General features: G+C 42.6%; 1 long non-coding RNA gene across 2 annotated transcripts; it reads right to left on the reverse strand.

Moving 5' to 3' along the window:
* Positions 1-30,084: 30,084 nt before the first annotated feature.
* LOC138749386 (uncharacterized) lies at positions 30,085-152,827 on the reverse strand. Of its 2 annotated transcripts, XR_011348602.1 has the most exons (5): positions 152,618-152,827; positions 104,185-104,258; positions 99,582-99,797; positions 42,391-42,533; positions 30,085-30,155 (listed from the first exon to the last, which is right to left on the reverse strand). It is a non-coding gene; the product is annotated as an uncharacterized lncRNA (long non-coding RNA). The 2 variants fall into 2 exon arrangements; XR_011348601.1 differs by lacking the exons at positions 30,085-30,155; positions 42,391-42,533 and having other exon boundaries at positions 99,515-99,797.
* Between the last annotated feature and the right edge of the window lie 135,531 nt (positions 152,828-288,358).

The following is a 288,358-nucleotide window of genomic DNA, read 5'->3' on the forward strand; positions in this document are numbered from 1 at the left end:
ATTCTTGATTATTATTCACTGGCATCTTAAATTCTTCAGATTCAAATCAAAAGTTTTGATCCACGACTGAATTCTATGATAATGATTCACCTGGCACTTTGCTTAAATTGGGCTCAAAGAATGATCAAGGATCCCTACCATCCAACAGTAAGTTTGGCCTCGTACCAGCAGAAAGGTGGCATCAAAATCAGGAACAGCTTCTTCCTGCAGGCTGTGAGATTGATCGACAGTATCCTGTAGCCTTGTGTCCTTTAGTAGTGAATCTGAGTAAATTATTCCAGAATATTCATATATATTTATTTTATGTTATACAGTTAAATCTCCCTTATCTGGAATTCAAGCAACTGGCAAAAGAATAAAAGAAAATAACTAGGTAAAACTGATGAAAGTTTAAAATTAGCACCCCCTAGCAGTGAGTTCACCAATCCACGCACCATACAAGCTCAAGCAACTGGAAAATACACTTATCTGACATTTTCCAATTCTCATAGATGCCAGATTCCGAGGGTTCTACTGCACATGATTATTACGTACTTGTATTATGTGTGTGCACTGTGTTGCAGAGACACAGTCAGATGATAAGAAAGTTAAACTTGAGCTCTGTGGCTTTGGTTCAAGTTATTCTAAGTAACAACAGCCTCAGTAACTTATAGCAGGAACTAGACGATTGATCGGGAATTTTTTTCGTTTAAATTGGCAATAGATTTGTCATTATATACAGCCCAGAATCAGGGTAGAAAGCCCTGCAAAAGGTCATGGACGCAGCCCAGGACATCACAGGAAAAACTCTCCCCAGCGTCGAGAACGCTGCCGTCGGAGAGCAGCAGCAATCAAGGATCCACACCACCCAGCACACATTCTGTTCTCGCTGCTGCCATAAGGGACAAGGTCTAGGTGCCACAAAAGTCGCACCCACCAGGTTCAGGAACAACTGATACCCCTCCACCATCAGACTCCTCAACAATAAACTCGATCAGGGACTCATTAAAGGACCCTTACTTTCCACATTATTTATTACTGAATTTTTTGGTCTCTATTTGCACAGTCAGTTTCTTTACATTTCTCTCTTTTGTATCTTATTTCTTGTGTACAGTTACCGATAAGTGGAAATTCTGCCTGGCCCACAGGAAAAAGAATCTGAGGGTTGTATGTGATGTCACATATGTACTCTGTCAATACATCTGAACTTTAAATCTTGGTTTATAGACTTACACCGAGGGTGAGACATTTCTGAGGGAATAACATTCTGATATCTCTCTGAATGGTGTCAAGGGAATGTTAGTTTGATAAAGGCAGCACAAAAAGCGCCGGAGAGGTTTGCAATTACAGGCTCTCAGAAAAAATAAATTCTCCTCAGAGTCTCCTGTAACTTTTCTTCCAGATGCAGCTGCTGTTTAACTAAATTGAGCAACTTCGACTAAATCCAGGGAACTCAGTCGCAGAACCAAACTTTTGATTTGTATCAAAGCTTGAACAATGTTACAGTTGATAACAAAAAAGTATGTGGCCTAGGGCCAATGCAAGGAGGAGGCGACTGTCTTCAGTGACCCCAGACGAGTCAACCTGAAGATCAGATGAAGAATGACTTACAGAGAGCCAGTTCCACCCCTTCAGAGCAACATCCATTAGTCGAGTTCGTCACGTGGCCAGCATCACCCTTGAGTTAGATGTCAGCTGACACTATCAAATGTTATCCAGAGGTTTATCCAACAGGTCGGACAGGAAATCGGTCTTGCTCCTGGAGGATCATCTGGCCAACCGGGCAGGTCGAATGTCATTCCAGGTTAGATCCACCCACAGTGGCTCTCCTAGATTATGTCACAATCAGTAACCCCCATGTAAAAGAACGCAGCACTCCTTGTAAATGGTGTCTTTGTACTGTCACCTTTTGCAATGGAAATTGAAGCTGAGATGGAGATTACAACCTCACAGCAATGGAATTACCTGCAGTTTCAATTTTAATTGATTCTTGTTGACTAACTTTGCTGTACAGGCAGTCCTCGTGCTTCGAACGTTCGACTTATGGACAACTTGAACTGACTGTCCCCCAAATCATGTATGCGCATAATGGTACCTTACGAATGCCCCTTCCAGTACACAAGACATCTTTTTTTAAGGTAAAATATATACTATAAACATTTGACTAAATGATGCCAAAAACATTAAATAAGAACCATAAGTACCTGTTCTGACTTACCTATCTTTTCTTTGGCTTGGCTTCGCGGACGAAGATTTATGGAGGGGTAAAGTCCACGTCAGCTGCAGGCTCGTTTGTGGCTGACAAGTCCGATGCGGGACAGGCAGGCACGGTTGCAAGGGAAAATTGGTGGGTTGGGGTTGGGTGTTGGGTTTTTCCTCCTTTGCCTTTTGTCAGTGAGGTGGGCTCTGCGGTCTTCTTCAAAGGAGGTTGCTGCCCGCCGAACTGTGAGGTGCCAAGATGCACGGTTTGAGGCGAGATCAGCCCACTGGAAGACAAACTTAGGGACAGAACTTGTTCATAATCTGGGGACTGCCTGTTTTGTCCAAAGTAAACTTCTTACAATGAATAGAGAAACCAAGCTAAATTGGACACGATGGAGATAGCTCAGATTGAGGAAAATGAGCGGAATAATTTAATTTTTTAAATCTATTGATTTTGAAATTGATTATGGAAAGGCTCCTTTAAATACTGGTGTGCCATGCCGATCTGGAACATGGTTTTGGTTCTCACTTTCTTTTTTACTCTTAACCCTGCTGAGTGCTCCAATATTTTTGGTTTATATACTGTAAAGGAAAGATTAATGTATTTTCAAAAGTCGAAACAGGTTCAAACAAATCAAGTCAAAACGCACAGAAATGCCTGGCTGCTTTTTGCTTATACCTTGAAGAAGGGCTCAGGGCTAAAACATCAGTGATAAATCTTTACCTCATGTGGACGCTGCGAGACGGGCTGAGTTCCTCCAGCATTTCTGTGTGTTTTTACTACAATCACAGCGTCTGCAGACTTCAGTGTTTCACCTCAAACAAACCAAGACCCTTCTCATCATCAGTGCAGGTTTTGAGAGTTCTGGAGGGACGAGAACGGTAGTCCTTTCGATGAGGAGCCATGGCACACGTAAAGGGTTTGCCAACTTGACCTCTGTTTCAGCGAGCACATCTCCAAGCAATTGTTATCTCTGACTAAAGTAGCAACGAATAACTTCAAAGCTTTGCTGCTTTGGCCCAAACTTAACCACCACAACACTATGTCAATAAGACTCACAGTCAAATTCTGGCTGATGTCTGGATGAGGCAATGCTTGGATAGACATTTTTAATCTGATTGTTTCATTTGAAGATATTTCAAGGGGTCAAAATATCCCTTACATCATACATTGGAAGGAAAATATTAGATGTGAGAGCTATCTTGTTGGCCCTGGTGTTCAAAAACCAGATAGCCTTGCAGATACCTATCTTTTAATGCATCTTTTAATGAGTTAGATTGAATCAAGCTATTGAGAAACAGCCAGACAATAGCAGAGTGAGCTTAAATCTGCTCACAATGGTGATAAGAAGTAAAACAGATCCAACATGCTGACTTTGCTCAACTCAAGCATCCTCCCATTCTTTTCAATCTCTCCATATCAACCTATTCCTTTTCCCTTCTCTCCTCGCTTGAGGTGAATCCATTCAATTTGCCCCAACCACTTCCCGAGAAACAAATCTTCTGGACATCCCAAGGATGGATTTGAAGTGATGGATCAAAAGAAATAGGAGCAGGAGTCGGCCATCCGCCCGCTGATCCTACTCCGCCATTCAACGAGACCATCTATTGAAAGGCTCATTTCTACCTACCTGCCTTTTCCCCATATCCCTTAATTCCCTTACTTTGTAAAATATCTATCCAACCTTGTCTTAAATAGTTGTATATAGGAAAAGATCATCAAAATATTGGAGGTGCTGGAAATTGGAGATGAAAACAGAACAAGATGGAAACACACAGCAAGTCAGGCAGAATGAAACAAAATAAACAGAGTCGATGTTTTCTGGCAGAAGCTCCTTCATCAGAACTGAGAAAACAATTTAATGATACAGGATATAAATCTACTTGTGACGTTGCAAACATTGCTCTCAGCCAATTCTGACGAAACAGGATGTTGAAATGAGGTTGGTGAAGGTGTGAGTATTGGCTGGTTCACCAGGGCTGTGACATCCTTTTACGTTCAGTTTGTTTCACCTTTCATGTGAACAAGGCGGCTTTGAATGCGCAGCTCTCCCTCAGCGCAAGAATTCCAGTCTAAATCTCTTGTACTGCCAGAACAACAATCTTGCTCTCAACGTCAACAAGACCGAGGAGCTTTTGTGGATCTTCGGAGTGGGGGGGGGTTTGGGGGGGGGAGGGGGTGGGGGGGGAGGGGCCATGCACCTGTCCACTTTGATGGGATGGCAACGACGTAGAGGATCTCCCCTGGAAGCAACAGACCAAGCAACCATGAAGAAGATACACTGACCCCTCTACTTTATAAGAAATCTGAAGAGATTTGGCATTTGAATACCCTAACAATCTTCTACAGGTGCACCTGTAGAGTTGGTGTGTCCTGAGGATGTGATGGACACAAATAAGAGACTTGCTTCTTTTCCTTCTCATTTAGAGACATGGAACATAACAGCACGGTAAAAAGGCCATTCGACCCATCTAGTCCATGCCATAAGTTGCATTTGATCAACAATGTTGCAACCCCTTTTGATACATGAACATAGGATCAAAGAGCAGGAGAAAGCCATTCAGCCCCCAATCCTGCCCCATCCTACACTCATGGCTGGTCGGCCGCAGATATCAGTTCCTCTCTTGTGGCAGTTCCCCGTGGTCGTCTTCTTTCAATAAGTTCTCTATTAGATTTTTAATCGCACCCAGTGATCTAGCCTCCACAATCCTCCAGAGTAGAGAATTACTGAGATTTATCACCTCTGCAAGGAGATGTTCCAATGCACCCGAGTTTTAAATGACCGGCCACTAAACTTATAACTATATCCGCTGTTCTGAGATGCTCCGACTAATAGAAACATTTTGGCATCTACTCTGTCTTGCCCCTTAAGGATCTTTCAATAAAATCCCCCTTAATTTTCCTAAATTCCAACAAGGTTGTGAACCTGCCCCTTGAGCAAACATGGAGACTGTAGTCATTGACCAAGATTTTTCCCCTCCTCATGGGACCATTGAGGTTAGGCAATAAATATTAGCTTCACAGTGACGCCCAGATCCTGATACATAAAGCACTCCCCACAAGCCAAGCACGATGTTCTTTCAACGCCCAGGAATTATACACTAGCTGGCAAAAACAATGAAAATATGGAGAAAGTTGTCAAGAAGAATTTTGGTTAATTTTTTGATTGTGGTCCCCTGATTGAGCCAAAATAAATCATCTGCGTAAAGGAAGAGAAAGTTGCTTTTGTGCAGTGATCACTGCAGATTGCAAATTGCAAATTGTTCATTAACTTTCTATTTTTTTTTTGACCACAGTCATTTGTTTAGGCAGAACGAACGTTTGCAAATCTTAAGCCAAGGGTCTCAGGAGGAGCCTAACCATTGATATTGACCAAAACTCCTCTCGCTTACAGAGAAATGGCAGGCATGGCCTTAGTTTAACACTCTTCAAACAGCAGCTCTGAGAGCCTCAGACTTCATTTGGTCCTGGAGTTGGTCTTGCACCAATGTCTTGATACCGAGGCAAGAGTCCTGATGCCAATGAGTTGGTGGTACACACGTAGCATTTTATTTCTGATTCCCAGGATTCACTTTTATCCGGGCCGTACACTAGTTACTTGTATCTCAAATAGAATGGAAAAAAAAGAGGCACTTTTCGGCCTCCAAAGATCACAGATCCTACCGCCTCGAGGACATCTAATTCTTCCCATAGCGGTAATTTTAATTGCTCTTGTGAGTGGGCTGTTGGACGGGTATCTCGCTTCCTGTTTACAGCATATGGGAGTAATTTCCTCCTCACTGTCATTCGCCCGGAAGATTCTCAAGGGAGCATACTTTTGAGAGCCAGCACCATTTCATTTTGTTGAAAGAAATTTAACTGATCTCTATAAAAGATTGCCTTCAAGTGAAGTCGTCTGCCTCGGATGGTTACTGAAAGCACAGGCCAGGATAGAGTAAATGTGTCTGAGTGGGAGCATTTTATACCTCTGAGGATCTGTCCTGGGGCCTTCAATCACGGAGAAGGCTTTGTGAGGAGTTTGAGGGTATGTCACCAAAGACTCTTGCAAATTTCCACAGGTTGCTTCAAAAGGCCACAAATTATCCTGGCATCCAGGAAGAGCAGAATGAACTGTCTCAATGTCTTCTGCCCAGTTACACACACAAATCTACTGTGATAAAATGCTTTGAGAGGTTGGTCATGGCCAGAATTAACACATACCTAAGTAAAGATCTGGATCCACTGCAATGTGCCTACTGTCACAATCACTTCACAGCTCTCCACTCAGTTCTGGATCACCTAGACAACAGCAACACATCCAACTGCTCTTCATCGACTACAGCTCAGCCCTCAACACCATCATTCCCTCAGTGCTGGTCAATGAGCTCCTAATTTGGGCTTCTGTACCTCCCTCTGCAAATGGATCCTTGACATCCTCATCAGAAGACCACAGACAGTATGAATCAGAGACAGTCTCCTCCTCACTGATGATCAATATAGACCCAAACCCTCCCGGAAAATTAGGAGAGCCTTACACTATGGTGAGTCATTCATAATCTTGGGCCATTCCAATGCACTTCACAGTCAATAGGGTGTAATCACTGTTTTAAATGTGGCAGCCAATTTGGATTCAGTGAGATCTTACAAACACCAACAAGATGCTGATCAGTTTGCTTTGATGGTATGGACGGAGAGGGAAATATATTACACCCTAGTTATCGGAGTGTTAGATTCTTGTGAAGGCAAAATATTAAGCATTCAAAGCCCCAAGGGAGATCTAGTTTGTGTGAAACTAGCAGGTACAGACTCACATGAAAGGGAGAGCGCCGTTTTGGACTGAGGTGAGGGAAGTCTCTTCACTCAAGAGGATTAAGAACTAAGTAGAGTGAAACAGGAAAGTCTGCAGAAGCTGTGATTGTAGTAAAAACACACAGAAATGCTGGAGGAACTCAGCCCGTCTCACAGTGTCCATTGGAGGTAAAGATATATTACCGACGTTTCGGGCCTGAGCCCTTCTTCAAGGAATAAGCAAAGCACAGGAAGGTGTCAGAATAAAGACTGGCTGGGGAGGAGTCCAGACCAACAGAAGTTCATTGGAAATGATATGACGAAAGGTGAGAATTGGTTTTGGCTTTATGTTTCCGTTCCCAGAGCCTATAGATTCTTAGCAATTGGGTGAATTGGTAGTTTTGGATCCATGGTTTTATGGTGCATGGGCGAGAAGGTGAATGGGATCAAGGATCAAATTGAATGACGCAGCGGGTTAGAGGGACAAAATGTCTTAGTTCTACTTCTGTCCCTTTTTGCACCTCAGTGGGAGTGTGGAGTATTGGCTTGACAAGCAGATGCAGTACAGTGAAGGTAGATGTTTGATGAATAGATTTTCAATCTCTTCTTTTGTACCAGGCTTGCTGGGTTCTCAACTAATTTTCAGATTAATTTTTTAATATCCTATACTAATGCAAGATAAAACTTGACAATGAAGATTTTGCTTCCTGAATACTTTTGGGTGTATTCTATGGATTTGGGTTACTAAAATCACCGTAAAATTTTACTATTACATACTGTTCTTTAGATATAACCTGTTTTAAAGCTACAAATAAACTACATCCAGCTGATTGACAACTTGCTTCTAGCAAACAAAACCACGAAGTGCAACGTGTCATTGAAAATTCTTTTTGGACTCCTTCGCACTTGGACTCCTTCCTTGCTGATCTTGGTGCGGTCAGTGACAAACACAGTGAAAGGTTTCACCAGGTCATTGCGACCATGGTAAAGCAACATCAGGGCAACTGGAATCCATCGATGCTGGCCGACTATTGTTGGACAGTGACATGAGAGGCATCAGATGCCGAGTACAAATGAAAATCAGCAGCTAAACATTTTTAGGTCATTTCAACTAACATGATACGATTAAATGTGCTAAATTCAATAAAAGTTAATTTAATATTTCTCCAACTTCCTACGTGATACAGCAAATCTAAAATTATCATTGCGTTCAGTTTGAAGTTGTCTATCATCGTAGTGATATGACCACCAACCTACTGCAGGGGGCGATCTCTGTACCTGCATGAAGACCACCTAAGGGCTGACTCCACCTGACTGGCCATCAATCAGCCGACCCGAATAGAGACCTGAATTGGCCCCTCCTGAGCCAGTCACACGGGAGCCACCGAAGCATGAACTGGTGTTCAGACTTTTACCTGAATAAAGCCTGTTGTACAGTCTTTTGAGTTTTGTGCTTGCTTGCTGTTACCTCAGCACACCACAATCATAACCCCCAATTTGTTTTCAGGAAGCAAACCTTATGAAAAAAATTGTTGGCCAATGTAATTGTAGAATACTACGTCACAGAAAGAGGCTATTCAGTCAATCCTTTCTGTGCTGGTGGCCCAGGGGCATCAGTGACCAATGTTAGCCTTTGACAAATAACTTGCTGCCTTATGCACCATCTACAAGTGACTGTCTTTCTCTTTTATTCTGAAGAGGGACTTCAGATTTGAGAAGAACTTTTCTGGCCAATGCTAATGTCAAAGCCTCATACATTCCAAAGTGCTGAACCCTTTACCGATAATGAGTCCAACTCCTACACAACCTAGTAAATGAGACCACTAATGAGACTGGGGAATTGTAAAAAATAATGACCATCCATTACTTTGGAAATGCTTCAAATAATTAATTTATTTCAGTGGCTTCTTATCCAGATGGTCCCTTCCCACTCCCATTCCCTTCACTTCCTTTCCAAGGGCCACAGATGCATAGACATACCGTGCAACACCAGGAGGCTAGATCTTCCTTCTGCCTGACCCTTACTACCAGCCCTGCCAGGCAGCAACTCAATTTGAAGATGTGAATCCAACCCTCTCTTCCCTCATTTCTTGATCAGTTGAAGGTCTAGAATTCCCCAAGGTTTGTGCATTGCTCCAGTTTGGGGCCTTTCTCCCAACAATAAAGAGCAGTGAGGAGCGAAGAATGACACAGAAGATGAGGCAGATGCAGAAGAGATTAAATGTTAAAAGGGATGAGGGGGTTGGCCTATGAGGAGAGATTGAGTCATCTGGGACTGTACTTTCTGGAATTCAGAGGATCTTATAAAATGTATAAAATTATGAAAGGCAGAACTAAAATAGTGTTGGGTAAGTTGTTTCCACTGGTAGGTGAGACTGGAATTAGGGGACAGCCCTCAAGATTCAGGGGAGTAGATTTAGGATGGAGATGAGGAGGGTGGTAAATCTATAGAATCCTCTGCCCATTGAAGCAGTGGAGGCGACCTCAGTAAATATATTTAAGGCAAGGTTGGATAGATTTTTACATAGTAGGGGAATTAAGGGATTATGGGGAAAAGGCAGGTCGATGGAGATAAGCCTATCATCAGATCAACCTTGATCTTGTTGAATGGTGGAGTAGGCTCGATGGGCCAAATGGCCCACTCCTGGTCTTAATAAAATCTTGTGTTCTTATGGTAGTCAAGGTAAATGTTGTAGGTAATAGGACAGAACAAAAGGTACTTCCAGTAGAAATGGAAACGACAACTGTGGCAATGTGTGGAATGGCTGCATTTGTAAAAAAAAATACAGATGACATGCTTTATGGAATATCTGCATTCAGACCAGACCTTTCTGGTGTCATCCCACCCCCACTCTAATCTATCCATCAGTGGTCACCACAAAACCCCAATGTAATGTGAGGAACCAAGCACCTCACCTTCCATCTGTGTATACCGCAGCCCACTAGACTCAGTATCACATTCGACAAATTCAGGCAACTTGCTTTCGCTCTATCAGAAATGGTCATTTCAGATTTCCGATTTATTGTCGAGTACATACATGACATCACATACAACCCTGAGATTCCTTTTCTTTTTCCTGCAGGTGAGGCGGAATTGCCACTTATTGGTAGTGCAAACAACTGTACCGATGTACACGTAAGCAAATAAAGAAATGTAAACAAACTGACTGTACAATACAGAGAGTGAGAAGAAAAACCAATAAAGTTCAAAAGTAAGAGTCCGTAAATGAGTCCCTGATTGAGTTTGTTGTGGAGGAGTCTGATGGTGGAGGGGAAGCAGCTGTTCCTGACCCTGGTGGTGCGAGTCTTGTGGCCCCTATACCTCTTTCTTGATGGTAATAGCAGTGTGCTGGGTGGTGTGGATCCTTGATGACTGCTGCTGCTCTCCGACGGAAGAGTTCCCTATAAATGTTCTGAATGGTGGGCTGTGTCCACTACCTTTTGCAAGGCTTTACACTCAGGGGCATTGGTGTTCTCATACCAGACCATTTTAACTACAAGTCATTCGTCTGTAATATTGGTTCAGTGATAATCTCGCTCTATCAGAACTGGTCATTTCAGATTTCCGATTTATTGTCGAGTACATACATTACATTACGTACAAGGTGCATCCTACAAGGGCAAGGATCAGAAATGTGGCACAGGTCTACGGAGCTGTTAACAAGCTCTCGATACGATGCTGCCCGAGGGTAAGAGGTTATACAGGGCTACCATCCCTGGTTGGCCAGCTAAGTAAAAACCAGAAGTCAAAAACATCTCTGCCCACCCCTTGAATAAATAATCAAACCAAAATATGCAGCTTCAAAGGAAAGAGCGGAGGGGTGGGGTAATTAAACAGTCCTTTCAAAGGCGTGATGGAGGTGTGATCAGAAAAGCACCTCCTTATTCACTGCAGGATTCTTTGTGACAACTGAAGTTCAACCCCACACCAGTTTAAGTGGATTGGGTATCCTTGATTTTTTAAGAGCCGTAACTGGAGTCAAAATTCTATCAGCCCATGATTGGGGTGTCGCGCTTCATCCATTTCTGATGCGTTGGCATATTTCACTCTCCCTCCCTCAGTGACCTGTTAAGCCTTGACCCAATATTTTGGTTTCATTATGAAAGCTGCAATCGTTGACAGGGAGACTTTTGTTAGTCGTTAGCAGGCAATGCTCTTCCGTTAGTGCTTTTGGAGCAAAGAAAACTGGACTCAAAAAATTAATGCCTTTGAAATGCATGAATTAGAGGTCCCTTTGTTTTACTCTCTAAGATCTGTGTGGTCTGGCAGATATGAGGCATGAAAAATAATCATATTTCCACAGTACAATCACCACACCAGTGTCTCTGATGGAAGTAGCCATCTGTAACTTAATTATTGAAGAGAAAACTTGTATGAAGAAAAGCCATCCGTTCATCCTTTCGAAGTTCGTTCATTGATCAATCAGATAATGACTGCTTCCTTGAACTCCAGTTGTTGCTCCATATCTCTTGATAAACTGATGCGGAGAGTGATCTATTATTTTACAAATGTTAATTGACACCTTGCACGCTGAGGTTTTTAAAGCTCAAAATTCTAGTTTCCATTGCCCCTTGGATGAAAATCTACTTCCCGGTCACAATTTGAACAGCTTGCCTCCAATTTTGTTCTAAAAACACACTAAAATGCTGGAGGAACTCAGCCGGTCTTTTTTGCGACAAAGATACATTGCTGATGTTTCAGGCCTGAGCCCTTCTTCAAGGTATAAGCAGAATGAGCCAGAAACAAGAAATCTGAGAAAGTCTCAGAATTGGGGGAGGATTCTGGAACATTTTGTGCTGTTGGGCACTCAAATGATAAAATCCAGGCTACAACAGTCAGTATACTTTCCACAGGGTACCTGTAGAAGTCTGTTAAATTATCACTCAACTGTTTAATGTGCATGGAGCCACATTTAGCCCAACAGGTAAGCATGCCAGATTTATTGATCTGAAAAACATTAGTGAATAAGACAGGCTTTTAGGCCAACTTAGCAGCTTGGTGGTTTCCATTCCCAATACAAGGATTTTTTTAAAAAACTGAGGGCATGGTGGGATTTTAACTCAGGACTTTGTTTCAATGCCCCAGAGCTCTGGCAGCTGGTCCAGTAACATAACCACTTCACCGTATCAGTCTCTAGCAGCAAACTTGGTCACTGTAAGGAATTTGGATGTCAGGAATTCAGATTGTAGAACTCTAACCTCCAAAAGGACAGGGATATGGAGGTAACCTGAGGCTTTCTGGATTGTCATGGTGTTGCATGTGGAGGAAATGTGGCCTCCCTGCCTGTCTAGAATGTGGGTATTGCGGGTGGTCATGTGTTCTCTCTGACTGAAACTTATTCGGTCACCACCTGTCAATCAAGGTTGGACTTTGCCACCCATTAGTGCACATCTTGCCACTGCCTAGTTTAAGTTACCTAAGGTCATTATTGGCTAGAAACACAGATTAGCACTGTATATAACACCAACGCACAGCAGATTCTTTTTCTCTGCTTCATGGTCCAAGCCATGGGCATCATTCCATGCCAGGTCGCTACTGTGGATATTGCTGGAAATGTCGCGGGTAAAGTGTGCACTACACTGAAGCTGAGCTGTTAGTACTGTGATAGGTCGGTACTTTGCAGAGAGCCACAACCGTGTGTGTGTGTGTGTGTGTGTGTGTGTGTGTGTGTGTGTGTGTGTGTGTGTGTGTGTGTGTGTGTGTGTGTGTGTGTGTGTGTGTGTGTGTGTGTGTGTGTGTGTGTGTGTGTGTGTGTGTGTGTGTGTGTGTGTGTAAGAATTGCTGTTTGTAGTGTGTGAGTGGGTTGAGTATAGGTTTACTGGTCGGAATCGAACCGAAGACTGAGGTGAATGTCTATATTGTGATTGAGTACTGTTTAATGTTCTCCCCTGTTGGTTTCCCATGTGTTAATAAAAAATGTGCGATTGTAACGTTGTGTCCAGACTCATCTCTCTGGGAGCCCACTGAACCTGATACTCTTCTCAACACGACATCATGCAGGGGCTTCAGGATGGAAGGGAGGTGAACAGTGAGTTCAGATCGACTGTTATGGAATAGGGTTGAGGGAATGATTGGTCTGTTCTTGCACCAGCAGTCTGAATGATGAAATGAGACATTGATGAACCAATTCCTGACTTTGCTAAATGCTTCCAGCAGGGTATATTCGAAAATTAAAGCAAGAGTAAAAAGAAGAGGATGGTATCCATCTTATGAATGCTCCCCTTGAATGAATCTAGTGTGATTGGCCAATTTACAATGCCTTATATGTTCCAACTCCGTCTGAAGAAACAATCATGTTCCATTGGCCAATGGAAGTTAGGCATATAACATGCACACTTCAGAATGACCAGTCAGAGATCACAGCAGCTAGAAAATGGAGTTTGTTCTGCTTTTTTTTCCAGTAATAGGTTGGCTATTTAGCAAAAAGTTGGAAAAATGAAGTTATGGATTTTTCTTCTGCAGGGTCATTTTTGAAGAAGCGCTCAGACATTTCCACCGCACTTGCCCGAGGCGCCAGTCCACGTCTTTGATGCTCCAATGTTCCAGTAACCTGTGTGCATGTGGCCTCCAGGGTTCCTCTCTGGTATTTGCTGTTTTCCTAACTCAGTACACAAACCCACCCTGCCAAAATCCTCATTTCCTGAATGAAATGTTAGATTTTCACTTCTGGATGCTTTTCAGCGTCTCCCAAGCACTTGTCAGAATCAGGACAACTCAGTAAGTCTGCAGGGTAACATTCAACAAAAAGACAGCTCACGTTTCCCAGTCATTTCAGTGAACCATGGCAAATAGAACTGTCTTTCCTAACAAAACTGACAGCTCCCTCAGTCAAGTTGCTGTACATGCTCAGGCAGTTAGTCTCACCAGGACTACGACCCATAAAGGTCAGTCCAGCATAGTTGAGCATTATCCTGTCATCACCTTATAACTATAACTACCAGGCCCATGGAAAAACATTGAATGCACTGTGGCAAAACAGACCTTCAGGCCAACTGGTTTCTGCACCATACACGTCTCCCCCTTCTTCACCTCAGCTCTAGTAGCACATCTCTCCATTCCTTTCTCCTTCCTCTACTTATCCAGCTCCCCTTAAATAGATTAGCCTCAACTGTTCATAAAATGTGAAAGTCTGCAGACACTGTGGTTGAAGTAAAACAATGCTGGAGAAACTCAGCAGGTCACACAGTGACTATACATATAGCAAAGAAACCCTGTTCGGGTGCCTGCCTACATTCTGCTCATACCTTGATGAAGGGCTTAAGCCTGAAACATTGGTTATGTACATGTTACTGATGCCCTCCGTCCCTTATCCGCCTATTTCCTCCTGCCTGTGGGTCTGTGCTCCTCCCCCTAACCCACCCCCCATCCCACCATTTTGTTCAGGTGCCTGCCTTCATTTTGCTCATACCATGATGAAGGGCTCAAGGCCAAAACATTGGTTATGTATCTTTATCTTTTGCTATACAAAGTCTGCTGAGTGACCAGCTGAGTTTCTCCAGCACTGTGTAATTACCTCGAGCAGTCCATGTGATTATGCTTTCCCACTTCTCTCTAGGTACAGATGATTCTTCCACATTCCCCATTTGATTTGTTGGTGACTGCTCTTCTAGTGGTTGAAAGGCTGTCTTCTGTGTTGAAGGTGTCGATGATTCAATGCCTTGTATTTAAGGTCAGAAAACAGAGGCAAGAACTAAAGGAAATTTTCATGGCCTCTGTCAAAAGAAAATGGTGGCGATACCAGAGCTGCTGTAATGCCAGCGCTGCCGCTAGTGCAGACTTGAGAGAGCAGGGAGACTGCCTGGTCTTGATGTTGACGGCTCTGTAAGGACTTAAAATAGCTTGATAAAGGAGCGCGCGCGCGCGCACACACACACACACACACACACACACACACACACACACACACACACACACACACACACACACACACACACACACACACACACACACACACACACACACACACACACACACACACACAAGGCAGAGAGCAGTTGGCGTCCTGTCGGCAAGGACCCACATAGGCAGCAGGCTGCAGGCGACTTGGGGTCAAAGGATTCACACTTGGCTGCTGGAGACTAGCTCATGATAACTTGGTATCAGAGACAGGATTCAAGAGGGTGCGCAGGGCAAGAAGGCCTTCCAAAGGGCCCTGGGTGCAGAACACTTCCTCTTTGTGCCGGAGGTTTGGATCTGGGCTTGGGTAATCGATGGTTTGAAGAAGCTGTAGGAGCGCAGGAGGCTCGTCCCTCGACACTCAGGGGACAATGACTCTCTTCTGTTTCTCTTTCTCTGACCAGAAGAGGCACCTGACAATGCAAATGGTGAACCTTATGGCAGACTAAAGGCAAATATGTGTCATATTACATTTCTGTTTTATGACATGTCAATAAATAGTATTTGATATGATATTTAATCTGATCTGGTCTAATTATGATCCAGCAACAGCCCTGGGATTTTGCACTCATGTATGGGTTGGGCCTTCCCCACCAATCCTAAGAATTAACAAAAATCCGAGCTGCTCCTCCATGAGAAACAGGACTCACCCTGGACCCCTCCACTTGTAATGCCCCTCATTGCTCCTCATGTGTAATTCAGCAATATTCCAAAATCTGATGGCAGCGGGCCTGTGCCGCTGGGTGCTTATCTTTAGGCTCCTGTACCTCCTTTCCTATGGTAGCAGAGTGAAGAGGACATGGCCTGGGAGGCAGAGATCTTTAAGGATAGAGGCTCCTTTTTTAAGATGCCACCTCATGTTGATGTCCTCGATGGAGTGAAATCTGGTGCCTGTGATGTCGTAGGCTGGGTTAACAACTCTGGAGTTTTTTCTTGTCCTGAGATTTGACGTTTCCATACCAGGCAGTGATGTGACCAGCCAGAAAGCTCTCCACAGTAACCTGTAGAAGTTTTTGAGAGTCTTCAGTGGCATCCCAGATCTCCTCAAGCACCTCACTAAGTATAGCTGCTGGTGAACCTTTCTCATGATTGCATCGACGTGGAGGCTCCAGGACAGATCCTCAAAGATGTTGACATCCAGGAATTTGAAGTTCTTGACTCTCTCCACTCCTCTCCCCAAATCTTCCAGCTTCACTGCAAATTCTTGGGAGCTAACTGAGATTACATTCTGCTGGGTTCCTATTGTAGCAGCCTATCACCTCTTGGGGGCAGGCAGTGTTCTCTAGATTCACCCATGCCTAGTTATGTATCTGTCTCATGTGTCTGTTCCAATATGCCCTTTACAATTATGCACATGTTTTAAACAAAAGCTTAATCCAACAACATCACGATAAAACTACACAAAGTATACAGAGAACTACATCAGGCCCCTCAGCCCTCGATGTTGTGCAGACTTAAATTTTCCAACCAAAAAAAAAACCAATTAAACCCTTCCTACCCCAAAACCCTCTATTTTTCTTCCATCCATATCTCTAATGTTCCTAATGTTCCAACCTCCCCCACCAGCCCAAGCACCCACAACACCCTGCGTAAAAAACTTACCCGGAATGTCTTTAAACTTTCCTCCGTTCATGTTACACAGCTGTCCTCTAGTGCTTGCTACTCCTGCCCAGGGAAAAAAGCACTGGCTTGTATTGTTGGAAATTCACAATAAGTGGTATTCAATACCACCCCTTTGTACCATACAAAGTTATTACCCAGATGCAATAAACTATAATAAACTACTCACTATTTACATTTTCCATGTAAAATCCTGTTGGTATTATTGACCACCCACTTTAACCCCTGAGGGGTCCACTGTTCCCAATACTCGGTCACCAACCCCTCGGATACCATGATCTTCCACTCCAGCAATGCACGGGCCTCTACTTCTACATAACCCCAAAAAAGGGGCAGGCAGTCGGCTCATCCAAACTCTCAACTGCCTGCCACAAATACCCGTGATATGATTAGGCACATAAGCTCTCTCCAACTATGCTACAATTTGCAAAAGCTTCAGAATTATGCTCTATGCTACTGGCAAGCAAATATTTCCTGCAGTTTTAACATAAGCGACCACATTTTGAACAAAGGTCGGGCAGCTGAAATTGCTTATACATCATATACCTCTCAGTGGTAGTGGCCACAAGATTAGTTATGTGGCTAATGTTAGCCTACTTGGCACAGGCTCTTTTCATGTTTTGGCCGAGCCATGCTTTTTGTGGAGGAATAGTGTGAGTGTCATTTGAAATATTCCAGACTGTAGCACAACTAGTACAGCCACTAGTAGACCTGGATTCAATCCTGACCTCTGGCACTCTCTGTGTGGAGTTTGCACACTATCCCTGTAGGTTTTCTCTGGCTTCTCCAGTTTCACCCCCACCCCCTCTACCACATCCCAAAGACATGCAGATGGTAAGTTAAGTGCCACTGTAAACCGTTGCTGGTGTACAGGTGAGTGGTAGAAGCTGGGGGGAGTTGATGAGAATGTGGGGAGAGTAAGAAGAATGGGATGAATGTAGGATTAGAGTGTTGGTTGGCATGAATTTGGAGGGCTGAATGACCTGTTTCGAATGTTGTATCTCTCGATGACTATGATTCTATGTTGGTAACGAGAAGTAGATCTAATACGATTCGCAAAAGAACCAGAGGGGTCACGGAATGAAAAGAATTCATGCAGCAAGCTGTGGTGATATGGAATATGTCTGTGAAGTTGACTTGAAGGTCGTTTGCGAAAGGAAATAGTGTCAGGGATTGTAGAAAGAAAGAAAGTGAACCTGTGGAGTTCACCTCACCAAAGAACCAAATGGCCACCTTCACAAGACTCACAAGACAGCTGCCACGTGAAGCTGCTTGACCCCTATTGCCTGTTGTGAAGCATTAATATCTTCACCACAAAGCTTAGCAAACCAGAAGTTCAACCTAGCTCCAGCCACCTATCCCTGATGCCTTTACTTGCATAAAAAAAAGATGAATGGTTCTATCTGGATGGATCTGTTAAGTGATGACTGACTCCTGGATGAAGTACAGGGCTTCCTTTCCATTTGGAATTTCCAATCTGGCACTTGCACAGTAGCAAATGCCTTTGAGGCTGAGATCATCAGATTATTGTTCACATACCAGTTGTCTCACCCACTTTGGAATAAAAACATATTTAGACCATGTGTACATGTGCAAATGTACCCAGGTATTACATGCAGTTCTGCATGTCAGTACGCGATTGTCTGTGCTTGTGTTTTGCACAAGTTAGTGCATGTGTTTGTGTCTGGGTGTACATATGAATGTGAGAAAGTGGCTGTGATGTGTTTACTTAACCTTTCCACTATTCAATAAGATCATGGTTAATTAGTGACCTAATTCCCCATTCCCCTTAATCCCTTTAGTGAACAAAATTTGTCAATCTCAGATACGAAATCAAGTATTGGCTCAGCATTACCTGTCATTTGTGGAACTGAGTTCCAAATTCCACCACCCTCTGTGTGTGGAAATATTTCTCCAACTTCCCTCCTGCAAAGGCTGGCTCTAATCTTTGGACTCCTAGACAGTCCTTCCCCTTCTGTTCTCGACCAGTGGAAAAATAGTGTCCCTGCATTTATGGAGACTCAAAGTTCTCCAGAAAATGCCAAGGGCACAGCTATCGACTGAATCTCTGTGGCTGAAGGCAGCAACTTTGAACTAAATGATAATGTCTGGTCTGAGAGTGTATCAAGGTCATATCTCATACTACATTTAGTTCTTAAAGGTACCCTCACACATAAATGGTCCACTTTATCAGTTCTTCTCAATGGAGAAACACAATCTTGACCAAACAATGAGCTGCTGGAAGGACTCAATGGGCCAAAGTAGAAATGGTCAGTCAATGTTTTTGGTGAACACCCTTGATTAAGTCTTTATCAAGAATCCTGACCCGATACATTGATTAACCTCTTCTCTCCATGAATGCTGCCTTCTACGCTGAGTCCCTCCAACTTCTAATTGTTTGCTCAAATTCTGTGCTTCATTTTTCTTTCAGCCTTCTATTAGAAGTATTGCATTGCAATTGTTCCTCCCAGTATGAAGATGAATTTATGGGGAGCCAGAAAGAAAGGAATTGTCGGATATGTTGATGAGAGAAATGAAACAGGATCAGGAGGACCCTGTGGAGTTGAAGCAACACAGATGTCTGGTCAAATAGCTTGTTTCCGTGCTATAAACATTCGTAAATCTTTGCAATGTGGCAGATTCTCTGCTATTTGTGTTACGTGAATGTTCTCTCAGCTCTGGTGAGCCCTGGGGATGGTTCACCCTTAAGGCACTGACTAATTCACAGGAAACCGAACAGACAAGGCACTTTTGTGGTCTAGGAGCATCGAAGAGTTCGAGGACCTGCCTTTGGAACCTTTCATATTGTGTAACATGAAGAATTCTGCAGTGTCTATAGTTTTATAGGCAAGGAATCAGAGGGCGCAGACTCGGCCTCATCTCAAGGATGGCAAAGTGGCCTGTAAACGTTTCCTGAACTAAACAATCAGAGAAAGGAGTTTTGGATCTGAATCTATAATTCACTGGACACCTATTGAGGGTTATTGATAGATACAGAAAGGTAGATTATCAGGTGGAACATTTTAAATAGTACACCTGGAAATTTATTCTTGTTTGGTATTAATGTCAGAGTGTTGTGCTCTGGCATGGAAATTTAGTTTCACTGAAGTATGATTATATCATGTTGGGGCACACAATCTGTTACAGTCTGGTTTGGATTGCTCAGGGCTGCAGCCTGACTTTCTCCAGGACACGGACTGGCAGGGTTTGCGTTCTGCTAATAAACAACCGGAGTATGAGGGAGCTTGGAAACTCTGACCTTGCACAGTCCCTGTGCTGTCAATGGGAGAATGCTGACAACACCTTGCTGGCGGCTACTCAATCTCCACTGTCTGCTGAGCCAAAGAATGTGCTCGGCCTGTTTGTGGAGGTTCTGTCATCTCTCAAGGTTGAATCCAGTTGGAAGCAGAATCCAAAATGTCCTTGGCCTTTTATTTTTAACTGAAAACAAAAATGAACTGGCAAGACTGCACAGGTTGGGGCTTGTCTCCCCAGGGAAGGGAAAGCAAGCCTTTAAGGCACTGACCTAATCAGAACTCCTTGGATAAAACAGACCACGGGAAGCCGGTTTCACTTATGATGAGGAATACAAAAGAAACTTGAATGTGGAGAATGTGGGCTTCACTGCTCAGAAGCAATGGAAACGAAGAGCAGATTTCAGATTTAAGATCAGATTTCAGATTTATTGTCAGAGTACATACATGGCATCACATACAACCCTGAGATTCTTTTTCCTGCGGGCGTGGCAGAATTACCACTAATTGGTAGTGCAAAAAAAAACTGAACACAGCGAAAACATGTAAACAAAGAACTGTAAACTAATAATGAAAGTAAACAAACTGACTGCGCAATACAGAGAGAACAAAAAAGAAAATCAATAAAGTGCACAAGTGAGAGTCCTTAAATGAGTCTCTGATTGAGGAGTCTGATGGTGGAGGGGTAGCAGCTGTTCCTGAACCTGGTGGTGTGAATCTTGTGGCACCTATACCTTTTTTCTGATGGGCGCAGCAAGAACAGAGTGTGTGCCGGGTGGTGTGGATCCTTGATGATGGCTGCTGCTCTCCGATGGCAGTATTCCCTGTGGTGGCACTCAATAGTGGGGAGGGTTTTGCCTGTGATGTCCTGTGCGCTACCTTTTGGAGGGGTTTACGCTCAGGGGTTTGGTGTTCCTATAACAGACCATGATGCAGCCATTCACCACATCTCTGTAGAATTTTGCCTGGGTTTCTTCTTTGGCTTGGCTTCGCGGACGAAGATTTATGGAGGGGGTAAAAGTCCACGTCAGCTGCAGGCTCGTTTGTGGCTGACATGTCCGATGCGGGACAGGCAGACACGGTTGCAGCGGCTGCAGGGGAAAATTGGTGGGTTGGGGTTGGGTGTTGGGTTTTTCCTCCTTTGCCTTTTGTCAGTGAGGTGGGCTCTGCAGTCTTCTTCAAAGGAGGTTGCTGCCCGCCAAACTGTGAGGCGCCAAGATGCACGGTTTGAGGCGTTATCAGCCCACTGGCGGTGGTCAATGTGGCAGGCACCAAGAGATTTCTTTAGGCAGTCCTTGTACCTCTTCTTTGGTGCACCTCTGTCATGGTGGCCAGTGGAGAGCTCGCCATATAACACGATCTTGGGAAGGCGATGGTCCTCCACTCTGGAGACGTGACCCATCCAGCGCAGCTGGATCTTCAGCAGCGTGGACTCGATGCTGTCGACCTCTGCCATCTCGAGTACTTCGACGTTAGGGATGAAAGCGCTCCAATGGATGTTGAGGATGGAGCGGAGACAACGCTGGTGGAAGCGTTCTAGGAGCCGTAGGTGATGCCGGTAGAGGACCCATGATTCGGAGCCGAACAGGAGTGTGGGTATGACAACGGCTCTGTATACGCTTATCTTTGTGAGGTTTTTCAGTTGGTTGTTTTTCCAGACTCTTTTGTGTAGTCTTCCAAAGGCGCTATTTGCCTTGGCGAGTCTGTTGTCTATCTCGTTGTCGATCCTTGCATCTGATGAAATGGTGCAGCCGAGATAGGTAAACTGGTTGACCGTTTTGAGTTTTGTGTGCCCGATGGAGATGTGGGGGGGCTGGTAGTCATGGTGGGGAGCTGGCTGATGGAGGACCTCAGTTTTCTTCAGGCTGACTTCCAGGCCAAACATTTTGGCAGTTTCCGCAAAGCAGGACATCAAGCCTGGGTTTCTACTGTCATACAAAACCTCCACAAACTCCTGAGGAAGTAGAGGAAGCAGATGCGTCTTAAAAGGCAACTGGATAAAGGAGAGCATCAGACTCATGTTGAACAGAAACACCTGAATGGTAACATTGGACTGAATGGTTTGGTTCTATAGCTGAAAATTCCATTCAGCTATAGTCAAACCCCTGCAATTGGCAGCCTCAAGCACCTGGGATTGAGATTGAGATTTTTGAGGAGGTAACAAAATAAATTGATGAGGGTAGGGTGGTCTACATGGATTTTAGCAAGGCATTTGGCAAGGTCCCCCCACAACTCATCCAGAAAGTCATGAGTCACAGGATCAGTGGAAAATTGGCTGTGTGGATAAAAAATTGGCTTGTAGAAGAAAGTAAAAAGTAGTAGTGGAAGGAAAGTATCCTGCCTGGAGGTCGGTGACAAGTGCAGTGACACAGGGATCTGTTCTGGGACCCCTGCTCTTAGTGATTTTTATAAATGACCAGGATGAAGAGGTGGAAGGATGGCTCAGTAAGTTTGCAGATGACACAAAGTTTGGAGGGGGTTGTGGATGGAGTTGAAGCTTGTCCAAGATTACAAGAAGATATAGACAGGATGTAGAGTTGGGTAGAAAAGCGGCAGGTGGAATTCAATCTGGATAAGTGTGAGGTGATGCATTTTGGAAGGACAAACCAGAAGGCTGAGTACAGGGTTAATGGTGGGTTACTTCAGAATGTGGAATAACAGAGGGAAATCCCTCAAGGTCGCCGCACAGGTTGATAGGATAGTTAAGAAGGCCAATGGGATGCTGGTATTCATTAAGAGGGGGATTGAATTCAGGAGTAGAGCTGTCTTACAACTCTACAAATCTTCAGTTCTGGTCACCTCATTTGAGGAAGGATGTGGAAGCTATGGAGAGGGTACAGAGATTTACCATGCTGTTGCCTGGATTGGGAAACAGTCTTAAGAAGCAAGGTTAGCAGAGTTGGTACTTTCTATTTTGGAGCGTAGAAGGATGAGAGAAAACTTGATAGGGAGATACAGATAGGGAGACACAGCACCTGTTCCTAGGGCAGGATCAGCAAACACCAGAGGACATTTGTACAAAGTTAAGGGAGGGAGGTTTAGGGGTGATATCAGAGGTAAATATTTTACACAGAGAGTTGTGGGGACCTGGAATATCTTGCCAGGGATGGTGGTGGAAGCAGAAACATTAGGGGCATTGAATAGACTCTAAAACAGACACATGGATGAAAGAAAAATAGAGGGTTACGGGGTAGGGAGGGCTTAGCCCTTTGTTTTATGTAGGAATATATCCAGCACAATATCAAGGACCGAAGGGCCTGTACTGCACAGTGTTGTTCTATGTTTTTAATAGGTAAAAAATACATAAGTTTTAATTTTGTAAAAGTAAATGTTCTCTGAAGATGGTGAAGATGGGAGCAAATATTCAGCCAGCGGAGGGCCTTGGTCGGGCTTTGGGTCGGGCTTTGCTTGTAGCAGCAGTTTGAATAAAATTGAGTGAAACAGTAATGGTGTCGCCCAGGATGAAAAGCTGGTTGATGCCGCTCACCGTTGGGGCGAGTCTCCTAAAGTGTCTCCTTATCCCTGCTTAGTAAGAGTCACGCCCATCAGAGGCTTTATCTGTAAACTTGGGGAAGTGGGGGGTGGGGGGGTGTTAATTATCTATAATGTTATTGTTCATCTTTCGGGTGGCTCTGTGGAGGGGGAGGAACCTGCAGATGCAGCGACGGTTAAATGTTGTCTAAGAATGTGACTGAAAATAAAGTAAAATGTTTTAGGTTTATATATTCATGCAAGTGAAGTTTGTTCAGTGTAAGTACAGTCTAGTGTTTATGTCTTTTGTCTTTTAAACTATTTATTTTTAATGCAAGTGTATTAGTTAGGCCTTGTCTGAAGCAACTGGAAAATACACTTATCCGGCATCTACCAGGCCCCATATGTGCCAGATACCAGGACCTTTAATGTAATTATATTACATTTTTCAAGATGTGTCAAGGCAATTTTCGGTCGAAATTTAATGGAGGTGAGTAGTGAATATCTATAGCATGAGACTGGCAGTATGGAGGAGGAGATAAAAGGTGGTGCAGGATTTGATGGCTGGGTGATGCTGAATTGGTTTAAAGCCTATGGATGAGAAAAAGAGACAGACAGGTGAGCCATTTCAGAGTTTGCGAAATGAGAATTAGAGCTGTTCGGACACCTTAAGTCTAGAATCCTATTTAAGAGTTCAGGAAAGTTGGACTGGGGGGGTGGGGGGTTGGGGGCAGGGTTATTATGTGTGTGGATTTCTGATGCCATATTTCTTGTACGGAATGTCAATCACATAGACCCCACACACCAGAACTATTGCGTGGCACTGGATGAAAGAGGCACTAAGGTCTGAATTTCTTCTTGTTCTTGAAAGAACCTGGGGAGGCTATTGTGAGACCAGCAGATACCAGTTATAGCCCTGGTCCTGCTTCTCAAAACCAGCTGGAGAAAATGGAGCACCATCCAAAACAAACAGTGAATTTTAATCTCCAAGCATGCCTCCAGCTGCCTCTTCAAGTAACAGTGAAAATGATTAAAAGGGAAGTTTAAAAAGTGGATGTTTGATCACCTGGAAATCCTTTAATCTTTGCTTTACATTGCTTGTGGTTATACTCCTGTGAACATAAAACTTACATGGTCTGTGCCCAGCTCTGCCTGTTGAAACCTGTCCATTATACTTCTTAACCAAGGCTTGACAACTCAACCACATAGTGCTGGAGTTTGCAGGAATTAAAACAAGATCAGATTTCCACATGCGATCCTGGAGTAAAATTATCAAGGCATTAGAATCTTGTTGGATATGGGCAAAAATGTCAATAAGAAATGAGTCACAAAAACTGTATTCACTTTCAAATTAGCCAGGAGAAGGCAAAGAGCCAAGGGGATGGTTGTATCAATGATCAATCAGATTGGGCATCAATGGCTTTTGAAGGTTAAAGTTAGTTGAAATACAAACAAAAGGGAATTCTTTAAGGCCAAGCTTTGCACTCCACTGATAATTCCATTAAAGTGGGTACAGAAGCCTGAAGTTAGCATCTCCAGATTCGATAACAGTTTGTTTCGAACAGCTATCAGGCTCTTGAATCTCCCCATACTACCTTAACCATAAATGGGACCACCAAATAATCTGTCTACACTTTGGTAAACTCTCATTTTTCTTGCACTAACTGCAACTGTGAATATTTATTCATCTATCCGTTTAGATTTATTATCTCTGTTTTCTGTTTTGGCACATTGTGGTAACTTAATTTAACTGAGGATTGGAACACAAGGCTAACTCTTAGTTTCAAGATCATTCTGTGTTTAAAGATCTTTGAAGATCGAGGACATTTAAAAATGGTTCAATGGATTCAAATAATTTAATAGAAGGAAATAAAAATCAAGATACCTAAATGCAGTAAAATCCCTGTTATCCAGAATGCAAGCAACCAGCAGACTCAGGCTACAGCAAAAAATAATTGCCAAAAATAAATGGGTAAAAATACAGAAGTTTAAAATTGGTGAGCCTCGCCGCCATTAGTTCTCCATTCACACAACACGCAGCAGTCTCAAGCAACCAGGATATTCACTTATTCAGCAACCACCAATCACTGTAGGTGCTGGATACCAGGGATTTTACTATGTTGTTGCAAATAATATAAAAAAAACTTAAAGCAGAGAATCTACTTGCCCTAATTTACATTCATCCTGGTGCTAAGCTGAGGGTCCGGTTCAAGGTGCCCCTGTCTAGCAGATCAGGGCTCCACAACTATTTCCTGAACTCTAGCTGGTCTTGGACCAGGTCAGGGCACTCTTTCCCTCTTTCTCCACCTGCTGCTATCCAACCTGTTGAACATTTCCAATGTAACTTCAAGAAAACCCACTGGCAGTTGCATCACATCTGAGAAAGAGGATTCAAGGAACGATAGGGGAGACTTCAATTCCAGTATGAACTGGCTCCTGGGAATGTCAAGGATTATTTTTCAATGTTTTTCCAGCAAGTTCCCCTGTGAAAACTCATTTTACAATGATTCCTTCACAGGAGTAGGGCATTGGCAGTGTTTATTGTCCATTCCTAATTACCCATGAACTGAGCTTCCATTCTTCTTTACATGTGTAAATCATGTGGCATCTTAGCTTCCCTTCTCCCAAGGAGAACAGGGCCAACGCACCATGTGTTCATCTTCAATAAGCAGCAGTTTCGCGATGGTAGAGGTACAGGAAAATCTAACACCATGGAAAGATCTGGGCTAAACTGAACACTGTTTGATCTTGGTCCAATGAGAGACAACCCCAGGTCAAGTAGGCTCCAGAGACTGGGCGGAGAAGGGAAGAAAGGCAGGAATCAGTGCCATGCCTAAATGTGAATCAGAGCACTATAAAGACAGGCAATGAAGACCACCTACATTAAAATCTAAACATGCCTGTTGAATATATTAAACTCTTTATGAATCACGACTGAACTTAGGATGCAGAGGATAAGACTGAGGAGTTCAAACCTTAAGGGTCCTCACTTTGCCAAACCACAGAGGGCTTGTGTACCTTCGGATTTTTTTTCTGTTCTGCTGTGGCCTAGACTCTGCTACCTGGTCTTTATTAATATTAATGAACAGTTGGAAACCATTTCCTCAACTGAATATTATGCTTATTAATTAATGACTGATGTTAATTCCTGTCAGAATGAAACACACAATGCAAATGTCAAACCTTCTGGGTGGGCAAAGGACAGGGGTTAAACCACAGTAGAAATCTAGTCTGCTAAGCACTGTCAGGCCCACTTAAGTAACTCTGTACGGAGAGCAAGGGCATGTCATCACCTGGATTGAATTGCAATAAACCCTTTCATTTGTACTTTCTGCAGCCGATTGCTTAAATGAAACCTCTTTATAAAAACAAACATTAGTCAACAACATTTGTTGTTTATAACGAACAAGGCCTGGAACTTGGTCGTTGAGAAAAATGGATCAGTGCAGCTGGATTTAATAGAACTAGGCTGTTTTTTTACGTCACTGATCATTAAGGGTTTAAGAAATAGGAACAGAAATATGCTATCTGGCCTGTTGAGACTGCTCCACCATTCAACAAGATCACGGCTGATCTGGCCGTGAACTCAACTCCACTTACTTGCTTTTCCTCCATAACCCTTAATTCTCTGAGAATACAAAAATCTGCCTCTTTCGTACATTTAATGAGGCAACCTCTACTGCTTCCTTGGATAGAGAGTTCCAAAGATTGACTACTTGCTGGGAGAAGCTGATCCTCCTTGTCTACAAGTAGAATTTTGGTCTTGCAAAGTGACTTAAAGTTGGTGTTGCAGTGAGTTCAGATGTTTCATTTAACCATGTTTTTATTGTCTAATTAAGGCCTTCACATTTGGAAGTGGACCATGGAATCTCCTGCTGCCCACTACTCTCCCTGAGCCAGCACCACTACAAAACAGATTAGTTATCTACCCAAGTGCTGTTGTGGAATATCTGACAGTATTGATTTGCTCTTGCAAATTCCAACAGAACTAAGTGCAGTTAATAGTGTTGAACTGTCTGACTTTTCACTCTAAATATGGAGTAACTGTCGGTTCCCTGGTCTCTATGTTGTACCAGGGTGGGAAAATTCACAAGCTCTAATAAATTCTGGGGTTTGTGCTCATTTGAGCCTTTCAGGGCAGATTGGTTCTGAGGAGGTCCAGATGAACGGTCTGGTGCTTCTGATTAGGGATGGAAGATTAGAATGGGGGTGGGTGGGGGGGGGGGGGGGGGGGATGGGACTAGACCAGTGGTTCTCAACCTTTTTTTTAACCACTCACATACCACTTTAAATAATCCGTTACTAACCACAGGGAACTTATGGCATCCTACGACATAGGCGTTCTGTGGTTAGTAAGGGATTACTTAAGGTGGTATGTGAGCGGAAAAACAAAGGTTGAGAACTACTGGTCTAGTCACAGGGCTAACAACACCTGCGTTATTAACAACTACATGTGGGACCGCAGCTGAGCAGTGGCCATCCTTGGTTTGTAACTGTCTATGGGGTATCATAGCTCATAGTGAAAGTTGGAAGGAAGCTATTGGCTCCAAGACTGAAGTGCTCAACAACAACACCAGGCTTTGGAAGGCGCAGTCTGAGCAGTTGCTCTCTTTGGTCATGGTAGAGAACTCTGCCTTACCACTCTTGCAATCATGGTTCGCTGCTGACCTCCAGTGCTCACCAGTGTGCAGTTTCCACATTCTCCCTCCAGTCCCTTCACTCCCAAGATTCCACCACCAATCTAAATACCAGAGGCAATTAACAGGAGCCCACACAACCTCCCAACTGCAGGCCTTGGAGACTTGGGAGGAAAGAAGAGCACTTGAAAACTCCACACAGGCAGCATGGTTGACAGCAGCTCTACTAGTGGCACTGCTTTATTTGATACTTCGATAAGCAGACAAATTTCCTTTCTGAATACTTTAAGCAATTTTGCACTCATGAGAAATACCTACTGCCTATTTCAGAGACTGATGAATTTTTCTCCAGAGAACTCTCGAGCATTTAGTTGGTTCTAATGTAGTAATTTATGACCTCACATTCTCCCTGACTTCTCTTACTTACATCGCCCTTCATCTTGGACTGGGTTCAATCCTTTCATTATTTAAAAAATTTCAATCATATCTCCTGTGAGTTTTGCAAACCTTCTTGAACGATTTTTGGAACCATAATTCTTAAAATTTATGATTCAACTTTCGACCATTCCAACACATTCATGCCTGGAAAGATGATTTCATGCTAATTTGGTTGCAAAACAGATTTGCCTTTAGCACTTGTATCAAATAAGAGCCCACCCAAATAAACGAGGAAAGTTTACCTGTTACGTCCCCCTCCCTCCCCCACAATACTGCAGTAAAATGCAGCCTGCAATGCTCTCAACAGCAGAGGTCGCATCTGCCGTATCTTTGCCATTAGGAATCATGAAGTAGTTTGCAGCCATAAGGTGCTCCCTGCATGCAGCCGCAGCATGCCAAAGGAAGCTGGTGGGGGTAAGGGAAAGCGGGAAGGAGGTGGAATATGTGTCTTCAGCAGACACAAACCTTTCTAAATGAATGAATAAAGCTTTTGCTTCTCTTTCTCTCATTGACAGGGGGGCCGGGCACTGATCATGGTAACTCTTTGTTTGCTTTACACCAAGCAAATGTTGAAGTATATCATGTATGATACGTTTCTATGTATTATTACATGACAATAAAAGGAACCTTGAAAGTTTGAATGATTATTATATTGTTATATGCAAAAGTACAATGTACAGATGCAATGAAAATCTTACTTGCCACAGTTTCTCAGTTTCATGAAACACTCTGACACAAAACAAGTTTTATTAAGATGCTATAAAGAGACTACTCTTTGTAGACGATGCCACTTTAGTTGCCCATTCAGAGCCAGCTCTCCAGCGCACGACGTCCTGTTTTGCGGAAACTGCCAAAATGTTTGGCCTGGAAGTCAGCCTGAAGAAAACTGAGGTCCTCCATCAGTCAGCTCCCCACCTTGACTACCAGCCCCCCCACATCTCCATCGGGCACACAAAACTCAAAACGGTCAACCAGTTTACCTATCTCGGCTGCACCATTTAATCAGATGCAAGGATCGACAACGAGATGGGCAACAGGCTCGCCAAGGCAAATAGCGCCTTTGGAAGGCTACACAAAAGAGTCTGGAAAAACAACCACCTGAAGAAACACACAAAGATCAGTGTGTACAGAGCCGTTGTCATACCCACGCTCCTGTTCGGCTCCGAATCATGGGTCCTCTACCAGCATCACCTACGGCTCCTAGAATGCTTCCATCAGCGCTGTCTCCGCTCCATCCTCAACATTCATTGGAATGACTTCTTCACCAACATCGAAGTACTCGAGCTGGCAGAGTCCGCAAGCATCGAATCCATGCTGCTGAAGACCCAACTGTGCTGGGTGGGTCACATCTCCAGAATGGAGGACCATTGCCTTCCCAAGATCGTGTTCTATGGTGGGCTCTCCACTGGCCACCGTGACAGAGGTGCACCAAAGAAGAGGTACAAGGACTGCCTAAAGAAATCTCTTGGTGCCTGCCACATTAACCACCGCCAGTGGGCTGATATCGCCTCAAACCGTGCATCTTGGCGCCTCACAGTTCGGCGGGCAGCAACCTCCTTTGAAGAAGACCGCAGAGCCCACCTCACTGACAAAAGACAAAGGAGGAAAAACCCAACACCCAACCCCAACCCACCAATTTTCCCCTGCAACCGCTGCAACCGTATCTGCCTGTCCCGCATCGGACTTGTCAGTCACCAACGAGCCTGCAGCTGACGTGGACATTTACCCCCTCCATAAATCTTCGTCAGTGAAGCCAAGCCAAAGAAAAGAAAGATAAAGAGACTAAACATTAAAAGAAAAAAGATCATAAACACTTACAAGAGAGAAACTGCTGATGGTGGAATTTTGAGCAATCAGATGTTGGAGGAATTCAGCAGGTCAGGCAGCTTCTGAAGGGAGAAATGGCCAGTTAATATTTTGGGTCAGAACCCTTTATTGAGATTAAACTTTAAATTTAGACAAACAGCACACGAACAGGCCCTTTTGGCCCATGAGCCTGTGCCGGCCAATTACACTCAATTAACCTACAGCCCCGGTACGTTTCGAACGGTGGGAGGAAACTGGAGCCCCTGGGGAAACCCACGCAGACACGGAGAGAACATACAAACTCCTTACAGAGAGTGCGGGATTCATACCCCAGTCCCGGTTACTGGCACTGTAACAGCGTTGTGCTAACCGGTGTGCTGCTATCCGTGCTGCCTTTAAAGTAGGATAGAGTGAAAGAAGCTGGGGAGAGGCTGAGGTGATAGGATATTGGGCAAAAAGGTCAGAGAGGTGGAGATATGGGCTGAGGGAGGGGCTTCTGGGGCGCACTACATGAGAGAGAAAAGAAAGATCTGAAGTAGATAAAGAAGAGATGAAAACAGTGGAACCAGATGGAGATGGGGTGACCAAAAATTAGAAAAATCCATATTTACACCATTGTTTTTAAGACTGTTCAAGAAAAATATTATGTATTGCTCCTCAAACTTACATCTGGCCTCATCCTGGCAGTGAATGAGGCTGAGGACAGACATGTCTGTGTGGGAATGGTGAGGGGTGTGGAAATGGTTGGCTACTAGAAGTTCAAGCTTTGATCCACAGACAGAACAAATGTGTTTGGCAAAATGGCATCCAATCAAAATAAATATTCACATTTGGCCAGTAGGGGAAAAAATATGTTGTGTCAGTAGTACAGACAGATCTTTGGTGATTGCAGCAATGCCAAGGAGTGCAACATGAAAGTCTGCAGACACTGTGATTGCAGTAAAAACATACGGAAAGTCTGCAGGAACTCAGCAGGCTACACAGCGTCCGGATGAGGTATAGATATATTACCAACGTTTCAAGCCTGAGCCCTTCCACAAAGTACAAGCAAAAAGCAGGCAGGCATCCAAATAAAGACTGAGAAAAATGCAAGAAAGCTAGGGGAAGGAGTCCAGTCCAACAAACAAAAGGCCTTAATTGGATATGATAAAAGGAGAGGAGAGCATTGATTTTGTCTCTGTGAAAATAGAAGAGGGAAAAGAATGAGGGGGGATAATGGAGTTGATGTTAATGCCATACGGTTGGAGGAAGCCCAGATGGAAGATGAGGTGTTGTTCCTCCAATTTGCAGGTGGTCTCAGTCTGGCAGTGCAGCACGAGACCATGGACAGGGATGTTATAGAGGAATGGAACGGATAATTGAATGGATGGCCACAGTAGTGTCAAGATTTGGGTGTTGCAGGGAGATTTATGAGCCTAATAGATGTTGGAAAAAAACTTCTCTTGAAACTAGAGATGCTGGGTTCCAGGCTTGTGCATCTACTACCTGGAGGTAACAGTGAGAAGAATACATACCCAGGGTGATGGAGGACTTTATCATGTTGCCTTGACCACTCGCCCATGACAATCTCATAAATTGAATCCTGTGTTGTGAGGAACTGCACACCACTATGCGGAAAGGCTCCCTGTTCAAGTTCAAGTTTATTGTCATCCATTCTACAACTCGAAGAAACAGTGTCTTCCAGTCCTCAGTGCAAAAGCATGCAAACGCGCATCAAGACATAACACACATATACAAACAAACGATACAGGTTATGTAGTGCTGGCTCTCCATCCCGTGGGATGATGATGGTTCCTTTCAGTCAGTTTGTGGACTTTGATATGCTCCTTAGGTGAGTAGGGGTTGCACAGGTCCAGACCCACCCTCTTGACATCTCTCCCGGATTTAGTGGCTTGGTGAGCTCCAAGATGGCTGGGTATGTAGTACATACAGTGTATATGTATATATATGTGTGTGTGTGAGTGTGTGTGTGTGTGAGTGAGTGTGTGTGTGAGTGTGTGTGTGTGTGTGTGTGTGAGTGTGTGTGTGTGAGTGAGTGTGTGTGTGAGTGTGTGAGTGTGTGTGAGTGTGTGTGAGTGTGTGAGTGTGTGTGAGTGTGTGTGTGTGTGTGAGAGTGTGTGTGTGTGAGAGTGTGTGTGTGTGAGTGTGTGTGTGAGTGTGTGTGTGAGTGTGTGTGTGTGAGTGTGTGAGTGTGTGTGTGAGTGTGTGTGTGTGTGTGAGTGTGTGTGAGTGTGTGTGTGTGTGTGTGAGTGTGTGTGTGTGTGTGTGTGTGTGTGTGTGTGTGTGTATATAAATATGGTTTAATAATTATAGACTTGCATATGAAAGTCTGCAAATTCTGTGATTGTAGTAAAAATATATAAATGCTGGAGGAACTCAGCAGATCTTGCAGTGTCCATGGGAGGTAAAGAGGTAAAGGTATATTACTGATACTTTGGGCCTGAGCCTTTCTCAAGAAATGAGTAAAAAACACAGGCACCTGTATTAAAACGGGCAGGTAAAAGGGAAGAATGGGAGGGGGAGAAGTACAGATCAACAGACAAAAGGTGTCAATTAAATATGATAAGAGGACAGGAGAGAGAATTGATTTAGAGAGGGCGAGTTTGTTTCTGACTCTGAGAAATGAGACAGCGAAAAAAGGGAAGAGAGAGAAAGTGAGAGAGAGAACTGAGGAAAAGAGCTATAGGGAAAGATGGCCCATGGGATGCTAATGGAAGCAAAAAAGGCGATGTTGATGCCATCCAGTTGGAGGGTGCCTCCATTGAATAGTAGGTTCAGTCACAGGCTGTAGTGTGTCACCCAGTATGCACAGCATTAAAGATGCAGCATGGCAGATGCAGACAACAGAGATCGAAGTCTCAGTCAGGGGCTTTTAGTTTATATGTTCTCGTTAACTTGATGTGGGTTTTGCTCCAGATTACAAATGAAGATTATCAGTTGCACCTGACTACTCCACATCTCATTGGTAAGGCGCAGGTGAGCGTCGCAAACCTTGAGGAGGTCGATCCCTTTAACGTGAACGGTGGAAAGCTGGCCCAATCTCCCAACAGGGAGTTTGCCACTTGAAACATACCCCATCACGTTATGTTGATGAGTCCAATTCTGAAGCAGCCAAAATTGGATTTGCATTTGTAGATCTTTTCTGACAAGACCTCAGTGCTGTTAATGTTAAAAGAAATTGATTTTAATTACTTACTATTTATAAGTTATGAGTGTGGAAGACTGGTTCCAGAGATGAGGCAATATAGGAACAAAAAATCAAAAAGTTGCAAGCCCATGAGTTTGTTCCACCAAAATACTTCAATTAACTTACAACTCCCAGTACATTTTGAAAGGTGGGAGGAAACAGGAGCACCCAGAAGAAACCCACACAGTCACGGGGAGAATGTACAAACTCCTTACAGACGGCGCCGTAATTGAATCAGATTCAAAATTCTTGAAATACTCAGCAGGAAGAGCTATGTAATAATGGCCAATAATCCTCTTCTATAAATATGGATCTAGAACACTGGGGAGAATTCTTCCTACTCTTTAAAATTAAAAGCTTAATATAGATGTCATGATAACAATTGTCTGTCTATCTTCACAGTGTGACCACAAGTTACAAATGTAGAATCTCTTTATCAACTACAACCCATCCTTTGCCACACCAAAGAACATCAAACAATTCTAGGAAGTGGGAACAAAGACAAAACAATTCTAACCACCTCAGAATGCTGAACAGTAAAACTTCAACAATCTGCTGGCCAAGTTTTCAGATATCGCAAGGTTCTGTTTCTTGTGTTCCCTTAAATTCATCAGATTCAAAGGCATATTATTTATATCACAGTATAACCGCTACAGAAAGTGAATTAAAAGTGTGTTGATTAAGAAAAGGAGCAATGTCCAATTTTCTGAAAAGTCTGTCAGCACGGCATCTCCAAAGTTCTAAGGTTGCCTGATTATTGACTGAGGAGTGCAGTAGATCACTGCGATCTGGGAATACAGGTACATAATTCTCTGAAAGTAGTTTCACAGGTAGACAGGGTTGTAAAGAAAGCTTTTTGGCATATTGGCCTTCATAAATCAAAGTATTGAATATAGGATTTGGGATGGTATGGTAAAGTTGTGTAAGACATCAGCGAAGTGAAGAGAATTGTGTGCAGTTTTGCTTATCTTGCCACAGGCAAGATATCAATAAGATAGAAAGAATGCAGAGAAGATTTATGAGGATATTGCTGGGACTTCATGAACTGAGTTACAGGGAAAATGTAAACAAGTTAGGACTTTATTCCCTGGAGTGTAAAAGAATGAGGGGAGATTTGATAGAGGTATAGGGATGAGGGATGTAGAGAGAATACATGCAAGTAGGCTTTTTCCACTGAGGTTAGGTGAGATACATGGGTTAAGGGTGAAAGGGGAAAAGTTTAGGGGAAACATGAGGGAGAACATCTTCACACAGAGAGTGGTGGGAGGGTGGAAGGCGCTGCCAGCTGAAGTATGAACGCAAGCTCAATTTTCACATTTAAGGAAAATTTGGTCAAGTATTTGGATTGGAGGGGTATGGAGGGCTATGGACTGGGTGCAGGTCAGTGGAACTTGGCAGTTCAGCACAGACTGGAAGGGCCAAAGTGCCTGTTTCTGTGCTGTAATATTCTATATTGCTATGATTCCACTGCACTGGTTCTGAGGGCTGAAAGACTACAGCATGGACAGCTCATGAGCTAAAGCTCTAGTAAGCTCCTGTTGCCTGGTGATGATCTTCAGAATTCTCTGATTGAGAAGAAACTCATGCAAACATGCAGATTAGGAATAGTGGCTGGGCACTAAGTCCTTCACTTTATTCCAACCCTGAATAAAATCATGGCTAATCTAATTATAACCTTGATTCAGATTCCTGTATTTTGAGGTATCCTTTCATCCCCTGCCTCACCTACAATCTTTTCACATCTGCCTTAAAAGTATTTAATAAATGTCTTTGAGGAAGAGAGTTCCAAACATGTGCAACCCTCTGAGAGAAAATAAATCACTTGATCTCTGTCTAAAGAGGGCAAACTATTGCTGAAGAATTATCCCAAGTTCGAGATTCTCCCAAAAGAAGAAACATCCTTTTCGCATCCACCTTTCAAGACCTCTCAAGATCTTAGGGTGTTTCAATCAATTTCCCTCTCACACACCAAATTCCACCCAAAACAAGAATGGCTTGGAGAACTAAGGAGAAGTTTATGGTCCAAACACTGAAGTGGAGAGACATGCCCGAGTAAGTGTGTGGGATGCCAACATACTCGCAACACAAACAACTGTGTGCTAGATGGCAGCCAGAAAATGTTCACAGGGTCAGCACAGAGGGAGATGTGGATGGGAAATGTAGGGAAGGAGAAAGGAGTGCAGTCAGACACAGAAAGGCAGACGGCAGTGGGTTCCTCGCTCTCTCTCATTCTATCTCCATTCTCCACCTCGCTGTCCATCTACTCTTGTTCCTTCTTTAACCCTTCATGGAACTCTCTCTGCCACCATGCTCCTTACTTACCCACCCCTCACATTCATTACGCCTGTCTTCCTTTCTCTGTGCCCTCGCCCATCCTCTCTCTCTCTCTTCCCCCCCCCCCCCCCCCCCACCACTACCCCTCTCTCAGACACATCCACAGGAAGCTCAGAAGCGCCAGGGTTAAATGTGATGTTGAATTTTCCTAGGATGTGGATTACGGAGTAAATCTGTAATGGAAAATGTCTTCATATCATATAAGCGATAAAAGTGCAGCACACTAAGGATTTAGAAGGGGTTCTGTCACCAATAAATAAGCTGGAACACAATGTTTTGCATACATTTGATTCCCAGCAACAGATTGGGAAAATAGAAAACAGCTGTGATTTCTCCAAGTCAATGTCAAAAAATTTTTGGCGTTGGTGAATGGTGAAATGGCTTGGCGCGGTAATGGTTGTACTTCACTGTTTTAATTCACAAAATCGATGCTAAATATACCTGGTCAACACTGAGGTCATGTCCTGTTTGGGGGTAGCAGGGAAGAACGGAAGACCTGACCTGCTCTGCTGTCAGGGCACATTCTTCCTGTCACCCTGCAGGACTCCCTGGGCTGTTCCTCCCACATCCTCAAAATGAGCGGACTGGCAAACTAATTGCCATTGCAAATTGCCCCAAGTGGAGGGTGGGTAGCAGGATCTGGTGACTGGAGGGGGCGAGGTGGTGATAATGTTGGGGGAATTAAAATGGGTTAATATTGAAATAAGGCAAAAGAAGGTGCTTGATCATTGACAATGGGCCGAGTGGCCTGCATCCATGCTGAATCCCTCCCTGATTCTAGAAGAATGCAGATTCATGCCTATTTTCAAAGACTCCCAACTCAGGATGCAAGTAAATGACATTTATTATTGTGCAACCTCAATGAGGCAGATCTACTGAGTTGACAAATAAGTTTTAATGGTTGGCCACTTTGAGGGGTTGTGAAGAGTTAACCAGAGAGTGAGACTGGAGTCATGTGCGAGCCACACCAAGAGGAGGATGAGGAAATCGGCTGGATTCTTACAAGAACCTGGCAACTTTGGGGATTGTTTTTTAAACTGATGCCAACCCACAAATGACCAGATGTGCTGAATTCAACAGCTTGATGGGATTGGGATTCAAACACATATCCCAGCCCAGCTCCACAACGTTTTGCTCCACATTGCTTGGTTTTATCTTCCCGTGTCTCACAGACTAACACTGGCAAACATGAGGCGGCCCACCCAAGTGCTGATGGACCCGCCAGCCTTGATTCTCAAATAATATGAGCATATTTTCCAATAGGGATCATTGGAGAATGATAAGCAAGTGGGAACAGAATCTGAGAATTGTCATGTTAAGTTACCAGCTCCTGGCAGAATGACCCCATCAGTGCCGCTCCCCTTCTCCTCTCTCCACCTGAAGATTACCTTCCCCTCAAGTGCCTATCCAACTTCCTCTTTGTAAGTCCTGATTGACTCGTTTCCAGCTCATCTCCTGTCTCCAACTGGAGGGCATTAACATCAACTTTTCCATTTTCCATAAAATTCCCCCCCCCTTTTTTCTTCCCCCGTTGCCTTTCCCCAATTCTCTCTCTCTCTCTCTCTCTCTTCCCTTTTCCCTCTGTCTCCTTTCACAGAGCCAAAATCAATTCTCACCTCTCCTCTTATCATATCCAATTAAACACCTTTTGTGTTGGTCTGGACTCCTCCCCGTGCCAGTCTTCAGTTCTTATTTTGCCACCTTCCTATTCTTTGGTTATGCCTTGAAGGAAAGCTCAAGCGTGAAATGTCGGTAAAATATCTTTACCCCCTAAGAATGCTACGAGACCGGCTGAGTTCCTCTAGCATTTCTCCATGTTCTCACTAGAATCACAGTGTCTGCACACTTTCGTGTTTCACTCTCTTTGAATATGGGCCCTGAACATTGAACTGGTGTGAACACGTTTCCTCTTTTTCACCTTCCCCAGACCAGTTATGAGCTTGACATCACACTGAGCTCGGCAGCGTTAGCTCAGGGGGTTGGGTTTTATCCTGACCCCAAGTCAGGTGGGCAGCCTTCTTGGCAACTACCCTGTAAAATGTACCTCTCAAAGGTGAGGATGTTCTGAAAGTTTTATTGTATGTAGAGCTGCCAGGATAACTGTGGATCGTACATCAATCTCCCACGATAGAATAGCTGTCCATGGAGTGAACTGTGGACTCCTTATTGAAGAACCACACTTTCTTGGTTTATTTGTATCAACTCACATCTAACATGTGACCATAGTGGAAGCATCTTTGGCCATCAGAGCTTGCAACGTGACAATAATCAACATCTAGACCTTATCAAAATCACTGTTGAGTCTCCAACCGAGAACTGCTTACAGTAGATAACTTGTTAATTTAGAATGACTCGCTTCTACCTCTTTCTTTGCCAGTTATGTCAGAATACAGAGACATATCTTGTTAGCCTCTTAAAAAGGTCAAACTGATAAGATATGTTGACATATTTGTGCTCAAGTATTCTGGGTTTCAGAACACTGATTAATTGAAATACCACTGCGTAGAACCTGAGGCAATATTTCTATGTCTGAGTTTCCTATCATGTCAGAAGAGTGATCATGTGTAACAGATACATGTAAATGCATTTTCTTGTGGTAAAGAATTAACTGGTATTTATATAGCTCTTTCGTAACTCCTTGTTGAATGCATTCAGCATAATGAAGATCATGGGGGTATGTCCTTACTGTGTATCATTCTGTCCTCTCTGACCCAAGCAGAAAAACCCACAGATTTGATACAAAAAGAGGAGAAAGTGCTGTAAATTATATAGCACCCACAATACAGTGGCTTAGCAGTTAATGCTGTTGCCTCACACCTTCAGGTTCTGGGGTTTGATCCGAACCTTAGATGCTGTCTGTGTGGAGTTTGCATGTTCTCCTTGCCACTGGATTTTCTCTGGCTGCTCCAGTTTCTTCCCACATCCCAAAGGTGAGTGGGTTGATCGGTTAATTGGCCACTGTAAATTGTCCCTAGTCCAGATGGGTGGCAGGAGAATGGGGAGGGAGGAGGGTTGGGGAAATTGAAAATAACGCGGGAAGAATTCTCCTTCTCCACTTCAGGTGTTCAGGCGTCAAGGACTACCAGATGTTTGTAAGGATGTTACGCATCTTTAAGGCAATCCTGATGGTATTTTTCAATCTTTTTTTCTGAGCCATCTGGCTATCTTTCACATAATAGAGACCAGAATAGACTAGTTGTTCCAGGAAACTGGGGTCAAGGAAACAAATGGAGTGCCAAGGAAAGGCTGATGGTATATGGAATGAGGGGGCCAGAGAAAGTGGTCATAGCAGAAACAATTCCAACATTTATAAGATATTTGGACAGGTACATGGATGAGAAAAGTTTAGGCTTAGGGTTAGGGTTATGGGTGAAAAGCATATAAATGGGACTTGCTCGGTAAGCACCTTGGCGGGATGTATGAGTTGAGCTGAAGGGCCTATTTCTAAGCCATTTAACTATGACTCGATGAGTGACTAGGATCCCTTTGCCAGGGATGTTGGTCTGGAAAACATCACACTTACCTTTTCAATCAATTTGGAGAATTTTGCAGTATTGGTGATATATTCTCTGTACCTTGAGATAGCTACTACGGGGAATCTAGGTCACGGAAGTCTACAAGAAGGCAGGTAGACCATGAGCTTTCTGCTAAGTCTGAGGTCTGGATATTCAAATATCCTTTTCCCCAATCAACCAAAAGCAGTGCCGGTGCATTGAAGATAGTGGTGAATTTCACTCTCAGTATCTGCCTTCTTTGGCAGGTGACCTCAGAGACATGGGAACCCATCCATGCTCACCACAATGCCACTGTATTCTTCATGGATTACAACAGGAAAAGGAAAACTTTTGTTTCCTGAATTGAGAGTGTCCTAAAGTAAGGGCCTTTCTGAAGTATAATTAGCATTGGGAACCATGGAACCTATCTTGTAGACAGAAAGCTCCGACAACAGCAGTATGATAATAATAACCAAATACAGTAAAACGCCTGGTAGCCAGTACCTACGGGGATTGGTCGATGCCAGATAAGCAAGTTTTCCGGTTACTTGAGACTGCATGTTGCACGAATGGAGAACTAACGGTGAGGTGCGCTAATTTTAAACTTCAATATTTATGTTCCGCAATTTCTTTTGCCGGTTGCTTGAGGTTGCTGGATGCTTAAATTCCAGGATAACAGGGATTTTACTATAATCCGATTTCAGTGACGTTGCCTGAGGAAACCTACAGGTCCAAGATTCCATTGGAATTCCTCTGCACATCTTCCAGACATTGTCTGGAGATTTCAGGCTGGTGATAATATAGTTGAGGTGAACATATTATCCCTTCACTGATTAGAAACAACATTTAGCTGATTGGCACCTTTGCCTTGATTTCTATCTCAATGGGCTACATAGTTCAGGCTTTGCCTTCAAAAGAGACAGCCTGTGCTTTGTTTTGCCAATCGACCGATAACATGATTTCAGTTTGAAACCACTTTAGGGAGTTTAGTCAAGCCACTTTACGTGCTCCTTTGGTCTGAGTTATGATTTTAGGTTTGTTTGTCTTGGTGTGCATCTGTCAGTGAGTTCTTTCCTAACACAGCAAAGACTGGGCCCAAAGATAAATACGGCCCAGGGCCAAAACAGTGAACAAGGTGAGGCCAAAGAAATCCAAACTGCTGACCCACTCAACATCGGTTGAGTTGAGTCTTGAGCCTGGGCCAAATTTAGAGACTGATCCTGTTAAATGCCCGATGGAACTAGGAAGAGAGAGGGATTTTCTCTCTTTGCTTCCAAGATCTGGATTCCCAGCAAGGCCAACATTTATTGGCAACCTCTAATAGAGTCATGTAGTCAGACAACACAGAGCAAGCTTTTCATCCCAACTCATCTCTGCTGCCTACTAGTCACTGTCCACCACACCACCAATTTTGGTGTTGTCAGCAAATTTATGATCATGTTAATTACATTGTCATCCAAATCATTAATATAGATGACAAACAACAGTGGACCCAGCATGGTGGCCTGCAGCATCACTGGTCACAGGCCTCCAATCAGAAAAGCAATCCTCCCCTCTGTCTTCTTCCACTAAGCCAGTTTTGAATCAAGTTGGCCAGCTCACCTGTGAACTAACCTTCTGGACTATCCTGCCATGCGAATCTTTTCCTTACTAAAGTCCACATATAAAATGCCAACCATCCTGCCCTCTTCAATCCTCTTGGTCACCTCCAAGAAACTCTATCAGATTTGTATGGCATGTTCTCCCACACAGAAAGCACAGGGCGGCACACAGGGCGACACAGCGCAAAGCTGTTACAGTGCCAGCGATCGGGACCGGGATTTGAATCCCACGCTCTGTCTGTAAGGGGTTGTACATTCTCCCCGTGTCTGCATGAGTTTTCCCCAGGGTCTCCAGTTTCCTACCACCCTTCAAAAATGTACTGGGGTGTAGGTTAATTGGGTGCAATTGGATGGCATGTGTTCCAGGGCCAAAATGGTCTGTTACTGTGCTGTATGTTTAAATTTAAAATAAACAAATAACTGTAAATTTAAATTTAGAAAGCCATGCTGACTACTTCTAATCAGTCCTTACCTACTCAAATAGAGGTAGATCCTTTCCCTCAGAATCCCTGCCAGCAACCATCCTACAACTGACATCTGGTTCCTTGGCCTGTGATTCCCTGTCTTGTACTTGCTGCCCTTTTTAAATAATCGTGGAAACACTTTCACCAGCCAGACTGCAGCTGATCAAGGAGGCGGCTCAACCCAGCATGGGAATCCTATCAAGTGAGAATAATATCTTCAGAGTTTTATGGAACTGAACAGTAAAGGGCAGAAAGAGGCAGTTCAGCCCATGATGTCTACATCAAAAACTTTGCCAAATTAAAGTAAATCTCTTCTTTCTCCACATGATCCTCGATCCAGCACCCCCTGCAGATTCCTGTGACTATAAAATAAACCCCAAACATTTCCACTGTATCTGCTTCCACCGTGGAATGTGAAAGGTATCTGGGGCAGCATGATTGGCGTAGCGGTTAGCGCAATGCCTTTAAAGCGCCAGCAATTGTGACCGGGTTTCGAATCCTGCACTGTCTGTAAGGAGTTTGGATGTTCTCCCCTTGTCTGCGTGGGTTTTCTCCGGGGGCTCTGGTTTCCTCCCACTGTTTCAAACATACCGGGGGTGTAGGTCAATTGGATGTAAATTGGGCGGCACTGACTCGTGGGCCGAAAAGGCCTGTTACAGTGCTGTTTGTCTAAATATAAAAAATTAAATTTAATAAATTGAACTTGGTATTTGATAAAACTTAGACTATTAAAAAGTTTTCTAATGAAGAGTTGTTCTTCATAGGCTGATTTTAATTTTCATCAGAAAGATAGGAAGATAAGATCTCTGAGACCTTTGAAGATATTCACCATGAAAATAATTTCTGGCTTTTGCCCATCTCAATTTGGTTAACAGAAATTTCTCAATCACAGATTTAAAACTGATCACTGACCCTGTAGCAATTGCCTTTTGCAAAAGAATGTTTTCAATTCCTACCACCAGATACGCATGGAAGGATTTCCTCATTTTATCCTGGAAAGGACTGTCTCAGTTTTTTTAAATTCTGTCTCCAGGTCCTAAACTCTGTACCTAACCTCACCCAGGATGTCAGCTGAAAGCTTCACTCACCCTTTTAAATTCCATAGCACACAGTCCTAGTTTGTGTAATTGAGACATTCTTAACTTCATAAGTACCTTATTGTTCAATAATTTAAATATTTATTGCATTTATACTCTACACTCGATGGTATGTCAGTAGCAAAATAGACCTAGTGTTACCTTACTGCCTGTGGTCTGGTATTTGTTCAGAACAGATACTTTGCTTGTGGCTTTCATTGTATCTAAATCAAATATTGGTGGATGAAGGCGATAGGAGCATTCCTCACATTCCCAATGGGGCCACGAATTTTTCAAAACTGGTTCTTGAAGGGAATTACAAGGCATTGAGTATTAAGCACAAATATTCAGAACTATTTCACACCTCCCTGCTTTGATTGACTTTTTTTTCATCTGACAATTATTTCCTCAAACTCTTACACCATATTTGGTCGATGATTAAATCATGAAGTTTCCTCCAAGCTTTGCCAATGGATTAGGACTTGAAAAACAGGAACTCCTGAGGGCTTTACGGGACTGCCCTGTGGCTTTTATTACCTTCGCTATGGAAGTGATAACACTGTAAAGGTTAGAGAGAATAAAGGGAATTGGATGATGGATTCCCAGAAGATTGGGGGAGGGGTGGGTTTGCAGGTAACTTTAAGGTCATGTTGCGTGATAAATGTGGTTGTATATACCTACCACATCTCCACCTGCACCCTGTTTAAATTGCACATCCCACAGGAACTCTATCCCCTCACCCCTAAAATCATAATTCATTCTTATTTAATTCATGCATCTTCAGGACAGGAGGAGACCATTCGTCCTATCGAGTGTCCCACCACTCAGTTCAATCATGACTCATCTGTATCTTATCTCCAAATACTTCACAGTTCCATAAATTCAACATTCAGGATTGCTTTATTGTCATGTAATAGTACAGGATATGTAATATTACACAAAATTGCCTTCTGCCTGCTGTAGGGCAAAGAGTCGCCATTAATGTTGCCCAGCGACCCTTACAGAATGAGAGAAAGAGAAGCAAAAGAGAGTCCCTTCTGAGTCACTGTGTGTCTATGGATTCATCTCCAGCCCTCCCGCAGCCCCTGCAGCCACCCAGGCTCCTGTTCAATCAATCGGCAACCTGAGCTCCAGATCCAAACCTCCAACACAAGCCTTCGCATCCGAGGCTCCTGGGGAGTCCTTCTTGCTCTCAGTACTCTCTCGTATCCCGGCTCTAATACCTGGTTTCCATGAGCCAGTCTCCAGCAGCCCCCAACTCAGGTGGGTTCCCTGGCTATGAAAGTCTGCCACAGTCTGTGTCGGGTCCCTCAGCTGCTGAGCCCCTCGCTGGTCTACTTCCATGGTCACCATCCTGTAGGGTCCATCAGTTGCTGAGCCCCTTGCTGGTCCACTTCCATGATCACCATCCTGAAGGGCCCATCAGTTGCTGAGCCCTTCGCTGGTCCACTTCCATGGTCACCGCCCTGTAGGGACATCTCTGCTTCTCCTTCTCAGTGGAGAGTATTCTTCCCATTTCTGGTGTTCTGCACCAGTCCATTGCTCCCCAGAGTCTGCAACCACTTGTAGTCACTGTCGAATCATAATGCCTTTGTTCAAGTTTAGTTTATCTCTATTTTAAAATTTTCTATTGATCAACACCTCCCCCAACCTTCCACCAAACCCAAAGGTTTGAAACCCAAAGGAGAGAATCCCAGATTTCGAAGAAATAGTCCTTGTCGTCAGACCTGAATGGTCCATCTTTCATTTTAATGTGTTGTCCCTCTTATTCTAGATCTCCCCCCAGAGGAAAGAATTTCCCTGATGGGGCTCAACAGATCAGGCAGCATCCATGGAGAAAAGTGGACTGTCACTGTTTTGGTTGAGACTCTCTCTCAAAACTGTGGTGGGAAGGAGAGATAAGAGGCATTAAAAGGAAGCAGAAGGGCTGGGGAAAGGCCAATAAATGGAATATTGAAAAAAATGGAGGTGAGAGAGGTGGAGTGAAGAGACATGTTGTTCCTCAAGTTTATCTTTGGCCTCACCCTTGTTATGGATGGAACTAAGAACAGACAGTTCCCAATGGGAATGGTGAGGGGAATTAAGATGGCAGACCCCCAAGGACAGAGAGCAGGTACATGGCAAAGTCAGGGTGCTGGATGCTGGGACCTACCTGTTGTCAGGGTGGTGGGGAGGGGCTATTGGATGCTGGGACATTGGGACCTACCTGTCGACGGGAGGGGGGGTGCTATTGGATGCTGACCCCTGTTGACCATCTGCCCCTCCGATGTAGGAGATGTGTCAAGCATCACTCCTAGTGATGCAGCCGGCAGTGGATGGAGAGTCATTAGTGTTTGTCAAGCTAGATGCTAGTGACACAGGAGGGGATGGGGATGGGTCCGATGGCAAGCGATGGCCACCATCGAATGGGGGGAACAGCACTTCAAATGGGGGGCAATGTCCACGGATGCCTCCCCCTTGACGCCGACCCTGAACAAAATTGTTGGGATCAATGGGCATTTGGTCTCATCACACAATCAGCATTGAATGCAGTTGGCTTGGTTGGATGAGGAACACATGAAACTCTTCTCACGTGGGAGGTTGCTCGTGACCCTGGATGGAGTTAGAAGGGGGAGAGCTAGGGACAGGCCTTGCACCTTCTGCAGTTGCAACAGGAAGTGCCTAAGGGGGCGAAAGGATGCTTGGAGAAGGAGCAGACAAAGTTCAAAGTTCATATTTATTGTCAGAGTACATACATGACATCACAAACAACCCTGAGATTCATTTCCTGTGGGCCAGGAAGAATTTCTACTTATCGCTAGTGCAAAAAGATTGTCCTCCAGAAAAGATATGTTGGCATGTAAACAAAGAAAAGTCCAAACAAACTGACTGTGCAATATGGAAAATTAATATTCAATAATAATTAATGTGCCAAATAAGAGTCCTTACATGACTCTCAGATTGAGTTTAATGTTTAGGAGTCTGGGAAGGATTTGGAGTCTAGAAAGTCACAAAGAATTTGGCCTCTACAAAAGGGTATGGAGGGCAGAAGTGTTGAAGAATGGTGTTCTTGGCGCGGAGGTGAAAAGTGAGGATGAAAGGACCTCCGAGCCAAACACAAGTACTTTGTCCTCAGGTGCTGGAAGAAAAATGAATCATATTCTGCCTGGATCCTCTAAATCCCAAAGGCATGAATACTGAATGTTCCAATTTCAGGTGTTATTAGGCAGGAGTTCCAGGATTTCATTGCAGTGGCAAAGAAGAAACAGTGATGTACTTTCATATCAAGATGGTGCATCTAAGTTTATTTCCTGGTCTTTTTTGAGATACAGAACAAGACCATTCATCCCATCATATATCTGGTGGGTCTAAAACTTATAATAATTTCATGTCAATTTATGGGAGATATTTACTGCTTTTTCCAAAATATTTGTAAAGGAACTTTAAGATTTCACTTGCAAAAAAAACAAAAGCTGGTGCATCTAAAATGTTCATTCTCATTTTATTTAGACACAACCCAGCAACAGGGCCTTCCAGCCCACAAACCCGCGCTGCTCTCATACCCCAAATAACCTACAGCCCCCAGAATATTTTGAAGGGTGGGAGGAAACAAGAGCACCCAGAGGAAACCCACGCAGACACGGGGAGAAGGTACCAACTCCTTACAGAATGCCGTCCGTAGCACTGGAATGGTGTTGCGCTGACCACTACACTAACCGGGCTGCCCCAGTAAATTATTTTTACTTGAACTCAAAGTCCATAGCTGCCATGATGGGATTTGAACTCATCTGTCCATCAGCAGTCTAGAATTCTGACAGCAAACCCAGTGATTTAGCCACCACCCTAGCAATCATGATTTATGAACATGTGCATTTAATTACCCTGAAGTGGAATGGTTATTGGGCAACCACAGTGGTCACCTTAATGTTACAATATCCCCCAGAGACCAAAAAGATTAATCATTATTTTATTTAATTATTTTGCGAAATTAGATTGTGGTAGAAGTATGGGCTAGAAATTCAAAGAAACAGTCCCATCAGCCCATTGAGCCTGGCTCCACTATCAAACACCCATCCTTCTGTTCTAGCTCTCACCAACACACTAAAGAGTAATGTACATTAGCCAGTCAATCAAAACATATGGGGGTTGTAGGGTATAATTGGATGGCACAGGCTCGTGGGCCAGAAGGGCCTGTTACCTAAATGAATGAAAATTAAAACTAACAAGCACATCTTTGAGACGGGGGGGTGGAAACCAAAGTACTTGGAGGACATCCATGCGGTCACAGAGAAAACGTGCAAACTCCACAGAAACAACGTGCAAAGTCAGGATTGAATCCGGGTTGCTGGAGCAAAAACTCTACCAGAATTGCCACTGAGCCGCGAGTAGAGTTCAATGGGATAAACACTTGCTAATTAGCTTAGATAATATGGATTTACATGATCAGAGCTGATATGAGTAATTCTCCACACACACACACACACACACACACACACACACACACACACACACACACACACACACATTCATTGATTTGGCCACTGGAAGAGTTAACATTGCAGAGATTCTGCACACCTGAGGTTATCTATCTTATGCATCTTGGAGACTCGCCACAATTTTCCATTGTGGCTTGTGCCACAAGAGAGATCTTCCTGCAAGAATGAAGATTAAAACAAAGTGAAAATAAAGAAAAAAACACAAGAGTGTGTGACTGAAAGAAATATAGCAAATGTGCACTTGAAAAAAGTTGGTGATGATTGGAAAGATTTTCTTTGCAGTGATAAATGAGATATTATGGATATGCTGAGAGTGTGCAGCCGGGGGGGGGGGGGGGGGGGATTGCTTCAACATCCCATATGATTTACCGCACCTCTAAAGGCTTGACACTCACTCTGTGTCACACTGCAGTCAGTCTAGATTTTGTGTTCACCTATCTAGAATTAGGCCTGAACCCCCTACTGACACAGAGGTGGGAGACCACCCACTAATCCACTGTCAAATCACCCATCACACCTTCACGATTTTGCTTATCAGTCCACTACCACTGTGGTGCTTTCAATGTGTGATCCAATGCACAAAGCTTTAGTCACAATCCCAAACCGATGATCATTGAAAAACTGTTGATAGAAACAACACATTTTGGAAAGCTACTTGCACTGTATTTGGAAACCCAGAGGCAAAGACTCAGACATAAACTCTTGAATTTGAAGTCAAATAATGAACTAAAAATCTAGCACCAGTAATGGTGACCTGAGACGATATAAGACTGGCATAAAAAAACATGTTCACCTTTTGAGAACGGAACCTTTTTGTCCTACGTGCAACAAATGTGGTTGACGACTCATTTCTCTTTCAGATTTGTTTTTAAATCATCTTTTTATTCATTCACAGAATGTGGATGCCTCTGGGAATGCCAGCATTTATTGTCCATCCCTCGTGGCCCCAGAACCGAGAACGATGTTCAGAGTCAACACAACCGTGGGTCTGGTGACACACATCACCCAAACTTGGCCAGGATGGTTGATTTCATCCCAGTAGATCATTAGAACCACAGAAGATGTTTTGTGGCCAACTTCACCAGACTTTTAACTCCCCACTAATCCCCAGCTGCCATACTATGAATCAATTAAAAAAAAACACAAAGCTGGAGAAACTCAGCAGGTCAAACAGTGTCCTTTATGTAACAAAGATAAAGATACAGAACCAACGTTTTGGGCTTCAGCCCTTCATCAAAGTATGTGCAAAATGTAGACAGGCACCTGAACAAAATAGTGGGGGGTGAGGGGCAGGGGGAGCAGCACAGTCCCACAGGCAAGAGGTAAAAGGTGGATAAGGGAGGACACACAGAGGAGGGGGGGATGGCCCTGTGAATGGAGAGGGAAGGGGATGGAGGAAAGAAGACAGAGGGATGGGAAAGAAAGGGTGAATGGGAGAAACCGGAGAAGTTGATGTTAATGCCAACCTGTTGGAGAGTGGCCAGATGGAAAATTAGGTACCTCTCCTTCAATTTACGGGAGGCTTGGGTTTGACAGTACAGGAAGCCATGGACAGACATGTCAGCATGGGAGTGGGGCACGGAATTGAAATGATTGGCCACTGAGAAATTCCTGCCACTGATGCAGACAGAGCGAAAGTGCTCAGTGAAGCGATCTCCTAGTGTGTGGCCAGTCTCTCCGATGAAGAGAAGACTACAATGGGAGCACTGGTTGCAGTTGTTCGGGGCCCTCACCAGTCCTTCCAGGTGGATCAACACTGCACTTGTGAATCTGCAGGAGTATGCTCCCCATATTACAAATCAATCTCCAGTTTCTGTAGGTGACCTGAAAGGCTGATTACTTCCCAGAAACCTTACCATTTCTTTAAACTGAGTCTCGAGAAAGGCTCCAACACAAATACTTGACTGTCCATTTCTCTCCACGGAGGCTGCCTGACCCGTTGAGTCTCTCTAGCTTCCCACATTTTGCTCCTCTTTTCACATCTGCTTGTAACAAACTTGTTCAAGGGATGTGGTCACATGAGTCAGAACGTGGTATCATTCAGCCACAGTAAAGATAAAGTTATTGTAGTCTCAGTAATTCCATCCGATTTGTATTTCTTTAAATTGAGCTTAGTGTGCGGGTCTGTGATTATTCTACTTCAGATTCAGATTCAGATTTATTGTCAGAGTACATACATGACATCACGTACAACCCCGTTTCTTGCGGACGAGGCAGAATGACCACTTATTGGCGGTGCAAAAAAAAAGGATTCAGCGTACACATGTAAACAAATAATGAAATGTAAACAAATTGACTGGGCAGTACAGAGAGATGAAGAAAATAAAGTGTAAAAATAAGTCCTTAAATGTGTCCCTGATTAAGTTTGTTGTTGAGGAGTCTGACGATGGAGGGGGAGCAGCTGATCCTGAACCTGATGGTGTGAGTCCTGTGGCACCTACACCCCTTCCCTGATGGTAAAAGCAAGAAGTGAGAAGAGAGCATGTGCAGGGTGATGTGGATCATTGATGATCGCTGCTGCTCTCCGATGGGTGCGTTCCATGTAGACTTTCTTGATGGTGGGGAGAGCTTTGCCTGTGATGTCCTGGGCTGTGTCCAATATCTTCTGCAGGGCCTTTTACTCTGAGGTGTTGATTTCTCCATACCAGACTATGATGCAGCTGGTTTGCACACTTTTCACCACATATCTGTAGAAATTTGCCAAGGTTTCTGATCTCACACCAAACCTCCATGGACTCATGGACTCCTCTGCCATCAGAGGTGCTGACATGCTTTCTCTAGAGACGGGACACAAGCATTCCCAAGCTTAGTTAAAGTTCCATGGTCATGTTGAATGGAGGCATAGAATAACTCTCTAGACCATTGCTATTGCACAGTATTAGGAGCCACTAAATATCTTTGCAAGGCTTCATTCCCAGTGGAAATATTGGACAGGAGCGTGTCTTGGAGAACAATAGAATCAGTTAGATGAAGCTGTGCTTATTTTGAGCTTGTGAAGGTAAAAGAACAGCTAGTTACTTCCTAACCAGGAGACTAGTCATGTCTTGGAAGGAAGGAAGATTGCCCATCTAGTTGGTCCAATCTGCATGTGACACCATTAAGTGCTGGGTGGTTGGCTCATTGCTCTCCAGAATGATCTCACAAGTCATCCAGTTATAAAAATGATGGCAAGGGATTGGCAATGAAAATGACCTTGCCAATATTGCCCACATCCTGAGAGAAAATTAGAAGAGCAAACATTAGCTTGAGCCAGCATAGAATGGATAGATTGTGCTCTGTATCCTGGCAACTGCCGCTGAGGAAGCAAATGAAAAAGTATTTGCCCTTTAAATTATTTCTTTCCGGCCAATAATTATTCAACGCAATTGCAGAGTCACAAAAGAAAAGTGTATTCAGTTATAAGTAGGTTCCCTGTACAAGCAGTGAGAAAGTAAATTTGGAACTGGTTTGACACTGTCCTGGAATGTAACAACAGAATCCCAAAAGGTTAAAGACCATTCCTTGCTTCTTATTAACTGCTCGCTTCTCAGGCTTTTTGGCTTTGACCTGTCAGTTTGATTTTCTGTAGCACTGGAGCTCTTTTCAACAAGCCACAAGAATATTCTGGGTCCCCATTCAAGTAAATCATCTCACTCGCTTGCCAAAATCCATAGCAGCTCTGTGACAAATTAACCCCCTTAAACTTACATACCACTTTAAGTATTCCCTATGCCATAGGTGCTCTATGATTAGTAAGGGATTGCTTAAGGTGTTAGTTATGTCAGTGGAAAGAAAAAGGTTTGAAAACCACTGTTTTAATCGTAGCTAATTGACTCGCTATTTGCATGGTTTTATGACTCCAATTGTCAATGACAATTTTTCTCAAGCAAAATAGTTCAGTAACAATTGGGTTCTCAACCATCCCTTCCCGCTCATGTACCACCTTAAGAAATCCCTTACTGATCACAGAGCACTGATGGCATAGGGATGACTTAATCTGGAATGTGAGTTTAGGGGGGGGGGGGGGGGAGTTTGAAAACCACTGTCTCGAGAACATTACAGAAACCTCAAGATGCTCACAGATGGGAAAGAGGTAGAAACTCCCTGATTCCACCATCTTCCCTGATTGTCTTCCTTGTTCCTAAAGCTTTAGCAAGGACAGTGGAGCTTTCCTGGATTATTTTCCTTTTCTGACTAGAAATCCACCCCACTAAGGAGAAGGTGGAATGACAGTGTGAAAACCAGACACTTCACATGTCCTGTCATCCCTCACCAAATGCAAGTGTTGGCTGAATGTAAAGGAGGCAGGTTTGACCTGCCTTCAGTCAAAGCCACACACAAAACATTTTGTCCAACACTTTGTAAACATCGGCTCAGAGATTTCTGTGAGAGTTAAAGGAGCAGAAGCGGGCCACTAGGCCCATTGAGTCTGTTCCGTGACTCTACACCAAGCTCATACCTAGTTCCGATTTCCAACCTTTTTCCCATATCCTTTGATACCTGTACTAATAAGCTTCTTGTCTATTTCCTGTTTAAATATTCCCAGTGATCCGACCTCCACTGCTTTGTGCGGCAGTGAGTTCCGCAGACCCACGACCCTCTGAGTAAAGAAGTTCTTCTTCCTCTCTGTTTTAATTGGATACCATCAATAACTCCAAAAGACTGAAGTTATGTAAAACTTTTAGGCTTTTATTCACGATAGAATGGAGTCATGTCCATGCTGGTCAACCGTCCTGAACTAGGGAGGGGGCTGTGGGAGGGGCCACTGGTACAATCAGCCAATGGGCATGCCCAGACAGATAAATATACAAACAGTGGTTTACCACAATTGCAACTTATTCCATTTCTTTTGCTCGCTTTTGATATTCAAGGCTGAGAAATTGCCACAAGGGATAGAAATTGGAAACTTGATTTAGCGATTCAAATGAAGGGACCGTCAGCACCCAGAACTGAAATACAGTGAATCATATAAATTAGATCCAGCTTCAGTTTCATTAACCCACAGAAACTTAGCAGAGAGGGTACACTTTAACCCTTCGTGACTGTGCCAATTCTTCCTGCATTTTAGGAGGGATAAATCAGAGATCCTTGGGGAATCAGAAGCGAAGAGGGTGAGGAGATTTAAATTCCTGGGAGTCACTATTTCAGAGGATCTTTCCTGGACCCAACACACTAATGGCAACGTGAAGAAAGCACGTCTGCCCCTCTAATTTCTCAGAGTTTGCGGAGGTTTGGCGTGACATCGAAAACCTTGCCAAACTTCTACAGATGTGTGGTGAAAAGTGTGCTGACCAGCTGCATCACGGTTTGGGTTAGAAAATCCAATACCCCTGAGTGTCAAGCCCTCCAAAAGATAGTGGACACAGCCCGGGACATTACACTATTAAGAACATCTGCAGGGAACGCTGCCATCGGAGAGCGGCAGCAATCATCAAGGATTCACACCACCCAGCACACGCTCTGTTCTCGCTGCTGCCATCAGGAAAGAGGTCTAGGGGCCATAAGACTCGCACCACCGGTTCAGGAACAGCTGCTACCCCTCCGCCATCAGACTCCTTAATGACAAACTCAATCAGGGATTCATTTAAGGACCCAGCACATTATTTATTATTGAATATTTATTTTTTGCATTGCACAGTTTGTTTACATTTTCTCATTTGTATACAGATCTTTTCTTAAGTACAGTTTTTTTTGCACTATTGGGGAAGCAGAGGATTGGTGCAGGGCACCATATAAAGGGCAGACCACCCCCGTTTGAGAAGGAGAAGCAGAGGAGACAACCCACGGGACGTGACCATGCCAGCAGACAAGTGATGGGCTCTGCGACTGAAGAACACACAGGCGGGCAGGCTGTTGGTGGCTCGAGATGAAGAGCCCACATAGACCGTTTGCTGCTAGCAACTGTGGTCAAGGGTCTCACACCAGGCTGCAGACGACTGGAGACTGGCTGGAGACTGGGTGAAGGGTCACCAGGGATCGGACCCAGGACGCGAGAAGGTACCGAGTTTGCTGGAGGCCTCCTGATTGTATCAGAGGTGTACATACGGAGCTCACGTTGCCAATGGTTTTGAACTAATATCTGTGTGGCTGTGGAGTTTGCGGGAGCACTGGAGGTGAAGCCAAGTGACTCTGGGGAGACTCTCATTTGCTTCTGGCTGTTTCTGCTGATGGTCAATCTTTGTCTGCCTTACAGTCGACTAAAGGAAATTTCATGTAATATCACATTTTCTGTTTTATCACATGACAATAAAATAATCTTGAATCTTGAAGTATAAATTCTGCCGTGCCCGCAAGAGAAAAGAATCTCTGGGATGTATGCGATGTCATGTATGTTCTCTGACAATAACAGTGGGCAGGTAAGAATGCAGCAATCACTGTTCCTGCGGGTAGGCAACCTGGGAGACTGGTCCCACCTGCCCGCTGTCAGTCACTACCCATATAAAGACTCGAGCCGGCCCCTTTGGGAGTCAGTCGGGTACATGGAGCCAGGAAGGTACAGAGACCTGGTGTGTATAAGTTTAAGTTGATTAAAGCCTGTTGTACAGTCTGTGGACTTGGTGTCTGAATTCTTCACACAGCAATGCTCACATAACTCTGAACTTTAAATTAGTCCCTCTCTGTATGAATATGTCCTAACCTCACTCGGACACCTCCTTTTCCGAGATTTTGTATTCTGTGCAAAAGGTTTCTTCCCGTCAGTCTTATCAATTCCTCTGAATTTTATGAAAACTCAACCAATCAAACTACCCTCAACCTTCAAATTCCAGGGAATACAACCTTAGTTTCTGAAAACGTTGTGGCAAATCTGCATGGAACTCCATCCCAGGTGCAGGACCCAGCACTGCCGACAGTTCTCCTGGCATGGTCTAACTAGGGGATCACGTCGTTCTACAATAGCTTCTCCACAGTGGAATGGAACTCCATCCCAGGTGCAGGACCCAGCACTGCCGACAGTTCTCCTGGCATGGTCTAACTAGGGGATCACGTCGTTCTACAATAGCTTCTCCACAGTGGAATGGAACTCCATCCCAGGTGCAGGACCCAGCACTGCCGACAGTTCTCCTGGCATGGTCTAACTAGGGGATCACGTCGTTCTACAATAGCTTCTCCACAGTGGAATGGAACTCCATCCCAGGTGCAGGACCCAGCACTGCCGACAGTTCTCCTGGCATGGTCTAACTAGGGGATCACGTCGTTCTACAATAGCTTCTCCACAGTGGAATGGAACTCCATCCCAGGTGCAGGACCCAGCACTGCCGACAGTTCTCCTGGCATGGTCTAACTAGGGGATCACGTCGTTCTACAATAGCTTCTCCACAGTGGAATGGAACTCCATCCCAGGTGCAGGACCCAGCACTGCCGACAGTTCTCCTGGCATGGTCTAACTAGGGGATCACGTCGTTCTACAATAGCTTCTCCACAGTGGAATGGAACTCCATCCCAGGTGCAGGGCCCAGCACTGCCGACAGTTCTCCTGGCATGGTCTAACTAGGGGATCACGTCGTTCTACAATAGCTTCTCCACAGTGGAATGGAACTCCATCCCAGGTGCAGGACCCAGCACTGCCGACAGTTCTCCTGGCATGGTCTAACTAGGGGATCACGTCGTTCTACAATAGCTTCTCCACAGTGGAATGGAACTCCATCCCAGGTGCAGGACCCAGCACTGCCGACAGTTCTCCTGGCATGGTCTAACTAGGGGATCACGTCGTTCTACAATAGCTTCTCCACAGTGGAATGGAACTCCATCCCAGGTGCAGGACCCAGCACTGCCGACAGTTCTCCTGGCATGGTCTAACTAGGGGATCACGTCGTTCTACAATAGCTTCTCCACAGTGGAATGGAACTCCATCCCAGGTGCAGGGCCCAGCACTGCCGACAGTTCTCCTGGCACGGTCTAACTAGGGGATCACGTCGTTCTACAATAGCTTCTCCACAGTGGAACTCCAGTGCTCCAAACTAGCAGTTCATTAACCCATTGATTACTAAACCGTCCATGGCACTTTACTGATCTATATGCATGGACTCCTGAATCTCTTCGGACCAACACTCCTTACAGATTTTCATTTTGTAAAGGTATTTACGTCCAGAAGGCAGCATCTCACTCGTATCTCCAATTAAAACTATTTGCCTCAAATTTGCCACTCATGCAGTCTATTAAGTGTCTCTTAATACTTCATTATGATACCAATCTTGTGTTATCAGCAAACTGGAGTCTTTATCAATTATTCAAGTCCATTATAGATGCAGTGATTAACACAGTGCAACCACAAATTCAGAAGCAGGGTCAGAGAGCATGATGTCAGCGACCTCCAGAGATGGAAGCACAACTGGAAACTCAATTCTAATGGTTAAAACAAGCCCCGTTCATTTCCTTTGATTTTTAGTGTGCTTAAAAATGTTTTATGTTCTGGTCTCGAGGGTTTGGTGTTTGTGCACAGATCTAAACAGTAAAGTCCAAAGTTGCAGAGTTTTAATGGCAGATCATCAAACAGACAGCTCTAGGAAAGACCAGTGAGTGTATATGGAATTGAAGTTTATTGGAACATGTACTAAGATACAATGAAATGCTCTGTTTTGTGTGCTATCCAGGCAAGTTAACTCATACTTAAGTAAGATAGTAGGAACCAGAATTTATTATCATAACGTCACAAAATGCGTTGTTTTTGCGGCAGTATCACAATGCAAATATTGCCGTAAATTACATTTAAAAATGAATGAATTTGTGCAAAAAAAAAGAGAAAGTGCAAATAGGTGGGCAACAAAAAAAGTGCAGCATTTCAGAAAAAAACTTTACTTGAAACAGTGCATGGTGTATCATCTGTCATGAGAGGCTGATAACAGTGAGAAATAAACTATCTTTGAATCTGTCGTGCTTTCAAACTCATTTGGGGAGAAGAGGGTGGGACATGGATGGGATGTGTCTTTTAAATAGAAATCGAGACAGAGTCAATGGTACATGGACGGGAGGGGTATGCAGGGATGTGGTCCAGATGCAGATCAGTGGGACTAGGTAGAATAACAGTTTGGCCCAGTCTAGAAAGGCCTAAGGGCCTGTTTCTGTGCTGTAATGTTCTATGGTTCAATGGTTCTAAAATCTACCCAGAACCTGGTCAGGGCATCTGCTTGTTTATTCCATACTTTCTCCACTCTCTGGCCTCTGGGTTCCCATCAGGTTCACAGTTTATGGCTACGAGAGAGAAAAAAAGATTTCTGTTCAATTTCCTGCACTGAGTACCCCATCTCCTGCTCTAACTCAGGATTCCCCCAAGGTTACAAACCCCTTTACTTCTCTCAGTGCTTTAAGGCCTTTTGAAGTGATAGCTGTGTTTAGGGTGATAAAAACTCCTTGATTTCCTGCTGTTCTTTTGATCGAGTCTCGCAGCACAAAGAGACCATCCTTTAAGTGCCCACACTCTCTCCAACGAGCACTAGACTCCTGCTCTTCTCTGCAGCCACCAACAATGCTCCCTTGGCAAGTATCTATCCTTCAGAAAGTTTGCATGATGAGGGCTGGGAGTTAAGATTCTTCTGCGGATTCAAATCAAAACTCACAATTTAAAGGCGATTCAATCATCACGGTACTTTTATTTTATTCATAATTTTAAATCCGATAGAAACAATGATATGTCAAAACCATTGAGCACACCACTTAGTATAGGAGACAGGAGAAAAGGAGAAAGCCTTAAACCCATTGAACATGTTCAAAGTAGGCCTGACCCCAGGCTCTGCTCATCTCCAAAGCCCTTGCCTCTCCTTCACACCAAGAACCCTAGATAAATTCAACAACTCAGCTCTCATTGCTTTTCGAGAGAGAGAGAGAGAGAGAGAGAGAGAGAGAGAGAGAGAGAGAGAGAGAGGGGGGGGGTGGGGGGGGAGGGTTTCATAACCTTCTTAGAGAATAATTGCTTCTCCTCTCCATTAACTCTAATTCGAGAAGGTAGGACAATGGAGTTGAGAGGACAAATACATCAGCCATGACTTGAATGGCAGAGCAGACTCAATGGGCCAAATAGCCTGATTCTACTCCTACTTCTTATGGTCTTCCGATTCTAGATTTTTCCATGAAAGTAAATATCCTTTCTTGTCAATTCCCTTCAGAATATTATTTTCCAATATGGTCATATCTTGCTCAGTCATTCCTCAACAGACAGCCACTTCAGATATTATTCCAGTGAACCTTTTCTCAAATGTCCCTCATACAAGTATATTCCTGCTTAAGTGAGATCAAATCTGAGGATATGCTTTTTTCCATGGAGAACCATAGAGTTCTACAACACATCGATCCTTGCCAACCAAAGTGCCTTCCTATGGTCCTGTGGATTGACCTCTGATCCAATGCTCTTCAGATACTGTACCGCACTGTGATGAAGCTAGCCAGAATGCTCCTGTACAAAGTTCACAGTATGGTGGTTGGCAGTCGCTGTTGTGCTTTCCTGACAAGTGAGAAGATGTTGTGCGTCCAGGATAGGTCAATTGTCAAGTGGACTCCAATGAACGTTGTTATTATGTAGTGGAGGGTGGTCATTCCTGTGGTCCCAAAGTCCACTTTGTCTTGTTCACAATGAGACTCAGGTTGGTACTCTCGCACCATTTCACGAGATTTTCCACCTCTTATCGGCAGTGCGACTCATCGTTGTTGCTGATGAGGCCGACGACTGTCATCTTCTGTTCTTGTCACCTTCCAAAGCCTTTTCGTGGAACTGGTCCTCTCATCCCTGGGACCATGTCTTCTGTGCATCCTTTCCTAGGGGCCTCACTGGAGTCAGTCCCTGACCTGAGGACAAACCTCTAATTTTGAAGTATGCACCTTACCTCTTTGTTTTTGCACCTTGTCCCCCGGTTTATAAACCGGTAGTGTCCACGTGGCTTCCTTTAAAGGGCCACACCCAGTCTTGAGCCATCTCCATAGACCTTTAGCCCCGATGGTCAGCTGAACTAGGAATGTTGGCCTCCAAACTTGCTTTCCACATCTAAAAACAAAATGCTTAATTTGTTTTTAAGTATCTGAATTGTATTGCTGGAAAGGAATAGGAATAAATATGTTTTTCTGTGATTGTGTGTTGAAGAGTGGGTGGAAATCTGAAAAAAATGAAATAATGGTTTAAAAACAAGAGAGAGGAGAAAGTAATTGCTGATGTTGGGCAGAGATTTGAGACAAGAATGAATTCAAAGAGTGTGCCTCACAATGTTCTTATTATACTTGTGGCAGTATCTTTCAAAACACGCTGTTATTCCATTAATGAAAAACAACATTGCTTCCTGTGACATAACACACTAGCAGCAAGGGTCTTGCATCTCCCACTTTTTTTGGACTGTTTCTGCGGTTAGGAACACAGTAACTCCCTAAGACCATTAGTCCCGCGGATCTGTCCCACTATTTAATATAATTTTACGTTAAAATGAGGATTATTTACATTTTTATGTTGTTCTCAATTCATTATTTATAAAGTTGCCTTAAATTAAAACGTCAAATCTTGTCATCCCTGTCAGTGTACACCATTATATTCCCCTTCTCTAGGGCCTCCGGGCACAGAAGAATCCTCGGTAGAGGGGCACTGAGGTGGAACCCTCCATGGCCCACAGCCTGGAGCTGTGAATGGCCACCTAGTCCAAGCTCAGGAACAAAAAGATGAGGAGCTTCCCTGACTGACCCAGTACCCCTGAACTGGGCATCCAAAGATTCAAGAGAGTGGGGCTGAAGTGCACCTAGAACTTGAGGACTACCCCTCGAATACTCAAACCTTACTGTTGGATGCAGGATGGTACGTCTGGATGGCAGATGAGGGTGATGAAATGGAGAGCGTGCAGGGGAAGCCACAGAGAACATCTCTGACATCTGTTTTAATTCATTTGGTTTCACATCCCTTAAGACACTAAAAAAAACAGAAGCAGGAGCCAGCCATTTGGTCCCTCATGTCTTCCTTGCTGTTCAATAAGGTCACAGATGATCTTTTATCTCAGCACTACTCTCCTACACTAACCCACTGCACTAATAGCCTGAATATGTCTGAATACGTCTCAGGCCTGGCCAGTACTTGGAAGGGAGACTGCTGCTGTAGGGGTGCTGGACAAATTGGCGACTCTCTGTCTGCCTTACGGTAGACAAAAGTTAAAGAATTTCATGTATGTTACATTCTAAATGTAGTATCATGTGACAATAATGAAACTTTACCTTTACCCCTTATCCCTTTTTTCTTTTAATGTCTAAGAATCTGTCCTGGAAGTACCTAACATTGGAGTCTTGGGTGGAAATTTCCAAAGGCTCACTATCCTCTGATCTATTTTTTATCTCCATCCAAAGTGGCCAACCCCTTAGATTAAGACTGTGGTCACTGATTCTAGATGCCCTGGCAGGGTATTATCATCCAATGCCTCTACACAGACATTATATATTTTAATTAAACACCCCATTAAATAAGCCAGTCTGTGTAATTTTTCCTTCCATAACAAGCCAATCATTCAATGAACCAAGCTGGTGAATCTTGGCCTGTTCCTTCTATTACAAGTATTTCCTTCCTGAGGTAGAATCGCTGTACATAATATCCCAGACAGCTTATCTAAGCAATATGTCTTTACTCTTGTACTCAAATCCCTTTGCAAAAAAAAAAGCCAAAACATCCGCCTCCTAATTGCTTGCTATACCCACGTGCTTGAATTCAGAGGTTTACACATAAGAAAATCCTTCTGAACACCAACACTTCAATCCTACACTTAGTAAGTACTCACTTTTTTAAAAAACTCAAAATAGATGACCTCACAATTTTCTACATTATGTTCTATCTGCCATGTTCTCACTCATTCAGTAATTCCATCTACACCCCCCTGAACCTTCTCTGTACCCTCTCCTCACTATTGATTGAGATTGGAAACAGTTTGTTCCAGGGACTGATCCCTGCTATGCTATATTGATCATAATTCTCCAATCTGAGAATGATTCATTAACCATTCTTCAATCTACACCAGTATGCTATCCCACTGCTGTATACTCTGAGTTTCCATAATATCTTGTGGGCCACCCTGAGGTCTTCTGAAATTTATCACATCAACTGGTTCCCTCTTATCTGTTGTGCTAGTAACAAACTCAAGGATATTAAATGATACATAGAAGATAAAACCTTGCAGTCACTTGCTAACAGTATCATTGCCCTATTCATTCTCTTTCAGACCACAGAGTTGATGGGAATAGAGGGAGAATAGAATGGAATTCATGTTTGGATGTGGTAACTTGTCAGAGCCAACTCCTGTGCATAATCTGACTCCGCATTTCAAAACAAATGAATTTATTTTTCATAAAGATGGTTACGAGGTAGGAAGGGTCTAGTATTTTTTGGTAGAAATGTAAGTTGGCACAACATCGAGGACCAGAGGGACTGTAATGTGCTAACACGTTTCAAAATACACAGAAATGCTGGAGGAACTCATCAGGTCTCACTGCATCCAAAGGAAGTAACGATATATAACCGACATTTCCGACGAACCCTTCCTCATGGTATGTGAAAGACTGATGAAAAGGGAAATGTGGGAGAGGGAGGACAACAGACCAACAGACAAAAAGTGTTAATTGGATGTGACAAGAGGACAAGAGAGAAGAAAGGTGAGAACTCATTGGTTGTTTTTGGCTCTGTGAAAAGAGATAGAGGGAAAAGGGAAGAGAGAGACAGGCAGAGAGAGAGAGAGAGAGAGAGAGAGAGAGAGAGAGAGACAGAGACAGAGACAGAGAGAGAGAGAAATATCATGTATCACAAATATCGATGGCTCAGTAGTGGAGAGGATCAACAAATTCCTGGGTGTCAACATTTCCAAGGATCTGTCCTGGAGCCTCTATGTTGATGCAATCATAAAGAAGGCTCGCCAGTGCTATACTTTGAGAGGTGCTTGAGGAGATTCAGTACGTCATCAAAGCCTCAACTTCTACAGGTGTACCATAGAGAACATACTGATTGGTTGGATCACGATCTGGTATGGAGGCAGCAAATCTCAGGACAAGGAAAATCTCCAGAGGGTTGTTAACTTGGCCTGCGACACCACAGGCACCAGACTTCACTCCATCGAGAACATCAACATGAGGCAGTGTATTAAAAAAGCAGCATCTATCCTCAAAGACCCCGACCACCCAGGCCATGTCCTCTTCACTCCGCTACCATCAGCGAAAAGGTACAGAAGTCTAAAGATGAGCACTCAGTGGCACAAGGACAGCTTCTTCCCCTCTGCCATCAGATTCCCAAATAATCAATGAACCAAAGACACTACCTTACTTTTCATGCACTGCTATTTAAATTTTTTATATTATTCTTGATGGTCCATAATATGAAAGCTGTGATGTTGCCATAAATCACCAAATTTTGTGACTTATTCATGACAATAAATTCTGATTCTGATTCTAATGTTTTTTACATAGATATTACGTGATTTTTTTTTCCGTTCTGTTCTGAAGTGTCTCCCTACCTTCCGGCAGTGGCCGTTCACACAGGAACGACAAAACTCCAAATATCCATGAGTTTAGACAGAATACCTGAAGTAAGGTAGGTAAAGAGCTGCTGTGTCGACATCAACCATGACGCATAATATACATGCGACATACAGCGCCACTGTGGTGACGTTGTCAGTGACGTCCTAATCATTAGCCCGTGTTCATGGATCGCCTGCAGTTCAGTTTAGACCGCAGGCGATCGTGAAAATGTCTAGGGGTCGAGGAGGTAAAATGTCGGAACGGGAATGAGTCCCTTATTCCCGTTCCAATCTTCTTACACAGACTGCATTCTGGGAAATTGGGAATAATTTCCTGAAGTGCACCAGCTGTATAAAAAACATAAATGCTAATGCCATCTAGTTGGAGGGTGTTTCTGAGCTGGACTGGAGAAAACTCAGCCAAGACTAGTTGGTGCGGAGCACAATGTACAACGCTCCTCTCAAAGAGGAGGGCGGGCAGCACCTAGTGAGGGGGTTCACACCCAACAGTTAGAAGGTGGATAAACAATATATTCCCCAAATGCCCAACAGCATTTCGAAGTGCAAACAGAAGTATCATATTACAGCCAATTAATGCACAGCAGACTCTCACCAACACAAATGTGATAATTACCAGATAATCTCTTTCCACAGTGCTGGATAAATCTTGGTCAGGTTCCCAGAGAAGACTTTCCAGTCCTTCCATGGAACAGGACCGTGCTTGTGAAAGATAGGTGGGACCTTGTTTTAACCTTACCAGAGACAGCACCCCATTGTCAGTGCACCTCACTGAGATGTGTGTTTACTTCCAGTGGTGGACAGCGGCTTACCCCATTGCCATTAACTCTGTAATCCACGCCTGCAGATGTGGGAACTACAAGAACAAACTCCATTGTCCCTGGGCAGAGAGTATGATGGAATTCAGCTGGAAGTAAGTCCACACAGTTCACTCCCAATAACATGGTCACAATTTGCCATTACAAGGATTCAATTATTTGAATCAAGCACCATAATCACATAGCAAAAGTGAATAAAAATCAGTCTGTCCTGTCAGCACCTCTAGAACCGATAATAGAATATTCTGAAATTTTAACTGCTTATCTCTCCATTGTTGCTGCATGGTCTGCTGAACATTTCCAGTATTTTCACATCAAGTGTATTGTCACCCGAGGGCACAAGTACAACCTAATGAAACACCGCTCTCTGGCAAAATGCACAGACACACAACCAGGCAGACAAACGATACATACGCAGGACAATAATTCATATCGACAAACAAATACATAAATGTTGTTTTGTAAATATGAAGAGTCTCGGATGGTCAGTGTGAACAGTTCCTTTATTCATTCAGCGTTCTCACTGCCCGTGGAAGAAAGTCTTCCTCAGCCTGGTGGTGCGGCTCTAATACTCCTGCATCTTTTCTCCAACAGGAACAACTGAAAGATGCTGTGTGCAGGTTGGAAGGGGTCCTCAATGATTTTGCGTGCCCTCTTCAGACAATGATCCTGGTAGATCACGTCGATGGAGGGTAGGAGATTTTCTGTTCTATCTCAGCATTTGAAATAGCAAAGATAACAAATTTCAGACAATTTCCTGTTCCCAGTATTCTCCCTGAGTGAAAATGAAGAAATAGGTCACCTTCACAACTCAATGATCCAGATTTTGGGATCAACCATTTAATCAATCGTACTTGCCACTGACTGTGAAGGAAGCTGTTGTCACCGCCTCAGAGAGGTGGACTTCTTCTTTTCCCATTGACTATCGAGTGCCAATCCAAAAGGATCCATCACAGCCAGTAGCCCTGGTGTCAAAATGTGTCTATCTCTTAGAGATAGAAAACAAAAAAAAGTATTTTCAAAACATTTCAAACATTATTTGCAGGAAACAAGTAATAAGTATATAATTAGTTTTGAAGCTGAAATATCATAAATGATCACTGTAAACGAAAAAATATGAAATAAATCACAAAATTCTGCAGACACCATGGTTCAAGTAAAAAACACACACAAAATGCTGGAGAAACTCAGCAGGTCAAACTGTGTCCTTTATGTAGCAAAGGTAAAGAGACATAACCAACGTTTCGGGCTTGAGCCCTTCATCAAAGTATGAGAAAATGCTGGCAGGTGTCCGATCAAAAGAGGAGGGGGGAAGGGGAGGTGGCAAAGGCAGGAGGTGATGGGTAGAGAAAGGAGGGAGGGGATAGCAGCAGTGAGGTGGAGGAGGGATGGGTGGGCGGAAGGAACTGGAAGGACAGGAAAGGGGGAAGGGGAAGAAAAGGCAAGCAGGTTTAGTGGAAGGCAGTAAAGTCAATGTGTGGTGGTACACCACTGGCCTACTGCAGGGGGCAACCTCTGTACCTGAAGGAATGTAAGGGGACAGGACAACACCTGGCTGGCTGTCAATCAGTCGGCCTGGATGAATCAAGCCCCACCCGGTCGGGTGTCAATCACCCTCCGGGATATAAGCCTGCGCCGGCCTCCCGAGGCCTCACTCAGAGTTGCTGCAGCCACAGCCAGCCTGGCTCTGTGGATTAAAGCCTGTTGTACAGTCTTTATCTTGGTGTGTGACTGATTCTGGCTAACAGTGCACCACACAATGTTAATGCAATTTGGCTGGAGGATGCCCAGACAGAAAATAAAGTGTTGTTCCTCCAATCTGCAGATGGTCAAGGTGGGATAGAACACAAGGCCATGGACAGACCTGTGAACGCGGGAGTGTGACTCAGAATTGAAATGGTTGGCCACTGGGAGGTTGCTGTGGTTACGGACGGAGAGGAGGTGCTGAGCGAAGCGATCTCCCAGTCTGCGACTGGTCTCTCCAATGTAGAGAAGGCCACAAAGGGTGCACCGGATGCAGTAAATCAGCCCTCTAGATGTACAAGTGAAATGTTACTTCACATGAAAGGCCTGTTTGGGGCCCTAGACTGTGGTGAGGGAGGAGGTGTTGGCGCAACTGTTGCACCTCCTGAAAGAAAAAAAATCACTTGTATTTGGACATATATGTGAGAAAAAAAATTATATGTCAGTTTATTTGTTAAACAGTTATGGCATAGTTTATAATTAAATGTTAGTGAGCATTATGACATAATTTTTTAAGGCCATTTTACAGTTTGACTAGAATGTGCATAGCTGAAGTTCATGTTACCTCAAAGGATTTGCCTTGATTGGACTGAAGAAAGTTACAAGCAGCACACCCAGAAGGGTGTGTTTGATATCTGACAGCATGTCTGGGATTTCCCTCTTCAACTACTGGAATTCCCAAAGTTGCTGTCAGTTGAAAAATGTGCTATCAACGCAGTCACCAACTCCTGGCCATCACAAGTAATACATAGAACTTCATCCGCCTCTCATTTTCCACTTTTAATACTGGTTACAGTCATTTCAAATCCACCAAAAAAGAACCTTGTCTCTCTCCAATTCTTGCCTAGCACTTACAAATTTCATCCTGATATCTTAATGTAGTAATTAAATCATTCATTTTAGGTTTTTTAAAAAAACTTCCATCAGACATTAGATCCAGACCGTGGAAATCTTTGGCCACACTGGAAATCACAAAAAGAGTTTATAGTACATTTCCTCACCAGGTTCGTGGTTGAAGAGATGATTCTTGACTCTGCAGTATGCATGTCTTTTATCTATTGAATAAGAGATCAGCAGATTGGTGGAAAAGAACAAATTATGACTTGAGGAGCTGAATTTCAGGTGGTGAAGGCAAGATGGAGAATGAAGAATCATTGAGAAGAATGCTGTTGTGTCCAATGTCATAGATATTATAATAATATCCCCCAAAATGAATTTCAGTTTTGTCTTCTCATATGATGTGTGAAAAGGGGGTATTAATATCTACATTGCACTCATTCAGACGAACCAAATGCATTTCGCTGCCCAGATGACGTTCTTGTCTGGGACTACTGCGCTTAGATCATTTTTAGGGGAATGTTCAGCTCTGTTGCTATGGTAAATATTTCTTTTTAAATATTGGATTAAATCAAAGTGCAAAAGTACATGCTTTGTCCCACCCAGATTCTGAGCAAGGTCAGAGGAAGACTTTGGTTTGCTCAATCACTTATGAAAAGGTTGATCATTTCTGTTTAGATTGAAATATTTTCCTGGTTCTGTCTTGAAGTTTTTGCCTCAACCAAGTGAGCATGGCACCTTATTACATATAAAATGAACGCCACTCCTGCCTCCAGTCAGCTGGCATGACTGCGATGGCCTCCTCTGTTCCGTAATACGAAGGAATACACTTTGATGCACTTTAGTTTGTTGGAGGAAATGGAATAGAACTAATGATCAAATATCGTGGCATGTAACACCGATTAAAAATGCTTCCCTAATCTTGAAATGAATAAAAGAAAGACTTCCATTTATAACACACTTTTCACAACCTTTGGACATCCCAAAGTAAAACATTATTAGAGTAGAGTTATGACTGCCACATGAGAAATGGAACAAAAAAGTTATATATTCCCAACAGCAAGTGATACGGAGCAGATCATCTGTCTCTTAGAGATGTTTGTTGAGGGATAAGCATTGGCAAGGGGAGTGGGAATAAGTTATCCTCTTCAGAATAGTTTCATGTTAAAAGAGATTTGGACACCAAGAAAACTCATCAAATCTCCTCCTCTCTTTCTGGCATCATCCCATCTTCAATATAGCTTCTCCAAATTTGCTTCTGAATAACATGCCTATCTCAACCTTCTTTTTTTAACCATTCTCATACCATCTATGTCATAGGTGTCCTATGGTTAGCAAGGGATTACTTTACAACCAACCAATTTTCCCCTGCAACCGCTGCAACCGTATCTGCCTGTCCCGCATTGGACTTGTCAGCCACAATCGAGCCTGCAGCTGATGTGGACTTTTACCCCCTCCATAAATCTTCGTCCGCGAAGCCAAGCCAAAGAAGAAGAAGAATGTGAGTGGTTAATAAAAGGTTGAGAACCACTGTAGTAGGGGAATTAAGGGATATGGGAAAATGGGGGCTTATCTACACAAAATAGAGCCTATAGCAGGGGTGGCTAATGAATCAAAATAAACGGTGACAAGGAGGTCTTGTGAGACCTGGCGGTGTCCGCAATTTTCTATTTGCCGTTATACAATTGAGAGCAAACGCTAGGACAGGGAAAGAGGACGAGTTGATCACACATGGAGTGCATTCCTTGTATGTCTGGAGTTGTGGTGGCGGCAGTCAGTGGGGGGTGGGGCTTCAAGTGACACCCTGGGCACTTGCCATGCTGGCCATACCCTAGATATGCTCCTGAGGGAAAAGGCAGGTAAGTGGAGATGAGCCTATCATCAGATCAGCCATGATCTCATTAAACGATGGAGGAGGCTCGACGGGCCGGACGGCCAACTCCTGCTACGGATCTTGTGTTCTCACAACAGCCAAAGTGGTTTTTGTTTTCATGTAGTTTAGTAGGATAAAGGTTTCTTGCTGATTAACAATGATCTGTTGAGATGATGGCAAGGCTCAGTTCTGTTTATGTATGCATTATTTTTTAAATGTAATGCACCAATCTGCCTTTCCTGGTAGATATCAAATGAGTATTCCAAGGTAGATTTGGAAGAGCACCTTCTCATGTCCTGGTCAAATTTATCCCAAGCTCAAATCGATTAACTGGTAACATTTGACAATGAAGATTTTGCTTCCTGAACACTTTTGGGTGAATTTTATGTATTTTGGGCACTGATCATGAAGATTGCCTTGAAATTTTCTTAACACCTACCGTTTTCTAGTTATAACCTATTTTGGGGATTTTCTGTCATATTTTAAGTCTACTAGCCTACATTGCAAGTCAGTCCAAGCCTGCTGGGGCATGCACTTAGTGCAGGTGCTACGCAAATATTGTCTTCAGCCTGGGCATTCTTAGTCAGGACAGATATAGACAGGCTATAAAAGCAGCTCACAGATAGAGATGCACTGCATTATATTGATTTACTGTAAATTGAACGCATGTTGATGCACATGTTCTTCAGGCAATAGCACAGTGAGTGCACTTATCAGTAGCATTTATTGTCTTCAGGAAGATTCTCATCAATATCCAGCAGCTGCGATACATTCTGTTACATTTGTGGTGACCGCACTTATTAAAAAAAGCCTATGAGCTCTACTTCGGTTGTAAAATTGGTGACCAACACAAACCCTGGGTTTCACTCTCCTCACATTTGTTGTGTAACATGTGCAGTCAACCTGAGAGCTTGGCTCAGAGGTACAGTACATTATGCAATTAAGCAAGCTAAATTCAATTTTAAAATAATTTAATGTTTCTTCAACTTTCTTTATGATACAGAAAATCTGAAATTATCTTTGTGTTCATCTTGAAGTTGTCGATCATAATTCCCAATTTTTTTTCAGGAAGCGAACTTTTTGAAAAATATTGTTGTCCAGTGTAATTATATTATTGGCATCTGTGGGAACTCACTTTGCAAAATTGACTTGCAGTTCATTTTCCTTCCAAGTATTTGTTTCTCCTTCCCTTGGCCTTCCTTCTTTCTGTTTCCTTTTCTTTCTCTTTTCTCTTTTTATCTCTCCTCTTATTTTTTTTCTTCCCTGCTCTCTTTTTCAACCCCTGTTTGACACTGGAGGGATGAAATTTGGATCAGACAGCAAATTATAACATTAATCCGCTGAGATTTTTATTTACTGCACATGGCACTTATGATCATTCTTTAGCTCTTCAAATGACAATGTGAAGCCAAGGGGCAGGAAACAGAGCCAACACTCAACCAATTAACAAAAATAATATCTTCTGCATATTCACTGTTGCCTCAATCTCGGGATAGAATCAATGCAATTAATCAGGGCCAGAAAAAGCAAATACTATCAAATTTTCTCTCAAGCGTTAGTGATGGGTGACGGATTGAGATCATTCATGCTCACTAATTGGGGCCCTTTGGTTCACTGCTTCAATAGTTTAGATGGGAAGTGCTCTAATAGCCACAGAGGCCAGGTGGCCTTTGGATGTCAGCTCTATTTGTGACGGCTTTGGTGAGCTTGCTGCATCTTCTTAGGGAATGCAATCCACAGCAGACACCTTCAGGTCTAAAAGCAGTTGACCCAAATGTTCCATACCAAACCTCTGCAAACTCCTGAGGAAGTAGAGGCGCTGACGTGCTTCCTTCACAATGTCATTAGTGCATTTGGTCTAGGAAAGATCCTCCGAGATAGTGACGCCCAAGAACTTAAACGTGCTCACCCTCTCCACCTCTGATCCCCCAATGATCACTGGATTGCACACGTCTGGCTTCCCTCCCAGCAGCTCCTTAGTTTTGGTGACATTGAGTGCGAGGTTGTTGCTGATGCACCATTCAGCCACGTTTTCAATCTCCATCCTGTACGCTGACTCATCGCCTTCCATGGTATCGTCAGTGAATTTATACATGGCGTTGTTTTTTTTCTTTTTTTTTAAATTTTTTATTTTTCACACCATAAATCACATTAGCCATGATATACACTTTTTCTTTTTCACACATATACAGTGACTTTTTCTCCCCCCCCCCACCCCCTCCCAAGCATACATGGCGTTGTTGTACCGAGCCACACAGTCATAGTTGTATAGTGAGTTGAGCAGGGGACTAAGAACGCAGCCCTATGGTGCTCCGGTACTGACGGAGATTGTGTACTGGAGGGGAGGGGAGGAAATCCAAAATCTAATTACACATCACCTCCCAAGCATCACCTGTATCCTTGTTCTCACCAATAAACAGCACCTTGGGATCACCTTCACCACACAGATTGCAGCAGTTCAAAAAGCCTTCTCAAGGGCAATTAGACACAGGCCATACCCACGAATGAAAAAAAAAATCTAAAAACGGAGTCTAACTGGTATCTGCAATTCAGTATCTGGCAAATGCCATAGACCCATTAGAAAGAGAAACTTAAACACCAAGATTTACAATGCAAGACTGTTGCAGGAGCAAGAATTTTATAATTTCCTTTCTCCCCCAAAATTACCAGCCAGACAATTAATCCTGAGGTGGAAACTGTGGTTTTGACCGTTTTGAGTGATGTAACCTTGCAGGATTTCAGCCATATTCTGGAGCTGAATGATGTCATTAATCAGAATCTGGGCCCCAGGCTGAGTATTATAAATCTTACAGCCCAATGGGACCCAACCTAATGAATATACTTTTCCCCTTCTCAGCTTATAATTTAATCACCAAGAATGTTGGTTGATGGTGACAGAGTTGCAAGTTTTAATTGGCCAATGACATGTTGTCTCTGCAGGCACACTCACTTTGTAGCCACCAATTTCTTGTTCTCGGAGAATCGGATTATGGAGAGAGGAAATACTAGAACTAGTGACAGACAACAGTAGGAAAAGATTCCCCAAATCAGGACTCAGGCTACACTCAACAACTTGCAGGCAATAGCCGACAGCTGGACAGATTACAGAACAGCTGGGGAGAGAAAATAAACTGGATTCCCCACTCTGCTTTGCATTGAAAGGATGAGTTTTCAACAGGCACATTAAACCATGACCTTCGGTCTATTCGGAAATCTTTGCATTTTTATAGTGGTTTTCGTGACCTCAGGATATCCCAAATGTTCCAGATCAAGGGAAATACATCTTGAGCCATTAACTCTGTTAATAAGCTGAACAGTTTGTGCATAGCAAGCTCTCACAAACATCAAGGTGACAATAATAGGGTGATTATACTTTTTAAACGATGTTAGCTGAGGGTTAACTAAAGGGACAACCTCCAGTTCAACGGCTGGCCCACCCTCATAAAAAAAAGTTGTCAACATTTATTCACCGCATCAGTAACCTCTTTACTATTGTGGGTTATGGACACCCCTCTATCCCCACCCCCCCCCCCCCCCCCCACCACCATGTCTCTGCATTCCAAAGGGAAGGAGAACTACAGAGAAAGTGACCTTGGCCAGCACCATCATAGACATCACTCCATTAAGGACATCTACAAGAGGCGGTGTCTCAAGAAACCAGCCTCTATCCTCAAGGACTCCCCACACCATGCCCTCTTCTTGCTCTACTATCAGGAAGGAGGTACAGGGTCCTGAAGATGAACACCCAACAGTAGAGTGGTATGGCTAGCATAGAGGTTAGCACAACACTGTTACACCACCAGCGACCCGGGTTTGAATCTCATGCTCTCTGTAAGGAATTTATATGTTCTCCACATGCCTACTGGGTTTCCTCCAGGTGCTCCAGTTTCCTCCCACCATTCAAAACATAATGGTCAATGGGGGATAAATGGGTGGCACGGACTCGTGGGCTATAAGAACCTGTTACCATGCAGTATGCCTAAATTTAAAATTTAAAAATAGCTTCTTCCCTTCCACTATCAGATTTCTGAATAGCAATTTTGAACCTTTGAAACAAATTTTGTAACATGTTCATGACAATAAATTCTGATTCTGAAAATAATTAAGTAGGTTTGTAGTTCTTCTGGACATCTAAAACTGTGAAAAGAGCTGCATGCATGGTCTTTATTCTATAGAATAAAGCCAGGGTCCATGAATATAGAAGAGTTACTATTAAATGACAGAGAAAAGTGAAATAAAAACAATACAGATTGTTGTGTTCCTTGGCTTGTTTATGACTATATAATTGATGTATTTCTATATAATTAGCCATTACAAGATCACCTGTGGATATATCAGACTGAAAATGACTGGGTATGATATCAACATTGCAATGACAGCTAAAAAAATAAGGAAAGATGTTTTCAAACCCATCATGGATCCACACACACTCAGTTCTCGCTGCTAGCATCGGTTAAGAGGTGTCGGTGCCACAAGACTTGCACCACCAAATTCAGGAACAGCTGCTCCCCCTCCACCATCAGACTCCTCAATGACAAACTCAATCAGGGACTCATTTACAGACTCCTGCTTTTGCACATTATTGATTTTTTTCCTCTCTGTATTGCATAGTCAGTTTGCTTACATTTCTTTATTGGTTTACATGTGTATGCTTTCTGCCTTTCCCACAGAAAAAGAATCTCAGGGTTATATGTGATGTTGTGTATGTACGTATGTACTCTGACAATAAATCAGAACTCTGAATTAAAGTACAGTGTGCTGTTTGACCTGCTGAGTTTTCCCAGCTTTGTGTTTTGACTTCAATCACAGCGACTGTAGTCTTTCGTGTTTTACTGTTATTAACTTGTAAAGTATGTTTGACCAGTAGCTGAAGGAGGTTGGAAAAATAATTTATTTTGCATAAAAATATAAAATTCTTTCATCTTCCTCTTCAGCTGTAAAGATATTGTTTCATGGCTGATTACATATTGACCTATTTATGTCGTAAATACTCAAAAGGTCAGGCAGCATCAGTGAGGATGTAACAGAGTTCACGTTTTAGGTCCATCTGAAATGTCATTGAAATATTGACCATTTCTTTCCTCACACACAGTCTGACCTGATGAGTACTTGCATTCTTTGTGTTTATTTCAGACTTCTAGCTTCTGCAGTATTTTGCTTATCAACCAGTTTATGTTTGCTTATGTAGCAAAACTCTCAATGTTTTAGCACTGCAAAACAATCTCAGGGTTGTATGTGATGTCGTATATGGCATCATTCAGGTGCCTTGCCATTTGATGTGGGTGATCATGTCTCTCCATCTGTCATGACCTCTGACCCTCCAAATTGTAGTGGTTGCCTCCCCTATTCTCCTTCAGTGAAGGCTCCATCTTTGAGCTGAGACCGTAGTCGATGCTGAGTTCATGATTATACAAGGGAAAAATACTGAAGTGGTTTCCTGTTGCCTTCTTCAGTTGCAGGGTCCGCACTGGACGGGTAAACCCTGGCCATTGATCCGCAAATTCATCTGCTCAGCGTTTTTAGTTTTACAGCCAGAAATTCCAATTTGTGAAATCTGGTTGTAAAAACCATCCACCATCTGCAATCCATGACTACGCATGACGCTGATTAAGAGGCTAAACAGGTATTACACCTTGCCCAAGGGTGACCTGTAGGCCATCGGACAGAAGGAGTGCCTTACACCTCCTTTAGCTGATCAATTGTACAGCACCTACACCGACATCATGTATGTACTCTGAAGAGAAATCTGAACTTAGACCATAAGAGTATTTGAACATGAAGTACTGAGGCCAATTAAGGTCTTGAGCAGACGTGAGCCCTGTGATGTTGTTATGGGAAGGGGAGAACAAAAGAAATAATTGTAATGTTGGGAGTTGTGTTGGATGTGTCACTGAGAAGGAGGGGTGTGAGTCATAAGGTATTACTGTAAAAGCCCCAGTATCCAGCATCTATGGAGATTAGTAGATGCTGCATAAGTGTTCTTTCCCGTAGCTTGAGATTGCGTGATTGGTGCCAATTTTATACTTTGGCATTTTTTACCGATTTATTTTTCGTAAGGTTTTTGCCGATTGCTTGAGGCTGCTGGATGATTGAATTCCAGATAAAAGGGGTTTGACTATGTATAGATTAGATGATGCAAGGAGACGATGCAGAACCTTTGCGGGATTTTAGGTGTCGGGGAGATGCAGTCTGTTGGGGACAGATTTCAAAGCCCACCTGCTGGGGCCTGGTCTCGGAAGGAAGAATTAACCTGAGTTTGCTGATCACACCTGAAAATTGGCTCAGCTGTGAAACTCTCCCTGTGCCCCCAAAGTATCATCTTAGCTCAGAGGTGAAGATTAATCATCTGTTTGAGTTTGTGAGCTACCAAGAGGAGGAATTAATTTTAATTCAAAACCCGAACACCCAGAGTAAACCTGAGCACCTGGAGGAAACTCACGCTGACATGGGGAGAACATACAAACTCCTGACAGGGCAGCGCTGGATTTGAACCTGGATTCTTGATGCTGTAATAGTGTTGCACTAATCACCATGGGAGCTGCGAGGAGGAGGAGGAGGGAGAAAACAGAAATAAGAAAAATGAAAAATAAAAATAAAAGATATTTTCAAGCAGTGCAAGAATTGTGTAGAAACTTCTTGCGAACATGTTGAGTGACGATAAAGTTCCTGACTCCTATTTTCAGTGCTCTCTTCCTTTTTCTGTCAGAAAACTCCTGCTTTAACCTTCTTTGGGGCATCCTAGTTCAAACTCAAGTCTGGTCTCTGTGCAAGAGACTGATTGTCATGATGAGCCTCTCCTTGATAGCTGGCCAAATGGAGTGAAATCTTCGAGGTTTAGTTCGGAGTCTACAAAACTGAGAGAACTGAGAATGCTGACACATCTTAACCCTCTAGCTCACTCGCATGGGCAAATTATTCCAGCCCAAGGAACCCTTTATCTGAGATCCATAAATCCAACATTCTTGTAACCAGATGTGATCAGGTTTGTCTGGCCAAAAACCCTGTATGAAGTTCTCTACTCATCTTTGGGGTCCTGGAGGTGAGGGTGGGAAGCAAATAAATACAGGATCTAGGATGTCCCATGATATAATTATCATTGTGATGTTGGAAAGGCAGTTTTCCAGCAGAGAGAGAGCGCTGAGCAGAAAAATAATAATTTGTTAATTGTTGTTGGTTGAGGGATGAATTTTAGGCCACCCATTTCAATTCTCCAACCCATTCCCTTGTTAACATGCACTTCCAGACTGAGACCACCTGGAAATTGGAGGAACAACGCCTCATCTTCCACACGGGCACCCTCCAACTGGATGGCATTAACGTCGACTTCTCTGGCTTTCGTTAAAACTTCTTCCCCATCGCCTTCCTCCAGCTCTCTCTCTTTCTCTCTCTCTCTCTCTCCCTTCCCTGTCTCCTTTCATACAGACATGCTAAATTCTCACCTCTCCCCTTATCATATCCAATGATATCCAGCCGGCATTGTCTGAATTCTGAGATTTTCTGAGATATGTGGTTTCTGGCTCATTCTGCTTATACCTTGAAGAAGGGCTCAGGCCCGAAACATCACCAATATGAATTTTCGTTCATTGGATATCTTGACACCTTTTTCTATGAGACCATGAGAGTGCAGTTTGGATTTTATCCACCTCTCTCTGTACAGCATTCTCTCACTAATAAATAGGGTGTGTCCACCCACGTTGATCCGCTCAAGCCTCCGAGGTGTGATTAGAAATCCACGACCTTCTAGCTCAGAGGTGAGAGTGCTGCACACTTAGCCCCCACTTGATGTACTTAAATCAATTTAAATAGGTAAAACCCTTCTTTGTAATAGAAAATTACAGCATTAATCCTTGTTAACGCTGAGAAATGCACTTAGAACTAGCAACTTAAATAAATTCTCAGTTGTAATCAATCCCATTGATTACTAAGGAACTTATTCCAGGGCCAAAGGAAATGATATCATTTACCACAGCCCCCCTTCCCTCAATCCCACAGCAATGTGACCAATCTCTTGTTGGCCTTCGGATATACCTTGGCCTCACTCTGCAGTTTCATATGCAATTGGAATGCATCACAGGGCCTCAGAGGTTCTTCGACCACGACTGTTTTGTCAGGATTGCTATGGTTACAACAAAGATAGATTTGTCAAAATGTAAAGGTACAAATTACATTGTGACATTACCTCAGTAATAGGGAGCAAGATTAACAGAATCCAATATTGCATTTTTTTTAAATCAAAAATTGTAATAGTGAGAGGAATTTCCTGTCTCTGTAAAAATGTTATTGTTGGATCAATTTGCAAAGTTAACATTACTCCTTATTTTGTGAGCTTTGAAAAGAGAAGTGTTGTTCCAAATGTAAAAGTAATATAAATATAAGCCTAATTTTCTAACTTGTGTGAAATGAGGTAACTGTTTGTAATTCATTATTTTGCTGCATTGGTGATACGAGATCACTTGGTTGTATTAAGAGTGCCATCGTTTGACTCCACATAACATTTCTTTTTTTTTAAAAAATGGTCTCCCATCGCTTCCCTGCAGCCCAACCTCCCCCCCCACCCCCGGCAATCTTTCCTGAACAACAGAAAGAGGCTATTTGACCCCTCTGACATGTTCTGCCACTCAGTGGCTATGTGCCCCATTTATCCACTTCCTTCTTCCATAATCGTCAAAATGCCAGATAAACCACGACGGCAGAATAAAACAAAAATCAAGATAAAATACAGAAAAAAGATGACGAATTTTCAGGTGTGTTCCGCAGGGATGCCAGTCAGCTGGGAATTCCTCTCTCTGCACTTTTCAAATTCTTAGCATCCACAAGGGAAAACAACTCACTTGGTAACATAGAATCATTTACGCTTTGTTAATGCTAACTTTCCTTGACACTTTCTCAACCCCAAACCATCACCAACCCTTTGCTCGAGCTGCTGAGTTTCTCCAACAGTTTATTTATTTTTTGCTCCGGATTGAAGCATCTGTAGATTCTTGCGTCATTAAAAACATAGAAATAGGAGCGGCAGTCGGCCATCTTGGCCCTTGAGCCTGCTCTGCCGTTCAATGTGATCATGGCTGATCTGTTGATGGCTCATCTCCACCTGCCTACCTTGTCCCCATATCCCTTAATTTCCTTATGATGTAAAAAAGCTATCCATTCTGATCTTAAATATATTTACTGAAATAGCCTCCATTGCTTCAATAGGCAGCGAATTCCACAGAATTCCTCTGGGAAAAGCAGTTCCTCCTCACCCCTGTCCTAAATCTGCTACCCTGAATCTTGAAGCTATGTCTCCGAATTCTAGTCTTGCCCACTAATGGAAATAACCTACCAATCTTTTTCTTATCTATGCCTTTCATAATTTTATACATTTCTATAAAATCCCCTCTAAATTCCAGCAAGCACAGTCCCAGTTGACTCTTAGGCTAAATCGCCTCATGTCTGGAATCAACCTGGTGAACCTCCTCTGCACCACCTTCCTCAAGTAAGGAGACCAGAACTGCACACAGTCCTCCAGATGCAGTCTCAGCATACCTTGTACAGTCTCCAATTGACATCTATACCTGCTTTGCTCTTTTGGCTGAGCATGAAAGCCCCTTGAGAAGGTACAGGAAAGATTTGTTGGAATGATTCTGGGGCTGTAGGATTTCAGCTCTGAGGTTAGAGAAGCTGGAGCAATGAAGGTGGAGAGGAAATCTGACAGAGGACTTGGAGACGTGTTTATGTTCAGAATACTCCCAATGCTGCAATCAAATAAATAATAGAAACACAGAAAGGCCGGAGGAACTCAGCAGGTCTCGCAGAGCCCATAGGAGGTAAAGATATACAGTAAACCCCCTGGTATCAGACACCTTTGGGGTTTGGTAGATGCCAGATATGTGAATTTCCCAGTTGCTTGAGATGGCATGTTCTGTGAATGGAAAACTAATGGCGAGGTTTGCCAATTTTAAACTTCCATAGTTTTTAGCCATTTATTTTCCATGATTTTTTTTGCCAGTTGCTTGAACTCCGGATAACAGGGATTTACTGCATTACCAACATTTTCAGGTTTGAACCCTTATATCAAATCAATAATCCCAACCCGTTTGATTTGAGTATTTGCGGCGTGATTTTTGGGAAGGCCACTGGGCAAAATTTCTCAGATCGTAGTAGCAAGATGTCTTTCACATCCTGCCGAAGGACAGCACTTCCTCAGCACGACATTGGGTGCCAGGAACCTCGATTATGTTTCCAGGCCTATCTGCTCGCAATGAACTTACAGATGAACTCACAACCTTCTATCTGGAATCTGTCCGCTGAGGCAAGATCGGCAAGTAAAAGGTCCATAATGGCATTGTTCACAATGAAATACTGTGATTAGTGCTGTCATTTTATGTTCCAGATTTCAGGTCACACAGAAAACAGTGTGCTCATTTTGACACCCCTCTGGAATCAAAATGATTGTAAAGGGGAAAAGCTGTTCCTGAGGCTATTAATTTTCCCCTTTAAAAAAGGCACTGAGTAAACATCTGAGACGACAAATCACTGTTGGTGAAATGTGCAAATGTTTAATGCCTCCTTTGACACACCTTCCCACTAGGCCGACGCCTAGCAGCTGACTTAGAACTCCTGCAGCTGACATGGACATTTACCCCCTCCATAAATCTTCATCCGCGAAGCCAAGCCAAAGAAGAAAAGAAGAATCACTTTCTTACAAACTATTTAGCACCCCTGTAAAAAAAACAATGGGGACAGAATTTGCAACTGATTGGACAGACTAATAGTTTTTACATTTGAACTGGGAGTGCACTGCATGCATTCCTCTGACAGAAAGGACATGGACTCTGCACACACCTCACCGGAACGGAACATACAAGCACCAGATCATTGTAACAGAGCCAGATTTTCAGAGTCTCTACATACTGGAATAGAACACAAGTGCTGAATATATGCACCAAAAACACGGCTCTGGAAGAGAGCAGACAGGAATGGCTGGAATAGAAGCCACACTCTTTGCAGCTTCACTAGAAAAGGTACCCCACAGAAATAGAGAACTTAGGCACTGCACACACCACGCATGAAAATAACCCAAATGCACTGAATTGGAGCACGCAATCTGCACACACTGCAGCCAGCCGCTGATCGCGCTGCACTTGAATAGAGCACGCAGCCACATACAAGCACGTGGTCGAACCGGAAACATACTAGCACGGGTAGAGCCTTGGCTGATTGGCCAGAAGCAAGAGCTGAAAGACAGGGATCATATTCTGGTTGGCTGCCAGTTGCTAGCGGTGTTCCACAGGGATTGGTGTGGGGGCTGCTTCTTTTTTATGTTAATTATAGAACCATAGAACATTAGAGCACTGAAAACAGGCCATTTGGCCCTTCTAGTCTATGGCAAAACATCATTCTGATAGTCCCATCGATATGCACCCATTCCACAAACCTCCAGACCTCTCCCATCCATGTATCTATCCAATTTATTCTTAAGAATGAGCCCGCCTTTGCCATGTCAGATGGCAGCTCGATCTGCACCTCCACCAATCTCTGGGTGAAGAAGTTCCCCTAAACCTTTCCCCTTTCACCCTAAAGCCATGTCCTCTTGTATTGATCTCTCTTAATCTAAGTGGAAAGAACCTACTCGCATTTACTCTGTCTATACCCCTAATAGTCTTGTAAGCCTCTATCAAAACTCCCTTCATTCTTCTATGTTCCAAGGAATAAGATCCTGACCTGTTTAATCTTTCCCTGTAACTCAACTCCTGAAGACCCGGCAACATCCATGTAAATCTTCTCTGCACTCTTTCATTCTTACTGATATCCTTCCTGTAGTTTGGTGACCAGATATGCACACAATACTCCAAATTTGGCCTCACTAATGCCTTATCCCTCACCATAACATCCAAGCTCCTGTACTCAATACTTTGATTTATGAAGGCAAAGATGCCAAAAGCTTTCTTTACAACCCTGTCTACCTGTGACACCACTTTCAGAGAATTATGTATCTGTATTCCCAGATCTCTTTGTTCCTCTGCACTCCTCAGTGGAATGAATGACTTTGTGGCCAAGTTTTCAGTTGATACAAAGGTAGGTGGAACTGGTAGCGTGAAGGAAACAGGGAGGCTGCAAAAGGACTTGGTCATATTCAGAGAATAGGCAAATGAAATAGAAGGTCGAAAAGGTCCAGTCATGCAGTTTGATGGAAAAAAATAAATGGGAAGATATTTTCTAAATTGGCAAAAAATTGAAAATACCCAGATGCAAAGGGACCTGGGAGTCTATGAGCATGATAGCCTGAAGGTAAACTTGTAGATTGAGTTGCGATGCTGGCATTCATTTCAAGAGGTACTGAATATAAGATCAGGGATGTGATGTTGAGGCTTTATAAGGCATTGGTGAGACCTCATGGAGTATTGTGAGCAGTTTTGGGCTCCTCATTTAAGAAAGGATGTGTGGACATTGGACAGAGTTCAGAAGAGGTTCGCAAGGATGATTCCAGGAATGTAACGTTATCACATGAGGAGTGTTTGGCAGCTCTTGATCTGTACTCATTGGAATTTAGGAGAATGAGGGGGGACCTCATTGAAACATTTCACATGTGGAAGGGTGTGGACAGAGTAGATGTAGAAATGCTGATTCCCATGGTGGGAGAGGCAAGGACAAAAGGCCACAACTTCATGTGTCTCACTTAGAACAGAGATGAGGAGGAATTTCTTCAGCCAGAATAAATCTGTGAAATTTATTGCCACAGGCAGTTGCGGAGGCCAGGATATTGGGTGTATTTAAGCCAGAGATTGATAGCTTCTTGATTAATCAGATCATCAAAGATTATGGAGAGAAAGCAGGGCAGTGGGAAAATGGATCAGCTCATGGTTAAATTGTGGGGCAGACTCAATAGTGCATTTCTTATGGTCTTATACACATTAGCATTGGGCACACTACATAGAAATAGTACAGACTGCTACGGGCCTCACTGCATTGCAATAGTGCACACAGGCACGGAATATAAACCACTGGAGCAGCGCAAACAGGAACAGAACATACCACATGAAAACAGTTCACAGAGTCACTCCACACTTAGCACTGCAATTCTCCTGGAGGAGACGGATTGTTTTGATGAGGAATGGCATTCACCTTGTCACTGGGGAGCTGACATGAGGTTGGCTTGATTTTATTGATTAATATGTGCTCCTCTGGGAATTGCAGAATATTCTCTTGGGAAAATTAGTGGGTGAGATTGGCTTGAAAAATAGAGAAAAAGGATTTTTTCCCCCCCCAGTAAGATTTTTGTGATCCAAATGTCCTGTTGGAAAGGAAGGAGAAAGAATGAGGGTATTAATGTTATCACTCTTTCAAAAAACTGAATTCAATTGAATTGTTTATGTCATGTGTAACAAGACAAAATGGAAAGCTTTGCTTTGTGTGGTCTCCAGACAAGTCAACTCATACTTACTGTATATTTATAAAACAACAGTGCAGGATGTAATGTTACAGAGAGAGGCAAAGAGTGCAAGATATAGTGTTACAAAGACAGAGGGCAGAGTATCGAGAAAAGCACAGTTACGCAGTGGAAGAGCGTTATCTTTTACCAGTAAGGGATCCAGTTAAGAGTCTGATAATGGCAAGAAAGAAATTGTCCTTGAATCTGAAAATTTACAATTTTAAGCTCACGTATTTTCTTCCCTACTGAAGAGGGAGAAGAGAGTATGACTGGGGTGGGATGGATATTGTATGTTAGCTGCTTCCCCGAGACAGTTGGAGGGGAGGTTGATTTGTGTGATGGACTGAGCTGGAACAAGTACGATAGAATTCTTTTACCAAAACATTTATTGGTAGTAAACATCACCAATGTTCCAATCCGTCCCCCAAATTCTTCAAATACTTGGTAATCTTTATTGACAAAATTGATATTGGTCCAGTTTCACATGCTGCTAGGTGACGATTAGTCGCAGATGTTACACCAGCCCTTCACGTGCCGAGCGTTCATGAGCTGAGTGAAGAAAGGACCAAGACCATCTGCACAGAGAGCGTTGGAAGTAGGGTCACCAACTGCATTGAAGAACCTCTAGAGGACCACTTGAACCATCCAGGATTAGAAGGCATTGGACTGAGTGCTGGAAGATGGGATTAAATTGGTGAGCGCCCAGTCATTGACAGGACATATCAGGACGAATGGCCTGTCTCCATGACATGTGACTCTTTGATTACTCTCTATTTCAGAAGGATGAGATGTTGATCTCATTGACCATGTGGATTCAGGGATGATGCTTTCACCTGACAGGGATAAGGAACAGTCAGGCCAAAGAACTGAAAACATTTCTTTACCCAGAAGAAAGAATTCTCTTCCCATGAGTGTTGTGGAGGCTCAATTCCTGAGTGTACTCCATACGATCGATGGATATTAGTGAACCTCTAGGTTCAAGAACAATTTCTTTCCAAAAGCTATCAGGCTCTTAAACCTCCATGTACCACCCAGACCATGGCATTAACACAAGACCATCCAACATCCATCTGCACCACTGACAGAACACATTTGATTGCACTATTGGCCAACAAACTGTGGATATTTGTTATTTATTATCATATTTTCCTGTTTTTGCTGCCTTAATTACACTGAATTTGTGTTTGTGTGTTTCACATAGCTGGGAAGCTGCAGCACATAAGACTTCCATCACCTCTACATGTATTTGACAATAAACTAATTCATTAATTCATTTCAACAACTCTCACGAAGTCAGCCCACAGCCTTCTTTTTTACAACAGAAAGGAAATTCAGTTGTTCCTCTTTTCCTTGTTTCAGTAAGAAAGAGGCAAGATCACACAGATGCTTCTTCGTAGATGACAGGCACAGCTGGACAATCCTTCCACACGGTGTCCCTACTCCTCAGAGCTTTGGAAGGGCAAGGAAGCAGTAGCAGCTGCTGAGAATATGCTTGCTGCACACTCTATGCTGTTTGTATTAATCAATCTGAACCTGTGTGAGATGTTTAAAAACAGCTGCCATCTCGTCTACTCATTGCATGCTGCACTACTGCAGGTCCTGTCATCATCTGTATCCCACCCCCCCACCCCCTACAAGCATGCATCTGCTACAAAGTGTTAGAGTCACACAGCATGGAGCAAACCCTTCCACCTAACTTTTGCATGCCTACCATGCTGGCTTTCTGGGCTCATCCCCTTGCTTGTATTTGATCCTTCCTACCTTTGGCAGCTTGTTTCATATTACAGACAATCTTTTAAGTGAAAAAGTCCCTCAAATCTTTCCCCTCTCACAAACCTTTGCACTCTAGTTCTAGGTTTCATTATTATGTAAACCTCTCACCCCTCTGCCTCATACATTCTAGGGAATAGACACCCAGCCTGTCTAATCTCTCCCTGTATCTGAAGACCAGCAACATCCTGGTGAATCTCCTCTGCACCCCTCTCAATTTATTGATGCCCTTCCATCACTGGGCGACCAAAACTTCACATATTACTCTAAGAACAGTCTCACCAATGCCTTTTTCAGCTGTATCACGAGGTCCCAACCTTGGCACTCAGTACCCTGCCCATTGAAAAGCAGTGTGCCAAATGCCTTCTCCATCATCTTGTTTACCTGAGTTGCCACTGTTATGGAGCTAGGCATCTGTACCCAAGGTATTCTCTCTAGGACCCTGCCATTTCCTGTCATTCTTTAATATGACAGGGCTTCTTAACCCTGCTGAGAACGGAGGTCAACTCAGCTGTAAGCAGAGCGTCACCCTCCACAATCATGGTAGAGCATCTTTGGCCCAAGTGTCTTGAGGGTTGTCTGGTTAGATTCTGTTCTCAGTTAAGTCAGGCTCAAAGCTATTCTCCCAGTCTAATTCTTCCAACCTTCATTTAACTTGGACTCGTAAAGAGATTCCGGGATTAAACCATCCACCTCACTTCCCTCAGAGCTTCTTAGGACCCTGGGTGGATTCCTAGCACTTCAGCGAGGAAAATTTATTAACAGTGTTCTTTGAAATAAAACAGCACATGTTACATGTTGCTTGCCATCTTCACCTTCACTCCCTGAGTTCACAAGGAGGTCACCATCATGTAGATCAACCATTCTCCACCTGTTTGTGCCTGTGGCCTTACTTAGGACTCTGTTTAAAGTTTATGGGTCCCTTCTCTGCAAAGTTGTCTTCAGTTGGTTTCTTCAGTACTTATTGCCTTCCAACTACATAAAAAACATTTTTAAAAATTATAATTTCAGATTGTGCCCCCCCCCCTTCAATATACTGTGGCCTCCAGATTTGGAGTGGGTGGGGAGTCTTGTGGCCCATGATGAGAATGGCTGGGGTAGATCATTATTTTTCAACCAGTGATCCACATTATACAAGTAATGTATAAAACAAGGTTGTAAATTTGATGTCAAAGAACAAAAGTTCCCCAAACTTTTTCCCACCACAACGAAGAACATGGAACATCACACAGGAACAGGCCCTCGAGTCTGCACCGAACAGGATGCCAAGTTAAACTAATTCTCTTTTGACTACATAGGAAAAGAAAACAAAAAATCCCATCAAAGGTTTGGAAATGTCTTGAGCTTGCCAGCCCTGCCCACTCCCCCCCACTGGTGGTCCATGAGTTTCATAGAGGTGGTCCATGGTAAGGTGGTCTTTGCATGTATGAATATTGGATACTACTAAATTAGATGGGAGGACCACAAGGAATTTGTGAGAAAATGTGATCAAGGAGACCTGGAACCAAGATTACAAAAGGGAATGGGGTTCAGTGGAATAGATACAACTGTTTTCCCATACTATGAAACAGAAGAAGGCCATTTGGCCCAACAGTCCATGCTGACAAACACGTCAAACTCAGTCCCTACTTATTCCCTATAGCGATGATCCCTCAATTGCCCCAATTCTCCTGTCACCTACCTGTACTGATTGCAACCTGCAATGCCCAATTAACCAACCCATCAACATGTCTGAGTTATGAATGGAAACTGGGACATCAGGGGGAAATCCATGTGGTCATAGAGAGAATGTATAAACTCAGCACAGTAATAAACTTGGATTGCTGGATGTGTTTGGGTGTGACGCTATCTACTGTGTCATAGTGCCATCCGAATCATGGTTTGGCTTCTATACAACAGAGGGCGCAGAAATGGATCATGATGGTAACTTAGTCTTACACTAAAGATGCACCCTATGAACCGATTGGAATGTTTGAGTTCTGGGATTGGTCACAAGATCACATAAGATAGGAGCCCATTGGCCCATCAAGTCTGCTCCACCATTCTAATCATGAGCTGATCCATCTATCCGCTCATTCCCACTCCCCAGCTTTCTCCCTGCAACCCTTGATGCCTTGACCAATCAAATATCTGTGCATCTCTGCCTTAAATATACCCAATGACCTCACTTCCACAGCTGCCTGTGGCAACAAGTTCCACAGAATCACACCCCTCTGACTAAAGACATTTTTCCACAACTCTTTTTCAACTGGTCAGTCAGCATTTATGAAGAGAGATTAAAAAATGTGTTTCAGGTTGATGACTCATTATCAAATGAAAGATTTCAATTTTGCTCAAAATGTCAGGACAGGTGACAAAAAGCTTGGTGAAAGAGGGTTTGGAAGTTATCATGAGGAAGATGAGCGAGTTGGAAGGTAAAGGGAACGGATTCTGGGGCTGTGGCAAAGTCAGCAGGCCAGGAGTGGTGTGATTAAATTCGGGCATGCATAAAAAGTCAAAATTGGAAAGCACAGACACGTCAGAGAGTTCATCCTCACTCACAGGGAACTACAGGGAAGTTCAGGGGCTTAGAGGGAGGTAAAGAAAGTGGGTGGCATACTTCCCTTCGCTGCGCTGGGCAAGTGAGTGCAAGTATAAGGAGGTCACATTGCAGCTCTGTGGAACTTTGGTTTGGCTTCACTTGGTGGTACCTTACAAGGCACTGACCACAAAGGGTTGTGGGTGCCTGCACAGGGGACAGAGATAGTGGTGGAAGCAAACATTTTCAGATCCTTCTAGATAGACACATGAATATGCAGGGAATTGAAGGATATGGATTATGTGCAGGCAACAGAAATCTAGTTTAATTTGGCACCAAGTTCGGCATAGGTATCGTGGGCTGAAGGGTCTGTTCTTGTACTGTTCTGTTCTGTTCCGAGTTCCAGCCACCATTTCACACAGAACAGTGACCTGCCAAGATGGATGATCTTGTTTCAGAGATGTGAATTAATGGGCACTGCCTTGCCTTTGGTCCAACACAGTGGAATTTTTAACCCCCTGCTCATGACAAATGGGTCATGTGTACGTGACAAATCCCGAGGAACCAGTGCTCCTTCAGCATCACGGAGCCATCAGCCTATCTTGGGAGTTAATCTCAGGATAAGACCTCCAACCATTCTTTGGAGGGCTGCTCATGTTCAGTGTTTCATCATGAAAACCACTTTCTTTCAAGCGTATAGTTTTACAGACCACATAATCTTTCTCAGCACCATAAGTGCCAATCAGTTAATTGTCTGTTGACCTGCTGAAGTTAAGCCAGCATAAATATTTACTGGAACTATAAACTTAAAAGATGAACTGTGTGGAAAAAGAAATCTTTAACCTGAAACATGAACTCTGTTTCCACTTTCCACTGAAACTGCCTGAATCACAGAGTGTTTTCTGTTGTTACATACGCTGGGATATTATTTCACAGAGAGCTCTCCTGATACTCAGCTAGGAAGGTCCAAGGTCCCTGCACTCCTCCATTTCTACCTCTTGGCATGACTCCAACACCTCAACATTGCCCACTAATAGGGACATTGATAGCATATGTATGGGAACACTACCAGCACTAGGTTGCCCGCCAGGTCACATGACTTTCTGACTTGGAAGTACATCACAGTCTTTCGTCATCCCTAGATCTAGATCCTGGAACTCCCTACCGAGCAGCACTGTGGGAGCACTTTACACAAAAGGACTGCAGCTCACCACTCTCTTCACAAGGGTGACAACAGGGGATATAAATGCTGGCCTTGCGAGGGCCACCTACATGCCATAAACAAGTAGAAAAGAAAGATGCTGCCCTAAGGGATGGTGTTGTGCTAGGGGAAAGTAGAAGGCTTAGAGTGCCACTGGAGATTGTCAATCCTGCCCTCAATTGATTCAGATTTATTGTCAGGATGTATAGAGGACATCACATACAGCCTGAGATTCTTTTTCCTCCGGGCCAGGCAGAATTACCGCTTATTGGTAATGCAAAAACACTACACAATGTACACGTGAAAACAAATAAAGAAATGTAAACAAAATAAGAGCCTTAAACAAGCCCCTGACTGAGTTTGTTGTTGAGGGGTCTGAAGGTGGAGGGGTAGCAGTTGTTCCTGAAAAGGGTGGTGCGAGTCTTGTGGCACCGATAACTCATTCCTGAAGGTAGCAGCAAGAACAGAGCATGTGCTGGGTGGTGTGGATCCTTGATGATTGCTGCTGCTCTCTGAAGGCAGCGTTCCCTGTAGATGTTCTCGATGGTGGTGGGGGGGGGGGGGGGGGGGGGGAGTTTTGCCTGTGATGTCCTGGGTTGCATTCACTACCTTTTGCCAATTGAAGTTACTTACACTACCAATTGACACCGCTTTACAACAGCTTTAGAGGAAACAAAAGATTTCTTTATAAACAGAGGAAAATGAGAAAGAATAATAATTTAAGAGCTTTGCAAGGTATCTGCTTACCACTGAATGACAGTGATGTGAGTGTTTCTGTTCAGTCTGCACTCATGGGGGTGCTGTAACACCAGCAGACCTAAGGAATAGTTTGGTGTTCAACTATCAAGAAAAGTTTCTCGCTTTGCACTGACAGTAAAATACTTCTATTGTTGATCAAAGTAATTAGGAGTCCTTTTTCCACTGGCATCCCAGTTAATTGGCCGTGCAGTGTCCTGGTTAAAGAAGCTGTTTTTGCTATTTCCTCTGGGCCACTTTTAACCTGGACACAAACTGCTTCCCCACTGAATACTAGTCATCACCGGAGATAGGAGAGTTTTCCTTCAACAATAGTCCTGGGATGCAACTCGTCCTTTTTCCACTGGTTTAATCGGCACTTGATGCTGGGTTTGTGAGTCGGAGTCAAGGCCTGTCAATCCTTTAGCGTGCTGATTGTTTCCCTTTTCCATTGGACCCTTAACCGGTAAATAGGCCATCAATTCCAGTGGAAAAAGGGCTAGTGATTGGCAACAGAAGTGTTGATCAGCTACAAGAATTTGGAAATAGTCAAAGGCAGGCCTTAATTGTGGTCATTTACAGATGCTGTGGCTGCAGCCTGTAGTTACCTCCATTTTTGGCATTTGTAGAGCGCGTCGAAAGAATCAAAGGATTGTTGATCCAAACCAAGGCTTTTATTAACTAGAAGACTGGAGTGCATCACATGTAGGTCGACCAGTCCAGAATGACCTGATCTGGCTAGGAGCAACCGTTTAAGACCTGCCAGTAGGTGGTGCTACACTCTCAGCCAATCACAGTCATCCTACGCTACCATCAGTACATATACACATTGGTGATAGAATCTAGGTGTGGCTACGCTCTCAGCCAATCACAGTCATCCTCCACTACCATCTGTACATATACACATTGGTGATAGAATCTGGACTATCACAGCATTGTTCTGGTGTCTGTGTGCATGTGTATGTATGAATGAGTACATGCATGTGTGTGTGTGTTTGTGTGTGTGAGTGTGTGTGTGTGTGTGTGTGTGTGTGAGTGTGTATGAGTGTATGTGTGTGTTTGTGTGTGTGTGTGAGTGTTTGTGTGTGTGAGTGTGTGTGTGTTTGTGTGTGTGAGTGTGTGTGAGTGTATGTGTGTGTTTGTGTGTGTGTGTGAGTGTTTGTGTGTGTGTGTGTGTGTGTGTGTGTGTGTGTGTGTGTGCATGCACACGCATATATGCATATGTTTTTGTGTGTGTCTAAAGCTCTGCTTCACCTAGAAGGTCTGTTCATCAATTTTAGGGAACACCCCCCTTCACCGCCCAATTTCACTGTTACCATCTCTTCTTCACCTCCTCCTGCACTTACGTTTTTCTCCAATGTTTCTTCTCTCCACTCCCCACAGAGACCTTTCTTACCCACCTCTCCACCTCTCACACCTTTTATCCATTGCCCTACCACCTTTATTTATACACAATAAAATCACTCTTTCATTTACGAATTGATATAGGGTCCCAATCTCAAACGTTGACTGACTAATTCTACCTACGGATGCTGTTTGACCAGCAGTCCATTGTTTACTCGATTCCAGCAGCTATATTGGAAATAAGTTGTGAATAGTACATGAAGAGATTAAAAGTAATGCAGAAAATAATGTGAAATTATCCATTTGCAGGAAAACTTAAGATTTAACTGAGCTGGGCAGAGGGATCTGGATATCTTAGTCTCTATTTGTTATTGTTTATTGCTTGGACAATTGATTACATAAGCTGCGAGGTTCTGCTTTAGTTAAAAGGACATTGGTAAGATCACATCAAGACTGTTGGAAGCAGTTCCAAAAAGGTTTTTTAAAAGTAATTTGTGAAATGAGCAGGTCGTTTCATGAGGAAAACTTAGATAAGCTAAGCTTGCATCTGTTGGGACTTAGGGGAATGAGAGAGGACTTCATGAAAGATGTAAGATCGTGAAGAGTCTTGGCTAGATGGAAGTTATCCCTTCGGTTAGAATCTAGAGCAAGGTCACTGTTTAAGAAGAAAAGATTGTGAAACACGAAAGTCTGCAGCCACTGTGTTTGAACCAAAAACACAGTGGCTGGAGAAACAGGTCAAACAGCATCTGTGTACTTTATTGAGCAACGTTTCGAGCTCAAGCTTGATTATGTACCTTAATCTTTTCTCTATTAAGTACATTGTTTGACCTGCTGAGTTTCACCAGCATTGTGTCTGAAGAATAAATGGTTGACCATTTAAGAAAGTGGTCAAGAAATATTTTTATTAATCTCTGAAAGTCACGAGCCTTGGGAAATTTCTCAGAGGAAGAAGACTCAAAGTTCTTGAGGAAGAACTAGATTTTTGATAAGAATATAGGGAATAGATTGAAGGTGGGGGTGAGGGGCTATGAGGTACCTGTGTGAGGTTATGTGTGATTTTTGGCAGTGGACAGAAAGAGAAGGATTTGTTCGGAGCAGATCATGTGAACCCTCGGTGATAATCAACAGGATAAGTTAGCATAGGGTTTACACATGTCCTTCACACAGTGTGAATTCCAGTAGGGAGTTGTAAATTCCACACATGTGATCCCCAGTCAGGTGGTGGCTGCCTTAGTTATCTTTTTGCCAGTCCAGAGTTCAGATAATGATCAGCAAAGTACATGTGTTGAGTGATGCACACATTAGCCAAAGGAGTTAAATTACCCTTTCATCTCCTGGTATTTTTGTTTACAGTTAGAGGTCTTTCTTTCAGACCTGTACACAATTCTCCCAGAAGTGGAACCTGAATTTAATGTCTGCAGATACCTGGCTGTAAGTCTGGAAATGTCAGTTTTCACCTCTCTGCCCTGCAGTGCCAATAACACCAGACTAAAGCCCAGCTCCAATCCAATGATAAGAGTTGACCCAGGTGAACGCACCATCAAATACAGGCCATTGGCCATTGATATTGTGATTGATAATCATTCCTAATTGTCACAAGCATAGGAATGATACACAGAAGACTAGCAGGTCCAACCCACAAACTTCCAAAGTGGCCCATTCAAATCAATGCACTTTTTAGGACTGGGGGATACAATAGATAAACAAGTCAAGCTGTTCTCTCAAAGATCTAGTGACCCCTCTTTCAAACCCGACGCCTGATGCTGTCTGTGTGAAGTTTACAAGTTCTCTATATGACTACAAGGGCTTCCTCCAGGTGCTCCAATTTCTTTATATGTCCCCCAAAGATGTGCTGAGGTGTGGTGTTATCTGAGAGGAGCTGATGGGAAGGTGGGGAGGGTGGCTAGACACTGTGCAGGATGAAAACCAAGACCTGTCAAAGGGTGGACAAACCCTCTTGCCATCTAGCAAACACGTACTGTGAAGCTTGGAAAGGGCAACGCTTGCATCAAAGCTTGGTCTGACCATTCACTGCAACAGAACTTCTCCCAGCCGTCTTGGACCTCACCGTGCCACTGGATCCGGGAGGGGATGTCGAGAGGGTGAGTCTGGACCTGTGCAACCCCTACTCACCTAATTCCGTTCATGTACATGCTGTTCCATTCTGAGGAGTGGGGTATCCTCATATCAAACCCCACAAACTGACTGAAAGGAACCGTCATCATCCTATGGGATGGATAGCCAGAAGGAGAGAAGAAAATAGGGATGGGGTAGGATGAATGCTAACAGGTGCTTGAAGGTCCGTGTGAACTTGGTGGATGAAGGGCCAGTTCGGTCATTTGACTCTAACTTTTCCTGAATCCTCGGCATTCTTATCAAAACAGCCAAACTGAAAAAATGAATCCTGAGTGCTTCAGTGTTTCAGTGAAGACAGAAATCTTGCTTTAGTTTACAAAACTTTCTGCATCCTCTGGATTTAAATGAATGTCTTCATAGTTTGATGGTACTTAGGCCAGGCAACAGTGGGATATGTTTCATCCCTCCAAGCATGGATAGTAGTGTGCGAGTGTTTGCATCTTGGAGGGAATCTGCAATTTCTATCCTTTCTCTTGATAAGAGTTACAACATGAAACAGGCCCTTCAGCCCACTCATCCATACTGACCATTCTGGGCTGGTCCCATTTGCCTGCATTTGATCCATAACCTTCTAAACCCTTCCTGTCCATATGTTTGTCCAAATATCTTTTGAATGATGTAAACTTTCCACTTCTAAGGTTTCTTCTGATTCTAGACACAAACTCATAAATAAAAAAGTTACCCCTCAGGTCCCTCTTATATCTCTCCCCTCTCACCTAAGCCCAGAAAGGTGATCATTAAAAAAATAAGGACAGAAGAAATAAGAGCGGGGTTTGACCATCTGGCCCATCAAGCATGCTCTGCCATTCAATAATATCATGGCTGATCTGGTCAACTCCACAGACCCGCCTATTCCCCAACTTCATTCCCTAACTATTCAAAAATCTATCTCTATGCGTCTTAAGTACATTAAGTCAGCCTCTACTTTTGTGGGCAGAAAATTCTGCAGCCACACTGTACTGTGGGAGAAGCAGATCTTCCTCAGCTTACTAGGATGTGACTAGTTCAGACAACCCGACCCTCTGTGGCAGAGGCTGGATAGAGCAAAAACCACAACCTCGGCCAACTTCATCATTCAGTTAGAGCATAATCCCAAGCACTCTATACACTTCCAGCTTGCCAGTCCCCCACATTTACACCTTAGTTTGAAAAATGTCATAATCCCTCTGTGATATTTCTTCTCCCTCGGTTAGTGTAGTGGTTAGCTCAACGCTATTACAGCACCAGCGAATCAGGTTCGAATCCAGCCCTGTCTGTAGGGAGTTTGTACGTTCTCCGTGTTTGCATGGGAGCACCTTCCAGGTGCTCCGGTTTCCTCCCACTTTTCAAAATGCATGGGGTTTGTAAGTTCATTGGGGTATTTGTGCGGCCAGAAAGGTCTGTTACCGTGCTATTTGTCTAAATTAAAAAAATAATCTTAATGATTTCCAAACATGATCTTCCAAGATTTCTTCCCTTCTCCTCCACTTGACCCACTATTAGTGTTACCTCTGGAATTCCCTCCCTAAACCAATTCTCTACCTCAACAAGATCCTCTTAAACATCCCAGTGCCAATTTTTTTTAAATGATAGAACATAATAGAGAAGTGCACAGGTAAAGGACTATGTTTGTAGCAAACATGTTGCCCAGGTTAAACTGAAACTTGGCCCTTGCATATGATCCATATCCCTCCATTCAGTTCAGCTCAGAGCCCTGAACACACAATGCAGCGGGAGTACATGCAGCATTGTAAACGCTTCAATTCAACTTCAGACATTCCCTGGGGCAAATAGTAATAATAAAAACCATCACTGGAACTCTTTCCCGATCAAAGCAAGCTGTATTCATTTCTTGAAAAAGAAATTAAATTAGACTTTTGACTCGAATGACAGAGTAGAAGCCAGACTAACTCAGTTTCCTCCCCACCCCCCCCCCCCCCCCCCTCTAAGTACCTCACACCCACCAGTCAATCTCCAGCAGAAGTCAGGAAGCAAATTTCAAAATGCTCATCTTCTATAATCCTCTGCATCCTGTCTCCACCCTGTTGGCAAAACCTTCTCCAACCCCAAGTCCAGCTTGTCTGCTTCTTTTCTGTTTCTTCCTCATTCTCCCTGCCTCATTGAAGACCAACCATTCAGCTTATTCCCAGTCCAAGCAATGCCTCATTTACCTCATTAAGTCTTCTCCTTGAGTTCAAGGCCTCTTATATTTGCAACCCCACCAATCCCCCCGGACTCCTCCTCCTCCTCCTCCTCACGTCGGCATCAGAACATATCTAATCAGGGGGCATTGGGGGGGGGGGGCATAAACTGCCGTTCGTGTTCAGGTGGAGGGGACACAATTACACATTTGGGAGGGGGGGTATGGCCCCCCCCCTTCTGAAGACACCGACCCTGCTCCTCTTCGCCCTCCAAATTTACAAGGCTGGGAAGTTAATTCTACAAACCAGTGATCATCAGGGGATCAGAGGTGGAGAGGGTCAGCAAATTTAAGTCTCTTGGGAGTCACTATCTAGAAGGATTTTTCCTGGACCCAACACACTAATGGCATCACGAAAAAAGCACGTCAGCACCTCTACCTCCTCAGGAGTTTTCAGACGTTTAGTATGACATCAGAAACACTGGAAAATTTCTACAGAGAGGTGGTGAAAGAATGTGCTTATCAGCAGCGTAAAGGCCTGGTAAGGAGACATCAATACACCCAAGTGAAAAGCCCTGCAAAAGGTAGTGGACACAGCCCAGGACATCACAGGCAAAACCCTCCTTACCCTCGAGAACATCTACAGAGTACACTGCTTGTCAGAGAGCACCAGCAATCATTCACCTCACCCAGCATATGCTCTGTTCTTACTGCTCCCATCAGGAAAGAGGTATGGGTGTCACAGGACACGAACCACCAGGTTCAGGAACAGCTGCTACCCCTCTCCTATCAGACTCCTCAACGACAAGCACAATCAGGGACTCATTTAAGGGCTCTTACTTTTGCACTTTATAGATTTTTTTTCTCTCTGGATTGCACAGTCAGAGGAGGCTTACAATTTCTTTATTTGTTTTCATGTGTACGTTGAGTACAGTTTATTTTTGCACTATTAATAAGTGCTAATTTTGCCTCAACCAGAGGAAAAAGAATCTCAGGGTTGTATGTGATGTCATGTGTTTGTACTCTGACAATAAATCTGAAATCTTAATTGGGTGTAATTAGGTGGCATGAGTTTCAAGGACAGAAAGGGTCTTCTACCATGCTATATCATTAATATCTTTTAAAAATAATAATCTCGCCTGAACTCAATTCTCTTGTGTTCCGTTCAAGGTCCATTCTTGCACTTTGTAATCTGAACTCAAATGGTGGTTGGGACTGTCTAAAGATTTCTTCATTTTCGCACAATCAGTAAATATAATTTGTCTTTCTTCTGTGGATGAGTGGTAGATTTTGGAGTGGATTTGATGGAAATGAAGGGAATACTGCAAATGAATGAGGATCAAATTAGATAGATATTGTAAATATAAATGCATGACTGTCAGGGAAAACCTCGTGGGCTGGAGGGACTCTTTCCAGCTTTTTATGGATCTACGGAGAGTAAATAATTTTCTAATTACTCTTTAAATAAGTTATCATTTGCTATGGAGTCTATGTCCATGGGGAGGCAGGGTCAGTATAGGGGGTATTGTGGTTTACGTACCACTATTTTGATTCCGGCACTGTCAGTACATTCTCCCCATGACTGCGTGGGTTCCCTCTGGGTACTCCAGTTTGCTCCTGCGCTCCAAAATAATTACGGGGTTTGTAGGTTCATTGGGTGTAATTGGGAGGTAGAGGTTTCAATGGCCAGAAGAAGCTTCTACCATGCGGTATCATTAAAAATTAAAATATTCATGTTCGTCACGGAAGAACATTAATCGCCTCTATGCAACTCCAGATTCTAAACTTTCCTTTGCAAAGGTTAACAAGATAAGAATGGTTAGTGATGTCCTGGCCAGTTTACACACACATACAGTATCAGGAATAATTAAGGTCAGCATGAAGAGATTTGCTTGTACCTTCCAATGCTCACTGTTGAGGCTAACATATGACAAAGGTTAAGAACAAACATTTTGGGCAACTGTGAACTTCCCCAATCTCCATCCACATAACAAACCCCCATAGGAAAACAAGAGAAATCCCAGGGACCTACTCTGAACCAAGTGGAATGTTGGAAGTCGTTTAACATGGTGATTACAAGGATGCTATTAAGAGAACTTTGAAGTCATGTAGCACGATGCTGTTTTTGAAAAGCCCTGGAAGTACGTCATTTTTTTTGAATTGTTAAGAATGAAGATTAATTCATATTGTTCCAAGTCCTTAAGGAGAATTTCTGTATACACTTCACGTTAGTTACCTTGTATCTGTGCTATTTCTGTCAGCTCCCACTACTGTCCTCACATTGAACTTGGGCATTTATAAACATTACAAATTACAATAAATCACACAACCACTTTTGAAAAACAATACACCGACAGGAAAAAACACTCCACAATAAGCTACAGTTTGAAATGAATGGAAAGAGATCAAATCAATGCCAAATATATAAATATGAACACAATAGGTGAATTTAAGCATAAAAGATATGGATTTTTCAGTCCTCCAAATTAAGTATTTTTCACCAGAGTGAATCAGCTAGTTTGCCACTCTTGTTTCTGGGATACTAGTTTGTGGGTTCAGGTTCGCTGGACTGGCTTCATAGGTAACATACATTACCCCTGAATCTGAAGGCAATGGGGTCGAGTTTCCCCACCAGAGTGCCAACATGCATTGCCTGAGGTGTTGGGAGATAAACTGATACTTGGCCTGTTCCACCAGGTGAACCGATAAACTATTTTAAGGAAAAGCAGGTGAGTTATACAGTGCTTGGACCAATGTTTACCCCTGAATCTACACCAAAAACAAGTTATCTAATCACTGGCATATTTCTATTTGTAGGAGCTTGCTGTGTCATGTACTAAAAATGTCAACACATGTTTTCCTTTCATTTAAGTTTCATCCCTGGATTTTTCTTTATTTATTTGTGTGTCTGGGATCTTGGAGTCACTGTCCAGACCAGCATTATCTCCCCCTCTTTATTTAATTGCTCTTGAATTTAATTGTCTCTTGTCGTGTGCATGAAGGAAAAATGAAAAGCTTTGATTTGCGTGCTATTGAAGCAAGTCAACCCATACTTAAGTACAGATAGAGCAACAGTAAAACCAAAGTGTAGTGGATGGTGCTATAATAAGTTACAGAGTGCAGGGTGTAGTGTTATACAAAGTCAGAGGGTGTTGGAAATAGTGTAATTAGACAAAATGCAGGATATGGAGAAAAGGGCAGATAAAATAGTACAAGGACATCATCTTTATAATGAGAGGTTCTTTTAAGAGTCTGATACCTATGAATCTTTATTGTCATGTAATAAAAAGGTCTAATATTACATGAAATTGGCTTTATTCTGCCACAAGGCAGACAGATTTGCCATCAACAGAAATTGCTGGGCATCTCTTGCAGTCAGAGAAAGAGAAGAAAAAGAGAATTCTATCAGAGTCACTGAGTTTCTGTGGATTTACCTCTAGCGCTCACACACCTTCTGTAGCCACAGAGTCCAATCCAGACCATTGGCAACCTGAGCTCCAGATTCAAACCTCTGACTCAATCAGGAAGCCCTCAGTGCCCTCTTCCGATATTGAGTATCCCCTTCAGCCAGCCTCCAGCAGTCCCTAGCCTGGTGTGACTGTCTGCACCTGCCAGTAGCTCGCAGCCTGCTTGGGTTCCTCACATCGAGTCACCGACAGCCTGTGTTTTTCAGCCTTAGAACCCCTCACTGGTCCACTCATGATCACCGAACTGTATGATCATCTCCTCTGCTTCTCCTTCTCAAACTGGGGAGGGGTGTTCTCCCCTTTTTATGGAGCCCTATGCCAATCCTCTGCTCCCCCAGTGTATGCAACCCTTTGAGGCTGGTGCCAAACACAGGCATCACCTTCTTGGCCTCAAACTTCATGGTCGCAGGATTTTTAAATAAATCACCATCAGCTCTTTAACAAGCCCTTTAAAGCCTGTGTGGAGCTGTCGGTAGTTGGTCTAGGTGGTAGGACCCTGCGGGGGAGTGTTGTGTCTCTGGTGGTCCATACCAGTGGCAGTGCTACCATTATTGCAGCTCCTGGAGATTGGAGTTTTCAAACTCATGTATGGAAGTGGGGAGCAGAGAAGTGAGCCACCTTCTTGTGAAGTTGTTCCCATGGTGATGTCGGGGCAGTTCCAGGATTTTGAACCAGAAATGACAAAGGACTAGTGATATGCAGGTCGAGTACCCCTTATCCGAAATGCATGGGACCAGGTGTTTTGGATTTTGGATTTTTTTTTTGATTTTGTAACACTATTTAAAAAATATGCTCATTCACTCAGACTTGAAGATATATCCATTCACATTACAATACAAATAGTTACATATGCACAAATTAAAAAATCTACACTCAATAATCCACTGCTTACGTCTGCTACACCCCATTCTCTGATCCGGATTTCTGAACTCTATTACATATTACATCATGGGACCACAGACGAAAAAAGTTTTGGATTTTTGGATCCTTTAGGATTTCGGATATTCATATAAGAGGTACTCAACCTGTATTACTAAGTCAGGATAACAATAGACAATAGACAATAGGAGCTGGAGTAGGCCATTTGGCCTGTCGGGCTAGCACCGCCATTTTAGATCATGGCTGATCATTACCATCTTGGAAAGCAAGCTGCAAGGGATGTTCTTATGCACCTGCTTCCCGCTCCTTCTTGGTGTTAAAGTCGGAGCTTTGGAAGATACAGTTGAGGTAACCTGGGTTAGTAACTGCAGCAACTGCAATGGTGACCCATCCAGAATATCAATAATAGGGACTTATCACCTTGTTGCTCGGGAAGGGAAAAGTTTGGTGGTTTCAAAAAGCAACGAGCCTGGACACAGGTTGAACACAGGAAGGATTTTTTTTAAAAATGCATGTAAGAGGATCGCAACAGGGATAACACACACTAGTACTCTCTATTCCACAACACAGCGTAATCAGTCACATCGGACTTAACACTACCAATACTAGCAACTGTGTACAGATTTTTAACAACCAAGGATTACAATATGCCTCCTGCCATTAATTCCTTGTCTAATGTGAGCTCCAATGTTAATTAACAGCCCCAATTCCTGTGTAGTGAACACCTTCCCAATGACTTCTCCAGCGTTGTCCACAGTTTGCAACCTGGAGTGGAGTAGGGTTCATCTCAGGACCGAAGACCAAAGAGGAAGAGCTACTGAATGTGGTAGACTTTACAGTACAGTAATCTGGAGGGTCCAGCCCAGGTAATCACAAGGTGATTAAAGGGAAAAATGGTCAGGTGTGCTCTAATGCGTGGGTAGAGTCCAACTTTGACTGGCAGGTGATGCGACTTCCAACTAGGTTCCAGGTGGAGAGGTCACATGACCCTCCACAATCCACACTCCCTCCAGGTTCCAGAGCGAGAGGACATTGACCCTCCATAATCCATATTACACACCCGTGCCTACAAAGCACCTATGGTGGATGGATAGATGTTTATGGTGGTGGATGGCGTACCATTAGATCCTTGACAGTATTGAGCTATCAGTGTGGCCTTGAACTGCACTCGTGTCAGGCATGTGGAAGGCAGGCCTTCCTGTCCTGACTGAGCACAGAATGTGAGACAATATGGTTCAGGGACAGGCCATTCTGCTCACAATGTCTGCACCGAGCATGTGCTTGAGGTTTGTATATAATGTAAAGGATTTAGGTTGTCAGGAAGTGACTCGCTCACTCTGACCTCCCTTTGTAGCCACAGTGTGTATGTGATTCATCCAGTTTAGTTTTTGTAAAAGAGTGACCCTACCAGGATGTTAGTGATGGGAACTTGACAACGGAAATGCTGTTGAAAGGAGGTATCCTCCGCTTTTAGAAAGCTTGCTTTACGCCACTTCGCTTCTACATTAGTACCTGTTTTTGCTAACCGAAAGAAATCCAAACAGCTTTTGTTTTGCAGCGAGCCATTATAGAGGCAACGTGCACCCTGAGCAGTGAGAGTGGCATCTCCAAGCTCCTTCCACGGGAACGACACTCAGCATCAAGCCGCCATAGCTTTGAACTGTGTCTGTGAGCATCTGTGCTTTATTTATTCTGTGCATCCATTAGCAAGGTATCAGAAAAGCCAAGAGAGCTTGGAAGGGTGTTATGCTTAAGCATAAAACAGAACCGGGAATGCTAAAAAAAAATCCCATATAAATTAATGGTAATTGCTTCTTTGCTTTACGTAATTTTGGCTTGCGAAAGGTTTCATAGGAACACTCTACTTTCAGATAGCGAGGGAAACCTGTAATTGGTTAGACTTTTACTTATTGGAGATAATCATTGTTTGTCAATTCTGTGGCATGAATATTACCTGCCAGCAATCAGCCAATCCTTTCAAACTGCATGTAAAATGGGGTTGACAGGCCAATTAGAAATTTAGAAAGGGTCCGACCCGGTCACCTGTCAGAATCCAACTGGGTCCCTGACCTACCTCGGAGGTAGTCAGGGAACCCAGTTAAACTTACCTAGGTTATGTCCATGGGCGATTTGAACAGGAAAATGGCCGACTCGCTTATTCCGGTGACGTCAGTGCTTGCGTGCATGCGTCACTGAGCAGCCAGCACCCGAACATCCGGCAGTACTTCCGGTGAGTGCGTGACACGTCATTGCGGGATCCCCCTAAAATCACCAGGTTGCCGATTTAAAAGGTGTACCTTTGCCCCAGTAATTGCACCCGATCCCAGGAGGGCTACCCAGGTACTGCAATTTGAAAGGGGCTATTGACAGAATATTGTCCAGGTCTTGCTGTACGCAGGCAAGGGTTGCTTCACTTGTTGAGGAGTTGCGAATGGAATTAAACAGGGTTGACTTTCCGCTTCAAGACCGAGGGAAGCTGCACAGTGGGAGGTCCGATGTCCTTTGAGAAAGTTTAGTGTGTACGAGGGAGTTGCAGTCCGTTACCCAGCACAGAGCAGGAAGTTTTCTCAGCATCCAGCCAACACACTTTCCTTCCTCAACAAATACTACAGCACTGAAAAGCCCACGTCTCAAACATTCACAGCATTGTCGGAAAGATTCGAAAGGAAGCTCTACATTTTTGTATAACACCTTTCAGGACATCCCATAGAGTTTTCCAGACAATGGAGTACTTCTCAAGTGCAGTGTAATAGCCTCATGGTCTATTTTAATGATATGGACTGAAGGACCGGTATTGGCCAAGATACTAAAGGAACTCTCTGAAGTGGTGTGGCTGGAATTTTACATCCACCTGGATTTCTACCAATTGGCCCCTCCAAAGGTACAGATTAGAAAAGGCACTGCCCATCTGCAGTGAAACTTCCTGCCTCAGAGTTGGGTTTGTTGTGTTGGCTCTGTCTAATGGGGATTTAACCAGGTATGTATCCTGCAAAGGGAAATAAGATAAAGAAATGTTGGGGGAAGCTTAAGGCAGGACAGTAATTTTTATTCATTCCCAGGATGTGAGCATCATGGGCATTACCAGCATTTGTTTCCCCCACCTCTAGTGCCCTCTTGAGATGAGCATCATGCTTGGCCTAATAAGGGAATAGTTCAAAGTCCATTACCTTGCTAATCTTCTAGAGCAGCCATTCTCAATGGGGATTGGGGGGGGGGTGGTGGTGGTGGTGATGGGAAAGGGGGGGGCTACACCCTCTTCTGGGGGGGCACAGCATATTTAAGGGACCATGGACTGAAGAGAAGTATGGAAGAAACCACTTGACTGCTTTACAGGGAAGGGGACCCATAAAGGGGTCGTAGCTAATAAAAGGTTGAGAATGCCTGCTCTGGAGTCAAATGTAGACCTAACCAGGTAAGAATAGCACCTACCCTTATCTTAAAGAACATTTACTGAATATGACAATTTTTTTTTTACAATCGTTCACCATAATGCATGCTTTTAATTCCAGATTTATTTATTGAATGCCAACTGATAGGGGATGGAAATCAGACTTTTTGCTTTGGTAAAAGACAATACCTGCAGATGCTGGGATCTTGAGCCAACAATGAAGCTGCTGAAGGAACTCAACAAGCCAGGAGAAAAAAGGTCAGTCAGTGTTTCAGGACTCGATCATTTACGATGCCTTGTTGGGGCCCATTGACCAAGGAGTTTGATGCTTCCCATGTTGAATTGACACGTGGCACTTCAAGATTACCCAGGTGGAAGTACCTGAGCTACCTCAGCACTTGGCATCTACAACGGGGATGTGAAGGAACAGAAAGTGGTTAGCGCGACGCTGTTACACCACCAGCGGCTGAGGCTCGAATCCCGCACTGTCTGCGAGGTGTTTGTACGTTCTCCCCTTGTCTGCGTGGGTTTCCTCTGGGTGCTACTGTTTCCTCCCACCCTTCAAAGTGTACTGGATTGTATTTGAACTGGGTGTATTTCGACGACATGGGCTCGAGAGCCGAAAGGGCCTGTTACCATGCTGTATGTCTAAATTAAAAATTCAGGTGTAGAGCAGAGCAGCATGGGAGTGGTCATTAGCCCATTGTGCTTGTGCTAGCTCTTTGCAAATGAATTTTAGACTTTTCTCCATTGGCCAGCGAATAATTTCCTCCAAATTTTTAAAGAGAAATATTCTGAATGGGTCAAGTGTGCTTCAGATGACAGATCAGAATGCTTCATCTCTCCTCAGGGACACCACACAATTTACTGTAGACTGAAGCCTATATGATAGATTTTCACCAATAGCTTTACCTTATAGAGAAATGCCATTGTACATGGTGCAAAACCTTCCAATAAATTGCTTCCTCATGTTCTCCAGTATCACATCAAACCCGATAGTTACACATCCATGCTCATTGTGACTTACAGTGGAAGTCATAAAACCCAGACTGCTCAAAGATTGGGTCGGTCTGGATTTTTGGATTTTCTGGATTCCTGGACAGTACTTTTAAAATTCATATTTCAGGAGGAATAAAGAGATGAACAGGAAAAATGTTGATAGTTTATTCATTGGCAAATACAGCACGCTTCATCTATGAAAATGAGCAGTTTTAAAGAAAAATAAAGTCAACACGACAAAAAAGTGTGTAAGGCTTGAAATTATGTTTAAAAATGAACATTGTTAAAGAAGAATATATAGTATTCAAATGAATTTCTTTGTGATAAGATCACCTGTATCAAGCATGGTCACTGATTGCCACTCTACCTCTGTGACGCTGATGCTCATTCTCTCGCATGTACACAAAAGCCCACAATGTAAAAGGTTTGAGAGTTTTCAAAAGTCCGGATTCTCAGGTGGTCCGGATTTCTTGCATCCGGAGTTTTGGTCTTCCACTGAATCCTCTACCTGTGAGTATCTGTGCAGTTGCTCGAGGGTCCCAGTCTCAAAGAGGGGCCCAGACATGTATCCTGTGCTGGAGCCGCTCTTTCATTACACACTGCGATTCTGATCAGATTCTTTCATTTCAGAGCGCAACTCGATCTAAGAGAAATCACAAGAGCCTCAGGAGTCTCTTCAGCCCATTTGAATTTCCTGTTCTCCGTCTATAATCTTGTAGGATTACTGCATATTATCTAAATGAGGGATTTAGGAATACTCATATTCCTTTGGTCAAGTCATTTATCTAATTTGTGATTCCTTGGAAGTGTGACGAACAGTGAGTCTGATGCTGGATAACTATAACAGGCCATAAATCGGTTATCAGAAACAACAGATAGAAATTAAGAGAAGTGTGATGTATTTTGGCAGAAGAAGCAGGGAGAGGCAACTCAGACAACAGCACTAAAGAGTGTCCTGGAATATTACATTTAAATTAACATTCCCATATGTTAATTGAGTTGCAACATATTTATATTATGTTTCATTCTGGCTCCACTATGTCTACAGAACCACCAACCAGTTTGCCTACTGGAATGGTCCTGTAAGTCACAAAATTCAGAATGCAGTTGGGGGGTAGATAAAAAAATGTTGGTCTGACAGTGATCCCTGAATTCTGTGGATAAATAAATGATTGGTGACATTGTCTTTTGGTTATGTTTTGCTCTTGTGGAACTTAATCTTTAGTGCCCCCAAACACCCCCATTAAACGTACAGCCCCTGTACATTTCAGAGGGGAGGGATGAAACCGGAGCATCCAGGGGAAACCCAGGCAGACACAGGGAGAACGTACACACACATAGTCAACTTTAACAACAAAATACTTTTCATTTTGTTACCAAATATGCATTAGTTGCAGATCAATGACCTTTATAAATTGCCGCATTAAGCACGCTCAAGCCTTGTAACTGTAAAGGTTGAAAACTCCCTCTTCATCAATGATCAAAGACCAGATCAATACCTTTCACTGGAATAAGTTGACATGATCTAATTTCCATTTTCTGAACCTCCAAGACCTCTGAGATCATCACTGTACTTACAAAAGGTAGTTTCTCCACAGCGAACTGGGTATATGACACAGAAAAGAGTTACTTTCCATAAATTTGATAAGCTATGTATTTGGCAATGTATTAAAAGAATTCTAAGGAATCTAGAGTCAATATCACATGGTTTAACTTCATAGCAATACAGACTTAGGGGGCTGGATGCCCTTTTCCATCTGTGTAGAGTAGCTATTCTCAATGGAAGCCATAACCTGGGGGGCCACAGCACATTTAAGTGGGGGTGGGGGTGGGGATTACACGGACTGAAATCCTTAATAAGTGGAGGCCAAGGTACATAGGGGGTCGGAGAAGCATGGAAGAAACCAAATAAACTTGACTGCTTCCCAGAGAAGGGGGCCCATAAACTTTGAGCAGAGTCTAAAGGGGGGCCATAAGGGTTGAGAATGGCTGGTGTAGAGTTAATCAGGGTGAACACTGATATTAGAGTTAAGTTTAATTTTGGGTTGACTTGATGTATTTCCCAACACTATTATTGTTCTATTGTCAAGAACACAAGTCCTACCCATTTCCTTCTCTCTAGTCCAAAGGCATTAAGAACACGTACATTTTTTGGTCTCAAGACCAGGTCGGTTAATTAGAATCAGAATTTATTGTCATGAACATGTCACAAAGTTCGTTGTTTTGCACAGCATCACAGTGAAAACATTTCTATAAATCACATTACAAAATAAATAAAAATAGTGCACGAAAAAGAAAAGACCAAGGAAGGCCGTGTCTGTGGTTCATTGTTCAATCAGGAATCTGATGGCAGAGGGGAAGAAGCCGTCCTTGTGCCGCTGGGTGCTCGTCTTCAGGCTCCTGTACCTTTTTCCTGATGGCTGAGTGAAGAGGGCATGGCCTGGGTGGTGGGGGTCTTTGAGGATACAGGCTGATTTCAGAAGATACCCCCTCTTGTAGATGTCCTTGGTGATGTCACAAACTGAGTTAAAAGGCCTCCAGAGTTTTTTCCTGCCCTGAGCTTTGGCATCTCAACACCAGACAGTGATGCAACCAGACAGAATGCTCTCCATGTTGACTTACCAAATCTCCTCAAACTCCTCACAAATTATAGCCACTGGCGAGCCTTCTTTGTGATTGCATCGACCTGGAGCACTTATACAGGGTTCTGTCTGACTTGATTAAATATTTACTGAGCAGAGCTACGCACCTCCAGGATCTCTATGTGGTAACATTTTTTCGATACCTTCGCCACGTGTGAGGGTTAATTTACATCCACCTCCTCTTTCTCGAACCATCCCAAAACCCAGTTCACAGTTATTTCTGAAGCCACTGCAGGATGGCTGTGGTAAAATATCCAGGTCACCCTTGGCCTTCTTCGAGAGCTGGAATCTATTCCAAATACTTTACCCTTCAAGAAATTCCCTGAGAAGAGTTGGGTGCTTTGCGAGCTCAATGTCCAGGACAGGTTTTGTCATGTGGATTACTTCAGATGTGAGAAATCTCATTGAGCTTAGAAATACAATCATCATTTCCTCAAAAACCTGAGGGTCTAACATTAAATGTGTGTCAGATTTCCTGTTCAACAAGGTCACATTCTGAATATTAAGATAATATTTGTCTGGATTTTGTCGTGGCTGCAGCTTTTCACAGATTAGACCAAGGCAATAATTCAGGTGCTGTCTCCTCTTGCCCCACCTGCATCCAATTTTCACTGGAATGGTTGAGCAGGTTTAACAGATAAACAGGATCTGCTGATTTTACAGATGGTATTAACCCATTCACTGTAAAACACAAAATCTGCAGATACTGTGGTTGAAGTAAAAACAGCAGGTCAAAGTGTCCTTTATACAGGTAGATCCCAACTTACAGTTCCGGGACTTCTGTCGTAAGTTGGGATCTATCTATACAGATTAAAAATAAACATAATGTGTGAGTCTTATCATGCATTCCTGGAATAAGCCACAAAAAAAATCATTGAAATAGAGTTAATATTCTTCAGGCAAAAAAGTTAAACAATGTAAATAACAAGAGTCACACCAAAAGACCCAATTTTGATGCAAGTGTAGAAACAATTATTAAATGAATAGAACATTCAGACACAGGTCGGTCGGGGTGTCGAGAGTTTGGAACCAGCAGAAGCGGGGACCTCGGGTTCCCAGAAGGAGGAAGTGATCTGCACGCGCTGATAAGACGGAAACATTTCCTTCAGAGGGAAAAGAAACCACGATGATACGAGTAGACCTCGACCTACCTTTATTCAAAACGGATTCTGATCAGTGTAACTTCAAAATAGCGTAAATCGGAACATCATAAGCCAGGGTCTGTCTGTAAAGCAAAGGTAAAAACGGACGTTTCAGACTTGATCCCTTCATGGAGGAATGGAAAAATGTCGGCAGGCATCTGAACAGAAAGGTAAGGGGGGAGGCGAGGATACAATGGTAGGAGGTGATAGGTGGGAAGGGAGGGAGGGCCCAGCAGCAAGGGCCTGGGTGAGTACATTGTCTTGAGAGTACAGTTTTGGATCCGAGCACAAAATCTTCATTGTAATTCCACAGGATGATCTTGAGAAGGCAAGGGGTGTTTTGGCTAATATTTATCTGTAAACTAACCACAGATTGACTTGCTGTGTTCCGACAAAGAGTTTATGGCACGAAACATTCTTTTTTTTTCCCCACCCCTCAGAGATGCTGCCCGACCAGCTGAATATTTCCAGGTCCTCCATTGTAATTTTGAATTGTGAATCAGTTCTGAGGTGTAGCACAAATATTGGGGCTAAAGATTGGTATAGATGGACATTTCTGTGATGTATGTCTCTCTAAGACTCCATATGTGACTGAACTTAAACAAATGAGTCTTTCATTGACCAGCACCATGCCACTCTAGTCACACTTGCTAGTTAGTACAAAAGCAAGTATTCAAGTATTTCGCGATTGATACGAAGGTTGGAGGAGTTGTGGATGGAGCTGAAGGTTGTCATACGTTACAAAAGGATATAAACAGGATGTAGTGTTGGGCAGAAAAGTGTCAATCTGGATAAAAGAAGCTGTTTTTGTAACGCTGAGTGTGTGTCCTCAGGCTCCTGTACATTCTTGCTGATGGTAGCAGTGTGAAAAGAGCATGGGTTGATGAGGGTCCTTGATGATAGAAGCTACTTTCTTGAGGCACTGCCTCTTCAAGACGTCCTTAATGCCCATGGTGATGCACTTTGGAAGGTCAAACCAGAAGGCTGAGTACAGAGATAATGGTCAGATACTTAACAATGTGGATGAACAGAGGGACCTTGGGGTCCAAATCTAGGCATCTCTCAAGATTGCCATGCAGTTTGATAGGCTAGTTAAGAAGGATGGGATGCTGGGCTTCATTAGTCAAGGGATTGAGTTCAAGAGTCATGTGGCAACTCTACAAATCTCTGGTGAGACCACAGTTCAGTTCTGGTCACCTCATTATCCTCAAGGATGTGGAAGCTATGGAGAGGGTGCAGGAGATTTACCAGGATTTGCCTGGATTGGAAAATGTCTTATGAGGCAAGGTTAGTAGAGTTGGAACTTTTCTCTTTGGAGTGAAGAAGGGTGAGAGGAGATTTAATAGATGTCTACAAGATTCTGAGAGGCATAGATAAGGTGGATATCCAGCACCTTTTCCCCAGGGAATTGCAAACACCAGGGAACAAATGTACAATGTGAACGGATGAAAGTTTGAAGAAGACATCAGAGATAAGTTTTTTACACAGAGAGTTGTGGATGCCTGGAATGGCTTGCCAGGGGTGGTGGTGGAGGATGAAACATTAGAGGCATTTGAGAGACTCTTAGACAGGCACATGGATGAAAGAAAAATAGAGGGTTACTTGGTAGGAAAGGTTTAGAATTTTTTGGTAGCAATATACAGGTCAGCATTAGATCGAGGGCCGAAGGGCCTTCACTGTGCTGTAATGTTCTACATTTCTAGGTTTTAGCACTCCGAATGTAGCTGCACACTATCTTATGCCATTGATCTCACCGAGTCATTAAGCTGTACAGACCCATAAAACCAATTCCTCCTCCCCCAACCTTTAAGGGTTACTTTATTGAACAGAGCTCAACATAATTATTCTCTCAGATTTCTTCTTCTCTCTTTATTTCTTTTTTCTCTCTTTTCCCCTCCTGTCTTTGTATTAATTATCTTTTTCTCTCACTTTTTTATTCTCTTGTTCCCTTTCTTCCTTACCCTTTTCCTGCCCCCCCCCCCCCCACAACTTCTTTTGCCTTGATGTCACTTTCACAAGTATTAAACTCTGGTTGAACTGGCCATATTAATGTGCATATTCAGAACATATTTTGCTTCCTTTCTTGGTTTAATTTTCTGTACACACAATTTCTTCCATTGTGCTTTATTTCTGTTCCTCAATGCTGCTTCTCTTCCTCCTGGAGGCTTGTCTCCAGAGTCCCTCACCAATTTTTATAGATCCACCATAGAATGTATCCTGACAAGATGCATTAGAGTTTGGTCAGAATTAGAATTATGTGCCTCGAAATTTGCTTTTTAGTGGCAGCAGAATTGTGCAGAACAAGGTGCAAAAATGAATATAAATTACAACTCTGTAAATACAAGATTTAAAAAAGTTATTAATCAGTGGAGAAAAAGAAAAAACTGAACTAGTGTCCATTGTCTGTTCAGGAATCCGGTGGTGGAGGGGAAGAAGCTGTTTTTGTAATGCTGAGTGCATGTCCTCAGGCTGATGGTAGCAGTGTGAAAAGAGCATGGGTCGATGAGGGTCCTTGATGATAGAAGCTACTTTCTTGAGGCACTGCCTCTTAAAGACATCGTTAATGGCGTGAATTCCAATGCCCATGGTGACGGTGGCCGACTTTACAACCCTCAGTAGCCTGCTCCTGTCCTGTGCGGTAACAGATTTGCCCAAAGTCTGAATGAAACTGCACAGAGTTGCAAACGCAACTCAGGCCACAGCACAAACCATCCCTCCCTTCATCAACTCCACCATCACCTCTCGCTACCTCAGGCAAGCAGCCAACATATTAAAGGACCCATCCCCTCCGATCACACCCTCTTCTGCCCACTTCTGTGGGACAGAAGGCACACGAGTTTGAAAACATGAACCACCAGATTCAAGGACAGTTTCTTTTCTGCTGTTATCGGACTCTTGAATGGACCTCCCTTTAGTGAAAGATGATGCTTGTAATGTTTAACTATACTTTTTTAACACTGTCTTAAGGGACCTTATATCTGGTGCTTTTGTTTTAATGTAATGCTACAGCCTACACCTTTGTTTTAATTCTTGCTCTACCAGTTGTATTATGTAGAGGTTAACTTGCTGAGATAACAGGCAAACCAAAGTTTTTAATTGTTTCTCAGTACTCATCTTGTTTGATTTTCTTGTATCAAAAATCTACTGATTTCAGCTTGAATAGACTCAATCCCATAGTGGAGGTCAAGTCATTGAGTGTATTTAAGGCAGAGATTGATAGGTATCTGAATAGTCAGTATCAAAGGTTATGGAGAGAAGGCAGGGGTGTGGGGCTCCATGGGAGAATGGATCAACTCATGAGAGAATGGCAGAGTGGACTCGATGGGCCAAATGGCCTACTTCTGCTCCTATATCTTGTGGTTTTATGGTTGCTTCTGAAGTGGAGAATTTCAAGGAAGTAGAATCAAGTGAAGATATTGATCAGTATCTCAGTCAAGTTGATGCTTTTCCCTGAGGCTCTAGGCCAGGGACACAACCTTCCCTCAGCTATCCCATCAAGGCTCGTGAATTTCATTTATTTTGTTATTGATACTCATTTATCCTATGCTGGGCCACAGAGACCCAATCTACTTATTTTTAATTACATTTTTTAAGAATTAAATTTAGACATACAGCACAGTAACTGAATAAGCCCTTTTGGCCCACGAGCCCGTGCGGCCCAATTACACCCAATTAACCTACACTGCCTGGTACATCTTTTGAAAGGTTGGAGGAAACTGGAGCACCCGGAGGAAACCTACGTAGACACAGAGAGATTGTACAAACTCCTTACAAACAGTGCTGGATTTGAACCCCCATGCCAATCTCTGGTGCTAAAACAGCATGAGCTAACCATGTACTCCTATTCTATTCAGGATTTTGGGATAAAGGTGTGCTTTTAATGGTCTAACCATAAAACAATAGTTTAGTTTAAAATGTCACTGATTTATTTTAGACACGGATTTGTTCATTAAAAAAAATTCCTAGTTACTGAAAAAAAATCTGTAACTTAAAAGCTTGACTTGATGACATTATACTTTACCCGTCATTCTGCCATGGAAGGAACATTTCTGTGAAGGAGCTGTGGGAACGCCAGCGAGGAAATTCCCATGGATTCCTTCCCTGATCCCCTTAAGGTGTTGGATTTAAAATAATGAGGCACGCTGTAGGCTGCGCTGGCTGCAAGTTCACGTGTTTGTTGTCTATCGATGGTTTGTGTCAAGGTTGGAGAAGCAGCCAGAATTCTCTGAAATACTCCCAGAGAAGGCCATCTCTTGCTTGGAAACATGAGAGCAAATTAATGTTTGTTTTGTTACAAATGAGTTGTCCAAATAGAGTTTATTTCTTGTGTGACTTGTAAGTGAAGGAGAATACTATGCTGGGAGGGGAATGTTATTTCAACCAGATTAACCACCCACAGTGTTCAGCAGTAATGGCCATCCTTCACCTGATAAGTGGGACAGATTGTTTTCACTATTTTTTTCTTGAAAGATATGCCATCCTTTTCTTTTTGGCTTGGAATCACATTTAAGCATATTTTTAGCCATCTAAACCAAATCCTTCCCTTCCCTGCCCTCCTGCCAGGATTAATAGCAGCACCATTATTTGTGGTTCCTTTCGTGAAGACTTGTGCAGAAAGGAGAGATTGAACAATGGCAAGCGACTGAAAACAAGTTGTCTCCATGAATCAAAATAGGATGGTTTCATTTACCAATGATTTATTGTCAGGTCAAACTGAGCCTTAACTTGACGGTCTAATAATGGGACATTATTTCCAGGGAGGTGATAAAATAAACACAGACTCTCATTAGTTAATCTTTGGATAGTTTCTCTTTGAACTATGTTGGAGTGAGACGCTATTTCTTTACCAGCCGTCCATGATATTAAGATATATAGTTCCGGTCAAACTTACCCATGAGGTCAAAAGTTTGGGAACATGTGAAGAAAGAAACTATAAAGACATTTAATTATTGTCGTTTTAACCTTGGTGTAGGAAGTACTCACATTTCAAATGACATCCCATTCACACACCTTCCCAAAGGAAATTAAAGCTCTTCACTATTTCCATGGTTGAGTTCCATTTGTTCAACAGATCCAGAGAACAAACCTAGATTCATCCTAACTTGTATAGCGTCTTTCAAGTTCCAGGAACTATCATTTTTTTATAAAATCAGTGACTATGTGGAGTGAGCTGGCAATGTACAGTATGGTTAAAAATAGGGAAGACCTTAGGCTCAGCTGCAGGAGCAGAAGGTTCAAGTAGCACAGCTGTTATATTGCTCGTGACATTTTTTTGAGGAAATTGATTGACATTGGAGGGTCCTGACTGTCAAAAAATGTCTGAAATGGGTGGCTATGAGTGCATGGGAAGTCTCAGGGAGGTTCAAGTCTCGCTAAACTGAGGATAGATGGCTGCTGGAACATTCAATTCCATGTTATTTCTTCAACTGAAAATTGTTTTTTTTTTTCGGGAGTGAAATACAATGATACTTATTTCAAGCCACTTCAAAAAATTTGACAGGAGACTTTGAGCACCTTTTGTCCCAACCCCAGCTCCATATTTATCCAATGCAGTGATTCTGTGGGAGGCTCATTGGGACTTCCAAGACAACACAGCAGATGGATTGGGTGCCTGGAAAGTAAGTTGCTTTTTATTCTATGATTTGCTTTTTATTCTGTTATTCTTTTCTTCTCTCTCCCAGATTTTGTTCTAAAGACCATATGACCATAAGATTATAGGAGCAGAAATAGGCTATTTAGCCCATCACGTCAGCCCCCACCTAGCCTTCTTCCCATAACCATTGATGCCCTGTCCAATCAAGAACCGATCAATCTCTGCCTTAAATTAACCCAGTCCATAGATTTACTACACTCCGGCTGAATAAATTCTAAGTGAATTCCTTCAGTCCTGAAGTTTGCCTTCTTGTCCTAGACTCTCCCACCATGGGAAAGCACCTGTCTACATCCACACTATCCATGCCTTTCGACATTCAAAATGTCAAGTCAAGTTTATTGTCATCTGATTGTACAAATACAACATGACAAAACAGTGTCCTCCGGTCCTTGGTTCAAAACATGCAGACACACAACCAGACATAACACACATACAGACATGTATTAACAGAATAAATAGATAGATAGATAGATAGATAGATAGATAGATAGATAGATAAATACTCTTTTATACAAATAAGATATTCGGATGGTTAGTGTGAGTCATTCCTTTGATCATTCAGCTTTCTCACTCCCCGTGGGAAGAAGCTGTTCCTCAGCCTGGTGGCGCTGGCTCTGATACCCCTGTATCTCTTACCCATTGGCAGCAGCTGAAAGATGCTGTGTGCAGGGTGGAAGGGGTCCTCAATGATTTTGCACACCCTCTTCAGACATCGATGGAGGGAGAGGGACACTCCAGTGATCCTCTCTGCCACTCCTGGGGATTGATTTCTGATTCGTTTCTCTGCAGCATCCGTACCACACTGTGATGCAGCCGGCCAGGACACTCTCAATAGAGTTCCTGTAGAAGGTTGACTTCATGCGGTTGCGGTTGTGCCTTCCTGACAAGTGAGGGGATGTTGAGTGTCCATTAGTTAAGTGAACTCCAAGGAACTTGGTGCTCTTCACTCTCTCTTCTATAGAGTTATTGATGTGGGTAGTCATTCCTGGTCCTCCTGAAGTCCACGATCAACCTTCCTTCGCCTTGTTCACCTTGAGACTCAGCTTGTTCTTCTCGCACGTGAAGTTCCACCTCTTCTCTGTGGTGCAGCTCATGAGGCCCAATGACTGTTGTGTCATCTGCAAAACTGATGAACTGTTGAGCTGGAGCTGGCGATGCAGTAGCGTGAACAGGAACAGGAGTGGGCTGGGCACACAGCCAGTGCTCAGTGCGACAGTGCTTGACATTCTCCTATCGACCCAGACAGACTGTAGTCTTTCTGTTAGGAAGTCCAGGATCTAATTACAGAGATGAGTATTGAGTCCAGCAAGGACAGCTTCTCCACCAGCCTCTGGGGAATGATCGTATTAAATGTTTCAATGAGATCCCCCCTCATTCTCTTAAATTCTAATGAATACACACTAAGAGCTGTCATGATCATCCTTTCATTCTTGGAATCATTCTTGAGAACCTTCTCTGAACCCTCTCTAATGTTAACACATCCTTTCTTACATGAGGAGCCCAAAGTTGCTCACAATTCTCCAAGTGACGCCTCATCAGTGCCCTATAAATCACATCCTTGCTTTTATATTCCATTTCTCTTGAAATGAATGCCACGTGCTGACCGACTGAATCTCAGATCCAACAAAAGCTCTGTCGTCCTCACTCGTCTCCTAAACTCTGACACCCCCGATGGATGCCCCAAATTCTTTCGCTGTTCTAGAGGAGCTCTGAAGCCCAGTAACAAAGGTATCATTAGTATTGGCTAAGTACCCAATTATATTAAAGAATTTGCTAGTTATATCAGGGATTTTTAAATGAAATTTGCATGCACACGATTAAAACAGTTAAAAAAATACACATTTTAAAATGTTCAACTACACAAGTTACAGAACATGCATTAAATGGGTTTATTAAGGCCAGATGGTCCGGCAAGCAGTAATTACTGTGTAGTAATCCGTAAGAACACAGATTTCATGAAAAGTTTTGAGCATATGCTGGAAGAAGAACAATTTATTAAAGTTGAAGTTTACGTCAGATCACATGAGCAGAGCAGGCCTGCAGGGGGGAAGACAGCAAACAGCACTGGCGCTAACCTCGGCCCTTCTACAGAGAGCAATACTTCGCAGAAGCCCCTCAGCTACTATCAGTGATTGGAATAATTGCCAAAACCAATTCAAACTATGGGAAATACAAGGCTTCCTGTAATTAAAACACACACCTATAAATGCTTCAAACTCTGAGAGTCTCGAGGTGAGTCAGATCTGGAACTGTTACGTCCTCCATTTTGTATGATTGGTCACCAAAAATCCCATGGCAATGTAACCGTCAGTAACCCCATAGACTCAACCATGTCCATAAGTATACAGTGTGGCCACGTTATAATGCGATTGTTGGGGTCCATAAAATTTCATCGTGAGAACAGCAGGGTCATGCTAAATCGGGGTTTCAAAAAATCGCTGCCGGGACCCTGACATCCCCACTCCTGCCAGGGGGCTTGACCCCCCCACTCCTGCTGGTAGCCTGTTATCCCCGCACCTGCCCAGAAGCCCAACACTGGAGTCTAATGACCCATCCAAATTTGTGTTAAATTGGGGTGTGTAAAATTGAGGTTTCACTGTATTAAGATCAGCAGTAGGTCATTTATCCCTTTGAGCTCTGCCATTCATTCAAGATTATGACTGATTTTCTACCTCAACACCATCCCTTGATTCCTTTGATATTCAGAAATATTGATCTACGTTTAGCCCCGATTAAAGAATTCCAAAGCCCTCTTCTCAGTCCTAAATAAGTTATCCTTTACTCTGAGACTGGGTTCCTTGGTTTCAAACTCTTCTGCCAGAGAAACATCTCACACTCTCTAAGCTCTCATTTTCCGAACCCGAGGCAAAGCTGGTCTGGTCTCCGCCATCCCTCCTCATACAACAAACCTGCATCCAATCGAGTAAACATTTCCTGCACTCCCTCTGTGATAGCAATATCCTTTTTTAGGTAAGAAGACTAAACCCTTACCATGTGTGGTAGGTGTCGTTCTACCAAAGCCCAATAATTATTATGATAATAACTTAATTGTCATAGAAAGTAAAACCCCCTGTATCTGACATCTATAGGGATTGGTAGATGCTGGAGAAGTGAATTTTCTGGTTGCTTCACATTGCCTGTTACATAGATTGGCGAACTAACAGTGAGGCGCATCAATTTTAAACATGTATTTTTTACCTATTTATTTTCCATCTGCTGCCTTGCAGGTTTTGCCTCTTCAGGCAAAGGCGAGGAGAAGGTAACTCTGATTTCAAATCCCCGGGCTTGGCTCGCCCAGCCGTCGGTACCTCGAAAGGGCCCCAGATATGGGCAAATAGCACACGTCAGTCTGGCAGCAGGGGCTGGCTGCAGTGACAGAACATGGGAAACAGTTTTCCTAGCGGTCTGCGTCAGCAAATTCGGTGGCCGAAGGATCCGTAAGGACAACGGCCAGCGAGCACGGTCTTGCAACAGACCACTGTGGGGCAATCTTGCGTCACTTTGGCTGTCGTGCCTCGCACTCCACCAGGCTCAGTGGCGTTGGACTCAGAGGGAGGCGTTTGTCCTAGGCAAGCACTTGCCTCCAAGTCCTTGCCCTGGCACATGGTGCCTAAAGCTGAAAAGCTACAAGGCACCGTGTTCATCTTTGCTTGCGAAGGGATGGGCCATGGATGGATGGATTTTTTGCAATTTTTTTGGCAGTTGCTTGAATTCTGGATAACGGGTTTACGGTACATTGTCTTTGGCTTGGCTTCGTGGACGAAGATTTATGGAGGGGGTAAATGTCCATGTCAGCTGCAGGCTTGTTTGTGGCTGACAAGTCCGATGCGGGACAGGCAGACACGGTTGCAGCGGTTGCAGGGGAAAATTGGTTGGTTGGGGTTGGGTGTTGGGTTTTTCCTCCTTTGCCTTTTGTCAGTGAGGTGGGCTCTGCAGTCTTCTTCAAAGGAGGTTGCTGCCCGCCAAACTGTAAGGCGCCAAGATGCACGGTTTGAGGCGATATCAGCCCACTGGCGGTGGTCAATGTGGCAGGCACCAAGAGCTTTCTTTAGGCAGTCCTTGTACCTTTTCTTTGGTGCACCTCTGTCACGGTGGCCAGTGGAGAGCTCGCCATATAACACGATCTTGGGAAGGCGATGGTCCTCCATTCTGGAGACGTGACCCACCCAGCGCAGCTGAATCTTCAGCAGCGTGGACTCGATGCTGTCGACCTCTGCCATCTCGAGTGCAATGTATAAATACACCAAAATTCTTACCTAATTCTGCCTAAATGGAGAATAAAGAGACCATAGTTTATTGTCCTCTTTTAATTCATTCCAAAGTGCATTATGGTCAGTGAAGTACTTTACCACTGTCCCAGTGTATTAAACTGTTAGTCAGTTTGCACATAGCAAGCACTCACAAACATTTATAAGATAAGGAGTTAATAAATGGTTTTAGTTATGAAGAATGAAAGTTAAATATTGACAAATACCCGAAGCAGAATTCTCCTGATCTTCTTTTGAAATATTGTCTGGGGAGTTTTTGTGTCCAGCTGGTGAACATATAGGGCCTTGGTTTATTGCCTCATCAACAAGACATCACCTACATGTGGGTTGTCCACCTCGATGATGTAATGGAACTTTTTGTAGTTTTACCTCTAGAGAAGGATTTGAAGACGTGAGTTTCTGTCTCTGACAAGAGAGCTACCCACTGAGTTACGAATGATTAGCTCCAACGATGTGCCTCAACCCTTCTACAAAGCAAATCCCACTCCCCCATGTGACACTTGTTTTTCCATTGCATAAGCTGGACGAGTTGTATTTAAGGAAAAGGTTGATATGTTCTTGCCAGGGCATCAAAATTTATGGCAGTGGTCTCAACTGTTTTTCCCCACTCACATAACACCTTAAGTAATCCCTTAATAACCACAAAGCACCTATGGCACAGGATACCTTAGGGGCTCTGAGGTTAGAAAGGGATTACTTAAAGTGGTGAGTGGAAAAAAATAGTTGCGAGCCACTGGGTTATGGGGAGATGGCCATTCAGTGGGACGAAGTAGGAACCTGGGTCAGCTCATGATTAAATTGCGGGGCAGACTCGATGGGCTGAATAGCCTATTTCTTCTGTTCTATGTCTTATCATCTAACTCAGTGGTTCTCAACCTTTTTTTTTTCCCACTCACATACTGCCTTAAGTGGTCCCTTACTAACCACAGACACCTATGGCACAGGTGGTCTGTGGTTAGTAAGGGATTACTTAGGTGTTATGTGAGTGGAAAGATAAAGGTTGAGAACCACTGGTCTAATTTGTGGCCTATCCATTTTAAATCAGAGTTAAATTAAATCTACATGCCCATTAAGAACAGGGGTGAACCTACTCAAGTTCATTTTATGGGGGACTGTGCACCTCGTGGACAGAGGAAATTAGTATCCCATCATCCTGGCCTGGACTTGATTAAACATACAGGGTAATAATATACCAGCATGTAACTCAAGCCCCACCCTTTCCCTTAGGACCTTCCTTTCTAAACTAAATCAATGCAGCCAAATATTCAGCATCTTTTGGAAATGTCAAGCTATAAGGTCATATTCTGAAGATCATTATTCGAAGATCCTTCTCTATGTTTATAGTTTCTCTGACAAGTAAACCCATTGTTAATCACATTTAGTTGCCAGTAATTTGGGTCCAACATATTTTGGAAAAAGACCAAGAACTTGAAACTTAATATTCCAAGCATTAAATATAAAGGAATTTGGCAGTGCATTGTTGAAGTGTTTCCAAGACACTATGGATGAATTTCAAAACAGTTGCATCTCCACATAGTTATTTACGGTACTCTCATTCCTTCTCCCCGAATGGCTTATTGGACCTGGCGTGGTTCTGTAATGCTGGGACCCTGGAATGTTTTCTCTTTTAAAATGTACCATTATTTTTGTCAAAGGTTCCATGTTTAAAGCTGTGTTCTCGAGACCATGTTTTCATTTCTTTACTTACGGGATGTGGGCGTCACGCTTTTGTTGCTGAATTACTGAGAAGGTGCTGGTGCGCCACATCCTTGGATTGCTTCAGTCCATCCAGTGAACGTGATTGCACAGAGACGTTGCCAGGGGATTTCCTGGTTTACAACAGCAATGAAGGTATGGTGAGATATAACCAATTTGGGATTGTGTGACTTGGAGAGGAACCTGAAGCTGGTGCTGCCCCTGTTCAACATGGTGCTCAAGATCATGACTGAGTGTTGGAGCAGCCTGGCCGAGTGATAAGCATAAAAAATCAATCAAGGCTCACATTTTCCTTGATGGTAGCAGAGTGAAGAGGGCATAAACTGGGTGGTGGGGGTCTTCGAGGATAGAGGCTACTTTTTTTAAGACACCGCCTCATGTAGATGTCCTCGATGGAGTGAAGTCTGGTGCCTATGATGTCGCAGGCTGAGTTAACAACCCTCTGGAGTTTATTCTTGTCCTGAGAGTTGGCGCCTCCAAACCAGGCAGTTATGAAACCAGCCAGAATGCTCTCCATGGTCCACCTGTAGAAGTTTACAAGAGTCTTCAGTGACATACCAAACCGCCTCAGACATCTCACAAAGTTTAGCCACTGGCAGGTCTTCTTTGTGATTGACATTACAGAGTAATGTCATTAGATTGGAATCTTAAATTCTTAAATATATTTCCATAAAGTCATTTTCAGAGCCAGAGCAGAGTGTGTTGAGGTGACCAGACAGCTTGTGTACCACCACTGATTGGGGAATAACTTCAAGACAACAAATTCTTGTCGCTTGAATTCTTATTGCCATTATTTTTAATTAAATGACTTTATTACACTACGTGTAGAAAACAAAGGATTTGTCAGGTCTATTACACGTCCCCTGGGCTTAACTATTCTCCTGCCATTAATAATTATCCACAACCTGCAAATTGTATTCATAACACAAATTTGCCTCCACCAAGAGAGAGCCTCACTGCCAGAATTGGAATCAGAATTAATTGTCACGAACATGTCATGAAATTTGTTGATTGGTGGCAGCGTCACAGGTGCAAATATTGCTCTAAATTACATTTAAAAGATAGACTAGTGCAAAAGAAGAGAACATGAGGCAGTGCATGTTTCATTGTCCATTCAGATGGCTGAGGGGAAGAAGCTCTTGATGCAATCATTATTTTGTCACGTCAGCACCCTGGATGGAGCTTCAAAGGGAAAGTGCAACACAATGATTTGATTTAAATCCCCTAACATTAATAACATTGAAAAATTTAATTTACTTTTAACGAATGTCCACTGATATTTTCTGCTTTGCATTGAGGAACAACCAAATGGATTTTGACAGGTGCCCTTCATCAACTTGAAGTTTCGCTAATGATAGCTTCAGATTTAGAGTTGGAAACAGGCCCTTCTGCCCAACTCATCTATTCCGATCAAATAGCCAATCTGAGCTGGTCTCATTTGCCTGCATTTAACCCATATCCCTCAAAGCCTCTTCTATTTATGTGGCTGTCCAACTGTCTTCTAAACCTTGTATTGAACCCATCTCCATCACTTCTTCTTGCAGCCTGTTTCATTTACCGACTCTGGGATAAAGAGTGACCATTCACTTTATCCACTCCTGTCATGATTTTGTCTATCTCGATATGATCACCCACCAGAATCAGAATTTATTGTCATGAGCAAGTCACTAAATTAGTTGTTTTGCGGCAATCATTTATATAAACCACCTTACAAAGTAAATAAAATAGTGCAAGAATAATTCAAAGTGAGGCAGTGATTCATTGTTTATTCAGGAATCTAATGGCAGAGGGGAAGAAGTTGTCCTTGTGCTGCTGAGTGCTCGTCTTCAGGCACCCGATGGTATCAGAGAGAAGAGGACGTGGCCTGCACAGTGAGGGTCCTAGAGGACAGAGGCTGCTTTCTTAAGACACTGGCTTTTGTAGATGTCTTCGACAGAGTGAAGTCTGGTGCCTGTGATGTTGCAGGCCGAGTTAACAACCCTCTGGAGCATTTTTATTGTCCTGAGTGTTGGTACTTCCGTACCAGCCAGAATGATCTTCATGATATGCCTTTATAAGTTTTCAAGAGTCTTCGGTGATATACCAAGTTACCATGCTTCAACGTGGAGGCTCCAGGACAGGTCCTCAAAGATGTTGACACCTAGGAATTTTAACTTCTTGACCTTCTCCACTGATGAGCCCTCCATGAGGACTGGTTTGTGTTCTCCTGAATTCCTCCTGAGGTCCACAATCATCTCCTTGGTCTTGCTAACATTGAGTGCAAGGTTGTTGGCATAACACCACTCACCAGCCTCCTATTCTCTAGGACAAAAAAGCGCCAGCTTGTCCAGTCTCACTTTATTAGCCAAGCCCTCGAGCCCTGAAACGTCACTGTGAATTTCTGAAGGAAACAACCCAACTTTTAAACTTTTTCATGACTGTTACCTCAGATCATCTTCCTTATTCCCTGACTTCTTAGGGTTTTGGATCATTGGGGATGTCTTCACAAAGGAAAACCAGAGAAATTATAACCAAGAAATCAGGATTGCAAAAAGCAAGCACTCAACAAATCTTTTACAAGAATGTTTAATGCATTCCCACATTAATAGCCTTTATTACCAGAGAAATTTGCTAGAGCATTTTGATGATGTCAAACAGATTAATCAGATTATAATTATCCCTGAGCTCTCTAACATTGCCTACATTCCACCCAATGACAATCAACCATATATTTAATGGATAGAAATTGGTCTCCACCCATGTATATGAAGTGGGATTCACTCGTTAATTCCAAGCCAACCAATTCTTGACTGAGATTGATGTTTCAATTCTAACCCAACATATTTGCACTATTATTTCAACAAAAACTGATTTACATAGCACTCTTCATGCAGAAACACATTTGCAGGAGGATTGTCAAAAAAATTTGACACTAAGCCACTTAACTTTTAGTCACCAATCACAATCAAGGAAGAAGCATTTAGTGAGATCCTGAAAGGGGAGAGTGAAGGAGCAAGGAAGAAACAGGAGCAGAGAGGTAGAACAGAGAACTTTAGCTGGAGTTTTCCAGAGCTTTGGACCGCCCAATAACTTTCTCTTTTTACTTCAGATTTCGAACATCTGCAGTTTCTTTTTTTATATTTAAGCAGTCATAGAACATTTCAAAAGCAGCCCTTGGTTGATCAATTTGCTAGAATTAATTGAAAGGGATAACAGAGACACAGAAAAAAAAAGCATTGTGATGTGTATAGGCTTTTGAACAAGTATTATAAAAGTATTGGCTTATACTGATTTATATTTCATTGGGTCCACTGCCAACTCCCATCAGAACAGTTTCATTGGGCCCCATTCTTTTCCTCTTTACTCCCATGTATCCCTGGAACTTATTCCTCAGCTCCTCTATTATTCTTTTGCCACGTATGGGACGATACCTTACAGTGTCCAACTGAGCTACCAGCATGTAATCGGAGTGTGTGAGGAATCCACACCTGATCGAAAACCACACAAACATAGGGTTAACATGAACATTTCATGTAGGCAATACTGAGGTCAGGATCAGGACCTGGTTCCCTGGAGTTTCAAAACAGCTGGACTAACTACCATACCACAAGGTAATAATCACTGGAATGAGTTATATGGTTGGGAGATAATCTGAAGGACAGGAGCAGAGGTCAGCATAATACTTTGATGGTCTGCTAAAAATGATCAATGGTGGCTGTAGAAAGCCATTATTGCTGGGGTTCTATTTATACACAAAATAATATTCATGAAACAACAATTATTTATTTATTTGTATATACTGTCTGAATACTTGTCCTACATATAACTTTTTAAATTATAAATTTTAAATTTAGATATACACCACAGGATTCCATTTGGCCCATGAGTTCATGCTGCCCAAACTACACCCAATTAACCTACAACCCCCAGTACGTTTCAAATGGTGGGAAGAAACCAGAACCCCTAGGGAAAACCCACACAGACATGGGGAGAACATACCAACTCCTTACAGACGGTGCGGGATTCGAACCCCAGTCCCGATCGCTGACGTTGCACTAACCAACCGTGCCGCCCAGTTTGTCTGTACCTATGTTAAGCGTGCTTTACACTGCGGACCAGAGAACGCTGATTTGTCAGGTTGTACTTGTGCAATCAGATGACAATAAACTTGACTTGAACTTGGATTTAGGAATGGAGGAAACAATATTCAAATTTGCTGATGACACCAATTTTAAGACAGAGAATGAGAAAAATTTAAGGGCAGACAGATACTCAGGGCTGGTGGGAAGATGTACTTCATTGTGGGAAGGTCAGACATTTTAGAAATTGGAATAGTTTGCAAAGAGATGTGGGCAGAAGGGAACTCTGCACACTTGGTTATGGCCTCAAGTAAAAAAGGTAATAAACAAAAAAGATGATTTTATTTTTGGGGGAAAGCAGAAGCAATTAACAGAAATTGAATAAACTTGGACAGCCACAGTATTCCTTCCAATGGAAAGATTTCTGTTATAGGAAAGGCTCAAAGGGCTGAATGGCCCAGTTCTGCTCTTATGTCTTATGGTCTTTTGGAAAGAAAACAATGGAAAAGTCGCAGCAGAGACTCATGAGCTTCTAATTGCAGTCAGAAAACATACACACACTCAGAGATATATAAAAACACAATGTATATCTGGTTTCCTGTGGTCATTGGTGCCAATTTAAAAGCACAAATTTAATATAATTCTAAAATTTTAATGAGAGTTTAGATGCTTGTTAATGTGGTCTGTAATTGGTAAGTAGTATTTCCTACGGCAGGCTATTGTTGAAGCAGTCCATAAATCATTTCCAAAGCAGTGAGGTGTTTATTTGTAAGAAAGGAACATTAAAAGAATATAGGAAAGCACAAAAGGTTGGGCACAGTGGCTGATTTTGTTTAATTTATTCACTTGGATTGCCCATTCATTTCTGTGTAAAACCACATTACCTTGGGTCTGGAATGGCTTACAGGCCACACCAGGTAAATCCATCAGACTTCAAAGAATGTTAATGACGAGCTGGACACCAAGAACAGTCAAACAGATTAATAATTTGCTAACTTAGCCACTGTATCACCACCAGCCCTTCACCTGGAGATACTGGGATCCATTTGCAGATGGGAAATGGAGACAAGAAATTACAGATGCTGGAATCTAGAACAAAAATAATTGCTGGAGGAACTCAGTGAGCTGATCAGCATCTTTGGAGGGATGGAGGGGGAAGAATTGATGTTTTGGTTCAAAACCCTTCATTAAGATTCAAGACATCAAGTCTTGATGAAGGGATGAAGCACAAAAAAGATTTATTATGATAGCCTTAGCTGTAGCAAAAAAAATGTATAATGTCAACCTGGAAATTAGAAGATAGCCTGAGAATACAACAATGGTACATCGAAATGGATAAATGTATTCCATTGGAAAAAAATAACATATAATTTAAGAAATAGCATCACTGTATTCGAACAAATTTGGGAACCGTACATGGAACACAACAGAGAAGTCCTACCGTGGACCTCCACCCCCTAAAATGACAGAAGGAGAAGAAGACGAAATGAACTGACCCAGTGTGTAAAAGCAGAAGACACAAATTTCTTGTATATTTTCATTGTGTGATGACATGGGTTTAATGTATCATATAGGTTGAACGTTGAGTGGGTGGGGAGGGGGGTGAAGGAGGGAGGGAAGGGAGGGGGGAAAAGGGGAGAAAATGACACTGTGTATATTCAAGAGGGAAATGTATGTATTTTGGTCAGTATGGTTCATAGTGTGAAAAATAATTTTTTTTTTTAAAAAGTCTTGATGAAGGGCTTTGGCCTGATATGTTGACAATTCTCCCCCTGCCCCCCCTCCTCCCCCAATCCTTGCACAGTTACTGCTCAACCAACTGGACTCCTCATGCAGATAGTCTAGTTATATGTGTTATGTTCTATGATTCAGTTATATCTTGTAAAAGTAAGTCCATATTTTATATCGCCTCATTTATCATTCCCCAAATCATTCTATAATCGATGAAGTAATTATTGTAACTGTGGCAAACCACTGTTGTGCTGTGATTGGCTGCTTCCAGCTAGACACGCCTCCCAAGACCGATTCTACCCATAGCCCTTTCCATGCTCCCCATTTCCCTCTGCCTTGATCAGTCAATGAGGTTGATGGCTGTTTCAGTCTATAGTTAATAGTCTATCAGTTTCACAACTTCAGTCTTTTGAGATTATTAATGGTGCATAAATAACATAAGAAACACAGCAATTGTTTAGCATGGCAAGATCCCATAGCATCAATGTGATAAAATCCAGAGATTTTGGCATGATCCATATTGGCCCCAAGATTCTCCCTGCAACTCAAAATATTAATGTGGCATCTTTGTCCACCTAAAAGAGGAGATAAGCTTTGATTGAACTTTTCCCCCAGCCTGAAGAGTTAACCCAGATTGCTGTGATAATAATGATAATGAGTTTATTGTCATATACATATTACAATGTGTATACGCACCAAAATTCTTAATTGTTGTAGCCGAGCAGGTACAGGTACCCGAATCCAAAATGCTTGGGACCAGTCACTTTTTGGTTTTTGGGTTTTATTTTGGTTTTCAGAATAATGGAACTAAGCAGCACAGTAGCATCCGCAGAAAACCTGTATCAGCGGTTAAACAACAATGGCCGCTTTTTGAGCGCCGTCACGACGTCACAAGTGTAAAATTTGCATTAAATAGTTTACTACTTAGCAAAAAAAAAACTTGATCTCTGCTTACAATAGAAGACCACCTCCCCACCACCACCTCTGTCGGCCCCCGACACCTCCCCAGTGCCGCCACCGCCGGTCCCCGACGATGGTTCCCGCTCCTGCCCACGAGCCCAATGCACCCGATGTTGAGAATGGAGTTGCCATTGCCAACTCTGGCTGCAGGTGACGCTGAAGACTTGAACCCAGCTCTGTTTGGCATCTTTCTGGCCAGCAGATGAAACTGGTGCCAACAGAGCATCAGAGTCCCACGTGGGCAAGTCAGGTGTGGAATTTTTTTTCCATTTGTAGCGCTAAAAAAATTCGGCTTTTGGATCTTCAGATACGGGGTAGTCGATCTGTACTTCTTAAATAAAACTACGACAACAATTTAAATAGTATACGTAATTGAATTAAAAAGAGACAAAAATAATTAAAATTCACTGTTATTCTGGTGCAAAAAAATGACTTTTTCTTTTTTTTTAAACTTTATTTAAGATTTTATAACATGAATAACATATAGGATTACATTAAAAAAAATTAAGAATAAAATAATAAAATTACAATACACTATCAGTAATCTAAATAAACTATACCCTCCCCAATAATTATTACACATTAATAACCCAACTCAAATTAGTCCAACCCCCCCTTTCCCCCCCAAAATAAAGAGTGAAGAATAAAGTTAATAATATATGTGAGAAAAAAACCCACTTACAAAAAAAAACAAAAACATAACTGATTAAAATACTAACAAAAAGAAAAGTAATTAATACTAAGATATCAGACTTAAAAAAACATATTTAAATCAAACTTAAATGCATATATTTAACAAACAGAGTTAAGATGAAACATATATTTAACTCAAACTTAATATAAAAAATTAGTAAAGTTAGTAACATTATCTATCAAAAATTCTTAAACAATAATCAATTCTTAAAAAAAATTGTAGCATGAAAAAAAATGAAAAACAAAACTTTCTCTATAGAGATAAACCTTCACCAAATATCAACTAACTTCACATCTATCATCATATTAGTCACATAAACCACCATCTTAAAACAAGCATTGTACAATTCAATTTTAGTACTCTTCCACCATTTTTCCCTTTTACTCTTGAATAGTTATCCAATAAAAGCTCCAATACCACATTTAAATATCCCCAATCATTACGTTAAAATTCAGATATCCAAATAATAAAAACACATCTTCAACGAAATCTTTATCTTCAACAAATGGAGCATAAACCACAAACAAAATTCAAGCCTCATTAAGAATTGTACAATTCAATTTATAACTTTCACTACTATTCCCTGCGTTCTATAACTAAAATAGCAAAATAATATACACCAGAATTACCACTCCTTTCACCTTAAAGTTAAAGAAAAAATATTTAAAAAAACTTATCCATCCCATTCACATTTAAATTTCAAATATTCCTTATCTACTGAATAAACTTTACAAAAAAAACCACATCAATTTTTAGTTTTTTAAACAATCAAAAAAATGACTTTTTCCACATCAAAGTGGAACTTAAACCCAGAACCTTTAGACTCAAAGGTGAAAGCTTCACCCACTGAGTTGCAACTAATGCTACATTCTACTTGCTGAGGTGGTTATTGCAAAAGGAAATGGGAGCTCTATGCAGGTTGGTCTTAGTAACATGGTGAGGACCCTGACTGCTTCCGTCAACCAGTCATTGATGGTTTTTGCCGGCAAACAATTTTCACTCAGTCTTCAGAGAGTTTTATCATTACCTGCTGCATCAGATTCAGTATTTTGATTTAACTTTGACTAAAAGCAGCTGACTTAACAAAGACTAGGACCAAAACTTGCAACCTTCATACGCTCGACTGTTTTGAAAGAGGAGGATAAGAAATGTGTTATTCTACTTGTCAAAATGGCTGCTTTTCAGTACGAGCCTGTTATTATCCTCATCTGTGTTTATTGTCGTAATTTATTGAAACAATAGTTTACAACAACATTCAGCTAATTGCATCAGTGATTTGCCATTAACCCTGTGCTCTGTTACTGAGCCAAACAGGCAGGAAGTTTTGGAGCACAAGGAGGGCAGGGGCTACCGGGGCCAGTGAGGTTGGCTGAAGCTCTTCAAAAACTTGAATCCTGCTGCCACCCAGATTGCACTTTGGAAAGTCCACGCGTCTGTGTATGAAGTAAGGATGGAATGGAGCTGAAATATCTGCAGAATGAGCCATGGATGCTGGGGTGAAGTTCCAGGCGCCCTGTCACGAGGCGAAGGGAGAGCATTACTTGCCAATAATTTGTCTGGGTGGTGTGGATCCTTGGTGATTGCTGCTGCTCTCAGATGCAGATGTTCTCGATGGTGGGGAGAGTTTTGCCTGCAGTGTCCTGGGCTGTGTCCACTACCTTTTGCAGGGCTTTACACTCAGCGGTATTGGTGTCCCCAGTCCAGACTGTAATGCATCCGGTCAGCACACTTTCCACACATCTGTAGAAATTTGAAAGGGTTTCTGATGTCATACCAAACCTCTGCAAACTCCTTCCTTATCCCTTGCACTTTCTTCTGCAGCCAAATGCAGAGTCACACCTCTCCTTTCAGATCCCCCCTCACAATGGTCCAGGATCCTGTGCATTCCTTCGAGGTGAGGCAGAGATTCACTCCTCATATCTGGTCTTCTGCATTTGGTGCTTGAAATGTTGGCCTCCTCTGCATTAAGCGTAGACAAAATAACTGTTTTGTAGTGCACCTGAACTCTGTCAGCAGTGGCCATCTGGAGCAAATGGGTATGACATTTTAACTCTCCTTCCCACTCCTACAACCACCCTCCATGCTTTGCTTTCTTCAGCACAGAGTAGAAGGGCTGAAGGGCCTGTTCCTGTGCTGTAATGCTCTATGGTAAATATGTCTTTAGAGACATATTTAGACAAATGTGAGTTTAATTGAGAATTTTAAACATTGATCCTATTACAGAAGATAAAGTTAATATCTGAGAAGTATAAATTCCCTTTCTTTTTATAAGGGAATTTTATTTACTGTATAACTTACCTTATCTTAAAGGAAAGTATATTTTAGTCTCAGGTTTTTATTTTTTTACTCTTCCCCTTTCTGGGGAATTATCCTTTTTCTTTTCAATATTGTCTTTGATATATTATGAAGAATGTGTCAACTGTTTATTCAATTCATCCTAGATTTAATGTTTTGGATAATATTAAGTTAAGGATTATGGCTATGTTTTCAATTTACAATTTACGTACGTTATGTACATGATTTGGTTTATGCCATTCACTAGATTATTATAGGTTTGTCATTAAACTCGACAGAAATATTTTAAAAAGAAAAGTTGCTAATTATTGAATGAATAGTTCATTGCCTGTCATCATGTCAGCAATTTCAGACCTTCCAAATCAGCTCAGGGAGTTTCCTAAACATAGGATGTCAAAAGGCAGTCAGATCAAAGTGTGTGTTGAAATTTTAATTAAACACCACATGCCATGAAACTAATTTTCCACACGATAATATTTTTCAATTGCTTCAGAATTTGATAGCATTCCAACAGTGGCGCCAGATTAAAATTTCTCATTACATCTTTGTGCTCTGGTTTATTCAACACATTAGTTAATAAGAAGTCTCTGAATTAATGTCACTCCTGGATGGTCGCCAGGCTTGGATTGTGAATACCAGTATCGGATGATACCAGCAACGATTAAATCAATTCCTTTTGCTCTGGCAGCGCTGAACCGCAGAGAACGCAGTATCGTTAAACCTTTTTGTCCTTCTTTTTCCTGCTGGCAAGTCGTTAAGTGTAACAGGTGATGTGACCCTACCTGCAGAGGACCAAACTGTTGAATCCCTGATTAGTTTGTCTCATTTTTTTGAGCCCTAATGGGGTTAGTTCCAGGGATGGCAGGGTTGTCATATGCAGCAAGGCTAGAAAAACTGGACTTGAATCCATTGGAGTTTAGAAGGATGAGGGGGACATGAATGAGGTATACAAAATCATCAGGGGGATAGACAAGGTGAAGTCTGATTACTTGTTCCCAATGATGGGGGAGACGAGGACTAGAGGGCATAGTTTAAGAATACAGGGTAGGCCCTTTAGGACGGAGATGAGAAAGCATTTTTTTACCCAGAGGAGTGTGAATCTGTGGAATGCTCTGCCACAGAGGGTGGTAGAGGCGGATTCGCTGACTATGTTCAAAAGAGAGTTAGATAAGACTCTTGTGGGTAACGGAGTTAAGGGTTATGGGGATAAGGCTGGAAAGGGGTACTGATGGTAATGATCAGCCATGATCTAAAATGGCGGTGCTGGCCCAACGGGCCAAATGGCCTACTCCAGCTCCTATTGTCTATTGTCTATTGTCTATCGTGCACCCTGTTGAGGGTAAAGATGTTGACCGAGAATCTGCTCCTGGTCACTCTCCAGTGACTGGTGTAGATCAGTCACTGTGTTCATATCCTGTATATCCGGGTTACTGGGGTTCTGGGGGATTCTTTATGCTGGTGTACTCCAGTGGCCATGTTCTGTTACTTTGCATCTTTGAAATGTACATAGTTAATAAACTAGGTCTGAAGTTAATCCACTTGCTTTCGTTGATCAAAACTCACAATATGGTGTCAGAAGAGTGTGAAAAATGAATAGGCATGGTAAAGGAGAGTTGCAAGGAGCCCAGATCTTATCTTGTTCACTCAGAAGGAAAGCTATACAGGAGGAATTGCTGACACTTTGGGCCTGTGCCAGCCCAGCTCAGTCTAAGTGACACTGACTCAAGTTACTGGAGCTGGGTCAAAACACTACAATCCTCCCACAAGAGTAGGGCCAGAAAGGATAGACACTGAGTGGTTTTAGGTTGAGGGGCCTCCAGCTGAGCCACCCTCAAACACAACTGAAAATCTGTATAGAACATGCTCAGGTTGTGTTAGTAGCCAAATCCAAAATACAGAGACTGAATCGTGTTTTACAGCGTATATATTTGTTTGGCTACAGTAATCGATATTCTTATTGTTTACATTTCTCACCTATGGTTGTCATTTCAGTTAATGAATGTGTCTGCTAAATATTGGTCATTCGGTGACACTTTGTAAGCACTGAAGTTTAACAAGGTAATTTTGTTATGTTAGGAGCATGAGCCAAGGAAAGGGGATGTAGATCAGTCACTGTGTTCATATCCTGTAATATCTAGGTTACTGGGGCCCAGGGGGATTCTTTATGCTGGCGCACTCCAGTGGCCATGTTCTGTAACTTTGCATCCTCGATGTATATAGTTAATAAACTAGGTTTGAAGTTAATCCACTTGTTTTCATTGATCTAAACTTGCAACAACTGGCAACAAGAAGTGTGCCACTATGGAGGGTGACACAGCTATTCTGCTGGTTAAAAATTGGGCTGGGATTCTCAAATTCCATTCCAGTATTTTCAACACCAGTTCCCCTTACAAAATTGCAATTGGAAGCCCAAGCACAGCTCAGGTTCAAGCCTACTCTAGTTAATGCTACTGACCCATGACTGCAACACCAGAACCTTCTCCAAGTTAATCAAGCTGCAGACGACACAACAGTTGTTGACCTCATCAGCAACAATGAGGAGCCGCACTACAAAGAAGACGTGGAAAAATCTTGTGTTATGGTGCGAGAATAACAATCTGACTCTCAACGTGGGTAAGACGAAGGAGATGATCGGTGGACTTCAAAAGGATCAGAAACAACCACCCTCCACTACACATCAACAATTCTGTAGTGGAGAGAGTGGAAAGCACCAAGTTTCTTGGAGTTCACTTAACTAGTGGCCTATCGTGTACACTCAACATTTCCTCTTTTGTCAGGAAGGCGCAACAGCGACTGCTCTTCCTGAGAAGACTGAGGTGGGCAAGGCTACCGGCCATCATCATGTCAACCTTCTACAGGAGCTCTATCAAGAGCGTCCTGGCACCTGCTGCATCATAGTGTGGTACAGTTGCTGTAGAGCATTGGATCGGAGATAAGTCCAAAGGACCATAAGAGCGGCAGAGAGGATCCCTGGGGTCTCCCTAAACCCACCCCTCTAATCCAGATCTACCAGGATCATTGTCTAAAGACCGCTCACATAATTAGTAAGGACCCTATCACCCCACATGCAGAATCTTCCAGCTTCTGTCAGGAAAGAGATACAGGAGCATCAGAGCCAGAACCACTGGACTGAGAAACAGCTTCTTCTCAAAGGCAGAGAGAACTGCTGAATAACTGATAAACTGTTCATACAAACCTTCCATTACTCAACTTTTAGTTTAATAAATAATTTATTTTAATTTTTGTGCACGTGTATCATTTGTCTGCATGTGTGTTATGTCTGTATGTGTTATGTCTGCATGTGTGTTGCATGTGTGTTATATCTGTATGTGTGTTGCATGTGTGCTATGTCTGTTTGTGTGTGTTGTCTGCATGTGTGTTATGTCTGCATGTGTGTTGCATGTGTGTTATGTCTGCATGTGTGTTATGTCTGTATGTGTGTTATGTCTGTATGTGTGTTATGCTGTATGTGTGTTATGACTGCATGTGTATGTCTGCATATGTGTTATGTCTGCATGTGTGTTGCATGTGTGTTATGTCTGTATGTGTGTTATGTCTGTGTATGTTATGTTTGTGTGTTATGTCTGCATGTGTGTTATGTCTGTCTGTGTGTTATGTCTGTATGTGTGTTATGTCTGCATGTGTGTTATGTCTGTATGTGTGTTATGTCTGTATGTGTGTTATGCTGTATGTGTGTTATGACTGCATGTGCATGTCTGCATATGTGTTATGTCTGCATGTGTGTTGCATGTGTGTTATGTCTGTATGTGTGTTATGTCTGTGTATGTTATGTTTGTGTGTTATGTCTGCATGTGTGTTATGTCTGTCTGTGTGTTATGTCTGTATGTGTGTCTGCATATGTGTGGCACCGAGGACTGGAGAATGTTGCTTCATCAGGTTGTTGTGGCACAATTGGATGATAAGTAAATTTGAACTTGATCTGATTATACATATGCAACCTGAGGAAATGGCGTATCTCCAGACCATAATGCATACACACAGACACACAGTACACCTGACACACAAACGACATATATACATGGTGATGCAAAATAAATATGCAATAAAACCCCCAGTATCTGGCACTGATGGGAATTGGTAGATGCTGGATAAGTGAATTTGCCGGTTGCTAGAGATTGTGTGTTTGCTTGACTGATGAACTAACTGCTAGGGGGTGACAATTTTAAAGGTTTGTACTTTTTACCTATTTATTTTCTGCAATTTTTGCCAGTTGTTTGAGGCTCCCGGTTGCTTGAATTCTGGATAATGGGGATTTTACTGACTATAAAAATAATTTATGGGTTTCTAAGATTGTTCAACAGTCTCACCACCTGCAGGGTAAAGCTGTCTATCTCAAAAGTTTAGTAAACTTTCAAAAATCACTAATTTACTTTTAGTGGGGTCCAAACACAAGCTGCAACCTTTGTGTGACCCCTCCAAAATAGTCCTAGGAATGAGATTGAACCTGAAGGCTGTTCTCCTTCAAGCAGGGGTGAAGGGAGGTATTTTATGGAGACTTTTGAAATTCTGATAATTTGATAAGGAGAAAATGTTTCCTATGGCAGGAGACTCAGAAATAAGCTGGTTGGAAAAATAACAAGAAACAAAATGGAGAAACTTCCAAAAGTAATTTGGAAATATTGTTGAGTTCTGGTGAAAGCAAAGGAAGGGGATGAATTGGATGCCTCTCAATTATTTTATGATTTCAATTTAATTTTTAAGGTTTGCATTTAATAGTTTTATTTGTGTTAGGAATATTTGACTTTGGGAAAGTGCTTTACTAAGATGCCATCCTGAATTCTCTCCTCGTGGAGTTCATTTGAGATGTGCTGGGGAATAATTTTTCACATCTCTCCCACAAATGGCCAACTTTGACAGTAGAGTTTAGACCAGCCATTCTCAATGGGGACCCTTCACAGGCCCTGGGGGCATAGAACAATGAAGTAAAAGCCTCACATATTATGATTTTATGTAGTCGGTAGGGGAGAAGTGTGGAAGAAACCAAAACTTGACTGCTTTGCAGGGATAAGGGCCCATAGACTTTGAGCAGAGTCCTGGGGGTGAGGGAGGGTGGGGGTGGGGGGAAGGGAACATAGCCAAAAGAAAGATTGAAAATTGCTTGTTTAAACAGTAAGTATGAACCTCTATCACACCTTTTATGAACTCATGATGTCCACAAGTGCTTTGCTGACAACAAAGTTGTTTCTGACATGTGATTACAAATGTAAAATAGGAAAGGCTGATGGAAGCCACAACACAGCAAAGACCAGATCATCTGGTATGGTGATGCTTATTGTAGAATAAAGACAGGCAAAGCCGCAGGGAGAACACAAAAGTCTGCAGATGCTGCAATGGTAGTAAAATCTCAGTAGGTCTCACAGCATCCATACGATGCTAATCCAAAACATCAGTTCGATATTTTTCCCACCTGAGTTTCTCCAGCATTTCAGAGAGAATACTAATCTCTTCTTCAAACAGAACTATAGTGGGATGGCTTACACTTATATGTAAAAGTAGCAGAGAATTTTCCATACCAACAAAGCAACACTCCTTTATTTAACAGCATTTTTTTTAAGCAAAACTCAAACCTGCTACCTACCGTCAGACTCAAAAACACAATAGCTGATCTTGGGAAGTTATTCAGGCATAAGGATTAGAAAAGCAGCATAGCTGAGTCCACTCGTCACTACCCAACAAACATTACTGGACAAGGTAAAGGCCTTACAGAACTTAGCACATTGAAGCCTACAAGTGTCTTTAATTACACTGGGCAACTTTTTTTTTCAAAAAATGCTTTGGGAATTATGATAGACAACTTCAAGCTGAACACAAAGATAATTTCAGATTTGCTGCATCACGTAAGAATTTGAAGAAACAGTAAATGAACTTCTATTGAATTTAGCATGTTTAATGGTGCTGGCATATTGTGTTAATTCAACTGGCCTAAAAATGATTTGCCGCTGATTTTCATTTGCACTCAGCATCTGATGCCTCTTGTGTCAGTGTCCAACAATATTTGGCCAGCATTGATGGATTCCAGTTGTTCTGATCCCGCTTTTCCACGGCCGCAATGTCCTGGTGAAACCTTTCACCACGTTCGTCACTGACTGCACCCGGATCAGCAGGGAAGACGTCCACGTGCGAATGCAGAAAATGAATTTTCAATGACATGGTGCACTTCATGGTTTTGTATGGTTGAAGTAGACTTAAAATAGGACAGGAAATCACAAAAATGGATTCTATTTAAAAATAGCATGTGCTGGATGGTGTGGATCCTTGATGATTGCCTCTGCTCTCTGACAGCAGCGTTCCCTGTAGAGAGCAGCAGCAATGATCAAGGCTCCACACCACTCAGTACACGCTCTGTTCTTGCTGCTGACATCAAGAAGGAGGTCTCGGTGCCACAAGACTCGCACCACCAGGTTCAGGAACAGCTGCCACCATCAGACTCCTCAGCAACTCCCCTCCGTTGTCCCGTGTGATTTTATTCCCTTTCTACTTGGTGAACATTAAAGTTTGTAGGAGATTGGTGTGTACAATTTGACTGCTCACTTTCTGCCTTACAATGGTGATCAAAAGCTATAAAGCACTGCAAAGCATGTGGTATATTCCGAGGGTGGGAAAGGGGCAGTAGGAATTCAAGTCTGTCTTCAATTGAGAAATAATCCTCAGTGTGCACTTGGCATATCCTATGTGTGATTTGAGAAGGTTGTTTTGACTGTAAGGACATTTATAGCAATACACAATGACTTATAGCTGAATTTTCATCTGGGTCTACATTTTCCTTTTGCTTGAGACATGTTGCAGCCAGGTAACGTGGAAAGTATGAAAAGCTTCCTTTAATGTTTCATTTTCCAGTCTGGCAATCTTCACCATTTGTGCTCATTCTGTTTTTGTGGTAGATTATCGTAGAGTGAATGCTTTGCAATTAAACCAAATAGATGAACCAAATATTCGTGAATGGGACATAGAGGTTACCCGAATGATATCAAACATTAGTGGTGATGAATTCTAAAGTCTTATCACAAATGTAAATCCAAATTAGAAGCTACCCACTGAAAACAAGGAGCTTTCAAGAAGAATTAATGGCTTGTGCCGGGGATGGAACAAGAAGACCTCTCCTCTATTAGTTCCCATTTCTCAGTAGAGCACAGTGAGTGAATTCCATCTCTTCTGAAGATTAGTACAGTTGGTCGCACTCACCTGCTCTTTCCCCAGAGCACTGGAGGTTTTGAAATATTTCAATGAAATGTAATGTTCTTTCTGAATCTGCTTCCACCACCGTTTCTGCAGCTCGTCCCAGATCACAACAGCTCGTTGTGAGGAATAAAATCCCCCCTTCTCCCAAACGATCTCTTGTGCTGCTATAGTTCTAACTATGAAATCTATCAAAATCCCTCCAAATTTTGAATACTGTTATTACAATTGAACTTCTTTGTAAATAATTGCAATTTCATGAGTCTCTGACTACCTTTGAACAATGCAGTTGGATTTCTGATCTGTGATCACTGGAGCTTTCAGGTATAAGAACAAAAGAAGGATCAGCCGACAATAACCAACAGCAAGGAAAAGGGAGGAAATATTAGATGAATTGACTAAATACCACAAGCAGAATCATGGATTCATTGAAATTCATGGCACAAGGAAGGCAATTTGGTCCATTTGCCCCAGTTATACATTGAACTAGCAGCTGAAAATTGGGACAATTGATCTAAAGTTTGAATCCCACCATGGCAGCTGGGGAATTTGAATTTAAGTAATTAAATAAATATGGAATTTGGTTAAAAAACGAGCTATTCTTAACAATAATAACCATGAAACAGTCAGATTGTCATAAAACCCCATCTGTTTGCTGATGTCCTTCAGGGAAAGAAGTCTGCCATCCTTTCCCAGTCTATCTTGTACAGTATGTAACTTCAAATCCACCAGTGCATTTGATCTGAACACCATCTCCTTGGTTCAAGGGTAATTAGCAATGGATATGAAGTGCCAGGCAATGTTAACATTGTAAGAAATGTAACAATGTTAACAATGTAAGAAAATAAATGCAGTAAAATCCCTAGTATCCAGAATTCAAGCAACTGGCAGCCTCAAGCAAGTGGCAAAATATTGAGGAAAATAAATTTTTAAAAACACCGGTAAAAAATATGTAAGTTTAGAATTGTAAAAGTAAACGTACTCTGAAATAACACATAAACCTTTGATGAACATGGGAGCAAATATTCAGCTAGCGGAGGGTCTTCATCATGCTTTGCTCGTAGCAGCTGTTCGAATAAGGTTTGAATAAAGTTGTGTTTGAATAAAATGGTGTCGCCCAGGATGAAGAGCTGGTTGATGCCGCTCGCTGTTGGGGTGACTCTCTTAAAATGTCTCCTTATCCCTGCTTACTAAGAGTTGCCCTGATCAGAGGCTTTATCTGTAAATGATGGGGGGAGGGGGGTGGGGGGGGGAAGGAAGTTTAATTATCTATAATGTTATTGTTTGTCTTTCAGGTGGCTCCGTGGAGGGAGAGGAATCTGCAGGTGCAGTGGCAGTTCAATGTTTTTAATGAATGGAATTGAAAATAAAGTAAAATGCTTTAAGGTTTATATATTCATTCAAGTGAAGTTTGTTCAGTGCAAGTACAGTATAGTATTTTTGTCTTTTGTCTTTTAAACTGTTTAATCTTAATGTAAGTGTATTTGTTCAGCCTTGTAAGAGTAAGTCTCAAGCAACTGGAAAATATATTGATCTGGCATCTACCAATCTCCATTGATGCTGGATTCCAGGGGTTTTTACTTTAAAAAGAAATCTACACACCAGCCTAAAGCAATTCAAAGGTGGGGAGTGGGGGTGGAGGGGGAAACTTTTGGCCAGTAGCCATGTAGGTTATATCATTGAAATGTGTTGGAGGCTTCAGCTTCCATTCTTCTTCAGGTAAAGAATTCCAGGCCTATCCTGGTGAAATAAAAGGAGACTTCAACATTAATAGGAGAGAAATATGAAGAAGGAGGTGTAAGAGTGAAAAAAGGGAGAGGAAAAAAAGGTCACCAAGAATTGGGGTGAGATCCACTCGAACCCAATGAGATGGAATGTTACCATTCCAGAGGATGTGCTCTCATTCTATCCCAAGAACTTTGTCAAAGTTTGGTTTGTACTTGACACAAATGGAGGCTGTTTGGCCCATCAAATCAATGCTCCCATAAGAGCTGACCAATATGTCTCATTTTCCCTCCTAGTATTCCCTGCAACCTATTCTTTCCCATCAACTCTCCTTTGTTTGATTCTTCTGCCACTCTATCCAGTGCCCAATTGTGTGCATCTTTATGGAGTGACATTGGTGATGCCTAGGCCCCCTGAGGCAGTACGAAGTTTATAGAGGTGGCAAATAGTAAGAGATGGTGATTAGGTAAAAATTGAAAACTACCTGCAATCACACATTTCATTATAACAAGGTATTTGTTCTAAGGCAGTCCCTTGGGGTGAAAGATTACTTGCTTCCACTCTGTGGGTTCTGGGGTGACTGGTGAATGGTAAACTCTGCCACAAATGGGGCTGATGTGGCTATGGGATGGAGGGTTGTGTTGTGGCATGCTCCTTTCGCTAGTTATAATGTTCACTGTCAGTTCACAGTGTCATCCCTTTCAAGTGGTCATGCATCTTTGCCCCAACACTTGTTTTAGTCTTTCACACAGCAATGTTATTCCTCACCTCCAACAAGTTTTCCAATTGAGTTGACCTAATCTACAGGACAAATAGGTAACCATTTGGCCATTAGCAGCCATGTTCCAAAACAATGTTCCTCCATTATAATGAGACTGAAAGGGGGCCATTTGGTTCATTTCTCCTCTCCTTATTTCCCTGCAGTGGCGTCACTAGGGTTGTTGTCACCCAGTGCAATAACTCATGGTGTCACCCTATGGAAAGTAGCATCTATGGCAGGGGTGGCCAACCTCTCGCGAGAGCTGGTCTTGGTGGCCGCCATGCTGTATTTAACTTTGACCTTTTAATAAGTTGAGAGCTAATGAGAGGAGGGAACAGAGAAGAAAGAGGTGTGTATTCTTTGTATGTCGGAGGTGGGATGGGGGGGGGGGGTGGTGGGGGCTTGCGGCAGCTCTGACCCAAGCGCATTTGAAGGTTCAAAAAGTAAATTAGCATCGAGTTTTAGCCTTGTAGGTATATTGATACATGTAAGCTGGGCTTATTTTTTTGTTGTAATAACTACAGGGATATTTTTATGAAAAATAATAAATATCTGCTGATATGCTGCACACCTAGTGGTGCCAGTGTTTCCCTGGGCTTCTGAAAATTATCCTCTTCCTTCTGCACCTACTTGATTCTTTTTAACATTAACCTACGTGATTGTGTAGTTACAGCAGGAGCCAATGAGCACCCAGAGGAGATGCCATAGACTCAGTAGAAATATGTAGACTACAGACAGCACCCAAACTCAGAACTAAACCTGGGTCCCTAGACTGTGAGGAGTCAACATTGCTTCCTACACCACCCAGTAATGAGATGCTTTATGCAGATAATGATTGCATTTATATATATGCTGTAAATTATCCTTGACTCTTTCAAGTTCAAGTTCATTATTGTCATTCAATTGTATAAGTGCAGCTGCATGAAATGGTGTAACAAGACATTATTTTTGGAAGGATCAACAACATGTTACAACTCTTTTTCCCATCCTGACAACTGACTGCCTATTTCTTTACCAAAGCAATGGAGCCAGACTGTTGCCCCTAAGTCCACACTCAAAAGACTGTGGACTTCTGCCAGTCACCAGTGACCCATTATCTAAACAACCACATGCTCTGCTCCTCCAACAAATGATTCATTCAGTCATTTGTTAATATTTTATTTTTCATTTTTTTTAATAAATATACATAGTATATTAAACTTTTTCATACAAAAACAAAGAACCCCCCCCCCCCCCTTTCCTACAAAATATAAAACCACACACCGTCAGAGCTCACACTCATACTATCCATAAAAAGTCTATGCGGGGAAGTCATATCTGTTTATATTGTAACAACATCTGTTATTATCACTATTGGGCCCCTGTATAGTCCAAATACAGCTGCCATATCTTGACAAATGTGTCATACTTGTTTTTTAAATTGTATTGATTTTCTCCATAGGTATACAACTATTCGTCTCTGCAGTCCATTGTGTAAGGGAGAGTCAGACTTCCAAATAATTGCTGAAGTTACTTTGACCAAAGAAATTTGGAATTTAGTTAATTTATTACTTATTTCAACAAAATTACCCAGACGACCATGTAGCATGTAAAAACGTTCCTGTTTCAATCCCACATCTAAAACACATCTACGATATTTCAGATTTTGACCTATGTAGCTTCTGTGGTGTAAGATATAATAGGTGTAAGAAATTATACTGAACTAATCCATTTCTTTCATTTATAATTGATGTCATACTCTCCAAACACCAACATCTTTCTGATATTACAACACTTAAGTCGACTCCCATCGCTCTTTCAACCTTTGTCAACCTAGTTTTGCACTTTCACTCTGGAGAGCATAGTACATTTTTGTTATAAATTTGGGTGTATTCACCAGCCAGATCATTTCCTCCATTTCATTAATTTCATGTGGGACCCATGTTGACTTCTTCCTTAGTCTTGATAAAACGTCGATGGCCATCCTTTACTTCGACCCTTGGAGTCATAGGATATATCATGTATTTTATATTCTTTGACCACAATTGCCTTTTTTACATTATCACATTTCTTCCTTTGCTTAATCAAAGTTGGGCTAAAGTCTTGAAAGAATATCGCCTTTCCGCTGTCACTCTCAAGTGGGCCATTGTGTTGCTGCACCCAAAACTGCTTCACGTTTCCAGTAACTCAAAAGTCATACCAGGACTGGACCTGGTTGCTGCTCTTCAGATCTTCTGGATCTGAGGGTCCAATGTGCTCTTTGTATTTGTAGTTTTCCATTGAATTGATTTTCTCCCAACACTCATTGAGTCCAGGTTTCAAAGAAGTTCACCAGGTCTCTCCCTTCGGTCCCTTCCTTCAATCTGAACATTATTGCACCTGCTAAAATTCTCCATGTGGTCGATCTCATCCAGCATAGTTTGTTTATCCAAATCCCACTTCTTCATTTCTTCTTCCAAAGCTTTCAGCTTTTCTTGTGTTTTTAACCAAGTCAACTTCTATTTGGCCCATTTGTTGCATTAAATCATCAATTATCTCTTTAAATTCAGTCATCTTCTCTGACGTATCTCTCATTGCAGTTTCATTGCCCGTGAAATGATTGCATAAAGTTTCCATCTGATCCAGGATTATATTCAGGTTTCACACTGCACCCCCCACCTCCCCCAGCACTGCCAGGTTCAGTCAGTCCCAAGACCACTCTTGTGCCACTACCTTTTGGGCTTTCACTCAACATTCCTGGCTGAGTCAGTGTCTCTTCCGATTTTGTTTTTTTGTTGTCTTGGTTTTTTGTTGTCTTGGTGTTCATTTTGTTCATCCACAGTGAAAAAATTTCTTAATTTTAAACTGTCTTTTTAAAACTCTTCATGGAGAACTCATCCAAGACACGTCTGTCTAGCTCCTTTGCATGGCCATACCCCCCTCATTCAGACATTCTTGAAAGAATTGCATGATATCTGGGACTTTCCATTCAGTGACTTTATTTTAATAGGGAAATGGTAAGTTTGTCAAAGAACCACTCTCATTTCAGACCACATTTCCATGTGATTTGAGATGGAGATGAAGAAAGGGCCGCACGGTTGGCATAGCGGTTAGCTCTGAGAAAACCTTCCAATGATTTGCCTACTACTGGCGTCAGGCTCACCGGCCTATAATTTCCAAGGTTACTTTTGGAGCCTTTTTTAAACAAAGGAACAACATGAGCTAACCTCCAATCCTCTGGCACCCCACCTATGGCTAAGGACATTTTAAATATTTGTGCTAGAGCCCTGCATTTTCTATAGGGAAGATCTTGTCAGGCCCGGGGGATTTATCCACCCTTATTTGCATTAGACAGGAAGCACTTTCTCCTCTTTAATCTGTATAGGTTTCATGACCTCACTGCTTGAATACTGATGAAAATTTAAAAAAATATCTTCCTCACCTCTTTTGGCTCCATACAAAGCCAACCACTCTGATCTTCAAGGGGACCAATTTTGTCCCATACTATCCTTTTACTCTTAATATACTGCCAAAATGTTTGGCCTGGAAGTCAGCCTGAAGAAAACTGAGGTCCTCCATCAGCCAGCTCCCCACCATGACTACCAGCCCCCCCACATCTCCATCGGGCACACAAAACTCAAAACGGTCAACCAGTTTACCTATCTCGGCTGCACCATTTCATCAGATGCAAGGATCGACAATGAGATAGACAACAGACTCGCCAAGGCAAATAGCGCCTTTGGAAGACTACACAAAAGAGTCTGGAAAAACAACCAACTGAAAAACCTCACAAAGATAAGCGTATACAGAGCCGTTGTCATACCCACACTCCTGTTCGGCTCCGAATCATGGGTCCTCTACCGGCACCACCTACGGCTCCTAGAACGCTTCCACCAGCGTTGTCTCCGCTCCATCCTCAACATCCATTGGAGCGCTTACATCCCTAACGTCGAAGTACTCGAGATGGCAGAGGTCGACAGCATCGAGTCCACGCTGCTGAAGATCCAGCTGCGCTGGATGGGTCACGTCTCCAGAATGGAGGACCATCGCCTTCCCAAGATCGTGTTATATGGCGAGCTCTCCACTGGCCACCGTGACAGAGGTGCACCAAAGAAAAGGTACAAGGACTGCCTAAAGAAATCTCTTGGTGCCTGCCACATTGACCACCGCCAGTGGGCTGATATCGCCTCAAACCGTGCATCTTGGCGCCTCACAGTTTGGCGGGCAGCAACCTCCTTTGAAGAAGACCGCAGAGCCTACCTCACTGACAAAAGGAAAAGGAGGAAAAACCCAACACCCAACCCCAACCAACCAATTTTCCCTTGCAACCGCTGCAATCGTGTCTGCCTGTCCCGCATCGGACTGGTCAGCCACAAACGAGCCTGCAGCTGACGTGGACTTTTTACCCCCTCCATAAATCTTCGTCCGCGAAGCCAAGCCAAAGAAGACCTGTAGAAACCATTAGGAATTTCCTTCATATTGTCAGACAAAGCAACCTCATGTCTTATTTTAGCCTCCTGATTTCTTTCTTGAGGGTTTTCTTGCATTCTTTATACTCCTCAAGTACCTCATTTGCTCCATGTTGCCTATTCCTGCTATATTTCTGAAACAGATCCCAATATCCCTCAAAAAACAAAGTTCCCTATGCCTGCTACCTTGCCTTACATCCTGACAGGAGCATATAAACTCGGTACTCTCAAAAATTTCACCTTTGAAGGTCCTTCACCTACCTCGCACATCCTTGTCCAATAACAACTTACCCCAATCCATGCATTCTAGATCATTTCTCATTTCCTCAAAATTGGCCTTTCTCCAATTTCGAATCTCAACCTGAGACCCAGATCAATCCTTCTCCATAATTAACTTAAAACTAATGGCATTATGATCACTGGACCCAAAATGTTCTCCTGCACATACTTCTGACACCTGTCCTGTCTTGTTCCCTAAAAGATTCAATATTGCTCTCTCTAGTTCATACATCTATATATTGATATAGAAAACTTTCCTGAACACATATGACAAACTCCAAGCCGACCAGCCCTTTTACAGAATGGAAGTCCCAGTCAATATGTGGAAAATTAAAATCTCCTACTATCACAACCTTATGTTTCCTGAAGCTGTCTGCTATTTCTCTACAATCTGCTCTTTCAATTGACTATTGGGCAGTCTATAATACAACCCCATGAGTGTAGTCATACCTTTCGTATTCCTCAACTCCACCTAGACAACCCCTCACGTTTGTCCTGCCTGACAGCTATGATATTTTCCCTGATGAGCAATGCCACTCCTCCCCCTTTCATTCCCCTCTCCATTCTATCAAATCTAAAGCAATGAAAGCCCGGAACATTGATCTGCCAGTCCTGTCCCTCCAGTAACAAGTTTCACTAATGGTCACAATATCATAATTCCACATGACAATCCACGCTTTAGGCTTGTCTGCCTTTCTAGATGCACCTTAGAAAATTTCCACCATGTACAACCCTAATGGTCCATGCAATTTTCACATCATCTTTTCCCTCCTCCACTCCTCTATTTTGCTCTGGCACATGTCCCCATGATTTTATAAGCCTTGATAAGGTTATGTCTCAGCCTCTACATTCTGTGGAATACATACCCAGCCAATTTAATCTCTCCCTCTAACTCTAGAGGGTCTTGGGTGTTAAGTAAGGAAGATTTGGTGGGCTCTACCAAACTGCATTTTAACTGTCGTAAAACCACAATGCTGGAGCAACTTGGCAGGTCAAACAGGGTAATTTATGTAGCAAAGATAAAGACTCATAAACAACAAAGTAGAGCAAAATATGGTCAGGCACCCTGAATTGTTTTTCATTTGGGTGAGTGGAGGGTGACCTATTCAAAATCTTTAAAATAAACAAGGCTATAACTGTGCGTGTAGGGAGAATATTTGGCTTGGCTTCGCGGACGAAGATTTATGGAAGGGTAAATGTCCACGTCAGCTGCAGGCTCGTTTGTGGCTGACAAGTCCGATGCGGGACAGGCAGACACGGTTGCAGTGGTTGCAGGGGAAAATTTGTTGGTTGGGGTTGGGTGTTGGGTTTTTCCTCCTTTGTCTTTTGTCAGTGAGGTGGGCTCTGCGGTCTTCAAAGGAGGTTGCTGCCCGCCAAACTGTGAGGCGCCAAGATGCACGGTTTGAGGCGATATCAGCCCACTGGTGGTGGTCAGTGGGGCAGGCACCAAGAGATTTCTTTAGGCAGTCTTGTACCTCTTCTTTGGTGCACCTCTGACACGATGGCCAGTGGAGAGCTTGCCATATAACACGATCTTGGGAAGGCGATGGTCCTCCATTCTGGAGACGTGACCTACCCAGCGCAGTTGGATCTTCAACAGCGTGGATTTGATGCTGTCGGCCTCTGCCATCTCGAGTGCTTCGATGTTAGGGATGAAGTCGCTCCAATGAATGTTGAGGATGGAGCGGAGACTATGCTAGTGAAGCGTTCTAGGAGCCGTAGGTGATGCCGGTAGAGGACCCATGATTCGGAGCCGAACAGGAGTGTGGGTATGACAACGGCTCTGTATACGCCTATCTTTGTGAGGTTTTTCAGTTGGTTGTTTTTCCAGACTCTTTTGTGTAGTCTTCCAAAGGCGCTATTTGCCTTGGCGAGTCCGTTGTCTATCTCGTTGTCGATCCTTGAATCTGATTAAATGGTGCAGCCGAGATAGGTAAACTGGTTGACCGTTTTGAGTTTTGTCTGCCCGATGGAGACCTGGGGGGGCTGGTAGTCATGGTGGGGAGCTGGCTGATGGAGGACCTCAGTTTTCTTCAGGCTGACTTCCAGGCCAAACATTTTGGCAGTTTCCGCAAAACAGGACGTCAAGAGCTGAAGAGCTGGCTCTGAATGAGCAACTAAAGCGGCATCATCTGCAAAGAGTAGTTCACGGACAAGTTGCTCTTGTGTCTTGGTGTGAGCTTGCAGGCACCTCAGATTGAAGAGACTGCCATCCGTGCGGTACCAGATGTAAACAGCGTCTTCATTGTTGAGGTCTTTCATGGCTTGTTTCAGCATCATGCTGAAGAAGATTGAAAGGAGGGTTGGTGCGAGAACGCAGCCTTGCTTCACGCCATTGTTAATGGAGAAGGGTTCAGAGAGCTCATTGCTGTATATGACCCAACCTTGTTGGTTTTCGTGCAGTTGGATAACCATGTTGATGAACTTTGGGGGGCATCCGAGGCGCTCTAGTATTTGCCAAAGCCCTTTCCTGCTCACGGTGTCGAAGGCTTTGGTGAGGTCAACAAAGGTGATATAGAGTCCTTTGTTTTGTTTTCTGCACTTTTCTTGGAGCTGTCTGAGGACAAAGACCATGTCAGTAGTTCCTCTGTTTGCGTGAAAGCCGCACTGTGATTCTGGGAGAAGATTCTCGGCGACACTAGGTATTATTCTATTTAGGAGAATCCTAGCGAAGATTTTGCCTGCAATGGAGAGCAGCGTGATTCCCCTCTAGTTTGAGCAGTCTGATTTCTCGCCTTTGTTTTTGTACAGGGTGATGATGATGGCATCACGAAGGTCCTGAGGCAGTTTTCCTTGGTCCCAGCAAAGCTTGAAAAACTCATGCAGTTTGGCATGCAGAGTTTTGCCGCCAGCCTTCCAGACCTCTGGGGGGATTCCATCCATACCTGCTGCTTTGCCACTTTTCAGTTGTTCAATTGCCTTATATGTCTCTTCCCGGGTGAGGACCTCATCCAGCTCTAGCCTTAGGGGCTGTTGAGGGAGCTGGAGCAGGGCGGAATCTTGGACTGAGCGGTTGAACATAACTCCTAGACTGACTGTTGCAGAAAGTCACCAAAAGACCAAATAGGGAATTTGGAATATTTTTGACCCAAAGAGCAGTGAGAATGTGCAGCTCACTCCTGTGGGGAGGAATTGAAATGAAAAATACAGATCTAAATGGAGTAGAAAAATGAATGAGGTGCCAAACGTAGCTGAGGCTTGAATATATTATGTTTTTAAAATTAAATTATATTTAGACATGCAGCTTGGTAACAGGCCCTTCCAGCCCACAAACCCACACCTCCCAAAAATTAACCTACAACCCTTGCACATTTTGAGGGTGGGAGAGAAAGCCGGAATGCCCAGGGGAAAGCCACGCAGCCGTGCAAAGCCCTTACAAGACAGAAGCAGATTCAACCCCGGGTCGTTGACGCTGTAGTAGTGTTGCACTAACCTCTGTGCTAACTGTGCCACCAGTGTGCAGTCATGGACCAAATGAATGAAATGACCTGTATTTGTTCCATATACCTCATCCAGTCTGATGTAATAAAGTCCAAGGAATGGATGCAAGCTAACTACACGAAGACAACAGAGGCCCTGAACCTCGACTGATGTATAGAGTATGCTACTGGCAGCAAAGTTCTGAATACTAGTAGCATGAAAGGGATGTTCCTTTTTGTTACTTCCCATTTTCCAAAAACAGAAAATGCCTTGGGCATTTTATTACAGGAGAAAAAGCACGTCCTCCTTCCCTTTAAGAGAGTCGCCTGCAATCGACTGTTAAGATGTGGCAAGAAACATACACTCCATGAGAAGAATGTCTGGGGGTTGGGTGGCATTTGGGGGAGGGGCCACGGGGGGGGGGGGGGGGTGCTGCAGGAATACACAGGAACTGTTTGTTGTCTTTGCAACCAGAAAATCAGTGGAATACTTCTTCTCTTCCAGTGTGATTGGCTAACTGTCTCCGAGTTATCTGTGTGCTTGTAACAATTTGCATTGCTCTGCAAAGCTTCTTACAGAGAGGAGTGACACATTGGTGCATTTCAGCTGCAGTCTGGTTCTATTTATGTGTCACATAATAGACCTCCTTCCACCTCTTTTAGCCCCTCTTCCTCTTTGCCTTCTCATCCCCTTTCTTTCTCTGTCACGTTCTCTCACTCCTCCTGTCTCCTTATTTCCCTCCATCCTTTCTCTCCACCCTCTCTCTTCCTTGCCTCTCATTCACTCTCCATCTAATTCTCTGAGCCCTTTTCTTTGCCTTGCCCTATCCCTGCCACCCCTCTGCTTCTCTTTAACCTTCTCCCTTTCCCTCTCTCTATCAACTTCCCCACCCACCCCCTCCTGGACCTGTCTTCTCTTTCCCCGATTATCTACAACAAGCCACCCAAGTTGCTGTTGATCTGCAGAACTCCAGCTTGTGGATCTCATTAGGATAATGTTAATGTGAAAAGGCACCATTCAGCAGATTGCAACACAAGGCAAACAAACACCCACTTCCCAATGAAACAAGAGCAGGGTTACTATAGTTACAGCACTCCCTTCCTGGCCCCCTTGCCCACATTTCATCTGTTGTTATCATACTTTGCACATTCCTCTGCATCTCCAGACACACGTTAATGCTCCACCGCCCCCTGTTTGTTTGTTTGTAAAGACTCTTTCATAAGGCCTGGCGATTTCGCTCAAACAACCCCCACCCTTTGCCCTGCTGCCCTTCCCCTTACATATACAGCCGGCCCCTACAATCCCAACAAGATATTTTAATTAAACTCTGAAGATGATGGTAATCTGCAGACACACAGCAAGCCACTGGCAGACTCTCTTCATTGTAAAAGCCCTTCGAGGACCATAATTTTGAGTGCAAAGTCATTTCAGGCATGCCATTCATTGAGAGGTCAGAAGGTGTAGAGGGCAAGGCAAGGAAAAGCAGTATTTGCATAGCAGCTTTCATGACCTCAGAGCACCCTGAGTGGACTGCAATGTTGTCATATGGGAGACACAGTAATCTAACAATTTTGGAAACAGCTGCAATAGTTGCTCATTCTGCAGACTGTAATTAGTTAAAACGCAGAAATGCTGGAGGAACTCAACAGGTCATGTAGCATCCATAGGAGGTAAAGATCTATTACTGACATTTTGGGCTCAAGGCCTTCTTCAAGGTATGGAGAAGGAGGGCTCAGGCCCAAAACGTCAGTAATAGATCTTTACCTCCTATGGATGCTACATGACCTGTTTTGAGTTCCTCCAGCAATTCTGTGTTTTTACCTATAATCACAGGTCTGCAGACTTTGGTGTTTCATCAGGCTGCAATTAGCCTCACTGTACCTCCCCCCAGCTCCACGTAATCAATTACTATTAGAAACCCGCCTAGAATGACGAAAATCTCAATAATCTTCACAAATTCCTGGAGATGTGGAAGTTCCCAGGTTATCTGCGATATGGTCATTGAGTTTATTATTCTTGCCCCCTTCCCCACTATAAAAATCAACAGAAAACACCTTGTATTAAACGTGTTTTTTAATCTTCACGGAGTAATGTCATCCATTACCCCCACCCCCACCATTGTCGCCAGCACCCCAAGAATCTCAAGGTGTTAATTGCCAAGACTTTCCACTGATTATATTGGGCTACACCTAAGTTTTTTTTAAATTTCAAAACTAAAATGTATTCACAAAACCACACAATGTAATAAAACATAAGAGGTCCCTCTGCCCTCTCGTGCTGGGTATTACAGCGCAGATTGAAGCAATGTCGCACTATCTGGAGATGTCTTCTGTTCTCTGAGATATTAGACAGTGGGATAAAACATTTCAGGTTATCAGTAATTGCAGTTGTTTTAATTTTTTTAAAGAAACACAAAAGCTGCAGATGCTTGTTTCTTGAGCAAACAAAGCATTGTTGGAGGCCCTCAGCAGGTCAGACAGATCTATGGGTAGAAATGGTCGGACAACATTTGAGAGGTGACATCAGAATTTTTCTGAGAACCCCTGCGCACCAGTGGTGGAGGGAATGCTTGCTTCAGGTGATGGAATGGGTGTCAACAAGCAGACTGCTTTTTCCCTATACGTTTATTAACTTGATAGTGTTCTTGGAGATATAAGTGGAGAATATTTCACCACACCCTTAAACGTGACTTGTAGAGATGGTGGAAAGAGTTTGGTTTTTTGGCAGGTGATTCAATTGCAGTGGGATATCTAGCCTCTGACAGGCTCTTCTGTGGCTGGTCCACTTAATGGTGGAGGACCCAGCAATGGTAATGCCATTGAATAATCATGGTGAAACTCAGTCTGGCCAGCATTGAGTTGGTTATTGATGAATTGCCATTGAACTCTTGAACTCCTTACCCAACAACATTGCACAATTACCTTGATAATTCAGACTGATGCACTTTAAGAAGGTGGCTTATGACTTATGTTCTTAAGGACAAATAGGAATGGCCAATAAATGATGGCCTTGCTACATCTCAAATACTGCATACAAAAAGTCTACGGAGTCAATATTACAGGGTTATTAATTGGTTGCATCAATTATAGAACAATTTTGAAGATCATGACTCCAAACCAGGCACTCAGATCTCTGACCTCTCATTCAATTCTGAGACATGAACAACCCACCGTAGATCTTTTTAATTTAAATTTAGACATACAGCACAGAAACAGGACCTTTCAGCCCATGCCGCCCAATTACATCCAATTAACCTACAACCCCTGGAACATTTTGAACGATGGGATGGAACTGGAGCCCCTGGGAAAACCCACAAAGACATGGGGAGAACGTGCAAACTCCTTACAGACAGTGTGGGATTTGAACCCCGGTCCCGATCACTGGCGTTGTAAAAGTGTTGCGCTAACCGCTATGCTTAACCACGTTGCCCACCATTTCCTCATCAGCATTGTCTTTGCAAAGTCCTCCAAATCCACTGGAATCATTAGTATCTTCTCACAAGGAAATCTGACCACTTTGAGGTTCCATGTGCCTGGCACCAGATTCCCGAAACAGACAAAAAACCTGATTCAAGGATATCTGAAAAAGTTCAGTTGGTGAAGCGGTTATTGCAACGCTGTCACAGTACCAGCGATTGGAATCAGGGTTCAAATTTCACGCTGTCTGTTAAGAGTTTGTACCTTCTCCCTGTGTCTGTGTGAGTTTTTCCTGGGGACTCCAGTTTCCTCCCACCATTTGAAATGAACCGGGGGTTGTAATTGGGCAGCATGGGTTTGTGGATCGAAAGGGTCTCTTCCCCTGCTGCATGTCTAAAAAACTGCAACATTCTCCCAAACGTTTGGCAATCCATGGTTGCCTTGGATGGGTCAGTCATCAACTTGGTTTGATATGGTCAAATGTTCCCTAGGTGTTTGCTAGGGGTCTGGTCAAACAACATTGAACATTGTGCCACATGAGGAGATAACATGACAGCTTGGTCAATTTCAGAGCATCTGGTTTTAAAGAGGATCTTTATGCATAAAAGGGAAGAGGAATTCCAGAGATAAGGGCCTCAACAGGTGAAGCGATGGCTGTTAATTAAATTCAAGGGCAAGCCATTCCTAATTTAGAAAGGAGCAGGGAACCACAATCTCTTTTTTTTTTTAAATTTTTTATTTTTCACACCATAAATCACATTAGCCATGATATACACTATTTCTTTTTCACACATATACAGTGACTTTTTCTCCCCCCACCCCTCCTCCCAAGCCACCCCCCCACTCCCCCCCTCTCATCCATTTTAGGTATACAATCTAGGTTGCATTAAGCCAGTCAGACAATGTTGTCATTTAACAAAAATACACCAGAAATTCTACTGAGTCCATTCTTTTCTTTCCTTCTCCTTCCATCAACTTAGGTAATGTTTGTCCCCGGTAGGTTTTCGCTATTGTATTTAATGTAAGGCTCCTATACTTGTTCGAATATTTCAATATTATTTCTTAACCTATATGTTATTTTTTCTAATGGAATACATTTATTCATTTAAATTTAGTAGTTTCTTCCTTTTAATTTGGTTATGTATTCCATTAATATTTAAAGTCATATAGTTCATATTTTGTTTATCTTCTCTTTCTGTTTTTCCATCATTACCTTTCCTCCTTTTCCATTTCTGTTTTCTTATTTTCAACTCTTTATAAGACAACATTCCTACAACATCCAACATTTTCCTTATTCTCCTATTTCTATCTTATTTATCCCCAATCTCCCCTTCCCCTCCTGAGTTGTCCTTTATCCCTTGTCGGACAACCACATCTCCCCTCTCCATTTGGATTTGCGAATCCACTCGCAAGCGTCAACTGATTTTGCAGTGACCGCTATTTCCCCTCACCCCGCCCCCCCCAGAAAAGATTTCACTTTTCATATGTCACAAAGGTCACTCTTTTAGTTCCCTCCTTATTCTCTCTATTCCATTACCTTCCCTTATTAATTCTTGTCTATACTATCTATATTTTCCTCTAAGTACAGATACATTCACGTATGCACATTGTCTCTATTCACTCTTATACCTCTTTACCCGCATACATATCAATCGTGATCATTTTTACTCTCATTACCCGTCTTCATCCCTCAGTCTATTTTTGTCTTTACCCACATACATATCAATCGTGATCATTTTAACTCTCATTACCCGTCTTCCTCCCTCAGTCTATTTTTGTAATTGTTCTGCAAATTTTCGTGCTTCTTCTGGATCCGAGAATAGTCTGTTTTGTTGTCCTGGAATAAATATTTTCAATACCGCTGGATGCTTTAGTATAAATTTATACCCTTTCTTCCATAAAATCGCCTTTGCTGTATTGAACTCTTTTCTCTTCTTTAGGAGTTCAAAACTTATATCTGGATAAATGAAGATTTTTTGCCCTTTATACTCCAGTGGTTTGTTGCCCTCTCTTACTTTTTCCATTGTCTTCTCCAGTACCTTTTCTCTTGTAGTATATCTTAGGAATTTTACTACAATAGATCTTGGTTTTTGTTGTGGTTGTGGTTTAGAGGCCAATACTCTATGTGCCCTTTCTATTTCCATTTCTTGCTGTAGTTCTGGACATCCTAGGGTCTTAGGGATCCACTCTTTTATAAACTCCCTCATATTCTTGCCTTCTTCATCTTCCTTAAGGCCCACTATCTTTATGTTATTTCTTCTGTTATGGTTTTCCATTGTATCTATTTTTTGAGCTAGTAGTTCTTGTGTCTCTTTAGTTTTTTTATTAGATTTCTCCAATTTCTTTTTTAAGTCTTCTACCTCCATTTCTGCTGCTACTGCCCGCTCTTCCATCTTGTCCATTTTCTTTCCCATTTCTGTTAAGGTCATCTCTATTTTATTTATTTTCTCTTCTGTGTTGTTTATTCTTTTTCTTAAATCCTTAAATTCCTGTGTTTGCCATTCTTTAAATGACTCCATGTATCCTTTAATAAGAGAAAGTATATCCTTTATTTTGCCTTTCTTTTCTTCTTCTATTTCACTGTACTCTTCCTCTTCCTCTTCCTCTTCCTCTGGGTTGACCATCTGTTGTTTCTTTGGTGCCTTTCCTCCTCTTCTATCTTGTTTCTATTGTCTTCTGTGGTCTCTTCTTGCTGCAGGTGTTCTGCAGCTGTCGTTGCCGGCTGTGGAGATCGACTCTCCAGCTGGTCCCCCCTCCCGTCGGTGTGTTTTTTTTCCATTCGCGGTTGCGCACTTTTACTCGGCTCTGCGAGCCATTTTTGTAGTCCATTATTTACCGACCTGAGGGAGCGGGTTTCTCTCTCCGCAGCGGGCCTCTTCGGACAGGTAAGGCCTTCACCTTTTTCCTCCTTTGTCTTCTCTTCCTCTCTTCTTACCGTTGCTTTCGATTTTTCTTTTTTTGTCGCCATCTTCTTTCCACCTTTATACTCACTTTTCTGTAACTTTTATTTCTGTGCCTTTGTGTTTTCCTTTGTTTTTCTCGACTTTTCTGGAGAGGGCTGGAGTTCACCGTCCGGCCACTACTCCATCACGTGACTCCTCGGAACCACAATCTCTATGGCGGATGGCGGAGGTTAGCCTCAGGTAGGAAGGGTAAGATCATGGAAGGATTTGAAAGTTCAGGTGTGACTTTGATATCAAGGAGTGGTTTTGCATGGAGCCAGCATTATATAATGAGTTTACAGGCAGAGGCACACATTTGAACACAGCACAAGGTATAAGTCTGCATCCTGCAGCTACTTCATGGACTAGTTTTCCAGTTGTCTACTGATTTTGACACCATTGCTTCTATTCCCCGGGTTGGTATATATATATTAAAAAAAAATGTACAGAGCACTTTAGATGTTTTATGGGCTCCTTGTTGCTTGTTGAGCTACACGCACCTTCGTGGCAATTCTTCAATCTGTCAGGTGTTAATGCCCTGTGGGATAACATATATTGGTTTAGTTGCCAATGCCTTTCTTGGTCTGTAGGTGTGAGATATTCATAGTCTTGGAATGTGAGCATGAATTGCACAAACAATGGCAACTACTGAAGGTTGACATTCTGAAAGGGAAGGTTTGCCTTCAATAAATGGTCCTTAGGAGCAAGTATTTAAATACAGGTTGTTTGAGTGCCTGGCAATCAATATTGGAGATAGAGAAATCTAGTGAACCATCTGGTGGTACATGAGATTAACCAGAATTACTATATACGCCGGCATATAAAATGATATTTGAATCTTAAAAATGTCACCCCAAAACCAGGGGCCGACTTATACGGCAAGCATAAAATCCGAACCTTAACAGCAAAGTCTTGGCGCTTGGTTCGATACAGGCGCTTAATGACCTGTTAAAGGAGCCGAAAGTGGTTTAATTTAAAATATGCTAATAAAATTTAAATCCTTATTTGGTCATTTGTGACAGTCTCACTTCGCTCGTCAGTGGGATGGTTGGTAAAGGACTATTGGGGCAGTAAGACTTGGGATAGTCTTACACTTGCTCAAAACCTACAATTTAAATAGAAATTCTGGGGGTTCTCTTATACACCAGTCATCTTATACGACGGCATATAATATAATAAAACTCATTAATTAATTGTTCATTTATCTTGGCTCCTGATGAAGCAAATAATTGTACATTTTCATCCTTGTTTTTTTTAAATCCTATCCAAGGAATCAGCTCTCTCTTTTTCTGCTGCAGTTTCTCTTCTTCTTCTTTGGCTTGGCTTCGCGGATGAAGATTTATGGAGGAGTATGTCCACATCTGCTGCAGGCTCATTGGTGACTGACAAGTCCGATGCGGGACAGGCAGACACGGTTGCAGCGGTTGCAAGGGGAAATTGGTGGGTTGGGGTTGGATGTTGGGATTTTCCTCCTTTGTCTTTTGTCAGTGAGGTGGGCTCTGCGGTCTTCTTCAAAGAAGGTTGCTGCCTGCCGAACTGTGAGGCGGCAAGATGCACGGTTGGAGGCGATATCAGTGGCCAATGTGGCAGGCACCAAGAGATTTCTTTAAGCAGTCTTTGTACCTCTTCTTTGGTGCACCTCTGTCACGGTGGCCAGTGGAGAGCTCGCCATATAACACGATCTTTCTAACCCTACAGTAAAGCTGTATTCCTCCAATTCTTGTGTCTACTTCAACTGCAGTTTGAATCACCGGTGATTCACCTGCTGTCTCATCCCCAAGCTCTGGAACTCTCTCCACTGGATGTCTCCAACTCTCTCTCTCCTCCTGGAAACATGCTCCTTAAAAAAAGGCCCAATGAAGAAGTTTTGGTGCTTTGCCCTAAATTTTACCTCACTGGGTAAAAGTCCATTTTGGTCTGAAAACATTTCATTGTTAAAGCTTTAAAGATTCGACTGAAATAAAAGTTATTATTAAAGTGATTTTCAAGACCACTGAAAAGAAAACACTGTCAGGGCAATGAGAAATTTCATAATTATGCATCTGGGGGCGGCAGCGAGTGAGGGTTTGATCATAGTCAAAATAGAAGATCTAGGAAAGACTGAGTCACATATTGAGTGACTTTTTCGGAAGGTTTTGGTAGACAGAGGCTTAAAGTAGGGAAGAGGTCAAGAGGGCAAACAGATGGACATAGATGGGGGAGAGAGAGAGAGGAAATGGTAAAACGAAAGACTTCCATATTGATAGCAACTTTTGCAACCCTTTCAGAACATTCCAAATCAAAGTTCTTTTGAAATGCAGTGATTGTCCCCATGCAGGGAATGAGGTATCCAATTTGTGCATAGCAGTCTTCCAAAAACAAGGTCATAAAGACTTAGGTATATATTTTGGGGATGTTGAATGAGGGACCAGTGATAATTAATTCAAAATAGAACCATGGGTGACAGAGTAGACAGAGGTTTCTTTAAGGGTCACATCCAAATCCAAGGCCTCCAATAATAGAAATGCCCATTACTGCGGACATAATCTTACAGATTGTGGAGCAACATTCTTAACTGCTAAACCAAAGGTGACACTGATTAACAGATGGGGTTAAAAAAAAAAGCACAGGATCCAGAGAGGAAAAATAAGGTAAGATAAACTCAATCTCCTCCCATTTTTGGAGACATTATATTTGGGTTTATTATTACCATTCCTTGTTGTTTAATTCATTATTTGTTATAGACCAAAGAGGAATGCATTGAGTCCATTCTATCACCTATGGCAGTGAATACTTACACAACCACAAGAGCATTAGAAAAAGGATCAAAAATCAGCCTGGAACCCTTGAGCCTGCTCAACTATTCAAGAAAATAGTTGATTTTAACTTGGCATCAGTTTCATTTCCATGCCTGTTACTTACAACATTTCTCCGATCTATCTCTCTTGATCTTGAATGATTCACACTTCACTGCTCTCTGAGGTCGAGAATTCTGAAGATTCGTAATCTTCTGAGGAAGAAATGTCACCTTAGCACTGCCTTAAAGGGCTGGCGCCCTGTAGCGTGTCGAATGACTCAAACCAAGGCTTTTATTAACAAAAGACTGGAGTGCAATACATCGAGGTCGACCAGTCCAGACTGACCTGGGTCTGGTTAGGACCAGCCCTTTATGACCTGCCAGTAGGTGTGGCTATGGCTCTCAGCCAATCACTACTATTATATGTAAATATATATAAATATATACATTGGTGATAGTATCCTGTACTATCAACTCCCTATTCTGTTTTCAATTCTGCTGTGAGAAGGGATATCCTCTCAACGATTATCTTACCAATTCTCCTCAGAATCATAAATGCCTCCACATCATCACCTCTCATTCTTTACAGCTCCAGACCAACCTGCTAAACTTTACCTCATAAGGCAACCCCTTCATTCCAGGGATCAACCTAGTGAAACCCCCCTGAACTACCCCATGCAAGCATATATTTCCTCATATAAGACCAATATATTTCCACTTGCTTTTCTAAATATAACATGTTAACTTTGTAAGATGAGGCAGCCACATCCCTCAGGATAGTAGATTCCTGTAGCTGGAGATCTTGGAATCAGGTATCTAATGAGGGCCATCCTTGATGCCTCTCAATCCAGCCAATAGGATATGCCAAGCAGAGTCATGGGCCCAATACCCTCTAGACGAGTCCATTTTATAAAAAATAATTATCTTCCCTTTGTCTTTTTCTTCCTCCTCAAGAGACTTGCAATTTCAATGCTCACAAACGGATGCACATCAGAAATATTCCTAATGGAAATATACCTGTATGCCAGCTCAGTGGTCACTGAACTCTCCTCAGTTCCCTCTCTACAAGACTGCTTTTCCCTTTTTTTTAATAACAAGCCTGAGCTACCCCCCTGATCTTGCCATATTCTCAAACATTAGACACCCCATTTCAAAATATGAAACGTTTTTCTCATATTCGAGAATGCATCCTGATTTGATGGTTATTTATTTTAAGAAATCGAAAGCCAGCAACTAAAATACGGAATGATCCCAGATTTCAATTTTAAATTGCTGACAAAATGGCACAAAGAATATTCTGAAGAATTTACTCTAATAACAGAGGTCTGCTTCAATATGTTTAACTATTCACCAAATAGTTCATAGCACTGAGTTTCAATGCTTTGAGGAAATTGTTTTGCAAGCTTGTAATTACTGGTGTCAAATGATATTTGCAATACAAGATTTTCATTGTCTGAATATAGCTTAAGCTGAAATAATTTAAGCTCAAGGGAAAGCTGATCACAAATCCCATGCTACCTTCCGTAATCTACGCTGAGACTGGGGATCTTTTATACATTCAGAAATCTAGGTGAAGGGCCAAGGGTCACAGAGCAGGACCCCGGCAAGCTTGACAAACAATCCAAGCAGAGGCCGAAAACATCAGGAGGTAATAACCAGTGACGCCATGTTCGAGTTGCCGAAACCCGTATTTTGCGGAGGAAAGGAGGAGGTACGAAGTTTTAAGTTGGAGGGAAATAATAATTAGTTAAAATAATTAGAGGAAAGGTTGTGGTTGCTGTGCAGGACAGGCAGAGTCTGCAGGGAGTGAAATAGAGCTAATGTTTCAGGGCAGCGACCTTGTCAAAACCAGAAGAGCTGAAACATGGAACAGTGTTTAAGCAAGCAAAAAGTCAAATGAATAAACAGGAACATCTGTAATATCTTAAGAAGGGTGACGATTTTTTTACTTATTCATCCATGTCAATATTTATTGTCCCATTCTTAATTGCCCCCCCCCAAAAGAGAAGGCAGCTAATAGTCCACTATGTTGATAGGTTTGGAGTTATATCTAGGCCAGACAGGGAAGGATCGCAAGTTTCTGTCCCTGAAAGGTGTTAGTGAACTAGCATGGCTATTGAGGCATGTCAGCACCTCTACTTTGTCAGGTGTTTGCTGAGGTTTGGTATGACATTGGAAACGCTGGCAAATTTCTCCAGAAGTGTGGTGGAAAGTGTGCTGACTGGCTATATCACAGACTGGTCTGGGGACACCAGTGCTCCTGATCGGAAAGCCCTGCAAAAGCTAGTGGATACAGCCCAGGACATCACAGGCAAATCCTCCCTACCATCGAGGTCATCTACAGGGAATACTGCCATCAAAGAGCAGTAGCAAGCATCAAAGATCCACACCACCCAGCACACACTCTGTTCTCATCAGGAAAGAGGTGTAGGTGCCACAAGACTCATACCACCAGGTTCAGGAACAGCTGCTACCCTTCACCATCAGACTCCTCAACAACAAATTCAATCAGGGACTCATTTAAAGACTCTTACTTGTGCACTTTATCTATTTTTTCTCTCTTTGTATTGCACAGTCAGTATGTTTTATTTCTTTACATGTGTGCATTGAGTACAGTTTTTTTCCCACTACCAATAAGTGGTGATTCTGCTTCGCCCACAGGGAAAAAATATCTCAGGGTTATATGTGATGGCATGTATGTACTCTGACAATAAATCTGAAATCTGAATTCAGTCGTTTCATGGCTTCCATTTACATGTGTATTTTATTTCAAACTCCAGATCGACTGAATTTCAATTTTCTATTTGCTGATTCTCTCAATCAGGCACTGTACGGCCCACTCCTGGGAGCCACAGCACATTTAAGAGGGGCCACGGGTTGAAATCTTATGAAGTACAGAAGAAACCAACTCAACTTGACTACTTCACAGGGAAGGGGTAAAAACACAGAACTCAACGGGTTTAAAACAAATGGATGCTTCGGATGCTGCAAGACCTGCTGAATTCCTCCACCACTTCTGTTTGTTTACTACAATAGCAGTGTCTGCAGGCATTTGTGGTTCACTCACAGGGAAGGGGGCCACAGCCAAAAAAAGGGTTGAGAATGGTTATTCTAGATCAGTGATTTTCAAACTTTTTCTTTCCACTCACATACCACTTTAAGTAATCCCTATGCCATAGGTGTTCTGTGATTTGTAAGGGATTTCTTAAAGTGGTATGTGAGTGAAAAAAAGGTTCATAAACACTACTCTAACACAATTGTTACTGAAATATTTTGCTTGAGAAAAATTGTCATGCACACAAGAGTCAATTAAGTACAATTATACCACACAGTCTTTGAGTCCAACAGCAATGAAAAGGGCCCTTCAACCCAGCACATGCCTGTTGAAACTTTTTCCCACTTGAGAGAAGAAAACATGTAATTTCAGAGTTTGCAGAGATTGGTGGCACTGTGAACTGTGGAGAGGGTGCAAAGAGGTTTTGCACTGGCTTAAGCAAATTGAGCAAATGGGCAAAAAAATAGCAGAGGCGATATAATGTCTCCTTTTTGGTGGGATAAACAGAGAGAGATGGCACCTTGTATTGAAAGCTCAAAGGGTTGAGTGGCCTATTCCCACTCCCAATTTTAATGTTTCTAGGATGGCCAATCAGGAAAGGGCAAGAAATACCAGTCTTTCCATTGCTGACCATGAGAAAAATAAATAAAAAGCATATATACAGTGGTTGCTTACGGGTTATTAATGTATACCAGGACCGTTCATCTGAATTGTGGTGGGAAAATTCTCCGAGCATTTCCAGGAGACCAGAAGGGTTGAGCACTGAATATGTTTAATAAATGAACAAACACGGGGAAAATATTTGCATTTCCTCCCTAGCTGCACCTGGCCTATTCCCCCCCGCCTCCACAAGGAATGATCTCGCCACAGGTGTATTTTCCTATCATAAACCCAGACTACGTAAAGTCATAGAATGGATATTAAACATTGTGAGGAATGGGCCAGCTAAGATTTATGTGCACCTTGAATTGAAGATTCACATGAAGTGGATTTGAAAGAGGCAAAGTGTGGAATAATTTTGAAAATTTCACTGATGTGGGCTCATATTATTATATGGTAGTGTCCCTGTGTCTTAGCAGCTTGTAAAAAAGGTTAATGATTTCCTTTCTCTTTTTTTCCCTTTTTTCCCTCCCCTCTCTCCCTATGCAACTTGATGCCAATGGTTATCTCTCCCTTCTATAACTTGCACTCATAGCTTTGCTTTTTGCCGGCTTTTCTCAGCAACTTCCAAATATCCCCAAAATATTCACCTCCAGGCCAAGCAATACAAAGGTCTCAACTGTTGTAAAAGTGAGTTGGTCTGAATGTTATGGAAAGTCTGAGGCAGGGAACTTTTCTCCAGTCTCTCTTCGTGTTAACACACATTCAGTGTTAAGAACGGTGAGGTAAATTAGACAGAGGTTGGTGGCAATCTGTACTTCAGAACTTGATTGACTCCAGTCTGCAGAAGGTTATATATTACCTGATCCAGCCTGTGTGTAGTTTCCTTTATAGGTTACTATGGATGCCTGCCATGCCCTATATATCAAGATGCCTTTGCGACCAAATATGACTTTGAAGTTTTTGCTCACAGTGAATTCTTTTCTGAGCGTGAGGCAATACTCAGGAGAAAATTGTTTACTAACTATGTCAGCAGGGTGTGAAGGGAAGGCTGTTGGCCTTGTTTTATGGCCTCCTTGACGGCCAGTCACACTGCAAGTGTTTACTTAACTCCCAACTCCCCACTGATGTAGACTCCCTGGGCATACAGCGCAGAAGCGCTCTTTGATTCCCTCAGTCACTCTGCGGTGCCAGACTCAGCCCAAACTTGCCTGTGACAGGATATATCAGATGAAGAAAATTACCCCACCTCTCCTCCAGAGCCAGCACTTTCTGTAGCAGGAGCTGCTTTCCTCGTGATGTCGAACATTTCCCAGCTGTGCCGAGAATTTTCCTTTTCACGTTTGTTCCTTGATGGTTTCCTGTTGAATGAAACGAGCAGAAAGTAGAGAGGGAGGGCACGGCTAAAGGAGATCTAACAGGTGGAGAAGGTGGTGGAGGGAGTGGTGGATAATCTATCCTCTCTCTCTCTCTCTCTCCTCTTTCTCTCTCTCTTGCACCTCTTTCTATCTTTCTCTCATACCTCTCTCTCTCTCCCTCTCTCTCTCTCACACACTCTCCTTCTCAAACTGCTTCACACTCCAAGACTCCCTACACCATTGTAAACTATGGCATAATCAGTTTTACTTTAGTCAAGAACAAACTAAGAAATATGCTTAGTGGGAAAGATCCACTCAATAAAGCTACAGTGAGTGGCAGGGAAAGGCCAGCTGGTTATAACAAGGTTTTGGCTCAACCTGCATAAACAACCAATAGAATGAACAGAAAAAATGGAGAAAATAACAATTCCCCTTGACAGTATATGCCAATCAGCACGAGACAGCATCATCTTCACCTTGCCTCCCACCCCACTCCACCTCATTTTTCACCACTCTCAACCTAACCACTCACTCCTCACTCCATAGAATATTACAGAACAGAAAACTGGCCCTTCATCCCTTCGAGCTTTTGCCAGACTATTATTCTACCTAGTTCCACTGACTTGCTCCCAGCCCGTAGCCCTTCACGCTACTCCTATCCATGTACATGTCCAAATTTTTCTTAAATGTGAAAAATTGAGCCCGCATTCACCACTTCAGCTGGCAGCTAATTCCACACTCACTAATCTGTGTGTGAAAAAGTTCCCCCTAAACTCTTCCCCTTCCACCCTTAACCTATGTCCTCTGGTTTGTACCTCACTCACCCTCAATGAAAAAAGCCTACTTGCCGTTAATCTATCTTTACCCCGCATAATTTTGAATACCTCTATCAAATCTCCCCTCATTCTTCTACCCTGCAGGGAATAAATTCCTAAACTCTTTAATCTTTCCCTGTAACTCAATTCCTGAAGTCCCAGCAACATCCTAGTCAATCTTCTCTGCCCTCTTTCAATCTTAATATCTTTCCTGTAGTTAGGTGACCAAATTTGCTCACAATACCCCCAACCTTCTTCCCACATTTCCCACCCCTCTCCGCTCTCACCACACCCTGAACCTGCGAGGCTTGTTTTGTTCTGTAGCACATGGCAAAGATTGCCTTCCTTCTCACCAACAGATGAAAGATCTGGCATCATGTGTTTCACAGACAGGGTTGATAGTGGAGTGTGGAAGTGTCATTTGAACTTTATGAGCTCAGTACAAATTCACCTTTAGTTTTATAGCTCATTAAATTCCCATATCCGTGACTGGAGACCTGGTAACAGGCGCCAGCCAAGAGCAGTTTATCTCTTGGCCTTTCTTAATGCTTGCCCTGCCTCCTTTACAGATTGGCACTAGGTAATGCATGACAACTCAAGGACAAATACCACAATACTGTCCCTCTGAGAAGATGATCCCAACTTAATATTTGGACAGCATAATTAGTGTAGCAGTTTGTGTGACACAATTTCTGCATCAGTGACCCGGGTTTCAATCCAGCGCTATCTGTAAGTTTGTACATTCTCCCTGTGTCTGTGTGGGTTTTCCCAGCGTGCTCCAGTTTCCTCCCACCCTTCAAAATGTACAGTGTTGTAGTTTCATTTGGGTGCAATTGGGCAGCATGGGATTAAATGGCTGGAATTGGCTTCTACTGTGCTGTAACTAAAAGTTAAAATTTAAATATTTTGACACAAAAGCAAAATACAACAAATGCTGTAAAACGGAAATAAAAACAGAAAATGCTCAAGATGGTCAACAGCTGCCGAGGCAGCGCCTGTGGAAAGAGAGATACAGGACATATGAGATGATCTTACTATAACAGGCATGCTGTCCAGAGTCACCAAATGACCAGCACACTTCCCACACATCACCAACCCTTCCTTATTCTTCACTAACTTCACCACATCACCAGTCCACTCTCTCATCACAACATGACACCCATCGATAACACCCCCATCCTCATCAAAAACTCCCCCCACACATCACCAACTCCCCTCCCACACCATTCTTTACTAAAATCACTAACGCCTGGTGTTTGTCTATATTGCTCCTGGTGAGTCTAAAGGAGAAATGGTTCCACCACCACCCACCTCCTAATCAACCAAAGATGAAAGCTCTGGGCATCAGCCAGCCTGACATTACCCCAAACCCCCCTAGTCTGTCGACCAGTGGAAAGGATGATCTACAGTGGATGACATCCACGTTGTGCTCACATCCACCTCTGGTAGCTACCCGTCAACCAGGTGTCCTTGACAACAAATGAGGACCTTTCAACAGCTGGATCCTTGGCCCGTCATATTTTGAGGAACTGAAGATCCAGTAAGCTCCTTTGGCAGGCTAAAGATCTAACAATGCCTCAGGAGGTAACGAAATGCAGAGGGAAACTTGCCAAAGGTTTCATTGGAATGGGGTGGGAGAAAGGAATTACACAAAAGTTGCCTGTTGAGATCTCAAGATTCACAGATCATTCCTGTTGCAGTTTGCCCCTGGGGCTTTTGACCACTTCTTGGAGAAGTAGGAGGTGACTCCGCTTTCACAGATGCCAGGAGTTAGTGAAGTTAGTTAAGAATGGGGAAGGGTTGGTGATGTGTTGGGGGGTGATGGAGGGGTCCCATTTTGGTGATGAGAGAATGAGCTGGTGATGTGGTGATGAATGAGGAGTTGATGAGGGTTTTTTTTTCCCCACAAAATGCACGTGCATAGAGATGGCATTTCAATCATTCAAACGTGCTTATGGACTGATTGCACTCCAAGAAAGGAGAAAGGCACTGGCAGTTTGCAACTACTCCACCTGCCATTGAGGTGCTGACAATGGAATAAACTGCACATTGCAACTAAATTCATCCCTATAGGTTTGGAAAGGCATGGCTCTTGCTCAGTGGCTCCCTCTCTCTTGCCCTCACACATTGTCCTGAACCTCTCCCTTTTGCCTCCCCTCCATCACTATTTTCCTCTCCTGAGGGATAGACTGTGTTTAATCTCACTGTGATGCAGGAGGCTGAGGGATGGCCTTATAAAGGTTCACAAAATTATGAGGCAACAGACAAAATTAAAAGGAAGTATGGGGCTCAGCAATTGAGTATATTTGTATGCAATTAATAGATTTTCTTGGCACCGAGGTCAATAAGAGACACAAGGTTGGGGGGGGGGGGGGAGGGCTTTAGTTAGTGGAGGAACAAAGATTTGAGAATGAAGATTAGCCATGTGGTAGATCCGTTTCAAGAACCCTTCTATATTTTATGTTTTCGTGTTTGTAGCCAGTGTTTCAATTATACCAAAATACAAAACATTCAATGGATGAATGTAGTACATCTCTCTCTTTAATTCCATGGATCCAGGAACACATTGAACTGTTCAGTTGGGGGTGGGGACTAGGTTTAATAACACAAACCTGTGAGGTGATCTGCTTTTGGTTGCAAGCTTTTTAGCTCATCATTAGGTTTTGGTAGAATGTTACTCTTTTACTCTTAGAAAAATGTTTCCATCCAAACTAGGAAGTGGTTGTTTGACCTACAGTAGTTGGTGCTGATCTCAGAACCAACACAAGGGGCTGCGGCTCCCAGCTAACAGAACATTTACGCAAGATTCCTGCTCCTGATCACTTCATAGAATCATAGAATGTTACAGCAAAGAAGTGGGCCTCTTCGGCCCTTCTAGTCTGTGCCAAACCTTTTTTTTGCCTAGTCCCAATAACCTGCACCCAGTCCCTTGCCCTCTAAACCTCTCCCATCCTGTCCAAATTCCTCTTAAATGTTAAAATTGAACCCATATTCACCACTTCAGCTGGCAGCCCATTCCACACTCCCACCACTCTCTGTGTGAAGAAGTTCCCCCTCATGTTCCCCCTAAACTTTTCCCCTCTCACTCTTACCCAGGTCCTTTGGTTTGTATCTCACCTACCCTCAGTGGAAAAAGCTGGCCTACATTTATTCTGTCTATCCCCCACATAATTTTAAATACCTCTATCAAATCTCCCCTCATTCAGAAGAATAAAGTCCTAACCTGTTTAACTCAGTTCCTGAAGTCCGGGCAATATCAACGCTCCCTGAAACCTCTGCTGGAAATCCCATGGGTGCTGAGTCGGGTATGACCTTAGTTGCAAAGTAATGCATGGAATAGCTTAACTTTGGTCTGTGACATTGAGAGAACGTAAGGGCAGGAGATTTGGGAAGGGGAGCTAGTACACTGCAGAAGACCACTGGGTTCTGTCCATGAGTTAACGACTGCAGGGAGTTGAGGGAGCAGGCCAGGGGGAGATCAGAAAAGGAATAATTTTTAAAATTGGAAGTGATGACATGTTCACCGTCTGCCTGGATGAATGCAGCTCCAACAACTTTCAAGATGCTTGGTGCCATCCGGAACAAGGAGCCCAATTGATTGTGTAGGTTACTCATCCACCTCCCAGAACATTCATGCCCACCACCACTGGCACACAGTGCTTGTTGTGTGTACCATTGACACAATGCATTGCAGTTATTTATCAGACAACTCTTACAGCAGCTCCCAAACACGTAACCTCTACTGCAAAGCAGAACCTCATCTCCTGCACGTTCACCTCCGAGTCTCACATCAACCCAACTAGGAAATATATTGCCATTTATTAATTACTCCCAGAACTTTGCACTGAGCAGTGCAGTTGGACTGCCTTCACTGCAGTGAATCACGAAAGCCTGCACACACTGTGATTACAGCAAAAACACACAGAAAAGCTGCAGGAACTCAGCTGGTTTCACAGTGTTCGTAGGAGGTAAGGGTCTATCACCAATGTTTCTGGCCTGAGCCCTTCTTCAAGGAATAAGCAGAGAACAGGAAGGCGTGAGAGTAAAGAGAGTGAAGACTGGCGTTGGGAGGAATCCAGACCAACAAAAGGTGTCTCACACAGGCTCTTCACATTTCCCTCTGTCTCCTTGCACAGAGCCAAAACCAATTCTAACTTCTCCTTTTATCATATCTAATTATCACCGTTTGTTGGTCTGGACTCCTCCCCCAGCCAGCCTTCAGTCTCCTTATTCTCATGCCTTCCTGTTCTCCGCTCATTCCTTGAGGAAGGTCTCAAGCCCGAAACATCGGTAACGTATTTTTACCTCCTACGAACACTTTGAGACCGGATGAATTCCTCCAGCCTTTGTGTGGGTTTTTTTTACAACCTTCACAGTAAGATGACAGAAATTTATAATGGTAGCTCACAACCACCTCAAGCAAGTAAAGGATCAGCAATAAATACGACCCTTACCAGTAACACCCATATCCTTCACCTGATCAATATTGTATTAATTATACATTTTTCCACACTTCAGAAAATAATTGATTGCAAATAAACCTTATAAAAACATCATTTTAGTCCTTAGATAAGTATTCTAGGAATCCTATTTTATCAATGTGCCTTGCTGTTTGCCAGCAGGCTCTTACAGGCAGTGGGAAAAAAGATTAATACTGGTCACTATCTTTATTACAGGTCTGCTGAAGGATATTACTAAGGGCTTAGCAATGCTGTTTCACCTCAACTGAAGCTGCAAAAAAAAAGGTGAAAAGGCTGAAATTGTGCAGGATGTGGACTGAATTTATTTCACAGTCGCATTGCACACTGGGACATTGTCACATTTTTATATGACATTCCTGAGCCAATTGCAGGAGGATATAAAAATTAATAGTTTCTTTTGAACGCCTGATGTATGAGGTAATGTCGAAAGGTTACAAAGAGGGGTTTATCCTATGTTTGCACTTAAAGCTGGTGACCTTTCGTCAGGTAATGAATAGGTAAAAATGGATATAGTGTACACACACACACACACACACACACACACACACACACACACACACACACACACACACACACACACACACACACACACACACACACACACACACACACTAGTAAAGCACCATCAGCCAGTTAACCAGGTGAAAATGCATTATGTCCTGTCAATTCCCTTCCTTTAGAAAATATAACTCACCTAAAAGTTGAAGCATGCATATTTACAAATTTTTCTTTCTAAAATGTGCTCTTTTCCTCATTCAAAGGTTCAGCCCAATCTCCTACTCAACAACATGTTGCGCCATTGATCAGTCTTACAATTGAGCACGCTAATATGAATCATAAAAGCATCGAAATTCCATTCAACCTTGTGAGGCTTTACAGCAACTCTGAAGCTCCTGTAGCTCTCCAGACCCTGGCAATTGCAATTGGGGCTGTCAATAGACAATGAACTGGTGGAAATTGTGGCAGAAAGTTTTCTTTCTAAACGCTCCAGCTCAGGGATCCAAGTTCCCTGATCAACCTTAATTTCCTGCAAAGTTTTTCTTTCTCCCAAATCCCTGACAAATGAAAGTATTTCAAATCCTAAAGTATCCTTACTTCATCCCGAAATTTAAGAGAAAATTTGACTTCATGAATTCGTAAAAACTCACATGCCACGTCATATCAGAACATGAGTAGGGGTGTCTGGTGGGCTGAAAACCCAAACCCTAAAGCTGAAAACGTTTGCACAGAAAATGAGGATACTTCTTCAAAAAAAACATCACATGAAATAATGATGCTTTCCCGGTACTTCAAGAAATTCTTCTAAGACTTCCCAAGGTTTGGAAGCATCCAGGGCTGCACTCAGTTCCAAAGTTCCACGTTGATTTATTGCCCTGTGCATGTGCATGTGTTGCTCTCAACAGCAATGCAAAGCTGGAGCTGACCAGGCCTTTGGCGCAAGGATTTTTTCTGCAATTTGCCAGAAGTTCCCAAAGCACGGCACATTGCAGTGATTTCTTTTCTCAATTTTATAAGATCGAAGTATGTGCAGAGAATGTATATTTAATGATTGAATCAAGAAGGCTGGTGTTCAGTAAAATACTGATGCAAAGGATACATCTAGTAATGAATAGAGAGAGGCCCAATATCTCAGGTCTATGCTTGAAATACAGGGCTGCAGGTAATTTTCATGTTGTTAGTGGTTTCAAAGTACAAAATCAGTTAATAAACAATATTTTCAACTTGAGTTTAATAAAAGTTCTAAAGTGCAGTGCAATAAATTCTGTTCTCTGAGTAAAGTCATACTTGGAGTGGGTGGAAATGTTTTAAGCATGTGAATATTTTAAAACAATTGTTTTCGGGAACGCAGGGCTATGGAATAGAAAATTCCTAAATGTTAGCCAGAGAGCCTCTTGGGACTTCGGCGTTCCTGTATCTAAGCTAACAACCTATCTACCCACTCATGGGAAAAGGTAAAGGGTCCCCTGCCATTATTGAAAGGACAGGGGAATAGGGATAAGACTTGTCACTTAACCAATACCTTAAGACTGGTGATCTGGTTTTTAGTCCTGTAAACAATGCAGGTTGTGGGAGCTTGCTGTGTCCAAACTACTGCTGGGTTTTCAACCTTATAACAGTGACTATATTTCAGAAGAGGTTTCACTGGCTACAAACCATCTTAGCTGTGAAAGGCACCACAAGTCTTTCTCATCTATAGTAAAATACGGATTCCAGAAATCTGGACCATCTGAGAATCCGGATATCTCAAAAACTCTCGCCTGAAATCCGGACCACTCGAGAATCCAAACTTCTCGAAAACTCTCAGCTTTAGCGTGCGTGCGTGTGTGCATGTGTACGGGCATTGTGTAAACGCCCAAGAAAATCCCAAAGTCTGGACCGACCCTATCCCCAAGCAGTCGGATTTTAGGACTTTTACTATACCAAGAGCGACACGGTTGGTGTAGCGGTTAGGGCAATGCCTTTACAGCGCCTGATATCAGGACCAGGGTTTGAATCCCGCGCTGCCTTTAAGGAGTTTTCCATTCTCCCTCTGTCTGCATGGGTTTTCCCTGGGGTCTCTGATTTCCTCCCACCGTTTCAAATATACTGGGATGCTAATTGGGCAGCATGGAATCATGGGCCAAAATGGCCTGTTACTGTACTTTATGTCTAAATTAAATTAAATTTAAAAAGAGTTCGTGTATGCAGGTGGGAATAACCATATTCTAGGAAAATGTGAACTAAATACTATTGCAATATCTTGTTTCCCTTTGAAGATACTTTGTGATTAAGGGACTGATGGTTGGATTGGATTGTTTATTGTTACAGGTACCAAGATACAGTAAAAAATATCGCCTTGCATGCTATCCAAGCAAGTCAATTCATACAGCAGGTAGTCCCATGATAATAAACAAATAAATCAAACAACATTATTGGTAGTGTTACAATAAATCAATGAGTGCACAGAATAGAGAAAAGTACAAAAACATAGTGACATATTGCAGGGTATAGAGAAAGATAGAGTTAAAATCAGTGCAAGAGAATCACCTTTTGCTAGAAAGAGCTCCCTTTAAGAGACTGATGATGGCATGGTAGAAATTGTCCATGAATGTGCAGGTTCATGTTGTCAAGCATGTTTATCTTCTAGGAAGGGGTGAGAAGAGAGTATGACTGGAGTGGGATGGGTCCTCTACTCTGGAAGCCATTTTAATGGACAGCTAGAAGAGATACATTTACAATGTTCCGCAGTTTTCTTGCTGCCTTGAACAGAGCAGTTCCCAACTCAATCTGCAGTGCATCTGGTCAGGAAATTGACGGTGGAGAACCTGAATAGATCTCAGATTCAGATTTCTTGTCAGAGTACATACATAACATCACATACAACCCTGAGATTCTTTTTACCTGTTGGCACTGCAGAATTGCCCCTAATTGGTAGTGCAAAAAAATTGTACACAATGTAAAACATGCAAACAAATAAAAGAACTGTAACCAGATAGTGAATGTAAACAAACTGACTGTGCAATACAGAGAGAACAAAGAAATTCAATCAATAAAGTGCACAAGTAAGAGTCCTTAAATGAGTCTCTGATTAACTTTGTTGTTAAGCATTCTGATGGTAGAGGGGCAACAGCTGTTCCTGAACCTGGTGGTGCGAGTCTTTGAGATGTCCTGTTACTAATTTGCTTTTGATAGAAAATTTCTGAGAGATTCACTGCTTTGTGTGCATCATAGCGCAGTAAATCTCTCTCCAGGAATGCAGCTGCTTTCCAATATGATGCCTGGTACATTATCTATCAACATGATGTCTTGTTCAACAAACAAGCTCCGACAAGACTTTACAATGTAATGCTTTGGCTGTAAATCACTGCACAGCTCTGAGAAAGATGTAAAACGCATTATAGAAATGTCAAAATTAACCTGATGTCTATTCAGCTTCTTCATCACTTGTGATAAGGAGTTGGAATAGGGGGCCGCCCTATCATATTCCATTTGATAACTTGGGCCTTGAGTGTATAATGCACGATAATGGCTCATTCACTTCAAAGGAAATAAAATTCCGGCGCGATGAAACACAGATGATTCAATCAGAGCCATACATTTTTACAAAGTCAACGCCTTTCTCTATTCTCCTATCTCGAGAAGTCTTTCCCAATCTGTCACTGCAACATTTACAAGTACAGATTTCTTTCCTCTCCCTTTTATTCAATATCTTATCTAATCCTCAATCTTATCCTGCATTTCCAGTGGAGTTTTTTTTAAAAAGTTGTGCTGCAAGCTTTCACATGAGACCCAGTCTGAAAGTCTAAATAAACTTTCCCACAGGAAAGGTTAGGTGAGCAGCGTGGCTAGAGTAGAAGTTCGCGCAGCGCCTTTACAGCACCAGCGATCGGGACCGGGGTTCGAATCCCATGCTGTCTGTAAGGGGTTTGCATGTTCTCCCCATGTCTGTGTGAGTTTTCCCCGGGGGCTCCAGTTTCCTCCCACTCTTCAAAACATACTGGAGTCATAGGTCAATTGGGTGTAATTGGGCGGCACAGGGTCCTGGGCTGAAAGGGCCTGTTACCATGCTGTATGTCTAAATTTTTAAAAAAAACTTAAGTTGCACTGTAAATTTATAATATCCTCAGCACATTTAGAATGTAACATACATGAAATTCTTCAACTTACCTGTCAGATAGTCTTAGTTTGGGCTGTGTGGAATACCTCATGTATGTGTAGTTGCCTGAAGCCCCCCTTTAAACAACTCGAGCAGGTCAGGATCTCAATTTGTGATTTCCCCAAGGACCCATTTTCCAGGTGCCACAATTCAACATATTGCCAAATTAGCTGCACTGGAACTGTTTATAAAGAGAGAAGCAGTTGTCAAGAACATGGGATTGAAATCAATTGGATGAGTTGGTCCAAAGAGCCCATGCGTTGTATGATTCATAACTCTGGTGAACCAGACCGGCTTTCACAACAATTTTGTAGTTCCAGTTACTGTTTTCGTGATGTGTTTTAAATTCCAGATTTATCTAATAATAGTTTGAATCCCAGCTGCCATGGTGGGATGCAAACTGTGTTTCTGGATCGATGATTTGGAATTCAAGTTGCCAAGTCGTGTAATTAAACTGCTACACTGCTGTACCCTTTCTCCAAAGATGCATTGGAGTATTTGTTTCAAACTGGGATATTTTTATGGCTAACACTATATCCAGAATGTGCTGGGAATAAGGAAGACATTGCCACTGAGAGAAATTGACATGAATAGCTTGGAATACAATGAAAGGGGAATCAGTTGATTACTCTAGGGATAAAAGAATTGAAAAATATGGTGACAGGGTGTAGAGAAGAAGGGTAGGAGGAGGCTCTTGTAGACCACAAATCCCAACATGGACCTTTTAGACTGTGCCCTGTTTCTGAACTCTGGTTCTATGAAAATCGATGTGATTCCTGCTTCAACAACTGCTATTAATTAAAAGTTCACTGCATTTTCAACTCTCTCTGAGAGGCAGAGGATCTTAACTAAGAGATAATTCCAGACAAAGGAAAACAATCCATGGGGTTCCTGTCTTTTCTGGGCTAAATTTTCAAACTGTCACTCAATGACAGTTCCATTTGGCAAACCAGAACCATCTTGCTAATTATCACGTTGCACAATTCCTATCGTCCGTCATAACCTACCATCGCTGACCGACTACCAATTGTGTAACCTGTGACTATGAGCTGGAACTACCTCGCACTGTGCACAATAAAGCAAACATTACCTTGTATCATGTGCCTTTATCAGGCCAAGGTTGAAATTCAAGACCCTGCCAGGTGACTAAAATGGCAGGAGCTTGAGTCAAGGATGGCATACTTTGGGAATGTTGACCATAGATTGGTGAGTTCCCAGATGGAATACGTGAAGAGGGCCCAGGCAGGAGGAACAGTGTGCAGGCACACAGAAAGAAAGAGAAATGTTGAAAAGCAAAATGAAAGTGGGATAAAAATCAGCCACTAGATGAGAAACTAACCATTACATACAAAGGTTAAGAAATTGTGCTGTATGGTTCAAGGTTTATGTATAATTACACACCAGAATTTTATCCGTAAAATGGATGACAAAATTTATCTGGTATTTATGTTTCCCCACAGTCTCCAGATTATTCCTGCGCCCTCTGGGCATTCAACAGATATACGAAGTCACTTGGACATGCCCTGTCTTGCCATGGAGGCTGGTATATACAATCATCGACAGGTAGGCGCTCTTACCTGTTCTGCAGAGAAATGGATTGGAGGTCAATCCACAGGACCATAAGAGTAGCAGAGTGGATCACTAGAGTCTCCCTCTCGCCCATCGACTTGATCCACTGGGATTGTTATCTGAAGAGGGCACGCAAAATCACTGAGGGGTCTTTCCACCTCGTCAGTCAGCGATGGTAGGTTATGACGGACGATAGGAATTGTGCAACGTGATAATTAGCAAGATGGTTCTGGTTTGCCAAATGGAACCGTCATTGAGTCACAGTTTGAAAACTTACAGCTGCTCCTGTTGGGGAAGTGAGGGGTATCGAGCCAACACCACCAGGCTGAACAACAGCTTCTTCCCACATACAGTGAGAATGCTGAACAATCAAAGGAACTGCTCACACTAACCATCTGATATTCTCATATTCATGAACCAATATCTATTTATTTACTTGTTAGAAGTCACATCCCCTTGTGGTTATTTTCCTTCGTGGGCTCATTGACTTCCCTGTGGTTCTTTTGCCAAATACCTTCAATGAGGAGTAATTTACAGCATCTAATTAACCTACATGTTGGGAAGAGGCAAAAAATCAGAGCATCCAATGGACATCCACGTGGTTACGTTTAAAATCCTCATTCCTACCAGTAATTGCATCCCTCCCTATCTGCTGCAGCCACCTCCTGGCCTGTGTGCCTTTTTCAAACATTCAAGTATTCTGCACAAATACTCCAACACACTTGGCAACAGAATCTCTAACTGCCTTCTGTGTGAAATTCTATCTACTCTCTAAAACCTCAACGTTCAAGGTTTCTTTCATGGTCACATAATAATACATAAAAATGGAATAGACATGATATACTCCCACCATTTGTCTGCTGTAAGGCAAACAAAGAGTCGCCATGAGCATTGCCCTCCTCAAAACTCACCATTTCAGAATCTTGTCATCAATATGTCATGAATTTTGTGGATTTGGAAGAAGCTTTAACTCCAGGTGCAAAAATTGCTATAAATTATATTCTCTTAAATAATTTTTTTAAAACTGCAATGTGCATTTGCTCCAAGTTTTGTAAAGGGTGATGCAAAGGTGCAGTTTGTCTCACAGTTCCAATGACATAGGACATAGGTTTGATCACGACCTGTTTGCGTTTAGTTTCCACCCCTCCCCACCCCACCCCAGTGCTCCAGTTTCCTTCCTCATCCCAAAGGCATGCTGATTGCTAGGTTAATTGGTCACTATAAATTAATCCTAGTAAGAAGAAAACCTGCACGGTGAGGGAGAGAGAATGGTTTGGGTGGGGGAATATGACCTTTTAAGTCTGGCATTTTGCAAGAATGTTATTAAACTGTACGTGGCCCATGAGGACTGGTGACCAAACACTTTGTGAAATAGATTGTTGACAAGAAGAATCCTAAAGCAGATAGATGAGAGGATAGGGAGGGAAATGTGGCCCATTGAATCTGGGCTGTTGAGCCAGCAGTGGAGTGAAAGAAAATCGGGCTGGAGTTCGTTGGAGGCAGCAGTTGCATGGATGGGCTCATTCTGATTTCTTCACTAGTTTGCAAAACCCTTTAACCATAACCATATAACTGTTTACAGCACGGAAACAGGCCATGTCGGCCCTTCAAGGCCCACCGGTTCACTTGAACAACCCCTTTGGAAGTTCCTTCATGTTAAGAGAACAGGAATGTTTACTAGACAGCAGATTCCTTCCTGTAATTTCACAATGGTGAAATTAAGAGCTGTTGGTGGGGGGTTCTGAATTCACATATACCTCTATTACTAAATAAATATTTAATATATTCATAAAGCATTTCTCTGAAACCAGTACTGACTCATTCAATTTAAATCGGTTGCACTCCTGCTAAAAGAGCTGTAAGTCACAAGAACTCATTATAAGCTGATGTCACCCACAATGAAGTCTTGGTTTATAGTTCCTAATTTCATTTGAGAGGTGATCTGATTAAAACATGCAAGATACTGTGAAGGACCGATAGTTGAGAGGATGCTTCTTCTAGATGGGGAATGTAGAACAAGGGGTGGGGGGGGGGGGGGGTGGGGAGGGAGGTGCATACATCAGAACAAAGTTACATCCATTTAAAGATGGTGATGAAGAGTAATTTCTTCTCTGAGAAGGTCTTGAATCTTTGGAATTCGCCAGAGTGCTGCAAAGGTGTTCAAGATTATTTTATTGTCATGTAATAAAACATGATATTATACAAAATTTCCTTAAGTCTACCATAAGGCAGGCAAAGATTCACCATAAGCACTAATTGGCCAGCACCTCTACAGTCAGAGAAAGAGAAGCAAAGGAGAATTCCCCCAGTCACCAAGTCCATGGATTCTTCTCCAGCACTCCCATAGCCCTTGCAGCCACACAGACTCCAGTCCAAACCATTGGCAACCCGAGCTCCAGATCCAAACTTCTGCCACGATCAGGGCGCCCTCAGCACCCTCTCGATACCTGGCATCCCTTCAGCTAGACTAGAGCCAGTGTCCAGCAGTCCACAGCCTGCTGTGAGTCCATTGACCGAGGTCGCCAGTAGCCTGCAGCCTATGTGGGTTCCTTGCATCAATTCGCCAACAACCTACCTCCTGGGTGTTATTCAGCCTCAGAACTCCTCACTGGTCCATGCCATGGTCACCATCCCATGGGTCATCTCCTCTACTTCTCCTTCCTAAACATGTATCATTAAGGGTGTGTGGTGTGTGTATGATTGCAGACATGTGTAAGAGCAGACTCAGTGCTTTTGATATGGTTGCAAAATTTAGTTTAGACTGTACATAGATTTCACAGCTAATGGTGATTGAATCTGAATGCCTGCAGACAAAGAGCTAACATTTATTATGTGTGTTTCCTTGGTCTCAAAGTGTGCCAGGTTGTTTAAGAGCATAATTCATTTTTATACAGAAAGAAACATACATTTTAATGTCCTGATAAATCCAAACTGAAGCCATATTGGATTTGATCTCGGTAATTTTCTGAGATTTACCGTAAGCATAGTCTGCAGTATCCATAGAAACAAATCATTTTGAAATGCAGAATAATATTCTCTCTCCCTCACCGTACAGGTTTTCTTCTTACTAGGATTAATTTATAGTGACCAATTAACCTAGCAATCAGCATGCCTTTGGGATGAGGAAGGAAACTGGAGCACTGGGGTGGGGTGGGGGGGGGGGGGTGGAAACAGCAGTAAAGGTCGTGATCAAACCTATGTCCTATGTCATTGGACAAACTGCACCTTTGCATCACCCTTTCCTAAAAATGGGGTGGTCTCCCCATTTTCTGATACCCTGCACCAGTCCTCTGCTTCCCTGGAGTCTGTAACCCCTCGTGGCTGCAGCTGTACATAGGCTCCACCATCTTGGGTCCAGGACTTCAGTCACGGGACTTTAAAAATAAACCATCATTAGCTTCTTTAACAGGATATTTCAAGCGTGTACAGAGCCTACAGCAGTCGGACTGGGGAGAGCTGTATCTCCACTCCCCGCTCTCTGCAGGTCCATGCCAGTGGCAGTGTTGACATTACAGTGGTCTCGGCAACAACACCATTTTTATTTTTTAAAGCTGAGATAGACTTGAATTCCAGGTAAATCAAAGGATGTGTGGAACAGGGTGGAAATGAAGTAATTGACTGTACCAGTCCAGACCTCTTTGAATGGAAAACCAGGTTCAATGGACACCTCTCTTTCAAATTTCTATTTTCTTCGATAGCTAAATCAACTGACTGTAGCGTGGCAGAATGATACATTGAGTGAGGCTCTTACCCTGTTCTACATCAGCTAGTTAAAAGGACTGTTGAAAGTTAGCAGATCAGTAGGAAGTGTGATTATGATGGAACAATATCTCTTCTCATTTATTCATCCCACATGTTGCAAATACACTACATAAATAATAGTCTATCAATATAACACAATCCTGTAAGGGCTTTAGAAGCAACATCTGTACCCTGAGTAAACAAGAGTGGAACCTGCTCCCTCGGGAAGTGGATCAGTTAAAAGATTGGATCTAAAGGAAGGTTGAAAGAGCACATGAAAAATAAGACGAAGAAGGGTAACAACTGGATGTAGATGAGGAAAGACACAAGGAGGCTCAAGTGGAAGATAAAAACCAGCATGGACTAGTTGGCCTAAATGTGCCATTTTAATATTTTATTTCCTATGAAATCCAATATAATAGATTTTTGACTGATAAGGTTTCAAGAGCTCTGGCTCTGTAAACAGCCCTCTCGTCATTGAGCAAAGGTTGTGGGTGCAGGATGCTTTCCAAACTTGCACACAGAATTAGTATGCAGTGCAGTACTGAGAGAAGATCTTTCCCATTGGCATCCGATTGCAAAACAGCTCGGTACTATTGATGGCTGCTTTTGTAACTGGGTGTCTGTGCTCCACGGGGTCAGTGCTGTGACCCCTGTTGTTTGTAACAGACGTAAATGATTTGCATGTAGAAGGCATGATCCGTGAGTTTGCAGATAACCCAAAGATTGGCGGAGTTGTTGACAGTGTGGAGGCTAGTTTTGAGCTCCAGAGATAGCGTTCCTGACATTAAACAGAGACTGCACTTCAGAAGAATTTCTTTGGAAGTGAGCTGTTTTGGATTTCCAGAGGTTCTGAAAGAATCTGGAGAAGTACAAGTCTTGGTTTCTATTATTCTGCATTTCAAAATGATTTGTTTCTATGGATACTGCAGACTATGCTTACGGTAAATCTCAGAAAATTACCGAGATCAAATCCAATATGGCTTCAGTTTGGATTTATCAGGACATTAAAATGTATGTTTCTTTCTGTATAAAAATGAATTATGCTCTTAAACAACCTGGCACACTTTGAGACCAAGGAAACACACATAATAAATGTTAGCTCTTTGTCTGCAGGCATTCAGATTCAATCACCATTAGCTGTGAAATCTATGTACAGTCTAAACTAAATTTTGCAACTATATCAAAAGCACTGAGTCTGCTCTAACACATGTCTGCAATCATACACACACCACACACCCTTAATGATACAAACGATTTTCATCTGCCTGCTCCACTCTTGCACGACCTGAGACTTCTTATCTTGATTAGCTACAGAAATTACTAATACAAACATTTCAAAAAGTTTGAAAGACATTTTAATCCCTCATATCAGTACTGACTTCTAGGCTTCTCACTTACATTGTGCTTACCACCAATTCAATACTTTTATGGACGTGCAATCATTGTTGAATTGTGGGAAATGAGTCAAATTGTGTTCAGCAAGATCCAACAAACAACAATGGAATTTTAAAAAAACACAAGTTTTTGTGAGAGCAGAAGAGAATGGTTGAATTCAGCCATTCAGTGGTGCTTAGTAGTAGTGAAGGAAGCCCATTCCTTCTCACAGGGATGCATTGGACGTTGTGGCTCATGATCTTGACTGCCGCATCCTTAACCTGGTTTTTTCAGACTGAGCAGGGCTGAAGGTGGGATCCTCTAAGTTGTCTGCTGGGATTCTGCTTGACCTAACTTTGCATTGGAGATTTGGCCTCTCTCTGAACTTCCCTGCTCTTTTTCACTCGTCCCTGTGTCGATGGGGCTTTGGTTTTAGAGATTAGATGAGAAACAGCGCCTCTTAAAGTGCAGTACTGTCTCAGAACTGAGATCCCATTCTTATGTTCAAGCCTCTGCAGCTGGATTTACATCCTTGACCTCTTATTCAGAAACCAATGCATTTTATGTCAATGTGCTTAACAAATTCGTGAATTTTAGATGATTCTTCACTAGTGAGAATCTCAGTGCTGAAGCCAACTTCAGGATGGTGAAACTAAAAGAGGAGGGTACATCAATGGAAGGAATATGGGCTTTGTGCCCCTCTGGATGACATAAGCACAAAAATATATATGCTTTGGAAACATAGGTCTTGAGGTTAGCAAGTCAAATAAAACACAAAAGACTGTAGAGACCGTGGATGAAGTGAAAACACAATGCTGGAGAAACTCAGCAGGTCACACAGGGTACTTTACAAAGATAAAGATACAGAACCGATGTTTCGGGCTGGAACTTTTCATCAAGCTCAAGTCAAGTTTATTGTCATCTGATTGCACGTACAACCCAACAAAACAGCGCTCTCCTCAGTGTAAAACACACACACAATCAGACAAGCACACACTTATAGACAAGTCATACATTGGCAGAGAAAGTATTCATGAGTAAAAATAAATAAATGTATTGTTTCGTAAATATGAGAGTCTCAGATGGCTGGTATGAGCAGTTCCTTTGGAGGTTCAGCATTCTCACTGCCGATGGGAAGAAGCTGTTCCTCAGCCTAGCGGTGTTGGGTCTGATTCTCCTGTATCTCTTCCCCAATGGGAGTAGCTGAAAGATGCTGTGTGTGGGGTGGAAGGGGACCTCAATGATTTTGTGCCCCCACTTCAGGCAATGATCCTGGTAGATCACGTCGATTGGGAGGAGGAAGGCTCCAGTGATCCCCTCTGCCGCTCTTATGGTCCTGTGATTTGACCTCCAATCCATTTCTCTTCAACAACTGTACCACACTGTGATGCAGCTGGCCAGGACACTCTCGATAGAGCTCCTGTAGAAGGTTGACATAATGGTGGCTGGTAGCTTTGCCCGCTTCAGTCTTCTCAGTAAGTGCAGTTACTGTTGTGCCTTCCTGACAAGTGAGGAGATAGATATGTGTCTAGGATAGGTCACTTGTTAAGAGGATTCCAAGGAATTTGGTGCTCTCTATTCTCTCCACTACAGAGTTGTTGATGTTTAGTTGAAGGTGATCATTCCTGCTCCACAACACTAATCCTATCCTTACTTAAGATGAGTAAAGTGCCCTCCACTCTCAAATTCCTAATGCACGTTGGATAATGGTAATGTATTTAATGTCATGTACACTGTACAATGGATGTTTGTTACAAACATCTTACTTGCTGTAGTTGAACAGGAACTTTGTAAAAAAAACTATAAAACCAGCAAAAAAAAACCCACTGATTGAATTAAAAGAGAGACATTAAATATAAAAAAGGATAATAAATATTCAGTTCTCCTAGTGCAAAAAAAGTGACTGCAATAGAGCAGGCTGTCCTTTTGTGGTGTCAGAACAGTCCATGGTTAATGTAACAAGGGGAGGATCAAGAGCTTGATATCTGTTGGAAAGAAATGACTCTTGAACCTAGAGGTGTTGGTCCTCAGGCTTCTATACATGCTGCCTGAAGGTAGCAGCGAGAAAGGTTTGTGGCCAAGGTGATGTGGGTCCTGCATGACGTTGGCTGCCTTCTTGAGGCAGCGCCTCACAGAAATGCATTCAATGGACGGGAGTTCGGAGCCTGTGATGGACCTGGCTCCATTTGCTACCTTCTGGAGCCTTCCGCATTCCTACATTTGTGATGTGCAAACTTCATGCCAGGAGCACAAGTCAACCCATGAGCAGAGCTATAAAATGCAGAGGTGGCCTCTGTCGGCTGAAGGCCAGGGCTGGTTAAGGCAATGCACCCTATGCTCCAGTCTTAGCAGTTCCAAGCAAATCCAAACTGCATCTTTGCTTAGGTAATGGATGTATTCCACACTTAGTAGCTGGCAATTTTCACTAGATAGCTGGAATTGTGAATTACGGAAAGACTCCGACTGTCTACTCATGAGCTTTATTTTCTAAAACCATCTCAAAATGATATATCTTTGAGAAAAGAATGCAAGCCATTTATAAACTTTATGTTTAAGCTCACAGACACTTCCACTCCTGCTGCTAGCAACTTGGCAGGAGGAGAACTAATCATTAAAACAAAGACAACCCATACACTGCCAAGTCTTCCAGTCTACAATCTACTGGATTATATGATTCAGTTCAAAAACACCCTTCAACTGGCTTGAAGCTAGAAAACATATAAAGAATGAAGTTTGCAGAAATCTGTCTGACTATATTTCAATTATAGAAACATTGAAGATAGGAGCAGGAGTAAGTCATTCGACCCTTCGAGCCTGCTCCGCCATTCAACGAGATCATGGCTGATCTTAAAGTTCAGTACCCCGTCCCCGCCTTCTCTCCGTAACCTTTAATACCCTTATACTGAAGAAATATATCTAATTCCCTCTTACTGAAGAAATATATCTAATTTCCATTTACAACTGGTGCAAGCAACTTGGTTCTTAACCAGAAAGAGTTGCTGGAAAGAGTCTCAGCCCTTTGCATCTCGGCCATTGCCTACATAGACCCTGAACCTGAGTGCTAGGCAGATCCAGAGACGTTCGGCTTTTGTACCCCACATCTTGGTATAGTATTGTCCTGCCATATTACAATAACATATTTCATTTGTACGTCCCTTTTACCATACCTAAATGCTTCTTCATAGAGCATCATTGATCAAATAGTCCTCCATCTCCTCAATGCCTTCAGATTCCCCGAACCAGACCACCTCATCTTTACAATGGATGTTCAATCTGTTTATAACTCTATTCCCCACACAGAAGGTCTGAAAACATTTCGCTTCCTCCTGCACCAAAGACCCAGCCAGTGAACCTCCACCAGCACCCTCCTTCTCCTGGCAGAACCTGTCCTCACTCTAAACAACTTCACCTTTAACTCATCTCACTTCCTCCAAATCAAAGGAGTAGCCATGGGTAACCACATGGGTCCCAGCTACTCCTGTCTGTTTTTGGGTTTTGTGGACAATCCATGCTGCAAATCTACACAGGCAAGACCCCTTAGCTCATCCTCCGGTATATTGACAACTACATCGGGGTTGCCTCATGCACCCACGATGAGCTTGTCAACTTCATCCACTTCGCAGCCAACTTCCACCCCGATCTCAAACTCACCTGGTCCATCTCCAATAACACACTCGCCTTCCTGGATCTCTCTGTCTCTATCTTGGGAGATGAGCTTTCCACACTGACATATTCTACAAACCTTCTGACTCCAACAACTACCTGGACAACACTTCCTCACACCCTACCCCTTAGAAGAATTCCATCCCCTTCTCTCAATTTCTCCATCTCTGCTGCATCTGTTCCCAAGCTCCAGTCCAGAGCCTCTAAAATGTCTGGCTTCTTCCACAAATGTGGCTTCCCTCCACCACTATCAACTCTGTCCTCACCCGCAACTCCTTCATTTCCCTCTCATTTGCCCTGGCCCCTTCTGCCCCCAGATGCAAACAACATAAAAACCCCCTTATCCTCACCTATCACCCTACCAGTCTCTGCAACCAACACATCATCGGCCAGAATTTACAGCACTTACTACAGGATCCCACCACTTGGCACATTTTTCCTTCTCCTTCCCTCTCGGCCTTCTGCAGGGACCATTCCCTCCATGATTCCCTCATGCACTCATTTCTCCCCACCCATTTCACCATCCTCTGTGTCTGCAGGAGGCGCAACACTTGCACCCACACCTCCTCCCTCACCGTGGTCCGGGGCCCCAAACAGGCCTTTCACGTGAAGCAACACTTCACCTGTACATCTAGGGAATTTATTTACTGCATCTGGTGCATCCTTTGTGGCCTTCTCTACATCGGAGAGACCGGTTGCTGGCTGGGAGATCAGCAACACCATTCCATTCGCAACCACAGCAACCTCCCAGTGGCCAACCGTTTCAATTCTGAGTCACATTCCCGTGCATCTTCCAGCCACATGGCATTAACATTGACTTCACTGCCTTCCACTAAACCTGCTCACCTTTTCTTCCCCCTCCCCCTTTCCTGTCCTTCTAGTTCTTTCACCCACAAAGCCATCACTACTTCCTCTCAATGTTGCTGCCCCCTCCTTTCTCCACCTATCATCTCCTGCCTATTAATGCCCAGTATTTGAAATTCCATAACCCTCTTCTAAAGATATCTCATCCAGACCAGTAAAAATTTTGCATGGTTCAATTCACTCAAGTTCACTGGACAAAGTGAGTGCTCCAAATCTTTAATTCCTATCAAAATAAAATGTTCTGAGAGAAGAACAGATCCTGCCACTGGATCTGAACTTCTTCCAAGATGTTTAGACCTTGGATATAATTTATGATTGGAATTGGATTGGCTGTGCAATCACTGGGGTCTGGTCTGGTCAGGTTTTTTAATAAATGGGATTACCAGGCAACTGGTCAAAGCCAACTGCTAGATGGCATTAAAAATAACATGGTCACCTCTGATGCAAGTTCCAACCACTTTGAAAAGATGTAGTGTTTTGTCACATGCTCTGTTCATTCCAAAGTGCTTTATAGGCAATGAAATAGTTTAGAAATGTAGACACTCTCTAATGTGGGAACTATTTCTCACAGCAAGATCCCACAAATTGCAATGATAATAACCAATCCATCTGTTTCATAATGGAGAAACGCAAAACCTGCAGTTACAAGAACACTGAGCAAGCAAGGAATTGCTAGAGGAACTCAGGGAGGCAGGCAGCATCATGATAAAGGGTTCTGACCAGAAACATTTCTACCCATGGATGTTGGTTGGCCTGCCGAGTTCCTCCACATGTTCATTATTTTCATCTGTTGCCTGATAACGGTGAGAGATAATGATTACCTTGGTCACCAGAAGATAACGCTCTGCTTCCCTTGAAAATGATAGCAGGATATTGCATCCAATTGGAGGGAAACAGGCCTTGGTTTCTTTGGCTTGGCTTCGCGGACGAAGATTTATGGAGGGGGTAAAAAGTCCACGTCAGCTGCAGGCTCGTTTGTGGCTGACAAGTCCGATGCAGGACAGGCAGACACGGTTGCAGCGGCTGCAGGGGAAAATTGGTTGGTTGGGGTTGGGTGTTGGGTTTTTCCTCCTTTGTCTTTTGTCAATGAGGTGGGCTCTGCGGTCTTCTTCAAAGGAGGTTGCTGCCCGCCAAACTGTGAGGCGCCAAGATGCACGGTTTGAGGCAATATCAGCCCACTGGCGGTGGTCAATGTGGCAGGCACCAAGAGATTTCTTTAGGCAGTCCTTGTACCTTTTCTTTGGTGCACCTCTGTCACGGTGGCCAGTGGAGAGCTTGCCATATAACACGATCTTGGGAAGGCGATGGTCCTCCATTCTGGAGACGTGACCCACCCAGCGCAGCTGGATCTTCAGCAGCGTGGACTCGATGCTGTCGACCTCTGCCATCTCGAGTACTTCGACGTTAGGGATGAAAGCGCTCCACTGGATGTTGAGGATGGAGCGGAGACAACGCTGGTTGCCGTAGGTGATGCCGGTAGAGGACCCATGATTCGGAGCCGAACAGGATTGTGGGTACGACAACGGCTCTGTTAACATCGTAACAACTGGCACCAAACTTCAGAAAGCACAGCATTACCTTGGTGACTCACTCAAACAACGGCCCAGCTTTTGTTCCCTCTGTCTAAGTATTCAGGGATTTCTGGTGGAGAGAATTACTTTGATTCAATCTAATTAAAGCCTCACTGCACACAACCAACCACCCTGGCTGCTTGTGGTATAAAGTTGATTATCAATGTGTTTACCACTTTCACCTACCAAACACGAATTATTGCATTGCAAAGAGCAATTAAGTTATATTTCAGATGACTTAAGAATGTCATATAGTGTTTCACACAGGTATGTCCTTCCTAATTCTTTGTCTCTCCTGCATTTCTCTGCCTTGAATTTTGGCAGGGATTTCCTGAGGCTATGTTTGTAGGGGGAACCCAGGAAATATTTTAGCTCTTGGTCTTGGTCTCGCCCTTGTTCCTCAGTTAAAATGGTGTTTCTTACTGTTCTTTTTAAAAGGTAGTTCCTACGCAAGTCCTGACAATCCAGCTGGTAGCTAACTCTGCTTTTTGGTTTGGCTTCATCCTTACACCTTCCTCTGATCTGACGAAGAACCTCTCACCATTCAACTGTGAGGTTTCATGAGACAACTCACCTTCTCTGTCTAATAAGTACAAACCTCATTAAGTCACGGCGTGTGTGTATTTGGCCTCCATTGTGTGCTAGCAGTTTACAATCATCTCACGCGTACGGACCCAATGAACCTAATTATCTTCACAAGGATAACTTATTTATCCACAACTTTCAACCTCCCCACCCACCTTTCACTCTCCACCTTTTTCTATTTGATTAATGCTTCTTTTGGGCTAAGGATGAAAGGACAAACAGCAATGAGGAAGCATATAGGAGGGAGATACATAAGCTCGTTGAATGGTGTGCGGACAGCAACCTTGCCCTCAATGCCAGCAAAACAAAGGAGGTGATTGTGGACTTCAAGAAGGCTCAGTAGTGGAGAGGGTCAAGAACCTCAAATTCCTGGGTGTCAACATCTCCAAGGATCTGTTTTTGGAGCCTCCATGTTGATGCAATCACAAGGAAGGCTCACCAGCGGCTATACTTCGTGAGGTGTCTGAGAAGGATCAATATGTCACTGAAGACTCTCTTAAACATCTACATTGTACTTTGGAGAGCATTCTGGCTGGTTATGGAGGCACCAACTCTCAGGGCAAGAATAAACTCCAGAGGGTTTATTCAGCCTGCGACATCACAGACACTAGACTTCACTCCATCGAGGACATCTACATGAGGCAGTGTCTTAAAAAAGCAGTCTCTATCCTCAAAGACCTCCTCTACCCAGGCCATTCCCTCTTCACTCTGCTACCAGCGGCGAAAAGATATAGGAGCCTCAAGACGAGCTCTCAGTGACACAAGGACAGCTTCTTCCCTTCTGCCATCAGATTCCTGAATAATCAATGAACCAAAGGCACTGCCTCACTTTCATGCAGTATTATTGTTAATAGTATTTTATTTTATTTTTTATAGTAATGTTGTACGATGGTAATAATATGAATGCTTCCACTGTGACGCTGCCGCAAAACACCAAATTTCATGACTTGTTCATGACAATAAACCCTGATTCTGATTCTGAGGGGAAAAGTTTAGGGGGAACTTCACATAGAGCGTAGCAGGAATGTGGAACAAGCTGCCAGCTGAAGTGGTGAATGCAGGCTCAATTTCAACATTTAGGAAAAAAATTGGACAGGAGAAACTGTGTATTTTATATAGCAAAGATTAAGATATATAACCAAGACTTTGGGCTTGAGACCTTCGACAAGGTATGGAAAATTGTCAGCCATCAACATATGGAAAATTGTCGGACTGAAAATTGTCGGTGTTGGCTAAGGATTGGGTGCAAGTCAGTGGGACTAGGCAGAATGATTGTTCAGCCCTGACTAGAAAGGCCAAAGGGACTCTTTCTCTGCTGTAATGTTCTAGGATGCGATTGTCACTGGCAAGGCCAATATTTGGAATCATATTCGGAGTTCTCCAAGTACTCCATCCAAAGCTTCTTAAATACTGAGAAGAACTTGCCTCCACGACCTTCTTATGCAGAGGGTTCCAACCAATCAGAGTGAAAAATAACTTCTACAGATCCCCTTTAAACCTTTTGCTTTTTACCTGAAACTCTGCCTTGACCAGTGGTTTTCAAACTGCCCCCTAAACTCAAATTCCACCTTAAATATTCCCTATGCTGTAAGTGCTCTGTGATTAGTGCGGGAGTACTTAAGGTGGTATGTGAATGAGAACCACTGCTCTTGACACAATTGTTAATGAAATATTTTGCTTGAGAAAAAGTGTCATTTGGCCATTTCCTTTGGAGTTATGAACATAACATAATGAGTCAATTAGGTACGTTTCAAATTTTTTCTTCCCACTCATGTACCACCTTAATCACAGAGCACCTATGGCATAGGGATTGGTTAAGGTGGAATGTGAGTTTAGGGGGCCAGTTTGAAAACCACTGGTCTAAACTAAGACATCTTTGCCCTGGGGAAAAGTTTTTAACTATCAACCTTGGACCATGTATCATGGAGAAGATTCGGGTGGGTTGAATCACTGTCTGGTTCATAGGTGCCAGCGCTCAGGACAAGAAAAAACTCCAGAGGGTTGTTAACTCAGCCTGCGACATCACAGGCACCAGACTCCACTCCATCGAGGACATCAACATGAGGCGGTGTCTTATGAAAGAAGCCTCTATCCTCAAGGACCCCCACCACCCAGGCCATGCCCTCTTCACTCCACTACCATCGGAGAAAAGGTACAGGAGCCTGAAGACGAGCACCAAGCAGCACAAGGACAGCTTCTTCCCCTCTGCCATCAGATTCCTGAACGGACAATGAACCAAACACACTGCCTCACTTTGACTTTTTATGCACTAATTTTATTTATTTTTGTAAACGTCTGCCCTGTGTCGCTGCCGCAAAACAATGAATTTCATGGCTTGTTCATGACAATAAATTCTGATTCTATCTATTCTTTGGTATTCTCCCCTCCTCCAGCATTTCATTGGTGTTAAAAAGCACGCTTTAACATTTTCGCTTTAATTAAATAACTAAAAAAAACCCACAAATAATGAATTAAAAAATGAAAATATCAACTTATTTTAAAATATGTACAACTTATTTAAATGAGCTTGTAGCATTAATTAACATCAACCAATTACCATTTTAGTCAATGTCAGTGCGACATGCTGTATATTGGGCTTAACCACTAAGTGATACGATTCACCTTTTAAACCATGTCTACGTGCAGGGTATCTGCCTTTGCGTGCACATGTAGTGTGAATGTGTACGCGATAAGGAGGGACCTTGTGTGTGAATGTGAGGGGATGTGACAATTCCAGTGGAGAGAATATGTGAGATTATGGACATGTGAAAGTTAGTTTTTCTGCGAGAATATGTTGGAGAGTGTGTTGAGACTACGTTGGTGCTTGAATTTGTGTTTCTCTGTGAGAGCTTATGTGAGACTGTGCGTGTATTAGAGTACCTGTATTTGTAATTTTGATGTTTGAGAGTCTCTGTGTAGATTAATATTGTGTATGAGACTGCAAGAGTGAGTTAAATATATGCACTTCTATGCGTATGTGTGTGTGCACGTAAAATCTCCAATTTAACACTAAATTCCAACATCTGAACATTGTCCTTCTTTTATCTACACTATCTTTATTATCTTCAAATTAAAAGTTAAGGGGTGAGGCATTTAAAACCCACAATTGCCAATGAGATACAAAAGATGTCTGCGGCATTTGGAATAGTGGTGTCTGTGGTGTTGCTTATGTCCAAAGGACACTGCTTCCCAGTTCAGCTCTCACTGTAATACCCTGTCATTAAAGGGTGCCAGATGTTTGAAAGGGGTTTTTATAGATCTATTTTGCTTTCTAACTTTATTCTGAATTTAACAGCCTGCGATTAACATTCTCGTAACCATTCAAGCAAAAAAAGAGTGATTTTTGAGGCAATCTGCTCAAGCTTTCAATTAGCTCTCCAAATGGTTCAAACAGTAAAAGCTCAGCCCGGCAAGCGCTCTTACCTCTGGAGCAGAGAACACTGAAAACAGATTTACGTAAATTTACTTCGCAGAAAAGCGTTGTTGTGCCATCTGGACAATGCCAACATTTAAGCTCTACATGGATCTTCTTCCATCTTTGCTTCATCTTACTCCGCAGGAAACAACATACTGCAGATCAACCCAAAACATGTCCAATTCCTTCCCCCCCCCCAACCCCTGCACCTCCACAAATGCTGTTCAACCCGCTAAGCTCCTCCAGTAGCTTGTTTAACTTTGTTACATTAAAGGCTCGCCAACGGCTATACCTTGTAAGGAGTTTGAGGAGATTCAAAATGTCACTGAATACTCTCGCAAACCTCTACAGGTGTACTGTGGAGAGCATTCTGTCTGGTTGCGTCACCACCTGGTATGGAAGTGCAGACACTAAAGACAAGAAAAATCTCCAGCGAGTTGTTAACTTGGCCTGTGATATCATGGGGGCCAGTCTCCATTGAGGATATCCACTTGAGGTGGTGTCTTAATAAAGCAGCCTCTATCCTCAATGACCTCCACCATCCAGCCCATCAGGAAAAAGGTACAGGAGCCTGAAGACGAGCTCTCAGCGGCACAAGGACGGCTTCTTCCCCTCTGCCATCAGATTCCTGATTGAACAATGAACCACAGACATGGCCTTCCTTGGTCTTTTCTTTTTCTTGCAATATTTTTATTTATGTTGTAAGGTGGCTTTATATAAATGTTGGCCCTGTGACGCTGCCGCAAAACAATGAATTTCATTGCATGTTCCTGACAATAAATTCTGATTCTGATGCAGTTCACTCCGACTTGTCCTGTTCATTTCTATGCATGTATTAGCTTCCCCATCTCATGGTTGTTTTCCCCTTGAGAAGATCACCTATGACCTAAGGAATAAGTACGTCACGTTCTTACAAATATGGCACCCACGAGACCCACACTAATACCCCCTTGACATCTAAGTAAATTTTGAAAATGTGAAATTTCTGGGACAGACGAGAAACTCCCGACAATCCCTGTTTCTTTCTTTCTTTTTATTCTTTTCATTTCTCATTTCTTCATCTCTTTGTTTCTTTCTTTTGGGCTTATTTCTTTTCTTTACCTTATTTACTTTTCATGTGGGGTGGGGGTGGGGGGGGGAGATGGGGACTATAGCAAGAGTGAGTTAAAGTGTGAATGACCATATTTTTCTATATGCACTTCTATGCATATGTGTGTGTGCACGTATGTGTAATCTCCAATTTAACACTAAATTCCAAGATCTGAACATTGTCCTTCTTTTATCTACACTATCTTTATCAAAGATTATTGCTTTTATTCTGTATATAATTTTTTCTGTTCTTATTGATTCCATGTTTGTCATGTAAAATTTAAATAAAATATTCAAAGTGTATATCTGCATTTTCTCATTATTCCCTGGTAAGGAGACTTCTCTTTAATTTATCCATCCATTTATTGATGATTCACCAACATTCTGTATGTGGCCTCCGTTTTGCAACTTCAGCAGTGGTTCAGTTAGTCATACTTTATGTGCGCCACATGCTCCTGAGTTCACATCCTATTCCAGGGACTTGATCACAAAAAATCTTAACCAATTTTTCACTGGGGAGAGTTCCATTTAAGTACATCTACATCATGGAACTTAAAGAGTCTCCATGGGAATTTTTCATTCTCACCCCTCTCTGATTTCTGAAAGAGTGAATGGGGAAGGTCCTTGATAGAGAAGTGTGAGTGTATCAACTGTTTAAAAATCTTGCTATGAGTCCACAGCAGGTTCAGGCAGCATCCATGGAAAAAGATACGATCAGAAATCTTTGACCTGACACATCAGCTCTGTTCCTCCTTGAACAGATATTGCCTGACCTTGCTGAAACTTTCCAGCATTTACTGTTTTTGTTTCAGATTTCCTGCATCTGCAGTTTGTTTTGACTTCTTGTTACTTCTTCCTTTTGCTCTTCATTGGTTTTTAAAATTCTCTCTGTATTTCACGTCAGTTTGTTTACATTTTGTTGTCAGTTGATAGTTCTTTATTTGTTTAAATGTGTACATCGTGTACATCTTTTTTTGCATTACCAATAGGTGGTAATTCTGCCTCGCCCACAGAAAAAGGAATCTCAGGGTTGTATGTGATGTTATATATGTACTCTGACAATAAATCTAAAATCTGACATATATTGGCTGCATTCGATAAAGTGGGCAGACCTCAACCTGAAGGGTATCAATGAGCCAAATGGCTCTTAATGACAATTCAGTCGTTTCACTATCATGGGTACCGCTCCTTGCTGGATTTGAATTCATTTAATGGTGTCCAAGGCCCAGATTGCTGGCTGTTAGTTCAGTGACTTGACCACTGAGCCATCGTGCCCACACATCATTGCAAAACAAGGAGGGACCATGAGCTTGTTAAAGTGCACTGGGTGCTGTCAATGGCTAACACAATGCAAATTTTAATGGTTGGTCTTGATGGATGTTGTAAGATGAATACATCTGCTGGGTGAATGGGGATCTGTTTCCTTGTCATTGACACTTCCTGCATCATGAACTCCAAGGGATAAAATGACAGTATTTCTCCCAGTGCTGTGGCCTTTTGATCTAGTTGTTTCCTAGTCTGAAGCATGTTTTTTTTATTTAAATATTAATTCTTCAAAGGAAAAAAAAAGCACTACAGGTTAGTGAGTGGTGATAACTGGGATTCTGAATCTGACAACAGTTGGACTAAATCCCTTTGATCTGCCTAAATCTGGATAATTTAAACTGACAGTTCCCACTTTTGGTACACATTTCTTTTCCTGCCCCCTTCATTTTGACTTTAAGAATACGCACTGATCCTTTAGTACAGTAATTGTCCTTAATTCTTCCATCTCAGTTTAAAGCAAATGGGCAGCGATTTCGGAGGCGGGCATACTGTTTATTTCCCTTCCCATGTTTAGTCTTGAGGTCAGGATGAATGTATTTAGTCCACATTCACCAACGGGATGTAAAGTGTACGCCCTACTTTATTAAAGCCAGATGCATTCTTGCTTCCCCAACTCCCAGAGATAAAGAAGGTGGCTGGCAAAATCTCATCCATTGTTGATTCTGAGCTCGCTTTGCCTTTTTGGGGAAAATGAGAGAGAGAGGGAGAAAATGACTGAAGAAAGAGAAGGAGGCTAAAAGGGGAAAGGATACCGTTGCAGCGAGGAGAGGCAGAAAAGGAGAGAGAGAGAAGCTGAAAAAATAACAGGCAGAAAATGACTGAGTGAGAGAGTGAGTGAAATGGTTAAACACACAGACAGACAAGCAGACAGCAAAAGGAAAACAGTAACAGAGGGAAACCAAGAGACAGATTAATAATTAGCATGTTGTAAATTGCAATAAAAATCTGAATTGATGTTTTTACATTGCAAATATTTTTGTGACTATTGATCCTGTAATCAATGCCAAGTTTGATTATTTTTATTTGCACATTATTTGGTTATGTGTGTGTTTTTCCATCCTTCACGTTCAAGTACAAACTGATGAATAAAAGCTGTTGTTTGCTGTAATACTGCACTTTACAAGATTGGGCAGAACACTGGTCCATGAATGCTTTGTGTTTAATATTCTCATCTTCATGTTCAAATGCCTCCGATGTATATACAAGACCCTCCAGTCCCCAAGATCTCTACATTCCTCATATTCAGATTTGTAATCAAGTCAGAGTTTCATTGCTCCCCCATTTGCCACAGTGCCTACAGCTGCAGAGGCTCCAACCTCAGGAAATCCCTCCTAAACCTCTCTGGCTCTCTCTTTCTTCTGGACATACCTTTTTTTTTAAATTTAGACATACAACACAGTAACAGGCCCTTCTGCCCGAGCCCCCCAAATACCCTAATTAACCTACAGCTCCTGTGTATTTGAAGGGTGGGAGGAAACCGGAGCATCCAGAGGAAACCCACGCAGACACAGGGAGAACATACAGACTCCCTGCTGATAGCGCGGGATTGAAAGCCAGGTCGCTGGCGCTGAAATAGTGTTGCGCTACCTGCCTCTCTAACTGTGCCACCCAAAGAGTTAATGTGAACTCTTGGACACACAATAACTGTTATAAGTTGATGCTGTCACTCAATTTGTTGGCGAACCATTTCACTGCAGTATTAAATACTTGATTGGAAATTTGGACAAAATCTTTACCCTTTTACTTCAGTAGTCTCGGGGAGCTGCACAATTAGTAGAACCAAGTGAAAAACAAAAGTCTGCTGGAGCTGTAGTAAAAACACACAGAAATGCTGGAGGAAGTCAGCTGGTGTTGCAGTGGCAGAGGAGGTAAAGATAGGTTACCGTCGTTAAGGGCCTGGGCCCTTCTTCAAGGAATAAGCAAAAAAACAAGAAGGCATCTGAATAAAGACTGAAGAGAGAAAGTGGGAGGGGGACTAAAAGCTGCCTCATAGCTCTGGTGACCCAATTTAAATCCGAAGCTGCCTGTTTGTTGTTTCTATATTCTCCCCACGACCTTATGAGTTTCTTCCTTCATCTCACAGATGTGCAGATTGATAGATTAATTTGCTGCTGTGAATTGCTCCTTGTGTGTCAATGAGTGGAGGAATCTGGGGAGAGTTGAGGGAATTGCGATAAGAATGATTCATGGGGAAAAGAAAAAATAGCAAATGATGTTGCCTCAAATTCCAACGGGGGTTCAAAGAGCTGAGTGACCTCTTATGTCATCCGTCGCCCATGTAAACCAAATGCCAGAAATCCATTTATAAAATTACAAACCAGTCTGTAGCAAGAACTTCTAGATGATGGCCACCAATCCATCAGCATCCATATCAGTATTTGGCAATGCAGTGTATATCAGGGCCCTTCCTGTCTGTACGACTTCTGCTAAGTTCCCCAGAGGTTTTTTTAAAAGGCCACTCCAAAGTGAAACCCTTCCAACCAATTCAACCCTGACCCATCCAGATCATGGTCAATCAAACCCTCAATCAACTAATCCAAAGGCAACTTGATGCAACTAGTGTAAATCTAATTTCCGAATATATGCGTTTGAGCAAGCCCAAACTCAAAACCGACCTGAACAATTCCAACATTGCCAGACCTAACCAGGGTTAATCTCAAGCTGTCCTGATCGAAACCAATATGAAACCAGTCTGCCCATAACCAAGAAATTTATTCACTTCCACAATTCACCTGTGGAAGAAGATAGTTGTGCATCATGTTTTTAATTTTTTTTAAATTTAGAGGTACAGCACAGTAGCAAGGTCTTCCAGTCCATGCCACCCAACTACACCTATGTGACCATTACCCCTCTAACCCTGTACATCTTTGGAATGTGAGAAGAAACCAGAGCCCCTGGAGGAAATCCACACAGAACGTACAAACTCCTTACAGACAGCGCCGAGTTCTAACCTGGGTCGCTTGCATTGATGTTAATCACTGCACCAATTGTGCTACAAAGCAAGGATTAAATCAGTGTAAACATTTTGTTCTGACCACACACTCTTTTTTTTAGTTTGGACAACAATTAGATTGTATTGCCGTGGAGTTACGATGATTTCCTAGGGTGGAGAATGGGTTGAGTTCGTCTCTCTGATGGTGTTCCAAGATATGTGTGCCAGACATCAGGTGGCAATGCTTTATGATCTAGGTCAGAAGAATATGACTTCAAGCCAATGTTAATCGATCCAATGTTAATCGATCCAATTATTTTTCTGAAAGTTTCACCATTGACCTGGCTAACATCATCTCTCAAACCAGGAACAATGAGGTCACTGAGGTTCATGGGAAACCATTGGTGCAAAAAAAATCCCAACCGTTTAACAATAGAATTTACAACACAAAATAAAAGTAATTAAATGGTATTTCTAGAGCATATGGGCTTCCACTAACTTCATTCAGTTTCTCTTCACATGAGGAGCAAGACCTATGATCTAACACAGAATCATTAAGACCTTTTATAGAAAAAAAAAGGTGAATGTGAAGACAGATATTCTCTGTCTTTACATCGCTGCACTTACCTCTATAAAAGGTCCAAAGATGGATGGAATGCTGGAATACACTCCAGCTTTAATCTGCCTAGGGGTGTACAGTTAAAGGTGGAGTCTAATCGCTCCACCTCTTCCATAAAAGGAATGCCGCTGCAAAGGAGAGGGTTGATGATGTTATGATGGCGTCGTCAGCCCGCGACCCAAGCATGATTTTTAATGTGAAAACACACAATGCTGGAGAAACTCAGCAGGTCAATAGAGTGAAAACACATAATGCTGGACCCATCTGTGAGCTCGGCGTTTCCACTTCCCAGCGCTTATGTTTGAGGTCACGGTGGAGGGTGGCACTACTCCACCACTCGCCCCGCCCCCCCTCAGCTTTGGAAGCCAAATCCTGACTCTGCTCTCCATAAATGCAACGTGGGATCTGCCTTATAGGTTGTCACTATAAAAGGTAAAATCGCCTTTTTTTTTACTTGAGCCGGCTTTAATGTGGGGATTCACCATAAAAAAGCCTATAGAGTTGCAGATTTGTTATAGCGCAGAAGGACTCTCAGCCCAATTGAATCGATAATGCCTCCTAGTGGACCAAACCTGTCAGCCTCATTTCTCCATCTCATTCCCAATAGTTCTGCAAATTTTTCCCTCAAGTGTCTATCCAGTTCCCTTTTGAGGTCGTGGATTAATTTAGTTCCCATCAGCCCTAAAGGAAATTGAATCCAGAACATAATCACTCTCCGCAAAAGAAAACCATCCTTGCATTCTTCTTGAACCTTTTGTCTCCAATTTTAGCTCTGCATCCTCTCCGGTCCTTAAATAGAACAGCTTTTCTCTACTCACTTGTCTGAACCTTATATGCATCTACTAATTTCCTCCTGACTTTCTTTGCTCCAAGGAGAAGAGCTCCCATTTTCCCCAGTCTAACACCATAGCAGAAATCCACTAACCATTCTTGTGACTTTCACGACCTTGCAAAGGTGCAATTATCAAATCTTCTAATGTGGCCTAACAGTGGTTTGCACTGGTTCAACATTTAAGTTCTCTTAAATGCATCGTTGAATTTTGCCTTTTTGAGCAATGTGGAAGCTGTGACATTAATTCGCCGCTACCTATGATTAGGGTTAGAGTTAACCCTAACCCTGACCTCTAACCCTCACCCTAATGCGTGGGTCTGCTCACCATTAAATGAAATTAGGTCAGGCAGATGCAAGAGATCTCATGGCGTGAGTTTAGGGTAGAGATAGAGTTGGGGTCGAGGAGGGAGAAAAGTGGCGGAGTAGATGAACCCTAATCCTAATCATAGGTAGCGGCGAATTAATGTCACAGCTTCCACATTGCCCAAAAAGGCGCCAACATTTGCTGTGTCCTCGCATTTACATCAAGTTGCCCTCTTCTTCCTCAAGAAGAGGGCATTGATTTAAAGAGCCATGAGTTTTCTTCAGTTGATCTGACCAAGGTCTCAATCAACTTCACTAAAAATCTTTCTATAATTTAAAACATATTTCATTTTAACCTTCCTCAACTTTGATAATGGATCATAATTTGAAATAATTTTCTCACCATAGATACTGCCTGGCCTGCTGAGTATTTCCAGTAGCTCCCATTTTTATTTTGTTCAAATCAAGTTACCCAGTCTTCATCACTTTCCTGTCTCAGGCAGTTTACTGAACGCAGTTGGCTGCTGCAGTTCCTGCACTATATCAATGAGGTATTTGGGGAGATACAGAGGTTGTAAAGAGAATTACAAGACATGGGATTAGTATGGGAAAATAGCATTGAGGTAGAAGATCAACTGTGCTCTTGTTGAACAGTGGAGTAGGCACGAGGGACTGAATGCCATTCTATTTCTGTTTCTTATGTTATAGAAATGTAAGTCCAAAAACTAAGCGGAGTCCCAGAGAAAGTGATAAGCCATTTAAGTCTGAGAGGAAGAGAATTTTTTTCATACAGAGGGTGGCGAATGCTTGGAATTTTCTACCCCGGAGAGCTCAGTCACTGAGTTAATTCCGAACAGAGATAGATAGATTCAGGATATAAATGGCATCAAGGGAGTAGAACAGGAAAATGAAGCTGAGATAAATGATTGGCCATGATTCTCATAACTGGCAGAGCATTTTCAAAGGTTCAGACCCCCTATGCCTACTTCTTGGATTCCAGAATCAACACTCAATAAAATATCCAAAACAACAGCAGAATACTCATTACCTACTTCGTATAGTTGTCAGCTTTTTGCTGTGCTACTGTTCCCTTATGTTTTGTGTTGTGTTTTCCATTTTGCAGGCTCGCTGGCCTCTTTTGGAGGCTCTGGCTCTGATTGGCTTTGTCCCAAAGTTATTGATAAATGGACTCCATTGTCCAATTAATTACCTGGTGCTTTAGTCAGGAGAGAGTAAGGGACTGAGATAGTATGGGCAAGAGGCCTGGTTGAGTAACATACAGAGAAAGTGGCAGGAGGTTGGGTGCTAGTCTGCCTTAGGCTGCACACCTCCTATTTCCTCTGGTGTATAAAATGATTCCAGAAAGATTCAAAGTCCATAAATTGGCAAGCTTTCAGCTGCATAAGGGAGGTCTTGTTTCATCATACTGTGGCCTAGTTGGCTACTCCCTCATCTCTGAGTCACCAAATTGTGGATTCGAGTCCCACTCCAAAATTCAGGGCAGAGAAATTTAGTACTACATTCCCAATGTAGTGCTGTGAGAGATGTCATGTTTTACCAACGGAATGAAAAACAAAGGCCAAGTCGACTCTATCAGGGGGACCTTAAAGAACCTGTAACCCTACTTCAAAGAAAGGCTGGAAAGTATTTCCTGGGCAATATTTGTTGCTCAAGTTCACATTTTTTGGATATATTTTGGCTCTGTTCTTGACCATGTTCCAATTTTTTTTAATCAGCATTTGGCAAACACTTAATACTTTTGGTTATTAAGACAAACCATTCGAGAGATGCATTATCTTCCTGTTTTGAAAACAACACAACTAAATTGAAATCAGTGATAGATTCAAGAAGTGTACATTGAAGGTCACTTTAATATTACATTACCGGTCAGCACCGTCACCACACTGACCAGTATGTCCCACGAACAAATGGGATCGGTCAGAATTATTAAATTTAGACACGCAGCACGGTAACAGGCCATTTCAGCCCACAAGTCCGTGCCGCCCAATTACATCCAATTAACCTACAACCCTTGGTACATTTTGAAGGGTGAAAGGAAAATGTAGCGCCTGGGGAAAACCCACGCAGACATGGGGAACACATACAAACTCTGTATGAACATTTTAAAACGAAGTGCAGCATTCTTACATCTAAAATGAATGGAAATGCAAAAACTGGAATGTGGTTTGAAGGTTTATCAGTAAAACAAAAAAGTTCACTATTGTTGATTAAAACTCAATTCAAGCCTCATTAAATCTCCAAACATCATCACAAAAAAAAACCCAAAAGACGTTATCTCAAAGCCATTTCCCAGTTTGCTGTGTTTCCTTGCTTCTTATCTTAAAACTGTGATTACATACAAAAATATTACATCGGCTGTAATGTTTTTTGACTGGTCTCGAAAAGGACATGAAAAGTCCAAAATAAATTCCAGGCTTCTTTCTTTTAAGTGTAGCTCACACGTTCCAGCTTATTAGTTCTTTCCCCCACCTTTCCCAATGATGCACATAGTGCAAGCACATAACAAACCAACCTGGATTCCCAGATTTATTATTGGTGCTTATTGATTGAGAGAATCAGTAACTTTCCTGTCAACAGGATGTCTGATTGTGTGGAATGAAATCATTCTGTAAACTGAGGACAGCCACTGAAAGGTGGTAAAAGGGCTACAACGGAAGGAAAATTGCAGGATATGTAAATGATAAAGATTTTTTAGTATTTTGTTATAAAACTTTCCTATTTTAATAACCAAAAGAAAATAAGCATTGTTGACCACACATTGTTCTTGCAGAGTTTAGTACCAACTGAATCTACATCTGTATCCAACTTCAATTTGCCCATAAAACATAGGAAAATGCTCGTTAATGCCTGGTCTCTCATAGCTAAGGGAGTTTGGCTATGTTAAGGAAGATTCACAGACATAATGGGCTGGCTTTTGCATGCTTTCAGCCACATCAGAGAAAGAGAGAGATGTGTGTACCATCATAATTTTTATACAAGACCCAGTGGATGGGTTTCGGGAATTCTGCTGTGTCACAGGCTCAATCGAGCTGACACGTATACAAAGGCCATCCTGAGTTTTTTTTTAAATTGCTGTGCTCTGTGTATAGTGAAAATAAGTTTATAATCAATGTGCCTCCTAAACCTGATCCCTTGAACTATTAAAGGAGATTACAAACTCGCAGTTATGACTGGACAGAGCCCAGATGTGCAAACAGAATTGAACAAGGCAAAAAGGTGATCATCTGCCCCATAAGGGAGTTCTGAAGGTGAAGTCCATTTTCTATCCTTTGTTTAATCTTTCCTTTCAAATGTCTCTCCATTTCCCAACACCCATGCATTTTGTGGGGAAAACCACACAAGAGCATTGCAGTCAGTTCTGTTCTGGTATGGAAGTGTTGGAAAAGATAGATATAGACATTGAATATTACAGCACAGAACAGAACCTTTGGCCCTCAATGTTGTGCTGACCTATATATTCCTACCAAAAATAATATCTAAACCCTTCCTTCCTTGTAACCCTCTATTATTCTTTCATCTATGTGCCTGGCTGAGAGTCTCTTAAATGCCTCTAAATGTTTCAGCCTCCACCACCATCCCTGGCAAGGCATTCTAGGCACCCATGACTCTGTGTAAAAAAACTTATCCTTGATGTCTCCCCTAAATGTTCCCCTGTACACTTTGTAGTGTACAGTGTTTGCCATTCCTGTCCTGGGAATAAGGCACTGGCTGTCTGCCTTACCTATGTCTCTCAGAATTTTGTAGACCTTTATTAAGTCTCCACTCATCCTTCTTCTCCACCCCCCCCCTCCCCTCCCACCCACCTCCAAAGAGAAAAGTACCAGCTCTGCTTATTTGTCTCATAAGAATTATTTTCCAATCCAGGCAACATCCTGGTAAATCTCCTCTGCACCTTCTCCACAGTTTCCACATCCTTCCAGAAATGAACACGATACTCTGTGTGGTCTCAATAGAGATTTGTAAAATTGCAACATGACCTCTTGATTCTTGAACTATTAATGAAACCCAGCATCCCTTCACTATTCTATCCACCTGCGCAGCAAAAAAACCCACCGAAATGACATTGAAGCATATTTCATACTTGGCCACTTGGGGAAGAAAATCTACTATTTTCCAAGCATAAAGTCATCGAGCACAGAACGAGCCCTTGGCTCAACTCATCCATGCCAATCAAGTTGACATTCTGGGCTAATCCTATTTGCCTGCATTTGCTCCATATCCTTCTAAGCCCCTTGTAAAAATACATCTGTCGAAATGTCTTCTGAACCAAAGACCATTGCAAATTTCTACATTTATACTATGGAACTTCAAATTCCTGGGTGTCGGCATCTCTGAGGTTCTGTCCTGGAGCCTCCACATTAATGCAATCATGCAGAAGTCTCAAACCAGAAGGGCTGAAGGGGCCTGTTTCTGTGCTATAGTGTTCAATGGTTCTAATTTATTTATTTTTAAATGTAATTTATAGCAATGCTTGCACTTGTAATGATGCTGCAAAACAACGAATTTCGTGTTCATAGCAATAAATTTTGATTTTGAGCACTTCTATACTTTCCTCTAGTAGCTTGTTCTAGATATGAATCATTATCTGAGTGGAAAAGCTCCCCCTCGGGGCCCTCTTAAATCTCTCACCTTAGAATTTAGAATCTTCTACCCTGAGAAATATACTTTATCCATGTCCTTAAGAAAGATGCATTTTGAAACATAGAGCGGCGCGGTTGGCGTAGCAGTTAGCGCAATGCTGTTACAGCGCCAGCCATCAAGATCGGGGTTCGAATCCCACAATGTCTGTAAGGAGTTTGTACGTTCTCCCTGTGTTTTCGCTGGGAGCTCCAGATTCCTCCCACCGATCAAAATGTATTGGGGGTGGTAGGTTAATTGGGCGGCACAGGCTCATGGGCCGAAATCGCCTGCTACTGTGCTGTATGTCTAAATTTTTTTTAAATTTACGTTTAAATTTAAAACTGTCATGGATGTTTTCCCTGGATGGGTTATCTACAACCAAGGGAATCATGGTCCCAAAATAATGGATTGGCCATTTAAGACAAAGATGACGAAAAATCTCTACACACTGATGGCACTGAATCTTCCGATCCTTTTTAACCAAAAGATTTGAAATACTGGAGGAACTCAGTCAGTTTCACAGTGTTCATCAAAGGTAAAGATATAATACCAATGTTTGGGGCCTGAGCCCTTCCTCAATTCTGCTTATCTCTTGAAGAAAGGCTCAAGGCCGAAACTTCAGCAATATATTTTAGCTTTTTTTATGGATGTAGAAAAGACGGGCCGAGTTCCTCCAGCATTTCCATGTGTTTTTATTGCAATCACAGTGTCTGCAGACTTTTGTGCTTTACTCCCTTCCTCAAGGGAAGAATGGGAGGAGGAAAAGGAGGATTACAGGCCAACAGACAAAAAGGTGTTAATTAGATAAGATAAGAGGACAGGAGAGAGGAAAAGTGAGGATTGATTGGGGAAGAGGATAGTTTTCGACTCTGAAAAAGGAGATAGAGGGGGAAAGGAAGAGAGAGAGAGATAGAGTTACAGAAAGGAGATGGGGAAAAGATGGGGGGGGGGGCTGATGGAAACCAGAGAAGTTGATGTTCATGCCATCCAACTGGAGGGTGCCCAGATGGAATACAAAGTGTTATTCCTCCAATTTGCTTTCAGTCTGGCAGGGCATGAGACTAAGGGTTTTGAGCAAGAAAATGGTGCTAAGGCAAAAAAAAAAATCAAACATAACTGAGGTGGAGCAGACAAAAGGTGTCTAATGGCATGCTCTTGGTTCTCTTTCTTGTGTCCTTATGTTGAATGGATATTGGATTTTAGTGGGAGTAGTGGGCAAGTCTAACCATAATAATATCCACAGAACACTAGGAACTTCCAGATAAAACTGTGGATAGTTCCAAATGTAAACCCAAAACATCTGGAGATCTTTTCAATGGAACAGTCAATTAAGATAAGAATTAGTTCATTCTTTTTAAATTTATCATATCTTTTGGTGAATTAATTATTTGGAAAAGAAAAGAAAAGTTGCACTACATAATTTCTTAAAGCATACAGAGCCAATTAAGTATTTTTGAAAAGCCATTAGTTGCTTGCATAAGAAACCAAGCAGCTAATTTCTCACGCAAACAATAATGGAAAACAAATTAACCTACAGATGCTGGACTCTGAAATTAAAAAAAACAGTAATGTCTGATGAAATTAGCCAGTCAAGCAGCAGCTGTGGAAAGAGAAACTAGAGAACATTTGGGGTCAGTGACCTTTCCTCAAAGCTGGTATAGAACGAAGACTTCACAATGATCAAAGCAGAGCTGCTGAAAGGAGAAAGGCAATAGACTAAAGGAGATAAGTGAAGAGGGATCAGATGATAAGGACCATGTGTACTGACCATGCATTAGGCATTTTAAGGAAAGTGGTGAGAAACATAGAAAATAAGTGCAGGAGTAGGCCATTGGCCCTTCAAAAGCCTACACCGCCATTCAATATGATCATGGCTGATCAGTACCCAGTTCCTGCCTTCTCCCCATACCCCCTGATCCCCTTAGCCACAAGGACCAAATCTAACCTAGTCTTAAATATTGGCAAGGAACCGGCCTCAACTACTTCCTGTGGCAAAGAATTCCACAGATCCACCACTCTCTGAGAGAAGAAATTATTCCTAATCTTAGTCCTAAAAAACTAAAGCCCCTGGTTCTGGTTTTTCCCAGCATTGGAAACAACCTTCCTGCGTCTAGTCTGTCTAAACCTTTAAGAAATTTATGTGTTTCTATAAGATCCCCGCTCAATCTTATAAATTCTAGAGAATACAAGCCTAGTCTATCCAACCTTTCTTCATATGTAAGTCCTTCCATCCCTGGTATCAGCCTAGTGAACCTTCTCTGCACCCCCTCCGTGGCAAGGATGTCCTTCCTCAGATAAGACGACCAAAACTGCACGCAGTACTCCAGGTGTGGTCTCACCAAGGCCCTGTACAGCTGCAGCAGGATCTCCTTACTCCTGGACTCAAATCCTCTCGCTATGAATGCCAACATACCATTCGCCCCCCCCCCCCCCCCCCCCACCTCACCACCAGCTGCACCTGCACACCTACTTGCAACAACTGATGAAAGGGAAAAATGGGAAACAACACGGCACCAGCGACCAGGATTTGAATGTGTTGTGCCAAAGGGCCTGTTTCTGTGCTGTGAATCTAATTCAGTTTTTCACTTTCCACAAATGCTTCCTGATCTTTTGAGGATTTCAGATTTCTACTTCCTGCTGTCTTTTACATTTCACAATTCCAACGTTTGTTCCCCCATCCTCATTGATATCCCTTGGATAAATAACCTCCTTCAGATTAACAAGCATTCATCACTGTTTCTTAGATGGCACCAAGAGATAATCTTGATCTCCACCCAACCTCTCAGATCTTTCCGATGAAAGTTCATCAACTTGAGTGAATAATTCCTTTACTCTCCCACAGATGCTGCCTGCCCCAACATTTTCTGTTTAATCTCAGTTTCCTGTATCTGCAGATATCTTTTCAAACACTGGTCTGGATTTTCCCACTCTTCAAAAGCAACCTGTGACTTCGTTGCTTTTATAGAATTTATATTTTCATTTCCAGATGGAGAATCCTGGCTGTCAGGATTTCTTTGGTCAGGCCTCGGATGAGTTGAACTCATGGCCTACTAAATTGGAGGAAAGTATGACCTATTTCCTCCACGGGGGACAATACATCCAATGTATTGGATGCCTCTGGCTAGGGACACAACCCTTCAAGGCCCAGACAGTAGGCGTGGCTTAGCTCTCACGCCCTTCCAGCCCACGAGCCCCCGCTGCCCAAGTACCTACCAACCCTGTATATTTTTAGAGGGTGGGAGAAAACCAGAGCACCCGGAGGAAACCCACACAGTTACAAGGAGAAGGTACAAACTCTTTACAGACAGTGATGGAAATCTAACCCGGGTCACTGGCATTGTAATACTGTTACGCTAACCGTTACGCGGACAAAGATTGGTGTGTAGACACTCACAACCTCTACAATGTCTGGGCTGTGGACGTTCATCACCATTCAGAAATGGGACAGCCTGTGGCTGACTGGGTGTCACTTACCCAAGCCAAACATTTTGGTGCCACTGTTCTCTATCTGCGCGATTAATACGTTTCCATACAAACCCCCACCTCTGATAAGAATGGTCCTGTTTGATTACAGTCTGCTGATGGAGCCAAGCAAAGCCTGATAACACAAGTGCTCGGATACTGTCAGATACAGAGAGGCAGACACAGTGGCAGCAATGTGTTTTTGGTTTCAGTCTCTTTCCCTCTAAAAATAACAGACCAGCATTAAAATATTAATAGAAAAGGCGGTGAGACAGTTAATGACCTGTAACAACTGAACCGAAAGGGTCATATTGTATTCTACAAAGGAACAATAGTATGTTCCCATTTTGAACTGTCATCTTTTTCACCTCTTTTTAATTTGTTCTCTTCCTCAAAGATTTTTTTTATAATTATCACAAAACTGCAGATGCTGGAATCTTGGGCAAACAATGAGAAACTGGTGGAACAGGTACCATCCATGGGTAGAAATAGTCTCTCGATATAGGGTCCCAACCAGATTCCTTGCCTGAATTTTTCCACCCATAAATGCTGGTTCATCTGCTGTCCCTTCAATGAAGGGCATTACATTCACCTACATTTATGTGGAGTTAAGCAGATTCTTAGGGTGAAGACAAAATATAAAATAGGGCATTTCACAAGATGGCAAGGCGAAAATGAGTTTTTATCAGCAACTTTATGTCGCGGTAAAGATGTTCAGGGAGAAAATCTCAGATATTGGCAGGTGAAGGCTAGCTGCCAGAGATAGGATTGAAGACCATGGGTTAATGTGCAAGAGGCTAACACTGGAGATGCATGGAGGACTGGAGAAGGCAACAGTGGCAGGAGAAACAAGGGCATGGAATGATTCAGTCACAAAATACTACTGTTGTGGGAAATAAAATACAAAATATTGGTAACACTTAGCAGGGAAATAGTTAATGTTTCAGATTGAGAATGAGAAATGCAGGGAAAATCATGGCACATTGGGGGAAATCACAAGAGATTGTATTTATTTGGATGGGGATACTGAATGACAAAAGGGGTAATAAGAGGGCATAAGTCCAGAAAAAAAAAGGCAGGGTGAAGCCTCGGCAAATGGAAGAAGATTAAATAAATCTGACATTATCAAAAGATGAACAAAAACTCGAGTGCCAGAAATTTGGAAGAAAAAGCTGGAATGGTTTGAATGCTTACATTGTTCCCTGGAGCCACTGTGAGCGGGTAAATACAGGGCCAATGGAAAATGGTTTTGCTATTAATTGGGGTATGCTGAATTTATGAAAACCTTTGCCTGAGGTGAGCATGCGTTCTTGTCACATGGTGTATCTTGCACCAAGCGTAAGCAAGGTTATCCATGCCAGCAAACTACTTAACTGTTAGGTGCTTCATAGTTTAGTCTGATACTCTGCTGAGTCGGCACAAATAACTTTTCTAATCACTCTCCATCAGCTCCCATTGCTCCCACTGGGGATGGTGCCAAGGAAAAGATTGGTGGCAGCTGTAATAAAATAAGACACTAATGGAAAAACTCACTCTGTTGTAGCGTCTATGGAGAGAGAAAAAGAGTGAATATTTCAGATTGATAACCTTTCATTACTTTTTATCAGTTTCTGACGAAAAGTTGTTCACCTAAAGTTCCAAGGTGTTGCCTGGCCTGCTGAGTACTTCCATTTTTTATTCCAGATTTTCAGTACCTGCGGTTGTTTTTATTTTGGTCTCACTTGTGCAGCTAATCATTAATCCTCATACAATGTGGGCAACGTGCTTCTGGAAGGCTACAATGACCTGCAAAATCCCTGGGCCTCGATGTAATCTAAGTCTCATCTGGCTGGACATTCTGGACTCAACAATGAGCCAGCTACAACTCACTCTTACCTAAGGATTCCGGAGAGAACTGCCGGCAAGCTTACAGATTTGACAGATCTACTGGGTTGCTTGAGAGTGTGAGTTGAAGGGGAACCGGAGAAACATAGAACATTACAGCACAGAAAACAGGCCCTTTGTTCCTTCTAGTCTACGCCGAACTATTATCCTTCCTAGTTCCACTGACCTGCACCCAGTCCATAGCCCTCCCTACCCCTTCTATCCATGTACCTGACCAAACTTTTCTTAAATGTTAAAACTGAGCCCGCATTCACTTCATCTGGCAGCTCAGTCCATACTCACTACTCTCTGTGTGGAAAAAGTTCCCCCAAAACTTTTCCCCTTTCACCCTTAACCCATGTCCTCTGGTTTGTATCTCATCTAACCTCAGTGGGAAAAGCCTATTTACTTGACTATTTCATGTACCTCTATCAAATCTCTCCTCATTCTTCTATGCCCCAGGGAATAAAGTCCTCACCAGTTTAACTTTTCCCTGTAAAGCCATTGTGGTGTTTGTGGCTTTTCAGACGTTCACTACCCATAAAACACAGAAAAAGATCCAGATTTGGCTATTGGATAGAAAACAAAGTAAGGGAATACTTTTGTGACTAATGGGGTTCTATTTATGTCAAAGGTTGGGTCCCAGTTATTTATCATCTCTCTCGATGACTTGGCTGAGGGCACTAACAATATTTTTTCCAGGTGAGTTGGGATTGCGATTAGGGAGGAGGATGTAAAGAAACTTCAAGTGGGTGATGTAAAGCTCGTCAAAAGAATCAAAGACTTGTTGATCCAAACCAAGGCTTTTATTAGCAAAAGACAGGAGCTCTTCACAGGTGGCCGACCAGTCCGGAATGATCCGACCTGGCTGGGGACACAACCCTTCAAGGCCCAGACAGTAGGCGTGGCTTAGCTCTCAGCCAATCACTGTAAGCACAGTCTAGATACTGTAATTATATACACTATATACATTGGTGATAGATCTGTACTATCACAGGTGAGACCATGGCTGAAGGTACAAAACAGAATAAAATAAGTTATTTTACATTCCTGAGCAATTCAACAATCTACACAACATAAATCACCAACTTTTTTTCAACGGGATCAATATGAGTGATTAAAAAGCAGACTTCTGGATATTGATTAAGCATTTACATAACTATGGAAAGGAAAGTATTTTTCCCAATGCTTCAGCAGTAGAGCATATTTGTTCAGCCAAAAATATAAGCCACTTAATATCAACACAAAGCTAAAGATTAGTAGCAATGACTTCTGTCGTTTAAATCCTTAGTAAATCCTTAGTTAAATAGTTGTAAAAAGTATGGGGCCTTCTCATTGAAAGAGCTATAATTAAGCCCCCCTCCTGTAACTGCCACGGTACTCTACACTAATCACGTAACCAGGAGACTGATTATACAGTTCCTCTGTGATTCTCAAGTCTGTACAGTCTCTTCGATTGCTATTTTTATGTGGCCTTGAAAACTCAGTCCTCCAGTGCACACCAGCTACCTATTACAAGGGCCCCTCTTAATAAAGAATGTTCATTTAAGAAACACATTTGATGAGACGCTGGTTCATTTCTACGCATGTGCTCTGGGAGTTTGCATTCTCAGTTCAATTTTCTTCGCTGCTCTCCTGAAGGTCCGGTGCCCCAAAGCCGAGGAGAGAAACAGGAAATGCTCAACAGATTAAGCTTCATTGGTGGAGTGATAAAAAAAAAGATCTGAAGTGTTGGTTCTGTTCCTCTCTCCACAGATGCTGCATAACCTGCTGAGTATTGCCAGCATTTCAGATATGCAGTAGGTTGCTTTTGTGATTTGAACTCATTGCTCTGAATCTCACTGCATTATCCTGTGTCTCAAGGATGCACAGCATTCCTTCAGGCCCCACAGTTACACTAACCTTTTATAACCGCGTGGCTCCCGATTATCTCAAGACCTTGTCACCGGAATCATGGTTTTCATCAGCAGGAAATGAGGCCTTGTCTTGCCATTACCTCCGTTCCCACCCTATCCAATGATCAGACACGTCTGGAAGTTTGAACAATAATTGAATTTTTTTGATTAAAATATTGGAAAAATATTTAAATAATGTGTTCACTTTAAACACAATTAACTGGCAATGAATTAATTAAAACAATATTATTTAAATTAGAGTAAAAAAACATGCAGTCCTCTTACTTTCCACTCGTTATTGTAATGCTCCTGGTCCAGGCTCTCAACTCAGTCAGTTAGGGAATGTCCTAATGGGAAGACGAAAAAAGGGGGGAGAAATCAGATTAACCTTATCTGACCTCCAGTGAACCCACATGAGCAGTTCCAACTCTTCTTTCTTTCTGTCCCTGGAACAAAACTCTTGGAGGAAGCAATGGACAGTGACATCAGAGCAATCACAGAAACTGGGAACATGTACAGAGCCAGCGGAAGAATTTTTGGCAGCAAGGGCACAGAGCAATTCAGGATGCCTCTGGACTCTCACACTGAAGGTTGTAATCTTGAGTGCAACAGGAGTTTGTTTCAGGGCTCAGAGATGCTGGCAGTTATTTGCCACTGGGGTTTGACTATTTTCCATTATTCCAGCTGGGCGTTTGCATCATTTATATTCACCAACATTCTTTCTTTGGCTTGGCTTTGCAGACGAAGATTAATGGAGGGGTAATGTCCACGTCAGCTGCAGGCTCGTTTGTGGCTGATAAGTCCGATGCGGGACAGGCAGACACGGTTGCAGCGGCTGCAAGGGAAAATTGGTGGGTTGGGGTTGGGTGTTGGGTTTTTCCTCCTTTGCCTTTTGTCAGTGAGGTGGACTCTGCGGTCTTCTTCAAAGGAGGTTGCTGCCCGCCAAACTGTGAGGCGCCAAGATGCACGGTTTGAGGCGATATCAGCCCACTGGCGGTGGTCAATGTGGCAGGCACCAAGAGATTTCTTTAGGCAGTCCTTGTACCTTTTCTTTGGTGCACCTCTGTCACGATGGCCAGTGGAGAGCTCGCCATATAACACGATCTTGGGAAGGCGATGGTCCTCCATTCTGGAGACGTGACCCATCCAGCGCAGCTGGATCTTCAGCAGCGTGGACTCGATGCTGTCGACCTCTCCCATCTCGAGTACTTCGACGTTAGGGGTGTAAGCGCTCCAATGGATGTTGAAGATGGAGCGGAGACAACGCTGGTGGAAGCGTTCTAGGAGCCGTAGGGGGGAGGACCCATGATTCGGAGCCGAACAGGAGTGTGGGTATGACAACGGCTCTGTATACGCTTATCTTTGTGAGGTTATTTATAAAAATACAGAGTAGAGAGATTGCACTCCAGCATTAAAGGATACTGATGAAACTACACCTTCCGTACCATGTAAAGTATTGGCCTCATTTAGAGGGGTGTATGAGCCACGTTCATGCAACTGGGACTAATTTGGGAAGTAACCTGTTCAGCATAGACAAGTTGAGCCAAAGGTCCCGGGGACGCACCCACAGTCAGACATCCAGTACGGCTGGAAGACCATCAACGATGAACGACACACTTGGATCTGTCCAAAACCTGCTGGTCTTTCAGCACACGGAGATGTCGGTGGTGGGAGGCTGCCAACTGGTCCATTCCAGGTTGCAGGAGTATGTGCTGAGGGACTCACTGAGGCTTGGTGCAGCCAATGTGAGGGAGCTGTGGGAAAGGGCCACAGTCTGGAGTCCTCCCATTACCGGGCATTAAGGGTCTGAGGCCGAGGGGAGGTCCCTCAAACGACAGAGTGGGGAGAAGTGAAAAGGTGCCATGGGGGTGGTAATGGTGTAAATAGAATCAAATGTAACAAAATACATTGATGGGAATGTATAGATATGATTGACACTATGGGTGTGAAAAGACTTTATTTTTTGTAATTATTTATTGTGGATAAAGTTTATTTCTGGAAAAAAAATGTTTCCATGCTCTGAAACACTATGGATGAACAGGTTGAATTCCTTTGTGTTACATCCTGACAATGACAGCAAGTTTGTCTGCTCCAGACTGCCAGGCAGTCTCATTCTTCCTGCTGTTGAAGGAAAATTTATTTTCAAATATCACCCACCTTCCCTCATACATCCTGTCTTTCTAACATCCACCTGGGCAGGCTGAAAAAGCCTTTCTGAATTCAATGTAAATTGTACATGTGGTCATTTTTCTTTTTGGGTCAGGATTTCATAATTGTACAAAACTGCTGGAGAAATTCAGCAAGTCCCTCAGCGTCCACAGGAGGCAAAGGTATATAACTAACGTTTCGGGCGACAAAGGGCTCAGGACAGCAAGGTTAGCCTAACGGTTCGAATCTGGCATTGTCTGTAAGGAGTTTGTAGGTTCTCCCCATGTCTGCGTGGGTTTCTTCTGAGCACTCCAGTTTCCTCCCATCTTTCAAAATGAACCAAGGTGGAGGTCAATTGGGTGCAACTGGCTCATGGGTTGAAAGGGCCTGTATCAAAATTTAAATAAATAAAAATATCTTTGCCTCCTATGGACGCTGCTGGACCTGCTGAGCTTCTCCAGCACTTTTGTGTATTTACTACTGTCAACGCGTCCATAGACTCATGTTTCTCCATTCTCCTGATTGCTTGTATGTAATTGGTTCGCTAAGAGAATAGTAAAAGAAACCACAAGACCACAGACATAGGAGCAGAGTATGTTTCTAATTTTTGCAGGTGGGACTCAGCTCTTGAATAATTAAGTATTCCCTGTTCAAACAGATGGTACCTTACATTCAATGATCACTTCGTGCAACTTCCATCCTATAAAATTGTGAGTTTTCTGAGCACACACTTTGGTAGAGAAAAAAATAAACATGCAGGCTGATTTTTAAATGGGGAGAAAATTAAAGATACACAGATATAAAGAAACCTGGGCGTTCTCTTGCAGGATAGCCTGAAGGTAAACTTGTATGTTGAGCTGGTGGTCAAGAAGGCAAATTAAATGCTGGCGTTCATTTCAAGAGGAATAAAATACAAGGGCACCACCAATAGAGCAGCTGTTACGCAATGCTGTTACAGCGCCAGCGATCTGGGTTCTAATCCAGTGCTATCTGTAAGAAGTTTGTATGTTCTCCCCGTATCTGGGAGCTCCACCCTTCAAAAACATCTGGGGGAGTTTTAGGTTAATTGAGGTATTTGGGACACATGACATGGTATGCTGGAGGGGCCTGCTACAATGCTGTATGTCTGAAAAGAATTTAAGAGCTGGGATGGGATGTTGAGGCTTTATAAGACACCAGGGAGACCTCACTTGGAGTATTGTGAGCAGTTTTGGGCTCCTCATTTACGAAAAGATTGGAGAGAGTTCAGAGGAGGTTCACAAGGAAGATTTCAGGAATGGAAGGGTTATCATAAAAGGAATGTTTGACAGCTCTTGGCCTGTACTCGTTGGATTTAGGAGAATGAGGGGAGATCTCATTGAAACATTTCGAATGGTGAAAGGAATGTTGAAAGAGTGACAGAGAGGATCACTGTAGTCTCCCTTGCCCCATCGACATGATCTACTGAGATGGTTGTCTTAAGAGGCCTCGTAAAATCATTGAGGACCCCTTCCACTCCGCACACAGCATCTTTCAGCTGCTCCTATCAGGAAAGAGATACAGGAGGATCAGAGCCAACACCACCAGACTGAGGAACAGCTTCTTCCCACAGGCAGTGAGAATGCTGAACGACCAAAGGAACTGCTCACACTAACCATCCAAGACTCTGGTCTTCATGAAACAATTTATTTATTTGTACATATGGATACTTGTCCTTTATATGTATTGTTGTCTGTATGTGTGTTACGTCGGGATGTGTGTCCGCATGTTTTGCACTGAGGACTGGAGAATGCTGTTTCGTTGGGTTGTACTTGTGCAATCTGATGATGATAAACTTGACCTGACTTTGTATTCGATGCTCACAATGTGGTGCCCTCTATATCGACAAGATCAAGTGCAGACTAGGCAACTGCTTTGCTGAATATTACCACCCAGTCTACAATGGCCATCTTGAGCTTCTGGTTGAATGCCACGTCAATTCCCCTACCCACTTCCAAACCAACCTGCATGCCCTTGGCCTTCTTCATTGATGGGTGAAGCCAAACACAACTAGAAGGACAGAGCCTCATATTCTTTCTGGGTTGTCTACAACCCAATGGTATGAATGTTGAGTTTTCCAGTTTCAAGTAGCCCCATATTTATTTCTCCTTTGATCTACCAGGTTCTTTCAAATCCAAACCACCCACCACCCCTCACCCCCCACCCCTACCTGGTTCTATCTGCCCTATCACCTCACTCAACATGCTGGGTCACTTAGCTCTTCAACTCACTGGCTCCATCAGCTCATTATCCCTCCCTGGTCTAGTTTCCTTTATCATGTTCCTTACATTTCAGATTCCAGAATCTGCAGCCATTTGATGATTCATCATCTTCTATCCAATGACTCTCCCTCCACCCTTTCCACCCGTTACTTAGCTCCACCTGCCCATCATTCCCCTTCTCACCTATTTCCACTTATCGCCTGCCAGCTGCGGTCTCACCGTTCCCCAATAATTATTTCCCAGTAATGGGGACCTCCCGGTGCCCAAACATTTCAATTTCTGTAGGCCTCTCCTTACCTCTCTCCCTTTCCCTGTCCCTCTGTCTCCTTTCCTCCAACTTCCCACCTCTCAGTTCAGAGAGCTGCCCCCTTCCCCGACTTTTTTCTCTTTTCTCTTCTGCCCTCCCATCTATGTATTCCTGGCTGTTGGCTGGAATCCCTTATCCCTTGTTGCCTCCTCCTTCATCTTTTTATTCAGGTGCCTGCCTGCTTTCTGCTCAAACCTTGATGAAGGGCTTAGGCCCAAAACATTCATTATATCCTTTCATTTCCTATGGGTGGTGCGTGACCAGCTGAGTTTCTCCAGCAGTTTTGTCAATGGTGCCTTACCATTCCTCTTCACCTTTTTACTCTGGCTATCTCTGCTTTGCACTCTCATTTCTGACGCAGGTTCTTGACTCAAAATATTAACTCTGTCACTGTATATGTTGTCTGGCCCACTGACCTCCACCAGCAGATAGTTCTTTTTATGAAGGAGAGAAAGTAGACTCTGGTACATGGCTGTATTGCAAGCGGCACCATCCATGATCATTCAAGGTTTCCTCAGGGTGCTCAGGTTGACGTTAATAAAGCCAGTTGTGAGGAAAGTAGCTGATTTTTCAGTACTTAACCAAATATGAATATTTACTTGGAAATTCAATCTAAACATGGTCAGTAATGTAGAAGTAAATTTTAAATTTAAATGTAGACATACAGCATGTTACAGCCTACATGCCCATGCTGCCCGTATACAGCCAATTGACCCACAATCCCCAGAATATTTTTTGAACAGTGGGAGGAAACCGGAGCTCCTAGGGAAAATCCACACAGACATGGGGAGAACATACAAACTCCTTACAGATAGCATGGGATTCAAGCCCCGGTCCCAGTCACTGGAGTTGCACTAACCGCTGCACTAAACATGCCGCACTAGTAGAAACTGCTAGGAATATTCAACAGTTTAAGAACCATCTATAGAGAGAAGCTTAATTAACGTGAATTTATGTGATGTGAATGTGTGAATTAGTCTTTCTTCTCAAACATGAGTGGCAGTGTGGACGAGCTGCAGCTGAAGTGGTGAAATGCAGGCTCAATTTTAACATCTAAGAAAAAATTGGACAGGTACATGGATGGGAGGGGTAGGGAGGGATAGGGAATGGGTGCAGGTAAGTGGAATGAAGCAGAATAATAGCTTGGCACAGACGAGAAGGACCAAAGGGCCTCTTTTCTGTGCTGTAATGTTCTATGGTTTCTGGTACTTTAAATGAATGTATGACATGCGGATATTGTTTGCTCAGATGATGAGAACATTTGGAGTGTGAGAAGTAAATAAGATGCATATGTTTAAGTAGATCCCCATGTTTATTGTTTTGTTATATTCCTGGCACCACGGACAGTTAGAATAAGAAACCACATGTTCACATCAGGCTTTTATTTTTTAATGGAACATTAAACCTGCTTCTTACTCCACAGATGTTGCCCACGAGTTTATCCAACATCCACCCCTGGCAGAACTCACAGAGTTTAAATATAATGTTTTCACCAAACCATTAACCTGGCAATCCTGCTGCCATATGTTGAAGGAACTGGGTTTGTTTACAGCTTCCACTTTGCTTCATTTGAAGGAGATTTCTTTGCATAATCTATGAACATTGGCAGCACTGTACAACAGTAAAATTCACCATCTGAGGGACACCATGGGATAGTTTGGAAGGCCCATCTGGCCGAACATTACTGGAAAAGTTAACCAAAATTCCTAGTCTCTTCAAGTACTCCAGCACGAGGCTTAGGAAGGGATCTAATTTACTGAGGATTTTTGACAGACTCGGGTCTGAACACTCAGCACTGATGACTGGTTACTGCACCCAACAAGGTTTAATTAGCACTTAAGAAAGTCAGAATTTCAGGAAATGACAGCAAAAATGATTGACTACACATTAGCTGTTGGCTGGCAGAAATCTCCTGGGCCTTGCTTATCTTTTGTAAAAAATGACTTTTTAAAAGTCTGAGAAATGTTCAGTGAACTTTAAATGACGTTGTTTTGGAATAGTTCCTTTTTAACTGCCATCCTCACACAGAGCTAGCGTCACTGAGACTGCAGCAGGGAAGATATTGCTTCTGCCTCGGCTGCTCTGTGTGTGTGTTCTGTACCACAGCCTGTTATCTCATGCCTCTCCTGTCTCCATGCTTTTCCTGTTTAAAGTCATTTGCTGATTTTTCTTTACTGTTTCTTTTTTTTTCCCCTTTGAGCAGCAATATATTTTGTCGTGGTGGAGATGAGTTACCCTGGTGCCTGCAGGCTTTTTGCTCCAGATTAGATATCGGGGCTGTCTATTGATGCAGATTTTTGGTTTTGTTCCCTTTTGTCTCACACAACTGGTTTGAAAAAAACATCGTTAGAAGTGAGTTTCACCAGAAGGTCTTTCACCAGCTATAATTTAAAGGAAGAATTATAATTGCTTCCCTAATAGCTTAGTCAAAGAATAACTGGCTCTCAATCCTCACAAGCACTGGTCAGTAGCTAGACTCAATCCATTTGACCACAGCACCCTTGGATTAAGCAGCATAAAGAGCCAATCAGTGGCTAAATAGAGTTGGTGCTGTAAACAAAATGGAAAATTCTGGAAAATACCTGGCAGGTCAGGTCACATCTGTCGGGAGAAGAGCAACTGATTTATGGGATCTTGCTGTGCACAAATTGCACAAACTCGATTATGCAATGATTACATTACACAATGCAGAGAGGTGAGTACAAATCCCACCAGGGAGTTTTAAATTCACTTAATTAAATAAATATGGAGATTCAAAAGTGAAAAACTAAAAAAAAATCATTTGATTGACCGACATCCTTCAGAGAAGGACATCTTCCATCCTTGCCCAGTCTGACTTATGTGTGAACTCCATGCCCATCAACGTGCCTCCAGAGTTTAGTCAATTCAGGATGGGTAATAAATGCTGGCAGTGACATCTAATGAACAAATCCGTACGTTTTTAATGGCACATTTCTTGCAATAGAGGCTACACTCCAAACAGTACTTCCTCCGTTTAAAAAAAACTTTAGGACATTTAGGAGAAAATGTGAAAGTAGCTATTGAAATAATGAGGATTTCACAGAAAACTTGATATCCTCATATAAGTAACACTGAATCTTAACTTGCAGATATAACAACTAACACTGGTCTATGAAATTTTTCAAAAGGTTTGCTTCCTAAAAAAAATTGGGAATTATGATAGACAACTTCAAGCTGAACACAAATATCATTTCAGATTTGCTGCATCATACAGGAATTTGGAGAAACTTTTAATTATCTTTCATTGAATTTGGCAGGTTTAATCACATAATGACGCTGACACAGTGAGTTAGTTCAACTGGCCTAAGAATGTTTGGCTACTGATTTTCATTTGTACTCGGCATCTGATGCCTCTCATGTCAGGGTCCAACAATAGTCGGCCAGCTTCGATGGATTCCAGTTGCCCTGATGCCACTTTTCCATGGTTGTAATGTCGAAGTACTCGAGATGGCAGAGGCCGACAGCATCGAGTCCACGCTGCTGAAGATCCAACTGCGCTGGGTAGGTCACGTCTCCAGAATGGAGGACCATCGCCTTCCCAAGATCGTGTTATATGGCGAGCTCTCCACTGGCCACCGTGACAGAGGTGCACCAAAGAAGAGGTACAAGGACTGCCTAAAGAAAGCTCTTGGTGCCTGCCACATTGACCACCGCCAGTGGGCTGATCTCGCCTCAAACCGTGCATCTTGGCGCCTCACAGTTCGGCGGGCAGCAACCTCCTTTGAAGAAGACCGCAGAGCCCACCTCACCGACAAAAGACAAAGGAGGAAAAACCCAACCCACCAATTTTCCCCTGCAACCGCTGCATCCGTGTCTGCCTGTCCCGCATCGGACTTGTCAGCCACAAACGAGCCTGCAGCTGACGTGGACATTTACCCCCCTCCATAAATCTTCGTCCGCGAAGCCAAGCCAAAGAAAAGAAAGAAGAAAAGAAAGAATGTCCTGGTGAAACCTTTCACCATGTTCGTCACTGACTGCACCAAGATCAGCAGGGAAGACGTCCAAGTGTGAAGGCAGAAAATGAATTTTCAGTGACATGTTGCACATCATGGTTTTGAATGCTTGAAGTCAACTTAAAATATGCCAGGAAATCACAAAAATAGGTTATATCTAAAAATGGTACGAGAGAAAAATTTTCAGGTGATTTTCGTGATCAGCAGCTCAAAATCCATAAAATACACCCAATGTGTTCAGGAAGCAAAATCTTCGTTGTCCAGTGTCATTAAAATGACAAATTGCATTTTTTATTTATTGCAAGGGAGATAGACTACACAGGGAGAGAGATGAATCTACCACTGTGCTTGGAGCACAGTTTTGGCTTCTATTTTTTTAGCGCAGAAGTTCATTAAGGAGGGAAATAATTACATTAGAGGCAGTTGAGAGAAGGCCCGATTTTATGATTTCAGAACTGATGGCATTTTTCATTGAGGAAGAGATAAACAGATTGGGCCTAACCTTTGGAATTTTAATGAATGAGAGGGGCTGGGTTATCTTATTGGAACATTTAAAATTCAGAAATACCTTGAGAGGGTAAATGTTGAGATGATATTTCTCTTACTGGGGGATGTTTGGAACTAAATGGCCATACCATTTAAAATTGAGACAAGGAGGATTATATATTTTTCTTTCACAGGGTCTTCCATTTCTCGATCATCCCTTGCTGGTAAGTAAAAAGAAAATGATGGAAATGCTTAACATCTCACACATCATCTGTGGAAAAAGAAACTAGGCTGAAAGAGAAGGGTCTTTGACCCAAAACATCAACTGTTTCCCTTTGGACAGATTCTTTCTGACCCACTGAGATTTTCCAAAATACATTTTATTGCAGATTTCCAGCAACTCCGGTTTTTTTTTAAATTCAACTTGGAAAGCACATGCTTTCATTGTCAGAAAGGTTGGATCACTGTCATGATGTCTCCACAGTCCAGTAGCAAATGTCCATCACTGTCTAGACTTAGTATGGCAATAGTGGTCATTTTGTCTAAAGTACAAGTAGCCTTTCCACAAAGATCCCAAATGCATAGAATCAGGTAAACCTAAAATCCTTTGAAAATGTCGCATAGTGTACTAATTAAGATAAGGCCAGTCCTCTTCTAAATATACAGCAAGAAGTCGCACAAAATTGTAGGGCAGACAAAGTATTCTGCTCCAAGATGTGGGACATGAATGTTTCCAATTATGCTGGAACACTGCAAAAAATATACACTTATATAAGCAATTAGTGAGCATTTGCTATTGTCCAAGATTCAAGTTGGATTGCTCAAACACAGCGAATGTTTATTATTGAATGCATTCACAGTGAAGCTTCACCTTCCCTCTCAATAAAAGCTCAGCATTCACATTCAGTTTTGGCATCACCACCTCCATTCTCCATTATGTACTGCTGTGATGTTTATCATTGCTCAGAGATTTTCCTCTCTTCTTCCTTTTCCCAGCTCTGTAAACCCCTGAGGTCACTCCACTCCGCCAATTCTGGCTTCTTACCCAAGAACACGAAAAGTAGCAGCAAGAGTAGACCAAATAGGCCCTCAAGCCTGCACCACCATTTAATTTGATCATGGATTAAATTATTTTTACCCATTCATTAATTCCCATGATCATCCTTGAATTCATTCACACCACTATTGATGTATATATTTGCAGCTGCTGAGCCCCTAGGGACTAAAGGCCTTTCTTGAACCTTTCTACTTCACTTCCTTTCCAACCCTCCTTAACACCCACTTCTTTGACCAAGCTTTTGGTCACTTAGTTAAATATATTTTTCAGCTTGGTGTTAAATTTGGTTTGTGAAAAAGCTTGGGAGGACTAACGCTAGTAAAGGTACTGTATACAAGATGCTATTACTGCAATTGTTAAATGTATAAATGTTTCTTTAGCTCATTGAAACCTGAAGCTGTGCAGAGTTACTAACCTGGAGCTGAGAGATGTGATTGATTCAATTAGCTATTTTGTTGGTTACCATGGACATGATAAACCAAATGGCCTCCATCCATGCAGCAAACTCAAACAGCAATCAAATTAGGAGACCGCTCGGCCCCTCAAGCCTGCTCTGCAATATAACAAGATCGATTCTGCATTTTCATCCATTCCCTGTAATCATTCATCCCCTACCTTATCAAAATATCTCTCCAGTTCTGCCTTAAAATCATTTATATGCTGCTTCCACAGTTCCTTGAGAAAGGATCCAAAAGCTTATGACCCTTCGAGCATTAAAAAAAACCCATCTCATCTCTGTTTCAATTGGCGAAATCTTACTTCTAAATGGTGGCTTGTTCTAGATCCTCCCAAACAAGGCAAATTATTCTATGATTCTAGGACCTTATTCCTTCACAGGACCTTGAAACTTGTGTCCTTTATCTCTCTCTCTCTCCCAGTTTTCCCTACACTCTTGCAGTTATTCAGTCTCTGGGAGAAACATTCCAACGTGTATTTTGAACTATGCTCTTTCAATGTTCCAATAACATTGTCTGGCAGGCCCGATGAAATTACCCCAAGTCATAAAGTAGTTATTAAGCACAAATTAACTTTAATAGTATTTTCCAATGCAGAATGTGGGAAATATAGGGCAGCACAAGTGTCCCTGATGACAAGAGGTGCATCCAGTAATTAGGGATTTAGAGCTGGATCTGGATGAACTCCAGATCATTTTGGGAGGCAGAGGGGCTGATAGAGAGGAGCTGCAGTGAGAGAGTCAAGAGGGAGATAACTGGGAAGTCAAGGGGAATAGGCAGTCAGCGCAGGCCACCCCTGTAGCTGTTCCACTCAACAATGTGTACTGTTTTGGATCCTGTTGAGGGGGACCAGGGTCAGCGCCAGAACACATGTTAGAGGGGGGCATTAGTGATTTTGAGGGGGGCTTGTTTAGCGGTGGGGGGGTGCTGGCAGGGATCTGTTGACAAGGGGGGGCGGGTTACTGGCGGGGACCTCCGACGTGGTGCACGAGGATGATCTTTTTATTGCATCAAGCATCATTAGACACTACTGATGCACACTAGTGACGTGGCTGGGAGTGGGTGGAGAGTCACTAGCGAGTCATTACTGATGAGGGAGGGAGTGGGGCGGGTCTGATGGCCAGATTGAATGAGGGGGCACAGCACCTTGTTTGGGGGGGGGGGTCAATCTGCCAGAGACAAGGTATAGAGTTCAGTTCCCTGGCACAGAGATTGACCTTTGGTTCAGAAGTGAAGGGGGGAGAAAAGGAGAGCTGTAGTGTTAGGAGATTCGATAGGAGAATAGATAAGAGGTTCTGTGGACAAGATCAAGACTCCCAGATTGTATGTTGCCTCCCAGGTGTGATAGTCAGGGACATCTCAGATGGTGTCCATGGCATTCTCAAGCAGGAGGTTGAGCAGCCAGATGTCATGTTGCTACCAATGACATAGATAGGTATGTTCTCCCCATGACCTACATGGGTTTTCCTCGGGTGCTTCGGTTTCCTCCCACCCCTCCAAAATGTATGGAGTTATAGGTAAATTGAGTGTAATTGGGAGGTACGGGTCTCAATGGCCAGAATTTGCTTCTGCTGTGCTCTACATCTTCTTTGGCTTGGCTTCGCGGACGAAGATTTATGGAGGGGGTAAATGTCCACGTCAGCTGCAGGCTCGTTGGTGGCTGACAAGTCCGATGCGGGACAGGCAGACACAGTTGCAGCGGTTGCAGGGGAAAATTGGTTGGTTGGGGTTGGGTGTTGGGTTTTTCCTCCTTTTCCTTTTGTCAGTGAGGTGGGCTCTGCGGTCTTCTTCAAAGGAGGTTGCTGCCCGCCAAACTGTGAGGCGCCAAGATGCATGGTTTGAGGCAATATCAGCCCACTGGCGGTGGTCAATGTGGCAGGCACCAAGAGCTTTCTTTAGGCAGTCCTTGTACCTTTTCTTTGGTGCACCTCTGTCACGGTGGCCAGTGGAGAGCTCGCCATATAACACGATCTTGGGAAGGCGATGGTCCTCCATTCTGGAGACGTGACCCACCCAGTGCAGCTGGATCTTCAGCAGCGTGGACTCGATGCTGTCGACCTCTGCCATCTCGAGTACTTCGACGTTAGGGATGAAAGCGCTCCAATGAATGTTGAGGATGGAGCGGAGACAACGCTGGTGGAAGCGTTCTAGGAGCCGTAGGTGATGCCAGTAGAGGACCCATGATTCGGAGCCGAACAGGAGTGTTGGTATGACAACGGCTCTGTATACGCTTATCTTTGTGAGGTTTTTCAGTTGGTTGTTTTTCCAGACTCTTTTGTGTAGTCTTCCAAAGGCGCTATTTGCCTTGGCGAGTCTGTTATCTATCTCGTTGTCGATCCTTGCATCTGATGAAATGGTGCAGCCGAGATAGGTAAACTGGTTGACCGTTTTGAGTTTTGTGTGCCCGATGGAGATGTGGGGGTGCTGGTAGTCATGGTGGGGAGCTGGCTGATGGAGGACCTCAGTTTTCTTCAGGCTGACTTCCAGGCCAAACATTTTGGCAGTTTCTGCAAAACAGGACGTCAAGCGCTGAAGAGCTGGCTCTGAATGGGCAACTAAAGCGGCATCGTCTGCAAAGAGTAGTTCACGGACAAGTTTCTCTTGTTTCTTGGTGTGAGCTTGCAGGCGCCTCAGATTGAAGAGACTGCCATCCGTGCGGTACCGGATGTAAACAGCGTCTTCATTGTTGAGGTCTTTCATGGCTTGGTTCAGCATCATGCTGAAGAAGATTGAAAAGAGGGTTGGTGCGAGAACACAGCCTTGCTTCACGCCATTGTTAATGGAGAAGGGTTCAGAGAGCTCATTGCTGTATCTGACCCGACCTTGTTGGTTTTCGTGCAGTTGGATAATCATGTTGTGGAACTTTGGGGGGCATCCGATGCGCTCTAGTATTTGCCAAAGCCCTTTCCTGCTCACGGTGTCAAAGGCTTTTGTGAGGTCAACAAAGGTGATGTAGAGTCCTTTGTTTTGTTCTCTGCACTTTTCTTGGAGCTGTCTGTGGGCAAACATTTAAATAAAAGGATGAAGCCCTGAAGGACTAGGAAGTGAGGAAGGAACCTCTCTGGGTGTCTGCCTGTGCCATGTGCCATTGAAGGCAAGAATAGGAAGCTGTGGCAGATGAATACATGGCTGAAGAGTTGATGCAGGAGGCAGGGGCTCAGATTTGTGAATAATTGGAATCTTCTTCTGTGGAAGATATGACCTGTACAAAGATGGTGGGTTGCACCTGAACTGGAGGGAAACCAGTATCTGGGTGGGGCAGGTTTGATAGACCATTAGGGTGGGGGGGGGGCATGGTTTAACTCAGTGGTTTTCAAACCTTTTCTTTCCACTCGCATTCCACCTTAAGCAATCCCTATGCCATAGATTTTCTATGATTAGTAAGGGATTGGTTAAGGTGGGATGTGAGTGGGAAGGGAAGATTGCTCTAGACACAAGTGTTACTGAAGTATTTGGCTTGAGAAAAATTGTCATTGGCCCATTTCCTTTGGAGTAATCAAACCATGCACATAATGAGTCAGTTAGGGATGATTAAAACAGTGGTTTTCAAACTTTTTGTTTTCACTCACATCCCACCTTAAGCAATCCCTTACAGAGCACCTATGGCATAGGGAATACTTAAGTGGGAAGTGAGTGGAAAGGTTTGGCAGGTGGATGAGAACCAGAAAGTACCAAAAGTTAAATTCACGATCTTACACTCGCAATTTTTCCCTGATGTCCGCCCTTCCTTTCTCACAAATCTCACTACACAGTGAATAGTGAAAATGATAAACAAGTAGACACACTGTGTAGTGAGATTTGTGAGAAAGGAAGGGCGGACATCAGGGAAAAATTGTGAGTGTAAGATTGTGAATTTAACTTTTGGTACTTTGGAAACAACAGTGAAAAGGGTGATGAATACAGCTCTGAAGGTCCTGTATTTAATGCCAGCAGTATAAGAAATAAGGTTAATAATCTTGTAATGCAGCTGTAAGTTGGCAAGTAAAGATCTGGTGGGGCATCACATAATCGTGGCTGAAGGAAGACACAACTGGAAACTAAACATCCAAGGACACATAGAGTATAGGCAAGTAAGCGAGGGGGTGGGGTGGTCCTGTAGGTAAAATGGAATCAAGTCTTTGGAAAGAGGAGACATTGAATCAGAAGGTGTAGAATCCCTATGGGTAGAATTAAGAAACAGGACAGGTAAAAAGACCTCGATGGCAGTTGTATACAGGACTCCAAACAGTAGCAAGGATTATGGTGTGCAAATTACAGTGGGAGATAGAAAAGGCATGAAAGAAGGTCAACGTTACAACAGTCGTGGAGGTTTTCAAAATGCAGGTTGATTGGGAAAACCAAATTGGCGCCAGATCCCAAAAGAAAGAATTTATAGTATGCCTGCAGGATGGCTTTTTTAGAGCAGTTTGTGGCTGAGCCAACTATGACAATGGCAATTCTCGGATTTGGTGTTGTGAATTGAACCAGAGTTGATAAGGTAAATTCCTATGAGGCAGTGATCATAAATATGATCACCCTGCAGTTTAAGAGGGAGAAACTAAAATCAGAAGTTTCAGTTGTACCAGTGGAACAATGAGGACCAGAGGTGTGAGAATGGAGCTGGCTAAAGTTGATTGAAAGCGGACATGAGCAGGGATTGCAGTAAAGCAGCAGTGGCTGAAGTTTCCGAGATTAACTTCGAAGGCACAGGACAAATTCATCCAAGGATGCAGAAGTGTTCTGAAGGGAGGATGAGGTCACTATGGCTGACAAGGGAGGCCAAAGGCAGCCTAAAAGCCGAAGCACAATATGGCAAAAATTGTGGGAACCGACAATTAGGAAGCTTTAAAAAGCCAACAAAAGGCAACTAAAAAAAAAACAATAAGGAGAGAAAGATGAAATATGAAGGAAAATCAGCCAGCAAACATAAAAGAGGATGTGAAAAGTTTCTTCAGGTACAGAAAGAGAAGTGAGGGTGGACATTAGACCGCTGGAAAATGACACTGGGGAGATGATAATGAGGGACAAAGAAATGGTGGGCATACTTAATAAGTATTTTGCGTCTGGCTTCACTATGGAAGACACCAGTAGCGTGCTAGAGGTTCAAGAGTTTCAAAGGGCAGGAGTGTGTGTAGTTGGTATTACCAAGGAGAATGTTCTGGGCAAGTTGAAAGGTATGAAGGTGGACAATCACCCAGGCCAGAGATAGCTGAAGAAATTGTGGAGGCATTTCAGGAATAGGTAGACTCTGGAATGGTTCTGGAGGATTGGAAAAATTGCAAATGTCACTCCACTCTTTAGGAAAGGAGGGAGGAAAATGACAGGAAATTAAAGGCAGGTTAGCCTGACTTTGGTGGTTGATAAGATGTTATAATCTATTATAAAAATGAGGTTTCAGTGTACTTGGATGCACACAGTAAAATAGGTTGAAGTCAGCATGGCTTCCTAAGGGGAAACAAACCTGTTGGAACTCTTGAGGAACTAACAGGAAGGACAGATAAAGGAGAGTCGGTGGATGTGGTTCACCTGGATTTTCAAAAGGCCTTTGACGAGGTGCCACATGAGGCTGCTGACCAAGATGAGAGCCTCTGGTTTTATGGGAAAGATACTAACATGGATAGAAGTTTGGTTGACTGGCAGGAGGCAGGGAGTGGGGATAAAAGGGGGAGTTTTTGTTTGGCAGCAGATGGCCAGTGGTGCTCCGCAGGGCTCGGTGCTGAGGCCACATCTTTTCATGTTATATATCAATGATTTGGGTGATGGATTAGATAGCTTTATGGCCAAGTTTGCAGATAATACACAGATTGGAGGAGAGGCAGGTAATGTTCAAAAGAACCTACACAGGTTAGGAGATTGGGCAAGGAAATGGCAGATGGAGTACAGTGTAGAGAAGTGTATGACCACACACTTTGGTGGAAGGAATAAAAGCGTAGCCTATTTTCTAAATGGGCAATGAGTTCAGAAACCAGAAGGACTTGCGAGTCCTCGTACAAGACTCCCTAAAGGTCAACTTGCATGTAGAGTCAGTGGTAAGGAAGGCAAATGGAATGTTAGCTTTCATTTCGAGAAGAATAGAATATAAAAGCAGGGATGTGATGTTGAGGCTTTACAAGACAATGGTCATAATGCACTTGGCATATTGTGAGAAGTTTTGGGCTCCATATCTAAGGAAGGATGAATTAGCAGTGGGGAGGCTCCAGAGGAGGTTTACAAGGATGATACCAGAGTGAAAGGGTTTTCATATGAGCATTTGAAGGCTCTGGCATTGTACTCCCTGGAGTTTAGAAGAATGGGGGGGGGGGGGGGGGGGTGGAATCTTATTGAAACCTACTGAATATTGAAAGGCTTGAATAGAGTGGATGCACAGAGAATGTTTTCTATGGTGGGGGAGTCTGGAACCAGAGGGCACAGCCTCAGCATACAAATGCGTTCCTTTAGAACAGAGATGAGGTGGTGAATTTGTGGAATTTGTTTCCATGGATAGCTGTGGAGGACAAGTTATTGGGGATATTTACGGCGGAGGTAGATACGTTCTTCATCAGGAAGGGACTCAAAGGTCACAGGGAGAATGGGGTTGATGGTAGGGTGGACTAAACAAGCTGAATGGCCTAATACCGCTCCCATGTATTATGGTCTTATAGTCTTATGCTATTCATGTACCTTTTGGTATGAGGAATCTTGCTGAAAGGGGTTGGACAACTCGTTGAGCTCCTGCTGGTTCAGGTAAGGATGAAGGTGCAGGTAAGTATTACCTTGTGCAAACATTCATGCATCCACTCCCAATTACTTCATCAGGTACAGTACTGAAAGGCAAGTCATGCGTCTCTTATAGCAGCTGCACCTCAGTGTCGAACTCACTCCCTTTGAATCGGGATGTTCTATTAAGCACAAAATCTCTGCTGATGGAGTCGGGAGAGTCATGTTGGAGATATATCACCAGGTGTTTACGATGTGATTAAATATTGACAAGTGAATAACTCCTTTCTATCAAAGTTAAGGAATCTTTGTAAGATCAGCCTGGTGCCTACATTTAACATTGCACTCCAATCCCCGGTTCGTTTTGAACGGTGGTAGGAAGCTGGAGCCCCCAGGGAAAACCAATGCAGACACAGGGAGAACATGTCTTTACAGACAGCTCAGGATTCAAACCCCAGTCCTGATCGCTGGTGCTGTAGCAGCGCTGCGCTAACCGTCTAAACTTCCATGCTCAAGCCACCAAGGTGGGACTTCAACCCAGAGCCACCTGACTCGCGGGAGGAGTGCGAAACTTAAGGCTCCTGTAGACTTGTGTTTCGTGTAATTACATAAAGTGAGTAAAATGTGGAGAGTTAAACTAGGCCTTGAGGAACCTCATTACGAGAATGATTCAAGTTAAATTTAAACATACAGCACGGTAACAGGCCATTTCAGTCCACAAGATCCATGCCACCCAATTTACACCCAAATAACCTACCACCCTTGATACATTTTGAACAGTGGGAGGAAACCAGAGCCCCTGAGGAAAACATATGAACCTGTTAAACATATGATTAAAAGATGGCTGTGCTTCCGGAGCCTCTGTAGCATCAGTGCTGCCACTGGTGCGGACCTGCAAGGAGCAAGGGAGTGGAGATGCAGCGCTCCTACGGGACCCAGTCGACTGCCGTCGGCTCTGCGTGAGCTTTGAAATGGCCCATTGAGGGAACTAACAATGGTTTTAGTTGAAATCCCGTGACCACAGGTCTGCACCCAAAATGATGGCACCTATTAATCGACAGCAGCCGCGAGGGATTGCAGACTTCAGGAAGTGGAGGAAATGGAGCAGGGCACCAGAAAATGGATCATGCACTGTCTGAGAGGGAGAAGCGGAGGAGACGACAGGGGCGGTGACCATGGTGGAGAACCAGTGAGGGGGCTCTGTGCCTGAGGGGCCAGTGCATGCAACAGGCTGCTGGCAACCTGAAGCTAGGAACACGTGGAAGCTCTGGGCTGGAGGAGACAGCTGTCGGAAGACTCATGCCATGCTGGAGACTGGCATGAACTGGCTGGAGGGGCACGAGGTATTGGAAATGGGATGCAAGAAGGTGCCAAGAGCGCTGAAGGGTTCCTGACTGTATTGGAAGTTCAGATCTGGAGCTCAGGAGGCCAATAGTTTGGACTGGACTCTGTGTGGCTACGGGGGCTGTAGAAGCGCTGGAGGCAAATCTATGGACACTCAATAACTCTGGGGGGACCCTTTTGCTTCTCTCTCTCTAATTGTAAGTATGACTGTAAGAGGCGCTTTGGTAATTTCTGCCGATGGCAAATCTGTCTGCTTTGCAGCAGGCAACAAGATATCTCGTGTAATATCTTGAATCTTGAATAGGATTAATTGGATAGAACTACCAAAGAGTATCAGCATAAAGGACTGGCACAATGGCCTGATGGCATTCTGCAGAGTTATATTTGTCTACAATAGTTTTCAAATCGCTCTTTGGCCTCACCCTCATTGCTGTAATGTTTCCCAGAGGTAAAATCCTCTTGGGTAGCATGGTTGGCACAGCGATTAGCGCAACGGTGTTACAGCACCAGCGATCGGGACTGGGGTTTGAATCCCGCGCTGTCAGTAAAGACATGTTCTTCCCGTGTCTGCATTGGTTTTCCCTGAGGGCTCCAGCTTCCTCCCACCATTCAAAACGTACCGGGGATTGTAAGTTAATTAGGCAAGATTGGGTGGCACAGACTCATGGGCCGAAATGGCCTGTTGCCGTGCTCTATGTCTAAATTTAAAAATCTGATGGTGGCACGGTTTGCATGGCAGCTAGCAGCAACGCTGTTACATCGCCAGCGACCTGGCGTTGCCTTTAAGGAATTTGTACATTCTCCCAGTGTCCGCATGGGTTTCATCTGCGAGCTTCCGTTTCTTCCCACCAAAACAAACGGGGTTGCAGGTCAATGGGATTGCATGGGCTCGAGGGCCGAAAGGGCCTGTTATTGTGCAGTATGCATGTCTAAATGTCTTAATCTCCAATCCTGGACTCATCCTTTTCCACGATTTATATCAGTCCACCACATCAGCTACCCAGACGCTGAACGCTGGTACCCCTCCATAAATCTCACTGTCTCTCCACCTCTTCTTCCCTTTTTAAAATCTACCAATTTGATCTTTTTGATTCCATATCCTTATTTGACTCAGGCTCAAATTTTATTTGAGAATGTTCCTGTGAACCATCATGGTAGGTGCTGCATGAATTAAAGATGTTGATTGATGTTGTTCATTGATCAGCAGGAACTTATGGTCAACTTGCATCCCGAGTTTAATGTGGAGAACAGTATTTCAAAAATATGCCACATGAATTTTCTGACATGATTTCCTACCACTGTGTGAGAGATGGAATATCCTATCTTTTACAGTGCAGTTTATCTATAATCTTTTTTTTTGCACGGGGACCTCATAAGGGCTGATGTTTATAAGTTTAATTCTGGTCTTTGAACGTGCCAAAAAGGAAACTCCTGCATTATGACTAACTTCTGATTTCCTTATCACAACAACTTCTATATTGTTTTATTCAAGCTGATTAGGAATTCATTGTGACTTATTAAAAAGAAAAACCAACAAATTGTTGAAATCGGAAATACAAACAGAAAATGTGTACCATTTGAAAATAACATAGATTAGCTTGGCGACCAACTTGAAGAAAGGGTTTTCCACCAGCCATTTTAGATTACATGCTACTCCAATGAATAAACACTGTAGAAACAGACCATTCAGCTCACTAATCCGTGCATTTACATCAGAATTAGAATTTATTTGTGGCAGCTTTGCAAGCAGAGTCGCTGCTCTAAGGCACCATCTTTTTTTCATTTGTCTCATCTCAGCTATTCATGCTATCTTTCAATTCTTATTGATCTCATTTTGTTATGAATTTGAGATCCATTAGATAAGGAGATTATTTGGGCTACAAAGACCTTGCAGAATTCTACTGCAGCTATTTCTATAAGACACACATTTCTTGACGAACAAAAAAGATACAGGAAAGCACATACTAATTCCCATCCTTACCCAAAACAGTTGTGTCTCCCCGCTGCCACTGTAAGGGCTGAATGCAGTGGTCAGAAGCAGTAGTGAGAGGGGAATTCAGTCCTAATTCCAATGCAGGTACCAGAATCCTAATCCTGTTTCCCTATTTGCTTTGCTCATGCCGTTGTGGGTCATTTCCCTGATGCACATTGCAAGGTAAATGTTCAAAGGAAATGCAGTCAAAAAACCAGATTCTACTTTCATTCCCCAGAAAAATATTATCTTTGCCAGAAATTATCCAAAGAATGCTGGTACAGAGAACCAGTGTGTTCTACAGGGCCAGGTGTAGAGCATTATTAATCATAATATGCTCCAACACTCTAACTACAACAAAAGAGATTTATTCCACTCTTTAAATTGCTCATTATATCCTAAGTTTACAAAATAACAATCTTCGTTGACAATTTTCATGCATCTCCTATCTGAGGAAAGGCTGAACTCCTGTAAATCTTTCTGGGAACGAGTGCAACCGAGAGATATCATCCCTCCATAACTTTACCTCTGTGGGACAACTGTTTCTTTACAAATTGGTGAGAAGACTTTGTATTTCTTTAGACACACGGCACAGTAACAGGGCCTTTTGGCCCACAAACCCTTGCCGCCCAATTACACTACAACCTCCAGTACTTTTTGAAGAGTGGGTGGAAACCAGAGCCTCCAGAAAAAAAAAACCCACGCAGACACAGGGAGAATGTACAAACTCCTTACAGACAGCATGGAATTCAAACCCTGGTCCCAATCACTGGCGCCGTAACTAATGGCTAGACTAACCGTGCCACCATTTTTGTTATTCACAACTACCATTTTAATCAAATTTTGTTATAAAACCTTTTACAAAACACTATCAGTTAAGACAATCAGTTATGAAAGTCAGGAGATGTTTTTCCCAATGACATATCAGGCAATGACCTTAGGATAAACCTTATATCTCAGACGCATCTGAAGTATTGTCCTCATTTCTGAGCAAGGATGTCAAGTATGGACAGGACATTTATTAGACTGGTGCCAGAGATCTCAATGTTGTGGAGAGCTCAGGGTATTCTGCTATCCTCAAAGTAGAGAAGGCAAAGGGACAGGTGTACTTGAATCTAAAAGAGTAACTGATCTTCTCGTAAGTAGTTTGGAACAAGAGCACAGATTTAAGGAAACAGACAAAAGAACCAGAGGGGAGAGGAGAAGAAGTGAATTTCTACAATCTGAAGTACAGTGCCTGAGCAACTGATAAAAGGCAATTCAGTAGTGGGTTTTAATAAAGAACAGGATGAAATAGGGTGGCACGTTAGCGTAGCGGTTAGCACAATGCTGTTACAGCGCCGGAGTCCTGGGTTCGAATCTGTAAGGAATTCTCCCCGTGTCTGATTGGGTGTCCTCTGGGCGCTCCAGTTTCCTCCTGCCATTCAAAAATGTACCGGGGGTTGTAAGTCAATTGAGTGTAATTGGGCAGGATGGGCCCCACGGGCCAAAAGGGCCTGTTATCATGCTGTATGTTTAAAAATAAATTTGAAATGGAAAAATTCAGAGCATTGTGGGGAAAAGGGTGGGGAATGACACCAACTTGCTGAGCTCCTTCTCCCATGCTCTCTGCACCTACCTACCATCTTGTAATTCACTGACTGATTGATCTCCCTCCTAAGAGAAAACGCTCTACATCCAAGGATGTATGAGCATTAGGGCTAAATTTAGTGGCTTCAAATACCAGTGGTAAATTGAAATCTGTCCCAACACTATTGCAAGTTAATGGTGACAGCAGGCCTGAATATGCCTGGGATGGTCTGATCTCAAGAGCTAAGCAGGCACCGACCGGCCTGGCCAGTGCTTGGAGAGAAGACTACCTAGGAACTGTAGGTTTCTGTGAGGGGCGCTGGACAAAGTGGTGACTGTCTATCTGCTTTACGGTGGACAAAAGTTAAAGAATTTCATTTATGTTACATTCTAAATGTAGCATTTCGTGACAATAATGGAACCTTTACCTTTAATCCTCCTCAATTTCACTTGCTATTCCTTCGTGTCCTTTGGTCATATGATTCTTGCACACATTGTCCTTCACGACGCTGCATATAAATGTAAGAGAGAAGCAACAGTTCAGGAGCTGGTCACAAGTCTTGTCCCTTGGGAAAACATGGCAATTTTAAATTACAATTTACATTTTTTAAATTTAAATTTTAAATGTAGACATATATCACGGTAACAGGACCTTTAGGTCCACGAGCACGTGCTTCCAAATTGCTTCGGAATTGACTTACAACCCCCTTACATTTTAAAGGGTGGGAGGAAGCTGGAGCACCTGGAGGAAACCCACATTGACATACTCTTTACAGACGGCGTCAGATTCAAACCCCAGTCGCTGGTGCTGTAATAGCATTACGCTAACTGCCATGCTAAGCATGCCACCCACTGCCTCACTAACGGTGCCACCCTGCACTTCCTCTTGAATCTATAACTTGCTTCTGTATGAAATTCTACTACCTTAAAAACTCAGTTAAAGGTTCAAGGTTCCTTTTATTGTCATGTAAAAATGTACTTTAACGTTTGTCTACCACAAGGCAAAGGTCACCAGGAGCATTGCCTGCTGCCCATAACAAGAAGAGGAAGAGATGCAAAAGAGAGTCCCTTCAGAGAGACTGAATGTCCGTTGATTCACCCTCAGCCTCTGAAGCCGCACAGACTCTAGTTCAACCCATTGGCAACCCGAGATCCAGGTCTAAACCTCCAATATGATTAGGAAACCTTCATTATCTGGGGCCCTTCAGGAGCCCTTCCTGCCATCAAATCCTGGTTCCAATGCCTGGTTCTCAAGAGCAAGTCTCCAACAGCCCACAGCCTATGCGAGTTCTTCGGTGGCAAGTTCATCAACAGCCCTCAGCCTGTATGACCCTCGCCAGTCCTCTGCCCTGCTCTCCTTCCTTGCAGGATCGTCTCTCTTGCTTCTTCTCATCTGGGGATGTTTTCCCCGTTTCTGGTGCCCTGTGCCAGTCCACTGCTCCTCATGCACAGACTTCCGTGGTTGCAGAATTTAAAGAAAAACAAAATTAGCTACTTTAACTGGCCATTTAAGGCTGTAAGAATCAGGACTGGACAGTAGGACCCTGTGGAGCTGTGCTGTGTCTCCTTTCTCCACTCTCCCAAGTTCTTACCAGAAGCAATGCTGCCATTACAGTAGCCTATCACAGGTATATCGGTGCTGGAAGCTAGTGTCAACTACCTCTAGGTCATATGTGAATTTCTAATTACCTGACCCTACCCCAAATACTATGCAAGCTTTAACGTTATGCTAACTCGAGGTGATATTCAAATGAAATACTTGCATAACTTCTCTTTGCATTAATCAAGTGGCTCATAATCAGCCAATCTTCTGAAGACAAAAAAAATTTAGCCATTCTTATAACCACCTTAAGTGTATCCCTATTTAGTGGTAATTAGTAGCAAATAAAACACCCCTTTAATGGACTTAAGTGAGACTTCCCCCCACACTCTTGGGGATTCAGCTCCAACTACAAATATTTTGTACTCCCACAGGCAGTGCTGCAAGGTTACTCGAATATCAAGGTATATTTTTTTGAAGCACCTCTACTTTGCAGGAGTTTTCAGAGATTTGGCATGACCCCGAAAACCTTGGCAAACTTCTACAGATGTATGGTGTAAAGTGTGCTGACCGGATGCATCATGGTCTGGTATGGGGACATCTGAGTGTAAAGCCCTGCAAAAGGTCGTGGACGTCACAGGAAAAACCTCACAACTATCGAGAAAACTGCCATCGAAGAGCAGCAGCAATCATCAAGGATCCACACCACCCAGCACACGCTCTGTTCTCATTGCTGCCATCAGGAAAGAGGTTTAGGTACCACAGGACTCACACCACCAGGTTCAGGATGGGTTGCTACCCCTCCATCAACAGACTCCCAAACAACAAACTCAATCAGAGACTCATTTAGGGACTCTTACTTTGCCTACGATTTATTATTGAATATTTATCTTCTGTATCGCACAGTTTGTTTGGACTTTTTCTTTGTTTACATTTCTCCCTTTTGTATGTGGATCTTTTCTTCAGTACAGTTTTTTTTTGCACCACCAATAAGTTGAAATTCTGCTTCACTGTTAGGTCTGCTTTGTTCATGAATGAGTGAGACAAACACCAGGCTGAGTCGAAATCAGGGTTCTTTGTTCTTTATTACCGGATTGTAACACTTGCGACCAACCATGTTAGTCGGAGAATGCATTCTGCCGTTATCAGCAAAATGGTGATTTTTTATACCCTTGGATATGTGCTTAGAACATCATCATATCATTACTTGTCCAATGACTAAAACTGTTGCTATCCTTTCCCTGCTAGCTTCCTGCCTCTCAATCCATCAATGTCTCTCTTATCTTGTAAGTACAAGGATGCATTCACATCTTGTTACAGCCCTGTACATTCCCATCTCATGATGTTTTACCTAACAGGAGTACAAGGACACCTCCCCTTCTTGTTACTGCCCTGTACAGGGTAACTCCCTACACATTCCCATCTCATGATGTTTTACCTTACATTCACCCGCAGGAAAAAGAATCTCAGTGTTGACTGTGATGTCAAACATGTACTCTGACAATAAGTCTGAACTTAGAAGTCAGCACCTCAACTGCTCTCTTAGAGAAAGAGTCATAAAGTCATACTGCACGTGAACAGGCCCTGTGGCCCAAATGCCCACGCCGACAGAAACACCCCACCCACATACCTGCCTGCGTTGGGCCCATATACATCTAAACCAGTGGTTTTCAAACATTTTCTTTCTGCTCAAGTAATCTCTATGCCATAGGTGCTCTGTAAGGGATTGCTTAAGGTGATATGTGAGTGGGAAGGTTGAGAACCACTGCTCTAGACCCAATTGTTACTGAAATATTTTGCTTGAGAAAAATTGTCATGGGCCCATTTCCTTTGGAGTAATGAAACCGTGCACATAACGAGTCAATGAGGGATGATTAAAACTGGTTTTCACATTTTTTTTCCCCCACTCACATACCACCTACTAATCACAGAGCACCGATGGCATAGGGATTACTTAAAGTGGTATGTGAGTGGAAAGTAAAAGTTTAGAAACCTCTGATCTAAATGCATCCTGCCCAGGTATTCATCCAAAGACATTGTGAGACCCTACACAATGACTGACAGAGGTAACAATACGAAGCAGTCTTTGGAGGAGTCTGAGACCAGAGGGCACGGCCTCTATGTATAAAAATATCCCTTTAGATCAGAGATGAGGAGGAATTTCTTTACTCAGAGGGTAGTGAATGTGTGGAATTCATTGGAGTGGACAGCTGTGCAGGCCACATCATTGGGGATATTTAAGATGAAGGTAGATAGGTTTTTCTTTACGAAGGGAATCAAAGTTCACAGGGTGAAGGCAGGAGAATGGGTTTGAAAGGGATAGCAAATCAACCATGATGGAATAGTGGGGCAGACGATGGGCTGAATGGCCTAATTGTGCTCCTATCTCTCACAGTCTTATGGTCTTTGAGCACAAGAACCAAATGCATAAGTCAATTGCTAGCTGTAGGAGCTGAGTTTGAGTTGCCACTGCCATGATTATTATAGGGTCACTGAGTTCATTTGCAGTATGCATTTGTTTGAATGTCTCAGTAAAATTTTGCAGATTACGACATGGAATCTTTGTCCAATATCTTGGTGTCTCAGTGTCTGCCACTGTATCAGCTCCCAGAGCCAAACGACATGGCGCCAAACAGAAAGAATCTTGACTTTAATCAGGAACATAGCAGCCTAATGCAACATCAGAATAGGTCTCTTTCCTTTCCTTTTGTTATTTTCTTTCCTCATAAACTTCCTTCCTTGTTTTCTTTGAGATTTTCTCCCAGCTGATGTGAGTCTAAACATTTACTCATTTAGTCGTATAAACAACCACATGCAGGGGAAAGCTCCGCATCGAGCCTCATGCAACCCCATGCCATCACCTCCGACATCCAGGATACGTGAGAACAACAGCAAGGTCCAACTCCTCAGGCTGCCCTCCTCCCCATAACAATATGACATTGGGAAGCGATTGTATGCCTGTAATTAATTTACCTTCCACTGTCTCACTTCCTTTAGTGGCCCGATCCTGAAGATCTTGGGTTCAAACCTCAATCCAGAGATTCATGCTCTAAATTTATGCTGGCAACAAGAAGCACCGCATTTCAGAAAAGATGTTAAATCCATCCCAGGCACTATTTCAACAACAAAGTGGAGCTATCCTTTGTATCCAGGACAATCAACACCACTGAAATCAATTGTCTCCTCATTAATATGTGTATCTTGCAGAAAGAACAGGACCACATGATCTTGTGTTGATTTTTTTTGTACCAGACACTGATTGCTTGGTTAAAATGCTGGAGGAACTCAGCAAGTCTCACAGCATCCATAGGAGGTAAAGATATATTGCCTACATTTCAGGCCTGAGCCCTTCTTCAACATCAACCAACTGTTGTTGGGTTGAAGGGTTACTGCCTTCAATAAAGGCTGTTCCGAGGAGAGGTCTGTTTCCATCGAATTTGTTTGTGCAAGCATCAGATCTATCTGCTGTGTATCCTACATTATATTACTAACTATACACCATAGATGCAGAACATATGAGGGTTAGTGTACCTTTAAGAGAGTACCATAATGCAGATGCTGGAATCTGAGGTGACTCTCCATCAGCGGGCAAAATAAAAACGTTGACATTTCAAGCCAAAACTCTTTTATCAAGATGTCCTATGATTTTCTATCATCTATGACTTTCTCTAGACAGATGCACCAGCTAGTTGGTCCAACAATGAATTTTTGTTATCTGCTCTAACTATGTTATTTACCCTTTTGAAAAGAAACATCAATTCACAGACACTATTCTGGCAATGAAGGTGGGGTACTGTTACTTTAGAGAGAAGCAGGAAGGTTAAATTATACGAGAACAGGGTTCTTTCTCGTAAAGCAATGGCAAAGCATTCTGGAAACAGTTGGTGAATTTGAGAACTACAAAGAGCTGCAACCATTTATCCAATCCATGAAATGTTCTAGAGGTCAGACAATAACACTGGGCACTCTGAGAGGGATGCAACGTAGAGAAATATAGCCATAAATATAAAGAAGAAGGCAATTCTGTTGCTTGAGATATTGAGACTTTGATGAACCTATTAAACACGCTAACTGAAAGTGAGATCTCTCAAAAACACCTGGTAAAGACCTTGGAGGAACACTTAATCCAGCACATTCAGAAAAATGTATGAAGCATGTAAGCAGAGACCAGATCCTGGGCCAGTTCTACAGCAGCAGGGCTGATGGTCTAGAGATGTTAATTCGATTTTCACCACGGCAGCTGTGAAAGTTAAATTAATTAAACAAGCTGGACTTTAAATTAGAACATCCTTAGTGGTGGAGGCTGTGAAGCTACTGAAATATCTTTTTTTTTAAAAACCATCTAATTCATGAAGTTTGTTGGACCCTTCTGGCTGGCTAGAGTCAGGGTCATACAGGACCTTTGGGCCAACTCGATCAGAATCCGAATCAGAATTTGCACTATTGTTGTGTGAAGAACTGGTTTGACGGGTCCAAGAGGCAACGTGTCCAGACACAAATCGAATGTAGTCACAGCATTTATTTGCCCATGAGGGAAATTCGTCACAGGGAATCACACACACACACACACACACACACACACACACACACACACACACAGAGAAAACACAAACAATCGCATTGGACACAAACTAAACAAGTAATATTTATAAACCGCACTAGGTATAGACACAGTAGGGGAAAACGCGAACAGAACCCCACCACCCTTCAACCTAGTGGTGGTATGCCACCCAAATTAAATGGGGGAAAAAGAAGCACAGTATGATAATAATTAATCAGGATGCACCACAAAGCCTCACCCTGTTACTGGCACACACCTTGGCATTGATCCTCCAGCATCAGCTCTGGCTTGTGACCTGGAGCGGAGCTCGGGTTGATTCCTTGGGGAAAAAGATCATGTCAACCAAGTTTGGATATGAACTAGTCCATTTGGTCCATATCCTTCCGAAAATTTCCATACATCGCCAACTGCACTGGGTAGGTCATGTCTCCAGAATGGAGGACCATCGCCTTCCCAAGATCGTGTTATATGGCGAGCTCTCCACTGGCCACTGAGACAGAGGTGCACCAAAGAAGAGGTACAAGGACTGCCTAAAGAAATCTCTTGGTGCCTGCCACACTGACCACCGCCAGTGGGCTGATCTCACCTCAAACCGTGCATCTTGGCGCCTCACAGTTCGGCGGGCAGCAACCTCCTTTGAAGAAGACCGCAGAGCCCACCTCACTGACAAAAGACAAAGGAGGAAAAACCCAACACCCAACCCCAACCAACAAATTTTCCCCTGCAGCCGCTGCAACCGTGTCTACCTGTCCCGCATCGGACTTGTCAGCCACAAACGAGCCTGCAGCTGACGTGGACATTTACCCCTCCATAAATCTTTGTCCGCGAAGCCAAGCCAAAGAAAAATACGTGATTCCATATTTACTAAAAAATGTATTGGACTTTTAGAACTATTTTATTTGACTGAACAACACCTAATGCCAATGGCTCCATACAGACTTTAAATGGCCTGTTAAAGCAAGCCATTGGTGATTTAAAACTAAAATCCTGCAACCATGGGGTCTGTGCCCAAGATGGTTGCACCTGTGCTAGGTAGCGGCCACCAGGGGTTGCAGAATCTGGAGCGTTAGCGGACTGGTTCAAGGCTCCAGAAACACTCCCCCCCCCCCCCACTGAGAAAGAGGAGCAGAGGAGACAACCCTACAGGACGGTGACCATGGCACCGGACCAGCAAGGGGGTCAGCACTAAGGGACCCACACAGGCTGCGGGCGTCTTGCGGTTGGGGGATCCTCATGGGCGGCAAGCTGTTGGAGACTGGCTTATGGGAACCCCAGGTGTTGGAACCAGGATTCAAGAGGGTGTTGAGGGCAAGTAGGGCTCCAAAAGGGTCTCGGGCACTGAAGGCTTCCTGATCATGTCAGAGATTTGGATCTGGAGCTTGGGTGGCTGATGGATTAAACTAGTCTGTGTGGCTGAAGAGGCTGTGGGAGAGTTGGAGGTGAATCTATGGACACTCAGTGAATCTGAAGGGAGTCGTTTTTGCTTCTTTCTCTCTTATTTTGATTTTTTTTACCCCATTGATTACCTTCCCTTTTTTTAATTAGGTAGGCAGTTTATGTTGAGCTAGTAGCCTCCAAAGGGAGGGGATTGACAATGAGTATAGTGATAAAATCAGCAACGCAAAAGACCCCCTGAACAGAAAGCCCTGCAAATTTAGTGAACACAGCCCATAACTTCATAGGCAAAACCCTCCCCACCGTCAAATCTACAGGGAACGCTCCCATCAGAGAGCATCAGCAATCATCACAGATTCACACCACCCAGGACATGTTCTATTCTTGCTTCTGCCCTCAGGAAAGAGGTCTAGCCTCACACCACCAGGTTCAAGAGCAGTTGCAACCCCTCCCTCCACCATCAGACTCCCCCACAACAAACTGAAACAGAGTCTCATTTAAGGACTCTTACCTTGCTCTTATTATTAAATGTTTATTTTCTGTATTGTAGTTTGTTGGCATTTCTTCTTGATTACATTTCTCTCTTTTGCATATATATCTTTTCTTGAGCTCAGCTTTTTTTGGTCTACTATATTGATAAGTAAAAATTCTGCCTCGCCTGCAGGACAGAGAATCTCAGGGTTGTATATGATGTCATGTATGTTCTCTGACAATAAATCTGTACCTTGAACTTTGAAGCTGGACACGACAATTATCACTGCGTTGTTACTGGTGCAAGTGACTGCAACTCTTATGTTATAACGGTGATATTTCAAATACTCCACTGACTAGAAAACACTTTAGGACATTCTGAACTGCATGTGAAAGATGCTACAAAAATCCAATCTCTTTTTTTCCCCAATATTCTCCAAACCTTTCCTGAAATCTTTGACTTCCTGGTTTTGGGATTCGAGGAGCACAGGTATGTAGCCCTCCTTCTACCCTGTCATGTCCAGGTAAAAGCTAGGTTTTTTGATATGCTCAGGGTTGACACTTTTATTGGACTTCTCGTTGTATTGTACCTGCTTTTAGCTTGCAATAAATTATTTTATTAGCAGATCATTCCAGGCATCTTGCTTTTGTTTTTTCTCTAAAATATCCCAAATTATTTCACACTCTGAAATATTGTAATAAAAACACAAAATTGCTGGAGGAACTCAGCAGGTCTCGCAGCGTCCAGAGGAGGCACAGATTATATAACAACATTTCGGGCCTGGGTCCTTCATCAAGGTAAGAACATAAAGCAAGCAGATGGCTGCCTAAAATGTCTGGGGGAGGAGGAACATAGGCCGACAGGCAAAAGGCAATGATTGGAGATGGGTAGTGTGCCGCGCTGTGATAGCAGCAAGCAGGCACAAAACACAAAAGACAGTACTACAGGCTTTATTCTGCTAAACATCCGTACACACCAATTTCAGCTGTGGTGGCTCCCGAGTGACTGGCTCAGGCTTATATTCGGGTCGGCTGATTGACAGCCAGCCAGGTGGAGTCAGCCCCCAGGTGGTCCTTCTGCAGGTACAGAGATCGCCCCCTGCAGTCGGCTAGTGGTCGTATCACCACAAGTAGGAAGACGGGAGAGGAAAGGTGAGAATTGATCAGGGGGAGGGGTGAAGCTCTGTGAAGGAAGAGTTGGAGAAAAGATGACAGAGGGAAAGGTAGAGAGAGGGAGAAAAGGAGGCAGATGGATAGGGAAAGAGAAAGAGAGACGGGGGAGGGGGCAGCTATTTACAACAGTTCAACAGGCTCTCCGGTCCTGGTGAATGACACGCATTTAAGGGAGAGCTATTGGCCGAGATAGTTGCCTCCGCCTCTTTGCACAGAATTGTGTGATCCTTGACAACCACTTGAGTTCCACAACTTCTTTGAGAGCTGACTCCTCCATCAGCTCGGCTTTGCGATGAGAGTCTATGTTACGTGTTTAAATGCTTGAGGGGGAGGACCCACTCACCTTCTGACTCAGAGACAAAGTACATCCAACTGAACCACGTATGAGTGCTGTTGTGTTTTCACTACAATCACAGCATCTGCAGACTTTCATGTTTCTCTCCAGGTAGATAATTATTGTTTGGAGCAGAGCCAGAGAAAGTGAGATGAACACTGAGTAAAATAACTTGAATATCTTAGCCGAATACTATCAGCAGAGAAACCTTTCAATTAATTGGATGCTAAATCTTGCCTTGGCCTGTCCATTATTTCATTTAATTATCTCTCAAATATGGAGGAAAGGTCACAAAGATTTTTTTTTTGATTCCCAAAGGAAACTTATGCTTCTTGCTTCAGGCCTCATTCCTTGTTCAATCGTTTATTTTACTTTCCATGCATCCTTTCCTTCTTGCTTTGTCCTTGCTCATCTTTCTGTTCATCAAGGTGGGGGGGGCAATAAGCAGTGAGATGCCCTCCTTCACCAGCTGGCTCATATTTCCTCCTCCAGGAACTTTACTTCTGGGCTAATTCTATGGGAGAAAGCCCCTTTCACTCTTGCAGCCCAGTAAATTAGCCGTTCAGTGTCCCAAGATAGGAATGGAGGTTTGGCCTTTCACACTAGACCATTCCTAGCCGGGACACTGAACTTTTCACATTCCAAGGGTTTATCCCCAGCGTTTGGCCTGTTCTACCTTTAATCGGAAGTGCTTGCAATGCAATTGCCCATTTAATGCTTGCCTGATCTCACCGCCGCTGTCTGCAGATGCCGGGGATTGTACTAGGGGTTGAGGCCGGCAATCCCTGGCATCAGGTGACGTCATCTGATACCGGCGTTGAGCAGATTTTGCTTTCACACTTGCCACTTTAAAGGCCGATTGGCATTCAATTCCTGGGATCACTGGCAAGTGTGAAAAGGGCTTTCGATGGATGGGATGCAGGCACTAGATGAGGCACGGTCTTCAGGTGAGGAGGTGAGAGAAGTCACTGTGGTGTGCTCCCAACGTGTAAATGCACAACATTGCTCACGGAGAACACTTTGAAAAGTATTTTAAAATTGCCAATCTCTACCCTGCCAAGTTTGCAAATTTGGCAAGCTTCAAGTTCCCTTGAGCATCAGATCCACATATGGCAAGAGGAGTCAATGACAGATGTTGAATCTTTCAGTACAGGAGGAAATCATCCTGCACATTGTATCTGTGCCAGCTCTTTGAAAGAGTGCTCCAATTAGTCCTTCTTGCCTGCTCTTTCCCCTAAGCCAGGCAAAATGTTCTTATTCCATCGTACAGTAAAACCCCTGGTATCTGGAATTCAAGCAACTGGCAGCCACAAATAACTGGCAAAAAAAAATTTGAGGGAAATATATTTAAAAAAAATAATATAATAGGTAAAAAAAGTTTAAAATTGTAAAAGTAAATGTTCTCTGAAGTAACACATTTGGTGAAGATGGGAGCAAATATTCAGCCAGCGGAGGGAGTGTCTTGGTTGGGCTTTGCTCACAGCAGCTGTTTGAATAAAGTTGTGTGAAACAGCAATGGCCTCGCCCAGGATGAAGAGCGGGTTGGTGCCACTCGTCGTTGGGGTGACTCTCTTAAGGTGTCTCCTTATTCCTGTTTAGTAAGAGTCACCCTTGCGGGAGGGTGGGGAGGGTTAATTATCTACACTGTTATTTTTCATCTTTCGGGTGGCTCCATGGAGGGGGAGGAACCTGCAGATGCAGCGATGGTTAAATGTTTTCAAAGAAGAAAGTAAAACGCTTTCAGGTTTATATATTCATTTCAAATGAAGTTTGTTCAGTGTAAGTACATTATGGTATTTTTGTTTTTTGCCTTTTAAACTGTTTATTCTTAATGCTGGTATATTAGTTAGGCATTGTAAGGGTAAGACTCAAGCAACCGGAAAAAACACTTATTTAACATAACATAACATAACATAACAATTACAGCACGGAAACAGGCCATTAGGCCCTTCTAGTCCGCACCGAACCAAACACCCCTTTCTAGTCCCGCCTCCCTGCACAATGCCCATAACCCTCCATCTTCCTCTCATCCATATACCTGTCCAACCTTTTCTTAAATAATACAATTGACTCCGCCGCCACTATTTCGCATCTACCAATCCCTGAAGGTGCTGGTTACCAGGGGTTTTACTGTATATTTATTGAAATCCATTTTGAATGTTATTAATGCAGTTACTTTTACCATTCTTTCAAGTATTTAGTGTGGGCAAATGTTCCTTTCTTTTTTCTTTGGTTTGGCTTCGCGGACGAAGATTTATGGAGGGGTAAATGTCTACATCTGCTGCAGGCTCGTTGGTGACTGACAAGTCCGATGTGGGACAAGCAGACACGGTTGCAGCGGTTGCAGGGGAAAATTTGTTGGTTGGGTTTTTCCCCCTTTGTCTTTTGTCAGTGAGGTGGGCTCTGTGGTCTTCTTCAAAGGAGGTTGCTGCCCGCCGAACTGTGAGGCGCCAAGATGCACGGTTTGAGGCGTTATCAGCCCACTGGCGGTGGTCAATGTGGCAGGCACCAAGAGATTTCTTTAGGCAGTCCTTGTACCTCTTCTTTGGTGCACCTCTGACACGGTGGCCAGTGGAAATGTATAACTTCTAACATGTCATTGTACCAAACACTGCTGGTCACTGTTGTTCACCTTCAACAAAGGACATTTGTTATTTCCCTTATTGAGCTGTAACAGAGAAGAATCTGAGGGCACTCTATTGGTAAGTTTAAGATGTTAGTGCTGAGGAAAAAGCATGGCAGGAGGAACTCAGCCAGCCTTGCAGCGTTCATCAGAGGTAAAGATATATTACCAACGTTTCGGCCTGAACCTTTCTTCGAGGCAGGACTCAGGCCAAAATGTCAGAAATAAATCTTTGCCTCCTATGGACACTGTGAAACCAGCTGAGTTCCTCCAGCATTTGCAGACTTTCAGAGGTGGAGATATTCCTGAAAGTAAACATTTTCAATAAAGGTCCTGGGATGGACACAGAACAAAGCAACGTAGAAAGAGGAAGGCAACACCAGTTGTATTGAGACGCAGGAAACACAAATAAGTTTATTAGTGTCACCAAGGGATAGTTTATTCCAACCTCTTCAGAGTTTTTTGAGAGTTACATATTTGCTACTTGCAGACAATGCGACTGTCAATTAAAATGTCATCATGGCTGAAGGCCACAACTTTCAGACATTTTTCTAAGAATCTCTCTGGATTTATTTGCTGTACAAGGAGGCATAATTAAGGATTAATGTAAGACTGTCTGACGTTGATGAAGCATGCAGAATAGCTGTAAGCATGGAAAGAGCAATGAAAAAAATGAGACAAATTTTCTCAGGATATCACCCAAAGGTGAAGGAAGGAAACAAGCTGATGGAAACTGTAACGGTGGTGTGGTCTTCTTCATAGTCCAATCACGTACATGCTACAGGACTCTTTGACAGAAAAATAGTGAGTCGTGAAGCTGCAAATCATATGATTGGAAAGGAGTGAGACCTTGCCGAAGGAAAACACCTGTTGTCAAAGCTTCCTTTCCATGCAATCAGATACTGAAATGGCCACAAAAAAAGGACGTTCTGCACAGATGAGCAGACAATTGCTGATTACTGTAATCCGCGATTACCTCAGCTGTAGAAAAGATTTATTATCCATGAACCAGAATCAGTAAAAGAGGAGGCAGCATTTGGGAATGTGAAGTGGAATTTACATTTACATTGTAAAGGAATTTGCCACCGTGACAGAGGTGCACCAAAGAAAAGGTACAAGGACTGCCTAAAGAAATCTCTTGGTGCCTGCCACATTGACCACCGCCAGTGGGCTGATATCGCCTCAAACCGTGCATCTTGGCGCCTCACAGTTCGGCGGGCAGCAACCTCCTTTGAAGAAGACCGCAGAGCCCACCTCACTGACAAAAGGCAAAGGAGGAAAAACCCAACACCCAACCCCAACCCACCAATTTTCCCCTGCAACCGCTGGAACCGTGTCTGCCTGTCCCGCATCGGACTTGTCAGCCACAAACGAGCCTGCAGCTGACGTGGACATTTACCCCCTCCATAAATCTTCGTCCGCGAAGCCAAGCCAAAGAAAGAAAGAAAGAAAAGATAAAGATATAAGAAATTGGAGCAGGTTCCTGGAGTCTCCCTTCCATTCAACGATATTGTGGCTGAGCTTCCCTTTACCATTTTCCTTTCCTATCCACATCTCCACTGAATCGTCCATCTTTCCTAGTCTATTTTGAATAAACTCAATGACCAAGCTCGCGAGCGTTCAGAATTCCAAGTGTACACCTCATTCTGAGTGAAGAAATTTCTCCTTGTCCTAGTCATAATTTTGAAATGATGAGTCCTTAGTAGAGGAAAATATCCTTCCATATCTACTTTTATGAAAGTTATGTAAGTATTTTGCACACTTGGAAGAGATTAGTTCTTATTCCCTTAAAATCAAAAGAATAAAAGCCTCCTCAACCTCTCCTCAAATGACAGACCTGATGAATTTCCACTGCATTTCCTTGACAGAAAGTTAATCAGTAATTAAGAATGGAAACTAAAATTGAGCACAGTAAAGGAGATGCTCTTTTGTCAAGGCCCTTCTTAAATGAAGTAAAACATATTTACTCTGTATTCAAATCCTTTTGCCATAAAAGTCTAAATATAAATTGCCTTTCTATCTGCCCTGCTTCACTAACATATTGGAGAACAGTTTGACCCTATCTATGCTGTTGAAAGCCTTTACAGTTTTCAGCATGTTTATTGAATTCTTCCTGAAACATCCATGCTTTGAAGATAAAAACGAACAGCTTCTCCATTATATCCACACATTATTGGCTCTCAATCTTCGTGTCATTTTAATAAATGTTCTCTGCACAGTTTATCAAACCCTGACCGCCCTTCCTAGAATGTACATGACTGCAGATGAACCAATAATTTGCAAATGCTCAACATTTTGTCCGTCCACAGAAATACTGGAGAAAAGACATGTCCATGCACATCTTGATTCAAATCAATCAGCTCCATCCTTTGTGATGCGATTGGAATTATTTCAGAGAAGGCACGTTTTACATTTTTGACAGTTCATTTTACTGTTGTGTGCATCTCTGAGATGGCAGTGCCTCCTAGGCACTGCAATGTCAGCATAGGTTTTTTGTGCTTGAACTGACACAAACCCATAACATGCCGACTCCGATTTGAGACTGTGAGAGTAGACATAAAACAGAGCCCCTGGCAAGTTGTATTCCTACCCTGACTTCACCTGATCTTCTCCATGGTACGGTTCTATTCTCACTTTTCTTATGTTCATTGTTTCCCCGTGTCATATCACCTCCTGTCTGAGGAGTGACATGGATCCATTCCAGTTCACCAATCATAGAAAAAGGACTGCGGCAGATGCCAGCTCACTGGCTCGACACAAAGCCCTGGAACACCTGGACAACAAAGGTGCATCCATCAGGACGCCCTTTATCGACTACAGTTCGGAATTTAACACCATCATCCCGTCAAAACTGATCAGCAAACTCTAAGACCTGGAACTCAACACACCCCACTGTGTAATTGGATCCTGGATTTCCTCACCTCCAGACCACAATTAGTGAGGATTGGTAAGAACATCTCCACAATCTCTATCAGGACTGGAGCACCACAGGGCTGAATTTTTAGTCCCCCACTCTACTCAATTACAATGGTGTGGCTTGGTACGACAATAATACCATCTACAAATTTGCCAACGATACCACAATAGTGGGTTGTATAAAGGAAGGGGATGAGTCAACATACAGGATGGAGATTTAAAACTTGGCTGCACCAACAACAACCTCACACTCAGTGGCACCAAAACAAAGGAGATGATAGTTGACTTCAGAAAAGGAAAGACAGAGGTAGACAATCTGGTGATCATTAGGGGATCAGAGGTGGAGAGGGTGAGCAAATTTAGGTTCTTGGGAGTCAATATCTTTGAGGATCTTACCTGGACCCAACACACTAATGGCATCATGAAGAAAGCACGTCAGCGCTGATACTTCCTCAGGAGTTTGCCGAGGTTTAGTATGATACCAGAGGTGTGGTAGAAAATGTGCTGACTGGCTGCATCATGGTCTGGTATGGGAACACCAATACCCCTGAGTGTAAGGCCTTCCAAAAGGAAATGGACACAGCTCAGGACATCACAGGCAAAACCCTCCCCACCACTGAGAACATCTACAGGGAACATTGCTATAGGAGAACAGCAGCAATTTTCAAAGATCCACAGTACCCAGCACCTCCTCTGTTCTCACTGCTGTCATCAGGAAAGAGGTATAGATGCCACAAGACTCGCACCACCAGGTTCAGGAATAGCACCTACCTCTCCACCATCGGACTCCTCAACGACAAAGGACTCCTACTTTTGCACTTTATGGATTTTCTTTTATTCACTCTGTATTGCACAGTCAGTTTGTTTACACTCGTTATCTGTTTACAGTTCTTTTTTTATTAACGTTTACACCATTTATTTTTTTTGCCTTACCAATTAGTGGTAATTCTGCCACACCTGCAGGAAAAAAGAATCTCAGGGTTGTATGTGATGTCATGTATGTACTCTGATAATAAATCTGAAATCAACCTATAACTCAAGGTTGGGGTGAGGAGACAGCTGTCAACAGCTGGTTCCTGTTGATTATCAGTTACTGGCACAAAGGCCAGAGCTTCCAAGAGCTTCTATGATGGATTTTCAGCTGCTAAAATATTTACCTGAGCATAAAAATTATTATTTTTTAAAATTTAGACATACAGCTTGGTAACAGGCCAAATTGGCACCAAATTTACATCCAATTAACCTACAATACCCTGGTAGGTTTTGGATGGTGGGGGAAACCCACGCAGACACAGGCAGAACATACAAACTCCTTACAGATGACATGGGATTCGAACACAGTCCCGATTGCTGGCGTTGTAAGGACATTGCACTCACCACTATACCAACCAGGCTGCCCCATTGGGTCATTTAGTATTGCCTTCATTGACCATCCCGCACATACAACCAATTTTTTTTTAATATAAAATTTGCACCGTTTATGTCCACACTATAACAGGGACACAGGGCATGTAAGAGCCAAAATATGCGGTGGGTTTGGTTGGCACATGCACAAGGGTGAAGGATGTGGATTTCAATATTGTCAGGGTACTTAACTCACACGGATGTGCCAACCAAACTCCAAAACACGAACCCACCAAAGGCCCGCACATGCGCACAGGAATCAAGATGGCCGTGCCCATCTCGGGACCCTGAAACGCCAACCAACAATGTAAGAATAGACCAGAATGTGGAAAGATTCACCAAGGTTGATTGACAAATTCAGGAAGCCTTAAGTTGTTATCGTCAAATGTATGATGAAAAAAATCATTTAATTAAGAAGTTTTCTTTAAGACTGCGGTTCTCCATGCGCACGGGCACAATTCCAACTTAAGTCCATTCCGATAGACAACCAATTCTTCGGTCCCCATTCCAGTTGTAAGTCGGGGACTACCTGTACTGTGTACCATTTTGATTCCCATGTAGGAAGTATGTGGAGACTGGTGAGGGTACAGAAGAGACTTACTTGGATGTTGCCTGAATCAGAGACTATTAGCTAAGAGGAGAGGCTGAATAAACCTGGAATGGCAGGAATGACTTATGAGGAAAGATTGCGCAAATTGGGATTGTACTCGCTGGAGTTTAGAAGATTGAGAGGGGATCTCATAGAGACCTATAAAATTCTGGCACGGCTGGACAGAATGGAAGCAGATGGGATGTTTCCAAGGATGGGAAAATCCAGAACCCGGGGCCATGGTTTGAGGATAATAGGCAAACCCTTTAGGACCGAGATGAGGAGGAATTTCTTGACCCAGAGGGTGGTGAATCTGTGGAATTCATTGCCACAGAGGGCAGTAGAGGCAAGTTCATTAAATCTATTTAAGAGGGAATTAGATCTATTTCTTCAGTATAAGGGTATTAAAGGTTACGGAGAGAAGGCGGGGACGGGGTACTGAACTTTAAGATCAGCCATGATCTCGTTGAATGGCGGAGCAGGCTCTAAGGGTCGAATGACCTACTCCTGCTCCTATCTTCTATGTTTCTAAACTTGAACTGTTTTATCTGGAGCGATGAAGGTTGAGGGATGACCTAATAGAAGAGTATAAAATTATGAGTGACATTGAATAGGACAGATAGGGTATTTTTTCCTACAGTAGAAAGGTCAAATATGAGAGAGCAGATGTGTCAGGTGAGGGGTGGAGAGAAGTGGTTTAGGTAGTGTTATATGGCGAGCTCTCCACTGGCCACCGTGACAGAGGTGCACCAAAAAAGAGGTACAAGGACTGCCTAAAGAAATCTCTTGGTGCCTGCCACATTGACCACCGCCAGTGGGCTGATATCGCCTCAAACCGTGCATCTTGGCGCCTCACAGTTCGGCGGGCAGCAACCTCCTTTGAAGAAGACCGCAGAGCCCACCTCACTGACAAAAGACAAAGGAGGAAAAACCCAACACCCAACCCCAACCCACCAATTTTCCCCTGCAATCGCTGCAACCGTGTCTGCCTGTCCCGCATCGGACTTGTCAGCCACAAACGAGCCTGCAGCTGACGTGGACATTTACCCCCTCCATAAATCTTCGTCCGCGAAGCCAAGCCAAAGAAAGGAACACACTGCCAGAGGAGGTAGTAGAGGCAGGAGCAATAGCAATGTTTAAGCCATAAATAGAAAGATACATGACAAGAAGGGATCAGAGGATATGGATCATATTAAATTGGCATTCTGGTCAGCGCAGATATAGTGAGCCAAAGGCCCTAAAGCTCTGCTGCATTATTCTATGTTCTGTGGTTCCAAATCATGGCAGCAATCCCACTAGCAATTATTAATGACTTCTAATGTGCAACAACAGGCCACTAGTTACATTCTGGATAGAGGGTTTGACCTGAACTAAGGCAATGGTAGAGTTGTTGCAAATTCTCCCAGACTCCCATACTTTTTCTGCAGCCTGACAAGTTACATTCCATCTCGTGTCAATCCAATTCTCTTTTGAAAATCCCCAGTCTGTTTTCACCATCGCGGTTTGTAGGAGTTTGCTCTGCACACATTGGCAGATGTTTTCTCTAAAGTAAAATGGTGACTGAACTCCAAAACTTTCGATTCATTTCAAAACTGTATGATAAAGACAATTGTGGTATTACTGTGTGGTGTGTTTAAAGTGAATGAGTGTGGATATGACCTTTTCCAGTTCCGGTTTGCACAATGGAAGCAGAGAGCTATTTCTAAGACATTTTAGGAGAAAAGATCTACTATTTAAAAGTTAAGGAAACAGGCCTACTACACAATTATTAATTTAACAGGTTCAGAAATATTGACAATGCAACAAATCATTAACACTTTACACTTGGTGGAGGTAATGAATGTTTGCCAATGCAATTGCTGGGCGTAAACAAATAGAGTCAGACTCCAACACCAAGCTTAATTATTCATTTCCTTAAAGTGTAACTCTGCAACAAGAAACCTTTCTATTAATGGCAAAGAATCTCATAGTGCCATACTGATAAATTATGCTTTGCAGCCTGATTATTTGATCAGTGTTTCCAACTTAACGAATTATTTACACTGTTCCTTGAGCAACAAGTTCAAAAAGAGCAACTAATGAAGCGGTGAAGTAAGCAAATAATTTAATTTCTCTTCAGGAGTTGATGAGTTTTTTTGTTAAAACTGAGCAGAGCCACATTGACAGGATACTTGGAAGATTATAAAATGATCAAGCAGAATCAAGATGGCTTTATGAATGGGAACTTTGACATTCTTAAGAATGTAACAGGAAGCAAAATGATGGCGCTGATGGTTGTGAATGTGGATTTTCCGAAGGCATTCAATTTGAGGTTGCAGTAAAAGGGAAACATGTTGCTACCTAACACTAGGGTTCATAGAATGTGTGGTATACTGTATTTTGGCATGGACTGAGGATTAGTTAGCAGACAAAAAAACAGTAGAAATAGATTGATTCCAGAGATGAGGGGGTTAGCCTATGAGAGATTGAATCGTCTGGACTGTTCTCGCTGGAATTCTGAAGAATGAGAGGGGATTTTTTAGGAATGTGAAAACTTATGAATGGCATAGATAAGACAGAGGTAGGTAAGCTTTTTCAATTGATAGGTGAAACTAGAACTAGGGGACAGAGCCTCAAGATTCAGGGTAGTAGATTTAGGAAAGAGATGATGAGGAACTGCTTTTCCCAGAGAGTGGTGGATCAGTAGAATTCTCTGCCCACTGAAGCAGTGGAGGCTACCTCAATAAACATATTTAAAACAAGACTGATGAGATTTTTGCATAGTAGGGAAATTGAGGGATATGGGGGAAAGGCAGATAGCTGGAAATGACCCTATCATAGATCAGCCATGATCTTATTGAATAGTGGAGCAGGCTCTTAATGGGTAATTTTCAGTTTGACATTATGTAACAAGATGAGCATTGCAAGGATCAACTCTTGAATACCTATTTACTACCTGCATCAATGTTGTAGATGACAAGGCAGTGTGGGAAAGGGAAAGCCTATAGATAGGCTAGAGGGCAAAAGCACGATGTGTGCAAGTTCCCAGTTTCCGGCTGATTTAGTGTGACTTCATGGTCTTCAAACTGCTACACAGATTTGTCTTTCTTGGGCACGCCTCTCTTGCCTACTACTGCACACTACTCAGGCTGTGATGAACAAATTGTTATCACCTTCCAAAATATGTCCAAGTTCAGCTTCACAATGTTAACACTACATACATTTTCCACTCAGTTGCCCCATTACCATAGTTTGTAGCAACAATGGTTGCTTCGCTTTATCCATTCCATTTGACACAGCATTAGGCTTCACTAAGCAATGCTTCAGTGAATTTGTTGGTTCCAGAGTGACATTTCCAAACTCCAATGGATAAGTTGTAGAATGCATTGACGCTTAAATATTAGTTTCTGTTTGGAGCCCCAAGTTCCTAGTCAACATCAGCTCATTCACTGAAGCATATGAGAGAATAAACCTTACTCTCTCCAAAACAAAAGTTCTTTACCAGCCTGCCTCCACTGTGCAACATCGCTCTCCAACAGTAAATGTCCTCAATGCGATTCTGGTAATTCAATAAAGATAACCATTGGTCTTTACAAAGGAGGATATTTAAGAATGAAAATATCACTCTTGGCCTAAAGCTCCTGGTCCTCTGAGCAATAGGGATCCGAACACTCTTTATATGCCGATGAAATGTGAACAATTATAGCAGTTACTTCAAAGGACAGGAAAGATATAATACCTTGACCAAATTCTCCAGAGAGATAAGTGAACCAATGAGACCCCCAACTACACCTGCTCTGGTCTGGCATTGAGAACCTCAACTTTGTGGATCACGAACACACAGCAGCCCTGCTTAAGTAGTGGAGAGAGAACACCATCACACAAACTATTCATTTGCCTATTCCATGGGCTATCTCATGCCTTACATGAGACAAAATGTGTGAGTTCCATATTTACCTCATTGATCATCTCAGAACCCCACTTGAGATAAAATAGACTGCAGGTTCGACATTAATGACATTTTTTTTTGTTGCTGGATCAATTGAGCTAATACTTTCTTGATATAATGAGCCATTTTGGTGAGCATTTGTGTGGTCTTTACTGAATCAACATCGTAAAATGGTTTGTGCAGCCAATAGGGTTAATTGGCCACTATAACTTATCCCTATTGTATGAGTGAGTAATAAAATTCTACAGAAATTGATGAGAATATGGGGAGCATTAAAAGAGGGCATTAATGTAGGACTAGTGAAAATCATGGGTCCTCTACCGGCATCACCTACGGCTCCTAGAACGCTTCCACCAGCGTTGTCTCCGCTCCATCCTCAACATCCATTGGAGCGCTTTCATCCCTAACGTCGAAGTACTCGAGATGGCAGAGGTCGACAGCATTGAGTCCACGCTGCTGAAGATCCAGCTGCGCTGGGTGGGTCACGTCTCCAGAATGGAGGACCATCGCCTTCCCAAGATCGTGTTATATGGCGAGCTCTCCACTGGCCACCGTGACAGAGGTGCACCAAAGAAAAGGTACAAGGACTGCCTAAAGAAATCTCTTGGTGCCTGCCACACTGACCACCGCCAGTGGGCTGATCTCACCTCAAACCGTGCATCTTGGCGCCTCACAGTTCGGCGGGCAGCAACCTCCTTTGAAGAAGACCGCAGAGCCCACCTCACTGACAAAAGGCAAAGGAGGAAAAACCCAACCCCAATCAACCAATTTTCCCCTGCAACCGTGTCTCCCTGTCCCGCATCGGACTGGTCAGCCACAAACGAGCCTGCAGCTGACGTGGACTTTTACCCCCTCCATAAATCTTCGTCCGCGAAGCCAAGCCAAAGAAGAAAGTGAAAATAGGTCGCTGATGCACAGCACCTGAACAGCCTTTTTCCATGCTGTACGACTGTGGTTAAAAGATAGATTACAGCCACTGTCAATTACAAAAGGGAATTCAGAGAAAAATTCTTACACGTGGAACTCTCTGCCATTAACATAGAAGCATTTCAGGAGAAAATAAACTCAGGAGGGAGAAACATATCGAAGGACAAGCTGATGGGCAGACACACAAAGAGGGTGAGAGAAGTTTTCTGTGAAACTTAAATCTACAGGACTGAATGACCCCTGTGTTTGAATGCAATGGCATACTGTGCAAAGGTTTGGGTGCTTAAACTGCTGTGGAATGTAAATGGATGGGTGGATGCCTGAATATTTCATGCCATAATTCATAATCAGAATAATATTTGATAGCTGATCAATCTACAGACTGCATGTGGTGCCAATGGGTCTGACCCATTATCAAAGCATACCTCATTATCACGAACGTATGTGGATGATTCAGCTGTGTCACAAGAGGTACACTTGGGAAACCCTTGGACTTGTTTCTTGCATGTTTACGTCACTCCACCCTAAAGGAAAACAATGAACAGAGTTCAAAGCCTCCAGATCAAGGTTCAGCCTGCTTAGTAAATTTTCTAACACTGAGGCAAGGGTTAAATTGCTTGCCTGTGGAAGGTATTACTTACTGGGATTTTATAAGCCACGAATCCTCTTAGTTTTGGTCATTTTTATCACAGTCATGGTGTGATAAGCACAAATTTTGAAGAGGTTGGGCAGTTAGCAGGAAAAGAGTAATGTTATGGGAAATATCTGGAACAGCAGAGCACCAGATAATGGGATTTAAATATTTTGGGATCATTTGAATGCTTGTCCAATAAGATGTCCACATGGTCTCCACTTTTCTTATCTGTTACCTCCTCAAGCCCTATATTCACTGAGATCTCTGTATTCTCACACGTCTCGCCTTTTGCACTTCCCCAGTTTCCATCATTCTACGACTAGCAGCCTTGCTTTCACCTTCCAAGAGGCGGCATGGTTAGAATGGTGATTAGCACAGCACTGTTACAGTGCCAGCGACATGGGTTTGGATCTCGTGCTGTCTGTTATAAGTTTGCACGTTCTTCCAAGGTCTGTGTGGGTATCCTCCGGATGTTCCAGTTTCCTCCCACCTTCCAAAAAACGAACGGGGGTTGTAGGTGAATTGGGTGATACGGGTCATGGGCCAGAAGGGCCTGTCTAAACTTTTGATTACATACCTTAATGAGGCTCCATTTTTCATTAGTTCTGCCACATTGTTGTTTCCCTATTTAGCTTTAAGGACCAAAACAACAAAAATCCTTCTTTTGTTGCTTGCGTTTCATAATACCGTGGGTTTTAAATCTGGTTCCATCTGAAGGGAGTAGAACCTCAGAATTAGAGTTTGATGCCCACACATGCAATAGCGGGTTGTGGTTAATCCACAATGACACAACAGCCTCGCCTACATCTTGAACTTGATCTTGAAGCATTGATACTTTTCTGTGAGACCATTGGATAGAGAACTGAATATAAGTGGCCTAGATTCTCAAGGCAGGTCAGAGCACGTGACAAAATGGAAGTGGATCACTTGGCCCCTCTGCTTTGTACCAGTATTTATGCAAAATAACACACATCCCTTAAATACATTTATACCATTCATCTCAACCACTTTCTGTGGCAATAAGTTGCATATTCTAAGCACTTCCTTTGTGAACTCTGAATTCTAATTTGATTTTTTTTGGTCATTATCTTATGCTGATGGTCTCTGGTTATTTTCCTTCCCAGAAGTCAAAAAAAATTATCTGTGCATCCTCTCCCATCCATGCACCAGTCTCAAATTCTACTTAAGTGTGAAAATTGAGCCCACATTCATCACTTTGGCTGGCAACTCATTCCACACCCCCACCACTCTCTGTGTGAAGAAGTTCTTTCTTATATTCCCCTTAAGCTTTTCCATTTTCGCCATAAGCCCATGTCCTCTGGTTTGTATCTCAACTACCCTCAGTGGAAAAAGCCTCCCTCCATTTACTCTGTCTATACCCCTCATCATTTTAAATAACACCATCAAACCTCATTCTTTTATACTCCAGGGAATTAAGTCCTAATCTGTATAAGCTTTCCCTGTAACTCATTTCCTGAAGTCCAGGCAACATCCTAGTAAATCTTCTCTTCATTATTTTAATCTTATTGTTATTTTTCCTATAGTTAAGTGACCAAATCTGCACACAATACTCCAAATTTGGCCTCACCAACGTCTTTCCTATAACAACCCAACTCCTATATTCAATACTTTGATTATGAAGGCCAATATGATAAAAGCTCTCTTTATAACCCTATCCACCTGTGACACCATTTTCAGAAAATTACGTATCTGCATTCCCAGATCCCTTTGTTCAACCGCCCTCCTCAATGCCCTACCATTTACCATGTACGTCTTTTCTTGGTTTGTCCTTCCAAAATGCAACACCTCACACTTGTCTGCATTAAATTCGATCTGTCATTTTTCAGCCCATTTTCCCAGCTGGTCCAGATCCCTCTGCAAGCTTTGAAACCTTCTTCATTGTCTACAACTCGTCCAATCTTAGTGTCATCTGCAAACTTGCTAATCCAATTTACCACATTATCATCCAGATCATTGATACAGATGACAAACAACCAAGGTCCAACACCAAACCCTGAGGCCCACCACTGCATGAACATTTCTGGATATTCTTCTTTCCTCTCTAGTTAGGATTCCAATATTTTCCCTACCATCCCATCATCAATGCTAAGCTTTATAATTGCTTGGATATGTTCTATTTTCCTTCTTAAAAGTTACCCTTCAGAACCTCTGGCGCTCCACCTTTTTGGTAAACTACTATCTGGAGTAATGCCTCTTCTCACTGCTTATGTATATAAAGAACTGGGTTCCCTGTGCTGCTTTTATTCATGAAACAACCCCCTCAGCTTGTTCAGCCCCCTTAAAAAAATGTTTGTCTATAAAATGCCTGGGTCTCTCTGTTCATAATTAGGATGGGAGGGGTGGAGGCTCACAGCTTACATGTTTGAGCCAAACAACCCATGTTATCTCGAGAGGGCTTCTATGGATATTTGGTTTGCCAGTACTGGTCTGGCCATTGCCAGGGAAGTCTAACAGAGAGTCTGGCGCCCTTTTTTATTTGTGGGATGCAGTGCCTGCCATGTTCCTGTCACGTTGATTAAGAGAAATGGCCATGATGACAGTTCGTTCCTGAGAATACTCCTTGCAGTCCTGGAATTTATTTCTTTGTCTGCTTTGCATTCTGGAGACTGAGCTTTTACTTGGAACTTGTTTTTCTGTTTCCTTTCCACTCTCTGATTAAGCCGGCATGGCTCAGCAATCTGCACAGACACTTCCACTGATATGCTTATCCGCCCATGTGAAAATAAGAGAAAGGGAGTGAGCAAGAAGGCTAGACTGACGCCAGTGATTTAAGCAGGCCTCTCTAAAGACCTCACTGGAAAATGGGAATTGATTGGAGAGGTTGCTGTATAGACAGCAGATCACCCTTTTTCTCAGCCAAAAGTTAATCCACTTGCAGAATGCTCAGTGCATTAACTAAATGGGCCATTTCAGGCAGAGAAGCGGCCATCTCACAATGTAGGAATCCCACAGGATGGGGAAGGACACCGGGCTTGCAGGTGTGGAAGTCCTACAAGATCAGAAATAGCTATAGGAATGATGCTCCATCAATGACTCAAAAGACTGAAGTTGAGCAAAACTGATAAGACTTTTATTCGCAATAGAATGAAGGCACATCCCTGCTGGTCAACTGTCCCGAACCGAAGAGGGGGCTGAGGGACAGTCACCTTTAGTCAGGAGCCTGTGGGAGGGGCCACAGGTACAGTTGGCCAATGGGCGCACCCAGACAGATAAATATATACAAACAGTAGTTTACCACAAGCATTATGTGTGGGAATCCAACAGGATCAAGTGGATCACTGGCTTTAAAGGCTTGGGGCTCCCACAGAATTGGTTGGAAAATGCATTTTACAGTGGTGGAACTCCTGAGTTCAGATAGGACATTGACTTTACATACCAGTCTAATGTCATTTTTCTCTGACTGCAAATAGGAATTCTGGAGGATCCAATCCATGGTGTCAGGGAGAAGCCTAAATTGACTCAGGATTAATCCTTTTGAATATTGAATACCATTTGGAGTTGACAAAAAGAGTTTTTCAGTATGACTGGAAAAAAATTTTATAGGTCTAAGTTCATGAGCAGCTCGAAAAAATCACGAAAAAGACAACAAATTCAGGAACTTCATTAATTTGTAAGAAGCCATTCTTGTCCTGTCTAGAAAAGAACTATGGCAACAAATATCGCCCTCGCATTTGTTCCGGAGACTTCTTGGTTATACTCGTTCAGTCCAGATGAAGGTTCTCAACCTGAAGCATTGACTGTCCCCATAGTTACCTCCTGACCCACTGAGTTCCTCCAGAAGCTGGTAGGTTTTCGCAGAGTTGCCCAGGAAAATCCTTCACCAAACTTTTGGCAGTAAATTCCAGATCCCAAAAATTTCTCACTTCCCTTCTCAATGTGTATGTTCATTTAAATTCAGACATGAATTTTAAATTTTAATTTTTTAAAATTTAGACATACAGCATGGTAACAGGCCCTTTCAGCGCATATGTCTGTGTCACCCAATTAACCTACAAACCCAACATGCTTTGTAGGATGGGACGAAACTGGAGCACCCGGAGGAAACCCACACAGACACAGGGAGAACATACAAACTGCTTAAAGAGAGCACCTGATTCGAACCTTGGCTGTTGGTTGTTCATGATAAAATCTAACTTTATACCTGTCACGTTGGGAAGTAAATCAGGTTCAATGGGTTCACAGAGAGACGAGACAAAAGTGTTACAATCATACGTACTTTAATTAACACGCAGGAGATAGACAGGAAAACATTAACTGATACTTGATCACTATTTCACTTTAGCAACGATATTGACATTCTCCTCTGACCTAAGTTAGACTCCGACAATAGTGAACCTATACTTGACATGCTCACACACTTGAGTACACACACTGCAAACAGGGACTCTTATATATGCCTGGTTTCCTGACCAGTGGGGATGCATCTCTCTGCAAGTATTGATATGTCACAATACTATGGCTCAGCTTCAGTGTAATGCACACCTTACCTATGACACTTCCAATGATGTCCACAGTAGTGACCAGGCATGGAGTGAGATCTGGAGCTTGGACCATGAGGCAGAGAGAAAGAATATGCTGTGTGCTGGTGTTATGTACAGTGCTAATCTGTGCTTATAGCCAATAATGACCCTAATACATTTAAACTAGTCAACGGCAAGGCGTGCTCTAACGGGTGGCAGGAGTCCAACCTTGATTGAAAGGTGATATGATTTCTGAATAAGTTTCAGATGGGGAGGACACGTGACCACCTGCAATACACACATTCCAGACAGGCAGGGAGGCCATTTTTCTTCCACACACAAGACCTCAAATCATACTCCCTTTGATCTTCTCTATTCCTTTAAAAGCCATCCTATTCTAGTCAATATTTTCTTTTTTTCCACGTCCTTTTCACTTGTTCCTTGATCTCCACTGAATTACACCTCCATTCTATCTTCAGGAGTTGCTTCATTGGGGCAGCATGGTTAGAGTAGCGGTTAGCGTAATGTTATTACAGCGCCAGTTACCCGAGTTCGAATCTGATGCAGTCTGAAGTGTTTGTATGTTCTCCTCGTGTCTGCATGTGTTTCTGCCGGGCACTCCAGTTTGCTCCCACCTTTCAAAAAATGTAATGGGGTTGTAGGTTAATTGGAGTATTTGGCAGGCTCAGCCCTAATGTTACCGTGTTGTATGTCTAAAACTTCATGAGCTCAGTGCTTGACAGGCTGGCTGCAGAGAGGTCATTTCCCTTGGGTTAGGAATCAAGAATCAGATGTTACACTCAGAATAAGGGGTAGACTATTTTGGGCTAAGGTAAAAAAAAACTTCACTCAATTGGTGGTGAATCTTTGATCTCTGACCTTCTTGATCCCGAAAGGATGTTGAGGCTTATTTATTGACAAAGTTCGGTAGGTTTCTTCTTATTAAGGACATCATGGGATGTGGGGATAGGTAATGAAAACATGGAAGATCAGCCAATGATCATGTTGATCAATGGAACAGCCTCAAACATCCAAATAGCCTGCAAATGTCCCTACTTCTTTTGTTCAAATGCATCCTGCATGATAGATAAACTCCACGCATCTCGTGTCTTGAATACAAGAAGCTCAGAGATGTAAACTTCTTAGTAGTCGACTGAGGTCAGAATTAGAGAGCCAAAGTTTAGCCCTTAACCAATATAATTTTTAAAAAACACTTAAATTGGTCATTCATTATATCACTGTCTGGGGGAATCTGTGTACAAATGGCTCACCAGGTTCCCAACATTGTAACTGTGACTATTACCTCAAATTTTTTTTTAAACCTCATACTAATATTCAGGATCTAATCTGGTCCAGGTCTATTGGGACTACTGGGAAACACAACCAACATAAGTGATAAGAAGTCTCCCATCCTGTTTCTGGGGAGTATTTGAATCCAAGCGCCAGAAGGGAGACTCAATGTCTAATGCGTTGTGTCATCCTCTATCCTGAAGATCATGTGTTTCTATTATTCAGACTGTTTTGGAGGATGTTTATTTTTTTTTTACAGCCACTGGCTGTTCACTTATCAGCCTTGATTTTTACTGTTGAGATAAACAGGTTGTTATATCCATAACTAGTTCCGGATGTGCTTTGTATTTGTCAACAGGAAGGTCCTGTTTATTCTTGTTCCAAGAAGAAAAAGAGCATTTTTGACCAGTTTACAGTATTATCTATCTTAGAATTATATAATCATAGGATTATACAGTATGAGGACTATGGCTTACTGATTTTATGTTGATCCTAGTGGCATAATCCAGTCAGTCACATTGCCCACTCTTTCCCCAAAACCGTACAATTCTTTTATCTTCAATATGTATCAAATTTCCTCATGAACACCACATTGAATCTGCATTGCCTTATCTTCAGGCATCAAAAAATTTTCTTCAACCCACCAATGAATTGCCTGGCTGTCAATTTAATTCTGTGCTCCCTGATAATTGAACCACGTTACGAACCTGTACATGTCTCTTACTTTGTTACACGAGGACAGTCTCAGGTTTTATCAATGAATGAGGTAACTAATATCCCTCTTCCTTGGAACAATTTTAGTCAAAGCTCTTGTTCCTTCACATTTTTCTTGATCCTTTATGTTGACAGACAGTATCACTCAGTATGTCCCAGAAATATCCCAAAAATCCATCTTTTATAATAGAAGGGACATATTCCTCCAAGAACCCTTTGAAATCCCTATGCTTCTACAGATATGGTATATTGCCTTTCAGCTACATAAGCGTAAGGATCTCCTTTCCTATTTCAAGAAGCTTTTTAAGATCTACCTCCGTTGCCTTGATATCTTCTTCCATGGCTGAGGTATTTGATAGTCAATCCTACAAAGTACTTCTCTTGCCCCCAAATGCAGTTATCTACCTCCATGATATTGTGATAAAGTTATAGAAAATCAAGGTCGGGGATTGTTTGCTGCACTCTTGAAGCAGAAAATATTAATTGCATCATTACACAACTTCCACAAGTACTGGACCTCTATTTTAAAACCAGGAAAAAATATTGAGCTCCATCCTGTCCTTTGTAAAGCAAACAACATTGCCCTAACACGCGATACCATTTTAAATTTACACAATGTTTGCTGCAGGTTATTTCAGATTTCTGATCTGTTGATACATTTAATCATTAATTTTTCTGCAGTTTCTACCTCTTTGATGGGTCTGGCCCTACTGTTATTTCCTCACCTAAGTCCCACAGACAAGCATTTCAGTAGAATCCAGAAGGGAGATTAAGCAAGTAGAAGGGCCCTTACTACCAGCAATCCTTTTGTCCATCCTTAATGTTCCCAAGAAAGTACTGGTGGCTGCCATGTATCATTGCAGTCTTTGGGGCAATGTCTGGGAGGGTCTTTCTGGACTTTGACCACAGCAACCATGATATCTTGAAGGAAGATGGGATATTTACGTTTAAATTCTAAATTTAGACATGCAGCACAGTAACAGGCCCTTTCAGCCCAGGAGCCCAATCACACCCATCTGACCTACACCAGAGCACCCAGAGGAAACACTTGCAGACACAGGGAGAACATACAAACTCCTTAAAGGCAGCGCCGGAGTCAAAGCCCCAATCGCTGTCTCTGTAACATCGTTGCGTTAACCACTACACTAATCCATGCCGCCCAGGTCAGGATGGTTTATGGCCTGAAGAGAAACCTGTGGTGCCTACTAGATTGTGGTAGAGCCCACAGGTTTGGGTAATGTTGTCGACAACTTCTGATGAACAGAAGTTATAAATGGCACACCACTGCAAGCACAGGGCGTTGGTGGTGGAATGAAAGAATATTCAGGGTGATACACCAAATCTCATTCAAACAACCTGTTTTGACCTGGATGATATCCAACTTCTCAGTGTTATTGGAAGCACAAATATATAGGTAAATGGGGAATATTTCAACAGGCTCATGATGTTTGTCTTAGTGGGAAGGTTAGAAAGTCAATTGCTCATTGTCGGATCTAATCTTGGGGGCCATGATGTTATTTATGCACCTGATCCTGTTAATGATAGGCCTCAGACAAGAGATGGTCTGAGAGGTTAATTCACATCTGGAGGTCAATTCGCAGGACCATAAAAGTGGCAGAGAGGATCACTGGAGTCTCCATCTCCCCTAAAGGTATGGTACATTCTAAATGTAGTATTACATGACAATAATGGAACCTTTACCTTTACCCTCCACCCCATCAACATGATCTACCGGGATCGTTGTCTTTAGAGGGTGCACAAAATCATTGAGGACTCCTTCCATCCTGCATGCAGAATCTTTCAGCTGCTCCCATCGGGGAAGAGTTACAGGAGTATCAGAGCCAGCTCCACCAGGCTGAGGAACAGCTTCTTCCCTCAGGCAGTGAGAAAGCTGAATGACCAAAGGAGTTGTACTTGTGCAATCAGAATGACAAATAAACTTGTCTGGACTTGACTCAGAGGATTGATGGTGGGAGACTCGTTGACTATCAAGAGCAGATGGATAAGATGTGAGCTTGTTGGAAAATGGTCATTGTCTGCCACTTCTGAGACAGTGTAATTTCTGTAGCCTCCACAATTTCAGGTGCTAGAAGACATTTGAACCATCCCACAATCAGTCAGGTTAGAATTATTAAACTTCGTCAATTCAGCAATGGAAGCGTATCAAGATGTTAAAACATAGCAACAAATCCTCATGCAGCACTTCATTTTCTGACTGAGTTATAAAAGAAAATTATAGAGAAATTTAAATTGCAAGCATTGCCAAGCAATTATCAGAAACCACCTTTAATTCTGACCTGAACCCACGAAATCCCCCAATATTCTGTGTTGCTTCTTTAAGATAATATATTGGTCCTCTCAAGTCTAGGAAATTTTCTCTACAAAATCACCTATCTTGCAGAACATTTTAAAAAAATCTAAAAGGTTTATTTTGGATGAAACATGGTCATTAAAGTGAAAGAAAGCATGTCTGAAATATGATTTGACCTTCTTGGGTGAACAAAATAGCTGTTGAGCCAGTTCGTGCTTCAGTATTCATGATGGATGGAGAGGGCAGCACGATCAACTAAAGCAAGTTCTATCTGTTGCTTGTCAGCTCCACGATAGTTCCATATTTTGTTTTTGAGCACTTTCTATTTTCATTTTTCACACAAAATAATCCAAGTTCCTTGCGGAATCTCATAGAGTTAATTCACTTTATTTTCAAAATGCCAAAATTGCAATCACACAGCATAATATGTAGTATGAATGCTTTGAGTAAGCACGATCAAATAAATATATTCATGACAAACCATAGAGTAAGATACCAGAGCAGGTGTGCCAGAGATAGGACAAGAAGGTAGACAAGAAAGACAACACATTTAGTGTAGAGGGCAGAATGGTTAGTGTAGAGGGTGGCAAAGGTTAGTGTAGAGAGCAGCACGGTTAACGTAGAGGGTGTCACGGTTAGTGTAGAGAGCAGCATGGTTAGAGTAGAGAGCAGCACGGTTAACGTAGAGGGTTTTACGGTTAGTGTAGAGGGCAGAACAGTTAGTGTAGAGAGCAGCATGGTTAGAGTAGAGAGCACCACAGTTAACGTAGAGGGTTTAAAGGTTAGTGTAGAGGGCAGAACTGTTAGTGTAGAGAGCAGAACAGTTAGTGTAGAGAGCAGAACGGTTAGAGTAGAGAGCAGCACGGTTAACGTAGAGGGTTTTACGGTTAGTATAGAGGGCAGAACTGTTAGTGTAGAGAGCAGAACGGTTAGAGTAGAGAGCAGCACGGTTAACGTAGAGGGTTTTATGGTTAGTATAGAGGGCAGAACTGTTAGTGTAGAGAGCAGAATGGTTAGTGTAGAGAGCAGCACGGTAAGTGTAGAGAGCAGCACGGTTAGAGTAGAGAGCAGAACGGTTAACGTAGAGGATGTCACGGTTAGTGTAGAGGGCAGCATGGTTAGCGTGGAGAGCAGAACGGTTAATGTAGAGAGCAGCATGGTTAGTGTGGAGAGCAGAACGGTTAATGTAGAGGGTGTCAGGGTTAGTGTGGAGAGCAGCATGGTTAGTGTGGAGAGCAGAACGATTAGTGTAGAGAACAGCATGGTTAGTGTGGAGAGCAGCACAGTTAACGTAGAGGGTGTCACGGTTAGTGTGGAGAGCAGAACGGTTAACGTAGAGGGCAGAACGGTTAGTGTATCATGGTGAGCGTAGCAGTTAGTGTGACGCTGTTACAGCACCAGCGATCAGGACAGGGTTTGAATTCAGTGCTGTCTATAAGGAGTTTATACGTTCTCCCTATGTCTTCACTGGGTGCTCTGGTTTCCTCCCATCATTCAAGTCGTGCTGGGATTGTAGGTCATTTGGGTGTAATTGGGCGGCACGGAATTGTGGCCAAAAGGGTCTGTACTGTGCTGTATGCCTAAATTTAAATTTAAAAAAATTAAATTTAATTTTAAATTTACAATTTGAAGGAGTGTTTTAAAAGAAAGAGGTAGGAAGGCAAAGTGTCTTATTCCAGTGCTTAGGCTTGAACAACTTGATGCAAGCTCGCTTATGGTGAAACGATTAAACACAGGGATAATCCACAGGCCAAAAATGATATGTCATAGGGTGTTGTAAAGCTAAGAAAAATTACAGACACAGGGAGAGGTGAAAAGAGAAATTTTAAAACAAGAATGCAAATACTAAAATTGAGATCTTGCTTAACTAGAAACCAATGTAGATCAGCAAACACAAGACTTATGGGGACAAGTTGTAGAAGATAGAGAGCAGGCAATAGAATGAGGTAGGCAACAAGGAGCTTTGGATTCAGGTGTGTTGCAAGAAGAAGTCAGTTAAAGGTACAGTAATTGGTAGCCAGAGACTTGGATTATTCATGTGGATGAACCATAGAGGGCGGAGAATTTAAATTCAAGTTTAGTAATTACAGCACTGTGGTAACAGGCCCTTTCAGTCCACGACCCCATGCCACCCAATTACACCCAATTGACCTACAACCTTTGGTATCAGAAAACTTCTCCTGGAACCAACACATTGAGGCAACTGTGAAGAGGGCACACCAATGTCTTTCTCTTCAAAGAAGGCTGAGGAAATTTGGCATATCATTGAATGCTCTATCAAACTTGCACAAGTATATTTAATTCATTTTTAAATTTAAATTTAAGTATAGACATATAGCATGGAAACAGGTCCTTTCAGCCCACAAGCATGTGCCGCACAATTGCACCCATTGACTTATCACCTCGCTACGTTTTGAAAGGTGGGAGGAAACCCAAGCCCTTGGGGAAAATCCACGCAGACACTGGGAGAGGATACAAACTCCTTACAGACAGCATGGGATTTGTACCTTGGCGCTGTTACAGCAGCATGCTAACCGCGACGCCAACCGTGCCACCCTCTGGAATGAAAAGCCAGCATCAATAAATAGTCCACAGATCCTTGTATGTTTTTAAGATGTTGACTCTCACATATCACCTGAAATAGGCTGTAATTAGGGTTATACAATAAAAATACCATTCTTGCCTATGATTTTCAGATCCAATGCATTCAAAGAAAATAAGGACCCCTACAGTTCAACGGTTAACATGTAACTTCTCTAGTGGCTTTCATTTTTAATACAATGCCGGTCCGATGAAGAGCAGCTGCTTTCACAATGGGAAATGACCTGCATCCTAAGGCTTTTAGGTCGAAGAAGCATTTTTAACAGACACAGTCCTTCAATGTGAGGTAATGTGAATAACAGGTCAAGATGCTATAAAAATGCACATTTTCTTCTTTCGATGCACAAGATTTATTTTCAGAATTTTAGAGATGGTCCCTCAGTTTGTTGTTTTTATTTAATGCTCTCCATCTATCCTTGAGTTTACTCTGGCAGAAAAAAATCTGTTCCTGCAAACATTCCCTCGGGCATCTGTCATCCAAAAACATCATGAAATTGCCAATGCAAATGAGGCTGAGGTTGCGCACAGCCACTGTTGAAGCTTTTGATTTTAAACTCTGTGTAGTCTTAATATGTTAGTATGAGCAAAGCAAAATATTGTGAACAAGGACTTAAAGATTGTGGATTAACGCCATCTGAAGAATTCTATTCAAGTTTCATGTGTTCTGAAATGGATTCATTCCAGTTCGCCTAACGTCGAAACAAGACTACGGCAATGCCAGCTCACTGGCTCTACACAAAGCTCTGGAACACCTGGACAGTAAAGATACATACATCAGGATGCTCTTTATTGACTACAGTTCGACATTTAACACCATCATCCCCTCAAAACTGATCAGCGAACTATAAGTCCTGGGGTTCAACAACCCACTGAGTAATTGGACCATGGACTTACTCACCTCCAGGCCACAATCAGTGAAGATTGGTGAGAAATTCTCCTCTACAATCTCCATCAGCACCGGAGCACCACAGGGCTGCGTTCTTAGCCCCCTGCTCTACTCACTTCACACTTACGACTGTGTGGCTTGGTACGACAATAACACCATCTACAAATTTGTCAACGATACTATGATTGTGGGTTGTATAAAGAAAGGAGATGAGTCAGGATGGAGATTGAAAACTTGGCTGAATGGTGCACCAACAACAACCTTGCACTCAATGTCACCAAACCTAAGGAGTTGATTGTTGACTTCAGGAAAGGAAAACCATAGGTAAACAATTTGGTGATCATTAGGGGATCAGAGGTGGAGAGGGTGAGCAAATTTAGGTTCTTGGGAGTCACTATCTCAGAGGATCTTTCCTGGACCCAACACACCAATGGCATTCATCAGGTGTTTGCAGAGGTTTGGTATGACACCAGAAACCTGGCAAATTTCTACATATGTGTGGTGGAAAGTGTGCTGACTGGCTACATCACGGTCTTGTATGGGGATGCCAATACCGCTGAGTGTAAAGCCCTCCAAAAGGTAGTGGACACAGCCCAGGACATCACAGGCTGTGCAATGTATTGAGTACATCTACAGGGAACATTGCCATTGGAGGGCAGCAACAATCATCAAAGACCCTCACCACCCAGCACATGCTCTGATCTTACTGCTGCCATCAGGAAAGAGGCATAGATGTCACAAAACTCACACCATCAGGTTCAGGAACAGCTATTACCCCTTTATCACCAAAATCCTGAATGACAAAGTCAATCAGGGACTCATTTAAGGACTCTTACTTATGCTCTTTATTGATTGATTTTCTTTGTTCTCTCTATATTGCACAGTCAGTTTGTTTACATTCATTATCTTGTTTCCATTTCTTTTATTTATTTACATGTTTACGCTGTGTACAGTTTATTTTTGCACTACCAATTTGAGGTAATTCTGCTGTTGCCCACAGGAAAAGAAATCTCAGGGTTGTATGTGATGTCATGTACGTCTTCTGACAAGAAATCTGAAATCAACTTTATCTGACTCAGAAAAGAAAGGGTCCAAAGTCATTTATCCCACTCCAAAGATGACAAGATTATGGTTGATGCTCCAATGCATTAGGGAGTGCTACATTGTTAGAGGTTCTGTCTTGCCAATATTAAACCGAGGCTTGCTATCTGCCAGACATGAAAGATCCTAGGATACGAGAGAATCTCTAAAATTCTGAAAATAAATCTTGTGCATCGAAAGAAGAAAATGTGCATTTTTATAGCATCTTGACCTGTTATTCGCATTACCTCACATTGAAGGACTGTGTCTGTTAAAAATGCTTCTTCGACCTAAAAGCCTTAGGATGCAGATCATTTCCTGATGATCTGACCACTAATTCTCCTTCAATCAATAGACATTTGTGCTACATTGTTCAAGAGCACAATTACCAATATGAGACCGACGAGAGTGGATTTGGGTTGGGTCAGGTGTGTATTTTAATATAAATAAAAATAGTGTCAGATCGTGCCATGCCAGGTTGGCTCAGTATATTAAACAGATCAGGGTGATTTGGTTAATCCTAAAGCAAATCATAGGATGCATTGTCAGAGTGGAGAAGAGGGGACAATTGTCCAAATAAAGACATCGCCATTCAACGATGGAAGCTTTGAATTGTCAATAGGTTTCTGGAATACCTGTATAAGATTAAAATACCTTGAGATCCGTCAGTATTTTTATTGGGTAGTTTGCAACCTCTGAAAGGTCTGGGATTAGATAAATTTCAACTTGCTTTTGTATATTTAGCATTATCTGTAGCGAAAAAATGTATTGCTAGTACATGGAAAGATACGAATATGATTGATATTATTAAAGGGCATAATGAGATGAGATATTGTTTAATAATGGAAAAAAATCACATATGTTTCGCGTGATAACTATAGTTTTTTTATGAATAAGTGGTTGTCATATTCAGAATATTTACATTTTAATTTACATTGATTAAATCTTAATATGTATGTTTAATTTTTTTTCTCTTTATGGCTCTCCTTAGGAGAGTTGGTTGAAAGGGGGGGGGAGTTACTTTTTTTTATATAAAATATATCGTTCATCCTTAGTTTATTGTTATATATGTTACATTATCTGTATTTTAATAAAGTTTAAAAAAAAAGAATTGTCAATAGAATAAGGTTTTTCAGAACGTAAGAAGGAATTGTTGATCCAAAGGTCCTCAAAAGATAGATCCTGAGAAAACTGCATACCGGACATACTGGCATTGCCACTGGGGCAGCACTGTCAACCTAGCAGTTAGTGCAATGTTTTGCCAGTGACCAGAGTTCAAATCCAGCACTGTCTGTAAGTGGTTGGTACCTTCTCCCCGTGGTCCGCGTGGGTTTCCTCTGGGTGCTCCGGTTTCCTCCAACCCTTCAAAATGCACCGGGTTATAAGTCAGTTGGGTGTAATTGGGGGACACGGGTCCATGGTCCAGAAGGGCCTGTTACCATGCTGTATGTCTACATTTAAATTTAAAATTGCATAATGGCCAAGTATTAATAGGAAATTTATTGTCATCTTTACAATGTATAAAATATCAAAACTACAGTTCAACAATGATTAACAATTCACATTGCATTTGAGAGATTCAAGCAAGGTGACAACCTCAAATATTCACTAACTCCTCCATAGCATCCTGTTTTCAGTGGAGCAGCAGAGATATATGGGTAGCTCTGGAAACAACCATTCCAAGGTCCCTCTAGCTTTGCAATGAGTGGGTCTCTTACCACACAATGCCAGCTGTATCACTGATTTCAAAACAGCAGAGCAGTAAATGAATCATGACCTTCACACAGGAATGAGTTCATGTAGCCATTCTTTAATGGGAGGGTACAGAGGAAGCTTTTAAAGCAACACAAGACAGGGGAGCATGTATAAGATTCAGAAATTGGAGACCGGAGAGACATCATCTCAACATCTAGGAAAACATCATTAGGGTTAGGGTTAGGGTTAGGGTAGAGCTTGTCATTGATCCAAACCAAGGCTTTTATTAGCAAGAGACAGGAGCTCTTCACAGGTGGCCGACCAGTCCAGAATGATCCGACCTGGCTCGGGACACAACCCTTTAAGGCCCAGACAGTAGGCGTGGCTTAGCTCTCAGCCAATCACTATAAGCATAGTCTAGAAACTGTAACTATATACACTATATACATTGGTGATAGATCTGTACTATCACATAACCATCCTGCCAATCCTCTTCAAGAGCTTATATGTTTCATAGGATCACCTGTCATTCTTCTAAACGCCAATGAATTTAGACCCACTCTGCTCAGTCCTTCTACACATGTCAATACCGTCAACCTGGGAACTAACCTTCTCTATTGCTATTACATCCTTCCTAAATCCTTCCTGATATCCCAATAATCACCAGAGGTGTTCGATCCAGTGATCATTGTGGTTGAGAGGGTGCGCAAATTTAAGTTCTTGGGAGTCTTTACTGGACAAAATACAGTAACAGCATTATGAAAAAAGCACGTCAGCACCTCTTCTTCCTCAGGATTTTGTGAAGGTTGGAAATGACATCGAAGACCCTGGCAAATTTCTACAGAGGAGTGGTGGAAAGTGTGCTGGCCAGCTGCATCACAGTCTAGTATGGGGACACCAATTCCCCTAAGCATAAAGCCCTGCAAAAGGTAGTGGACACAGCTCAGGACATCACAAGCAAAACCCTCCCCACCAAGGAGAACATCTACAGGGAACACTGGCATTGGAGAGCAGCAGCAATCATCAAGGATCGATGACACCCAGCACACATTCTGTTCTCGCTGCTACCGTCAGGAACAAGGTTCGCACCACCAGGATCAGGAACAGCTGCTACCCCCCCACCATCAGACTCCTCAATAACAAACTCAATCAGGGACTCATTTTAAGGACTCTTACTTTTGAACTTTATTGATTTTTTTCTCTCTCTGTATTGCACAGTCAGTTTGTTTGTATTTATTTGTTTACATATGTGCATTGAGTACACTTTTTTTTGCACTACCAATTAGTGGTAATTCTGCCTGGCCTGCAGGAAAAAGAATCTCAGGGTTGTATGTGATGTCATGTACGTCTTCTGACAAGAAATCTGAAATCTGAAAATCTAAAGTATGGAAACCACGTGCAAATGTACAAGCTCGCTAGAACATTGCAGCCAAGCCCACCTCCCCCCCCAACTTTTATACTCTCTACCTTTGTATTAAAGACCAACAGTCTATTCGCTGCAACCTGAATCTTGAGCTTCATGAACTGGATTCCTTTCTTTTTCTTTGGCTTGGCTTCGCGGGCGAAGATTTATGGAGGGGTATGTCCACATCTGCTGCAGGCTCATTGGTGACTGACAAGTCCGATGTGGTACAGGCAGGCACGGTTGCAGCGGTTGCAAGGGAAAATTGGTTGGTTGGGGTTGGGTGTTGCACTGCAATATTTTGTAGCATTATTCTGTTTTAATAAATAATTTGTTTTTAAATTCTTCCTTCCAAAGTGGACAGCTTCTCCCATATCATATTTCAACTGCCAATTTTTTGCAAAATCATATTCTATTGACACTCTGGGTCAGAAAGCTCCTCTTAATTTGATTTATTAGCAACTATTTACATTTATGTCCTTTTATATTTAGTGAGCTCCTCCCTTCATTCCCATTGGTCCATCCTTCCACTGTCCCCAATGCTCAATTGCCACACCATCCAAAGTCTTTAGGTCTATTGAATCGGATCCTCCAAGGCAAACTTGGTGAGGAACATAGACCAGACATCGATTCAATATCAGGGTTTGCTGAAGACTATGTATCTGGCAGTCTCAGCCTGGGTGTGGCTGCATGAAAAACAGCTGCAGTGGCAACCCCAGTCTGACTTGGCTCTACATCTCCCCAAACTCTACCTTAGCAACCTTTTCTATAACAAACTCTTGACTCTTCCGACAGTGAACCTGCTTCACATCATTTTCTATACGATTCAGAGTTCACAATGTGCCCATAGCTTGGTCCCCATTGCAAACAAAGTTGCTCAATGCATCTGAAAGTTGCCTGATTCAACATATTATACTTGTCCTGTCAGCAATGAAAAGATATACAGTAATGAATGCATTTGGATCTACAGAGATGCCTAGCATAAAACGGGCCATTTTTATTAAGTATGATGTACATATATGTGCTAATTTAGTCCTTCTCTAATAGCACATGGCATGGAGCTGGCAAATAGATTATTATCTGCCTTGTGAAACATCCTAACCACTAAAATCAGGGGATATTAGGGTTGGAAAAATAAATGCAGGTCCTATCAGTAGCATATAAGTGGCAAAAAAATAAATAAAACAATTACAAATTAATGAGTGTTTGATAGTTTGGGATTTGCCCATCACTTTAATAAAATGTGCAAATTCCTTTTACTTTGGCATATATAAGCTGTCAATAAACTGCATCATTTTCTATGATGTAGAGGCTAATGGAAAAATTGGCACAACTCTGGTTGTGGGTTGCCAGCACTCCAGGATTATCTTGGAGTTTCCAAGAAATGAAGATTAAAGCCTTGAACATTGCCAGAAGCAAAATCACAGGGGCGTTAAACAAAAACTGTGTTGTTTTCACATTCTTTGGAAACTTTCACTTTTTTTTGGTTATAAGGTTGCAGGAGATGAACAGCTCATTGACAATCATGGTGAATCCAGTTGGGAGATGATGTGCGTCTGCATTCCAACTGGCTTTGGAAAGATGATTGGACCAATAATAAGAAGGTAGGAGGTGAGTTGATTCAAGCTGGATGTGAATTCACGTGATGGATGTTCCCGGTATACGATCAACTAATGTTGGCAACCCCTTATCTTGGGAATCCCTCCTGACACAATATTTGATTTGGGCAGATCACAAACCAGGTGAAGTCAGATTTTCTGCTAAATATATTCAGCACCATTAAATTGAATGAAACTGGAAACCGGAGCCCCCAGCGAAAACCCACACAGACTCAGGGAGAACATATAAATTCCTTACAGAAAGCGCGTGATTCGAACCCCGATCCCGATGACTTTGGAATCCTGCACACTGTTCCAATAATGACACCCCAAAGAAAAGAAGTGTGATCAATGCAGGCCATAGAAATTAATCCAGACTGGTCAATAAATGCTAAAATAGGCATGTCAAAATAATTATTGACTGAGCAATAATTATTAGTTAATTGAAGGAGGTCCCATTTCAGGTTAATGTCCAATTAGGTCACCTACAAGAAGATACAAAATTGGCCTATTCCACTTCAAAATAGTTTGGATGGTTAATGCCAGAAACAAACATTAAAGTGGGATTTCATTCAATTTTGCACATCTCCCAAAAACTTACTGTAGGGAAGTCAGAAAAATGTGATTTCTTAAAGGCACAGTCCTTTTGGAAGTTAAGTAGAAATGACGCACTTTGTAGCTCCTGAGGAGGAGAAAGATGCTGTAATGGAAAGAGAGACAGCTCTCATATTCATTCGGGTGTGGGGATGGGGGTGGTGGTGGGGGGAGTGGGGGAGGTCCTGTGCTTCAAGAAAGCAGGAGACCTATCAGGCTCACCAAAAGAAGAGGCTGGCAGGAGGTGATTAGTGTCTCCTCCCACAATGGAACAATGTTCAATTTAGACATACAGCACAGTAACAGGCCATTTTGGCCAAGAGTCGGTGCTACCCAATTAACCTACAACTCCCAGAACTTTTCAAACGGTGGGAGGAAAATGGATCCCCCAGGGAAAACCCACTCAGACTCGGGGAGAACATATAAAGTCCTTTGTTAGGGGCCCAGAGAACCCCAAAACCCATCAGCAATAGAAATTCACCAAGACAAATGGTTACTTAAACAAAAGTTACTTTTAATTTTCTTTAAACATAAACTTTATTACTATAAACTTAATCCCCTTCTAATTCTAAGCGCAAGTGTATGTAATGTGTATTTGTTCAGGAAAGTTCTTTGATTCACAGTCCAATCTCACTTCTCACTCCTCCAAGTTCACCGGTATCAAGGCAATTCTTATACTGTGCACATAATTCAACATTTATGAATTTTCACCAAACTTTGGTGCTTAAAGTTAAATGGTTACCGCTCAGGAAGGTTCTTGTTGGTTTCAGAGAGATTTGTTGCTTGTCGGACACACACAAACTGATTTACTTCCATCAGTCACTTCAGTGTCTTGCTGAAGAAACTTGCCCTATCAGGATTTACCAAATTATAACCTCTTCTTCCAGGCCACCACCGAGTTCCTCTTGTTTCCCTTATTTCAGGTGAAACACTCTACCAAGCCATTTTGTCTTGTAAGGACCTCATGGATTTTCAACAGACTGAACTCATAACTCACAACCCATCTTCAAAATGAGGTTTTAAACAAGTTTGCCAGCTTGCCATATTCTAGTCTCAACACCCACTGCAGAACCCCAACTGAATTCATTCTCTCTCTCTCTCTCTCTCTCTCTCTCTCTTTCTTAGCGAAAGCCTGTTTGGCCAATTCTCTCTCTCTGCTTGCAAAACCACATGACTTTCCTGCAGGACTCCAGGCCCAGTCTCTGAAAGATCTTTTCAGCCTCTGAGTGTGGACTGTTTAATTTGCACCAGCTTTTGAAGTTCCTGAGCAAAGCATTTCCAAAATAGTTTTTATTGTCTTTGCAAAGGCTCTTGGTGCCTCAATGTCTCACTTTCAGCAAAACTCTTGCATTTTAAATGAGATGTGAAGTGTTATTCTATTTCTGGTGACCCCCACAATCTATCTCTTTTAAAAACATATAATATAAAATATAATACCTGTATAACCCGTCACACCTTACAGACAGCGCGAGATTCGAACCCGGAGCCTGATTGCTGCCGTTGTTAAGATGCTGCGCTAATCATGTCCTAAGGTGGTCTCTGGAGAAGAACTCCCCTCAAGAAAATCTATATACCTTCCTTAAGTGAGAAACCAGTCATCAGGAAATACAAATATGTTGAAGCAGGTCATTAATGCAAATGAACCAGGAATTTATTCTAGCGTCTATCATAATTTGTCCAGGTAAAATGGCATAGTACGATGCGAGGACATTTGATGGATTATTGTTGACAGCTTTGAGTTGAGGGTTAACCATGGAGAAACTCACTTGGTTTCTTATTGGGAATTCAATTTTCACATCTTCTTACTTGTAAACCTGAAGATCATTTGCCTGAGAGAGGACATCAAGAATAAAGGAGCACCCACTTAAAGAGTAGATGAGGAGGAATTTCTGAGAGAGTTATAAACATTTGAAATTCAGGGATTCACATGTGTTCTCCCTGCCTTTTCCTCTCATCTGGGAGATGAGGCTGTGGGTGCTGAGTAGGATTGTACCCTCTTTACCTCTTGTTCCTCAAGCACGTGCTACTCTTCAGGCTTTGTCCAATGGTCTCTCTCCCTGACATGGATTACCACCTTTAGTTTATCAGTTTGTATAGCCTGCAGAAGATTATAATAAAGTTTTCTCACCAACATTATGTGTATTGTTCATTACCCCCACACTGATGGAGGCAATAGAACTCCATCTTCAAGAAACCATGGAATTTTCCACTACTCTCCTTTTGTACATCCACTCAACTATAATCTGCTTTAATCAGAGAGTGCACAGATCTGAGGAACATTTGACCTGCACAATGCTGAACATTTCTGGACAATGATGGATACTGAACATTTTTGGCAATGTGGACATCCTGAAGATTAAAGAATCAAGAACATAACTTTTTCTCCACACCTGCCCATTCCCTATAACCCTTAATTCATCTACTATTCAAAAATCTATCTGCATTAAATACAACACAATCCCACCGCCAGACACATCTTCCCCTCTCCTCTCCACTTTCAGTAGGGACCACTCCCTCTGTGAATCCCTCATCCACTCCCATTACTCGCTCCCTTGGCACCCTCCCTTGTGGCCGCAGGAATTGCCACACCTCTTCCCTCACCACTATTTGTGGGCCCAAACAGACCTTTCAAATGAAGCCGTTGTGGCCTTCTCTGCATCGGAGAGATTAGACACTGACTCCCACTGGCCAACCATTTCAATTTTGCGCCCCATTCCTATGCTGACATGTCTGTCCATGGCCTCGTGTGCTATCTAACCAAGACCATCCGTAAATTGAAGAAGTAACACAATTTTCCAACTGGGCACTCTCCAACATTAACATGAACTTCTCTGGTTTCTGCTAGTCTACTCCCCTTCTCTTTCCATTCCCCTTGTCTTCTTTCCCTCAGCTCTCCACCCCCCTTTCCTCTACATTCACAGAGCCATCCCTCCTCCCCCTGCTTGCTGGCATCCCCTCCCTCCCTTATCCACCCATTACCTCCTGCCTTTAGGACTGTGCTCCTCCATCTCCCCCACCCCCTTCCCCACTATCATTTTGTTCATATGCCTATATACATTTCGTCCATACCTTGATGAAGGGCTTAAGCCCGAAACATTGATAATGTATCTTTAACTTTGCTATACACTGTTTGACCTGCTGAGTTTCTCCAGCATTGTGTTAACTTCAACCAACCACAGTGTCTGCAGGCTTTTGTGTTTTACCCCACAACCATTCATTCATCTACTATTCAAAATCTTTTGATTTGTATTAAATATATTAAATGAGGTTACCTTTATTGCTTCATCTGTGCAGAAAATTCTGCAGATAAGATCAAGGGTACCTCCAAAAAATGAGGAAATACCTCATGACTTACACTCAAAGTTCACCACTCTCACCCTAACCTTAGCCTCAACCCCACCCCTTCCCCGAACATGCTGCCCTCCACTCACCTCGCACCAGCCCCAACTTCCCCATCAAAGCCTCAGACAAGGGATGTTTAACACAAAGGTTTAATGTAAGTGGCTAAGGATGAATTCCTCCCCAATTCATCCTTTTCTTTTGTGCTGACATCTCTATAGCTCTGCGGCCTCCTGTCTTTATTTGATCTGCGTCTGTTTTTTGTTGGTGCATTTCATTCACAGATTGCCAGACAGCTGTGTCTTTTCTGGGCTGATGAGGCACAGTGAAGTCTCAGCACTGCTGGCCATGGCACTCGCCTACCTAGGCGACATTTCAACTGACAGCATCAAGCATGAATCCATTTGTGCAATACCAGTTAGTGAGAGCACATTACAGCCAGTGATGCTCTTTAAGGGAATTGTTTGTCAGAAAATAGCAATAGATCACAATCTCATCCAGAGAAATACGGTCATAACTGGATAATTCAATTTTTGCGACAATTTCATGGATAAATACTGCTCAACACATTAAGAAAAACTCTTCGGCTTTTCCTCGTTTAGTTCCCATGGATCTTTTACCCCACCCAAGAAGGCTGGCAAAGACGTAAAAAGAAATGCAATCTCACAGAGCGATCCAAATAAAGGTTTGAATTTCCATAGCCCCTGAATAACACCTTCACGTACTTTTTCCGAGGTCAGCATTATTGAATCTGTCAGCCCAAGTTTTGTTACTTGACATGGACCCACTACTTAGACTAGAATGCTACCAGCTGATCCAATTAACCAACATTAAACTGGACTACAATAATAGAATTAGCTTCAAGATCCACAGACCATTTCACAAAAAAACTGAGAAAGTGAAAAAGCAATAGATATTTAACTGCTTCATGTGGAGTATAGTAACAGAAGAATGGACCACCCAAGAAGATAATGACGTGGAGAATGTGGTTAGTGAAAGAGAATTATGGAACTGATGCAAGATTAAGCAATTAATTTCTTACCCATTATCCAATCCACTTTTTCAGATGCAAAGTTATCCAACTGTCATTGGTACTAGTCACAATATATTACCACTTCCAACTTGCTTACACTGCCTTCACAATTCATTCCACTGAAGTGAGTCTCTTGGCTTTCATTCCAAATAAACTGGACACCTCATGAAAATTGTGAGCTAAGTGTTGCTCACCGACAGCCCTTTAATGAGTAAATGATGCATTTGAAGTGTAGTCAGCCTTGTAAAATAAGAAATGAGGTGGCTGATCTGCACTCTACAAGATCTTATGAATAGCAATTTGACAATGAAAATCCCAAAAAATCGCAGATGCTCAAAACATGAAGTAAAATCTTAAAATTCAAGGTTCTTTTACAGTCAAATAATAAAACCAAGGTAATATTACAAGAAATTGCATTTCATCTGCTGTAAGGCAGACAAAAATTAGTCATCAGCAGAAATTGCCTGGCACCCCTTACAGTTAATGATTATTTCAAGATTATTTTATTGTCATGTAATAAAATGAAATGTGATATTACACAAAATTTCCTTTAGTCTACCATAAGGCAGACAAAGATCCACTATCATCAGAAATTTCTCTGACAGCCAGAGAAAAAGAAGTAGAGCCCCCCCAACCCCCCCCCCCCCCCCTCGAGTTACTGAATATCCATGGAATGGCCTCCAGCACTCTTGCAGCCTCCACAGCCAAACTATCATGAACCTGAGCTCCAGATGGATTCCTCTGACACAAACAGGAAGCCTCCAACCCCCCTCTCACATCCCAGTTCTGTTACCCAGTACCTCTTCAACCAGACTCCAGCAATCTGCAGCCTGGTGTAAGTCCTTTGACCGCAGTTGCCAGCAGCCCACAGCCTGCATGGATTCCTTGCCTTGATCCACCAGCGGCCCACCGCCTGTAGGTTCATTAGCCACCAAGGTCACCATCCCGTGAGTCATCTCTTCTGCTTCTCCTTCTCAAATGTGGGGCGGTCTCCCCATTTTCTGGTGTCCTGGGCCAGTCCCCCACTTCCCCAGAGCCTGCAACCCGTCGTGGCCACTGCCAATCATAGGCGCCGCCATCTTGGGCCCAGACCCCACAGCCACAGGATTTTCAAATAAACCACTGTCAGCTTCTTTAATGGCCCTTTTAAAGGCTGTTCAGGGATGATGGAAGTTGGATTGGGCAGTTGGACCCCACAAGGAAGTGCTGAGACTTCTCTCCCCACTCTGTGGGTCAGCACCAGTGGCAATACTGCCTTTACAGCAGCTTTGCCATTATTCTTCAGAGAAAGAGAAGCAAAGGAGGATCCCCTCAGAATCAGAGGTCCGTGGATTCGCCTCCAGCCCTCCCACAGCCTCTGCAGCCGCACAGACTTCAGTCCAATCCATTGGCAACCCGAGTTCCAGATTCAAACCTCCGACATGATCAGGGAGCCTCCAGCACGGTATCCCCTCCCACTCTCTCGCATCCTCATTCCGATTCATGGTACCCCTTTAGCCAGTCTCGAGCAGTCCACGGCCTGGTGGGAGTCATTTTTAACCTTTGCTACAAAAAGGACCCTGTTTGACCTGCTGAGGTTCTTCAGCCTTTTGTTTTTACTTCATCCAGTGTCTACAGATTTTTGTGATTTGACATTTGACTGCAGATCATCGGCAGCCCCAGGGTTGGCACGTTGGGGGGGGGGCATCCACGGACATTGCCCCCCCAAATGAGGTGCTGTGCCCCCCCCATATGGTCGCGGTCATCCATGGCCGTCAGACCTGCTCTCACTCCCTCCCAGGTCACTAGCATCTAGGTTGCCGGACGTTAGCAACTCTCCGCCCAACCCCGGCCACATCACTAGCATGCGTCAAACATCAGTAGCGTCTCATGTCATTTAACACAATAAAAGGAAGCCCTTGTGTACCACATCGGAGGGGCAGATGGTTTTGATGATAGGTAGGTCCTGGCATCCAATAGCACTTCCCCCCCCCCCCCAGTCAACAAGTAGGACCCCCTCCATCAACAGGTAGCACCCCCCATCTCCCCATCAACAGGTAGATCCCGGCTAGCACCCCCTCCCCTGGTGTTGACAGGTAGGTCCTGGCTAGCACCCCCCACCACCCCCACCCTGCTGAACAAGCTTCCGTCTAAGACACTAATGCCCCCCTCTAACATATATTCTAGCTCCAACCTTGGGCAGCCCACAGCCTGCATGGGTTCCTCACCTCAAGTCGCCAACAGCCCACCACCTGTGTTTTCTTCAGCCCAGAGCACCTCATTGGTTCGCTGCCATTGTCGTCTCCTCAAATGGTGGGTGTTCTCAAAGCTTCAATCAAAAGAGAAAGATCATATTTTAGTTCAAAAGCTCGTCAGAATTTGACAATGGCCCGTCCTTTTTTTTTAAGTGATCTGCAAACCTACAAGTGAGTGCAGATGTTGGAATCTGAAATACGTTATCTAAAAACAATTAGATATTGACTACAACACTGTGAAAATTTCCCTCCTCTTCAAAATGACTCCTTTTAATTGTTACCTCTGCCTAAGATGGGGAGCATCTCATCTAAAGGACGCAAGTTCTTCAAAGAGCATTTTCCAACATTAATCCCCAAAACCATAGTGGCAAAAAATATCATTGTTCTCATTTTGTTTGTGGGAACCTCCTGTGCATGAATTGGTCGTCTTGTTTTGAAATTACAACAGAGACATCTTTTAAAAATGTATCACATGTTGTTAACAGCTTTGGAATGTCTTGAACACCAAAGTATTGTAAAAGTAAATATTTCAGAAGATACCACTGCCAAGTATGATTCCTTCCTGACTTGACACTTCCACAAAGGAGGGTTATATTGACTTTGAACGTCTTTTAGCTTCGTGGAAAATGAAAATAGAGAGACCTGAAATTAATAGTCAGGACATCCAACATCACCTGTCATCGATTAGGGTTTAGTCTAAATTAAAGATCAGATTTGGATTTATTTTCAGTGTACATACATGATATCACATACCACCCTGAGATTCTTTTTCCTGTGGACAAGACAGAATTACCAACTATTGGTAGTGCAAAACAAACGTACACAGCGTATTCATGTAAATAAATAAAGAACTGCAAACAGATAATGAATGTAAACAAACTGATTATCCAATAGAGAGAGAATTTTTAAAATCAATAAAGTGCACAAGTAAGAGTCCTTAAGAGTCAGGCAGCATGGTTGGCGTAGCGGTTAGTGCAACGCCTCAACTGTGCTAGTGATCGGGACTGGGGTTCAAACCCACGCTGTCTATAAGGAGTTTGTATGTTCGCCCCGGGGTTTTCCTCAAGGGTTCATGTTTCCATTCAGCTTTTAAATCATACCAAGGGTATAGGTTAACTGGGTGTAAATTGGGTGACACAGACTCCTGGGCTGAAATGGTCTGTTACCATGCTGCGTGTCTAAATTTTTAAAAATATAAAATTAAATGAGTCCCTGATTTATATACTGCTACAGCATGGTAAAAGGCAATGAGTTTGTTGTTGAGGAGTCTGATGTTGGAGCTGTTCCTGAATCTGGTGGTGTGAGACCTGTGGCGCCTACACCTCTTTCCTGATGGCAGCAGCAAGAACAGAGCATGTGCTGGGTGTTGTGGATCCTTGATGATTGCTGCTGCTCTCCGATGGCAGCATTCCCTGTAGATATTCTCGATTGCAAGGAGGGTTTTGCCTGTGATGTCCTGGGCTGTGTCCACTACCTTTCACAAGGCTTTAATCTCAGGGGTATTGGTGACCCCGTACCAGACCGTGATGCAGCTGGTCAGCACACTTTCCGGCATACATCTGTAGAAATATTCCAGGGTCATACCAAACCTCGGCAAACTCCTGAGGAAGTAGAGATGCTGTTGTGCTTTCTTTACAATGCCATTGATGTCTTGGGCCCAGGATCCTCTGAGATTCTCAAGAACTTAAATTTGCTCACCCTCTCCATCTCTGATCCCCCAATGATCACTGGATTGTATACGTCTGGCTTTCCTTTCCTGAAGTCAACAATCAGCTCCTTTATTTTAGTGACATTGAGTGCAAGGTTTCAATCTCCATCCTGTAGGCTGACTCATCCCATCCTTTATACACCCACTACCGCGGTATCATCGGCAAATTTGTAGATGGTGTTATTGTCGTACAGAAACACACAATCAGAGGTGTAAAGTGCGTAGAGCAGGGGGCTAAGAGCACAGCCCTGTGGTGCTCCAGTACTGATGGAGATTGTGAAGGAGATGTTCTTGCCACTCCTCAATAATTGTGGTCTGGAGGTGAGGAAATTACAAAGTGGGGTGTTGAGTCCCAGGTCTTGGAATTTTCTGATGAGCTTTGAGGGGATGATGGTGTTAAATGCGAAACTGTAGTTGATAAAAAGCAACCTGATCAAAGTGCAAGTCACGATCATACCAAGCTGCTCACGTCAGATCTCAGTGCAGACAGGGATTGAGTGAGGTGATTTCAACACTCCAACCCTCTTTTCAGTCTTCACTGCAAAATCACACCTTACCATTGAAACTGCATTTCACACATGAATGGAGTCTGAAGAAGAAGCAGCAAAACATTTTCAATCTTCATTTCTACTCCTGAGCCAAAAGTAGAAGTCATCTTCGACTCAAGGGTCTAGTTAGGAAACCGATGATCAAATTCAACATGTATTTGAAACTAATCTTGTCATCTTCTTCAGCCTAGCCAGACACCTCCATTAACAACTTAGACAACCTTTAATGTGAATTTTTTTTTGCCAGACACTCAGCTTGGGTCTGTAGGGTAATAGCTGGTGAAAGGGTTAAGCTGCTCATGTGCTTTTAATGAGGGCAACTCCAGCTCCCATGCAAGCATCTGATTGTCATTAAGTTCAGTGGCACAGCCACGTTATTAGACTCTAAATGCAGTAAACATTCCTTTCCTTAAAGCCCGACTTTCACCAGGAATGATAATGGTATTTTATTGAAGGAGATACGGTACCTTACCCTTTACAGCTTTCCACAATTTTAAATAACGACTTTTACATTTGAATAGATGCTTGGGAAAAGTGTCCTGCACTTTTGAAAGGGCACTATTTCAAATTTGGATCATGGGAAAGGTGATTGAGTCTTTTTTTCATTTGCTAGAATATGTTTCCATATCCTAATGGCAGAATCTTGGATTATAATTTCCATGAAAGCAGGAGCTACATTTTAGGAAGACAGATAAAGGAAAACAGTGGCCCACATTCCAAACTTACAAGCCAATCAATCATCAATAAATAATTGCCTTATGCAAAGCATGATTATATCTCCCAAACTAATGTATTTTGAAGTCTCCACAGTAATAGGATAGTGTGGAGCAGATGGGTGAACGTTTACAGACCTTGTGACTCTAGCAGCTGGGAGGTAATGAGGTGTTCATCTGACCTATTTAAACAACCAATTAGCAGATCAGCATTTGCAAAGCAGCCATTAATCAGATGCATGTCTGCTCTACATGGCTACAACCTGAGATAAAATTTATAATTGGTCTCAGCGTCCTTGAGCTCGGGAGGTGAAACATTGGTCAATGTTCTGGCTGTTGATCAATAACCAGCGATTCCTGCAGGAAGTGTGTGTGTATATATATATAAATATATAAATATATATATATATATATGTTTCTCTGTGATTATTTCAAATGTACTTGCACGTGTGTGATTTGTGTGTATGACATTTTTGTGCTCAAGTACCATGTTTTCATGTGTGTGCATTTTGTGTTTGTGTGAGCTATCTGTGTGTTAATGCATGCGGGCATGTATTGCATTTCTGCGCATTTTGTGTTTTCCTGTGCAAGTGTGCACTTGCGTAGGTCTATTTTTGCATAGGCCTGGTGGTGAGGTGACGTTGCCTGTGATTTAAATGTGTGGTCAAATTACCCACAACCATTTTCACAGCTGGCTGGAGAAGGAAGACATTGGAAGTACTGCAGGGAAGTGAAAGTGTCCTTGAAGGTGCCAGCAGTTTCAAAAGTGAGCAAGAAGGAATAAAACAAAAAGCCATAAGGAACATTTAGCAACAAGCAATGGCCCAAACAGAACTGCCACGCACAAGAGTGCATGAGAATACGGTAACCTGCAGACTTCCCTTAAGTCACACATAATCCAGTCCTTCATCGTCATTAGGTCTCTACTTTGGAGCCTCTCCCCAAAAGCACTATGGCAGCTTTACTAGGACTGCAGCAATTCAAGGAGGCAGCTCACCGCGACCTCCTGAAGGCAATGAGGAGTGGACGATAAAGGTTGGCTTTGCCAGCAATGCTCAAAACTTCACAATGATTATAAAAAGTCAAAACACGAAGCTGGAGAAACTCAGCAGGTCAGTGTACTTGATGGAGCAAAGATGAAGATACAAAACCAATGTTTTGAGCTTGAGCCCCTTCATCTATGTACGGATCAAGCCCGAAACATTCATTGGTCTATGTGTCTGACAGTGAGGGGGAAATATTTGGTCTATTGAAAATAAAAAGGATGGTCTGAGGAAATACATTTGGAAGGTATCATAAGGGAATAAGTGGGTAAAAGGGGGACCATGCTGTTCATGTTAAAGATCCTTAAAGGTGACAGAACTGCAGTGAACTAGGATTCACTGGTAGGCTGCGCTGATGGCTGGCCCCGCCCCAATCTGACCCCGGTTTCCCGCTTAAACCCAGAACCCTACCCTTAGTTATGAGCTAATAAAAGCGTTTGCTCCTTCCAGTCGTGAAAGCTTTTATTCAAACTACAAGAATGAAGCAAGAAGGCAGTTAAAAAGGCATAAACAGAAAATGCTGGATAAACATCTTATATTGCGTGAATCCTAATTAAAGTAAACAGAAAGAATCCGCCAATGGATGAAAAATCACAGATTTAAAAGAACTACCAAGTTTGAGGGGAAATAAGGAAAAGGTTTCTTAGAGTAATATTATTCAAGAAAGAGAAAGAGGGGGGGGATAAAGAAAAGAGGGGGAGGGGGGGGATAAAGAAAAGAGGGGGAGGGGGGGAATAAAGAAAAGAGGAAACTGTTAGCTTGTAAGCCTGACATTAGATTTCAGATGTATTGAGAGAGTACACACATGACCTCACATACAACCCTGAGATTCTTTTTTCCCCCACAGGTGAGGCAGAATTACCACTTATTGGCGGTGCAAAAAAATGACTCAACTTACACATGTAAACAAATAAAGAAATGTAAACAGACTGACTGTGTAATTCAGTGAGAAAAAAATCAAAAGTAAAAGTCCTTAAATGAGTCCCTGAGTGAGTTTGTCGTTGAGGAGTCTGATGGCGGAGGGGGAGCAGCTGTTCCTGAACCTGCTGGTGCGAGTCTTGTGGCACCGATACCTCTTTCCTGATAGTAGCAGCGAGAATAGAGTATGTGCTGGGTGGTGTGGATCCTTGATGATTGTCGCTGCTCTCCGATGGCTGCGTTCCCAGTCGATGTTCTCAATGGTAGGGACGGTTTTGCCTGTGGGCTGTGTCCACTACCTTTACACTCAGGGGTATTGGTGTCCCCATACCAGGCTGTGATGCAGCCAGTCAGCACACTTTCCACCACACATCTGTAGAAATTTGGCAGGGTTTCTGATGTCATACCAAACTCTGTTGGGAAACTGCTGGAATCAAAGATGAAGGTCAGAGCAACAGGATGCCTGGAAAAAAAATAATATAACTGGCAGATTATGAAAGGCAAACTGAAGTTTAAGCAAGTTATTCGAGTTCTCTGTGGATATGACTAGTATGAGAAGGAAGGGGGCACACTTTTTTTTTTAAAGTCTTTCGATAACACCCCACAGGCTGGTCAGCATGGTTAGAGTAAAGAGTTGGGAGTGGTACACTAGAATAGATTGGGAATCAGTTATCAGATGGAAAAGAAAGAGTGGAAAAGCATTTCTCCGGTTGACAGGCTGAGAATAATGGGTCACCTCAAGGAAGCCAGTAACTCACAAACTATTTAAACAAAAGACAAATAGGTTCAAATGTTTCTATTTAAGCTGAATTTCTAAGTTTGCTGATGTAAGCAAGTCAAAAGCACCCATGTGCAGTTGTACAAAGTCATTACAAGCGAATATTCAGATCTATTGTCAAATTACATACATGACATCACATACAACCCTGAGATTCTTTTCTCCTGTGGTCAAGGAAGAATTACCACTTAGTGATACTGCAAAACAAAAACTGTACACAATATACACATGTAAACAATTGACTGCGCAATGCAGAGAGGAAAAAAAACATACAATAAAGTGCAAAATAAGAGTCCTTCAATAAATCCCCAATTGAGTTTATTGATAGACCAATTATATAATGACATTTCTTGCAGGTGGATTTGAGTACAGTACAAGGATAAATATGTCTGACTGTAGTAATATAAGTTGTTGGTGAATCCACATCTGGAATACTGTGCACCATTTTATATTGTTACCTAAAGTATACTTGCCACAGAGGGGTTGCAAAGAACATTTACCAAAAATGTTTCTGGAAAGCAAGATTACTACATGAGGAGAGACTGAGCAGTTTAGAACAGTGGTTCTCAACCTTTTTCTTTCCACTCACATACCACCTCAATTATCCCCTATGCCATGGGTGCTCTGTGATTAGTAAGGGATTGCTTAAGGTGGTATGCAGGTGGAAAGAAGAAGTTCGAAAACTACTGTTTTATTCGTACTTAATTGACTTGTTATGTGCACTGTTTCATAACTCCAAAGGAAATGGGCCAAGGACAATTTTTCTCAAGCAAAATTTTTCAGTAACAATTTGGTCCAGAGCAGTGATTCTCAACCTTCCCTTCCCACTCACATACCACCTTAAGCAATCCCTTACTAATCACAGAGCACTGATGGCATAGGGAATATTTAAAGTGGTATGTGAGTGGAAAGAAAAAGGCTGAGAACCACTGGTAGAAAAATAAAAGATGATCTCATTTAAAATTACAAAATTCTTACAGGGTTCGACAGGGTGAATGCATGGGAGGATGTTTCCATGGCTGAGGGATTCGGAACAGGGGATTATTCCCAGAATAAGGGGCAGAACTGAGATGAGAGAGAAAAAAATCATCACTCAGAAGGTTGTGAATCTTTATAATTCTCTATCTGAGGGAAGTACTTAGTTTGCTCAAAATAAAGGTCGATAGATTTCTGTATATTTTAGGATAATTAAAGAAAATAGAACAGAGATAAATTATCTTATTGAATGGTAAATCAGGCTAAAAGATAGCCTACTCCTAGTTATGCTTTTATTCTGGAAAAGGTGGAACAAAATAGAAGCTCTCATCACATTTAAACAGTACATCGATACATATTTGAAGAGCCATATCCCCCGGACTTTTTCAGGCTGTAAAGGGAGATTAAGCCTTTCCGATGAAATGACCTTCTTCTGTGATGTAGTTCTCCATGATCCCATGACTTTCACCTGCCCCCATATACATAATGTATGGGACAAAGACACATTGTTCCTTTATTTGCCCTTGTGCTCCACAGTTTTAAATCAAACAATTTAAATGTGCACTTTCCAGATTTTATTCAAGGTTTTTTCTACACATTTTGGTTTGACCATGTAGAAATTATAGCACATTTTCAACATTGTCCCCTTGTTCCCGAGCAGGGGTGCAGTGCGACCAGTGCTCATCAGAGAGCTGATCCAGCACCTCATGAAGTTGCTCCATGGACTGCTCTGCCTGCCCTCCCCCCACCACCACCCCGCTCCGCTCCAGCCCCCCTCCCACTCCTGCTGAGCACTATTCTGGACATACAAGCAACTTGCTTCTTCCACAATCGGTGCACTCTTTTCTTTTTCAATCTTTTTATTAATCATATTATAGGTAAATAATACACGAGGAGAATAGGACATAATCAAAAAGGAAAACAATCACTCTATTACATCATATGATATGACATATCTGCATTACTCGATTAAAAAATATGCTCTTATCTCCTCAAACTGAAATCTTCAAAAAAAAGAACATTTTTTTATTATATAAAACTCCAACTAATCTAAAAAGAGAGATTGGGCAGACTATCCTGAGAATTTATTAATAAAAATTAATTGTCTGGTCTTCACCAACAAAGAGAAAAGAAATAAAATATAGTCCAGAAGGGAAAATAATTCTACTAAGTCATGTGAAAGTAATTTATAAAAGGTCGCCAAATCTCTTCAAATTTAACAGAAATATCAAATGTACGACTCCTAACTTTCTCTAAACTTAAACATGACATAATTTGAGAGAGCCACTGAGTCAAAGTTGGTGGATTAGAATTTTTCCATTTAAATAAGATCACTCTTCTAGCCAACAATGTAGAAAAGGCTACAACCCAACGTGTAGAAATGGGAACTCGTCCAACAGTATAGCTGACAAAGTCTTAAAAATATCTATCCAATACCTCTCCAACATAGGGCATGACCGAAACATATGAGTTAGAGAAGCCACTTCTGATTTACGTCTATCACAAATATGATTAACGTTAGAAAAATACAGGCCAATTTGTCTTTCAACATATGAACCTGATGTACCACTTCAAAATGAATTAAAGAATGACGAATGCATTTTGAAGAGGTATTAACCAATCCAAAAAACCTCTCCCATAATTCCTCTGGAAGATGGTACTGAAGTTCCTCTTCCCAGGCCCTTTTAATTTTCTCATTAGAATTTGATTGTGATCTTAATAACTTGCCTATTAAACCCTGATGAGAAGGTTTCAAATGAAAAAAGTATCAACTAAATCCAGTCGGTACGATGTTGGAAAGTTAGACAGTAAAGTATTCGGAAATTTTCTAATTTAAAAGTATATAAAAATGTGACTGAGGTATATTATATTTATTAGATAATTATTCAAAAGATCTTAAACTACCATCTATAAACAAATCTGAAAAAGAAACGATTCCTTTAACTTTCTAAAAAGAGAAGGCTTGATCACTTATAGACGGTTGAAAAAAAATTTAAGAGAAATGGTGCCAGATAAAATTAAAAATTTTCAAGTCAAAGAACGACAACTGGTACTCTCGTCCTCCTCCCTCATTTTACCGTTAGCTGTCAATTATACAATGCCAAGTTCAACATGGCGTCCACCAAGGCCAGGACTCGCCATTTTAGGTGAGCACTGCACCCGTTTCAGCGTACCATAAAGTTTGAGACATTTGGCTTCACAGGTGTTTGTGATTACTCAGGTATGTTTAATTGCTTAATTAATGCAGGTTTCAGAGAGCTCGGCTGGCTTCTAAGCTTTGGATCACCTTTGGAGTCTGTAGTTGCCATTTTTCAACACGAGGACCAGAGTTGTGCCAATTAAAGTCAAAGAAGCCATTAGGAGGCAGAAAAGCAAGAATAAAACAATAAGAGACAACGCCCAAACATTAGGATGACCAAAATCAACTGTTTGGAACATCATTAGGCATACTGATGAACTCTGTAATTGCAAAGGGACTGGTCGGCCAAGGAAGACCTTCCCTGCTGATGACAAAAGAATTCTCATCACAATGAAGAAAAATCCCCAAACACCTGTTGGACAGATCAGAAACATTCTTCAGGAGACTGGTGTAGATGTGTCAAATGACTACTGTTGTCAGAAGACTTATAGAGGCTACACTGCAAGATGCAAGCCACTAGTTTGTCATAGAAACAGATGGTCAGATTACAGTTTGCCAAGAAGTATTTAAAAGAGGCTGCAGAATTCTGGATTAAGATCTCCCTCGATTTTTATTGGTCCCTGTAGAGGCTTCGGGGGTTTATGGACAGCTGAGACCCAGATTAACCTGTATCAGAGTGATGGCAAGAGAAAAGTGTGGAGGCAAAGAGGAACTGCCCAAGATCCAAAGCATACCACCTTATTTGTGAAACATGGTGTTGGGAGTATTTTGGCCTGGGCATGCCACAGGCACTGGCGCACTTATCTTTATTGCTGATGACAGAAACAAAATAAATTCTGAGGTTTATAGAAACATCTCATTTGCTCAGGCTTGAGCAAATGCCTCCAAACTCATTGGATGGGCACCACTTCCTACAGCAATGATCCCAAACTTACTGCTAAAGCAACAAAGGAGTTTTTCAAACCTAAAAACTGGAAAATTCCTGAATGGCCAAGTCAATCACCTGATTTAAATCCAATTAAGCATGTGGTCCATAGGTTGAAGAGAAAACTTAAGACTACAAGCGTCTGAAACAAGCAGGAGCTTACGGTGGCTGCAGTGGAGGCCTGCAGAACATCACCGGAGAAGATACTCAGGACCTGGTGATGTCTATGAATCAGACTTAAAGCAGTCAAGGGATATGCAACAAAGTACTAAAGATGACTATCTTAATTGCTATGTCCCAAATATTATGGTCCTCTGAAATAAAGGGACTTTATAGAAAAATGTACAGAAATAACCTTGAGTAAAATCTAGAATATGTACTTTAATCACATGTAAATTGTTTGATTACAAATTTAAAACTGTAGAGCACAGGGGCAAATAAAGGGGAAAGAGTGTCTTTGTCCCAAACATTACGGAGGGCTTTGTGGTTGAAAGTTCCATCTCAGATAATTATTTTCCATGTTGATTGGTCATGGGGAATGAATTCCAATTTTTTCAGGATCAATCTCAAAAGGCTGACTCTATCACAGAGAAGGAATGTGGAACCTGCGTCTTACATTTATCTTCCCTAAAAATTTGTTTACATTTTACATCAGCATTACGATGTCATGAAAGCCATGTTCGCAATCCCAGTGTCAACCAGGGTCAAGGACGGCTATGTATCAAGCCAAGTGATAAAACAATGAGTGTATGATCTCCTTTATCCAAGCAATTTTTTTTCTTACACTTCTGTGAGACCTTTGGGATGTTTTTCCAAAAGGATCAGTCCTGCATAAATGGCTTTCTTTCTGATTGGGCTTTGACAAGTAATTTATGGCATGGCATCTGCTATGATGTTAGATAAATTTTGATGTTTTAACCCATTTTAGTGGAGACTTCTAAACATTAGAAAATTGGTTAAATATTTTGGCCTTTCGATTACATTTTTTTTTAAACCAGCAATGTTTCAATGCCAGTAAATCTTTGGTGCCAAGATTGTAAATAGATTTTTGATGTCTATGAAATTTTAATACCGATAAGACTATATTACATGCCATGTACTTCTCCACTGAAGCACATAGTGGTTTCATTGCTGTGAGCCTTATTTGTGTGTTCTAGTCAGAAAGGACTTGACTTATTGTAACACTTCTTGGGAAACCTCCCAAAGTCTTTTGCATGCACAGTGATTGGCACCAGAGAGTGGCAACTGTTGCTTGGGTAAGTTTAGGTCATTTATCAAGCCAACTGACCTTACACTGCCTCCTACTTAAGAAATCCCTTCATTTCAGAAATCTTGGTCATGGTTCCAATATCTTTGAGATCTCTCTGATCCCTTTCCAGTCATGGAACCTCTGAAATCTTTGCTCTCCCTAATTCAACTCCTTGATTATTCCAAGTTTCCATTGTTGCTTCAACAGTCTAACAACCTTCAGCTGCCCAAGTTATAAGCTCCAGAATTTTTTCTCTCCATCCTTTTGCTTCACTACTGCTCTTTTTGAACAAGGGATAACATATCCTCTAGCTAATAGATGTAAAACCTCCATCAGGGTCCTGGAAACCTATTCCTTGCCTACCTTAGCATTCTGTGCTAAGTCTCGAGGGGCACTGGTAATTTATCCATCCTAATGTACTTCTAGCACTTCTTTTCAGATTCAGATATGAACAGAATATCTGAATAGCGGTATGCTGCTAGGACTCGAGATCAAGAAAAGGATCTTCTCAATGGACAGCAAATCTCTGGAATTTTTTTTATAACTGAAGGCAATGTGGGGCATTGAAGACAGGAACAGGGTATTAAAATGGATGATCAGTCACGGTCATATTAAATAGTTGAGCAGCCCTGGGGATCAAACGCGAGACCTGCTACTACTCTCAAATTTCAATGTATTATTACTGTCAGATGTTATATTACAATTAGGAATTAAATTGCCCAGAATGACCTATAAGAAATGCACAAAGTTCTGCATAAGTCTCTGCTAGTGTCCCCCATCCGCCCTACCACTGTTCAGAAATACTTCAAATTTTCCACTGTCTACTCCTATAAGGCTTTTTGAATTAAACTGTATTAAAATCATTGTCCAGATCTGCTGTGCCAAAATTCATGGGCAATCTTTTTATTAAAGAGGCCATTTGCAGGACTCACTACCTCCTAATTTATGCTCACAGCTATGCACATACAGTCTAATGATGAATTTGCAACAGGGCAACAGCCGATACATTGCTGTCTATGGTCTGAAATACAGTGTTCCTGGCGTGAATTTAGGAAAGTGGAGATTAAGAACATCAGAGTCTAAGCCAGAGTGTTATCTATTGTCCAAGCAAGTTGGGCCATTCTCTCACTGTATAAATTGATCTGAATTCTCTCCCCTCTCCTAGACTGTCCATTTGATAACTAGTCATACCCTCTATGATTATCACTTCACATCTTTGGCATCTCACTTGATGTGTATGCATATTTTCCCACATACAAGGTGTAGAAGAAGGATACTATTTCCATAATTCATAGGCGTTGAAAGGAATTTAAACATAGGCCTCATTCCCTTGGAGGCAAATGTTACTTGACATGCTAGTGTTTTTCTTTACATGAATATTGACAGAACAAAATACAATTATTGCATCAACTTCTGACATTTTGCTTTTGGGCAATGATCTAAAGATTACAAAATAAGGAGGAAATGTCACAAGGGCCATCTCAACTCGATTAACTTGCGATTTCTGGCTCCATGGCAATTGTAACAGCATTGATTAATCAATCTACTTGCTTTTGGGGTTTAGTCTAATTGAGGAACAATTACTGAAATAAGTACTAATAGGAATTTTGGTTGGGAAATTTTGAACTAGCCAGATTCTCCAAACAATATTTAACATTCTTTCTTTTTAAAATATTTTTATTGATTTTAATAGAGAACTTAGGCAAACAAAATAAATAAAATAATACGGTCATTGAGATAGACTAAATGAGATATTCCGTATATCACTAACTACATAAATTATAAATCATATCCTTAATTCATATTCAAAATATATACTTTTTTGGGAAAAAAACTCTACTAATATAAAAAAAGAAAAGAGAAAATAGTCGAGGAGAAAAACTCAAACCCTTCACCAAACCGAGTTGCCAGATGCAATATATGACTGCCATTAAAAGAAAAATTATGGTAAAAAAATTAATATGAGGAACATGGAAAAGATGCAAGTCAAACAATTGAATTGCATTGGAATAAAATTATAAAGTAAGATAGTGGGTCATAAATGAATTATTAATTGAATAATGACTCTTTTCCATGCTCAAACAGGACATGATGTCACGCAACCACTGATCAGGAGTAGGTGGGGAAGCATCCTTCCATTTCAGTAAAATTGCACGTCTCGCCAAAAGAGAGATAAAAGAAATGGCATGACTCTGAACCAAAGAGAAAGAAGGATCATTCCCTCCTGTTGGACCAAAGAGAGCCACCAAAGGATCTGGTTTTAAATCTATATCAAAAATTTTTGATAATTTATGGAAAACCTCTCTCCAGTATTTTTCTAGACCAGAACATATGAATTAATGATGCTTCTCTGTTCTTACACCTGTCACATCGGGGAGTCACAATGGAATAAAAGCGAGTCAATTTAGTCTCAGACAAAAGTGCTCTATGTACCACTTTAAATTGTAATAGACAATGTTGAGCACAAAACAAAGAGCTATTAATCAACTGAAGAATTGTGTCCCAATCCAATCCAATATAGTCAAATTTAAATCCTATTCCCAAGCATTTCTGATTTTAATTAACAAAGTCCAATTTAAACATAATAATTTCATAATAAATAATAGATAGTAAATTGTTACAAGAAGACATTAAGGTAAAAAATTGATTTGATTCAGACACTCTTGGGAAATTAGAAACTTATGAACAATATTTAATTTTCATATATGAACAGAGCCTTACTGAGTGAATCACTGCCCACTGTACTACCACTCTCAAGGAGGAAGATGCTTCACTTGATTGCTGGACAGAACCAAGAGAAGTTATCACAGACTGCACTAGGCCTAACAGAGTTCCAGGGTTGCCAACTTTACAGGAACAGTCCAAAGTCTCAATACCTGCCTAAAGATGAATCTTCCTGTTGCCACTGAAGACAAAATTCCAGGAATAAAAGCACAGTGGATGTTAGAAAAATTATGGATGGGCAACTTTGCATTAAAAGAGAAACCTGAAGTGAGGTTCTGAGTATAAATATCAGTTTAGTGTAAGATGCCATCTCAATATAAAATTTGAAAGCTACCAGGAGGCTAGTTAAATAAGTGACTGGCATTTAAAATGCCTGCTAGTACTAATTCAAGAGGCTGAGTTCTATTTTAATGGATGCCACTTGGCCTAATGCCACCTTCTCATCGTGACCAGTTGCTTGGGAGTAATGTCAGTTTCCAGTTCTAGTTAAAGGAATATTCACCACTTAAAGGAATGCCCAGCATGTCATACATAGCCTTTTCTCCTACATCTGAAAGAATTAACACAAAACGCTAAGTTTTCCAGGAAACTTTACCCATACAAAATGTACTCTGGAAATATTTGAAATAATTCGTCTGTAAAGAGATAGGTGCTATGTTGCTCCACATCAAATAAACAACTTGGAAAGTGCTTCATCAGGACTCAACACACTAATGGCATCATGAAGAAAACACATCAGCGCCTCTGCTTCCTCAAGAGTTTGCGGTGGTTTGGTATGACAGCAGAAACCTTGGGAAATTTCTACAAATGAGTGGTGTAAAGTGTGCTGACTGCCTACATCACGGTCTGGTATGGGGACACCAATGCCTCTGAGCACAAAGCCTTGCAAAAGGTAGTGGACACAGCCCAGGACATCACAAGCAAAACCCTCCCCACCATTGAGAACAAATCAATGGAATGCTGCCATCGGAGAGCAACATCAATCATCAAGGATCCACACCACCCAGCACACTGCTGTTACCATCAAGAAAGAGGTATAGGGGCCACAAGACTCGCACCACCAGGTTCAGGAACAGCTGCTCCCCCTCCACCATCAGACTTCTCAACAACAAACTCAATCAGGGGCTCATTTAAGGACTCTCACTTTTACAATTTTTTTTCTTCTCTCCATATTGCACAGTCAGGTTGTTTACATTTTTTATTTGTTTACACGTGTAGATTGAGTACAGCTTTTTACACTACCAATAAGTGGTAATTCTGCTTTGCCCACAGGAAAAAGAATCTCATGGTTGTATGATGTGATGTATGTACTCTTGACAATAAATCTGAAATCTCTTATTTAATCTGAGATGAAGACAGGAGGCCAGGCATTGCTCCTACTGCAGGAGATGTAGAGAACATGGTTGTACTTTTCACCCATGTAGGCTTCCCTCCTCCAAGGCACCTCATCCATCATGGTGATAGTTGGAAAGC

The sequence above is a fragment of the Narcine bancroftii genome, chromosome 14, assembly GCF_036971445.1.
Source record: "Narcine bancroftii isolate sNarBan1 chromosome 14, sNarBan1.hap1, whole genome shotgun sequence".
NCBI classification, from domain to species: domain Eukaryota; kingdom Metazoa; phylum Chordata; class Chondrichthyes; order Torpediniformes; family Narcinidae; genus Narcine; species Narcine bancroftii.